The sequence below is a fragment of the Siphateles boraxobius genome, unplaced genomic scaffold, assembly GCF_051911475.1.
Source record: "Siphateles boraxobius isolate OS27281-9 unplaced genomic scaffold, OSU_SipBor_1 22, whole genome shotgun sequence".
Lineage (NCBI taxonomy): Eukaryota > Metazoa > Chordata > Actinopteri > Cypriniformes > Leuciscidae > Siphateles > Siphateles boraxobius.
This window is the reverse complement of record NW_027508833.1, coordinates 18373564-18616229: the sequence shown is the minus strand read 5'-3', so window position 1 is coordinate 18616229 and position 242666 is coordinate 18373564. Positions and strand designations below refer to the sequence as shown.

Sequence of the window (242666 nt, the reverse complement as noted above, 5' to 3'; positions counted from 1 at the left end):
ACATCCCCCTTCAAAATCCCATCTCGTTGCAATTTATTGCCCCAGAATATCTTCTGATTTCATTGGAGGATGTGGGTCAAAGCGGAAATTAATGTCAAATTTGCAATAATGAAAGTATTGAGATGAGACTGATGATTTTGTCTTGCTCTCTTTTGAAAGGTGTTTGCTAATTTTGCTTTCAGAGTGTTTTTCACACATGGTTCAATCAATGCATATTTATGTATGCCCCAAATAGACATGGTAAGACTCTTAAAAATAAAGGTTCCGAGAGCCTTTCACCAATCAGTTCTTAAAATATATCCTTTTTTATAGTGAATCAAATGCAGATGCATTTTAAACAACATCATTCTAGCTTTTTTGGGAAGAATGAAAGCACTGAATAGTTTAACTCTTCAAGGAAACCTTGAAAACACATTTTCATACTGCTCAATAAGAAAACAACACATTTTGACTGAAGAATGTTTCACTTGAGGTTCAGACATTCACCTTTGATTTAATAATCTTGCGCTTCTGAAGCATTGCTGCAATTTGCTGCATTTTAAAAGCACAACAATGTTTGTTGTAACAACATTACCACAAACCTGATGGACATAATTAATGTGCCGTCCTGTAAATGTCACTTCATTTCTCTAATGCTATGTAAAATTTCAGTATTATATACAATTTTCTTAATCTTTGTGTTTAACTTTTCAGTCATCATTGAAGGTTGGGAAGGATTCTAGAAAGAAAGTTATTCAGACTCAGATTCAAAGATGGGGTAAATGACAGGTTAAAAGTGACTCTTATTATAAGGCCTTATTATAGGGCCTTTTATTATAAAGTTTGCTTCGATTTGTATGTTTTTTGTGGACCCTTCAGCATGAAACATTTGCATTTGTGTTCAGTCAGCAAATGACACATCAAAGAACAGAAGAGGAAAGTGGAAAGGTATGAGAATTGTATCTTCAAAGATGAAACATTTTCATGATTAAAGAGCACAAAAAATGTCAAATTGTCAGATATTACTGTATACAAATGGCAGCTCTTGTAAATATTGTTGCACATTTTTTAGCTTTCATGAGTTCATGTTCCTAGTCCATCAAAAGCAAAAAAATATGCATGTATGAATATCATGCAACTGCATAGCTGTTATCCTTAAAAATGAATTCTTAGAGGTGCAGTTTTAAAGTCAGCGAGTTTGTTTCTTGTGTTCCTCTGTGAAAGCTCCTCATTACGTTGTCTGAAAACTGTGCAACTGCTAGAAATGAAAAGTTCACTGAAATCACAATTCCTTTGTGTTGTGCAGATGTTTAATTAACCTCGGGCTTTTAAAGAACTGCATTCCCTTAATCGTTTTATATTATATTTAAAGCTTGTCCTGCATAATTAAGAATGGTTGCATTTGTAAAGGAACTGCTGATGTGAGACTCCAAGTTGATAACAATACAGAATAATCCAGTATCCCTGCAGCCTCAAGTGCTTCCCATCTGCATACATTTTACTTCCCACACACACACACACACACACACACACACACACACACACACACACACACACACACACACACACACACACACACACACACACACACACACACACACACACACACACACACACACACACAATTATTAATTTACAAAGGAATGCAGTAAATTAATGCTTAAAGCAATTGCAATTTCAAATGAATTAACCGTGACCACTGTTAATTCTGCAAGTGACAATATTGTTGTGACAGTCATATTGGATTTATTTAGTGAATTTGTGTGTGAGAGGAATGGCTGGGGAAAGGGGATGTTGTTACCAGTCTAAAGATTATGAGAAAATGGACATCTTGGTGTAACATGTCATATATAATTTGTAGCATCTCTGCTCAATTAAACACTGCAGATCATTGTATTAATCCTTATTTAATCATAAATGTAAATAAATATTGTGAAGTTTATGCTTAAAAAAAAACTTAAGATGCATTTATATTACTTATGCTCTCTTATGTTTTATTTGATAAAAATACAATGAAAACAGCAATATTGTGAAATATTATTACAATTTAAAATAACCTTTTTTTTATTTGAATATATTTAAAAATATAATTTTTTCCTTTAATGGCAAAGCTGAATTTTCAGCATCATTACTTCAGTCTTCTGTGTCACATGATCCTTCAGAAATCATTCTATGTTGTTTTGGTAAAATGGAAAACATTGTCACAATATTACTGTTTTTACAGAACTTTAGATTTAACTTTTTTCATAGTAAATCCTATTGTGAAATGCAAGCAACATAATGCAGCAAATAACTGCACACATATTGTGCAGCTGTACTGTTTTCCTCTAAGTGGAATCTACACTAAAAGCCTCCGAACATATATAAGAGGGTACTACATATTGTACAACCTCTGACATTGTTCCCTCTCCCTCTCAGTATTGATCAGTCCTTTTCTCCAAGTGTTGCTAATGGATTTTCTTGCCTGTTAAGTCTGCTTAATGGCAACTCCATTGACCGAGATCCATCTCAAAGTAAATCAGGCCCGTTATTCATGCTGAAGCTTCTGTTGTTCTGGAAGTTTGGGTGAGTAGAAATGGACTACACTTTTAATAAAGCGTTGCTTTTGGATTAATCACATATGGATTTTCCTCAAGGTATTCGGTGTTGTTATATAGGCCTACCAAAAATTCAGGTCCTTTTCAGCAGTGAATAAAGCAAGAACATGACTGGAGCAAAATAATAAAAAATAGTTTTTCAGATCCCAGAGAGAGAGATCCACTGATCAAGAGAGTTTCAGATGTTACTCCAAAATTTTTGGGGGGAAATGAAAAATAATAATGCACACATTCAAACACAAATAATAAGTTAAAGATAAAGAGTCAAAACAATTATCTAAGTACTGAACAATAAAATTGTTGTTCAGCATATTCTCAGACATGTAGTTGACATACATAAAAGTATAGAGATGTAAAATGAATATTCATGCTCTCTGATTATTTGGGATTTGTAAACAAAATGCTCATATTAAGATCTATGACTTCTGATTGGTGACTTTGCAAATGTGAGCATGTTTTGAAACCATTTATTTTGAAACTCTAGAGGAGACACATTACTAGAGACTTTTTCTTTGAAAATAATTTATATAAGATACTAAAAGTCTCCATTTGCTCCAAGTGAAACTGTTTCTGAAATTTAAACTGTTTCCTCAGTAGTGAATCTGCAACATCCTTTTCCATTTGGCTCTTGTGCTCCTTGAGTGCTCCAGCTTTAATGTCAGATGTCATGGTTAATACTGTAAGACTTATCTCCAAAGTGCTTCTGTTGCTCCAGTCACATTCTGGATGCTATTTTCTTTACTATTATTAAATTAAAGCAGATATGACTGGTGTTGTGGTGTGGTTGAACAGTACACAGCACAACTTTGGCTGGAGGCACTAAATTTTTTTTAAACCCACAGGGTTAACTATTGATAATTAGGGTACACAGTTGCTTATCGTCAAAATACAAACATAAAAGTGACTTTCAAAAGCGAAGACGAAAAGATGAATCAAAGAAATGAATGAGTAAATTACCAAAAATAGGAAGCTTCTTTAATCAACAACTTCACACAGAGGAAAGCCCGGAAAATGCAGCTATAATGTAAGTAATCATCTTTTTTTATGTATTTGGACCCATGCCTTTGTGTGTGTAGTCATAGCAATGAGTAACAATGTGTTATGGTGCGCGGTTACTAGCAGTGTTTTTTCATGTTTAATGGTGCGCATTCACCAGTGTTTTTTTTTTTTTTTTTTTTTTTTTTTGGTGCTCGTAGGCTACTCCTGATTATGTATGTCATCTCATCTCTTATATGCTGTGTCTCTATGATCCTATCCTTTCCTATTTATAGTAGCCTACTCGTGGACATTGTGTCATCACGTGCTGTAGTAGTGGGACCCGCCTTGATAATCCTGCATAAGGGCCCGGTTTTGACTAAACCACTTCACAAGAAGAAATTTGCTAGGGCAGAAGAACCTTGACTTGAGCCTCGCTTGAAAATACATGCTATAATGGATAACTTTATATGGGCAAATTAATTGTAAAGTATTGCTGTAACTACGTAGATGGGTCAGTGACAAATAAGGGTTGTCAAGATGAGAAATTGGAAAATCTTGTAAAACTTTTTTAAAAGCATGCATCAGGTATGTTAAAATGTACATAGTGTATATATGTTGATTTTATGTAATTAAAAATGACATTTGCACCAATTTTTTTATAAAAGTTAAGACTGAATTTACTTGAATGTGTCAAATGGTGTAACTACCAAATAATGAGAAACATTAAATATTTTATCCACCTAGATGGTAAGTGTATTCATAGAAATAAATACTTTTTTTTAATATCACATAAAATTTGATTTTATTAGAGTTATCTCTAAATGTAATTTGTAATGCGTTTTTGCTAAATTTGGCTGGACATATGCTGAAAACACCTCTGTTTTCTAAATAATCTTTGACAAATTATGTAAGATTTGTTAGAAATCACTTTATTACACTAAACTAGATTAGTACATTTTATTCCACTTTAATTTTCTTGTATATAATTATATTTTTATGAAAAATACTGGTTATGCCAATTGACACAAACCAGTTATACCACATGACCATGTTGCTTAAAGAGTCAAAGGCCAATGTTTGTCGAAGAAATTGTGACTGACAATCAAGCATGACAGTAAACAAGTTCAGCAGAAGAGGTTTTATTTTTGTCAATGCTTTAAAAAAAACTGGCAAGAACTAATGAGGTTAACTGTCATGTAACGCAGCACGTTTGAGCTACTGCAAAAACCAATGAGGTTAATAATTGTGTTACGCAGCACGTTTGAGCTTCATCAAGAACCAATGAGGTCCATCCTTGTGTTACGCAAAATGTTTGAGCTTCATCAAGAACCAATGAGGTTCATTCTCGTGTTACCCAGTCCGTTTGAGCTTCAGCAAGAACCAATGAGGTTCATTCTCGTGTTACGCAGCACGTTTGAGCTTCAGCTAGAACTAATGAGGTTCATCCTCGTGTTGCGCAGCACGTTTGAGCTTTAGCAAGAATCAATGAGGTTACATTGAACACTTGAAAAGACTTCAAAATAGTAGGTTAGTTTATATGAAAATAATCAGCATCATAAACTAGGGATATTTGACTAAATTGGCCCCTAACAGAAATGCTTGTAATAGGAGTCAATAGGTGTAACCAGTTACACCATTTGACATTTCAGTTTAAAGTCAATTTTGACAGGCATTATCATGGACACCTATGTAAGCATGTGGCCTTGGTGGTAATATTTAAAATGCAATTTTAAAGGTTAATACTCCTTTTTATAATAATGATGGATTATCAATGTATTCCAGGGGTCATACCATTTGCCATATACTTAAATAAACAATGTCAAATTATCTCACATTTTAAAGAGAGTTACTAACATTTGGATGCAGCAGTTAGTGTCACCAGGGGTCCTTCTCTGTGATATAATTTCCTGTCACATGGTCTTCTTACACAATATCAACAAAATGGCTCATTGAATGTTGGTTACACCACCTTGACACTTCAGGAATTTGACTTGACTCACATGATTTATATTATTTATAATATTCAGAACAATGGTGTTCCATTTACTTTTATTTACTGTTAAATAGTTCTAATGTAAGATTAAGCCAAACTAGCTGATATTGTGTTTTATTGAGAATTTCACCTTTTTTAAACAAGTTCAATTATTTTATTTTTAGTTTTTACGGTTACACCACATTGACATTTTTGCAATCATCCCCCAAATAATCTCTCAAAATAAATTAAAACCTTTTAGACTTGGTCCTCAAAACAGAGAATGTATGTGTCACATTCACCAACTAGTTGTCTTCTTCTTTGTCATTATCACTGTCATCATCACTGTCTAGCGTTAATCCCTGTCTGCACTACAGCTCCCAACAACCTCGGTCCACACCTTAACCCCATTCCCCATTACCGGCACCTGCAACCTCTTATCATCTGTGTCACCTGGGCTCTGTTAATCTGTGTTCATTAGGGTGTGAATTTAGTTCCTCTCAGTTCTGTGTTCGGTGTCGGTTATTGTTTGTGTTTAGCGCACGTGTTGGTGCCACACCATAAAGGCTTATGTTCGTTTTCGTAAATAAACTTCATTACCCTCATCTTCGTCTTCTGTGGATCTATAGGTTACAGAATAACTGACCACAAAAGTGACTGAAAAGGCATTGGCATTCTACTCACCCCTTTGAACCCCATCTCTCTACTGGTGAACTACTTCCAGGAAGGCCACATGTCGCCGGATTCCTGGAAGTATCTAATGGGGTAAGCTGGACAGATGAAGTCCTAAAGACAGTATTTTGGGGCGGACTGGATAACATCTTTACCAGCAAGCTCCAGCGGCGGCAATCCCAGGCACGTTTGCTCAGTACCTGGATCATGTGCTGTGGTTGAGTGGCTCCCCTTTCACCATGGGGGAGGCTGATGACATCACCAACTTAACCACCATCTCCAGCCATCTCCTTCGCCACGCCTCCTGTCTTCATCCCAGGCCTGGTACTTCATCCCGCTGAGATCAACCGTCCCGAGTCTCGTCCTGCCGAGACTACCCGTCCTGAATCTTGTCCCGCTGAGATTGCCCCTCCTGAATCCTCTGTTCTGGTCCTCGTCCAAGACCTGACGGAAGTTAACTTAATAGACTTTAACACAGAGCCTGAAATTCTTCACGTCAGTCTTGCCGAGTCTGATCTTGTCGTCAGACCTGATCTTAGCATCATGCCTGATCTTCATGTCATGCCTGGTCAGCCTGATCTTCACGTCATGCCTGATCTTCACATCATATCAGGCCAGTCTGATCTTCACGTAATGCCTGATCTTCACGTCATGCCTGTTCGGCCTGATCTTCAAGTCATGCCTGATCGGACTGATATTCACATCATGCCTGAGCTCCGCGTCAGCCCTGCTGAGCCTGAGTGATCCGCGTCAGCCCTGTCGAGCCTGAGCTTTGCGTCAGTTCTGCCGAGCCTACGCATCACGTCATGCCCGCCGACCCAAAGACTATTCACTTCATGCACGCCAAGCCAGAGACTGTTAACGTCATGCACGGTGAACCAGAGACTGTTCATGTCAAGTCCACCTCACCCGAACCTTCATCTTTGGCCAAAGCAACCGGCGTCACGCCCCAAGAGCCAGTCCCTGAACCTGAGCCGGCCCATAAGCCCATGGTTTCGCCCAAGAACATTTTTTTGGGGGAGGCTATACATCCTTGCCGTGGCCGCCTAAAGGGTCGTTTCCGCCACGGCCACCTGAAAGGTCCTCTCCGCCATGGCCCCCCCGAAGGGTCATTTCCGCCACGGCCGCCTGAAAGGTCCTCTCCTCCATGGCCGCCCGAAGGGTCCTCTCCACTAGTGTTGCTTTCGTCAACAAAAATTATGACTAAATATGGTCATCAACGAACCTTTATCACGTGACGAAAACGAGACGAGACGTAACGTAAATGCTGGTCATGTGACGATGACTATAATTAAATGTATAATGCAATATTGTTGATGAATAAAAACGAGACTAAATGTGGTTTACAAAATAAAAGCTATGCTAAAATGTCTCTTCACTTTCGTTGACTAAAACGAGATGAGACGAAACGTTATTTCGTCTCATTTAGTCGCGTTATTATTATTTTGCAGTATTTCTGTTTCCTGTGTCTCCCTTCAGGGGCTGCATCCATAGACACTAAGGGCGTTTTCACACCTGAAAGTCCGCACCAAGGTCCGAACCAAAGTTCATATTTTGATACATTTTATACTTTCAGAAAGTTTTGGTTTGGTTTCACACTGCAATTATGCGAGCGCACTAAAGAACTTTACGTGACATACTTGCGTCCTGTCGTCATCATCTATGTGGGCTGCATCTCGACATTGATTGGTTTGTAAATGGACGTGCGTCTGACGTCAGCGTGTTGTCAATGCGGCGGGTAACTTTGACATTATGAATGAACAGACGCATATCGTTGCAACTGTATTGTTATTTTTATGGCATAATTACCTGCATCACCAACTATACACAAGGCTAGTTCAAATTCGCCAAATGAACGTCCTCGTCGTGCGAACATTTTATCGTCGCCGGCAGGAAAGGAGGAGAAGACTGCAAGCAATCATGCAAGCTCTTTTTTTTGTGAATTTTTTCCAGTTGACTTCTAATTATGTCATCAGACCATACTTCAATTAAAAACCTCGTCTCCTCCTCTCCCCATGTGCGTACGGCTCATTTTCCCTGCCATCTTCTGTTTTTTCTGCTATGCGGGAACCACCGGAACTTCCTGTAAAAGGTCTGAAAGTCCGAACCATACAGAAATGCTTTCACACTAGAAACGAACCAAACCTTTGTTCAGTTTGATCCGGACCGAGACTACCTCTTTTCGTCGGATCAAATTTAATCTGTTTGGTCCGGACCGTGGTCCGGGGGAGGTTTCACACCTGCAATTTTGATTCGGACCAAACTGAAAAGTCCAAAAGTCCGGACCAAACAAGGTAGGTGTGAAAGGGCCCTAAAAGAAATGGACACAGCGACCACCTCGATTTCAACAGAGAAAACTGAAGCCCATTAGAAGCACTCACTTCCTGATGGCTGAGCGTACTGCGCAGGCTCAAACTGAGCTTGACTGCAGTCTGACAGTTGTAAATCTTCTAGTAGCTGTGCCAAGACAAATCTGAATTACCTAATTCCTCAAAAACGTTGGTGAAATATTTTGTCCCTTTGCTTTTATGGACTCTCTATCTATGGGCTTCTCCCTTGACTTTATGCCTCCATGTCCCCTCGATTGCCTCATAGACAGTAAGAAATTGCCTGCGAGTTTCTCCTCCTGTCTATACGGTAATTTATCTACAGTGCCACAGAGAGTCGCGTGGTTATGACGCAATAGTTAGCTTATTTTTACAAAAACGGCTTCTACGGGGCCATGACGTAAGATACAAAGTAATGGAGCCTTTTATACATTGTTGTGTTTCTTTAGAAAAAAATAATGGACAAATGAAGTCTTTGGACGCCTCAGATGTAAAGTTATTTGCTGTCAAAGTGATGCCAAAATGAATGGGAGTCAATGGAACGCTAACAGCAGGTGATGGTCTGCTACAATGGCGGCCCCCAAGGGAGGCTTCAGTTTCCGGTTGATGGATTACCACTTTGACTGTATCAGATCGCACTGCGCAGACAAAGGCGACGTCACTTCCTCAACCCCCACTCGCGGCATTATTTAGAAGATGCAGCTGCAGTGAGTTATGCCTGTTTCACACATACTCCGTGTGTAGTGCGTAAGCTGTACTTGTTGTGCTTTCACATATGCTGCGTTTGCAGTGCGCAACTGATCTACAGCTGTACCACAATCACAACATTTATTCTCTATTTTTTATTTCAAATAAATTTTTTATTATCAGCGACTTTTATAAAATAATACAAAAAAAGTCAGCATTGCGATTCTATTTCTACACAGTAGTTATAGGTCTACACGCTTTCGCAGACGTATTCACGTTTAAACTCAAAACAAATAAAAAATGTATTATTCAATGCATTACTTCTATATAGATTTATATATTAAGTTGATCAAGCAAGTGGCAAAACATTTAAACATTTAGGCCTACTTATGTTAAAATTGCAAACATTTTAAATTAAAACATAAAATTGACAAAAAAAGCTCTCTCATATCTTTTCTTTTGCATGTAAATCCTTTTTACAAGAAATATTGTGCAGTTAAAAATAACTTGTTTTTCCACCTCCACGAAGAGACGTGTGTACTACATTCATTACGTCGCGTTGTTGAGGTACTGTGTAGTTTTCCTTGCTTTAATTACCCCTGGCTTAATGTTAAAAAGAAAACGACTGTGAAAAATAGTAGCATAATTTAATTAAATGCATTTATGGTGAGATACAACATTTTCACTACTACATTTTCATGTCAATCCGTGTTCATTCTGACCACGAACCATGCGCTGTCACTTTAATTCAGAGAGTGCAGCACAGCAGCAATAGACTCGGTGTGGAAACAATCTCTGCACTGCTGTATACGCACCTGCACCTGGAATGTATTGCAGGACCGCATCCGCGTGCATTGTGAAAGCTCTAACCTGTTAACATGGGTACAGGAAAAAATACGCACCACAGGCAAACGGAGTATGTGTGAAACAGAAGTTAGCGTAAACGACAACAAAGTTAAGTCTGACACAGAGAAAGGGATGGATGGCCGGCCAGCCGGGGTTCGTATTTAGGAGAAAAAAAGAAATGACATTTTGAAAAACTTTCACTCCCTTTCGTTGTCACTCCGAGTTACGTCGGATGACGACGAAATGGGGGTTTCGCTTAGAAGCCTATCACCTTCGAGTGTTAAAAAACGAGCAAATGGCAAAGAAATGCCATGGGTCTGCGAAATTTGCATAGTGTAGCTCCGCCCCACCTCGTGGGTATGGAAGGAAGGATGCTGGTAACATGCAGATATGTTTCTGCTTCGGAGCCAAGAGGTCCTCTTCCTGTCATTCAGTGTCTTTGAGACGAGCAGCTCTCCAGTCTGTGTTGGTGCAAAGGCGATTTTCCAGCGAGATTCACATTCCTGCCTGCTGATCTGTGCAGTGGTCTGCATCCAGCGTGTGTGTTTCTCCCTTGTCGCTTCAGACTGCAGCTGCTGAGTGTCCTCTCACAAAAGAGCTTGCACGGTCACGTCTTTTTCAAGATGTCTCACCCGCGTGTTTCTGGGTGCGGTCGTTCCATGTCTTCTTCTGATGGGCATGATAGATGTCTTGCGTGTTTGGGCTTAGATCACGCAAAGGTAGCTTTCATGGATGAGTCATGTTCTCACTGCGGGAACGTTGAGATCAAGACTCCATGACCTTACAAAAGGTAGAGTCCCCTCTGCCACACCCCGATTTACCCCCACCTCGAGAGCTGGTACTTCGGCTGGTGGCCAGGGTGATCTGAGGGTGACCGTGTGGAATTCTGCCCCGACGATGCTTCCTCGGGCCACACTCCCCTCACCAGCGCAGCAACCTGCGAGTTCCTCGGGTGCAGCCGGATGCGCCTCGTTTCTCATTCGGGGCTCCAGAGGATGATGTGATGTCAATCGCCGCATCACAAGGTGAGCTGGAATCTTCTGGGGATGAAGACTCGGCTGTGCTGCCACCCTCCGGGGTCCCAGCATTGTCCCAGTCTGACCCGGAACTGACAGCTATACTCTCCCGAGCCGCCACTCTCCGAGCGACGAAGGTGACCGCACGCTCCCTTGGCCAGGTGATGTCCACAGCTGTGGTAAAGGAACAACATCTGTGGCTTAATCTGGCCGATATCCGGGATGCTGAGCGGAGCCGTCTGCTCAACTCCCCCATATCCTAGACAGGCCTATTCGGCGGTGCGGTCGAGAACTTTGCCCAAAAGTTTTTGGCTGCCCAGAAACAGACTGAGGCTATAAAGCATATACTACCCCGGCGACCAGCTGCTGCCTCCACCCAGCCGCCGGCTCAGTCCGCTCAGTCTGTTCGCCGACGAGGACGCCCCCCTGCAACTCCGTCCCCACCCGCTCGGCCCCAGCAGCAGCCTTCACCCGGGCCACGCCATGGAGGTGGACGCAGGAAGGCGTCCCAGTCCGCTCAAGCCCTGCAGCCTGCTAAACGCCAGGCCAAGCGGCGCTCCTGATGCGGACAGCTCAGAGATGGTTCTGTCGAGGAGGTGGTAGCAGGGCCACTCCTTCCCCCGTTGGAGGGCCGGGGGAGAATCCTTTATTCTCCCGCTGCTGGCCGGCCGGCCAGCAGCACCCTAATGTGGTTAAAGACAGAAGTAACCTACTCATCTCTGAGCCCCCAGAGTGCGCAGACGACAGTGCGTGCCGATTACGAGCCTCACCAATCTCGTTCCCCTCTGACACAGAGTTCTCGGATGACAGTGTGTGCTGCTCATGAGCCTTGCCACTCGCGAGCTTCGCCACTCGCGTTCCCCTCTATCGTCAGACCCCTTTCAGACAAGACCTCAGCGGAACGCACGTCCTTCCCTGGTCTCCTATGTCAGGACGCGGTTTATGACTGTGCCCCCACACTGGGACGCTATGCCTCCCCAGTCCGAGCCAGTCATATTGCCTGGCTGCCTCACCGAAGTTACGTCTGTGGTCCCTATGACCCCACTGGTACAGTTCTTGGGAGCCTTGCTTCAGCTTCCCAACCTGTCCCGCTGGGTTGCCAGGACCATCAGGCTCGGCTATGCGATTCAGTTAGCACGATCTCCTCCCCGCTTCCGGGGAGTTCGCTACACTATGGTTGGTGGCAATGCCCCGTCATGCATGCAGAAGTCACAACCTTGCTGGCGAAAGGTGCGGTCGAGATTGTCCCTCCAGCCGAAATGAAGTCCGGGTTCTACAGCCCCTACTTTATTGTACCGAAGAAATCCGGTGGGTTACGGTCAATCCCAATTTGGGCTAGCCCTGTCTCCTCGCGTCTTTACGAAGGTCGCGAGGCAGCCCTTGTACCGCTTCGGCTACACGGGGTTCGAGTCCTGAACTATCTCGACGACTGGCTAATCCTACCTCACTCTCAAGACCAGGTTTGCGAACACAGGGACCTAGTGCTCTGGCACCTAGCTCGTCTGGGCCTTCAGGCCAACTGGGAGAAGAGCAAACTTTCCCCTGTGCAGAGGATCTCTTTTCTCGGTATGGAAATCGACTCGGTCGCCATATCCGCGCAGCTTATGAGCGAGCGCGTGCAGTCGTGCAGTCACTGCTGACTTGCCTGCGTCAAATCCAGAGCAAGAGTTCGGTTCCACTGAAACTATTTCAGAGGCTCCTCCTCCTCAGCAGGAGAACATATCTGCATGTTGCCAGCGTCCTTCCTTATATACCCACAAGGTGGGGATGAGCTACGCTATGCAAATTCTGCAGACCCATGGCATTTCTTTGCCATTGGCTCGTTTTTTTAACACTCGAAGGTGATAGGCTTCTAAGCGAAACCCCCATTTCGTCGTCATCCGACGTAACGTTTCCGTTCCCCACTCAGGGAACGAGGGTTACATACGTAACCGTTTCATCATGCTTGTACTTCTAACATGTTTGGTTGGTCAAATAAATATGTGTAAATTCAAGCTTCTTCCATGTCTGGAATGGATGTATTCTTGAGTTTATAAGGTAACAATAATAGAATAAGATAACCTTGTTTGAAATGGGTTTGGCTAAAAGAAAATTTTGGTTTCGTCTATACTACTAGGTACTTATGCTATATTGACTGGGTTAAATAGAATTCCATGACTAAAAAGAGACTAAAATACAATTTTCATTCACTAAAACTAGACTAAATGTCATCAGTTTTTGTCGACTAAAACTACAATAAAATGTCATCAGTTTTTGCCAACTAAAATGGTCAGACTTTTAGTCAACTAAAACTTGACTAGACTAAAAAGAGTATGAACGTGACTAAAACTAATTAAAACTAAAATGACAGCTTGACACAAAGACTAGACTAAAACTAAAATTAAAACAGGCCGCCAAATACAACACTACTACCCGCCATGGCCGCCCAAAAGGTCCTCTCCGCCATGGCCGCCCTAAGGGTCATCTTCACCATGGCCGCCCGAAGGGTCATCTCCACCGTGGCCGACCGAAGGGTCATCTCCGCCATGATCGCCTGAAGGATCATCTCCACCGTGACCGCCTGAAGAGTCATCTCTGCCACGACCGCCTGAAGGGTCTTCTCAGCCATGGCCACCTGCACAGCCAGCTCCACCCTGGTCGCCTACTCCGCCCTGGTCACCTGCACAGCCTACTCCGTCCTGAAGTCTGCACACCCTCCGTCTAAGAACTCCAGGACGCCCGCCCTCCCTCCCTGCCTCCCTGGTTGCACCATCTACTGCGCGAGGTCGCGCCTACCGGGAGGAGGGAGTTATGTCACATTCACAACCTAGTTGTCTTTGTCATTATCACTGTTACATCACTGTCTAGCGTTAATCCCTGTCTGCACTACAGCTCCCAACATCCTCCTTCGGTCCACACCCGCACCCCATTACCGGCACCTGCAACCTATTATCATCTGTGTCACCTGGGCTCTGTTAATCTGCGTTCATTAGGGTGTGTATTTAGTTTCTCTCAGTTCTGTGTTCGGTGTCGGTTATTGTTTGTGTTTAGCGCACGTGTTGGTGCTACACACACGCCAACAATGCGAAACGGTTTAGTTCGTTATCGTATATAAACTTTGTTACCCACATCTTCGTCTTCTGTGGATCTATATGTTACAGTATGAAAGTAATCTGCTATTTTATTTTGAAATTTTAACCCTATTAAATTTGATTAAACCAATCAGTTAATGGCTGATTTTTTTTCCTTTTTTTATTGGTTATTGGATAGGCCTATTTAATTGTGAATTCTCATTTCCCCTATTTACATCCATACTTTTAACATAAAAGTAAAGTTAAAAACATGATTTTATAATACTATTTTTAATACTCTACATTATAACATTGTTATTATTTAATTTACTTGTAGCATTTTTAAAAGTTTTTTATTATTTTAATCTATTTATACAAAATAATATGAATTTTACTGTCAGCCATTTATCAGTTAATGGCCATAAAATGAAAGTAATTATTGGCTTATGGATTTTAAAATTAGAGCAGCCCTATAAATCATCTTTTCTCACCACTTCTAGCCACTTCTCACATTTTGCATGACCTATTGGTCAGTTTAGGAAATCCTTTGGCAAATTTGTTTGACGTCTTCATGTGCAAAAAGGTGCATTATTGGCATTGGATCATCAGAAAATGCTCATACACATCTATTACTAAGGTGACTATGGGTAGGGGCTTGTATCTGTATCCACTAAGCATTAATGAAAGCCATAACTCCAAATTACCCCTCAAAGGTAATCCGTCAGGCAGAAGTGCTTTCACACAGCTTAAAGCTCAATGTGTCTACTGATAAATACTGAGTCAATTCTGTCACAATGTCTGAATCATTCAGTGTGTTAAGAACGTAAAATGAACAATATCTCACCCTTTCCTGCTGCACTTAGCCAGGCCAGTAACCCAGTTCTGGGTTTCACAATATGTTTTAGTAAATGTGACACTTCATGAATATCAATATGCTGAGGATATGACTTTGGCAGAACCTGAGTATGAGAAAAATGGGAGAGGAGGAAAAGGCAGATAAAATGAAAGATGATGTATTACACCGTGCCAGCGTCCATTCACTGCCAGGCACAGTGAGAGGCTGACCGTCCCACCCTCCCATTTATCCCGATTAAAATCCCTCCACCTTCCTTGTCCTTTTATCTGTCACCTCTGTTGATTGTACTGGGCTCAGAATGCTAATGTGATCTGTATTTGGAATGCTGATGTAATCCATATGTTAGCTGCTGAAACACTGCAGTATACGCCGTAGTTGTTAAGTAATGCAGTGTAAGCAGTGTGTATTTGCATGAATCTCTGGGGGCCTCAATAAATCTGGCCCAGTTTGAATCAGTTCAATTACATTTGGTATTTATGAAGTCAATCTTTTATCTGGAAAAACTCTCATTCATTTTCTCCACATGGGCATCTTCTTCAGTAAAGAGTTTTAACCAGCTCTGAGAGGAAGCACATTACAAACTTTTGAAGCAAAAAAGTTTAAGAAAAATAGGGGTGAAATATTCAAGGTAAAAGACTGTGTGCTACTCATCCTTTGAATCAAATTATGTATCTGAATCTTAAATTATGATTGTAAAGTCTAGTATTTTCTATTGGATTAAGAAAATAGGCGATGTTGAACAAAGTAAAAGAATTGCTTATTAAAGCTGCAGTGCGTAAGTTTTGCCTCTTTGTCACCATCCCTGGTTTGAAACCAGAAATTGCAGTAATTTGCAGAGCAAAAACCATAGACTGTAAAAAAGATGGACAACGCCCCTTCGCTCTCTTCTATTGGCGCGAAGTGAAGCCGCCATTGTCGCGATATGGCGCTGACAGCTTGGGACTTGAGTCTGCGCAGTTGCGATTTCGGGACCAGACATGCGCAGTAGTGAGCAGGAAGTAAAGCCACGAAATCAACGCGCCGCCCTCTCTCTCGCTGAATCAATCACAAGCACACGCCCTGCACTTTTTTTAAGTGCCCTGTCTGCTCCGTTCTGCTCCAATTTTGATGTCTGCTGATTGCAGTACATCGTTATTATAAGGTAAATACAACTACTAACCACATAGTCATATTTAAAAAGTAACACATTAATATATCCTTAAAGGGTTAGTTTGCCCATTTAAGACATGAAGTTGTATGGAATCCTTACCAGCACTATAGTGCATACACACTGACCCACTCTGTAGTCAACTCCCTGGTCAGAGTTTTGGCCGCTGGAAGTTTTTCAAGAAAGTTCTCCCGGTTAGTTACCGGGGCCTCAAAACTGTGCGTTTTTACGTGAAAAAATTATTTGCGTTTCAAAGCTTGATTCATTTAACACACAAAAAACACGCTGGTCAAAATTCATACCTCAGTTTTAATCGGCACTATTTTCTTTCCATTTCTATCAATCCGCGCTGCTGTCAACGTCAACAGTGCGCACGTTCCGATCAGCTGTTCCATAGTGTTTACACAATCGATTACGAAACGACGTAAAAAGTAGAAAATGAACGATGGTGCGAACTTGTAAATTTCCAGGCTGTGACCACAAGAATGTGCCGGGATCACCGTTCAGATTCCATCGTTTTCCTGTTTCGGATATAGCTACTAGACAGCTTTGGCTGGTTGCCATCGGCTACTCTGCGGGAGCTAAAATATCCAGAATCAAGGATTATCGTGTGTGCAGTGCTCACCATTTGTCGTTCATCCTGGCTCTTGCTACAGCTGTGGGCCCAGCATCAACTTGGACAACTTCATCTCTGTCCTCTCGCTCTCTCTCTTCCCGTTCTATCTCCATCTGTTCAAGCTCGGCATCGGTATACTCCGGTTCATAAAGGTATCTCTTTGGCGTTGTGCTAAAATTACTTTCATCCTCATCTGTTCCGTCTGACATTGTGCTAAAATTGGTTTCATCATCAGAAGTTTCACAGTCAGACATGTTGTCAGCGAGTCGCGCTATCAACAGCTGATTGGAACGTGCGCACTGTTGACGTTGACAGCAGCGCGGATTGATAGAAATGGAAAGAAAATAGTGCCGATTAAAACTGAGGTATGAATTTTGACCGGCGTGTTTTTTGTGTGTTAAATTAATCAAGCTTTGGAACGCAAATAATTTTTTCACGTAAAAACGCACAGTTTTGAGGCCCTGAAAACAAACCGGTAGTACTTTCTTGAAAAACTTCCAGCGATCCAGAAAAAAAAGTCTGTCGTTGTTCAGTGACTACTTTGCTCAGAGAACCTGTCAATAACAGCTGTCAATCATGACGCCACAGCTCCGTTTTTATAGCATCAAATAACTAACTAAAAACAAACTTATTTTAAAAACAAACACTTGAAATTACATCAGATTGATAAAAACTACAGTAAATGACAAACTATCTTTGGGAAAAAGATATGTGAAGTGTAATTTAATTGTTTAGTTGGTCTCACGTCCCGTTGAATAACATGGAGAGGCGGGGTTTATGAGCTATACTAGGACCGGTCACCGGGGGGCGATCGAGACGATTTGGCTTCACTTTTCAGGGCTTGTGCGGCACGCTTGGTTTCAACAAATACCTTTAACGTGGAGGTTGCTTTACCCTTTTCACGGTTTGGGTTTTGTTTCTTGTCCCTGGTTCTTGTCTGTCATGTGATCCCCTGTTCTAGTCATGTGATCTTGCCTTGTGTTCCCCTGTCTGTTGTGTCATTGGTTGATTGTTTAAGTCTTCCCAGGTGTTTCCCGTTAACCACGCCCCCTTGTTATCCTGTTTAGATCGTTTGCCCCTGTGTTTCAGTCCAGTCTTTGTGAGTTCTTGTATTGTTGTAATGCTGTATGCACGCTGTCCTGTTCCTGAGTCTGGTTACCAAGTCTGTTTAGTTTTGAGTTTATTTAAATAAAACACTGCTGCACGTGGATCCTGCTTTTAGCAACAGCAGGTTCACAATCAGTTAAAAGAGAGTTGAACCCAGAGGCTAAACTCAAAGCTGCAGATGGGCTGGATTTAGATGCCAAACAGCGCCATCCATCATTTACAAAGTAGAAGCTGCCACGGTCTACCCACCAATAGTCTCAGATGCATGGGAAACCAAGCCCTGGCTGGCCAGTAGGGTGCTACAAGTACACTCTGTGGTTGGTTTTAAAGATATATCCCCTGTAATGTTGACCTTCTCAAAATAGTGAAAAAGGAGAGAATGCAAGTACACAGTTAGGCCACTCAAGAGGGGCCAGAGACAGACAGAATTGGTGGGCCTGTTTCTTGAAACTGAATTGAAGAAACTTCCTCATGACAGACCAAAGAACATCGACTGCACGTAACATCTGGAAGGGAAGAGTTTTCAGGAACATATTTAAAATCTAGAATCTAGCCTTAAATCTAGAATTGGATGAAAACTAACTTCTTTGGAACGAGGAAGTAAGTTGATGAGGGGATGAACGTCATGAGGAAGTTTCTTCACTGACGTGGACCCCATGGCAACTTCTGCTGATGAGCTTTAAACCCTTGAGTGTCCTCAGCAGCACGATGTCTCTGTGAACCTCGGCTGAGGCTGTCGAGTAGATTGCTTGTGGAATTGTTGCACTGAAATTGCAAAGCGATGATGAGCCTGAGTGGCCGGCACCAAAAAAAAAAGGATTGCACTGAACCTGAGTCAGTTGACGGGTGGTACTCAAACAACTTCACCCTTTTTTCTAGAAGTTCTGGATCATTAGACCCAAAGTGGTATCCAGGAACAATTGGGAGGTCTTGAAGAGCCTTCTTACAATCCTCAAGCAGTTTCGCCTGTGCGAAACAGTAGGTTTCCAGTAGTCTGAAGAGCTGTTTGGAGAAATTGCAAAACTGAGGGGTTAACATTTGCTGGTTTCCTTGTTCTGGCAGTGGCAAGGAGTAATTGGCTATTGTGTTCTCTGCACAGGTTATATAAGCAGTAGACTTGCAGAAAATTTATTTTAAAAAGCTGATTAATTCAGGACTGAAACAAGGTTTTAAACCAGGAAATTATTTGAACTTTACACACCACCTTACGAGGCTCAACCAGCAAGCAGTGTAGCACCGTATGTTAACACCAAATCTTATGCTTCACTTCACTTCAGAGCTCTATGTAGATGAGAGTTATTATAGATCATGCTTTATTGACAAAATTCAGCAGTACGTCCCTGCCACCATTAACACCATGCTATATGATAAAACCAAATTTCATGTTTATAGTGTAGTGACCGTGGCAGCAGTAATTTATCAAATGATGATTAAGGAAGGAAGGGAAGGAAGTGTCACGGTACAGAGAGAGGCAGACAGGTAAATAGTGAGGCACGGAGTGGAACAGCAGATGAGACAGGTAAGTTTGCAGTGGAGAATAAGAACTGGGTGTAGAACTTAACTGGATGGTAATATGGATGTTTGTTTGAAGATGTTGGAACAGGATAGGGCAGGTTGATGACGGGAGACAGAGGACGGATGACTGGTGATCGTTGATACGAGGGTGAGTAGAAGAGTCTGTACGTCAGGTAAGGACGAGACCAGACAAGGAAGTCTTCTTCTTCTTCTTCTTCTTCTTCTTCTTCTTTAGGGTTTAATGGCAGTTGGCAAACCAGTTTAACGGTGCATTTACATAAATCTGAAGTTAATGCAATAGGTCTGTAACTAGAAGGGTCTGGCGGATCTTTTCCTGGTTTTGGAATTGGCACAATTATTGATTGTTTCCAAGCTAAAGTAAGTTGGCCAATATCCCAAACTTTATTAAACAATCATATCATGTGTGCCAACATTCAATAACATACATCCTCTTTCACTGGAGTGGTCTGACGAGCACTCGTAATTGCTCTTCTTAGCTCAAACATTTTAAATGATAGATCTAACAGATCTCATAATCCCCCCCCCCCCCCCCAGAAAACCCCCACTCTTCTAATCATGCCCCCACACATCTGACAGCTGTACTTCACTTCCAATAGTGCTACAATACTGCCTCCAAAAGATTAGTTTTTGTATTCTTATTGTCCTCCTTACTATTGCTTGGGCCCTTTTATAGTGGATCAATGCATCCTGAGAATTAAGATTCTTGAGTTCCCTAAAATGCTTTATTTCTGGCCTTTATGGCTTTACTACAGTTATCATTCCACCAGGGTACACTCTTGGTCCGTTTAGTTCCAGTACTCCTAGGGATTGTTTCTTCAGCAGACTGAATAATCTCATAAACTATTTTACTATCGATTATGTTTACTTCTGTCTGGTTCTCCTCTTTAAGTTTCCTGAATCTGTTGGTACTGATCTTTTGGAAAACATCCCAGTTAGTATTTCTTAATTTCCATCTGGGAATTTTCTTTCCCTTATCATAATAACCTTCAATGCCAACTTTAGTTACCACAGGGTAACGATCACTTCCTATTGTGGTATGTTTGATTCCATTCCATGTGCTTAAACCTGCTATTTCACTAGACACAAGTGTTAGATAAAGCACTGCCTCTGTGTTTTGCATACTATTGTATCGTGTTCCTTCCCCATTATTAATACATACCAGACAGTGATTTCTATAAATTCTTCAACCGCTAAACCATTTAAATCTGTTCTATTGCTGCACCATAGTGAATTATGTGAATTAAAAACCATATCACGTTATTTTGCAATAGTCCTCCAACATCCTCTAGTATATCTAGACTTATTTTCCCACACAGATTATAGTAATTCATTATGGCAATATTACCTCTATTAGTCCATACATACCTTAACCGTAATTGATTTGTGATCTGTGCTTATACGTATAACCTTATAACTCATTCCATTTTGTACAAATGTCACAACGCCTCCACCTTTGCCAGATTCTCTATCTCTCCTAACAGCAGTATATCCCTTTATAATAAAGTCCAACTGTGGCTTTAACCATGTCTCCTGTAAACAAATTACATCAGGTTTCTCTTCCAACTTATCAATGTTCTTTTTAAACTCTTGGCCATTTAGACATGGCTCCACACGATAAAGTTGGCCCGCTCCGATAATAACAAATGCACATGCAGTGTTGCCAGATTGGGACGGTGATTTCCAGCCCAAAAGCTCACCAAAAACCGCCCACTCCAAGAAAAAAACGCCCAGAATTTTACTGCCAAAATAATGTGATATAATTGTATTGCCATGTCATTCAAGGTTGATAAGCACCATTTAGATCTCCTTAAAACAGAATAAAATATAAAATAAATAAATTTCCCAGGTAAACCAATCAAAACGGGGCAATAATTAAGGAGAATTAGCAAATATGACTACAATGCGACCACACACACAATGCAATTTCACAGTGTAGATTTAAAATGTTTTGCGATAATTTAAATACCCAATGTTTATTTTGTAATATTTAATAAATTATATAGGCTATGAATTTAAATTATATTATATATTTAAATTATTATTATTAGTAGTACTACTACATTTTTCTCCTGATAAACGGTTGTATGTGTGTGTGAAAGAGAGAGCGAGATATCTTACCTTTAAATGCAGAACAGTAACAGGCTGTCGGTTGTAACTTGACAGGAGGCTGAAGAACACAGCTGATCTGAATGTAACGTTTTAGAACTATTTACAGTCTGGCTGAGCTGTCTAGTACATGGATGCGTCAAACTTCCCCAACAACTGTTGGGGAGGACGGAATGTAGCCGATGTCTTCTTAGTCAACGATTCTGTCAATGCAATCTGCTGTCACTAACCAGCGGGTGGAACTTGGAGAAAGCATTTTCAAAGGACATCCTTCACTGTTAACCGTCTCATAAAGAGTTCGGTAGACATTCTGACGCTTAGATGAATGTGCAAACCAGTTGTAAGTCTCCCTGATCGTGTAGTCAATATTGCTAGGGAGCTGCTGCATTGCCTTGTGAGCTACAATGTCCAGGGAATGGCATACACATTTGATTAGTTGTAAGTTAGGCTGTTTCTGTTTGAGCAGCGTATACACGGAATGATGTCTCCCCACCATTATGCTTGCTCCATCTGTTGCTATGCCAACCATGTTTGCTACATCCAGCGCGTTAACTAGCAGAAAGCAGATGAGAGCATCCACAATCCCATTAGCATCAGCGTCCAAAAGTTCAACAAGTCCCAGGTAAGTCCTCACAAACGGATTGAGTGTCTTAGAACGATATTTTACACATATGCAAAGTAACTTGTTTACGGTAATTTCGGTTGTTTCGTCCAAGTAAAGAGAGTATGGCGAGTCACCAATGTCCTGTCGAAGTTGAATATGGCACCAGAACTGACTTAATGACAGCCGTACATTTGGTTCTGTGCATCTTAAATCCTCCGATCTCATCCTTCATTATGTCCGATAAGTCGTCCACGGCATTAACTGACGTGTGGCAAGCAATGTATGTTGCTATCCGCAGTTCACAGCGCTTCTGGTCATCACAGATGGCCGCGGAGTTACTTAAACTAGCTTTACTCACTTTGAAAGCCTTAATTGTGGGAAGGCACCGCATCTTGTGCTTCCTGGTTTCGGCATGGTCCTTCAAATCCTTAAAGTGAGCCCTTATGTCGGTGTTGCAGAATTTGCAGTGAGCTTTGCTATAATCCGATTTAGACTGCGTTATCCATGGCTTTAGGTCCGAATCACTCTCCCACTCCTTTCGGTACGTTTTTTTATATTTTGCCCACTTCGAGGTCTTTTTAATTTGTATTTCCCACTGAGTGCTGCTGACTGAGTCCTGACGCAGCTTCTGCTATCATTCAATTGGCTCTTGAGTTGTGACTCGTGACGTTGGCTGGCGTCAAGCCGCCAACTGTCAACATCACCAACACAGCCGAGTATGCAGTGTGTGTGTTTAGTTACATTACAATGACTGATTGGATGGAGTACATGCACACTAGTAGTGGGAAGTTCGGATCATTTTACTGACTCGGATCTTTGAGTCTCGTTCAGCAAAATGAACAAATCTTTTTTCGAGTCATTTCGTTCATTTAAGCATAATATAATTAAAATGGCATGTTAAATATCCCAACACATCTAGTACTTATGAAAATGTTGATTACATTTGTAAAAAGAATAAAAAGAAACTATAGGGTAATGCAGCCAAAGCTAAATGATAAGAAACCGAAATGTTTTATTGATTGATTAGTTGTTGGGTCTTAAGTTCAGGCTATTGCAGTCTGATTCTGTTAGTTCACCTCACCTCCTGATCCGAGACGTCCTTTCCTTTGCAACTTCATATTTATCAGGTTAGTTCTCCTCTCGTGTCTCGAGACGTTAGTTGTCGACTCGCCAGTCTCTGACTCGGATCTGTCTGCTGGGCCGACCGTGCCGTGTGTGATACAGCAGGGCCGGAAAGAGAAATGATTAGTTCAATCTTTCGAGTCTCGAGTTCGGGTTCGGATGGGTCCGAGTCTTTCGTTCTTCCTGTCAGTCACATAGAGGCTATGCTGTCAGTACCGGAAAGAGAAATGATTAGTTCGCTTTCTTCGAGTCTGGAGTTCGGGTTTTAAATCCTTCGTTCTTTTGTCACGTGACTGCTGGTATCTCACATCAAATGCAACATTAGATTCGTATCATTGACTACGTCTGAATGTATATTGTTTTAGATTTAGGAATTAAAATACAAAATATGTGCAGTAAACATTATCTGAAAAATAAAAGTTCCATATTATTAGCCTATTGTCCCTGTCCGTCTCTTTTCTAAATGTTTCTTGTGCATCTGTGGTGTGTTTTATTATACATTATACATTAATTAACTACTATTATATTATACATTATCTACGTGCTTGTTTGTAAAAAGGTTGTGAATTAGTAGGCTATTTAATACGTTTACAAGTCACGGGACAAAAGAACATAGGACTCAAACCCGAAGACTCGAAAAAATGAACTAATCATTTCTCTTTCCGTTACTGACAGCATAGCCTGTATGGGACTGACAGGAAGAACGAAAGACTCGGACCCGGCCGAACCCGAACCAGATGAACTAATCATTTCTCTTTCCGGTACTGACAGCATAGTCTCTATAAGAATGACAGGAAGAACGAAAGACTCTGACCCGGCTGAACCCTAGCTTGAGACTCGAAAGATGAACTAATCATTTCTCTTTCCGGTACTGACAGCATAGTCTGAATGGGACTGACAGGAAGAACGAAAGACTCAGACCCGTCCCGAACCCAAAGACTCGAGAGAGATGAACTAATCATTCCTGTTTCCAGTACAGATTCAGAACCCATATGTTGCGCAATGCGCATGCGCGGTCAACACAAAATGAACGAATCACTCTCTGAGACAACTCGGTAGTCCCGAGTCATATTAAAGATTCATTCAAAATGAACGAATCGTTCATGAACGACACATCACTAATGCACACTTGGGTTGTGTTAGTTGTGTTAAATAATTACCTATAATTTTTTTGAAAACCGCCAAAATGATCCCAAACCCGCCCAAATTCTGTCCACCCGCCCAAACCAAATTTTACCCGCACAATCAAATGCAAAACCGCCCAATTGAGGGGAAACTGCCCAATCTGGCAACACTGTGCACATGAGCAGCGGTAGAAAAGGGGAGAAGAGTGCCGCAAGTGAGATTTTTTTACGACATTGTTGTGAAATATACGCCTCACAGCTGTAAGGGGAGCTAGTTGAGAAAACATGCAACAACAAAAGTGAAAATCAGCGAAGAAATAGCTAGGGTTGCCGAATGCCCCTTTAATTGTTCTGCACATTTGCACGCATTTTTTTTTATTATTACCAAAAGCAGGTTTGCTTATTTAGTACACCACATTGAGTATACCACTTAGTACTGTATGACTGAATATTAAAGTGCAAAATAAGACCTGGCCACTCGTGGGTTTGCTACTGTTACAATTTGAAACCGTATAAGGGTTAAAACTTGCCAGGCAGACATTGATGTTAGCAACACAGATACAACCAATAAAATTGATAATGGGTGTGTTTTGTAGTCTGCGAATAATCAATCATTGACAATAGTCAATCATATTGGTGGCACCATGGGCCCCCAAATAAAATTCTGCTTAGGGCCCCATATAGGCTTGGGCCGGCCTGGTAACGGGCTTTGAAATGATGCTGCCGATTATCTTGAGATGCATGTTAAATGTACTGGCAGTCCTGGATAGCAGTGTTATTATGCTGCCAATGTCTTAGTCACCATAAAAATAAAGGGCGCCGCCGCTATCTGCCTGTCTGAGACTTGGTTGGTTGAAAGTTTCCCGGACTCCATGTTACAACTAGCCGTTTTTTCTCTTCACCGTGCAGACCGCACTGCGTGTTCACAAAAACTACGTGGAGGTGGAGTTGGCTGCTACATCAATAGCAACTGGTGTTCGGACTGCAAAAACTTGTCACAAACCTGCTCTCCAGAGTTGGAGTCTCTTACTGTGATGTGTAAGCCCTTCTACTTGCCTCGTGAGTTTTCTTCTGTTGTCCTGATGGTTATTTATATTCCCCCGGACGCCTCTGCTCCGGCGGCTCTGCAGCAACTTGTGTATAATATCACAGAGGTAGAAAACAATAATCCTGACGCTGCTATGTTTGTGCTGGGAGATTTCAACCATGTCTCCTTGAGGAAAGCACTACCCAGATACAAACCCCAAATCCAGATTTAGGTACTAGGAAGGATAAAACACTGGATCAATGCTACTCTCCTATTCCTGAGGCATATCATGCTGTGGCCAGGGCCCCTTTGGGTGAGTCCGACCACAACACTATCTTCCTTATTCCAAAATATCGCCAGAGACTTAAAGTGGCAAAACCAACTGTCAAACTTTTTAGGTAATGGTCCCCACAAGCCATAGACACATTACAGGACTGCTTAGACTCCACGGTATGGAATAACTTTTGGTCTGATGGTCAGGATATTAGCATCTTTACTGATACCGTCACATCCTATATTCAATTCTGTGAGGATGTTTGTATTCCTGTAAGAGCTGTTTATGTCTTTAATAATAGTAAGCCCTGGTTTAATAATGAAGTGAGAGTGCTATGTAAGAAAAAACAGGCTGCTTTTAAGAGTGGTGATGTGGTTCAATACAAATTACTGAAGTATGAAATTCGGCGAGCTGTGTTGAAATCCAAGGCTTCCTATAAAGCTAAGCTTGAAAATAAATTACATGCAAATTACATTAAAGGTGTTTGGCGTGGGCTGCAGGGCATTACTGATTATAAAATCAAACACCATGCTCCAGTTAGTGACCCCTCTCTTTCTGGGAGGCTTAATGACTTCTACTGTCGCTTTGACAGTGGAAGTCACCTGCCTCCCCCGTGCTATAGAGAGCAGGGGGACCCTCCACCCACTATCTCTGAGCACGAGGTTAGAATCTTGCTCCGCCAGCAGAATATCAGGAAGGCGGCGGGGCCTGATGGCGTTATGACTGCTACTTTAAGACACTGTGCTGATCAATTAACATCTGTCCTCACTTTTATCTTTAACTGGTCTCTTCAAATTGGTATTGTGCCTGCTTGTTTTAAATCTGCTGTGATCATCCCAGTTCCAAAGAAAAATAGAATCTCATGTCTTAATGATTATAGGCCTGTGGCCTTAACTTCTGTCATTATGAAAGTGTTTGAGCGTCTGATATGTAAACACCTATCCAGTATTTCACTTGACCCCCACCAATTTGCTTATAGAGCAAATAGGAGTGTTGATGACGCAGTTTCACTTTGTTTGCACTCTATTCTTCAACATCTGGAGTCTAAATCTACATATGCACGTGTCCTCTTTGTGGACTTTAGCTCTGCGTTCAACACCATTGTTCCTGTGAAGTTGATTAACACTTTACAGGAGCTAGGTGTTAGAACATCACTTTGCAAATGGATTTTCAACTTTTTATGCGATAGGAAGCAGGTGGTTAAAATGGGTGATTACGTCTCACAGTCAAGGTTTTTGAACCTTTTAGCAGTTTAGCAGCTCAAAAAGTTTGGAGTCAGCCGAGTTGCCATGACTCACTTTTATAGGTCAACTATTGAAAGTGTCCTTAATTTTTCCATGCTTGTCTGGTTTGGTCATACAACCGCTCAGGACAAAACTAGGATGGAAAGAGTAGTACGCAGAGCATCAAAAATCATAGGCTGTAGCCTCCCTTCACTTTCTTCACTCTTCTCCACTAGAATAATCAGAAAAGCTAAAAACATCATAGCGGACCACTCTCACCCTGCTCACTATCTCTTTAATCTCCTCCCATCAGGTAGAAGATATAGGAGCATTAAGACTTCCACATCACGTTTCAGAGACTGCACTTTCCCTCTGGCTATCAGATATCTGAATTTGCACTGACTGCTAGCATCATCTTATTAACTGTATGCACTGTGCACTTTCTTTGCCGTGGGGTATTGTCTTTTTGAATGTCTGTAGGGTTCTGGTCTAATGTCTTATTGTTGCTGGGGATTGTTGGTGTACATTGTTGGTGTACTTATGATGTCTGCCCTTTTGGTTATTTATGTCTGAGAGTTGTACCAAGACAAATTCCCATCAACTTGTTGACATGTCAATAAATTATTGAATTGAATTGAATTGAAAAGTTGATAATTATTATTTTGGTGACACTTTCTATGAAGACCATGCTTATAAATAAGTATAAATGGAGCTATAATTAATTATAAGTATTACTATTCTATAAATATATTTTTAAGTCTCATTTTAAATCCGATACTGCATTATAATAACAGTTATTCTTACATTCATATTTTTTTTATGCAATTGCCTTTTTAATGTGCATGCTCATAATCTATTATACACTAATTTATAAGTATTAAGTCAGTCGTATGGTTCCATGAATGTATCTATAAAGATGCAGCCTGCCTTGCTATAATGTTACAATTATTATAGTTACAATTACATTTTAGTAATTCAGATTTATTTCTGCCAAATAAGTGAATATATTGTTATTAATAGCAGTGTTCTGTTCTTATAAATACTTATTTGTGATTAATAATACAGTTATTTACCTATATAAATGCATCATTGATGGCTTTAAAGTGAAAACATAGGATCCATTTTTCCTAAAGCAAATGTTAAGAAATCACGAAGATGTGCTCATCATACATTTTAAGTTGTTTATCTGTAAATGTAATTAAAGAAAAATAATTCCTGTACTAAAATAATGAAAGGAGAACAGAAATCATTAACACAAACAGCTGAAAAAAAAGTATATTTTTTAAAGTTAAATAATACTAGCAAAACACTGCATCAATTTTTATAAGTATAATTCCAAACTGCTATGAGCAATGCTATGCATATTGGTGAGAGATTTTTTATTCAAAATTACCATTCATGACTAGGGGTGTCACGATTCTCCAAATCCTCGATTCGATTAAATTTTCGATTCTAAGGTCACGGTTCGATTCGATTCTCGATTTTTAAATTTACTTTTTTTAAAGCCGAAACCGGCCAATCAGGATGCTCTCTGTCTTACATGCGCTTCATGAGGCACACACGCAAGGTCTCTCGCTCTCTCCCTCTCTGCCGTGCGCGCGCTATACGGTTTGGAGCACAGTTTTTTCTATCTCGCATGCGCGCTCTTGCTCGCTCACTCTAGATTCCGGGAGATTTTAACTAATTTGCGTGCATCAGGGAGCCGCTATCAATATGCAGCAGACTCCCGGACGATTCCATTTTTTAATTCGAAGTTCGAGATTGTGAATTAATTTCGACCGATTTCGATTTAAAATCGAAATCGTGACACCCTTATTCATGACCAATAATGCAAACATTAGCCATTAAAGACATAATTGATAACTAATTGGTACAGCAAGGGTCTCTGGAATTATTTTATATCTGATCATTTATAAATGGGGGTATTTCCCATGGGGGGGAAACAGCACAGTTATCAATATAATTAACATTATATGTTAAGATGATGTGAAGATGCTCCTTCACAAAGTTAACATGTCAACACTGGCTTTAGAAGAATATGATAGACAGAGTTATAGACTTACATGTGGCACTTGATGCTGTAAAATGATGGTTCTGCCATCATGCCATTCCTATTAATCCTGTGGATAATTAACTAAAGTTCATGTTTGTTGCTCAGCCTGTCATTAGTTCATTAACCTCACACTATATTTGGAATATAGTTCAGCAGTGACTGACAGTTAGAGCTGAGCTCTAATGCCCTAATTGCATTTCCAGCAGCGGCAAATAACTCAACTGTCCTCAGAGAGCCTTTTACAAAGAACATAAGGCACAAGATTATTTAGTCTCTCATTGTAATTTACTTGTTTGGGCTGAGGAACTTTTTTTTCCAGCATAAAAACCAATTCTCTTGCACATCAATGACAAATAAAACACAACCCTTCTTAAGTCTCCAGCTCTTAACTCTGCATGAAGTAAACATGTTTGTGGGGATATAATAAAGCAATAAGCCACAAGAGACCATGTGTTACTGTGATTTCACCATGGTTAAGAGCTGTTGTTAGGCACCATGTGAAGCATGTGACCTCCTTAACTAGTAAAATCACAGTAGTGCACGGACCCACACGACCTACTGCTTTTATAAAGCAGTAGCAATAGCAATAAAAATTTCAATTTATTAAGTGTTTTCACCAAGCGATATAGTTCATTAGCTAATTAATTCTGTTTACGATTTCAAAGAAATTTTAATTTAGATCTGTAACGATCCGTTTGTGATCTTTATTTATCACCACACAAATGTTGTTTCTGTGACCTTCATACAACATTGCCACAGCATGTTTATTTGAAGGCTCGGTCCTCTTTGGGTAGACTGGGTTAAACTCAAGATGAACTGAAAAGGATTAATATTATATAGGATATAATATCATTATAAGACGATAACATCTATCTGTGTATGACACCAAAGGCTTCAAAGCAATAGATTATCATGCACGTCGAAAAATGAGGGGTACCCTGTGTGCTAAAAAGTGACGCCGAGGGGTCCTGACCAAGCATCAATATGTGACGAGCTGGGAGTTGGAGCGTGTTGACTTTTATTATATAGACAAAAAAAAAGAGAAAAAATTGTATGTCACTGTAGGTCCGCGTTAGTTTTGATATATTTATGAATATTTTGTATTAACTTTTTTTAAATGGCTATTTAGCTTTCATTTAAATTTATTTTACTGTTAGTTTGTAACAATTTTATTATTTCAACTTATTTTATTTCATTTAGTTGCCAAGGCTACATTTCTGATTTTCATTAAAGTTCTTTATCTTTTTCATCGAATATTTATATTTTATATTATTTCAGTTAACAACATTTTAGTTAAGTTAACAATAACAACACTGAAACAGACTGAGAACATCATGAGTAAATGCTGACAATCTTAAGGTTATCACCTCAAATCTTTAAACGCTATATACACTCATTTGATAAATATCCATGTCTTTTTGTAATCTTTCTGTCATGTCCTGAAGTTTTCAATACACAGGTTAACACTCCCTTCCCCCCGTCTGGCTGTGGTTTACTAACCTAGCGATAAACTCTACACTTTCATCCTTCACACCCACACATTTACACTCTCAGGAAAAGGCGGTTCAACTGCGTTTACACACACAGATACTGAGAGGGGTAGTGTGGATTAATGCTCACTCAGTAATGTTAGCAGCACACATCTGATCGTAATCACATTTGGCATGTGTGAAATTTCAGTTGCCTGGTTAACCGCTCACATAGTCTCTCCCAAAATGATTTGTGCACATATGAAAAACACTGCCTGTGGGAAAACACCAAATATAAGGAAGAAGATTCAACTGCTTTTGTATAAAAAGTCTTTAGTGTGGGAAGTGAACAAAAATAAATAAATGTATTCATTTAAATAAATTAGTTGCTAAAGCAAGCATCACTGTGACTATTGTTTGATTCTTTTGCTGTTTTTTTTTCTTGCTGTCCAGTACAGTACAGTGACTAAAGCCTGAAAGGGCATCATCTGATGACATTTTAGCAACAGGATCCCAATTCTAAATTACTACTTATTGCTATGATGAACTTTCATTGTGGACGAAAGTTTAAACACTGTTTTTTCATAACTGTCTTTTATGGTTAACTTGTTTAGGGCCTCTCTGCTGTGCATGAAATAAACTATTAGCAGATAAAACAGCATTTCAACAAAGATGAATTGTATCTTTTACTCATCAAGAATGCATTAAATTTATCAATGCAATAGTAAATACTTTTATAATGTTACAAAAGATTTGTATTTCAAATATTCATCAAGGGATCATAATAAGAAATGTTTCTTGAGCAGCAAATCAGCATATTGTCATATCAGCATACCATGACCGGTATCTGTTTAAAATGACGCTGAGTAAATAATGATCGGATTTTAATGTTTAAGCAAACCATTTCTTTACCAAGCAAAATCATCAGATGCATTGCCTTTCTAGAAAATACTGAAAACTGGGAATATAAACCATCCCTCAGATCCAGACTATGTGATCATTTATCTGCCAGGTTATTTATAGACACTGACTCAGGGTTTCCAAAATAAGACATAAACCCCCATCATTCCACTAAAAAGTACTATGGCAGACAGTTTCTGATTGGGTTCAATGATTATTTTAGTCATGTATTTGAATATTTACAATATATATGGTAATTCCATGGTACTTTTTTGGCTTTTTGTTAGCGAGCTTGTGCAATGCATGTTGTCTGATATGAAAGGGCCAATATGAAACTGTAGAAGTGGAAACAAAGTGGTGTCATTTTGATCTTCTCAAATAACATTCACACAGAATAAGCTGGTATTATGTGACAGTATTGATGTCTATTTCCAGTGAAGAAAGAAATGATTTGCTGCTGCAGCAGTAATTAAATATTTGTCCCAATGGCTGCATACAGGAATGTATGAGACCAGAATGATCCCTGAACTAAGGCCACCTTTTTAATGACGTTTTTCACCACAGGACAAAGAGAGAAACTGCCGGTAGCAAGCAGAAAAAAATGCTGGACCCTTAGAATGAATCTTTTAGTTGTTAACGGTCAGCCAGACTAGAGTTTCTGTAAATTAGATGTCTTGCTTTATAACTGTAGCTGGTTGCAGAAGATTTTTCTTTGTATATAAGAGCACTGAATCAAAAGACAAAATAGTCTCCAAAATGAAATGTCTTCTGGAGTTGGAAGTTTCTTGTGTATTCATAAGCATTTCCTTAACCGACTAACAAGGTGACGTCCTTGCACAAGGTCTTGACACTCCAAAACACTCTTTCAAAACGTTGAATTCATCACCATGCTCAATGCCTCCATGCTCAATCAAGTTCTTTCCTTTAGCCGATGCATTCAAACTTTCTTCGCATGATTTTTTGTGCTCCAGGTTTGGAGTCTTCCAATTGCCTCCAATTAAACTGTGTGCAACTTGGCTTAACATGTTTCTGAAAGGTGTCATAACGTTTCTGGAGTTATCTTTGATTTTTGATTTGTGTTAGATCAACTGAGTTGTAAAACGTGTGATTGTTCTATCTGAGCAAGATGAGAAAAAATGAGAGGCTCTTTATGGATTTTAGCTTATTATTACGTGTTAGATTCAAATTTTTTCACTGTAAACCTTAATAAGTTAACTTAACTCATAACATTTGAGGAAACACATTCCTCTAAATTTATCTATGGTGTTGTGTGCCATCAGGTTCACCTAATGAGATCATCTTTAGATATCTATTTAGGTATTTTAGTTATATTTTGTAATTAAAAATTAAAACATTACATCATCCTATTTTATGCACATTTTGGGATATCACATAAAATCACGTTTCTGCCTGTTTGCTGCCTGTCTCGACTTGGATTGCTCTTGGATTATTGTCTCTTGCTGCCTGCCCTGAACTTCTGCCTGTGACCTGACTACTCTCTGTGCTTGTTCTCTGATCACCCTGTTTTGCGGTTGCCTGAAGCTTGCCTGTTTTGACGTTCCTTCATTAAAAGCTGCAAATGGATCCTACTGAGTCTTCCAATTCATAACAATAAGTAACTTTTCAACTACATGTCATCTAACTGTAATTAATGTTTTAGTAGGCTGTAGTAGACTTTCAGTAGACTGTTAGGTTATGGTTAGGTGTTAGTATTCGGGTTAGGAGAATAAGTTGACTTAGTTGCCAAGTTACTTATAGTCTGTAGAATATCTGTTGGGGGACCAACACAATAAAGAGTTAGCAGATATTAAGCAGACAGTCTACTAATACTCTAATGATAGTTAGTTGACATTTAACTCCAAAGTAGAATGTCTAAAGTGGACTATCGAAATAAAGTGTCACGTCACATCCGCCACACCAGAGTTTCGTCACGTCATGTCCACCACACCAGAGTTTCGTCACGTCATGGCCGCCACGCCAGAATCTCGTCATCTCATGGCCGTGACACCAGAGTCCCTTCACATCATGGTCACTCAAGTCTCCCCTGGAGATTTTTTTTTTTTGTGGCAATTTATTTTATGCCAATTCCCCAGGAAGAGACCTTTTTGTTCTCTTGAACAGATGAGATGGAAACGCTGCTTGAGTTGCAAATGTTTAAGCGATAGTCCAATTTTACGCATAAATTCAATTCACAACTTTGGATGGAAACGTAGCTATTGTTGTCACTTAATCATTTCAACTGATTAAGCTCAAAATTGTAGCGTATGGTAATTGATTTTGCTCAGTAATTTTTAATGCACATTAAATTGTAACAGTGACGCAAAACTAACACAAAACTTCATTTATGGCAGGGGTCGGCAACCTAAAGCACCTAAGGAGGGTTAATCGCTGGCACGCAAGCAAGCACGAAAGGGGTGTATGTATTTCATTCACTTGTTTGCGCAGATGCGACCACTCTGACCACTGCGCATCAGCGCAAACAAGTTATCCAACTGACACCTTAAAGCTCGTTCCGCTGTAAATAGTCAATGCTATAAATTTCAACCAAGTGTATAGAGTCCTTATTAAACATTCCATACTAAAATGACTGCGATGTGGAATGTGCATGTGGAAACTCCGTTCATGCGTAGGCTACCTGATCACTTCATGTTTTTTCTCTGATTGGAAAGCTATCCAATCGTGAGACAAATGCCCTCTGATTGAGAGCACACTTTTACATATTCCAGATGAAAATGAACAAAATGCATATATGCATTATATATGCTTGTTGAAGTCACAAATGTACATTTTACTCCTCCCAAATTGGTAAAAAAATTTTTTAGGGGGTCTGGGGGGGGGGGGGGGGGGGGTTATGGCACAGCGATGAACTCGAAAAACTTAAAAATGGCACTTTATGACAAATAGGTTGCCGACCCTGCATTATGGAATTTGAATAAGTTTAAGCAGCATAGATATTACGGTAATTTGATTCCAAAATGTGTAAAATAATGTTAAATTATGACCTGTTGATTGCTTTTAATGACAGCATTAGGGTTTACAGTGTTCTTTGCTTTGCTGAGAGTGAATTTTGGTAAAACCTAAAGTTTAACAAATAAGAAACTATACAGCTTTCCCCTCTAAGCTTTTTCTGAAAGGCAGATGAGATGTTGCAATATTTTCCGTCTCACCTCTGTCTGTATCAGTATGTTAAATCAGGAGTTTACGCTGCAGTGTTTGCAGAGGCTTTGTGTTAGTGTGAGATATGGGAGCTGTCTTTGTGACTCTGCATTTCTGCTGATTAGAATGTTAAACACAGCCATTGTTTCATGTAGTTGCTGCACATAACTCAAAGTATCAAAGGTGCCTTCTAACAGGCATTGCCATAGAGACGGCTGAAGCTCGCGCTAAAAGTGGAATGGGTCTCTGTTTTGCATATGTTTTGGTTGTTGGAAGAATGGGTTTACTATGGCAACAGACACAGAAAAGGTGGAGGTGATGTATTAGCCCATGATAACAGCACTCACTCGAATAACGTTGTGTTCTGCCTGCGGTTTGCTCTTAAACTACACTGCATGCATTTATCTTTCAATTTGGAATAAAAAATACGTTTTGTCAGCTAAGCTGAAAATGTGCTTCATGTGGTAACATCTACATTAAAACCCTTAAGTCAAAAATATTATTTAATAATAATGCTTTCAAATCATGTCAACAGCCACCTTGGGGCAAGTTCCCACATGTTTTATATGATGTCATTTTATCCAATTCATTAATTACAATTTTCGTTTTCCATTTTTGCTATTTAATTAATTGTTTTACAAATTATTTTTTTCAAAAAGCCATTAGGTAGCCTTTATTGCATACTGTGAAGATTTAATTAATTTATTTCATCACCTTATTTTTTCATATTTAACAAAAAACAAAAAAATCTTTAGAGGTTGATTTCAAATCAAATATTTGCATTTAGAGACTTCACCTCAGGTGTAATGTCAGTGTTTTTGGTCACAAGATGCGCAAGAACCAATGCCATTAAATGTCACTGATGTCCAACCTGATAAAGCGCCACTTGATTTGAGACTGTGTATCAGACGACTTGAAATACAAGTCATATGGACTACTTTTATAGTGCGTTTTAGTCTTTTTTAGAGATTGGCAGATGCCACTATATGTTACTACAGAAAAAATGTTCCAGAGAAAAACAACAGTATACAGGTTTACAGCAATAAATAATGACAACATTTACATTTTGGGATGAAATGTCCCATTAAAAGTTGTCTGAAAGGAGTAATATCTATAGCAGTTTATTCTGATACTTCATCCATAATCATACATAGTTTGTGTTAAACTGTGTTCTGTGTTATTTTTTTATTTTTTTTCATTATCAGTGATATAAGTTATATAAGTTGGCAGTTATATAAGTTATATATAACCCAGTTATATAAGTTGGCAGTTGTCAAATTCCTGTTGCTCATTTCCAACCTGGATGTGCTTAGATATTGTTCCATATCTATATTGCTCCCTTGAGTCCAATAGGAAGAAATCAGAGTCAGGTTGGGGGTGAGAAGTAAATACTCATGCCTAGAATGCATTTCCCTTTGGGTTTCCATGGATCAACCTTTAATTTCAACTAGCTGGATCAACAACAGCAACGGAGAAGCCACCTGGGACGCCACAAAACAAATTAACTTCAACCTTTATTCCAAATTTTGTCATGCTCTATGCATTTCTCCCACTTTAAGGCCAATGTCATGAATAATGTATTAGCTCTCAGCCTTTTCCACTGCCTGTTGGAAAGGATTATGGACAGATAAAACGCTGAGAATTCCAGCATTATGTGTCATTGAGTCCCAAGTGATTGATGTTCCTGCTGCAAAACCTTCAGAAATTAAAGGAAGTGACAACATTCTCCTGTTCATTTCTTACAGGAGAGACAGGATAAAAAAGCTACAGAAGAAAGTCTGTCATAGTGTCCAAAGGAAATATTAATATTCTCCCATATAAAGTTCATCTTGCAGCTATTACGATGAGCTGCTGCTGCCAGTTTGAGGAAGGACACGTTTCTCTGTCTAGCTTCCTTCCGAGAGGAAAGAGTTAAACCCCATCACAAGTAGTAACTGTAACACATAGCTCTGGGGGCACAGATTATTGCAGCATTGATTGATTTCTGGTTTGCGGAAAGACTTCAGAGCTGCATGAGTTTCATAATTTCCCTCATGCTCTGCCATTACAAAAACAAACCTTTCAACATCAATATAAAGACTTCTGCTTTGCTTTAAAAGAGTTGAGACTGGAGCTATTTGTCACACTTTTTACTCAAATGAAATTTTTTCAGGGTGGGGTAAATTTTAAGAGCCAGTGTTGTACCTTGTAAAGGTTTTTTTTCTTCATTATAAAAAGCTAATATTTTTACTTTTATTGTCCAAGAAAAATTACAATAGTTCATTGACTATATTTGGGCCTTATCTGACACTGTATTGCAGAAGTTGTCAAAAACATTGAATTATGAATACTTTTTTAATACTATCTAAAAAAATATACCCCTTACTGTATGAAAAATGCAATTGTATTCCAATATTCTTTTAGCATTATTTATATACTATTATAGCATTTATGCATATTTTTAGTTAGTTTTTATATTTATATTTTCAGTTTTTATTTTAGTTTAGTTTTAGCTTTAATTTATTTTTGTTTCATTTTTAGTTTTAGTCATTTTAGTAATTCAACAAACTTATTTCAATCATGACAACTTTTGTAATAGGTTTAGAATGTTCTTGAACATAGCAATGTGTATTTGGTCTTGGAAGAATAAATCTGTAACACTGCTGCTGTTGCTTCAGAGGACGTGTGGACTTGCTACTGCTAAAAGATACTGCTAATAAATACACAGACACACTGCTGTGAGCATGTAAGATATGCTCCTGCTACATAAATAGACATACAGTACATAAATCCCTAAGCAGATCTAGGCAGGTGGAGGGTTTCAGAGGAACTCTGATAGTGCGCTGCAGGACTAGCTTACAGCAAACACTAAACCAGACTATTTTAATGTTGAGCAAGCAATCTCATTGGCTGCAGGATCAGCAGAGACCAATCAGCTTGAGATATGCAGAATAATGGGCCAGTTGTTCAAAACATTTAATCTGGATCAAAATGATCTGGATTTGGAAATCCCATTTTTTCCTATCCAGGACCAGGTAATCTTACTTTTATGCCGGTTTTTCAAAGCAACATTGGACTGGATCACCCTGATCCAGATACACAGTTTTCAAGATTACTAAATCCGGATTACCAGTTCTCTAAATGGGACAACATATCACAATGTGGGCTACCAGCTATGTAAAGAACAGGTAGAAGAGCCAACATGGGGTCACTGTAAGTGTTTCTTATTTTGAGACAAAACACAAAAATAACATAAACATCCACTTCTAATCATAATTTATTTTATGACCCACATCTGAACCACAACAAAATAAACAACAAACATACATTAACAAATACATTGTGGACATTTTTAAAACGTCTTAAAAAAATGAAATGGCTAAATATCCAATAGTTAATGAAATAAAGAATGTTCAGGGTTCTTCATCTGAGGACCAGCATTTCCAAGCCCCGCTTTTAGGAGGTGGATCTGAAGTTTCGCTTTGGTTTGCTGTAGTTTGGTCAGCTTGATTTGTTCCTCTGCCAGGAGTATCTGTGCTTCTGCTCTTTCAGTTTCTCGTTTAAGAAGTGATTCATAGAAATCATCATTTTTATTCGGCAAAGGACGCTTCAAGCCTCTTTTCTGAGCTCCTGTGACTGCTGGCTCTACCAGTGAGGATCCAGGTTGTTCTTCAATAATAGGGCTGAGATCCAGAATGAATGTTTCCTCTGCATTAGGAGGAACTGGCTCAATTTCCTCTACAATTGAAATCTCACCATCCCCTACAACACCTTGAATCCCATGCAGAGCTTTAGAGTTCTCTCCTCCAATAATGTCCAAAATCACATCTGTGTATTCACCTTCCTTAAAGGATTTGTTGCCTGTTTGGGTGTTTTTTGCTTCAACAAGGTCCTTCGTTGCTCTGGCCCTCAGATTCTTCCATCTAAATTTCACTTGCTCCAAGGTCCTCTTCTGGCCAGACCCCATTGCATTTACATTCTGGATGATTTCAACCCAAATGTCTTTCTTCCTTTTGTTAGTCACATTCCACCTGCAACAGAGCTTCCTACTATTGAGGCATAATGGCAGTTAACACCCTCCAGCAGTGTATGGGTTTCTGCAACTGTGAAATTAGGTCCTTTTGAGTCCATGGTTTCGCCGCTTCTGTTGTAGTGAACATAGTATTTATAGGCCTTGGGCATGATTGATTTAATTGAACACAAGCCACAGCACGTCAGCCAATTGGTGTGTGGGTATTTGACAGCCATCTTATATTCAGCCTTTCTCAGAGGACTTAGAGAGAGGCACTGACATGGCAGGTATTGTCCATCGCTACCACCGTGTTGGTGGAAGTGGATACCGTCAAAGGGTGTATGTTGAGCGTGCACAACCACTGGAGCAATACACCACTGTAGAACTGTATGCTCGCTTTCGCTTTGGGAATGCTGATATTAAGTACATTGCAGACCTTGTCAGGCCAAAACTTCAACGGAGAACCCGAAGGAGTCACAGTCTGTCTGTGGAAGAACAGGTCCTCATTGATCTGCGCTTCTATGCATCTGGGACTTTCTACCAAGTTGTTGGTGATAATATGGGAGAGGACAAATCAACTGTGAGTGATGTAGTGAAAGCTGTGTCAATTTCATTGGCCAGCCTGCTCAATCAGTTTGTTTCACTTCCAAAGGATGTCCAGATTGCCCAGACCAAGCACAAGTTTTTTTCTTTTGGGGAACATGCCCAATACTATTGGGGTTATTGACTGCACTCATGTGCATATCCAAGCACCTCATGAGAGGGATTGGGAGTACTTCAACCGAAAGGGGAGGCGCAGCATCAACATCCAACTTGTGGGCGATGCTGACCTCATCATCACAAACTGTGTCGTGAAGTGGCCTGGGTCTGTTCATGATGCACGCATCCTGAGAGAGAGTGCTTTATACAGAGAGCTCCAAACCAACCGACCGGATGGCATAATATTAGGAGACAGTGCCTATCCACTCCTACCATGGCTGATGACTCCTTTTCTTGCAGCAACCACACCTGCGCAGGCACGCTTCAACACTGCTCATTGAAAAACAAGATGTACAATTGAGCGTTTAAATGGAGTTCTGAAGAGACGCTTTGCATGCCTTAACTACTTGCGAGTGGAACCACAGGGAGCATGCAACATAATACTTGCATGTATCGTCCTGCACAACATCGCTACCAGGTGCAATGTCCCTCTCTGTGATGATGTTTATGATGCACCTGAGCCTGTTGAAGAACCAGACCAACCTCTGGTGGTCTGTCAGAATTAGGGACTGACTGGACGTATAGTAAGGGATGCAATTGTTAGACATTATTTTTGACAGGCTCATCTCTGATGATTGTTTTTTTTAAATTAATATACGGTGATGAATGACCGAAAAATTAATATATTATTTTTTGTTTATTATTGAAATCTGTTTGGGGGATTATTTCATGGGGACAAGATAATTTTTATTTTATTTTTACTTTACTATACTGAATACTGAATAAAAGTATATACACTAAATGATACAAATGTATTATTTGAGCAATTTTAAAGTTTTACAACATTTTCTTCCTGAAATCCACCTTGAAATCCTGCCCCCTGTTGGGATCAGGATAATCCTGTTTTTTGGATCAAAGTTATCCAAATCCCACTGACAAGTTTTGAACAACACAAACTGAAGGTTTGATCCAGGTTAAAACTAGGATTGGATTCCCTGATCTAATCTGATTTCAGATTCCTTCTTTCCCTTTTGAACAACCCATTTTCAAGATTTGATCCAATCCCATAACCAAAATCCGATCAGCTTACCTTTGAACAACTGGCCCAATGTGATTACAGATTTGCATATTTCGTGTAAAGGACCTATCAGCCTGGGGCCTCTAGAGTTTTATGACTGAACTAGATATTTATTTCAGTTCCCTTTCGAACGGGAACTCACACTGCGTCTGAACAAGACACAATGGGGAACACCTCAGCATGACCGGTGCCTGAAGCACGCGTCTAAATGGGACAGTTGCATTGGCCGGCGTCATGACGTCACTACCAGTGCGACCGTAAGAATAAAGGGGCATCTGAGGAACATGTCATCCACTTCGTCGTCTGAAGGAGCTGTTTGTTTGTATGCACGTGTAAGACGGAAACGCTACGGATAGAGCACGTTTGACTCCTCGAGCAAGCTGGATATGCTCATAATATGATGTATTCGAAAAACTACTGAAAGAGACTGATAAGTAGTTTTGTGCTCCTTTTATTCTGTCCTGAGGGAGAGTAGTCAGTGTTAGCATGAGCACGTTTGGCTCACGAGGGAGTTAAAGGCACTCGTAGCAATGCAATCATGGCGGCAGTCTCTGTTCTCGATTGTTTCTCAATAGAGTGATAAGAATCTAGTGTTGAATGGTGCACATTTGGCTCTCGAGGGAGTTGAATGCTTGTGTAGCTTTGTGTAGCATTGTGAATGCTTGATGTAGCCTTCTTCTGCTAGGATATCTGAAGTCCGCCTCACTGGTGATTCTAGGGGTTGATGTTCTTATGTCCCCCTGAAGTGACAGGCCAGGGTCTCTTTAGTGCTTAGCCATATTCCCTTAAAGGTATATTTTAATTAGGTAAATGATTCCAAGACTTTGAGCTCTGCCCTTGGGCCAAGCCCTATCGCTTGGCCTTGTGAGGACTTTCCTTGTGAGGACTTTTTCGCGCGCATCGCGTCAGACGCTCAATTCGCACGAATGAGGCGAATTCGCAGGACCTCTAGACGCGCATAAACGCGTCTTTACATTGACTTAACATTGAAATCATTCACGCCAGACGGTCTATTCGCGTTTGGTGCGAACACACCATTAGGGAACCTATTCATATATTACTCAAGACATTGGCTGCCAAGGCTACATTTCCCCATTTAATGGGGAATCAGGTTTTACTTCTAAAATGTATATTTTATTTCAGCTTTATTTCAATTGAAAAAGATTGTAATAGTCTAAGTTTTAGTTAAAGGGTAACTAAACACTAAAACAACTTTTTTTTAGTTAATGGTCTGTAAGGATGGAGCTTCATAAATGCTGTTCATTGATTCAAGTACATTTTTTGACATTTGGGTTTAAAGTGTTTTAATTCTACAATGTATGGTGTAAAAACGTCTGAGTGCAGCCCTCTTCAGGTTGAACAGTGGCTACTGCAATTTTGCTATTGGAAGTTGTGGTACCCTCTGACGTCAGTTGTGGTACCCTCAGTTGTGGGTACCACAACCCCCCCACATCCCCCCGAACCCCCCCACCCCCACCCCACATGGATTCAGGCTCTGACCAGGAGTTTAGTTACCCTTTAACATTAATAGCACTGTTGGTTTACCATATTTAAAAACTCTACAGCCATTTGGGTATCTAGAGAAAATATATGTGTTTTTATACTGTGCAGAACTTTAAACCGTGTTATTTACTATTGGGTCTGTAAGAAGGAATTGTGTCTAATATGTATAATAAAAAAAACTGAGTTCATTTATGGTTACAGTGTCGTTTTGTCGCAGTTGGATAGAGCTGAAAATGGAAGTGAGCTAAAATGACTGGCAATCATCAGCACTGAAGAGGAGACAGTCATCAGAGTCATTAAGCTACAGCAGATCCAAACACACAACACTAGCCCATTATTACCCAACAGAAACCATTAAGATATTACTCCGAAAAAAGAGCACTAATTCGGTGCAATTCCCCCAGCCGGGTGTAAACGCATTATACACATTATAGAAAAGTGAAGTCAAAGCCTAATTTTAGAGTATGGTGTGTGTTTAAGATAAAAACACGATGTGTAGAATATTGGAGCGCACTGGCAGACTGTGAATCTGTATAAAGCTGTCAAAGCTTATTCCTGTATGGGGTGAGAAATGTGAGGCTGTTAGTCTAGCACCACATTTTGTGATTAAAATGACCTACTACTGTTAAAGGATGGTGAGAGAGCAGCGCTGTTAGACACAATCACTGACAGTTCACACATCATTAACTCGGTCTAATGTCAGAATAACCTGCCGAGAGGTCTTCACATGTGCTGGCTTTCAGAATGGCCAGTGTAGACACTTAGAGCCAAAGCTGCTTTATGTTGTTTAAATGATTTTTTTTTTTATCTTTCTCTAATTTTTTTTTTTTAATTTTTTTTGAAAGTGCAGCGTTTCAAAACTATTTAACCTTGTGGCATGTTAAATACAACAACAACACAAAAAGAAAGTGATTTGGACTTTTGTAAAAATCATGTTTACAGTAATGCACTTACAATGGAATCACCATTGACTAATCACCTGCTTTAGTGACAGCTCATGTTAGAGACTGACAGGAACAGGAACAATTCGTTGCATGTACACAGAATCTTTTAAAAAGCTCTTACTCTATTCCTGCTGTATGCTGTGCACAGAATGTAAATGTATGCATTGGTGCTTACAACCCCTTAAACTATGCAACATGGATGATACCATCTTTTCTTTATGGGCTCCACAGTTCAATACCATTTGATCAATCGCTCTATATAAGAATGTCTTTGAGTAGGCCTAGACTATTGGAAAAACAATGATTTAAAGAGCTCTCCAAAAACAACTGCAGTCATCTTCTATAATACTATAAATACAAGGATGTGCACGCATGACAGTGTAAATAAGCCAAAAGTAATATCAAAAGTAGTGCACAAAATTGTATCAAAAATGTTAGTTTTATTTGTGATGAATTAATAATGTAACACAATGAGGTCATGTGTCAACAATTTTATACTATTAAAAATTCTACACTCTTAAAAATATTTTTTTTTGTTGAAATCTATGATTTTAACATCCAGGGAACATACTCATTCCACAAAAGATTCTTTATCAGGGAAAATGGTTCTTCAGAGCTTAAGGATTATTCTATGGATTTACTCTTTGATACCAATCTTTCATTTGAATGTCACGTGTCTAGTATCTGTAAAGCCGCATATTTCCATCTTAAAAATATATCTAAATTACGTCATATGCTCTCAATGACAATGCGGAACAGTTAGTTCATGTGTTCATGACATCAAGGCTAGATTATCGTAATGCTATTATGGGTGGTTGCCCTGCATGCTTAATAAACAAACTACAGCTGGTCCAAAACGAAGCAGCTAGAGTTCGTACCAGAACCAGGAAGTATGACCATATTAGCCCGGTTCTGTCAACACTGCATTGGCTCCCTAATAAAAATCGTATACATTTTAAAATATTTCTGATTACTTACAAAGCACTAAATGGTTTAGCTCCCCAGTACTTGAGCGAGCTCTTAATGCATTATAGTCCATCACGTCTATTGCTATCTCAAAATTCCGGCCAATTGATAATACCTAGAATATCAAAATCGACTGCTGGCGATAGATCCTTTTCCTATTTAGCACCAAAACTTTGGAACAGTCTTCCTAACATTGTCCGGGAAGCATACACACTCTTTCAGTTCAAATCTAGACTAAAAACACATCTCTTTGACCTAGCATACACATAACACATTATATACTTCTATAATTCAATGTTAGGCTGCATAGATTAGGTCAGCCGGGACCGGGAACACTTCCCATAAACCCTTATGCACTCGTTACATCATAAGAAGGATGGCGTCTACGCTAATATTAGTCTTTCTTTTTATTCCGAGGTTTATTGCAATCTGCTGGATCCAGGCTGTATCCGGATCTGATGAAGGACCTGCGCCTGGACACGACAACAACGCAGTCCTGAACTGTCAACAAGTCTCTCCCCAGTGAAGGCCTCCTTCCCTTCCCTTTATCTCTGTCCAGATAAAACGTTGTCGGGATAATTCCGGTTCACGTGGCTACGCAGAAGCGATAAAAAATTCTGTATGATACATTTTTCAAGGCTTGTACCTATGCCGGATCACATTAAGGGTTTTCTGTTAGAACGGTGTCGTGTTAGCAGCCCCTAAGTTAATAACTGATGATCGTTGCGACGGAAGTGAATCAATCAAAACTAACTTTAACTGGACAATACCTTTATTCTAGAGCTGCTGTAAAGCCAAAACAATCTCTGTTATACTTTAATTTCCTATTATCACTGTAAAGCTGCTTTGAAACAATCTATATTGTTAAAAGCGCTATATGAATAAAGGTGACTATGGCATCGCTGTGAAAACACCCTATTGGAACCTTTACTTTTAAGAGTGTAGGCAATATATAATGAGAAGCAAACAAAATCCTATTGAACAGTCCAGGGTTTGTGTTTGCGAGGGTCATGATGAAGTAACAACTTCACATACTTCAAAATCATGCTTGGTAGCATCTTTATCGACTCAGCAGTTCTTTATTGTTGCAGCCCTTAAATCAATTCCCTCCAGGCGTCATCTTTATATCAGGAGATTATATGCTGTTCAGTCAAAGTAATCAGCGCAGCAGGTACAGATATAGATAAAAGGGATGAAAACCACTTTTAGCTCACAGCGCTCCATATGGTAACATAAATAATTAACAGCACACACACATATACTCTAGACAAAAGCATCAGATCAGTGTTATTATTGCAGGGTGTGTGAGTGTTGATGCAGATATGACAAATTAGTGCCTGGTGGCTAATATAAAAATAACAAACTATATTCAGCCACATTTCAAGCTGCCATGAAAAGAAAAACAGCATAACCAAATGAAAAATGGTTGCTTGGAGGCCTTCCAATTTAACAGTTAATTTAGAAGCCGTTTACACGACACCGTTTTCAACTAAAAACGCAAACTATTGAAAACGGGTTTCAAAGTGCAAGTTTGTGAAAACGATACCGTTATCTTCTCTGTTTAAACTACAAAAACGTGAATTTGTAAAAACTGTGAAATCATGCGCATGCGTATTCAGCCTATAGGCATGTAGTTCGTCTTTACAAAGTGACATCGCCAACTACTGGCCTGGAAGCAGAATACAGTGTTTTTTTAATCGTTTTTCACGGATCCGTGTAAATAGGAAACTTTTTGACAACGTTGACTTATTTTCGCGAAAAACGCGAAGTAATTTGTTTTCCGGTTTTAGTACATCATTGTCGTATAAACGTATATGACTTAATTATTTAAATGTGATTAATTTTTATCTTCTTAATTTGCATTTTATCTATAAAATTGTATATTACATTTTTTCTGGGTAAGACTTTACAATAAGGTCCCATTGGATGTTAATTGACACAATAATTTATTCATCTTTGTTAATGTTAGTAAATAAAAACACAAGTGTTCATGTTTCTTTTTTTCATGTTTCTCAGGTACCTTATTGTAAGGTGTAAACAATGTTTGTTTTATTTGATTGCAAGCTGTAAAAGCAGCCAAATGAGATTTCCATTACACGAGAGTAGATGTTAAAACTTCATGCTGATTTGTACTCGGCTTTCGCCAAGATAAGCAACAACTAAGAGGTAGCTTTACAGTAACCTATGCTTCTCCATCCATTTACGCTTCTTTCCATCTGGTGACGTGAATCTCCTTCTGTCTGGTGTTAATAGTGTATTTGCGCGTCAGCACACACAACGGCTGCAACCACAGTGCGGTCCCCCCATAACAACCCTCTGGATTGAGCGGAGTAGGGAACATCTCTAGGGTCTTCAAGTGGGCACCTTCCGTCCTCAGTGTTTCGTCGACTAGCCCACGACACCTCAAGAGGGCTCGACAGTGACTCTGGCGTCCCAGAGTCACCCCCCTCCGTCCCCAACTCAACTCAGCCCAGCTTACTGACCTCTACTTCCCTCTTGCTGCTGAGACCTAACCACAATCTCACAATCTCTACGCAACCCAACCATACGCGCCAACCCGTTTGACTAAGACTGTTGAGCCCCACTGGTGCGTTAATATGCAGTTTCAGTGGCAACGGTTCCGTATGGCATACCACCTCCCGCAAAACAATATAAAATATACACGCACTATACACAGGAACGTAATGACTGTAAATACTATACAACCTCTACAAATAAACCAACAGTGCTGCTGAGACCTAACCACAATCTCACAATCTCTCCGCAACCCAACCATACGCGCCAACCCGTTTGACTAAGGCTGTCGAGCCCTACTGGTGCGTTAATATGCAGTTTCAGTGGCAACGGTTCCGTATGGCATACCACCTACCGCAAAACACAATATCTGCCCAACATCCCGTCATTCACGCAATATACACAGGAACGTAATGACTGTAAATACTATACAACCTATACAAATAAACCAACGCCCTTCAAGTTTTCAAGAATTCTACGAAACCGTAGCATGGCGGCCTGTACTCAGCCAGCTAGAATCTTTCCGTCTCAACCACAGCCAGTTGCTGCTCCTTTCTGCTGCTTCAGATAAGTTCTTTACTGTGCAACGCAACTCTTGACCACTGAATCCGACGTCTCTGAGGAACCGGGTTGTAGAGTGTGCCACAAAACCTCGACAACCCACTTCCACTGGATAAACCTGGACTCTCCATCCTCGCTGTTCTGCTTCAGTGGCCAGATGAGCATACCGCAATTTCTTCCTCTCATATGCCTCATCTACCGCATCCTCCCATGGCACTGTTAACTCTATCAGTTGAACAATGCGTGCTGATCCAGACCACAAAACAATATCTGGTCGTAGGTTAGTGGTGGCAATCTCAGGTGGAAAAATAAGCCGTTGATCAAGATCAGCCAGCATCTTCCAGTCCCTAGCAGCTTCCAGTTATCCTGGGCGAGAATTGGTGTTAGCACCTTTTCTTGGTGGTTGCTCGCCTGGGCGGAGGAATATTGTCTTCTGCGTGTAATGTTTTGCTAGAACAGGCGGCAACGTATTGGTCATACTACGCTTGCCTTCCAATGCTAAAGCCAAACATCGCAATACTTGGTCATGGCGCCAAGTAAACCGACCTTGGCTAAGAGCCACCTTACATCCTGTCAAAATGTGCCTTAATGTGGCAGGTGATGAACACAAAGGACAAGAGGGATCCTCTCCTACCCAGAGGTTTAGGTTCTGCGGTGATGGGAGAACATCATATGTTGACCTAATAAGGAAACTGATCCTACTCTCTTCCATTGACCAAAGGTCTTGCCAGCCCATTTTTCGTTGTTCCACACTCTCCCATCTCATCCACTCTCCCTGCTTGGCCTGGGAAATGGCCTTTATACATCTCATCCTCTCCTCCTGCTTTCGCACCTCGTTGACTACCAGCTTCCTCCTTTGAGCTGGGCTTGCCTTGTGCCATTTAGGAGGAGCTAAACTGAGCCCAAAACCCCCTCTTCCATGCTGTACCTGTCCCACGATATCCCCAATTTGAAGGTCAGCCTTTGCCTCTACTACAGATTTCTTTGCTGACCACTTTCTACCAGTTTTTACCACAGGGGCTGCCTCCCTTACACATTTGTCACGTGACTCTGCTAAAGTCATTTCCAGTCTGACCTTGGCACACTTAAACTCCTCGGTTAAAGCAGAGACTGGCAGCTGCAATACTCCTTTACTATAAAGTCCCACTCTGCTGAGGCAGCGTGGAACTCCCAACCATTTCCTGATGTATGAACTTATTAACGCTTCCAGCTTATCCACTGTTGTCAAAGTAACCTCGTACACAGTCAGTGGCCACAGCAACCTTGGCAGTAGACCAAACTGAAAGCACCAGAGTTTTAGTTTGCCTGGTAGAGCACAGCTGTTTATGCTCTTCAACCCTTCCACTGCTTGTCGTCTAACTTCTCCCACTCGAACTGTGTCCTTTAGATCCCCATCGTACCATCTCCCTAGACTCTTCACTGGCTTCTGAGAAACTGTTGGTATTGCCTCACCATTAATGAAGATTTTATCTACTACCTTGCCTTTAACTATTGAGATGCTCCTTGATTTAGAGGGCTTAAATTGCATTCGTGCCCATTCAATATTATCTGTTGACTTCCCCAATAACCGATTAGTGCAGGCTACCGTTGTAGTCATGGTTGTCATGTCATCCATGTATGCTCTGATTGGTGGTAGTCGCACCCCAGAAGCCAAGCGCTCTCCTCCTACTACCCATTTTGATGCCCTAATGATTACTTCCATTGCCATGGTGCCATTATTGCAACCTCTAAGCATTGCCATGTAGTGCTGAATTCTGGAGTTGAGAAACTAAATTGCAAATCTCCAAAATAGGCTTTCACTAAATTTGTTATCGACATCGGTACCCTGAAAAAATCAAATGATGCCCAAAGAAGCTCATGTGGCACTAAACCATATGCATTAGCCAAATCCAGGAATGTCACGTGGAGCTCCTTCCTCTCCTTTTTTGCTGATTGTATTCGTTGCCAGATAACACTGATATGTTCTAAGCATCCGGAGAATCCTGGAATGCCCGCTTTTTGAACTGAAGTGTCAATGAAGCCATTCTTTAATAGGTAGGTTGACAATCTCTGAGCAATAATGCTGAAGAAAATTTTGCCTTCGACGTTTGATAGTGAAATAGGGCGAAACTGACTGATGCTTGTAGCATCTTTTTCTTTGGGTATAAAGACTCCCCCTGCTCGGCGCCATGATCTAGGTACAACCTGCTTTTCCCAAGCCACTTTTATCATTTTCCACAGAATCCTTAGAACTCCTGAAGCACTCTTGTACACTCTGTACGGAACTCCATTAGGCCCTGGAGATGATGAAGCCCTTGTCTTTCTCACAACCTGCTCTATCTCTTTCCACTTAGGTGCACAGACCTCCATTTGGTATTCTGGTGGATTGACAGGTGGGATGTCTGACGGAATTGACATAGGCTCATGCCTTTTTGCATCTGTATGCGTTTCCTCCAAATATCTCTCTAGCTCAACCCTAGATGCTTTTAAAGTGCCATTCTTCTCACTGGTGAATAACTTCTTTATGAATTTGAATGGATCTTTATAGAAATTAGCCCTCGCACGTTCCTTCTTTTTGTAGCGTTTCCGTAGGCGCTCAGCTCTGCGTAATGTTGCAAGCTTATCTTTTATGGCCCTTTGTAAGAGATTGAGTCCCTCCTTCTGACTTTATTCCGCTCTTTTCCATTGCTTCCTCAGCTGTCTCCTTTCTCTAACTAACCCTTCAATTTTCTGCTGCCGTCTAGACAATCCAGGAGTAGTTTGTACTTTTTCCTTCCTTTTTTTCACACCAAACCTCTCACTTCCATATTCGTAAATGATGTCCCCAAATTTATCCAGCTTCTTTTCAACTGTACCAGTTAATCTTTTCAATGCAAAGCATAGATCTGTGTTTACCGTGTCCCATGCAGTTTTCTCACTAGCTCTTGGCCATCTAACTCCAGGCCTATGCCCGTTGAGGTTCTTTTCTCTCTTATGCTGGTTAGTCTGACCGGGTTCACAAGAATCAATGTGTTCATCACTAACTGTGCAAACCCTCATCTCCTCTATGACAGGGGTGCTGATATCCTGCGAACTGTGGTTTGCTTCCTGTCGCTGGATTTCATTCGACTGACTTGACTGACTCCGTAAGAAGTACTGATCAATGCGAGGCCCTTGTCCCTTCTCCCTCAAGCATTTCATTTTCCCTTGATGAATCTTCAAACCCCTGGCCGTTGTCGCCTTGCTCCAGCCACAGACACAAGCTTGGAGTTCAATGGCTTTGCTAACTGCTGAACCTGAACTAGTCTTTTGTGAAGTACTCTCCATACTCATATCCGTTTCCATTCCAAAGTCGTTAACCATGTTGTCCACCATTGAGTCATCTTCCGCCCCTGCTTTCGCAGACTCTAGGGGTATTTTCCTTTTTAATTTTTCAGAAGCCTTGGGCGGGTGTCTCCAGCATCCTGTAAACACAGAGCTGGATACTGCCGACAAGGGTAGCTAACCCTTACCAGCCCCATTGGGGTCTCTTTCCTCCTGTCAGCTGTCTCTCCAGGCTGTCACAAGGTCTTTCCCTTGTTGCCAGCAGCATTATTCACCGCAGTCACTGGACGTATCCAGATCTTCATGATTTCCATTACACGAGAGTAGATGTTAAAACTTCATGCTGATTTGTACTCGGCTTTCGCCAAGATAAGCACCAACTAAGACGTAGCTTTACAGTAACCTATGCTTCTCCATCCATTTACGCTTCTTTCCATCTGGTGACGTGAATCTCCTTCTGTCTGGTGTTAATAGTGTATTTGCGCGTCAGCACACACAACCGCTGCAACCACAGTGCGGTCCCCCCATAACAACCCTCTGGATTGAGCGGAGTAGGGAACATCTCTAGGGTCTTCAAGTGGGCACCTTCCGTCCTCAGTGTTTCGTCGACTAGCCCACGACACCTCAAGAGGGCTCGACAGTGACTCTGGCGTCCCAGAGTCACCCCCCTCCGTCCCCCACTCAACTCAGCCCAGCTTACTGACCTCTACTTCCCTCTTGCTGCTGAGACCTAACCACAATCTCACAATCTCTCCGCAACCCAACCATACGCGCCAACCCGTTTGACTAAGGCTGTCGAGCCCCACTGGTGCGTTAATATGCAGTTTCAGTGGCAACGGTTCCGTATGGCATACCACCTACCGCAAAACAATATACAATATACACGCACTATTCACAGGAACGTAATGACTGTAAATACTATACAACCTCTACAAATAAACCAACAGTGCTGCTGAGACCTAACCACAATCTCACAATCTCTCCGCAACCCAACCATACGCGCCAACCCATTTGACTAAGGCTGTCGAGCCCCACTGGTGCGTTAATATGCAGTTTCAGTGGCAACGGTTCCGTATGGCATACCACCTACCGCAAATCACAATATCTGCCCAACCACCCGTCATACAATTTGTTGACATTCAGCTGGAGTACAGAGCTATAAAATATACATGGATAGTATTTGGTCATGGAAGAAATTCATAAATATTTGAGGTAATATTGAGATCTATGATTTTTGACTGGTAATGTGGCAAAGCTGAGCACAGTTTAAGACAGTTTTTTAGAAAGAAAAATGAGAAATCACAGGGTCTTTGTTTCAAGAGGTGAATCTGAGAAGCAGGAAATTTAAGCAAAAGTTTCTTACCATTTAATCTCATTGGTAGAAACAACTAAGATATTAAGGCAATCTCATTCATGATTTGCATTTTCACACAGGTTTACCAAGAAAAGGGCTGCTTCCAAAACCACATACTTCCCAACACTCGGTATGTTCAAGTTCACAGTGTACATAAAACAGAAGACAAAAAGTACCCAGATGACTTACTACTTCCATTGGGATTCTGAAGTGTGCATCTGGTGGACACTTTACTACCAAATTACGCTGGTAAGCCACATGACAATGACAACATGGATTTCATTCATACACACATACACAATATATAGACCTTACTTTTTAATGGTTGCCAAGTAATTACTTATTTTCAAGAAGTATGTACTCAAGAGTATGCAATTTCGGAAGGAGCCAAGATCAATTTTATTCTCTAGCTCTATTTCAGAGATCTGACTGTCTGACCGAAATAGAACTGTCAATAGCACAGGAGAGCCATCTATCAGTGATGTCCCAAAATGAGGGTTCAGTGAGCCTGCAGCGCTGTTTATCTGAGAAATCATGCTCATTCATTGGAACACTTGTCCCTGGACATCTGGGACTTGCCCTGATGAGCAGACCATTCTCAGAGATTGTGTGCGGAGATATATGAGAATTACTGATGTGCGGTAGACTAAGGCAAAAGCAGAGTACTCGAATGAATGGGCATTAGTTACCTGGCAACACAGGACTAAGAAACATATTGCAAATATGAAATTACATATGGGTCAGCTATTAAAGGGAAACTTAAACTGTAAAGCAATGACATCTCTACTTAATAATACAATTATATTTCACCTTTCATAATTCATCTTAATACACACACTTGCCAACAACATAAAACAGAACTAAACTTGACTTGGGTAAGATTCTCCGCATGATTTTGTTTCCCAGTTCAGAGGATAACTTTGTTAACTTAGTTTAAAAATGACCATGTAACCAGTTTGCACTAAACATCAAAGCTGGTAACTTTGTTTTAGGCACCATTGTGGTTCAAAAAAGAAATTCAAATAACAAAAAATGGTGGCAGATGCTGTAGATAGACATGGCAAAAATTTGTATACCACAACTGTCAGGTTACATTCTCATATTTCATACACTGGGGAAATCATTTTATAAAACATTTCCATATTTTTTTTCTTTTAAATATGGTTTTATTATAATACTCTTATCATAAAGCTGTGACTGTCATGTAATTATGTGAAGTCATGGTCACGTAAAGCCGAAACAGGATTCGTTTACACAATTATGTACCTAAAAACGGATATGTTTTTCCTTTGCTTTTTTCACGTCCGGATGACAACGTTGTTAAAATGATCCTCGTTCACCCGGATCCACGAAAATGATTAAAAACGCTGTATTTTGCTGCCAGGTCAGTAGTTGGCAAAGTCACTTTGTAAAGATTACACAGACGATAGAGGTCTCATTTTCAAAAACTTTCATTTTGAAAACCAGTTTTCAAAAGTTCGCGTTTTCAGGTCCCCAAAATGCTGTCGATCTTGTAAATAAGTGGCCAAATTGCAGAGAAAGTTTTCCATTTTAAAATGGTGTTATGTAAACAGACCCTTAGTGTCAGCCAGTTTTCACAGACGAATATTTGAACCCAAGTGACAGCGTAAAAGTAAAGTCTTGGCAGACAATCTGGATTAAAGCCCCTCAAATAATTATATGGCAAAAAAGTAACCGGAGATGCATTGGATGGATGGATGGATGGATGGATGGATGGATGAGAGGATGGATGAGTGTGTCTATGGATGGATGAGTGGATTGATGAGTGGGTCTATGGATGGATGAGTGGATTGGTGGTTCTATGGATGGATGAGTGGGTCTATGGATGGATGAGTGGATGGATGAGTGGGTCTATGGATGGATGAGTGGACTGGTGGTTCTATGGATGGATGAGTGGATGGATGAGTGGGTCTATGGATGGATGAGTGGATTGATGAGAGTGGGTCTATGGATGGATGAGTGGATTAATGAGTGTCTATGGATGGATGAGTGGATTGGTGGTTCTATGGATGGATGAGTGGGTCTATGGATGGATGAGAGGATGGATGGATAGATGAGTGGGTATATGGATGGATGAGTGGATGGATGAGTGGATGGATGAGTGGATATATGGATGAGTGAGTGGATGGATGGTGGATGGATGGATGAGTGGATGGATGGATGAGTGGGTCTATGGATGGACGAGTGAGTGGATGGATGGATGAATGATTGGATGGATGGATGAGTGGGTCTATGGATGGATGAGTGGATGGATGGATGAGTGAGTGGGTGAATGGATGGATAAGTGGATGTACGGGTGGAGATGAACTTTGACTAAATATGTAGCTTTCTCTTTAACACTTTTTAAGGTCGTTTTCAATATTAACACTACTTTAGTTAAGGAAATACAGGTTGTTGTTTTTGTTTGACTGTAACAAGTTGAATCTACCATATTTTTGGAGGAATGCTCTGGCAATCACAGCTGCCAAAATGTTTCCCTTTTTTCCCATTAAAAAAGCAACATTTGTAAATTTTTCCAATAACCCCATAGAAAACCCTTTATCCGTTTCAGCATGTCCTCTGGATTCACTTCTGATGCACAGCCAGATTCTCTCGGTCACTCTATTTTGTGACATTACCATACTAATAAAATCACAGATAAAACTATGTGCTCATCCTCATGTAGGCTACAGCCTATTCAATCTAGACTCTAAAGCAACCAGCTTAAAATACACAGTTGTCCTAAATACAAGGCCAAAATATCAGCTTCTTCAAAGGTCATTTGAAAGACCTGATTATTAGGGCTGGGTAAAAAAAATATCGATTTCTCAATATTAATCGACTCTCATTTTTACGAACCAATATCGATTCTTAAATCACAAGAATCGATTAGTCATCCTGTTTTTATTTGATGAATGAATGGAACATTGTAGCGCGCATCCCATCCAATAAATCGCAATAATGTTTGTGCTTTGTAATTACTGATATGAAATAAAGTATCAAATTACGTCCATTGTATTACGAAATTCAAAAACATAAATACCGTTTTGGCTCTGTGGCGTGAGATCGCTCTGGCGCAGCTCAAGAGAAGCAGCAGCACAAAGAGCGCGCATGGACTTCTCTTCTACCATTAACAGCGCGAAATAAACATGAATGAGCATCTAAAAGTGAGTTAAAAGATAGAGAACAACTTATCGAAAGCCGTATCATGTCACATGAAATCGCTCAATCAGTGTTTCAACTGTGGAAGGACGTCATGTAACGTCACATTTACCTCAGAAAAAAAATTTGACCATAAACTCGTTAGTCAGCAAGAAAAATTAACTCTAGAGAGGAGAATTTTGCTAAATATGTGCACCATATTATATATTCATTATAATTGTATATGTTCTTCAATAATGCATGTTTGAATAAATGATGACAGCACCATTAAAATGTTTAGCCTATAATTCATATTACTTATTATAAAAATAAATAAAACTGTAATTTAAGTGTTTGTATAGCTACAAATCAGTTAATTTTTAACTTCAATATTATAGTAGGCTAATGAACTGACTCCATAGTTTACAGCATTAGTTAAGAGATTTGTTTTGAGAAAATTTGCCATACCTGGTATCCAAAACAATCATACTGAATCGAATCGGAATCGAAGCGAATTGCAAGCCTGTGAATCAAAATCGAATCGAATTGTGAAATTTGTGTCAATACCCAGCCCTACTGATTATATTATCTAGACAGAACTGTATTTTATTTTAATAATAATAATAATAATAATAATAATAATAATAATAATAAATATGTAGGCAGCTGGCATTTCAAACCTGTTTGTGTTTAATGTGACATTATGTGTGCATTCAAATATGCCTGAATGAGACTGCCTTGAGTTTGTTAATTTATCAAACATTCTCAATCTAGAGATATTTAGAGAATTTCAATCAGTAAGACATGCATTCATTTTGTGCAATGAGTAAATTTCCACCCATCTGTGAGAGGCCAGTATGTGTGGGTTAATTAGCTGGATCTATCAGGCCTAATGAATTGGAAAAGTGAAACACATTGACCCAAAATCTGTAGCACTGAATTTCTTCCAGTGAGCAATACAGATTTTATCATCAAATTTAATGAATAATTAAAGTGCATATTTTGTACCAAAATGCAGCAGATCTCATAATTCTAAACCTCTCTGGAGGATGTTACAAGACAGCGGGTTTAACAACACTCCAGATGTGGTTTTGGTAGAGAGACATGTCTTAATTTGTCTTAACAAGCATGATATTTCATATTTTTCTGCCCCTTGGCGATGATCGAAGTAAAAGATTGTTATCTAAGATCAAGTCGGTCAAATCAATGAGACTGTCATGGAATCACAGCAATACAGTTTGGGAATATTGTCTGTGTCAATATGCTTTGTTTCTACTCTCAGTGTCTGCAACCTGCTTGCATTCGGCACCGAAATGCTTGTAAAATGCATCAGTACACCAACCATGATTTGGGTTTTTATTGCTACAAAATGACTATTTCATGGAGAGACAGGGAGCTCAAATACAAATTGATTTGTACAATTGCAATAAGAGACCACAAAGTCACGGTATCCAACTACTCATGTCTCCAAATCATCATGTAAAGCTTGTTTACAAATGTTCTTAGGACACATTTCTTTAGCATTTGTTATGCAACTTTGGAATTAATTGGCAGAGGTAAATATTATTAAATTTAAGAAAGTAAAATAGGAGGCTACAGGAGGAATTTACAATTGTAGTTACAGACTTTCACAGCCGTTGAGCTGAAATCAGTGTGAAAAGAGTTTAGAATATAGATGGCATTATATTTTGCTCAGGGGGTGAAACTAATATCCTTTTCATACCAGCCTAATGCAGTTGAATTTATTAATTTAATAAGCATGAAAATCTAAGCATGCCCATTATTGACAAGACGATCCATAAAAGTATGCATAAGGAGACTAATGAGAAACCTTAACTGGGAATAACATGAGTTCTGAAATAATGAACACAGAAGGAATAAATCGGTAATTGTCTTTCCATAAAAACCTGGATCGACTGCTGTGAGAGCTTAATCATTTACATACGGCATTTAAAATAACTTGACTTCAATAATTGCAGTTGAACCAGTGCTCTCTTAGTTAATTGCTGCTCCCATGTGGCCATCAGTGAAAACAACCAAACAAATTCTGTCAATGGGCCAGTCATTTTTCTTTAAAAGCAAATCTCTTTGTGTTGGATATAGACCGTGCTATCATATTTCATGATGGTGTAATGCAATTAATTATTTTGCAACCAACCCAAACTCTTGTGGAACATGCAATAGTTGCGCTCTGTTAAAGGAATATTTCACCCTCATGTAGATCAAAGGCTGTATGGAAAAGACCAACTCAGAGATGATACAAAACCTCTGTGTTCCACAGATGCAAGAAAGGCATGCAGCTTGGAATGACTTGAGGGTGAGAAAATGATGACAGTGTTTTCAACTATTCTTTCATTGAAAATAGAGACACACATAGGTTTCCGTGTCCTCTGAGACTCACAGGATGCTGATTTAAAGGCAAGAGTGACAAAGAAAGAATAGTTTTCAGTTTCCAAAATTCAAAATTGAAACAATGCAGAGCAGCTGGGATCATGAAGCTGGTTTTTATTAGAAACAAAACATACAATACTGCTACAACCGGCTCATAAATAGAGCGACAGACAGAAAGGCAGCTTACAAATTCCGCAAGTCTGTGTTTGGAACGGTCCACTCAACCTTGTGGTGAAACACAAACCATCAACAGCAACGAGACGAGAGACGCGCACAGGTTCTAAAAACAAGCCATTGTTCTGCGCTGTTGGCTAGAGGCGGCGTTCGAGCGCTCATGCTTAATTGACTACATTGGCACAGCTTTCACCTTCCATGGCTGGGAAAACAAAAGTATCTGCAGCAGGTATGCTAAAAAGAGCTAGTTACCTCCCTCCGTTCAACATGAGGTCTCATCACAGAGCTTCATACATGGAAACATCAGATCTGAAGCAACAGTTCAGTCAAAAAATGTATGTTTCATCATTGTTTAGTCACCCTCATGTTGTTCCAAACCCGTGTGTTGTTATTTTTTTCCTTTAAAAAAAAAAGGAATACTTACAATACTTTTATAGAATTGTTGTCGTTTTTGCCACAATGAAAAAAAGCACAAGAAAAATAATCGATTTGACTCATTCCAGGTTTTCTGAAGCCGTACGATAGCTTTGCAGAAGGAACAGACCGAAGTCATTATTCAGATATTTCATGTCTAGCGCATGTGCACATTCAAAAATGGTGCAAAAAAGCCATCAACCAAAAACGTCATTGTTTTTTTGTTTGTGTAGTAAGCAACATGCCATTTTTGAATTTTAGAGGAAAATACTAGGTGGTGAATTTAAGGGAAATGCTAACTAGACAACTAGAAAGTTATCATATGGCTTCACTAGACTAACGATTCTTTAAAAATGTAAGTTTGTGTCCAAGGGCAAAAAAAAGGCAGCATATGGATTTGGAATGGCATGAGAATGAGTAAATTGTCTTTTTTGTGTAAACTATTTCTTAAACTATGTAGCCACTTCACTCGCTTAAGTAGCTAAATTCATTCCGATTGAAAGAGAAACAAATATCTTGTCCTGATGTATACTCAACATGTAGTGTTATGAGGATGCGGTGTTTGCCATATTTGGTCATAATTAAATATTAAAGAATGAAACTTCCAATCACAATTTACTTTTTAAAGGTTTGGGCTCCATATTTGCATAATATAAATGGAAAAAACTGAGGGCAGTGCCAATGTGATCCTGCTGGCTGTGTGTTACTGACAAAAAGATTGACGATTGAGGGCTCTTAGGCAGCGCTGGAAACTGCCAGCTTTTTCAGATGATCCATAAACACCTGAAGACTCACATCGTCTGTCAGAATGGGTGCGCCAGACTCCTACACAAACACAGGAAGTGTGATTCAATCAGCGGCGGTGAATAATAGAAAAAAAAGACATATTTACATAGTTGTATAACAACAGCTCATTACGGTAGACTAATCAATATTCCTCACAAAGGAAATGATCTTGTGTTGGTAAGATATACAGCACTCACCTGACCCCATGCATACATGTTGTTATGAGTCTGAGAAGGATTCACTTTGGAGAGGAGGAAACGAGCCTGGAGGGAAAGAAAAATAAATAAATCGAGGTAAAATTTCAGACCCTAAAAACAGTGTATTAATATGCAGAACAGTTGCCAAGTCTCAATGACCCATTAAAGTCATTTATTCACAAGCAACATTTAAAAATCCTCGAGGGCGAGTTTCTCAAGCGTAGAAATTGACTGAAGAGCTGTCAGAAAAACTGTTTTCAAAGTAGCACCTTCCATTTGAGCAGCAATTTATCAAGGCTTGAGAAAATGGAGGTGGTTTTGTAAAAGCAATTTATAAATATTTGCACAGACTAATCCAAAAATTACTGATTCAAACAACTGTCTTGCCATTTAACAACATGGCTCTTTCAAACCACATCCATTATTTAAAAGAATTGATAGATCTTGCTGTACAAATCGGTTGTAGAATAGCCGGTAGGCGCACACACACTTGTGCATCTATCTTTGTGGGGACATTAATTGACACAAAGCAATCTATAACCGCTTACCCTAACCTTACCCATCACAACTAAGTGCCTAATCCAAACCCTTACCCTAACTTACCCTTATCCCTAAAACCAAGTCTTGACCCTCAAACGGGCCTTTAAAAGGGGTCTCAAAATCTCCTCACTTTACTCTCTTTGTGCTCACTCTAATGGTCTAAAACTCAAACTGGTCCTCACAAAAATAGTTGTATAAGTACATGCACACACAGATTGGGTTTTCATGTGTGACCAAACATGCTGAATTCCATATTCAAGAGCCAAGCGACTTAAATGTTGGCTGCAACACACAGAATGATCTTCACTTTTTTTATGCTGCTTAGCAACCATAAACCTCCATCAGGCTAATGAACTAGATTACTTGGCAGAAGAACTGCTTGTTTGTTTGGGTTTTCTTATCATAATTAATCCATTTACTGTTTATTGAAAATGGGCATCTTTTATATTATAACTGTTCTTACCATTCCATTTAAAAAAAGCAATAATCCACCATGGTACTGTGATTTCACAATTAAGAGGCTTCTGTTCCAAAACTTAGTGACATGTCCACCTAGACAGCAATTTAAGGCATCATTTGTGCACTCATCATATGACGGCTATGTCAAAAAAAAAAAATTAGGCAGAAAATTACGCTGTCTACAATCTAACGCATTGAGAGTGAAAACCGAAAATGCATTGGGGCAAGATGAGCAATAATGTTGGTTACACTTTATTATTGTCCGCTTTAAACATTCTATTAACTATAAGTAACTTTGCAAATTCATGTCAACAAATTCTCACTAGACTATTAGTAGACTGTTAGGTTAGGGTTTGGTTTTGGGTTATTTAATCTATTAACAGCTCTATTATAAATACATTTGATTAAATGCCTAAAAGTATTGACAATCCAATTCAATCTAATGAAACTATCTTTTATTTGACCAAAAACTGTGCTTATAAGATTATAGCTTGGCAACATGATATAATCAGATTTTATTGAAATCAAGTAGAGTCTCTCATGCGTTTCATACGAGTAGTGCAGAGTTGCTGCCAAGTACAAGTAGTATTTGTAATCAGTCACTTTCTAAGCTTCATTTCAATTAGAAGGCACCTTACAAGGCATCAGTGCATGTAGGTTTTATTAACAAATCTCATATTACACAACAGCTTGTGGCTTATTGCTTTATTTAATTAAGATTATACAGGTCTGTGAATATTGAAAGGTTAGTTCCCCCAAAATTAAAATTCTGTAATTTATCTGGAAGATATTTTTAATGAATTCTGAGAGATTTCTGTCCCTTCATTGAAAGTCTGTTCACACAAACCTCTGACGCTTCAAAACGTTCATAAAGACAACATAAAAAAAATCCATATGAATGAAACAATTTAATAAAAACTCTTCGGAAGAGACATGATTGCATTTTACGATTAAAAGATTGAATTCAGGCTTTTATTCACATATAAACATTGATCAGTGAACATAAACAGAAGCTCAACTGTACTTGCTTAATGCACGAGAAAAAACCTCATTGATTCTTGTGAAAGCTCAAAAGATGTGGCGTGACGCACGAGAATTAACCTCATTGGTTCTCGCAAGTAAGCATGGTTGAGTTTGTTTAACAAAATTGAATGCTGTAAAAAATGTTGCTGATCAATGTTTATATGTGAATAAAAGCCTAAATGAAATATGTCGATCATATAATGAGATTGTGTCTCTATTGAAGATTTGGGTTAAACCCCTCAATTCATATGGATTTATTTCACGATCGTTTTGAAGTGTAAAAGTTTTGGGTCAATAGACTTTCAAAGGAGGAACAGAATCTATGAAAAAATGTGTTCATTTGTGTTCTGAAGTTGAATAAAAGTCTTATGGGTTTGGAACGACAGGAGGGTGTGTAAATGATGACAGAATTTTCAACTGTGAGTGAATAACTATTTTAACGGAGCATGTGAGCAGAGAGGAGAGCGCCTTTCTGAAGATTCTGTTACGCTCGCTCAGGGCCGCACACGCAACCTAGAATGCTCTTTGTGATATGCTAGTTCGAGAATATGTGAAATAAGCAATACGTCAAAGGTTATGGAGTTCAAATATTGTTTTAATGAAGTTGTGAACCTTATGCATAAATGCACAGTAAACTTCAAAGTTAAGAACGAAAACGGAGTAGAAATCGAAAGGGAGTGTGGAGAAACTGATTTAGCAAAAGATTCATTTAGATTTGCTTTTTTGCTTATGGGTAAAAAAGAAGTTTGAAACAATAATAACAGCAGTTAAGAAATCACCTGTGGATATGTTTGCACAAGCTCTGCAATTTGGCACAATCCAGTCAAGTCACATCACGTTTATTTATGGTCTACTTAATGAAATTAAATTCATTAAGTCTAAAAGTCTATTTTTAGACTGAAGTCTAAAAGTCTATTTTTAGACTGAAGTCTAAAAATAAAATATTGCTTTAAAGCCACAAATATAAATTATCTATAGGCCTACATAGTTGAGACATTTATTCAAGAAATTCATTACAAAAACAAATATGTATAGTACGGAGAAATTTAAAGTCGGAGCAGGATTTGAGCGAACATGAGTGGAGCGTTCACTTGGGCCGTGAGCGATTGAACGGAGCGCACTGTCATGAGCAAAATATTGAGAGGAGCGTCACACCGCTCCACTTCGCTCACACGCTCTGCCCTTTAATGACCTTTCATTTTGAATTATGAATATTAATAACATTTAAAATTACCTTTCAACTAAACTCTCCTATAATCTTAATTATCTAAGATCTATAATCTTAGACTAAATCAGTGTAACCCGTTCAGTGCAGTATGAGTGCCTCACAAAAATACAGGAAAGAATTCAGAAAGAAACTGTCATCACATCGCCTGTACCTGACTGCCACCGTGCTCTGTGTCGATGTAGCGTGGCATGGGGAAACGAGTGTGTAGAAGCTCTTGGGCATCATCCACGGGAGCCTGCAGCAGGTGGCGGAAGTTCTCATACTCGGGCATGTCCTGGTACCCGGCTTTACGCCACTGAGACACCGTCTACATGAGGGAAAACATATCTGTCAGAAGTCATACTATAATATGATAAATCTGAAAACGTATTTACTACTGCTTAAAATGGATTTTTTTGAGCTGTGACTCTATGGGAACATCTCACTTCATTTGTTTTTTTAATTTTTTTATTTCACTTCATTAGCACGTACTTCAGCGAGAAACCTACAAGCTTTCATCAGAAAACGTCTGTCTGTTGAAACACAGCCAAGTTTAAAATTGTTGCAGTGCAAAACTGGCTCTGATTTCATGTGCTCAGATTATTAAACAGCTCAGACCGAGACCAAGAAAACAAACTGCATTCTTAATTATTGAACACTTGAAAAAGACTTGGCGTTAAAACAACATCTACCCAGTCACAGGGGAAAATGTACAACAGTGCAATTGGAAGCAAGAATATGTGCTGTGATTTAGAGTAACATCTTATTTTGACATTCTACAAACTATATGTAACTTTGCAACTACGTGTCAAATAACAGTCATTAGAGTATTAGTAGACAGTCTGCTTAATACACTTTATTTTGATGCTCCCCTAGTGACTGTAAGTAACCCCGCCAGTACATGACATTCTACCAATTCTACTAACCCTAACAGTCTATAAATTCTCTAATGAAGGTTAGTTGACATGTAGTTGCAAAGTTACTTATAGTTAGTACAATGTCCAAAGTGGACCCTTTTTACACCGTACCTCTCCGTGGTAAATCAGAATCTGGAAGAAGGTGTCCATGAGGAGGATGCGGTCAGGCAAGATACTGCTGCTGTCCAGCAACACAGGCTACAACAACAGGAAACAAAGCCTGTTATTGGACTGTCATTGTCAATTAGATGCTTCGATAAACATCTTTCCTGAAACTTCCCCCCTTCTGTTCGCTGTGTCAGGGGAAAAACAGTAAGTGACATAAAGCTCTCCATTAAAAGCAGATTAGAAAACACGAATCAGTTTGAGTTGCCCGTTGTATCATCACCCTTATGTTGTTTAACTCACTCAGTACTACAAAAGAACAAGCACTACAGATCATTATGTAAAGTTTAAACAACCCATTTATACAACACTTGCCTGCTTGCTTTCTACCTCACAATAATTGTGTTAAATTGCATGGCATGCAACCTTCAGGCTCCTGGGTCAGACGGGTGAACCGCTAATATTTGATGCAACAGGTGGAATAATATTTACATTTCCATTTGCGTTGCGGGTCGGGAATTAATAGGCAAGGGCGGATTGCGGGTACAATAGACAAGACTTTTTTGACTCAGTTCGGTAGCCATTGAGGGGCAGCTGCTTTCAAACAGTCCCGTGCTTATTTATTTTCAAGCTCTGTAGTCTAAAGACTACCAAAGGTTTCTAATTACATCATGGTTTGCAGCCTTGAGCATTGCAGCCAATCGCTCTGCAACTGAAGTGATTGACAGCTTCAGGCATTATAAAGGGAGCGCTCTTTGCTCGCTTTCTGTACATAATCTATTCACAATTAAAAAAAAAAAAGTGTCATGGTGCTAGAAGGACCAATGTCCACATATATACAGCAGAGTTTCAGGGGACAACCGCATTTAAATGCAGGGTGAATCCACTAAAATATCCTTGATATTTTATGACAATAAAAGGCTTATATTTGGCTTTATGTTCTTTTAATTTATGGAGACCTCTAAGCGTCTGTAAATCCTATGGTGCGATTTAGCACATTTGTTCAGAATAGCCTGTATGGGCAGGCTGCTCACATGATGTAGGGAAAAGTTTTGTATGGTTTACACGACTGACTTTTTTTCTGTTAATTATTACCATGTTGTGCTGCGTGCCTAGGCATTCTGAGTTGATGCATTTAAGAAAAATAATGTTGGTTTGATTGCCTGCATTACATGGGAAAAATCATTCTTTTTTTCTACTACCTGATGCATTAAATTTAATGCGGGTTTGGTCTGGGTCGCGGTCTTTGTGTCAAATGGTTCAGCAAATTAGTGCTGCTGTCTGATAACAGGTCGGGTGTTCTGTTAAGTACTGCGGGTGCGGATTTACCAAACGACCCGTGCATGGTACCATTTGTCATGGTTACAAATGGTACCATGCCTTTGTAAAAAGATTTAAAGACAACAATAATATGTGCCTGAACAAAAATAAGAACAAAAGATCTCAGTCCACTAATTAAACAGAACACATTTTAATCTTTTGTGTCAGGGGACATCTAGTGCAGCATAATCATCATGACACTGCACTTCAGAATCAACGTGAGTCATGACTCATGACACGTGATTTACTAATTAAGCTCATTGAATTAATACTGATATTTAAAGAATGCTTTAACTAAATTGTTTAAGCGAGTTTCACTTTCTTCCAGACTTACTAAGCTTGGAGCCAGTAAGAATTTTTATCTGAAAAGAAATTAATACTTGAAAAGACATTTATTAATAAATTTAACATTTATATAATGTTACAAAAGATTTCCATTTCAAATAAATTCTGTTCTCTTGAACCATCTATTCATCAAAGAGTCCTGAAAAAATTGATCAGTTTCCACAAAACAATTAAACAGCACAACAGTTTTCAACATTGATAATAATAGTAATAATAATAATAATAAGAAATGTTTCTTGAGCAGCAAATTAACATATGTGACCCTGGATCACAAAACCAGTCTTAAGTATTATGGGTATATTTGTGGGAATAGCCAACAATACATTGTATGGGTCAAAATGATCAATTTTTCTTTTATGCCAAAAATCTTTAAGATATTAAGTATCATGTTCCATGAAGATATTTTGTAAATTTCCTACTGTAAATGTATAAAACATTTATTTTTGTGAGTGAATGCAGCACAATCGCGAACTTAAATGGCCAACTTTAAAGGCGATTTTCTTAATGTTTCGATTTTTTGCACCCTCAGATTCCAGATTTTCAAATAGTTGTATCTCGACCAAATATTGTCCTATCCTAAGAAACCATACATCAATGGAAAGCTTATTTATTCAGATTTCATGTGATGTATAAATGACAATTTCAAAAAGAAATTACCCATATGACTGCTTTTGTCATCCAGGGTCACATATCAGAATAATTTCTGAAGGATCATGTGACACTGAAGACTGGAGTAATGATGCTGAAAATTCAACTTTGCTATTTTGAGTGTTATGTTGTGTAAACCCCGCGCAGCAGTATTACCCTCTTACTGAAATAGTTATCGACAATCGTGTCGATTAATGCAGATTGTCTGTCGTTCTTATTACTTGGGAGTAATGATAAAGCATGGATCAAGATTTTGGTTTACAAACTGTAATGTTTTATCAGTCATTCACGTTTGTGCTCGGCCAACGTTTGTACCATTATTATTTGGGTAAGTGTTTACTATTTAGCTGTAGCCCGGTTCGCTAACAAAAGTGTAAAACAAAACTTTCTCTGAGTCTTTATTATTAGAACAGAGTGGAGCACTATCAGTATTATAGTAAGATGTAAAGAGGCGAGCACTGTTCACGGAAGTTCTTGCTCAAGTATTCTCTTTGTAAACACCCCTAGCAATTTCAAACTGTGATTTATGCCAATGTTCTTCGTTCATAGTTATGACGAAAAATATCTGTGTACACCTATGGCCTAAAAAGTTAGATGTAGTACTTGTTTTTTTTATAAACTTTATACAATGTTTTATGAAATGTTTTTATTTACGTTAATTTTGGTTTTGAATTGTTCTATATTGCCTTTGGTCAATATATAGAGTATTATAGATTGTAATCACAACAGACTGGGTCATCTGACCAATCACAGCACAGTAGGCTACTGACCAATCAGAGCACAGTAGGCTAACGGAAAGGTGGGGTTTTGAGAGACTGAATCTTCATACTGCTTCGAACTAATCATTTGAAAAATGTTACTGTTTTTTGACCTTGGATGCATTAGGAACTTTAAAATAGCATAATAGGGGCACTTTAAATTTAGACATGGCTAAATAAAAAAATATTGTTTATATACATTGATTTCTATGAATTTGAGGAAAATTAAAAGTGTGCAAGTGCATGAATTTCCCCCCAGGGAACATAGTATCTACCATTTATGAAGTCCCTCATTGGTCACCTGAATCAGGTAAATTTTACTTGTTTCAATGGGAGAAATTATGCATTTTTACCTCTGGTGGCCCGTTGAACGAGTATGCATACAGGATGGGCTGTATCATTATCAGAGATTGGGTCAGATCCTGCCTCATAAACTGGTGTCTATAATAGGTGCTTTCATCAGGACTGTTGTTGAACACTTGCAGAAATGGAGACCTCCTCAGATGGAACATAAACTGCCAAAGAAAAAGTCAAGATCTCATTTTCGCTTTGCTATTAAGTTCAGTGCTGTCATAGAGTGCTATTAAGTTCAGTGCTGTCATAGAGTGCTAGACAGGCGGTAAGTACCTGAGGATACAACGAAAAAGTCTCGGAGAAACGGAATGAGTTGGGATCGTCTTTATGATAATCTCCAAATTTCTGGCACTGCAAATTAAAGAAAATTATTCAAATTATTGTGCATCCCTAATACTAAAAGACTGAGTATACCAAGAAATATGTCACAAGTTCCATCTGAAAGAAGAGCTGAAAGACTCACCAAGCGGATGAGTTGTCGGTCCAGCCAGCGCAGAACATCTGGACCCTCCTCCGTCTCGGCTCTGTAGACGGCCAGACGGGCCATGAGGATGGCGGCCGCCTCCTGGTCAAAAGATGCAGCTATGCTCTGGATCTGAGTCTGAGCATCAGCCCAGCTGAAGAGGAGGATGAGGAGAACACGTTATAGCACAATGACCTTCTAACACAAGCTTGTACATCAGTCTGACTCACACTGATTCATCCTCAATGTCTGACATTAAAAAAACAAAACACAAGCGGTATATTCAAAAAGCCACAGAATAGTCAAAGAGCTCCGAAAGGTTCTTTCAGGCACTTAAAAAGCCTTTTTAGTACGTTTGAAAGCTACATGCAACGCAGTAGTCTTTGTCGAAGACTGAGTGTACTCTTTCGCAGTGCATCGATTCTGACAAACATATGCAACGTTCTAAAAGTGGAATATTTTGAATCATTGTCATGGAAACTGGACATGGTCATTGAGATAACACATGGATGATGTGCAGAGTTGATGTCCAAACTGAGAGGCATTTATGAAAGGAGGAGGGTCAATCTATGTACAATCTACAACTATGAAGTTGTGTCCAAGGATTTCCCACCCTAGTTCCTTGTGTTGTATAAACTATTACTCAAATGGGTTAAGAACAAAGTAGTCACTTTGGGGACTGTATCAGTTCTTGTGTCCCACAAAGGAAAATCAGTGAGATTTATGGTTGAAAGCCTGACATTATCTTTTAATAGGTTGGGATCTGTAAGATATTACTTTTTTTTGTCATTAATTCCAATTTTGATTTTTAATTTTTTTTTAATATATTTCAAAATTGAATTTATTCCTTCTATGGTAAAACAATTATTAGTATCAATGTTGAAATCAGTTGTGCTGCTTACAATTTTTATGGAATTTTAGTCCCATCTTTGATGAATAGAAATTTCAAAAGAACAGCATTTATTAGAAATATAAATAATCTGTAATTGTTTTTACTGTCACTTTCACAATTTAATGCATCTTTGCTGAAAAATAATTTCTTTAAAAAAACCCCCATCTTACTAACCCCTAACTTTGAAATGGTAATTTATGTAGCAATCATTGATGGTTAATATAAGGACAAACGACTTACTTCCTTGCAATTGTGGTCACTCTGATGCGCCTCTGTCCGCTAGAATGCTGATACTGTGTTACGAACTGTATGGCTCCGCGTCCACCCTGTGGGATAGGAGCGTTGTGCTGAAGGGGGGAAAAGAAAAAGAATGAAAACAGCTTAATATTTTGCTTAACAAAGAACCCACCAAATAGCAAGGCAAAAATAAAGGATTGCTTTTAAAAAGGTTTCCCAAACCTTCTCACCATCCTGGCACCAATATGCTATTGTTATGACAAACTTGTTATAGATCGTCTCACCCAAAGTCACAATTAGTTGAGCAAGAATTTAGCATGTTGGAAATTTGATGGAAATTACAGTAAAATGAGTAATATAGTGAAATATTGCAATTTAAAACACATGTTTTTTTATTTGAATATATTTTAAAATGTAATTTATTTCTGAGGCTGAATTTTCTTCAGTCACATGATCCTTCAGAGATCAATCTAATATGCTAATTTGCCGCTCAATTATTATTGGAGCTCAATTGTTAATAATGATTTTTATGATTATCAATGTTAAAAATGGTTTCTGATGCTTAATAATTTTGTGAAAATCGTGATACTTTTGTTTTCAAGGATTCTTTGATTTATAGACAGTAAAAAAAAAGCATTTGAACATTGAATAGAAATCTTTTGTAACATTATAAATATGTTTACTGTAGTTTTTTTTATCAATTAAAAGCAACAATTCTAAATATAAGTATTAGCTTATCTTTTTTTTTTTTTAAATCTTACTCACCCATAAACTTGTTTTGTAATACAATTTCCACAAAAATATTAAGCAATATTGATAATAATAAGAAATGATTCTTGAGCAGCAAATTGGAAGGATTTCTGAAGGATCATGTGACACTGAAGACCGGAGTAATGATGTTGAAAATTCAGCTTTACCATCAGAGGAATAAACTATATTTTAAAATATATTCAAATAGAAGATGATTTCAAAGTGTAATAATATTTCACAATATTACTATTTTTGCTGTATTTCTGTGAGAATGAGGCTTCAAAAAAACATAAAAAAAACATTTAAAAATACTTTTTTTTGACTATTTTTTTTGACTAAACAATTACATCCAGGTAAGGTACTGCAAAGATAGCTTATGCTATACCAACAAAAAACCTGTAATCTAAAAACTCTATGAAATGAGACACGTAGCAGGATATAACAGATATAACTAGAATAGAAGGCTTAAGCTCTGGGTAAAGGCACTGAAGCCTTAATTAATGATAACGGCTTAAAATCGAATTAGGGTCATGCTTCTAGCCAATTACACACCAAAAAAAAAAAAAAACACGAGTATGAAATGGCTAATAAAGTCGGCAACAGAGGATATTGAATCTCAAGTGCCATGTTTGCCGAGCAGTGCAGCTCCAGCCTCCCCATGTGCCCTGTGTCCACAGAAACATGCTCTTTAAATGTTAGATGCTTTATTTACCTCGCTACATGTGATTGTAGCTGTTCACATAGTTTTGCTTCTCAAGGCAACGTGTTTGCCATTTTCAAAGAGACTGAGGCAGGACCTGATAGTAAAGACGGAGGAGGGCTTGACTAAACTCCCCAAAGAGATGAGTGCTTGGTGAAGTGATCGTCTACTCCTAAAGATCAGCATGAGGTACACTCCTCCCATACAGCAACACCTTCCCTGGTGGTTTGGCACTGATAACGTGACCTCCTCTTTCCACAGCTTCCATTGTGGTCTCCGTCGTCGAATGAGTGTTTATGTTTTGACTGTACATGTCTGCATTTGAACACCCATGTAAACATGCATTGGACTTCAGTGGTTTATGGAGTATTGATGATTGGTTCCAGCTTCTGCTCCATTTTGGGGAACTTGCTACTACTTTTGGTGGTGTCACTCAACCAGAACTTGCAAACGGAGACCTGGGTTCTCACATTGAGCTTCAGCCTATGCGATCTGGCGTTGGGCATCTCCACCATCCCTTTTGGTATCCATAACAGTCTTTTCCAAGTGAAGAGCTACCCCAGCAAGAGTGCCACCTGCAAGGGCAGCGCCTTTCTATTTTTGTTGCTCCAGCTCGCCTCCATCCATTCCCTCACCTGGGCCACTGTCGACAAGTTCACAGAGATCTGCTTCGCTCTCAGCTACCCGCTGATCTTTACATCGCACAGGGCCAAAATCATCCTCGCGATAGTGTGGGTCTACAGCATCCTCAACGCAGCTCTGCCACTTTTCGGTTTCGGCAGTTACGTCTACAGCGAGACAAAGTTCCTCTGCGTTCCCAGCTTCAAACCGTCCAGCATCGCCTTTAACATGCTCTTCATGGTGTTGGGAATAATCATTCCCATTGTACTGATGTGCTCCATGTATGGATATATAGTTCATATAGCTAGGAACCAGGTGCGAAGAGGGACGTTTGTTTGCAACGAAGACCACTGTTTCTATGTGCCAGCCAATAACTACTTCAAAAGCTCCATAGTAATGGTGGCAACCATCGGTAAGCATAATTAAAAAAGGGGACATAAAGAAGTTTTATTGTATTTGATTTTGTCACCGTGCTTTGGAAGTTCATTAAGTGGTTATCATTAAGTACATTTATTTTCCCTTGGCATATAGAGATTTGTTTACTGCTTAATTCAAACACAGAAATGCTTCTGTTTAAATGTTTTAAATTAGTTTTGCATACGAACATAAATTGTCTACGTATGAACTTCTATTCAAAACTAAAAATATAATTTATTTAATAGAAAAGTTGGACTGGAGAGGAAGGAAAAGCAACAAGTGCTTGAATGCAAAATAAATTGCTGTGGATTAATTGTGATTTAACTCAATGTAATTAATTTAATTTAAATTTTTAATCAATTGACAACCTAATTACTTAAAATGTATAATGTTTGTTGTTCCTATGTCTTTGGTGACAGAGAAAACCCCCCAGCAAGGGTCCAGTTAGATTGTGGAGAAATTAATTAGCAAAATAAATCACACATGCAGCACAACCTAGAGAGAGAGAGAGAGAGAGAGAGAGAGAGAGAGAGAGAGAGAGAAAGAGAAAGAGAAAGAGAAAGAGAGTGAGAGAGAGAGAGGTAGATAGAGAGAGAGAGAGAGAGAGAGAGAGAGAGAGAGAGAGAGAGAGAGAGAGAGAGAGAGAGAGAGAGAGAGAGAGAGAGAATTCGATATTCTTCTCGAGCTAATGAAATGAGCTCGTCCAAAAAATCTTTAACCACATCATGTGATTTGTGTGTGTTGTTGACAGTGTGCCTTCTTGTTTGCTGGCTGCCATACATCATTATCTGCTTCTATGAGACACTGACGGGAAAAGAGAGCCCACAGCCTGCCTCGGCTGTTGCCACATGGCTTGTCCTCTTCACTTCAGCTCTCAACCCATGGATCTACTCCATGACTCAAACGTAAGCAACTAAGTCCATCATTTTGATGACTGTATACTATGTGGAATTAGGGTCCAATGGCAGGTATGTTTCTTACAATGCATATGGGGCTGGGCAGCATGACGATATATTCAGTGCGACGACAGAAACACTTGTCAACCTGTACAGATTTTGCAATACCGTTTATACAGTAATTCACTGCTATATTCAGAGGTGCACATAACTGATGCGCAGCAGAAAACGTGGAGGGAAGCGCTTTTGAGTCCCCACATTTTCATGGACAGCGACATGTTTACTTACTGGAGTAGGATTTTTCTCCATCTCTGGTAACAAAGCAATCATGATCATCATGAAATCATAAAATCAAGTGTGTTCATTTATTATTAGGGGTACAACGGATCGCAGTTGATCCGTGATCTGTACGAATCAGGCCCCGCGGTTCGTCACACCTGTGATTCACGGATTAACTGCTAAATTTAACCATCATAGAGTGAAAGTTTATCATTTGGACGCGTTTTGCCTTGCCAATTTACACATTCAAATTATTTTAAATGAGAAAAAAGAGGCAAAAGAGAGAGATGAGCGTTTCAGACAGTGCTTGAACACCAAACTGATTCCTCTTTCGTATTTACTTGCGCTTGAGCGGACACATACACAAAATCATGTCAAAATACCCGTCTCAGCAAGTATTCTCTTGGTTATGTCTTAAGTGAACAGTTGAGAAAGAAACCGGATGTGTATGAGTGTATTCGGTCCAAGTATTCGGTCTTAAAATGACATCAGCCTAATATTCCTGCTGTTGTGCTGTTTCATTCATGTTAATAAAATAAAAAAACTTCATCATCATCTACCATGTTCGAGAGAAAAGGAGATAGTGAGGAGAGCAGTCAGGAGGAAATTAAATAAAGTACAATATTGTTCAAAAGTTTAGGGTCAGTACATAGTTGTTGTTTTTTAAGTAATTAATACTTTAAGTCAGCAAGGATGCACACATTTTCACATTGTTACCAAAATTCAGTTTCAAATAAATGCTGTTCTTTTGAACTTTCTATTTGCCAAATAAAAAATGTATCACGATTTCCACAAAAATATTAAGCAGCACAACAGTTAGCATTGATTATAATAATAAATGTTTCTTGAGCAGCAAATCAGCATATTAGAATGATTTCTGAGGATCATGTGACACTGAAGACTTGAGTCATGATGCTGAAAATTCAGCTTTGCATTTTAGAATTTAATTTTAAAATATTTAAAATCGTAATACTTTACAATATTACTGTTTTATTGTATTTTTTGACCAAACACATAAATAATTAAAATTTAAAAAATCTTACAGACCCCAAAATTCAGTTGACTATTCAATATTTATATAAATGTTAATATATTAACAATTTTATGGTTAAATTTCAAATGGGAAACAACTATATTGTGATATTGACTACATCATTACTAATACTGCAAGTATAAGTCTTTGGTCATGCAGCCCACCGCTAAATGTCACGATAGATAGAAGACAATTCATAAAACAAATTCTCACAGAAAATAAGCTCTCTATTTTGGGAAATGTAATCATGGATAGACATTACCTTTTTATTGTTGATTAAGACTTTTCATTGCCTTTTTATTATCAAATGTGGCAGCTCATATTAATACCTTTCACATTCAATAATGTTTCGTAAATAAATTGTGGCAGGAATTGAATGTGGAGCAGAATTGGAAAAGGAAGGTGGAGGTAAAAACCTGCTGATGAAAAACTCGATGGCCAATTCGGGCAACATTAAGAAAGAGAACTTGTATAGAGCTATGATTCATGGTACTGTTTTGTGGTTGTTATTTAGATTCTAAGCGCATGAGAGTATGTGGGAGGTTTACCATGACCTTGTTTGTATCTTTCAGGAGATACAGAGCTGCGTTGCGCAAAAGCCTGAATAAAATCAGACAGATGTTTGACTATACTCGTAAAAACTCTCTCTCCCAGAGCACAACCATACAGCCCCGCCGCGAGAGCAACAGCTTCTCTTTGCCAGCTCCCAGTGTACCAACCGCACTACAAACAAACAACCAACCCCAACAGGACCTCACGCTGGTTTGAGCATGACCCTTCCTGACCTTTGCTGGATGGAATAGTGTAGAAATAATTATGACTTAAGGAAGCATCTACAGCATCGTTTCACCTCAGCAGAAGAGGACACTAGGTTGGCGGAGCTCACCAGAAACAATTTATGATGCAAGCAGACTTCATGCAGACAGAAGGACCCTTGTGTGATAGTCTACAAGACTTTTGCATCAAAAAGATGTATTGTGTTCTTTTGTGACTTGAGCAGAAACAGTGATTCACTTTTTTTCTAAAGGAATGCTCAAAGGACAATGCAATGTGATGTGATTGTGAAAAAAACTCTCTCTAAAATGTTCAGCAGACACCTGAAACTGCCAATCAAAGTTCAATAGCTTTCAGAAACTCGAAAACTGCATTAATGACTGACTTCAAAAGCAACTTGTATAATTTTGATGGCACAATCTGATCTTATGTATATCATTGGCTATGTAAATATAGTTTTCTTAATATTTAAAGTCCCTGTAAAGGCAATTAAAAAAAAAAAATTCTAAACACATTATAAATGTTAGAAATGTATTGCTAAAACATATTACAAAGACTGTGAACTGTGAAGTACTGAATTGTGGAGTTAGACCGTTAAACAGTTTTTCATCATTGCAATTTTCCGGATTTTTTGGGCGGGTCTAAAACAGGGCTCGATGACGCACTGGAGCCCTTGAGCTCCTGGACACGCCCCTACTTGATGACGCACTGGAGCCACTGAGGCTGGCCGCTTTCCTAACAATATAAATAGAGCACATTCACATCGGTTTGGCACTCAATCGCGAGTTACTGTCAGTACTATTATTAGTTACTACAGCCTACAGTTTGCTAGCTAGCTATGTCTTCGTCACGGAAATGCGTACTACATGGATGCGTTCATGTACAAAACAGATCGGTGTCCTTATTTAAATTTCCTAAATACGATCACATCAAGAAGAGGTGGATTAATTTTGTGAAGAGCCACCTTGATGGAGAGCTGAGGATAACCACCAAAACCCGCCTTTGTAGTGATCATTTTACACGGGATAGTTTTATAAACTTTCGTCGGAGACAACTGGGATTCACTGATAATCCACTATTGTGTTATTGGTGAATGGGGCCGAACGACTATCTCCCGCCTCTGCCTTCATCCTGCCGCGCCGACATCTGGTGACATCATCGGCAGTGCGTGCCCACCAATGAGTGTAAGTTGGCTTGTGTGCTTATGTTATAATTAACCTAATAAGCTGCTAGGAGCATCCATTCCGGCTGTAGCGGGTGACAGTTGATTGTGGCGACGGCAGCTTTACCACGAGTGGGCGTGGTTACAGCGCAGCCAGCGGACACGCCCCCAGCGTTTGAGAGCAGAGACTACTGCTCATTTTTTCAAGATTTTGATAGCTTATTTTATGTACTTGCCGGCTTTTTTTATCATTCAAATTTGGCTGGGTGTCTAATAACACATTTTTCTGTGATATGACAAACTCAGAACACATACTTCATTTTGACTTTACAGGGACTTTAAGCTCACACCAACCTCAAAACTGAATACTCACATTACAGTTAGTGTGAAATGTATGACGGCAAGCATTAAGACCATGCATTATCCGTATATTTACAATATTTACAATAACTGAAGATGAGACTGACTTGTGAAAAATTATTCTCTGTAAAAATGTCATGTCATATTCCTTAATATATTTTGCTACATTTGGAAAAATTTATGTGAACCACTAAAAGCTATAAAAGGTTAAAAACTACTGCAGTGAAGTAATGCTTTAAATTAAAATGCAGTAAAAAAACACAAAAAAAACATCTCATGTATGATGAAAGTTTGCCCTCTAGTGGACCACCTACATATAAGGTGGAAATCTACAGGTCCATGACCTGAAATGTGTCAGACTGCAGCGACAACAGTATCTGTGACTGGTGATTTCACTAAGTACAACATGTTCCTGGATCAACATCTTTGTTGATCCTGGATCAACATTCCAAATCAACCAATCAGATATGAGGGACAAGTTAAACCTTAATGTCAAGTTTAGGCTTAAATCCAGGGAAAGCTACTTCTACATCAGTGGTATTCACCTACCATTTCCCTCTTATTTTAGGGATAAGTTATGGGTAGGGTTAGGTTTAGGGGTAGGGACAGGGTTAGGACTAAATTTTCAGTCAGGAATGTTGTTTCAGCGTCAACAAAATATGTTGATCCAGGAACATATCTTACCCGAGACTCATAGCAGTAAGTGATTTTTGCTTGTATTTTTGCAAACTGAGAGACGATTATTATTCTGTGATGGTTTTCCAAAACCGTCTGTGGCAATGTTAACTTGTAAACATGCATATCAAGGGTTATTGTAAACAGATCAAACAAAGTTTACTGGCATGTACCTGATTCACAACCTCAAAGTAGAATGCAAGAGTGGTATTTGGGTCCAGTCCACAAATTTTCCACTGACTTGTGCCACCAGTTCCTATTTCCTACAAGCAGAGGTCAAAATAAATGTCAATATGTTCTCTGCATTGCCAGAGATAAAGCTGAACCTAAGAGAAAACAGTGTATAGCGAGTCTATTTGATTTAAAATAGATGAGCTACTTACGTTTTCTGACACACAGGGACCTTTGGCGTTCAGGGAGACACACGGGCCGATTGCCCCAGAAATCTTTATCTCTCTTGAAGTCTGAAATAAGAGTGTAATAATATTAAAAGCCAGATGTAGCATAATTAAATAATAAAGTAATTAAAATAGCCAAGACAAGCAAATTAGAACAAAAGACTTAGAGGAAGCCACCTTAATCTCCAGAGTCCCTGCAAGTGCCATCTTAAAGGCACCCTGGACATCTTTAGTGAAAACTCTCTGGAAAGTTTGCTTGAACAGAGATGTATTGAAAGAGTCCGCCATGACCATATAACCCCTGCATTTACAGAAAAGCAGAAAGGTGCATTGTATGTATTTGGATTGTCTTAGAGAATACAAGTATACAGTCAGTACAACGACATAATGGCGATGGAAGAGTTTCACAAATTTGCTCATACTTAAAATCTTGGGGATGGGAATATATCTAGATTTCTTTTCTTGACTCTCAACATGTTTTAATATGCACCACCGTCAACTTGAAATCTCCAAGCATACTTATACATAGATTTAAAAAGAAAACTGAAAACCTTTTTTGAGTTACTTACCCCGTATAGTTGGTGCAGCACTTCATTTCCAGTAATCCTGTCTGATCCAGAGCGCATGCATAAATATCAACTATGTGTCCATTGGCGGCGGCACGGTTGGCCAATGCTTCATAGTGCTACAAGGGAAAAATACCATTTTAAATGTGTGCAAAAACTTCAAACTGTTTAGGCTACAAGAAGGCTTTCCCAAATTAGTGGAGCATGGCATTATCTACTAGCCTGGCTCCGCCCTCCTACGTACTTCCGCTCAATTTTCATTTTCCTTCAGTACTAGGTCTGGGATTGTGCTGTAGTCTTTGGTTTTCTCCGATAAATTTTTTACCGGGCCAATCAGCGAACAGAGGGAGTGGCTTAGAACGATGACGTTGATGTCGTGCGTTATTTTGAGTTGTAGTTCAATAATGGCAGTGGAGAAAGATGCGAGCGAAGCCATTTGGTCTGTTGTGGGAACGCTGCCGAATATCAAGAAGTTAAAGCCGGAGCAAGAGCAACCATTTGCTTAGTTTTGTTGGTGGCCATGATGTTGTGGCCCTCCTCCCCATGGAGTTCGGGAAAAGTTTGATTTTCCAGCTCGCTCCGTTAGTGGTGAATGAGGTGGCTAAGGCGAACGCTAGGCATACGTCACGACCAGACGTTAGCGATTGGTTATGGCAGATCTAGAGTGACTCTGGGCAGATCCAATAGTTTTAGACTTCAATAGGGTACCCACCTACAAGGAAGTTAACGCTTGTCAATGGAGTGGTGCCAGACTCTATGTACAACTGAAATGTACAAGAGTCTGGTGGGACCAGGCTAATTATCTACGTCAAGCAAGCAAGAACTTGGGTCAAAATCATACCTTACAATGTACACCAAATGCATAAGAAAAATATGCAGGTTTTTCCAGATAATAGCTCTGATATTACTGTTCTGCTCTGAAATGTCAAATAGTTAAGAATGCAGGCATCAGTTTGATTGTAAACCTTCCAATGCACCTCTGTGATATAACTTTTTTTTTTTTTTAAACCTATCAGTCAACAGCCCAGCCACTTGAAGAACCTTCACCTTCATGAAAGCATTGGTACTACCAGTGTGTGGGTACTTCTACCAAGCCAAAAAAACAGACAACAAATACGGGAAAACTCACTTTAGTGCCTTTCTTCATGAACTTGGCATTGTCTTTCTCGATGTCATGCCAGGATCTAATAGGTGTTTTCAGTTCATCTCCTACGACCATGCCTGGACCCTGAGTGGAGGGTCCACCGATGAAAGCCATGATGCGAGCACCAGTGTTAGGGTAAGTGCACTACAAGAGGGAAGTAAATGGAGGTAAACAATAAACAAGCACAAAGCTAGTGTTTCAGTGTTTGGACACTAATGAATTTATGCCTTTCAGGATCTTAAAAACCTTTTAAGATAAAGGCCTAATGCAAATATAAATAGGATACAAATATAAGTTGTGCGTACATGTGAAGTTTTTAGAAAACTATATTTTCATTACAAAACATTAATTTCTCAGACAGAACAGTGAATAAAAAAGCAGTCAGCAACTACTCAGCATACATAGTAATTTCTTAAATACTGTTTAACAAGCATCCCAGGATGCCCTTCATGATTCCTTTATTATTGGTCCAAAGTAGAGCTGCGTAATTAAGGAAAAATTTAGAATCACAATTTTTGTTGTTGTTTAAAAACAGAGATCACGATTCTGATTAGACAACTAAACAAAATAACACTTCATTTACTAGAGGTTCCTGCAAAATGTGAATTGCTGCAGTCTATTTAAAAAACATTCGTTTTGAATGAATGATTCATTGACTCACTCATAAAGACTCAAATTTTCATTACTGGATGAATTAGTGTTTTTGAACAAATCTCTTCAATGAATGATTTAATAACAAATACTTTTTTTTAGCAGTCACTTGTCGCCACCATATTTATTTGAAGTGTCAAGTTATTTTCAAAAGGTGATTTACTCCATTTTGATCACTACCATAGACATTAGTGTTTATATCTGAACTATAAAATGTATACCTTTATTTTTGTGATAATTTGAATTATTGTAACAGATATAATGATACTGTGTGGTTGAAAAGACTGGTTGTGAAGTGGTTTTATACTTATACATGACAACTGCTTTCTCTGGCTCAGCTGAAACGCCAACGCAGATTTGAATGCTCCACTGTGATCATATTGTTCAAAGGTTTAACAGACATAGTTGAATCATTTTTATTTAGGAATAAAAATAGTGTGGGCATTTGAATCGATACTGCTATCTTTTACCAATTTATCATGCAGCTCTAGTCAAAAGTGTGGAAAATAGTAATAATAAAGAATGAGAAGGTGTGTCCAAACCGGTTGTGTAAACTTCTAATTTTGTAACTGCAGCTGGTAGCAAAGCTGCCAGCACAGCAAACCATTAAAGATAATAACATAATTCCTGACAGTCACCTCTAACAGACCGACAGCAATGGAAAGGGCCACTCCGAGTGATCTCAGTGGTCGTTTGCCTTGAGTGACGGGCCAGGGGTCTCTCTGCAGCTCTCCCAGCAAATCTGTCAGATTCATATCTATCTTCTGTACTGGCTGAAGAAACCTGAGCACATATAAAATCAGTGACCACCATATTCCAACACAACCCCAAAGATACATTAAAGGGACCATGACATGGATTATTTTTTGAATTATTTTAATATGTTCCTTAAGGTTCACTTATAATGGTTTGCACACAAAAAAACATATGCGGAAAAACTATTATTTTTAACCTTCAATGTGCCCCTTTGTCTGAAATGTTATCAATGAACGGCTCCTTTACGGCTTGTCAGTAAACGATTGGCTACGTTATGTTTGGCTTACGTCATTGCATTGGAAACAGCATCAACAGTACCCACTCTCCATTGCACGTAAGTGTTTTGAAAACATTACCCATATTAAACAGTCATATACAGACAAAATATTATGAAATCATTTACTTGCGTTTTGTGATTCAGCTGCTGTCAGATCCAATACAGTTGGGCTGCTTAATTTTTCAACAAAAATGTCTTTACATTACATTTTACCATTACACTGTGCCTCGTTTATAAAACAAAATGCTCTGAACAAACATATAACCAGGGGTGCAAATACCTTTTTTGGTCTGGTTCTAAAGGGACAACTGGAGATGCTGCTTGGTACTCACTCTTTATGCAGCACACTTATTCTACAAGGTGTCGTCATCACAGATTAAATAAGTAGTGCTTTATGTTTTCAGGTAAATCTAACTGTATTCAGGTACAGACATTGAATAATCAAATGTAAAATAAGACTATAGTCTTCACTGTATAAATTAAATAAAGCTAATGATTTTCTCTTTCTCTTTTGTTATTTGATTAACATTGGTATTACCAAACAGCTGTTGGTATATTAGGCTGCTATCATTTTAAGACAAATGCACAGATCCAATGATATGCATCCGGTTTTCTTTCTCAATTGTTTACAGCAGATAACCGACCGTGTTTATGAGGATACTAGCCAAGACAGGCATTATGACTTAGTTTTTGCGTGCACATGTATGTTCAAGCCGTGGTTCAAGCTCAAAAGAAGAGAAAGGGTCTGAATTCGTTCACGTGCTGTCTGCGTGGGTCTGTGTGCGCACACAAAACAGCGCGCGAGTTACAGTCTTGTTCTTGCGCTTGATGTTTAAAATGACAGGACTTAAAAACACATGCAAATGATAAACTTTCACACTATGATGGGTAAACTTTGCAATTAATCCGCTAATCACATGCTTTCCGAAACGGAACCGATCAACTAATGTTATAAGAAAACATGGAATTAATTTCCACTGTTATGCTGATGACACTCAATTATATATCTCATCACGATCAGATGAAAACGCTGACTTATCTAACTTGAAAGAGTGTCTAAATGATATAAAATGCTGGATGACGTGTAATTTCCTGCTATTAAATTCAGATAAAACGGAGGTATTACTTATTGGTCAAAAAACTACCCACAAAATCCCTTAAAATACAACTTTAATTTAAAAGGATGTCCTGTTACTTTATTCACTACAGTAAAAGACCTGGGTGTTATACTAGACCGCAACTTGACTTTCGAAAATCATATTTCATATGTTACAAGAACAGCCTTTTTCCACCTTAGAAACATTGCTAAGCTAGGTAACATGCTATCTGTTAAGTTAAGTATCAATTACAAAGTATTCCTACTGACCTATAAAGCCCTAAATGGTTTAGCTCCTGTGTATTTAACAGACCTTCTATCGCCATACAATCCATCACGCTCTTTAAGATCACCAAATTCGAGGCTTCTGGTCATTCCTAGGATATCTAAGTCCACTAAAGGAGGGAGGGCGTTCTCGCATTTAGCTCCTAAACTCTGGAATAGCCTTCCTGATATTGTTCGAGACTCAGACTCGCTGTCCCAGTTTAAAACTAGATTAAAGACGCATCTCTTTAGCCAAGCATTCAAATAATGCTTACCTTTTATACTACTGCTGTATCAGTTCAAATACATTAACATTATGAACATCAGCTATGCTAATTACTGTATTTCCCATCTGCCTTTCTGCTGTTATCTCGGGACGCTAGTCCCGAGGTAAATAGCGTTCGTCAGCTCCAGTTTGTATCCAGCCTCTCACGGAGACTTCAGATCCCCCAACGCCTGTGAAGAGACGACTCGACGCCTGTGAAGAGACGACTCAAGGCCGGCGATATGTTATGCCATAAATTAATACATGATTAACTAACTGTATTTTTCTATGTACATTTCCGAAATGCACTTTCTGTAAAGCTGCTCTGAGACTATGTGTATTGTGATAAGCGCTATACAAATGAATTTGAATTGAATTGAACTAAGATCCCTATACATGCATGACATCGCACATCCTGCGATGTGACTATTTTGCGGATACGCACATCGCAATATCGACGCTAAAACGCTATACCGTGCTACCCTAATCATGATTGCTATCTTAACCATCCATTTGTTTCTGATTCTGGGATCCTTCTAAAGTCTGTACAGAGACGCAAACGAGCCGTTTAAACTGGACGCGTCAAAGAAAACGACATTGTCTGATTATAATGGGTTCTATTTGCTTTTGACGCGCGATGTGACGCTCACATGAATGCCCGTGGGCAGGACCTATGGTGTGATGATGTAAAACTATTCGTCGATGTTTTGCTCTGGAGGAGGTCATATGCAAAAGTGTTTGCCCGTGTGACGTCACAGATCCCGCAATATCAAAACAAGACGTTTTTGGAGCTTGATTAAATAAATGCTTTGTTTATAATGATGAGGACGTTTTAAGCTATGAAACTTGCAGGATGTTTTAATGGCACAAAGACCTCTCATATTTTAATAGATCAAGGCAAAATTTGATTTCTCATGTCATGACCCCTTTAAATATATAGAAGAAAACAGAAGCTGTCCTGTGAACAGTTATGAAGGTTCTTGCGAGATTCAATTTGATTATGCAAAGTAATTATTCATCTATATAGCTTGAAGAAGCTGTTGAATTTAGCACACCTGTTTGAAGAAGGAACCTGAGGCTGTTGTGGACCTCGGCCTGCCTGCGCTGCAGCTGGTTTAGTCAAGCCAAGCATCTCCTGTACATGAAATTAAAATATTGCATATTAAGAGACACTTGTGCCGACTAGTTCAGTCAAACACTTGTATCTTAAATTAGTTTCTCATGCATGTAATCTTCACCTGGAGCTGTTTAGCACTGAGGTCTTTGGTTCCCCTGAAGACGTAGCTCTTAGAGATGCCTTCACAGCCCAGCTCGTGAACTTGGACCATGCGTCCAAACGTGATGAGGCCCACCAGAGCAGTCGGAGGCAGCAGACTGAGGGACATCTGAAGAGATTCCTTCAGCGCCTGCAGATCATCGTCTTCCATACATGTGTCCACCACATACAGGAAGTTCAGAGGCATCTGCACACCACGCTACAGAAAAGAAACAGAATCAGTAGCTATTCATGAATCCACTTTTAGTGTCCAGTATTTCAATGGCAATGAAAAATAATTCATTAAAGGTGATACCTGGACAACATATTCAATAGTGGAGAACTGTGGGAGAAGCTCAGCAGGTTGGTTGACCTCAGATATTCCAGCATAAGTTGGAGGGAACTATGAAAGAATATTGTTTAAGCCAATAACTAAATTACAATGCAGTTCTCCAGGGCTTCAACAACTAATCGATAAAATCAATAATGAAAATAACCAACAACAAATTTGATTATTGATTAGTCATGTAATTGCACAGGGCCTTTGGTATATACATTTACATATATACATTCACTATATTTGTTTACATTACATGTTTTGAGGACAACATTGGGCAGGATGTGGAATAACAATTATGTAAATAATGGATGCATTTATTATTATTAGAAATAATTAATCATTTTAGATTTTTTTCATCGATTAATTGACTATCAAAATTTGTGAGCTTCAGCCCTACTCTTTTTAAAACTGCAATGACTTTACCTGATTTCTCTGATAACAGAAGTTGCACGCCCAGAGTTTTGCTCTGTAATCCACTTGACTGATTGTGTAAACAATGGGAGAAAAAAACAAAACAGAAGCATAATAATATTAGAGCATCACATTTAATGTATCCAGCTCTCATACTAAATGTGTTTATTTGGAAATTACTGCAATGGTTAAGTAGAAGATCCTCCATCTGTGAACTCTTTATGCTGTCTGCTCTGACTTAACAAGACTTACCACAGAGGATTGAGCACAGCTCGGCACGTGGCCCGGCTGCACAGCACCGGCTCGTACTGAATCGGGGGAAGATCCGGACGCTCTTTCAGCGGGGTGAACAGGGAGGCCACTGGAACCACCATACGCGTGGCTTCCAGACGACTGGACGGCCAAACGTTCCAACTGAAACGGACGCCATCACGGTCCTCGTTCTGCTGGATGAACTCCTGGAAGGTCGCCATAGCACCCTCTGGAACCTACAAGTTATACACACTTTACAGATGGGGCGCTACTCATTTCCATGTAATGTCATCTTAATTGAGGAACAACTAAAAGATCAAGCAGTGAAACAGTCAGACATAGAAATTTACCCAGTCATGTATTCAAATAAGACATGCAATCTGATCTGTGTGTATATTACAGAGACAGGCCAGCCCCGTCTGATTCATCATTACTCTTTGGACATAGGGCAAACTATAATGTCTCATCACACATCATTAAAAGCTGGAACGAGATAAGAGATAGAAGTTTTGTTCAGAAAGCACCTATGATGACAAATGCCATCTACGTAGGCATCTCACTAGGGTTTGAGTAACAGCCTATATCTTTGAGCCTGCATTTATTTGATAAAACCAAACAAACAGTAATATTGTGAAATATTATTACAATTTAAAATAATGATTTTCTTTTATAACTTTACTATAAATTTTTTTTTTCTGTGATGCAAAGTTGAATTTTCAGCATCATTACTCCAGTCTTCAGTGTCACATGATCCTTCAGAAATCATTCTGATATGCTGATTTGATACTCAGTTATTATCAAACAGTAGTGTTGCTTAATATTTGTTGGAGCCTGTGATAAAAAGTTAAAAAGAACAGCATTTATAAAAAAAAATAGAATTCTTATCAATTTAAATCTTTACTATAACTTTTTATCAATTTAAAAAAAATCACTGACCCCAACCGTTTGAATGGTAGAGTATTATTACAAAAAGATTTCTCTTTGAAATAAAGGCTGTTCTCTTTAAACTTTTTATTAATTAAAGAATCCTGAAAAAAAAGTTTCCAACATTGATAATAAATCAGTATATTAGAATGATTTCTGAAGGATCGTGTGACACTGAAGACTGGAGTAATGATGCTGAAAATTTAGCTTTGCATCACATGAATAAATTACATTTTAAAACATATTCAAATAGAAAAGTTTTACATTTTTAAAAACATTGCACAGTATTACTGTTTTCCTGTGTTTCTAATAAAATATGCAGCCTTGGTGAGCATAAGAGACTTCTTTCAAAAACATTAAAAATAGTAATGTTTCCAAACTTTTAACGATATGTGTGTTAATGTAAAGTTTTCTTAACACTGACTGGCCCCAGACCCTAGTTTGATGCCCATTCACAGACCAACCCCTGACTACTGAGCACCCAAAAAAAGAAAAAGAAAAAAAGCCACATGTGCAGCTGAGAAGAACAGACCAATGAAAGAGAACATTCGAAACAACCAAGTGTCCAAATTAAAACATGTTTGGGGAAATAATAGGATACAGGATAAATAAACAATGCAACAGTCTGCACAGGTTTCAAATCAGTGAATAGGTTATGCTAACATTATAAGGCTAACAACAAATGTAGGATTATTTATTTTTCGCAAGGAAAGACATAAAACTATGGCTATATAGTCCGCTATACAGACACATCCTACTTTGTTGAATAAGTTTAGTTTGTTTTAGTTTACTTGAACGTTACATGGATCCACTGGGGGCATCAGCCCACCCTCCAAAATTAGCCACAGAAAGCTAGTTCGATATCTTAGGAAATATTACTCATCTTACACCAACAAGAAAACAACTTGAGAGCTACAACTACTTCATAAAGACCTGATCAAACATTTCAGTTAACATCCCCTGTGAATGCCTGTCTGCTTGTTGATGTAGATACGATGCTTCCATTCAACACTGACTTTAAGCTAAATGCCCTTTAAACCCTTGATTTCTTGAGCTACAGTCCATCTAGCGCTCTACAATCGTAAACATTAATCGAACCATTACCGTTATTTAAATGACCATCTCGTTGTAAAGGGAAAGTTGTGTTATAACGTACCTGAAGCCTTGATTTTGTTTCTTTTCGGAGACTCTGAGTTAGGCAGTGACAGACAGCGGCGCGCTCACGGGCGCAAGCGAGCTCTCGAGCTGATGACGTCGCAACTCAACATGGAGTCGGTGCCACGTCAAGAGCCCGAGACTCATTTCATGATGCATTTCAAGAGCTGTATTAAACATTTTATCTTTGAGAAACTGCATTATTTTCAAGATAATTATACAATAAATATTTTTTAATTAAATTAAAATATTACATTTGTATCTATGTATTAGTAAAGTAGTGTCGATTTTATCAGATTTTTATGTTTTAACACTTATTTTATCCATGTTTTATGAGAACCATTATTTTCATGCAATAACATTGTATTCTTGATTTCGTAATTCTTCGATATGAAAATATTTTATAGACATTATATTTGAAGCAAATTGGTTTCCCACATGGAATTAAATGGATCAATAAATGTATTAAATTGTAATTAATACAATTTAAGTATTAAAGCAATAAACTATCTTTTTACAAACAAAAATGTTATGTATGTTTCATGATGCATCATTATCTTTAATTGCAGTTTCCTTGATTTTTGCATTAAAAGCAATACAAAACTTAAAATGTGAACAATTTACATTCACTGCAAAAAAGTACAATTTAAAAGCATTTTTGTAATTTACTTATTGTATTTTACTTTTTTACTTATTTAATAATTTACTTATTACAATCATTTAACCAGGGATACACAACAAACATTACCAACTAATCTCTGTGCTAATTTATCAAGCTGTTGCTTTGTCTGGATTTGAAATGTACATAAACAGTGCAAGTACTATGGTCAGTCTGTTAAAAAACCAACAAGTTAAATATTTGATGACATTTCAGCATAATCAAAGAGGATAATAAGACAACTGCTGTTAAAATGTTGCCATATAAATTTTATTATAACGTTATGACAAAAATATTGCCACACTCTTTTGCAACTACAGTATTCATCTCTGATACAAAGCCAAAGCTTTTCTATGGCAAACCAAGAAATCAGAAATAGTCAATTATACAATAAACCATGATTTCTACTCATGAATATATATTCTGCTATGAGGATGGTCATAGCAATTACTGTAAAATCATATAACCTTTACGGCTTTACCTGTAATCCAGTTTAGAGATAGTGAAAGTCAGTTGTCAATTTTGTTGACAATTTTGTGAAGCACTCAGATGCCTGTGTGTATATTTGCCAAGATGAACACCCTCTGACATCACAAGACATTTTAAACAATCCCTGGACTTGATCTCAGGAAGAAAATTTTCTTCTAACAGTCCCCATTTTTCTGCTCCAGAAACACTGGGCTTTACATTTAAATCAGTCTTTGTTAAATGTTTTACACCTTTTAAAGAATTAAATTATATGTGGCAAGACACAGAAATCAAACCATCTTCATCAGCCCAGGTTTTGTTTTCTAAAACCATCATTTGTATCCTCTTGGATCAGAGGTTCACATGTTGTTAAATCCCATCATGCCTTTCATGTTGCCTGCAGCTCCCTGCTGAAATTGCCTCATCATGGATTGCAGTCCAGCCATGCCACCTTGAAAATACACAAAGACAGCAGTCTTTAAGCAAAGCTTTTACAACCATAATTGAGATTCAAAAAACCTTACATATCTCATGATGACGTGACATTGAAAAGTGCAATAGCAATGCATTGCTTAGCTCATTTTAAGAAGGTTCTTGCATGCAACAATTTCCCCATCCATAGTAAAGGTAAATCAATGGTCAAGCAAAAACTAAAGCATGTTATGGTTTTAAGGGAGCTCATACCCATGTGATGAAGCACTCTTGGATCCATCATTTTAGCCATCTGCTGGTTCAATTTCGCCATCTGTGACGGGTTGACGTTCTTGGACATGTCCCCTCCTTCAAAACAACGATACAATGAGTCACTGATTTTAAATGCCTCATTTTTTTTTTTTTTTGAAAGTATCATGTTTGGTTGGTTCACAAGCATTGGATGCAAATCACTCAACCTTTAAACAAGCCTTTGATGCCTCCCATCTTCTTGACCATCTGCGCAAACTTTGTGTACTGGGTGAGCAACTCTTGTACATCCCTGGTAGCCACTCCAGATCCCCGGGCCACTCGCTGGATGCGGTTAGGCTGTTTACTGAAGAGCTTGGCACCATCCTTGTTGTCGAGTTCTGAGTTGGAAAACCACAATATGCTAACTGAACTGGTCAAGTTCAGAACTATTCCTAAAACTTTCCAATAGGGTGCTGCAGAGGTAACGTCAAAAACCAAAAGACTAATTAGCCAGCGCTTTCCCCAAGATTTTCTTATGGGTTTTTATAATGTTTTTTTCAAAATATGGAGTAAATTAAGGTCTGTTGTAAACAACTTAATAATTTGACGTTTTGTAATACAATGTAGATTACACACATATTGAAAACATGAATTTTGAAGCTGTAATGTTTATTTAAAAAACATGTTTCTGATTAGTAACTAGATAATAACATTTGGGGCGTGAGTGTCGTGTGTTCAGTTTACGTTGTAGAACAAAAAATCTAAAACCCAAAGTATGCTTCGTTTTTTTACATCAAACGCATAGCCTTTCAAAGTATACTCCATTTAAAGGTCCCGTTCTTCGCGATTCCACTTTTCAAACTTTAGTTAGTGTAATGTTGCTGTTAGAGCATAAATAATGCCTGTAAAATTATAAAGCTCAAAGTTCAATGCCTAGCGAGATATTTTATTTAACAGAGGTCCCCTTTCAAAGCCTACAGCGAACGTTCGGTTTGGACTACATCCCTCTACTTCCTTTTTTAATGACGTCATTAGAACAGTTTTTTTTACTAATCTCCGCCCACTGGAATACACAAAAAAGGGGGCGTGGTCTTGTTGAGCTCCCACGGAGAGGAGGAAGAGTATCGTTTGTAGAGTGTGTTTGTCGCCATGTCGTCGAGACGCTGTTATCTTCATGCCGGAGTCAATTCACCTTTGTTTGGCCTTCCCAGGGACGCTGTGCTTAGAGATCAATGGTTAAAATTTATGTTTAACTCTGTTCCCGAAAAATATAATCCTCATTTTAAACTATGTGCAGCACATTTTGCCGAGGACAGCTTCCTCAATCTCAATCTCAATCAGTTTAATGCTGGATTCGCACAAAGATTGTTCTTGAAAGATGGAGCAGTTCCCTCTTTGTCTGGAGAAGGCGTTGTTTATGGACCACAACCGGTAAGTGTATTTTATTTAGAGGTGGGCATAGATTAATTTTTTTAATCTAGATTAATCTCACTGTAATCTTGGAATTAATCTAGATTAAAATGGCTCATTTGAATTCTGCCGAAGGCATTCAGAATATGTGTGCTACCCAAATAATGATTAAAAGTAAGTCTTTGAGAATAGTTTGCCTCGCGTAGGGATGTGAATTTCTGCCAAAAAATGCCATTCGACAATAGAGCAGTCGAATATCGTAAAAAAATTTAAAACGCACACTCACTCACAATGACAGAAAGGGAGGCCAATTTCATCTTTAGCGATTTGTCATCAAACAAACTATTTATTAATTGAACAAGTAACATGTTTTCGTCGTTTTTTTTAACATAGTAGGCTAATTGGAAGAAAAATACAATAAGCACGACGTAGCTACAGTCTGTTTTTGCATCGCCAAACCAGATGCTCGTTAGATCAAAAAATAATGTCATGTCATAATGATTTTATGTCTCCTGCCTTTACCGGCAATAGCCTCCTCCTTTTTAAACAAATTAGTTTCAATCAATGTAAACTATTCGTGTGACTATGCCCCTGCACAATACACACACATTACCGCGGGATGCCGGGTGTTCATTTCACAAACTGTACACAATGGTAGCTTATTTAACCTGTTAACCTTTGCAGGTGCGCCGACGCTCTGAAGCGTTTTTTTGTAGCCTACAAATTAATGTATATGTCCAAAAAATTGATAATGTCATACTTTTTAGTAGTGCTATCGTGGCGTAATAATCTGTTTGGTTGTAAAATGTATTACCTGAATGAAATGAAATCGAATGTATCGTCCTGTGGAATCATTCATTCACAGACAGCATACAAAGATGTTCAACTAATAAACATCTTCATCGCTGGCAAAAATATGATGCATTTGCAGATTTGCTTTCACTAGACTAAACTGTAGATCCACGGCCACTTCATCCAACGCTCTTGATGTTCTTAAATCTTCCTGTTACGAATCCGAGTCGAGTGTGATTGAACGCGCTTCAGATGATTCAGTGCATGAGGAACTGAACAGATCATTCAGACTGATTCGCGAACCAATTTAGACAGATCTACCAACTTGTTTGATGAAGTCTTTGAACAGAATGGACTCAAAAGAGTGATTCATTTGTAAATTGAGAATCGCTCATGCCCATAAAAAGATACAGCGCACTTGGAATAAACTCATTTAACAACATGTAATTGCATTAAAATAAAGTAACGAGAGGAACGTCGCCCAACGTAACGTGTAAAAGTATACACCTTGTGTCCCTGAGAGGAAAATACCCTGCTGCGCGATCTGTGACAGTAGGCGCGGCGTCAATTATGTCAAATATACTAGGCTAACGTTACACATTGGAATTGCTCGAAAATATAACGATGCTCGAAAATATAACGATATTCGAAAAAGCTATTTTATGATGCAACCCAACTTTGAGAATAGATTAACGGCGAAAAAATTTTTTTAATCGCTCGTTAAGAGTCTCACGTTAACGCAGTACATTAACGCCGATCTGTAACTAATTACACAAAGTGCAACGCTGTTTAGCTTTGTTAACTAGATGGGAATTGAAACTAATCCAACAAATCTTTTAAATAAGTGTAGTAATTCAATCAGACACCATCGATTGTTGGTGTTTTTAATGATCAGTTTAAATTATGTGTTGATTATATCTAATGTTTACTGTTTAAACACATGCTCGTTTAGCTGCAGTAACGCGAATCATTGTTCTATGTTTATGTAACGTTACTTACTGTAGTAAAGCCATGTTTGTTTACTATTCAGTGCGAAGCTATTATGCTACACTAGTCATATGTACGATATTGTAACTGTAAGAGGCGTGACCTTTCCGGGCTCGTTACGTATTTCTGAAGGAGGGAGTTCATAGAACAAGGAAGTCATCGGCCCGTTTTTTGGACCGTGAAAACAGCGGTATACAGATAAGTAAACTGTGTGAAAAATACTGTTTTTTTTTACACGCGAAACACAATTAAAGCTTAAAAAAACCATGAAGAACTGGACCTTTAAAGCGCGTACGTGAAGGATGGCAGTCGACAAATGCGCCCTAGAAATTTCATCTTGGTCCAGTGACTGCGCTATTTTTCTCCAGAAGTTATGACCCATAAAAATATCTTCGTATTCTTTTAAACTAAAGTTGCGGCTCTCTCATAACCCCCCTTGTTAATGCAGGCGTTTGTTGTTGTTCCATCTCCGTATTTTGTTGTTGTTCAGTCTCTTTAGTTTAGTTTTCAACTGTGAAACAACATCCCAGGCCAGTGTTGCCACCTTGTGGAACAACTGATTAGTGCAAATTTAATGTGCATGTGCAACCTGCTAGTACAAAAACAAAAAAACAAACAAAGAGTATACTTTGGGCTTAAGAATCATCAAGTTGTTTAACACAGACCTTCTTTTACTCAAACTGAAAAAACCCATGGAAAATCTCGAGGTAACCACTAGCGAATTAATCTTCCGGGGTTTGACGTCACTCCTGAAGCACTCTATTTAGGCTAGTCAATGCTTTATTTATATATACCGTATTTTACGGACTATAAGTCGCACTTTTTTCATACCTTGGCTGGTCCTGCGACTTATAGTCAGGTGCGACTAATATATCAAAATTACCAAGATTTACTCGTCACAGGATCGCTGACGGCCCCAGATTATTATTTGCGAGTTTCTGATGTATTTGTGGTATGACGTGAATGCATCATTTGCCGAAATTGGGGGTGACATTACCGTCTACAGCCACGAGAGAGTGCTCTATGCGCTCTAGACTACAGCTACAGACTACACTTCAGTGATGTGGAATAAGATCGCGGGAGCTTGGTGAAATTGCTTTACCGATAACTGTTGGACTCGCTGTCTTATGTTATTTTATTTTATTTTATCCTATTCAGCCTCTCAGGTATGTTCTTTATGCTATTGTGTAGCTAACTGTTGATGTGTTACGTTAACAACATACCGGACACATATTCAGCCTGTTGTTCTTTGTGCTATTGTGTGTAGCTGAATAACTTAAATGCCTTCTGTTTTAATGAATTAAAGTCTGTTTAAATAACTTTTTCTTGGTCTTGGATTTTGTTAAATAAATTTCTAAATAAATGCGACTTATAGTCCAGTGCGACTTATATATGTTTTTTTCCTCGTCATGACGCATTTTTGGGCTGATGCGACTTATACTCCGGAGCGACTTATAGTTCGGAAAATACGGTAAGTTATAAGACAGTGTAGAATTTAAAAAGCACATACCCTGGTCATTCATGCTATCCATTATCGTCATGAGTTTCTTTAGTCTGGCCATAGACTCCTGCTCATTTCCTTTGCTCATGAAATCTGTTCCAAAGCCTGGGATCATGCCCTAAAGACAAACAAAGAAAAACAAAAATTGTGAGAAAAGAACTACTCTTTGGACAATCATAATTAGACATCCTTTCAAGTTAAGGTTGGCGTTACCATGATCTGACCAAAAGGTCCCATTTTCATGATGTTCTGAAACTGTTCATACATGTCCCTGAGTGTAAACTGACCTAAAAGAGAGAAATGTCACATATGTTAGTGAAAAAAAAAAAAAACACCGGAAAATATCCAGTGTCCAAATTATTGGGCATTGAAAACACAAAATTACACATTCTTATAGAAATAACGTTATAGTTACCATGTTTGAGTTTGTCAATTAGCTCCTCGTTGTCATCAAGCTTTAGTTCATTCACTTTGTCAATCAGTCCCTCAATATCTCCCATACCTAGAGGAAAAAAATAAGAATTGAAACATAAATAGCAGTTCCAACGACAATCGGATATTTGTGCATTTAAAGCTTTTATCTAAAAGTTTTAACAGAAGCTCAGCAGTATTTTCAAACCTCACCGAGCAGTTTGCTTATGAAGGGCTGAGTCTTGAAAGGCTCGAAGTCGTCAATGTGCTCGCCTGTGCCGATAAAAATGATGGGACTCTTTGTAGCCGCCACACTGTAAACATAAATTGTCTATCAGCTCTTTCATTTATTTCCTTTATAAGTACAAAGCAGAAAGTGTGTACTTACGCACTGAGCGCACCACCACCCTTGGCATGGCCGTCCAGTTTGGTGACTATAACAGAAGCCACATCTACCTTGTCTTTGAAGGCCTTAGCCTGAGCCTCACAAGCCTGACCAATGGAGGCATCCATCACATACACTATGTTGTCAGGTTGCTGTGGAAACAAACAATAACAGCCACAAAGCATCAAGCTTTATTATTATATAATTTATATTTAGCTTTTTTCTTTTTCTTTTTTATTTGATATCTGATCAAAACAGAGGATGTCTTTCTCTTACCACAGCATTTGACACTTGAAGCATTTCCTCAAAAAGTGAGTCTTCCTGTTTATGTCTACCACTAGTGTCCACAATGATTATTTCAAAGTTTTCTGTCTTGAATTTTTCCACACCCTCTGCAGCTATGATCACTGGATCCATTTCTGTGTAACTGTTAAGTCACACCAACATGAATCAATGATTAGGTTTGGTGAACAAATGCAACTGTAACAGGAAATAATATGGGAAAGAACACTTTTATTACCTCCCATAAAAGGGTATTCTGGCTTTTGTTGCATTTTGCTTGAGTTGGTCGAAGGCACCTTTAAAAACAAACAAAACAATTTGACTTTTTTCCCCTTAAGTACAGAAATTATTAGCGTGCAAACATGTAAAAAGAGTCGACTTTACCTGCTCTGAATGTGTCGGCGCAAATCAAACATGTTTTCCATCCTTTTCTTTGGAAGTAGTATGCCAACTAGTAAAAAGGAAAAAGAGATTCTTGCTTGCGTCATTAACTGTATAAAAAGAGGTGTATAATCTAAATTGTCTGTAAAAGTTCTAAAAATCTGGTCAAATACCCAAGAACTGCTCACCTTTGAACATGTTGTGGTTTTCCCACTGCCCTGCAGACCCACAAACATGATAACGTTGTTCTTTCCCTTTGTGGGAGTCCAGGCTTTGACTCCAGGATCCACCAGCTGTAATAAAAGCACACAGTATTCGTCTTCTAGAATACATTCCTATCATCTATCAGTCAATTCAATTTAGTTTAATATTATTTCTCTCCTCGATGACAAAATAGAGATCTCCTGAGCAGGAAATCAGAGTCTCCTCGAACAGAGACAAAAAAGGAAACCATTACTTACCTTGACAAGTTCCTTGAAAACAGCATGCTGGATCATTCTTCTCTTGTTCAGCCCAGAGGCCATCTCCTCCAGATCAATGGCTGCCCTGAAATCATAGAGTGGTTATAGAGAGAACATACATTCTATAATAGGGAATTTACCATAAGAAGACAAAAACTTTTGTTACATACTTGACATTTTCTCTAAGCTGCTTTACCAACTTGATATTCACATCAGCCTCCAGCAGGGCAGCACATACTTCCTTGAGCATAGCATTTAATACCTAAGAAAAATTGTAAAGAAGTTAGCATTTTATGATGGACCACAATGCTTAACAAGCCCAAACTGCATTATATTGCACACTGTACCTCCTCGTTGATAATGGTGGCATTGCTCAGAGACCTCAAAGCTGAGGTTATTTTCCTCCCAAGATCAGCTAAAACCATTTTTGCGGTTAAAGAGCTGCCAACCTGCAACAGATTAAAAAAAGAAAGATTTTACAGATGACTAGCTTCCAGTCACACAGCCATTGAGTAGGATTTGAGTGAGGACATTCAAATTGTGATTGATGTATATTTCCTTACTTGTTATAAGACTTTCCAATGTGGTGGGGGTTTCCCCCAAAACAACCCCCCTGCTCACTCTGAACCTCAAGACTTCAGCAGAACCAGCGCAATGATGTTTTCAACCTCTCTAGGCAAACACAAATCAGAAAATGTCAAACAAAAATGGATGAGCTGTTATGTTATTACCAGCTATGCACTGTACGATTTGGATAAATATGGAACGGTTTAAGCCATGTATCGGGACTACATCAAAACACAAATGTTGGCACACACATGAGTATTTAAACTATTATGAAATCATTATTATATATTTGAGTGTTTGTTATTACCAGATATGGACTGTACGATTTGGATGAATCTGGCATATTTAAGCCATGTATCGAAACTACATCAAAACACAAATGTTAGCGCGCACACACATGAGTATTTAAACTATTATAAAACCATCATAGCTTTATATTATATTTATATATTTGAATATCTGTTAAGACTGACTAAAGCTCTATGCTGAAAAGAGGCCAGACATCCGATGTAACCCGCACAGCCGTTGTCGATTTACTTAAATACAGGATTTAATTCATATTTGAGTCAACCCCATGTAAGTTTAAAACGTTCGACGTCCGAAATATTAAAATATAGAGATATGTTTCGATTAAACATTACTTACCTAAACTCGCAGCAGCTGTTTTTCGGCGAGTGGAAAAGCGACTACAAACGTCATCTAACCCCGAACTTCCCGTGACGTAACTTTACATCCGTGTAAAACAAAGGTTCGCCTTTTTTATTTAAAAATAAAAAAATATATTATTTATAGTTTAGATTCGTTTTCCTTCACTTAACTTGCGTGTAATATTATTGTATATAATTTCATATAAATTAGAATATAAGTTTATACCATTATTGTTTCTTTTTAAATATCCTTTATTTTAGAGCTGTTGGACATGACGCAAAATTATGGAAGCTTGTATTAAGGTGGCACGGCAGTAGATAAAATGTATTCCAACGTAAAACAAAATGGTAAAAATGTTTACCTTTAAGGGTCATTCAAATCTAATTAAGGCAATTCAAATAACATTTGGAATCATCACCTGGAATATTTTATAATATCAGGTTTATGTTCACAAAAATGTTAAGTTCTACCTTAAACAAGACTCTTCCCACTGATTCTACCGCAGGCTCATACGTGTTGTTCAGTAGCATAGACTGTTCAGTAGTAATAGCCTATGCTGGCAACCTAGATTGTAATTGGCGTAAAATAAGTATCAAGAGCTTGAATCGATGCATTTTAACGATGCAAAAAATGAAATTCTGCAGGTGTTTTCCAAGACGGAGAGGCAACATCTTCCAAAACTTATAGAATGGTTGAAAACATCTGGTAAAATCAGGAACTTTTGTTATTGTCATGTTAACTAAAGATTATATTATGTGCAAGATATTAGCATGTGTTCTTATTAGAAAAAACATTTCCGGCAAATCATTTTTTTTTTTCATAGACTGGTCAATTTTGAGATTTTGGGCTATTTTGCTTCCATAACTTCTCTTCGTTCAGGCGGAAAGAAAACATCCAACATACACATTTAAGTGTTTATTTTACTACACTTTATTTATTTGCCTTTGCAATTACAATGTATATGCCTGTCTTTAAATAACAATTTCTTTAATGGCCTTTTGTTATATAACATTTATTCCTAAATGTCAGCAAAATTAAGTTTTGATCCTTGATTATTCACATATCTATTCTGGAAATTAGTGCAAATTAGTGCATATTTAATGCCTCATTTGCATATTTAAACATACTATTGCTTACTTACATTAACAATTTTGCAATGGTTAATGTAACTTAAGTATACTAAGTATACAGTATATTAAGAATATAGTGTTATCTATTAGTTTAAATGTTTACCCTAATATTATTCTGTCTATAACAGTTTTTCATCTGCATTTTTAGGTGATCTGGATGATTTCCTGGTGGATAACCAAAGTGTTATTCTTCAAAGTATTGCAGAGGACCTAAGGACTTGCCTTCCACTGGAGGCTATGGCTCCCTCAGAGACCATGGCAATTCAGAAGGTTTGTTTATTAGATTTTTAGTATTGTGCTCTGGGATTCACAACTACTTTCATTGTTAGATCCTAAAGCACACTTTAACTTTTAGACTCAACAGAAACCTCATCCCACTGTGCATGTAGATGCATTCTTATTTGATGAGGAAACTGTAGATTCATTGTGTGAAGAGGGAAAAATGAGTCGCAACTACTGTCTCAACTGTGGATCGCACAGAACAGCACCGTTGGGTAAGTGTTTGCATGGATACTTAGCTATGTACATAAACTCATGCAATAAAAATCAACATCATAATATGCAATTAATAATTTTTCAAAGAGTTCATCTCACATTCATTCTCGATCCCGGAGCTCCAGTTCCTATTCCGCAACGTTCTTCCAGACCTCACAGGAAAACTGGTGGTGGATGTGGGATCTAGATTAGGAGCTGTGCTATTTGGGGTAAATTGCTGATGATGTTTGTTTAAGCACACTTAAACTCATTATCAATTGTGAATTAACTGATGTTTATAGTATACTTGAAACAGTAACAGTCGCCCTTGAGCAGCCTTTCCCTACTAGGTTTAAACCCGCAACATTTTACGTACCAGCTCAGATCTGTATCCACTAGGCTACACCAGCTTTTATCTTTCTTTTTAAAACATGGTCTGTCTCTCGTGATACATCTATATTATTGCCTCTGTTTTTTTCTCTTCTCAGGGCTACCTTTACAGTGCAGCATCTCAGCTTATGGGGGTTGAAATGAGTTCAGAGTTTGTCAAGCTTCAAACTATGGCTGTACAGAAATATGGCTTCAGTGACAGAATTCAGGTAATTGATCGTACTTTTTATTTTTTTAATATGATCATTGTTTTGTCCGGAAATTATGTTTATAGAGATGTTCAATGTGCACTACATAGGTGATTCATGCAGATATCCGCTCTCAGGCTGCCTTAGTGCAAAATACAGACGTTTTGATCATGAACAACGTTTTTGAATTCTTCATGGAACCAAGTGATCAAATGCAGTAAGTGCCAAACCGTGATTGTACTTAAGAACATGCAGATATCTTATTGAAATAATGCATAAATAAATGTTTTTTTTTTATAATAAACAAAATATATATTATATAAGTCGATAGAAATACTATATATTATGCAATACTATAGAAATTGCATGTGCGAATATCGACTTATTATGTATAATATTGAATAATTGTGTATAGTATAGTAAGTGTGTAGCTATTAAATAAGGTTTACACTAAAATTACCCATTTTTTCTTTTTCAGAGCTTGGCTGTTTATTAATAAAAATTTCCGAAAGAAAGGTGCACTGTTAGTAACTGTACCCGGCATTCAAGAAGCACTTACTTTACTTCAGGATGCTGTTGTAAGAAGCTTTGCTCTGTCTCTAAGATTACTGTATTTATCTCCTAATTGTGATTGGCAGTATAATTCAATACATCAGCCTTTTATCAAGATTTGATGAATCAATTCTAAGTTGTTTTTTTTCTTTCCCAGTTTCTAGAGACATTAGCACTCAGCCAATGGATAGAGGAAGTACAACTTGATTACAATGTTTATCTAAAAAATGACACAGATCCAGATTCTCTCAAGCAAATCCATCTTTATATAGTACTTTGACCCTTAGAAGAGAAAGCTCTGGAGTCTGGACTCTTCTGATGCAGTGGAACAATGAATATGATTAGCCTCGGTGAGGTCAATCAGGATAGATTTAATTTAACATACAACATCCTGTTTTAGGTTAACTTAAATTTTCAACTTTTTAAAGTTGTACTTCAAACTGTCTGTTTATGTAACTAGCCATACATGTCAGATAATCTATTTATGTTGTGTTATGTTGGCACTGCTGCATTTTAAAGGAGTCCTTATTGAGCGATAATAAATACATTATGTATTCATGTATGTGCCCTCTTCCTCGGTTTGGTTTTGAATTTTGTTCTAATGCATTTCTGTGTTACGCTCTTTCTGTTGAAAAAGGAAGTAGGGGATGTTTTTTTTCTTTCGCTAGCAGCATTGTGTGTGTGTGTATGTGTATATATACACACACACACACAATGGACAATGAAACTGAAACACTGGCCAATATGGTGTTGGAGGTTTCACTGATTTTACATTCCATCAGTAAGAGCAGAGGGTGAAGGTTGAATTAGCAGACCAGTAGCACAGCTGTACAAAGAATAGTGCAGTCCATACAACATAATGGGAGACAAATCAGAGTTCAAAAGAGGACACATTGTTGGTAGACGTCTCACTGGCTCATCTGTGCCCAGGACAGCACGTCTTTGTGGTGTATCGAGAGCTATGGTATCCAGGGTAATGTCGGCATACTACACATCAAACGAACGAACCACATCCAACAGGAGTGATTGTTGACGCAACAGGAAGCTGTCTGAAAGAGATGTCCAGATGTATTTTTTTGAATCCAAAAAATAAATAATACCACAGCTGCTCAACTCACTGCAGAATTAAATGTGCACCTCGGCTCTCCTGTTTCCACTAAAGTTGTTTGTCTGGAGCTCCACAGAGTCAATATTCATGGACGGGCTGCTATAGACAAAACTTTGGTCACTCGTGCTAATGCCATATGTTGGTTTCAATGGTGCCAACAGTGCAAATCTTGGGCGTTTTGTTCTCTGATGAGTCCACTGTTACTGTTTTTCCCACATTAGTGGGAGTTTACCGTTTGGAGAAGCACAAAGAGGTTTAACACCCGGGCTGTTGCTGCTCAGATTGAAGCACAGGAGTGGATCAGTGATGGTTTGGGCTACAATATCATGACATTCCCTTCTGTGCTTACAGAACCATTCTGGAGGACCATGTGCACCTAATGGTTCAAACATTGTACCCTGAAGGGGGGGCTGTGTATCAGTGTGTTAATGCACCAATACACACAGCAAGACTTGTGACAGAATGGTTTGATGAACATGAAAGTGAAGTTGTACATCTCTCATGACCTGTACAGTCACCAGGTCTAAATATTTTTGATCCACTTTGGTATGTTTTGGAGGAGCGAGACATAAAACGTTTTCCTCTACCAGCATCACAGTGACCTGACCTTTGTTCTGGAAGAGGAATAGCTCAAAAGCCCTCTGGCCACTGTGAATGACTTCTATCTGTCATAAAGATAGTGCTACAATTATCTGTGTTTATAATATATATTAACCTAAAATGTCTTTCAAGATTGATGAAGCTTCAATGGTAGAACCCCCCCCCCCCCCCCCCCCCCCCACACACTATTTCTACTTTCACCTCCTACTATTGGCTACGGAGGCGTGATTGTCACTCAAAACGCCCAATGCAATGGCAGAATTACCGTGGAAGTCCCGCCCCCAGCGCTACCCGGTGGGTAAGTGAACTAGAGCGGATCAAAACTTGTCGACAACACGCTTAATATCCCCGCTCGGAGAAGTGGGACATACTCTGATACTCTTGTGTTTTTCTTTCTTTTCGGAGCCGATTATCCTTTTTACATCATAGATTTGGTAAATATTATCTTTAGTTGTCTATGTATCAGACTCGTTTGATATATAGTAACCAAGCGTGTGCTTTATTCGGGTTGAATAAAACGGTTAAACATGTGGGCTGGATTTTGAACGTCACCCGGGAAGCGCGTGTCATTAACAAAGACTGAAGATATCGTTTTTTGTTTCTGTTTTTTACATTTGAAATCGTAACGGTTTAATTTTAACCGGTTTTAGACAAATTTCACAGTCTGACTTTTAATGGATTCTCATTAATTGTATATCATCTTACTTTCTGATTGTCTTTTTGTGTTTGTTGTTTTTGAAAGTCTCTGAGAAAGATAAAGAGAAAGAAAAATGCCGCTTCTCCACAAAAAGCCGTTCGTGAGGCAGAAACCGCCCGCTGATCTCAGACCCGATGAAGAAGTCTTCCTCTGTAAAGTCACACACGAAATCTTCAGGACCTATGAGTAAGAGATTTTTCTTGTTTGTACATTTCAACTTCCCCTTTGATGGCAGCCAACAACTGAAGCTCCAGAAAGTAACAGAAGTGACAGCCCGCTTTAAAGTTTTAATTTTCATAATTAAAATAACTACTAACCTACATTCCATCTTAGTTTGCTATTTTAAACTAGCTTTAGCCATAACCCACTACTCCTGGTTTGAAATAACCTTGTATTTAAAAAGAGCTCAGTTTTTCCCCCTTCATACACCCGGCAGGTGTCAGTTGGAGGCCTTCGCTAACAGAGTTGGTTGCTAGTTAGTTAGCTTAGTTTAGCCAACTAACGTTAAACCACGATATATAGACCCGACTGAGGGTAATAATTCTTATACCTATTTCTCGATTTGTTTTAAAGGCTTACATGGTGTCATATCGCGGTCGGGATGTCCACAGGAAGCCCCTGGTCGGGTGTTTTTGGGGTTGTTAGCGGGGATGGGACAGCTCTCATCCACCCACAGGATGTTGTTGCTTGAAACGTGGTCGCTGCTATTGTTGGTGTATCTGTGCATTAGAGGCAGGAGTTTTACTGCTTGTCCCATTATAATGTTGATGTCACTTGTTATCAGGCCTTGGGGAATTAGCTTGCTTGTTCATATGAGGCTGGAATCGGAAATATTATGATGACTAAGTTAACTATTTGGACTGGTTTAGATGGTTGTCTTTAGTTTTGGTCTTGAAGCAGGCAAATATGTCATCTGTCAACAGCTCTTGGAAAGTTGTCATTCGTCTTGATCAGTTTACATGTGAGGTTGATTTAGGAGGTAGGATGCAGATTATAATTTAGGATGAACTGTCATTAGGTCTGTTTACTGAGTTATGGCTGTTAGTTAACTACTTGGAGATAAATCCTAAGGCAAGATATGGGCAGATATTGCTTTTTAAGACCAACTGTCCAATAACTGATTTAAACAAATGTTTTGTTTTATCACTTTATTTATTTATTTGTTTATTTGTTAATTATTAGTTATATTGTTATTTGTGGAGCAGTTATTTTGAAATACAAAATATCTATATAAATGTCGAATTCATGTATTTTTTTTTTTCGGTTTTCTGTCTAATTGTTAAAGGGCCCCTATTATGAATTTTTGAAAATGACCTTTCATGTAGTGTGTAACAGCTCTAAGTGAATGAAAACATCCTGCACATTTTTAAATCTGAAAGTGCACCTTATATAAAGTTATTGTCTTTCAAAAGTAAGAGTCGACTGACTGAGTCAGTGAAAAGCCGTTTCGTTGTGACGTCAAGACGAAACGTTAGCATATTGCCCGCCCACTTATTGCCAAGCAGACATAAGGGAAAACTTGAAACCCCTCAAACTGGCAGCTGATTCCTGTGGATACTGGATAGCATCATGTCGAGAAGATGCTGTGCTCTACAATGTGACGGTAAAGCCAGCTTTTTTCACTGCCCAAGGACTAGGGCTGGGCGGTATATCGAGTTTGTACAATATATCGATATTTTTTTTCCCCACGATATGGAATGAGGCAATACCGTTTGTATCGATACAGTAGTTTGATACGAGCACATCTGAAAAATAGTGGAGTACGCAGTGTGAGCTCCTGCAGTGAAAGAACAGTACAATTTGTCCTAAACATGACACAAGCTTATTAAGCGCTTCAAAATAACTGGTAAGATAGTTAACAAGTTTAAAGCAGCTTGCCCTGTCAGATGCTCGGACAGATAGCCTACTGTTAGTGACTGAAAGATAAATACTGGCGCTGTTTAATGCGTTTGAGACGTGGTGCTTTCCTCAGTGCTTAACTTACATTTCACAGGTATATTCTCCATCTGTAATTGTTCAAACAAATCAAACAAATATGTCCATTTCACTGTCAGGAGAGGACGAGCTTCTGCAAATGAATCTCTGCTAAAATTCAAGCTTCCGTTAATGAGCGACGCCGCGCGCAAAACAGACGAGCACAATACAACAGTAGTGCAATAATTCTGACTAAAATACATATTACTTAAATATTTGTTGTGGGAGACAATAAATGTGCCATATTTGGAATTTTAAATCTACAAGTATATGTTTATGGAAGGGACCATTATAATGGGGTAATCAAATGCAGGCTAATATAATTAGTTTGTGCTTTTGTTTTTATTTTCATTTTTAGTTTAGCCTTTAGTCATTTTTAAAAACAAAAGCATTATTTTTGTTTTTAGTTTGTAATGTTACAAAGTTAGAATGTAATGTGATTTTAACCACCTTTTTGCACATAATATATTGCATAGCCTACAATACATTCCCTATTTGTTTCCATATCCTTCAATATCATTTTTTGGATATCATTGAGCTGAAATAAAAAATTTAAAAATAAATAAATACATTTTCTTTATCCAAATAGAAAAACGTAGAAAGTACCGAGATATATATCGTATATCGCCATTTAACCAAAAAATACCGAGATATGATTTTTTGGCCATATCGCCCAGCCCTACCAAGGACGAGCATGTGAAGAATCACGATACCACAGTAGTATGATCCTAAACTTTTGCTGTGCTCCCTTTATTTTACTGACGGCTGCTTCTCAAATCTCGTAGTTCAATGCAGGATTCGTAAACCGCTTACTCTTGAAAGATGGTGTTCAAATTACTTAGTTTTGAGTTTTATATTGTGTAGGTCTCCTGCTAACTGGTTAACTCACATTATTACTGTCTTACTGAAATACTTCTGCTAATCCGCCGCACTATTACCTAAAACTGAAAGATTAAGCATGAAGTAAGTTTTGTTTTACCAACATTTATGTTACATCAGTCATTCACGCTAGAGCTCGGCTAATGTATACATTGTATACATGCAATGTTATTGATACAGTTTCCACGTGTTCACCGCAATATATTATAAAAATACTCGGTAAATAAATTATTACAAGTAAAATAATCGTTTTTTTGATGGACATGCACTTGTTAATGCTGATGGTGAGGAATTACAGTTGCAACATCTCATAATTTACCTCAAACTAAGTAGTGTATCACTGAGAAACGTCCTGATCGAGTCGTCCTTGCGATGGAGGTTCAGGTTGAATAACTAGTTCTTCAAATGTTTTATCATCGCGCTTGCATTGATATGGTTAAATCGACGTCATTGTTCATTAGTGTGTTTAGTTTACGGTGTAGGAAGCCTCAGGACATGCAGAGCTGATGTTGTTATGGCAATGGGCGTTTTTGTTTGACGCAAACGCTGTACGTGGTTAACCAAATCACAACAGACTGAGCTGTCTGGCCAATCAAAGCAGAGTAGCTCGCAGAAAGGAGGGATTTAGAGAGATTGGTTAATCTGACGAGTCGTTTGAGAATCATTGAAAATGTGGTGATGTACAAATGTATATTATGAGAAAATTAAACATTTTTTTTACCTTTGATGCATGTAAACCTGTTGTTGGAGACTCCAAAACAAGATTAGGAAACTTTAAAATAGCATAATAGGGACACTTTAAGATGCACATTTTTCACCTGAGTTTGAATGGGATAAAAATAGTTTGTTAGAGAGCATTTACTACTATAAATAACCATCAATAAGTTTTGACTTCTAACTGTTTAGAAATAAATCAAAAGATTTGCGTTGTGTCCATTTCAAGTAATAAAACTTTGAAGTGAATACAATTTATTATATACATTTTAGATTGAATCAGGAGAGAGAAAATAGTTTTGCACAGTTACAGTGTCTAGTGTTGATATGGGAAGTTGTTTTATTTGTTTAGTGTGTTTACCACTCTAAAATTATTGCCTCATTTTGATGCCAACAGAACACTCTATTTGCTGTCATTACTAAATCATAAATAACTTTTTATATAAACATTTTTTTAAGATGATATAATGGTCAACAAGTAGATGTATTTTGGGTAAATTTCTCCCCTCTGTTTTTTTGTTTTCCCCAAAACATGAACTTTTTGTCAAGTTGATTAGTATGTTGTCAGCAATATGTTCATCTCTGTAAAGGTGTTAGGCTAGTTAATAACAACATTAAACATTGTGATTTTGGTTTAACAGTGAATTCTTTGAGAGGACCATTCTGTGTAACAGCCTGGTGTGGAGCTGTGCGGTGACAGGGAAGCCTGGCTTGACCTACCAGGAGGCTCTGGACAGCGAGAGGAAAGCCAGACTCAATCTTCAGAACTTTTCCAATGCCCTGGTCATCCCCATCCTGCACTTGGCAGCACTTACGCACCGCTCACGCCTGCATGAGATATGTGATGATGTGTACGCTTATGTTAAAGACCGCTTCTTTCCCGGAGAGATAGTGGATGTTGTCAGTCGCTCTGGTACCAGGTGAGATATTGTTGTTACTCATAACTCATCAACATGAATCACAGCCAAACACGTCCGCCGGCCAAACATAAAAACAATAGGAAAAACACTGCAATGGAATGCAAAAACCTGTAAAGAACTACTGTATGTTTGATATTTCATGTTTGCATGATGGTGACAGACTGAAAGGTGCTGTTATTTTCTGATTTTAAAAAGCATTTGCTGTTAAAAATAGCCTATTATTGGTGTTATTTATTACTTTTTGGCTAAGAAATATTTAGCTTTTTTATTATTGATATTTATATATATATATATATATAAGGGCTGGGCGATATGGCCAAAAAAAATTATCACGATAATTGTTTTATATCAGTCAATATCGATAATTATCACGGTAAATGTCAAATTTTTATTCTTTCAAGTTTAAAGGCAGATTTTTGTGAAATTTGTACCAGAGCGTTAATTGTGGTTTTAAACAACTCTTTATTGTCAGAACATTTCACATATCTCAGGTAGAACATTCAAACATTTATATTTTTTCCTTAACAAAATAAATATCTTAATAGAAAAATTAATTTCTTAGTTTCTGTATGTGCTAATTGTTTCAAGTCTTGAAACAGGTTTGTGTTGCCTGACTTTAATATTACATGTTTTGTCTCGAAACGCATATTTGACAGCATGTTGACAGTAGTATTAGCTTGAGTTAGGAGGATGCAGATTTACTATGTTAAATTTATGTTCATTAACAAAAACAGTACCATCTGTTAATTTTTTTTTAACGACCTCAATTTTATTTGATAAAATGTGATATTCTGACTTAGAGTTTTATTAAAATTAACCATTGGTCATCCACTATCATGCATTTAGATCATGATAACCACAGATAAAACCAGGCATAGCCTATAGCACCTCACTATCATGGCAAAATGTAACTTAATGGTTTCTATGGTATTTGTATGAAAAACAGTAGCCTAAATACATTATTAAATACTGTTATTATATTCCATTAGTCCTTTAATACATTGTCTACATTAGAGCCCGACCGATATATCGGCGGGCCGATAGTATCGGCCGATTTTAGGCATTTTCCTAACTATCGGTATCGGCATTTATAATGGCCGATAAATGAATATTTTAAAAAATGCGGTGTGGTGATTCATGTAAGGGTGCGCTGCCAATAAAGCACCTAAAAGCTGTCACAAGAACTGGCAAAAGTAATGATTATGAATACAACAAATATAGCAAGGAGACATTTTAATTGTTTATTAATAAACTAGTGTTTTCAGTCAGTGTCAGCCAAAGATGAAGTTGACGATGCTGACTCGCGATCTTCAGTGAACGCGTGAAAGAGAGAAATGCACATTTCATACGATTACATGAGTCTGTCTGTCTTTCGTTTTGAATTGTTCTGTTTAAAAGTAGACATTTCAATATAGATATATTTCAATTCTCAGGTCTATACGCTGAGTTTCGGTTCATGAGACGAGCTCCGGTTCACCTGCAGGCGCCTCCGTGTCGAGATTATCTATCGTCTGCTATATTTACTTCTTATAAATTAAATGCAGGCAAATGGTTGATGAAACATTGATTAAAATTAAGATACAATTAAGACAAAACGAAATTCACTTTGAAACTAAAGGTTTTGTGCTTTCTGTTTGATGTCTATGTGAAAGTTTCAAAGCATTAGTGCCGCTTTCAGAGCGCTCACGTCCGTAGTGCTGAACTGTCGCGTCTGTAACATTGTTTTTTCCTCATAAATGCGAACACGAAAAATAAAATAAAATAAAATGAATATTTTATGTAGCCTGTGGAGACTGAGAGCCAACCCTTCTTCATCCGGTGGGTAGTAGCCTACTTGTGATTTGCGCAGTGTAATTCACAGAATTGATTTCTCTGCTACAAGCCTCTGTCACGTATTGTGTGAGCTTGTGACTATTGCAAGCGCGCAGCTGAGAAGTCCTGATTATATTGTCTGCTATATTTAGGCCTACTTCTTATTTATTAAGGCAATTGGTTGATGAAACATTGATTAAAATGCGTGGCGTGAGCGATCTCCGACAGTAAACTGATTCTGCTTTGTCTCGGGTAAACAGCTGTTGCGACGCGAGCAATAACGGCCGTGTAGACACCGTGTTAAAGCTCATTCTGCCTGATAACGCTACGTTACAACATCAAGCAATATTCCAAAAATGTATATAATTATAACACTTTATATAGGGCCATTTTGCATTAAGAGTAGCCTAGTTTCACGTTTAGTACATTTTGCTTACTAATTATTTAAAATAGTATAAAAGTACTGTACATGTAATTAAAAACGTTTTCATTATGATTTATTAATTTTACTTTAGTAAAAAGATCTGAGTTCTTCCTCCACTGGTAGAGATTAGAGGAATTAAGAGTAAAAATAGAAGATAATAAGGTTTTGTCAGTGACACTTTTTATATATTTATTGATAAAAGTTATGACTAAATTAAAAGACAAAGTCGTTAGTGAAGATTATGCAACAGTATTTAGAATATAATAGAATAGAATATAATATAACATGCAATGCAAACTAGTTTGGTTACAGCTCAGCTGTATAATTCTCATTCTATCATTCCCCCTGCCTCCATTACATATCTGTCACACAAGTGTATGATTACCACATTTGAGTGATCATTGCAAAACTTGTTTATAAAATATATTTATTCTGTTTATAGCTCATGTGTAAAGTACCCATCAAAAGTTTGTACACACCAATAGGAAAGTGTCCAAACTTTTGACTGGTATACTGTACTATAATACACAAATAATATTGCTACTGTATTATAATGTACACATAAATAATATCGGCCGATATATCGGTATCGGGCTTTTTTTACTCCCTAATGTCGGTATCGGCATCGGCCCCCAAAAATCCATATCGGTCGGGCTCTAGTCTACATTCATAATATAATACAATTCAATATGTATATCCCACATTTCATGGCGCAGTTAATATTACTAGGCTAACGTTACAGTAAATCCATGGTAAATGATGGGAATTTGTAGACGGAAAAGCCTTCTGAAAAGTATCGTTGCGCTGCGCACAGTGTTTCTCCTGTTTGTCAGTGCTGTTTCATCTGCCTTTTAAGCTGGTTTAAATCACTGAGACATTTGTAGGGCTGCAACTAACGATTATTTTGATAATCGATTAATCGGACGATTATTTTTTCGATTAATCGAATAGAAATTAAATTCGATTTTTTTTTTATTATAACTAAATAAAACCGTAAATCAGGGTATTTATGTGTAAAAGTGTACTTTAAAAAGTGCAAAAGCCACACATTGAGTTTTACTAATATCAATATTTGCATTGTTTTTAATGATAATTGCTGATGGCAAGTTGACAAACATGATTATTGTTAAAAAAATGATATCCAACATATTATGTTTTAACACAATTTTTGTTAAAACAAATTTACACAGACATGTTGTTCAGATGTGAATATCTGAACTAAAAACAAACTAAAAACATCTAAAATATATAATTCATTTAATTTTTATTTAAAATTAATTATATATAAGGAATATAAGGATAAAGAATATAATATATATTATATATATATATAATATATAAAAGAATATAATATAAGGATAAATTGATTAAATAAATATAGAAAGACTGAAAACAATTGTGTGAATGTAGAGCCGCAGTAGATCGCGTTTGAAAAACAATTAAAACTTAGTAGACAAATGCTATAAAAAGAGAACGGAATGGAGGTAACGTTACCCAGCAAGCTAACAGGCTTGAGTAAAGGACAGGAGAAATTATGCATTAGTGCACAAGCATTCGCTGAAAACCACTGAGTACAGTGACTAAAAAACAATATTTTACTGCTGCTGTTATTAACTGCCTTTGTATTTAATGCTTCACTTTGTAAACACCGTTTTAATTTAACCTATTTCTGCGGTAGCGCTATTTTAATCCATCACTTACGTTGCGAGCGAACTGATTGCACAACCTGATGCTCGAGACAAAATACAGACATCCCGGAAGTCCCGGGAGTCTCCCGCATATTGATTGCGGCTCCCTGATGCCCGCGAATTAGTTCAAACTCCCGAAATCTAGAGCGCGCAAGCAAGAGCGCGCATGCGAGACAGAAGAGACTGCTCCAAACCGTGTAGCGCGCGCGCTCGGCAGAGCGCCTGAGGGAGAGAGACCTTGCGTGTGTGTGCGTACCAGTAAACGCTCCCCGTGACGTAAGCAGACCAACTAATCGATAATGACATTCGTTGACAACGATTTTCATAATCGATTATAATCGATTTTATCGATTAGTTGTTGCAGCCCTAGACATTTGTGTTCTTCGCTGAATTCAAGCGCTTCTCTCTGGATCTCGTGATCGAGACCGATCAGAGTAAACGCATCTGCTCTAGTGAGCTTGCGCTGCACTGCCGTTTGGACTTTGAGCCGAGTGGATAAATGGTCAGTGTGGCGCACGGTTCAAATGAGTTTCGTTCCGCTTTTGCCGCATAAACATTATCGAACATTTATCGAACTCTTGATATCGTTTTATCGAGAGAAAATTATATTGTGATAATTATCGTTATCGTTTTATTGACCAGCCCTAATATATATATATATATATATATATATATATATATAAATAATATTATTATTTTTATTATTATTATTTCTGAGTATATAGGATAGGTTTAAGATAAGTTTGTACAGTATGTACCTTCATATTTCATGCATTTTTTTCTGCAAAGATGTGTGCTCACAGCAAGCAGATACTGGGCAGTAATTAGCAAACGTTTTGAAGAGAAATGAAAACCATTACAACAGATGTTGACCCCAAAAGGGTCACATTGGAGCCTTCTGAATCGTAATCGAATAGAATTCTGAGGTGCATGGAGATCCCTAGTCCATTTACTAATTTTGATAATGGTTAAATCTGTCTTTTGAATTGCAAAATAATTTAATGACAACAGTTGACTTCAGTGTTTTGTTTTTACTGGAAAAAAACAACCATTATGCAGATGAGCCACAATTGTGTTGAAAAGAAAGTATGTGAATGGTGATGAACAATAGCCCTGTATAAAGTACTGTTTAGAACAGACCATGGCCTAATAGAAGAGAAACACCCAGATGTCAGTATGTCTCCACCCTCACCTGCCTCCTCTGGACAAAGCGTATTTGGAGCTCTATATGACTTTGCCAGCTCTGTATGCAGTACATTATCAAGTCTTAGAAAATAAATATGCCAACCTTGCACAATTATCAGTCCAGAGATAATAACATGGACTGCGCTGTATGCCTGATCCTGAATGGAAACTTGCTTGTAAAAGGAAAGTGTATCGGAGCTCTGTCCTTTAGGAAAGGATCAGAGTCAGCCATCACGAGCTGACCTTGCTATTTGGAGATAACATAAAGTGAATGGGTGGAGCTAAGAGAATCCTTCCGATTGGATGAACTGGTGCAAGGCCCAGACATCATCAGAGCTTGCAGATACAACCAGACGTGAGGCAGCTTTGAGCCCCACTGGTAGACAGCGGGTGGAGGGGGATTTTTTTTTTTTGGAAGATAAGTAGGAAGACTGCTTTCTGTGTCTGGCTGAGTCTTGCTTTCTCATCCAGTCAGTCAAATAGATAACACCCAATCCTGTATTGGTGGTTGTTGGTGAAGTTTATATATTCTAGATTGAAAGTGGCTGGTCTTGAAAAAAATGCTATATTGCTTTGCAATTAGTGATGTGTTCTCTAGATTTAGGATAATTATAATTTACAGCTGTTTTCACATAGTAAGAAAGAAGGAAATATATAAATGGCTATTTTGGGAGTGATGGAGCCTCAAATTTTTAAACATTTCTTTATGAACCACTCTTTGAAGGTTATTAACTTTTTATCTGTACCTACTTTTTGTAGTAGAATTTTGAGGTAGAATTCTGGTTCTCAGGCTAAGGCTAACATTTTGTCCCTTTCCAATCTAGTTCTTTTTCAGGTCACTTGGTTTACACTTAATTTCACAGTTCATTAGGACTTAAAATTTGCATGCAGATTTGTTTATTTATTGTAATGTTTCCGTATTCAGCAGGCAACCCTGCAAAATATTAGAAGTTACTCCTCCCCATTCCAATGGCACAGTCAACGGCCATGTCAAACATCGCATAGAGGGTGATTCAATTGTGATCAGCGACAGTGATGAAGAGCCAACAGTCACTTCTCCCAAAACACCATCTAGTGGGTAGGTGTTTAGAAATACCTTTCTATTAAATGCTTCATACGTGTATCCTTGAATTCATTTTTAAATAAATTGTGTGTTTTATGCTTTCTCTAAAGCAAGAAGAAGAAACCCACCAGTCCATCTTCATTTAAATACAGAGTTCAACCTGTCAGCCCAGAGGGTTGTGAACCATTAGTTACAAAAGCTGCTCAGATTAAGTGAGTTACACTAGAGATAGAAACTAGAGATAGATTCATTAATAAACTCTGGTTGTTACTCTTGCTTGTAACTCAGATTGTAAAGTCGTTCAAAAAAATGACTTGCAATTTTTTTCTCCTTGCTGTTCCATCCTATAGTCGTAAGAAGAACATTTTTAGTCGAGACAGATTGAAGCTGCTTCTTAAACAGCACTGTGAACTAATGAACGGGACCGTCAGACTGAAGGTAAAATCAAAATGTAGTACATTTTTTGGACTACAGTTGTCCAGTTTGCCTGATTTAATTATTTCAATTTTAATCTTTCTCTCTCTGGTTGCTGTTATTCTTTCCAGCCATCTACAGTTGTAAAATATAAGTTAGCTGAACACGATTTCTCCCACTTCTTCCCGGACGAGCCCCCAGTGTTTGCCTTCAGTCCACCAGGGAAAGGGAGAGGTCACCGTCCAAATGATGCCTCTCCAACAGAGGTTTGTCGTCTTGTCTGCTTACATGTGTGTTTACAATTAGATATTTTTCTAGGCCATCTTGATTCAGGCTATTACAAGCATGACATGTTATTAAAAAAACTGTGTAGTGTAAAGTTCTGGACATATGCAGTTTTAAATAGTGTTTCTCTAAAGAGTATTTGTTTTCTAATTTTAGATGAATTATGTTGAGGAGAAGTTAAAATTGATGCAGCAGAAAGAACAAATGATGGCCATGGGTAAGTTTAAAATGCAAAATACATGTTACACATGAAAATGTATCTAGTAGTAATGAGGGAAACGACTTGAATTCCAAGAAAAAATTTTTCGCATATGTTCCTGAAATTGAATGTGTGCAACCTCAAAATATTTTTGGGAGCATTTGTGCGAATGAAAATAATTGTTTTAATCGTTTTTATTTCTCTACAAAACGTTTGCTAATTACTACTGCACAGTATGTGCCTGCTCTAAAGCCACTGTAAAGCTGTTTAAAGCGCTTTATAAATGAACATGACTTGACTTGACTTGCTGTGAGCTGATAACAGTGGCCGGTCTACCGTTCTATCACATAACCAATTACAATTCATCTTTATGTTCTTAAATTTAATGGCAATTTTAGGTTGGTTAATATTAGCCGTAAATCACTTTCACGTCGCTCCGTTGTCACGTGACACAGCTAACTAGTGTGCAAAATGTAAAGAGCTGAAGAGAGACGATAAAAAGAACACAGAGATTTATTTTGTACGCCGCCTAAAGTTACAGATAATGTAACTCCTGAGGTTGGTGATGTCGATCATGTGGTGAATGTGGATCCACCAGTGGAAAAGAAGGCTTACAGTTTTTGGAGAGAGTAGCTGAAATAATTTGAGTGGCACTGCTATGAAAATGGCCCATGCACTGAATTCACTGTAAAGCCTGTGGGACTGAGGTTGCAGGTAACACTGCGTTTGCTACTAAATCCACACTAGAGATGCATGGATCAGTTCTAACGTCACCTCCAAATCATCCACCCAAACCATATGATTTTCTCCGATTTAGAAATCTGCACCCGACCGTCGCGTTACAGTTGTTCTAATGTACAGATTGTCTCAATGTTTGCAGGGTTCCCTATTAGCACTGAGTTTAAATCCAAAATATTGGCATATAGGTTCTTTTACATTTGGCTTTGAAGCCAAATCTTCCGCCATCGTCTTTGTCAGTCAGCTACAGTCAGCTCGCCCTACTCTTGTCATGTGATCGGTTACATCTGAAATCTTCTCCTACTAATCTAGGCTGCGACTCTTATTTGGCTCACTCTAAATTGAGCAGACACAATCTGTTTTTAATTTTAGTATCTGTTCTCTAACTGAACTAAATTATTTTTATTACTATAAAAAAATCTAAATGGTGTAACACCGGGTATTTTATATATATATATATATATATATATATATATATATATATATATTAGGGCTGGGTATCGAGTTTATCTAAGTACCGACCAAATTGCCTCAAGTATTGAAACTTCTTTTTTTTCGGTACCAAATTTCGATACCTAAGTGGTTCATCTCGTCAACGTCAGTGAAACAATAAGTATGCAACATGATTGGCTGTGGCGGAAAAACGCTAGTTTATGCGGTTGCCTAGAGACCTGGCTCATCTCACGTGAGGCTTTAGTGTGTGAGTGTAAGGCCGCGTGTCCACCAAAGCGTTTTTAAGCTGTGGGCGCTTGAGAGCGCTTTGGCAGCGCGTTTTTTCAGTTGAGATTATTTATTGCTATGATACAGAATATCCGCAGCACAGTTTACTTGTAACTAATTTCGCAGATAATTTGTTTCATACTGAAAATTTATTTTTCATCCATTTTGTTCGGTTTGCTCTGCTGGTTGACGTCGTGGTACAGAAAAAATGTTGTGGCAGTTTGTCTGTGTTGTATTTATCCCGCCCCTCCTCCACTGTGATTGGACGGCTGTGTAAAAAGTGACTGTGATGAGTGCTGTCTTTTACCCAAAGTTGAACATTCTTCAACTCTTGGCGACCTGTAAAAAACGCAGAGCGCTCAGCTCTTCAGCGTGAAAAAAATGCTTAGTGCCTCGTTACACTCATGGCGCTTAAAAAACGTGGCACCCCCATTGAAAACATTTGGAAAAATACGCCAGCTGCGTGAAAAAAAACCCTTTGGTGGACACACGGCCTTAGCGTCCCAACCCAGATAGATAGAAAATATGTGGAAAAGATCAGTGTACCTACCTATGTACCAGACTTGATGCCAGAAGCACACGATGCAATATTTTTGACAAGATAATTGCAGCCAAGACCGGCAACACTAATGTTCTACTTGAGAGTAGAACATTTATCCGTCTTCGACTACAAGAATTGGAGCGCGTTACAAATGAACTGAAACTCTGTGAACTGAAGCGTATAAGATACTTGCCTCACAGACATGAGAAATAGGCCTATAGACCAGTGGTTTTCAAACCCAGGGTCGCGAGAACTAAAAAATGGGTCGCCAGTGATTTATAAAAAAAAAAAAAATTCCGTTTTCTAATAATAGCTTTGATTAGAAGTACAGTAAAAAAAAAAACACGATGGCACTCGTTCGCTCCATCCGCAACAAACACGTTCGCTCCATCGACAGCAACACACAAACACTCGTCGTTCCTCCGCAACACACTCTCGTTCGCTCCATTGGCAGCAATAAACACATTTCAGATCAATACTTGTTTTCCTTAAAATTGTAATTAACACTAACTTTATTCTCATTTGAAATACAAATACACTCACAAATACACCATTCCAGGCTGCCGAAATAAAATATGATAATAAAATAGTTAACCTAATATAAAATCACACTGCTCTGTTTAAATAGCAGTAGTACAATTCGTACCATTCAGCGTAAGCACCGCTCAACTGTGATGTTTCCAAGCACATTTTGCGTATGTGAAAAGGATGATTTTTTTTCCCTGTCGATATTGCAACGTGAGTGAAGGTGCTACAAAGCCTATAATAAAGAATAGTTTACCATCAAATACATCGCGAATGTTGAAACATTTTGATTCTAATGAGAGCGTGACGTGAGCATAATGCCCCTTACTTTTACTTTCGCTTTAAATTATTTAGTTTTGGCTAGTTTATAGTTATTTTTTTTAATTCTCGTTCTGTTCTGAATATTACATTTAAAGAGTTTGCTGTGGAATATGTTTTGTGTATTTTTTAAGCATGCAGCAAACGATAGGCTATTAATTGGTTAAAATTCCTGTATGTAGGCCTATAGCTTGATCAAATTATTTCAGAATCGACTTTGCGTTGCAATCGCGTCAAGGTTTAGCAAGTGCACGTGCATCATCGAAAGTGGTTAAAGTGCTGATCTGATTTTTTTTCTGCGCACAAGCCTATTGGTCGCGTCAAAAAAAGAAGAAAAAAAGGGAACCTCTTGAAAAAGTTTAAAAACCACAGCTATAGACGGTCAAAATGTGTTTACTTTTAAACAAAACAATTAGAAATAAATAGTTTATGTAATCCATATAGGCGCGTGCGTGTTCACTACTGCAGGAATGACGAGTCAGCATCGCCATATTCATCTTTGCAGCCATCACACTCAGAAAACACTTGTTTATTAATAAACAATTAAAATATCTCCTTGCTATTTTTTTCCCCAACACATACATAATCATTAGGCTACTTTTGCCAGTGCTTTGCGGCAAGCTTTGTGTGCTGAGCGCGAGGCATATATCCCGCATATATTTTTTTAGGTAATGTAATATTGTTAAAACGGATTTCATAAAATTGGTATTGAAAAAAGTATCGTTCAGGAACCGGTATCGAAGTCAAGTTATTGATATCGGTATCTGAAAATTGTTACGATACCCAGCTCCAGGGCTCGACATTAAGCCTTTTCATGTGCTTGTTCTTGGGACAAGTAAATTTGTCATTCACTTGTCTGGATTTTTTTTTTTCTTCGTGTGTTAATTTATTCTGAAGCAATATTCTCATCAGTGTTCAATCAGCTTTGATATTTAAATCGGCATATTGTAATATCTGCACCTTTAAAGGGCATCTCCTCCCCCAATCTTATTAAATGTATGCTTCATCTTTCATTTTAAATTCCTAAATTTGATCAATAAATTCAATTATTTAGAATAATAAGACACTATAGCGCTGTTACCCTAGGTAGGGCTCATCAAATTAAACCATAATAATAATGTTATGAAATTGATTTAAATATACAAATACATAACACTAAACCGCCAGTAGGTGGTGGCAGGCGACCGTCTTAATGAGTGAGTCATTGATTCATTCAATCAAACGATTCGTTCAAACGGCTGATTCATTCTAGTATGAGACAGACGTTTATGAATGGGTCATTGAATCTTTGACTCAACCGATTCGTTCAAAATGCTGAATCATTCAGTGATGAAAACAGGTTAAGTGTTACTGTGAGATGTGCCGTGGTTCTGCTGTGATTTTTGTTAGGAACTATTTTCGCTGCTGAAACAGAACAAAAACAGGTAATATTGCATCTAAAATGTAAGTGACTTAATTTTAACTGTTTATTGAACTGTTGTAGGAAATCAATGTCACATTTTCAGTCGTGATGGTATTCAGGAAAAATAATTGAGGTTGCTTATTATGTTAAAAATATAAAAACTCCACATTTAGATTTTTTATAGGCAGTATGTTGTTAACTGAGTGTGTGTGTGTGCTACGCTCATTTGCTGTGTGTGTGCTACGCCGATTTCTCCTCGAGAGGCTGCGCGAGCGTCAACACCGCAACCTTACCGTCAGTAATAGCCTACATTATCCACAATCGATCACAACTTACAATAAATGTAATAAAATCAGAATCATTCTCTCGGTTTAGTGATGCCCTAGTTATTTGTTTATTTTTGTTATTGATGTTCTATTCAGACTACTTGTCCGGTCGGGCAAGTAAAATTCTCTTTTACTTGTCCCTTCAAAAAATACACTTGTCCCGGACAAGCGGACAAGCGTTAATGTCGAGCCCTGCCCAGCCCTAATATATATATACACACACACACACACACGTGTGTGTGTGTGTGTGTATATATATATATATTAGGGATGCACCGATACCGATACCAGTATCGGTATCGGGCCCGATACCAAGCTCATGTACTTGTACTCGTACTCGTAAAAATACCCCGATACCAAAGACCGATACCTCACGTATATCCTTAGCTTATATTTCTTAATTCTTATGAACACTCTTCCTGCAGTTATAGTGTTGCTAGATTTAATAATACACTCTAATATTTCACTTTACACTTTCGGCTGTGATTACATTGTTACTCAGTGTTATGTTAAACATTTGTTCTGTGATTTCTTTGGCACCTTATGACAAATTTGATTGTCTTGTTGTCTGTGATTTCTTTAGCACTTTGACAACTTTGTGACAGGCAGGTAAAAATTACATTCATTATGTCCTTGGTTTTGCCCTTTGGAGGTTATTGGACACTGTGAAATTTGGGCTTTGAAAATTTGTGATAAGCACAATAAGAATTATTTATTTTTTTAAGTTTATTTAAGTTGTTGAAAATAAAGATGCTGATTTGTTCATTAGTCTCATTGTGTTGTTCTTAGAAAATTGCCACATAAAACGAGAACCCCCCCAGTACAACAGGCATCGGTATCGGCGAGTACCAGGAAAAAAATATCGGTACTCGTACTCGACCCTTAAAAAGTGGTATCGGTGCATCCCTAATATATATATATATATATTAGTGCTGTCAAACGATTAAAATATTTAATCGCGATTAATCGCATTAATGTCATAGTTAACTCGTGATTAATCGCACATTTTTATCTATTCTAAATGTCTCTTGATTTCTTTTTGTTCATAATTTTTTCTCATTTTAATGCTCTTATCAACATGAAAAAAGTGGATTGCTTGCTTTATGCACATTTTTTTTTATTGATAACAACATAGGCAATACTGTGTTCAATTTCACACTAACATTCTCACTTGGAGCAAATAATTTCTTTGTAACACAATGTAACACTGTCCATCAATAAAAGGGTGAAAGAAATACTGACGAGGTACTGATATTGACGAGGGGGCGGAGAATTCGCATCAGCTGTGTGTGTGTGCTTGGCCATCATGAAGTGGTACTTCAGACTGGACGTGCTGCGATGATGATAGCTCAGTTCATAACGACAAAACACACAGATCACTTTGGTCTAGTCAATGGAACCATTTGCCAACTTTTTAAAAGTAAACTTTCCATTCAGAATCTTATTGGCATCCATTTCGGCGTCTCGCGCTCGTCATCCACTCAAAACGTAACGTTAACCTATTTGGCCGGCTCGCAAGCCCAAACAAGTGTGTGTGCGCGCGTGCCTGTTGTTTTGTTTCCGGTCTAGCTAGATCCACTTGCGCTTTGGTCGACGAAGCAAGAAAACATCCAAGCATGGCGCAAGCCCTTGAAATGAATGGGTTTCATAGCGCAGCGCCGCGCATGCCGCGTCCTGTTGCAAAAGCATGTGAAAAAAACGACAGAGTTTGCTAGACCAAAAAGACCGTTAATCTCGCGATAAAAAAATTAATCGCGTTAAAATGGTTTTGCGTTAACGCCGTTAATAACGTGTTTAACTGACAGCCCTAATATATATATATATATAGTACTACAAAGTAAAAAAAAAAGTTAATTTCGAGCCCTGAAATTTGCTGTTTCTTTACATGGCTTGCATAATCAAGAAAAATTCAAGAAAGAAAGAGAAGATCTAATAGGGTCCAAAAAGAAAGAAAAAGAGGACAAGGAAAAAAAGAAAGAGGAGATGAAGAGGATACTAGAAGAGGAGAAACAGAGGCGGAAAGAGGTGAAGGAACAAATGAAGATCGAGAAAGAGAGGGTGAGTTGGAAGAACTTTTTTTTTTTTTTTCTCAGTGCATATCGCAATCTCCAGTCCTGCTTTTTGGTCCTACATAAATTGTCTGTATATTATTCTTTTAAATGCTTATCTTTTGTTATATGCTATTAATTATTGTATCTGTTATACTTTTATAAGTTGTTTACTAAATCTGATTCCATAATCATCTCTTTGTGATGTGCTTCAGGAACGAGAGAAGCTAAAGGAGGAAAAGAAAAAATATGCAGAACGACTGAAGTTATGGAACAAACCTCGAGAGGACTTGGAGTGTGATGACCTAAAGGTAAGCATTCTTTCTGAGAACTCTGTGTTGGCACATACATAAACAGCAGACTAAACACTGTTTTTAAATTTGTCTTCAGGAGCTGCCAAAACCACTTCCAGTAAAGACACGTCTTCCTCCAGAGCTTTTTGGAGACGCTCTGATGGTTCTAGAGTTTCTGCATGCATTTGGAGATCTGTTTGACCTAAATGATGAGTTCCCTGATGGTGTAACACTTGGTAAGATATACTTACTGGCTGCTCATTAACACAATACACCATGGGATTGTTTGAATATTATATGTCTTTCTTGCTCACTGATAAATCTAGCCCGAGTGCCCTAATAATATTACAAATTTGCTTTTAATTAACTATGATTTTTTTTTTTTGTCAGAGCATAATAATTTTTGAATGTTCCTCATGAGGGTTGTTGCTGTTTACAGAGGTTCTGGAGGAGGCCGTAGTGGGCTGTGATCCTGAGGGTCCGCTCTGTGAATTGCTCTTCTTCTTTCTTTCGGCCATATTCCAGGCTCTGGCAGAGGAACAGGAGGAAGTGGCTAAGGACCAAGTGGCGGAAACGGACACCAAAGGTCAGACTGGCAGAGGTAACGACTTGCGGTCTTGTTCAGAATTGTGAAAATTTTATTTTGTCATATGAAGTCTAACAGACAGATATACTTAATGGATTTCAAGGTTGAAATTAAATCCCACTGTATACTCAATATTTGGGGAAAAATGTGCACTCAAATTACACTATTTATAGCATTCGCTTAGTCCAGTGTCAGTACTTTAAGTGCTAAATTGTAGCTAATTAGTTCACGGATATTGGTTTACGACTACTGGAAAGGTCAGGTGTTATGTTAGTTACCTTTAATACCATAGTGAGCCAGGTGTTTTTGATTGTTTTCATTCTCAGATCTGAGTGAAGCTTTGGAGGATGATGCTGACCCCACACAGTCTGCCATCAGCGCTGTGGCATCTCTTGCTGCTGCCTGGCCACAACTGCACCAAGGTCAGACAATTTGCCCTGAAATATGTTTGTACTGACAGTTATAATTTATAATTGCTGTAAATTCAAACATCTAGTGCACCTTCATGTTTCTTCCATTTGTCTGCACAGGCTGTAGTCTGAAGCAGTTGGATCTGGACAGCTGTACGCTCTCTGAGATTCTGAGGCTGCACATCTTGTCCTCGGGGGCAGACTGCAGCTCAACCAGTGCGAAGTTCCGCTACCAGAAACAGGGTGGGTTTGGCTCCACAGATGACCCCTGTGTGGAGCTGCGTCTGTCAAACCAGTTCCTACTCAAAAAGCTATCTTGCACTGCTGTCTATGACCTGCTGCCTGGTGAGTGTTTATTTATTTTAATTTTCATCCTTTGTGTTTGAATTTGTCTTTTTTTTTTTTTTTTTTTAATCAATATTATTCACTAAACAATAATATTTCCAAACAGTAGATGTTTGGGGAAAAAATTACAATGAGATGTTTCTTTTTTCTTTTCTTTTTTCATAACAAACGATCTAGAATTTCAAATCAAAATTTACCTGAATTAAAAAATGAATACATAAAACAAAGAAGCCAGTATGATGTAAAATGAGTAATAAAAAAAGTCAGCACGTGTATAACTTTGTAACAAATGTGTGTTCAGGAGAGAAACTGAAGATCCTCCATTCTCTGTGTGGGAAGCTGTTGACTTTGGTTTCCACAAGAGACTTTATAGAAGACAATGCCGACGAGCAGAGATCTGCCAAACAGGAACTGCGAGAACTTAAAGCTGAACAGCATCGCAGAGAGCGAGAGGAAGCTGCTGAGAGGTACAGCGTTACATAGAATTGCACCTACCTATCAGCACTAAAGATTTTTATGCTTAGAAATTAATAGTTCTTAGTAGTTGTTAATAGTCTCCATATTCCAGGGTTCGAAAAAGAAAAGAGGAGAAGCTGAGGGAACAGGAGCAGAAATTGAAAGAAAAACATGAAAAACTCAAAGAGGAGGCAAAAAATGGAGGCCATGTGGCAGGGTAAGCTGAACCAATAATCCATTCTCAATTCTCAATCCCTGGGTTTCGGGACACATCTTATATTCCAGTCCACATGCTTCATTAAGATTTCTGTTTGTTGGTTGTAGAGAAGAGATGGACACCAGCACAGAGAGTCAGGAAGGTCACGCTGAACAACACACAGATGATGAGGATCAACCAGCAAAATCTAAAAAAGGTACCTGCTCTTAAAATTATCACATCAGTTTACTTTCATAAGACACATTCTTGGTCTTGTTGTGATCAAATCTTTTCTCTTTCAATTAACTGATTATTGGTTTTTAGATCAAATGAGCAAAAACAAATTAATAAAACATTCAATTGGTGTGTGAAATGTAAAACCTAAAGAATAATGGTTGTTCACATGCTAATTCTGTAACGTATATTAATAGTATTCCTTTATTCTTTAAAATTTTCTAGGAAATAAAATAAATGGCAGCCCAAATCAGAAACAAGTTGGTGAGGTTGAAACGAAAGACAGTCTGAGCCCAGAGGAGTTACAGCAACAGCAGCTCAAAGAGAAAGAACTCCTGGAGCGCATTCAGAAGGCTATGGCCTGCACCTACATCCTACCTCTTGGCCGAGACCGCCTCTATCGCCGCTACTGGATTTTCCCTTCTGCCGGGGCACTGTTTGTTGAGGATGACTTCTTTGGCCTAACAGAGGACATGCTAGAGCCCCGCCCTACTCCTGAAGCCAAAATGGAAGAGCTTTTCTCAGCTGAGAGCGCTGTAAAGACAGATGCCACCACTGAGGAGCTGGTGCTGGTGCAGAACACCTCCCCCCCAGTTAACCGGGCCAATCAGTGGTACTTCTACAGCATGCCTGAGGAGCTGGAGCAGCTCATAGAGGCTCTGAACCCTCGTGGACACAGAGAGAGCGGCCTCAAAGAGACTCTGCTGCAGGAGAAGAAGCGAATCACTCAACTGATGGATAGCAATGCTGCTCAGCGTTACCGTCACTCAGGTACTGTGGGATTTTGGAGCCAGGTTGCTAGATGATGTTTTATTTAATTGTTTTAGGGCTGCACGATATATCAAAATTAGTGATGTCAATTTACACAAATATCCATGATCGATTGTCTTTTAAATTAACGATCAATAAGTCATTTAATCGTTGGCCTTAAAGGGTTAGTTCACCCAAAAATAAAAAATTCTGTCAGTAATTAGTAATTACTCGCCCTCATGTTGTTCCAACCCCGTAAGACTTTCGTTCATCTTCGGAAAACAAATTAAGATATTTTTGATGAAATCTGAGAGCTGGCTCACTCCTTCATAGGCTTCTAGGTAATTGCATCTGCCGGCTTAGAAAATTAGTAAAGACATCGTTAAAATAGTCTAAAGCCCTATTCGCACGGGATAAGTATTATCTGGTGACCTCTAGTCATTTGTAATAATTGCGGAGTTTGTCTGAGATCTTTATCCCGTTCGGCCATGTCTGTAATTTGTAAAGTAAAAATTCCCCCGCAAATTACCTACTATATTTCGCCGAACACCGAGGTCCTGTGATAATATTAGTCCCGTGCGAATCGACATCTCTGTGATTTGGCCGGATCGTATTTAATTTTTTTCCAGGTTTTTGTTTCATGTGCGCCTTTTTATCCATCTTTCGCGAAGAATGGAGGCTGGTTTGGAGTGTTTTGATAGTATTTTTGGTTCTGGGTCATATTGCTATACACAACTACACAATTTGCAGAAAGTCAAAGCTGAAAATCATCAGAAGAGCAAAAACAAAAAGAATGATTAGATGGAGTTGAATGACATGTATAGCAGCATGCGGTAAGGAACTTTACTCTGTTTATGTCATAATATATCATACAGCTAGACCTATAACGAAAATAAATGTCCAAGCAATAGCCTATGAAGTCATATTCGGGAGATAAGTCAGTAAATTTGAGTAAAATCACAGGCTTCGGTTATCCCGTGCGAATGCGCCACATGAAATTCAGATGTGGCGGGGTAATTTTTAAATCACACGAGGTCCCCAGATAGTACTAATCCCGTGCGAATAGGGCTTAAGCTACTACAGTGGCTCAACCTTAAGTTTATCAAGGGACGAGAATACTTTTTGTGCGCAAAAAACCCCAAAATAACTTTATTCAACTATTAATTTTCTTCTGTGTGGGCCTCTGACGTAAGTTCACGGGAGCACCTCGACACATGCGTGAGAACTGAGATGACCACGCAGATGGGTCTTGATTTAGTGTTTAAAATGGTTCTAATGTGTGCAATTCCTGGATGTCCGAATCACGAGAACTGAATTTGGTACCAAGTCTCTTTCAAGCGCTGATAGACATCTGCTTTCAAAAGCTCCCGTGTGTTTCTGTAAGCGCTCGCTGAAGATCGTCATTGATGTATATTTACAACATGTTTTTGAAGCGCTGATCATTGTAGCCAATCAAAGACATATTTGATGAGTGCGTGAGTACAATGGCCAATCACAGGTGTTTACGATTCCGCTCAAAGAGTCACATTTTTAAAATTTCAGTACCGACTTGGTACCGAAGTCGGTACTTTTGACAAAACCAATGCTACAGATGCCGCAAAATGAATGGCTTACCTTTCACACTTTCCCATCAAATGATCGTGAGCGTCATCTTCTCAGTTCTCGCACATGCGTTGTGGCGCTCTTGTGAACTCACGTCAGAGGCTTTACTAACTTTTCTGGGCCAGCAGATGCAATTACCTAGCGCTGCAGCCTATGAAGGAGTGAGCCAGCTCTCAGATTTAATCAAAAATATCTTCATTTGTGTTCCGAAGATGAAAAAAAGTCTTACAGGGTTGGAACAACATGAGGCTGAGTAATTACTGACAGAATTTTAATTTTTGGGTGAACTAACCCTTTAATGCAATATGCGTCTACTGCAGTGGCAAATAGCCAACAGAATGACAGGGTGTGCAAATGCTGCTCAAAAAGCTATGTTCCTCACCAAATGATTGAGAAGGGTTTTTAGTCTTAGGCTAGAAGGATTGTAAAATGAGTCTATGTGATTGATCATTTAATTAAATTACGTATTTAATAATCAAATATAACAACTAATAGTCTACAATGTGTCACCAACGCCGCTTCAGATGCATGCTAGTCAGAATGTGTTACTCCTGTTGTGGTGGATGTGCTCTCCCCGTAACAACGTGCTGAAACACGGCAACTAAACCCAAAGAATTCACAACCATTTATTAAAATGCTGTTCTCATAATGTTATTTTATATGACAGTCCCAATCATAGTTGTTATTAGTCGTGCATTGCTGTTTGAGCTGCATCTGCTGAAGATGATCACCAGCGGCGTTTTGTAGCGTGATAATTCTTAACCAAATGCATCCTATGAGATAGATCATACATAGGCCTACACAAAAAACTAAATTAGGTCTACAACTTTTTGTTTGCACAAAACTAAAGGCTGCGAATGCACATGCAAACTTTTGGTCATGAATGTGTAACTCTAGCCTTTTAATGTAAAATGGTCCCAAACATAACTTGTGCGCTCACTTTTTACGCGTTTCGTGGTAAAGCAGCATGCACATTAGCTTTTCTTACAATCGATAGGTTTTATCGATTCAATTATCTGCAAATAATCCATCATCTCTTAATCGTTAGCATCCCTAATCAGAATTATTGAAATATCGCAAATGATTAAATGATACGAATGATTTCCGAATGTATATGTTTCACATGCATATTGGTTAGGCTTATATCATTTTCAGTTTTAAAATGTAATTTGAATAGATTTTACAAATACAAAGCATTATTGTGGAGCCCCAATTTTTTTTTTTTTTTTTTGGTGCCCTGTGACTTTTTCAATAATGATGGTTGTTGCAGATAGCATTAACATACTGTCCTATGTGATTTATATATGTAGTTTATGTAATTTATTGTACAGAGGAATCCCTGTCAGAGACCAAAGTCACTGCTGTAAAGCCAAAAGTTGGCCCGTCTTACCCGCAAAGCACTGTACCTGCTGAGCGCTTCATGGAGAACCGTCTCAGAGATCTACTACTGGACATTGAGGACCGCATCTATCAGGGAACTCTGGGAGCAATTAAAGTATGTTGATTCCACAGTATACTTTCATTCTTACAGCCTGCTGTGGTTTAATCTGGATCTTTGTTAATGGCAAACTGTCCTTTTCCTCCTTTTTTCACCTCTCACTCCTGGAAAGGTGATGGTCAGAAACTCATGGAGAGCCGCACTGGAAAACGGGAACTATGAACTGCTAAACCCGGAGTCCAAAGATAATGGGCTGATCAATGGAGAAGAGGAGCCGATGGAGTTGGATGAGAATCACGTCAGAGTCAAAGACAGGTTATTTTACTGTAATATCTGTTATCTGTGCATTTTTACTCAGTTCAGATGCTGCTGCAGAGTCTGTTTGTGAATGGGACAACTGATGGTGTGTTATGTTTAGGCTGCATGAATTGAAGGCAGAGGGTCAGAGTGTCACGTCCACCAGTGTGAGCACACCACAGCCTGTCAGTAACATTGTCCACTACTTAGCACAGGCCCTGGCACAGATAGAGCAGGGCATAGAGCGCAAGTTCCTGAAAGCTCCACTAGGTAAGATCTATTTAGCTTTGGCATTCATTGAAACTTTGAGGGTTTGGCATATATATTTGTGTAAGGGTGTGTTCCTGAAGAGGACTTCTTTCTGAAGGGTGTGTTCCTGTATCGATGATTGCTTTGTTTTTAGGATCATGTTTCTGTTATGTATTTGAATTCATTAATCCACAGGCTCTTATTTCTGAATGTTTTATTTTTAATCAGGTGATGAGGACGCCAAGAAAGACCAAAAGGTCAAGAAAAAGGACAAAAAGAAAGATGACGACCAGTCCAGCGAGAAAGATGGTAAGATTTATTGTAGAGGTCGACCGATAGTGAATTTGACTGTTAACAATAACTAGGTTAGCCCACGCTGGCTGATAACAGATTAATCAACCGATAGTTTTTAAAATGGATAGTGAATGAAAACAAACAGCATAAAATAGTGCTTAACTTTAATTTAAAAAAAAACTGATCCATGAAAATGTACAATACTTATTTAATTTAAATATTCACATATTAATTATATGTTGGTCATTCATGTTAGTTCATAGTGCATTAGCTAATGTTATAAGATATAAATTATTACATTTTAAAGTTGTTAGTAAATGTTGAAATTAACAAATGAACAATACTTTTATTGACCTTAGTTAGTTACAAATGGACTCTTATTGTAAAGCGTTACCATTTCATATTAATACAAACAGTGTGCTTAAAGATGGCCATCTTTAAACATGCATGAACATATCGATTTGCTTTCTCACGTCACTAGCTTTAAATATGCAACTTCGCATGATAACGAATGCATAAAAGTGACCAGCTAGATATAACTAATGCAAATAGATGGTAACAATCGTGACATTAAACATTTGGGTCGGACTTTCATGTGTTTTTGACACACTAGCTGTGTTTCATCCAAAGTTGCGAATTTAGCGTATTGTGCAAAATTGGAATATCTCATAAAACATTTGCGAACGTTTCCATCCAGTGAGCCGAAGAGAACAAAATAGTCACTTCCTGATAACCTGATGCTAAATATCACTTAGAAAAATGGAAGTTGCTGCAGTAGGAAAAGCCACTGTATATAATAAATTTGTTTTTTAATAAATTACTTGCAAACAGTCAGTTTGTCAGAGCATGCAGACAAAACGCACTGAAGTTATCTTGCTTCTGGATGTGGATGCCTTGTTTTTGGGAATGCAGTCTTGTAAGACAGTTCTGGGAATGCAGTCCTGTAAGAAATTTTTGGAAGATTATTATATTAAACCACCAAAACAGCATTTCGGATGCTGTGCAACGAGATTGGTCTGCTGGTTAGTCCAGTTATGCCGTCCAATCGCGAAGTCATGTATTTTGTCATAAGATGTCTTTTTTGATGCGCATTGAGGAATTTATGCGGTAAATGTTTCCATCGTAGTTTATGCGCATGTTTTCTTATCAGATAAAAAAGTTTATTCGACTCAATTGAGGGCATAATTATTTTTTTTATACGCATTGATAGAATTCATTCGCATCAAAATTAGGGGTATAACGATACACGTTATTCGTAGTGAACCGTTCCGTACGAGGCTTTCGGTTCCGGTACACATTACAAACCGAATAGTTGGGTGTGACCAAAATTTTGTTAGCAGTTACGCTGACGTGACCACCACAACGTTGCCCAACATCAAATGGCAAACGGAATTAAAGCGGAACGAAACTGCACTACTCATTATTTTGTGCTTCACGGAGCTTTTATCAGTTTAGACCAAAGCCAGTGCAGAGCGAACCGATCTTGATCAAGCGACACTGTTACTACACAGCTCTAAGAGATCCAGTAAAGGAAACATGTGAATTCACCACAGAAGTAATAACATCGCTGCGAGATCTTGAGAAGCATTCAAATTTCCCGTTATTAACTGTAGATCTATATTAGATCAAACAGCGCTGATGTGGAAACCAGGAGAAACATTGTGCCGTCAATGAACTAGTAATAGTCTTTAAGTCCACAAATTTTGTGAACCATTACACCCCTAATCAAAATAGGTGGATGGAAACATGTCTATTGTTTTAATCACTTTAGGAACTATTAATGTTAGCATCCTCTCAGCCTTGACAGCAAACATACTTCTGTTCTCCACTAATGCTGCATCTAGTCATCAAATGAATTACTTTATAATTATATAAAGTATAATTATATAACAATTGACGCAACACTTAAAAACGAATGTTTTTTTTGTTTTTGTTTTTTTACTGGAACAATTTGTCATCTGTGTTGATTAATCAGCAAAACCGATCAATTGGTCAACATCGAATTTCTTGTTTACCAATTTAGAGAGACTCACCAGCTGTTTTGCTTAAAAATGTGTTTGTGGCAAGCAGGATGAGGCTGAGGGACGCGAGAGAACGGCGCGAGGCCGGTGGCGTGAGTGATAATGAGTGACACCTGTGAGACGCACCGGTCTCGCATTTCTCACGGAGGAGCGACGACAGAGGAGATCGAGAGAGGAACAGGCCTGAACTTGAGTTTTGTTTCTGTTTGGTGTGGCCAGCAGTCATCCGTGAGAGATCCGAGACTGGTGCGTCTCACATGTGTCACTCATTATCACTCACGCCACCGGCCTCGCACCGTTCTCTCACGTCCCTCGGCCTCGTCCTGCTCGCCACAGTGTTTATCAAACTAAGAGTGTTTTTTATTTTAGCACATGTTGGTTTAAATGATCAGTACTAAACCCATTTTCATCTGTGTGCTCTCAACAGATAGCAGTGAAAGTGGGCGGCAGGTGAAGACTGTGCAAGAACGCTGGCGTGAGTCTCTGTTGGCCTGCTCCAGCCTGTCACAGGTTTTCCTGCATCTCTCTACACTTGAGCGCAGCGTTGTCTGGGCCAAATCCATCCTCAATGCCCGCTGTAAGGTGTGCCGTAGGAAAGGAGACGCTGAGAATATGCTTCTATGTGATGGCTGTGAGAGAGGTTATCACATCTTCTGTGTTCGACCAAAGCTGAAGGTGAGAAATATCGGTTTTGGAAGGTTTGATTTAGGCGACACCTCATAAAACCTAAAATAAGGTGTGTGTGTGTGTGTACATAAACGCATGCAGCCAGGGACAAAATACAGATACATATCAGAAATCTGTTTATAAATCTTTTTATAAATTCATCTTTTTTGTGTTGGTAGAACATCTTTTAAACTTATGAGTTCTGAATAAAGTTTTGATATTCCTTTGCTCTACAGGCTATTCCTTCTGAAGACTGGTTCTGCCCTGAGTGCCACCCCAAACAGCGCTCGCATAGAATAAATTCTCGTCAGCGCTCCTCTGTTGACTCAGACGAAGAAATGGAGGACGAGGAGTCGTCTGAACAAGAGGAGGAAGAATCAGAAGAGGAAGAAGAAGAGTCAGAGGAAGAGTCAGAGGAGGAAGAGTTAGTGGACTTTTTTTCTTCTTGATTTTGATTGTTTTTCTTTTTGATTTAGTAAATTTATGCAGAAAGAGACCAGAAGTGTCATGAAAGTTGTTTTCTTTTTTTCATTTATTTAACAGTGTGTCCAAAAAGGAGGCCATCAAACTTCCAATCCAGAGCAATAAAGGAGGTCGTATAAACACCAAATCAAAACAAGCTGAATCGAGTAATTTCACGCCTCGCTCGCAGCAGAGCACACCCAAACAGAGCCAGTCTGCTAATAAAGGAGGCTCCAAAAACTCAGGGAAGAAATCCATCTCGGTGTCCAATGGCAAACCCCCACCCCGGGCAGGAAGCCGCTCCAGTGCTCGTCTTAGTCTAGAGGTGCTCGCCACTAATGGCACAACAGCCAAATCCAGCAACCAGTCCAGTCCTGCTGCAGAGAATACAGACTCCAGGAAGAGACCCATTACTGGTAAGGAGTGAGTGATTTCACTCAAAAAGATTTTTTTTAATGCATCAAATTAGGATACAGAATGAAAGAAAGGGATGAAAAAGAACAAAATGGCATCTATATTTTATTTTTTAAATTTTTATATTAAGCTGGGTTTAGAGAGAATAGCATTGAAACAATTACATACTTGACCTTTGAATTAATGTAGACACCTACACGTTTACATTGTTGCGGCTTTTCCCATAATGTCAGTATCGCTCTGTTTAGTTCCTGTGTCCTGCGTGTCTCCGCGTGAATGAGTGGCGCAGACGGGCTGTTTCATTTACCACACACACTGAAACACGCTGTGTTTTTCAGTCTCTGCAGTCTCACTATTTGAGAACATGAATGCATTTCCAGAGCCGCTCTGAGAGTCACTGAAGTTCATCAGCATTTTACAGTTTCATTTAAGAAAAACTATCTTTACATTATTAACACACGGAAATTTAGATATCTCAATTTAATAATAATACTAACACAAAAAATAAATTTTTGATAATAATGTATTGTTATTTTTAAAGGAATAATCACACTTCTATGTTGTAATTTTAACAGTATAATAAAGCTCAGTTGTGCTGCGTTGTTTGAAAGTTTAATTTCATAAAACATTCATTTAATTGATCTTTTATATGTCTTCATTTGATTCATGAACACAGAATTTGTGGAAAACAAAACATTTCATAGAATTTTTTGTTTTATTACTAAAATGGTTGTTATTAATATTCAATCATCACAGACAGTGACCAAGGCAGCTCTGGTATAATGTCAATAACACTTCTACAAATGACTTTGAAAGAAAATGGTTTCTTTACAGTTATTGAGGTAAATATGCCTAAATTACCTAAAAAAGGTACCGTTGGGTAACGGCACCGAATTTCAGGCACTGGTATCTGCCACAGAGCCAGAGAAAGCAGTTATCATGCAAGGAATAATTGACGACAGGCCGTTAAATTATTCGAACACACCGAGATGGTAATGCGGTCACGACGTGAAGCGGAGTTATTAACTTTATGCAGTTATTAATGCAGTTATTAGAGAAATGTTGCAATAATGAGACAGAAAAGCATGTGCGTCAATATTATTATTTATTAATTCAATTCGTTTTAATTAATTCGTTTATTCTTTTTTTCTATTATTGACAGTAGACTAGCCTAATAAATGAAACACAAAGCCCTTTTAGCAAGTAGGCCTATCAATAATTATTTATTTGTTATATTATCTGCAATAATTACGAAAACCCATGCAGCAGGACTATCAATTTATTTATATATTCAGTTTAATTTTCTATTGATTATAGATGGGACTATATACTTTTTAATTTTATATATATATATATATTAGGGGTGGAACGGTACACAGAAGTCACGGTTCGGTTCATACCTCGGTTCAGACATCACGGTTCGGTGCGATTTCGGTACAATGGAGTGAAAAGCGAAACAAAAATGCAGAAGGTATTTTTATAAATGTCTTAAGCCTTGAATTTTTTTAATAAGTTTTATTAATAAAGGCATAGAACCAGTTTATTTGTAGTGCACTGACAACAGTTTTTTATAATTTAATTAGTTTATTAATTAAATTAATAAAAAGACCTTGCGATATGTTTGGTAATTGTACCTGAATGAATTTAAAATTAATTTGCTATATTTCAGATCAATATATTTGTTTTCCTTTATTTTAATTAACCCTAACTTTATTCTCATCTGAATTATAAATAATTGATTTATGTAAAAAATAATACTACCATTAAAAACCACGTTTGATTTTCTTTTTTAATCAATGTAGAATGTGTAACTTAAAAATAAAACTGTGTGTGTGCGATTTTGGTTGGGTAACAGTTGTAGATTACAGTTTGACAAGAGTTTAGACTGTGACAAAAGCACAATGTTGTGTTTTATTGCAAGTGTACACAAATATATGTAAACACTTTGCAGTTTGAATGATGTCCTGTATGAACAAAATGACGGAGTATGTTTTTATGTTTCCACTGTTCGATCGCGCCTCTCTCTCTCTCTCTCACACTCACACACACACACACACACAGTTCGATCGCGTCTGCGCCTCTCCCTCTCTCGCACACACACACACACACTTCAGACCAAACGCGAATTGAGCGAAATTTATCGCTATTTAGAGCATTATTTGTTTTTATACTGTGTATTCTTCGTGTAAATTCGTGCACCGAACCGTGACGCCCGTACCGATTCGGTTCAATGCGATATATATATATATATATATAATTATTAAAATTAAACCATGCGCATGGGGCTGCATGTTTTTTCTTTTAATGAATTGTATCCTATTTTCCGTTATTACAATCAACTACGCGAAGTGATATGGAACTATAATGTGGTCAAGACCTGCCAGGAACCTGCATTTCCTTGAAAATAATTGCACACCTTAGAACTAGGGATGCTCCGATCAGAATTTTTGCAGCCGATACCGATAGCTGATTTCTTGTCATGGTGATCGGCCGATACCGATCTCGATACCGATGCTTAATATACTTAATATAAGACAAAGATAAATACAAACAAAATGGAGCAGTCTGATGCAGCCCACAAGGTTTAATTAAACATTGTCCAATAGTAAACTTTGGAGGACAACATAAACATTTAATCACCTAAAATAGAGAAGTCTGATGTAGCTTAAACCTTGTCCAATACAAGTCTGAGCAGGACAAAAATTAAATAAATAAATAATTTAAACTCCTACAAGAACAAATTGGAGTAGTTTGATGCTACTCATTAGAAGGGATGGGCATTTCGAGCTAAAATAATATTCAACGATAGCTGGGTATTATTCGAAAATCGCACCCCTCCCCATGCACGCACACATGCATGTATTAAGTGAGAAAAGCGGAGTGGTCTGACGTTTAAATATAATTTAAAAACGTAAATATACATTTCATATTTGTTTTATATAATATAATGTTATTTTTTTTAAATTTCATCTATGTTGATTATATGAAAAAGGAACCGCATGAGATGGGTAAGATCGGATCATAAGATGCGCAATATATCAGGAGACATTTGGAGTGGTTCAGACATGATTTTGACCACTTAATTAAGTTTTGTTTTGTAGAAAGCCATTCTTTAAAGTGAATTTCGTTTTGTAAAAATGTCATCTTAATTTCAATCAATGTTTCATCAACCAATTGTCTGGATTTAATAAATAAGAAGCGAAATATAGCAGACAATATAATAGGACACGGAGCCGCCCGCACGTGAACTGGAGCGCGTCTGATAAATGAACTGAAACGAAGCGTATAAACGACATGCCTCACAGACCTGAGCTTGAAATGTCTACTTTAAAAGAACAAACAATTCAAATCGATAAGAAATGGGGTACTCTCTGCTTATAATCCGTATGAAGTGTGCATTTCTCTCTATAGGCGCATTCACTACATGCGAAGATGGCGTCAACATCGCCAACTGTATCTTTGCAGCCAGAAAACACTAGTTTATTAATAAAATTAAAATGTATCATGCTGCATAAACATTACTTTTGCCGGTTCTTTTTGGAAGCTTTATGCATGCGCTTGATATGCGGAATATGCAATATTACGATAGCGCTCATTATGGTTTAGTATTTTTTCCCATATATATTTCAGTAATTAAATTAATATTAATATGCGATTAGACTAATGGCTTAAATGAACTACTCTTAGTCAACTAGAAAAAAAAACTTTAGTCGTGCACGGGCAGCCCAATTTATTTCACATATTTCCTAACCAGCACATCAGTGCGGGCGTTCTGAACGAGCGGCGCTGTGTGGACTGACCTAGCGAAGTGACTCTTCAGAAAGGCGATCTCTCTGGAGGACAACGCTCCTCCATATGAGATTCCTTTGTAACATACATGGCAAATAGGTCATTTTTTCATTGTTTCTCGACACATCAAAGTAATTCCACACCGGTGATGACATGACTGCCAAATCATTTAAGTCCCCACACATCATGTACCTTCTCACGTTTTGACGTAATCAAATTGTGATCGGTTTGTGAGATCGGCTAAGTTTAGTGAGTACCGATCGCGTCATAAAATGTGATTATCGGCCGATACCGATCTCCGACCGATCGATCAGAGCATCCCTACTTAGAACGTTCCTCAACCAATCAGATTCAGGCATTCAACGACCCTGTAGTATAGGTATGAAACCACTTCACAAACAGTCTTTTCAACATCAGAGTATGGTTATTTCTGTTACAAATATTCAAATGATCACAGTAGAACTGAGATAAAAATGTTCAGTTCAGATATAAATACTGATGTCTACAGTAGTGATCAGAGTAGAGCAAGTCATCTTTTGTAGTAACTTGGCACTTCAAATAACTGTATCATTACATCGTTACACCAGTAGATGGCGACAAGTGACTGTTAAATTTTTTAAATAGACTGCAGCAATTAAAATTTTATCAGAACCTCTAGTAAATGACATGGTGTTTTGTTTAGTTGTCTGTTCAGAATCGTGATCTCTTTTTGAAACAAAATTTTTTAATTCTCAATATATCCAGAATCGTGCAGCTCTACTAAGGGGATGTCTTAAATTTAAACACACTGAGGTCTCTCCTCATCCACCGTTTTACTGGTGAATCCAAAGGCAAGATTCCTCGTCATATTTTCTTGTCTTTAAGCTGTCTTCACTGTACGCGACAAAGCGAACGTTGGAAATTCGTTCGTCCTTTGTGTCAGAAGTTGCGCGAGCGCTTGGAGGACGTCAGAGATAGAATGGCGTCAGTTTACTGTCGAGAATTTGTTGTGTAGCGTCACAACGCTACATTTAGTGTCGACAGCATCACTGATAATGGGTTCTATTTGCTTTTGTCGTATCGCGTCACACCATTCACGTCTGGACGTGTTGTTTTGGCGTTGTGACGTTTAAATTAGATTCATTGTCTGTCTGCTTTACATTTACCTGGCATTGACAGCCCTTTCACAAACTTGTCCATGCTTAATGCAGAACCATGTATCAATTCTGATTCTTTGATCGCGTCATTAAGTCGCCTGTTATTGCATGACAACAACTGCTACAACTGATTACAGACTGCTCAAGCTGGTACAATGAGTTACAGTTCCCACGGCGGTAAATTGTGGGTGTGTATTTGCTGCCTTTTACCGCTTAGAGGCGCTACAATCACAGACTTTGAAAAGTGTCAGTTTATTCTCTCTATTGCGTAATCTGCCGCCGCGCCGTGCTCATTCAGAGTGATTGAAAGCTGGTAGCAGATGAATTCAAGTGAAACATTGTAGTTAAACAAATTCATAATCACAATACTGATATAGTATATCACATACCCGCCATAGCAACGGAAGAAATTTTTCAAAACAGATCCATACATTGAACAAATCAGAAAAAGACTGATTTTGTTGACTTGGCTGCACAAAATAACAGACTAACTAAATAGTATTGCTTTCAATATAAAAACCAATGAAAATGTAAAAGAACACCTAAAATTAAGTTTGAAACCACATCGCACATTTCAAGGTTTAAATGAAGTGTCGGGACAGTTTACGAAAACTGAAAAGAGTCCAAAGCAACATAAATTAAGAACATGCGTTTTTCTTTGCTCTCTCTCGCACTGGATCTCTTTTTAGCAAGTTTATTTAGTCTCCCTCACTGCGCGCGCTGGGTCTCTCGAAATTAAACATTTCAGGGTAAAAACACATCATACAGCTGATAATACTGTACATGTCACTGCGTGTCATCCATACAAATCACCAAAAAAAACGTTAACATATTATTTAGCCTTTGTTGCTTCAAAGACACAGCATGCCTTGTTGAATTCATATTACAATAAAACGAGGTTGATCACGAATTAAAGAGCTCTGTATATACTGCTCGCTCCCATTCGTTTCTTGGCATGAACGGGTTACTTCAACAGTTCATGTTTAGATAATGCCAGATTGTTGACAATCATACACACTGCTCAAACATTCTAAAACTCTACAAAACTCTTCAATTGAAATTTTGTGTGAAAAAACTTTAAATACAATAAATAAACTACAATATTTATAATTTAATAAGATATATGGCCTACATTTGGACACATCGAGAGATTTAACCTTATTTTGCCTTTGCCTTCTCATCAGGCTGGCTATCCAACACTCCATATGAAAGACGGAACATTAACACCTATTGTCCAGCACCCCATCGATAAAGCAACTGAACTGTCCTTCCAAACCCCCCCCCCCCTCCGCAGGCTATCTGAGTTTGAGACTGACTTAGAGCAAAGAGAAGTCGCAATTCCCACTTAAATCGCTATTCTAGACATTAGCATTAGGCAATTAAAGTGTTGGTAATGAAGGAATTAAATAATTTAAGCTACATTTAGTGATTTTTCTGCCATACAAGTTTATTACTAAATATTTCATTATTTCAATAATTGAAGAAATAAAACGCTACTTCGGTTTGGGCCAGCTTTTTCCAAGAAAAACTAAATACAATCTTCAAACGCATGTTCATTTGTTGTCATGAACAAAATGTTCAACTAAATATTAAATTCCACAGGGCTCTTTGGATCCTTACAACCAGTGCATGCGATTTGTGAATTAAGTTTACGTTGGCTTAATATAAAGTTTACAGTTTTGAACGATGTAGGCTACTCTACTCTTATCTGTATGACCAAAACATTACGGAGTAGCCTAGGTTATTTTAGCTGTTATGAGAAAAATAAATCCATATGAACGCGCTGCCGCGTTTGTCTAATACTTATTCAACATGCCAGAATAAAAACCGACTTTAGAACAATGCGTAGCGCCACTTGGCGTGGTGTGCCAAAACACTTAATTATAAACTTCAATATTTCATTCAAAATAATCTCAGAACGCTTTGTGGCATTTTGAAAAGCCGTGCATGCATTAAGGCCTCTGCAAAGCGTTTTTTTCACGCAGCTGGCGTATAATTGCAATTGTTTTCAATGGGAGCGTCGCGTCTTTTAAACGCCATGAGCGTAACGAGGCGCTGAGCGTGTATTTAACGTTCAAGCGCTGAGCGTTCGGCGTTTTTTACTGGTCGCCGAGAGTTGAAATTTTTTTCAACTTTGGATAAAACGTAGCGCTCATCAGTCACTTTTTACCCCACCGTCTAATCACAGTGGAGGAAGGGCTGACTAATAACACACCGACCAACTGTCACAACATTTTTTCTGTACAATGACGTCAACCAGCAGAGCTAACCGAACAAAATGGATGAAAAATAAATTTTTAGTATGAAACAAATTATCTGCGAAATGTTACAAATAAACTGTGCTGCGGATATTCTGTATCATAGCAACGAATCGTCTCAACTGAAAAAACGCAACGCTGCCAAAACGCTCTCAAGCGCCCACAGCTAGGCGTTTTCAGCAGAGCGTCCAGCGTTTTCAGCTGGCTAAAAACGCTTTGTACACACGGCCTGAGAAACGCCCAAACGTTCGTTTCTCCTGTGTGTGTTTGCTCACATGAGCAAGAAGCGCTCTTCATTCGTCTCAGTCATTCCTCAATATAATAGTAAAAATTACTACATTTTTGTTTATTTCTGTTATTAATTTGTTTTTGTTTTTTTGTTATCGCGCTTCTCTCCCGGGGCTTATGTCACCCACCGACGTCTAGGCCTACAATATGAAATACAGGCTATATTGTTCATGTCTCTATTCTTAACTTTTCATTCTATTTTTCTGTCTCAAAAAAAATCTATTATTTTTACCATAGTTGTAGTATTTCATCCTTACTGTTAATTGACATTAACCCCACTTCCATTTCAAAATGCGGCAATTGCTGCTGTTTAGCACAATATCCCTTTGCGCCACCTGACGGTCATTTCGTGAAATGCGACTGGTTTATTTTTGCTGCGGTGGTCTTGCCAGGGCGGCTGGCGCGGTGGTAATAGGCATTCTGGTTGACTACCTACTGTATCTTGAGGTAATAAAATGTCAAATAAATGTTTGGTGTTCAATTATTTACTTATGTGGCAAGTAGCTCCATAATAAGTGGGATAATTTCAGACTGGGGTCAGAGAGGGGTATCACCCTGAAGACGTTTCCTTTGCATAATCTGCTTACTATACACTATGCCTTTTATCCTTGCTGTGCCCCCAAGTTTCGGAGCTATTGCACTAAAGAAAGTTAAACATGTAAAAAAGCATAATAGGACCCCTTTAAGAGTTGTTTCATCTAAGACTTGTTCACAACTCATGTATTCTGGTTTGACGGTGTTTGTCCAGCAGAGGTCTCCCCAAAAGCCAAGATCGTCTTGGCTCCGACCACCACTTCTTCCAACCGTCGAAGCTCAGGGAGAAACCTAGGCGTCCATGAGCTGTCAGCCTGTGAGCTGCTCACTGTGGACCTGGTCAGACATGAGGACAGCTGGCCATTCAAGAAACTGGTGTCCAGAACTCAGGTAGTGAGCCGATCACACTTATATCTCTCTGTAACAGGGTCATAAAACCCCCATTCTTGGTTGATTTACGACCAGCGGGACAATTAAATAATCTATGCAATTGTTATGCATGATATCTCGCCTATCCCAGCTTTACACTGAGACATTATTTTCATGCATTTAATGACTACTTTTATTGCACATATTTTTTTAGGTGCCCGATTACTATGACATAATCAAAAAACCCATCGCCTTGAGCACAATCAGGGAAAAGGTCAACAACTGTGAATACCAAACTGTTGGTAAGTTAACTTATTTTTTGTGGAAGGAAGGTTTATATCTAAATATTTTGCTTGAGTCAGGCTAGTTGTCTAAAGGGCAATTTTTAACTATTGAGTCAAATTCTCCTAGTTCAAAACCCACTTAAATTAGTTTTTTTTTCTGTGAATTGCATAAATCCTGTTTAAAATACTCTAAACCCAAATAAAAGCGTAATTGCCTGGTTCATGCTAGGTTCCACGTTCTTGTGTTGGGTCATGTACACACATTGACAACAGAAATATCTACTTGAGTAAATAGCGTGTCAACATAAGCCCCAGACTCCACTATATTAAAATTTAATAATCATATCCAAGCACAACATAAAAAGTTACAGCTGATTGTAATTTCTAATTGTGTTTTTAATCTTACAGCGGAATATATAGAGGATGTGGAGCTCATGTTTTCCAACTGTCTGGAGTACAACCCACGTACCACCAATGAAGCAAAAGCCGGTCAACGGCTCCAGGCCTTCTTCCATTCTGAGCTTCGGAGACTCGGCCTGGCCGACCGCATGACCCCTCCACAGAAACGGCCACGGATGTAAACAAAACCCCGTCTTCCACACAAACACACCAACTGGCCGAGACTGAAAGTCCGTTGATAATCCGCTGTCTTATTATGTAGTTCTGTGGCATTTGTGGAATGTTCATAAACATTCCAGGATGGTTTGACTCAATAAAAAATCTACCTAGGCCTTGTACACAAGAAAATTTATTTGTAAAAGTGCAGTGTGCAAACAAAAAGGCATACTGGAGGATATAAAGCGGCATTTATCTTCACAGCTAGTGACAGGAGTATAAATCGGCCTCTATGGAGCAAAGTGGAGAAACTGCTGTGAAGAAAAAAAATATTTGCACTGTTTTCTGAGAAGTTTTTTGCGTTCACATTAACTCAGGACAAAATGCATTGTGTATTTTCGTCTGTAATTTCAAAATTGTGCATTTTGTTTTTTGTACATCAACTGCATTTGTAGACTACTATTTTGTATAGCTTTTTACAGACCAGAGTCTCTGTTGTGACTAAATTAAGTCAAAGGAAAAATAGAATTTCTGTTTTGTAGTTAAATAGTTGTAAAGATAAACTCAATAAATTTCAGTGTGGTCCCTATAGCTTGCATAAACACTACGTAGGAACCAGACCATCCCTTTTTCTTGTTTTCCTTTTCAGTTTTTGGTTATTTATTTAGATTTGGGTATAATTTGCTTGCTTTATTTATAAGATTGTCATAGTTTGGTTTTTTTGTTTTGTTATTTTTTCTCCCTCAGAAAGCTTGATGAATCAGTTTTCCCCTCATGGTTCTTAAGATTCATTTTACCTGCTGTGTAATTCTTTTTTTCTGTATGTAAAATAAATTTTGTTAATATTTGGCTCGACCACTTGTTTTCATCACTGATTTTCATTTTTGCACAAACTTTTGTTTCTGTTCATCAGAAGCCCCAGTTAGGTGCACTTTAAATGAAGATTGTCCAGTATAATTTTTAATTTGCTTTAAGTTATTTTAAAGTTTTACAACAGACCATCAGTTAATGTGCCTCCCACTAGTTTGCAGTCACGGAAAACCTGACAGTAATAGAAGTAATTTAGTCATGAAAAGATCTCTAGTGAATACTAATTTTTATAATTTATCTGGTCTATAATGTCATCTGATATATTTTGCTCTAGTGTTGAGTAAAACTTTGACTATTATGTAACGTTCATGATTTAAAAGTTGAAACAATGCATTATATTTTGATCAGGCTATATTTAAGTGACCGCTGTAATTTACATTTATTATATCTCTTGCCAACTGTCCCAAAGACAGTGAATGACAGTGCATATGCTCGAGTAGTCCTTCACTGCGGCTGTGCAGTGATGTCTCTGTCTGTCTCTCTCTCACACACACACATGCAACCACTCACACTGTCTCGGCTGTTCACATCCACAGATAGAAGTACCGAGAAAATAATCGTTCATTGATTCACCGCATTGGACAGCATGGTAAGGACAGTCTTTTTCCCTAACACGTAGTCAATTCTTAATTCAAAATAGATGTTATAATGTTATTTTGAAACTCTTTCTGTCAAACCTTTGACCAGCAACTGTCACGTTTTCATCTCTGGCAGGATCTGTATTGTGGCGCTCTAGCGGATCCGTGATTGCATGCGCTCCGGCTGAAAAATATAATGCTTTATTCGGCTCCAAGTTCATTTTGTGGTTTTGAAATCAGTTTTAATTAGCTATAAATCTATATATCAGGCCTATAGCCAGAGGCAGCCATTTTAAGCTAATTTTAGCCGGTGCTTTAATCACTCTCAGCGCATGCCTCTCCAACTTTTACTCACGGACGCTGGAGAAATAAATGACCGGGACTATACTGATGGACACAAACGCGTTTAATAAGATCTGAATGAGCTGTTTCATGCCATGAGACGACTAGTATGTGTCCTTACAATTGAATCAGGCTACTTACTTATGATTCAATAGGATTTAGTGGCCATAGTGTGTGTGTGTGTGTCAGACAGAGAGAGACAGTCGGACGTCTACGCCAGCTGCTCAGAGCGCGTCTCTGCGCATGCGCCACTAGTACTTTAGATACTTGTATATTACAATAGTTGATAGTACTTATTTATTAAATATTAAATGGATACAAAAAAATAAATAGTCACTAGTAAATGTGGAATAGGAACTAGTAAGGAGTTACTTGATATCGTTTTGACACAACTTCCATAGCACTTAACTGCTTAAAAATGGCATAACTAGCAAGTTATGCTATGTAATATATATCTAAACATTCTCAAATCAAGATACATTTGCTTGAGAAACAGGACTTAATATTTGAAGTATCATAATGAAGTTTTTTTTTTAAATATCTTAGTGAGGTATTCAGATCTTGTTTCCCCTTCGAATTGTTTATTTTTCTGACCCTACTGCCAGATTTTTTAACCTCATTTTTATTTTACTTATTTAAAAAAAAAATCCTCACTTAATTTTGGTAATTGTTTCAGGAAACAAGACTTAACATCTTATGTCATTTTGCATATGTTGATTTAAGAATGTTTTAGGTGTTTGTACTAAAAAACAAGACAAATACTGAGAAAACCATTTTTTTCATTGCAGTGCGATTAAAATAGTTAACAATTCTAACTTTTTCTAACTAGAATAGTTAGAATAAGTAGTACAAGTTCTGATAATTATCTGAATCTATAGTAATCAGCATTGCTTACGAATATCTTGTTTTAAAATATGTTATAGTCCTCTAATAATATCTAATAAGTACTATATTCAATAATTACCAGTAAAACTAGATACTAGTCAGTATAAGAATAGTTGCTAGCAGATAAAAATACATGGTAATAAGTTAGTTACCAGTACGTTTTAAGGAATAAATCTTAAAATGGCATGTGGATAGTGTAGAGAGAGAAGTTAATTAATGTCAAGCACTGGTTTGTTCGAATGGATAAATGCACTGAGTTTCCAGTTGTATCGTGGCCCAGGCACCCCACTATGACTTGGCCTTCTAGTCCATTTTGGAAGAGTGAGAAATTTCAACTGTGGTGACAGACCAGCTGGCTATGCATACGTGAGTCAGGGTTTGTGAGCGCACTGGATCAGTCAATGCCAAATCTGACACCTTGTTACTTCTAATATTGCCCGGTAGTCATTTTTTACTATGGATATGTATTATGATGCTGGTGATTCTGCTACTGACATCCAAGTATGGATCTACAGACTTGTATAATTGCTGTTTTCATCTCAATCAACTGTATTCACCCCAGTCTCATCCTCATCACAGGCCTCTGGTGTCACAGTCAATGATGAAGTGCTCAAAGTCTTCAATGACATGAAAGTGCGGAAGTCCTCGGGCTCAGATGAGGTGAAAAAGCGCAAAAAGGCAGTACTGTTCTGCCTCAGTGACGACAAGAAGAAGATCATCGTAGAGGAGGGCAAGCAGATCTTAGTGGGAGACATTGGAGAATCTGTCGACGACCCCTACGCCTGCTTCGTCAAGCTCCTACCTCTTAATGACTGCAGATACGGCTTATATGATGCCACTTATGAAACTAAAGAGTCTAAGAAAGAAGACTTGGTATTTATATTTTGGTACGTAGTCTGTCTGGAAAGGTTGTTGTAGTTTAGAAAAAATTATTCAGATTTCAGATTTATTTTGTATATATTTATGCATTTATCTATTTATGCACACATTTATTTATGCATTTTTTTTAATATAGTTCATTTTGAATTTTTAGAAAGTTTTAGAATTTTTTATTTAAAATTTTATAATTTAGATTTTATTAAATTGATGTCTGGAAAAGCACTGTTGTTTTTGTTTTTTTAAGTATTAGTTAATTTTTTTAATCTCTTACACCTTTCTTGAACAACAAGCGAACTGCGATAGGTTATTTATGTAATTTTTATATGTGAATTTTATTTAAATTATTTGATAGAATACACTGAAGTAAAAAAGACCATCCAACATTGATTGACAGTCATTTTATATTTTTAATTTATTAATTTTATTTTAGTTAGTTAGTAATTTACTTATGTCAAAAATATCAAACTTGATGTTTGTTTCTAATGAACTCTGCAATACTTTGTTAAAAGTTCTTACACCAAGTAAATTCATTTCTGTTTTTTGTTTGCATGCATATTGGACTTTAGGGCCCCTGAAGGTGCGCCGTTAAAAAGCAAGATGATATATGCTAGCTCAAAAGATGCCATTAAGAAGAAGTTTACTGGTGAGTACTGTCATATTCACTTATAATACATCTTTACAAAACAGATCCTGGGTTCTGCATGCTGATGGCAATACAGTCTTCTAGGAAATGCGCAATATAGTAACAGCCATATATACACACACATAGATGCCTCATCAATGTCTGTTTCTATGGGCTGCCATACGGTCAAATCCAGTCTGTGACCACTCGAGAACAAGTTGACTGTATCAGCAACTTAGTTATTCAGATGTTTGAATATCTATATCTGCAATAGACATTAATAGAGTAATAATAATTAACTACTTGTAATTACTATAGGGTTAGGGTTAAGATTACAGTTAGGGTGTGGTTTAGAGTTAGTTGCATGTAATTATGCACAATTTATAGTAATTACTATAGCAACAAAGACACTGTAAAATGACTGCATCTGAAATCGCATACTTGGCTTCTGCAAGCAACCATTGGCTGCATCCGCATACTTACCTACTATATAGTAGACGAAAAACAGTATGTGACAAGAGAAGCATGTCTGAATTAACTGTACTCATAAAAAAGTAGTTTAAAATGTACCTGGATGACCTACTACTACCGGAGTGATTCTGAAGTGTGCATAAGATGGGCACTTTACTATCCCATGAGGCCGCTGGAGACGATTTGTGAATGGCTGGTAGGTCACATGATAATGACAAACTACACACACTCATACTATATAGAACATACTTTTTTAGCGGTTGTGAAGTAATTACTTATTCAAAATTAGCCATTGTCTAGTTGGTGTATATCACTGAAATATTGTCACTACTATTAAAAAAATTCTGCTGTATATTTTATATATTTATATATAAACATAAACTTTAACTAAAACTTTAACTTTTCCCCTTTAGACATGACTTTCTTTCCCAGTTTACTACACATAGACTAAGAAGTAAGTCATTTGTAGCTTGATTTCAAAAAACTGAGCAACAGTGCTGGAGAATCCCGACCCGCTGGCTCAAAAATGTTATGCAAGTAATTGCATTTTGATGAAAGATTATGAAGAATCATTCACAGAAGTTAATATTCCTAAAAAAAACACCACAGTGGGAAAATGAGAAACTGAGAGTCATTTCTAAAATGAAAATGTTTTTATTAACACATACTTATTTTGAAATCTTATGCCATCGTGCCTCTTTTTTCAGGTATCAAACACGAATGGCAGGTTAATGGTTTAGACGATATTCAGGACCGCTCAACCCTGGCAGAGAAGTTGGGAGGAAGTGTGGTTGTATCGCTGGAGGGGAGACCGTTGTAAACCCAATAGCCATGTGCCATCTGGATTCCACACGCTTTCATCTTAGCAGCTGTCTCTATCATTTGATCCTGAAGGAATAGTCCTAGTTTGTCTTTATTCTCTTTTCTTTTTTATTTTATTTTATTTTTTTCACATTAAGGAGATCTCATTAACATATTCAACGAAAAAAACTCTACCGGCCGAATGCCAGCTTAATTTTGCAGTTCATATTAGTTTTTGTATGTCCTCAAAGAACGTTTTGTCTTCCTCTGCGTGTTTTGCCAAATGACAGTAGAAAGCTTGGATGTTCACATATATTAACCAGCACAAACTCAGTTGATATCTTTATCATGTATCTTCAGAGATTTTCTAATATGCTGTGAGAGAACTATATGAGAATGCTGTACGTTAATGCCACACAGCAATGCATTAACCAGTGACCAGCACTTTACAAGCCTGAAGCTATTTATTTCAACTCTCCTACCTAATCTGGCTTATTTGACATGGCAAACACGTCAAGTTTATGCAGATAAACAAAGCACTTTTCGTTTTTACACTACCAGTTGAAGGAGGACTTTCTGTGAATTTCTGTGTCTGTCAACCCGGAATTGAAGTTACCACAGTTTTCATTCCTGTTACGCATATGGACATAAACAGATTTGAACTGTTCCATCATTGCAGCCTTTGATTCAAATGCACCACAGAACGCGAAGGCCGAGATGCTTGGAATGTTTTTTTTAACACTACATGAAAATACAATATTATCTGTAATGATGGCATTATTTGCAGCCTGAAGTGAAACATTGTTTTTGAGATCTGGGAAGATGCCACTTTGAAATAAAATATTGTGGCGGAATTCTTGGATGGATTTCTTGGCTCAATTAAACGGTCTGATTTCATTAGAGTGTCACCTCAGTGACCTGTGCTATATGTTTGACCTGTGTGTGTTTAGTCATCAGAATTGCCCAATTGAACGAGTTGTTTACTGAACAAATATTTTTCTTCTGCATTATTTTATTAGTTCATATTTATCAACTATTTTTTTAATTATCAAAGTCAAGGATAACCTGTAAAGATTTTTAAGCAAAGACAATCGTTCTGTCTATTCATCCATCCATCTATCCTTCATTTGTTCAATCTCCATCTAACTTAATCTATCACTGTATCTGAGTATTGTTATATCCATTGATCTGTTCATCGTTTCATCCATCATCCTCTATCAGTCATTCATCCAACCATTCTCTGTCAGTCATTCTATCTATCTATCTATCCATCCTCTATTGGTCGATCTGTCCATTCGTCCGTCCGTCCATCCATCCATCCATTTGTTTAATATCCATCCATCTATCTATCTATCTATCTATCTATCTATCTATCTTTAGAACTATTGTTCTATCTATTGTTTTGTCTATCATTACATCCATTCATCCGTTCTATCTCCATCTGTCTATTCTAACATTTTATCCATCTATTGTTCTATCCATTTATCTATCCATATATCTATCTCCTTCCATCTATATAACTATTGTTCTATCTATTGTTCTGTCTATCGTTCCATCCATCCATCCGTTCTATCTTCATTTATCTATTCTAACATTCTATCCATCTATTGTTATATCCATCCATTGTTCTATCTATTGATCGTTCATTCTTTCTATCTCCATTTATTTGCTCATTCTAACTTCTATCGTTCCATCCATCCATCCCTTAATGCTGTATAGATACAGAATAATTGCAAAGTACATAAGGCCAATATACAAACTTAAAGGCTTTTTAAATATACTTTAAGCAATCTTTACTTTTCTAGTTATTGATTTTTTTGTAAGTATTTGGTTAAGTTTGTATTATTTTGGGGCATTCCGATTCTTGTATACTAAACTAGTAAAGCATTGAATGCATTAGGAGAAAATCAGATACTTATATCTGGGGCCGCCCCATGACTGCATGTCTTAAAGCATTTAATAAAGTTTAAATGAACAGTTCAACCACCTTTAACTACTTCTCACAGGCCAATCGGTTTCTATGAGTGTGGTCTTGCAGTAGATCTGGGCTTGAGGCCAGTGGCTGCTTTTTCCTTTGGAGAATTTGATCCGCAGGCAGGGAGCAATCCTCTACTGCTCAGCGCTATTTATGGCCAGCGTGCTTTTGTGTCTTGTCATCGTTGTCCACAAATGGCAAAACTGAACACGCTTCCAAAGAGCTACAAAAGGGACACTGGTGGACAGGCTGGCCAGCGGTTATAAAGAGTGTTGTTTCTCACTCTTGAATGAAGTAGCACAAATGAAAGGAAGCTCTCAGTTTCAGTGAAAAACTGCTTTCAAATATCAAACGATTAAAAACAACAACATTAGAATGTCACAAATCTAATCCATGAAAACCCCATTGTATAAAAGCTTTCAGGAAAGTACTGGCCTTCATCTGTGCTGTTGATTATAGTTCAGTTATGCACACATGTCCACATTGATATCTTCTCTGGGAACTTTCTAGTAATGATTATGAAACTAGTTCTCAGTGCATGTAGGCTCATATTGCGGGGGTGCAGACCTGGACATGACTGATCTGTTTGGACAGAGTTAAACTCATACTGGTTTTTCAATGGCCAGTGACAAGAAGAAAGACTGACGGCTGATATGCCAATATATTACATTTCAATGATAGCAAATGTGCAAAATAAACTTATTTTACAAAATATTTATTAGATTATATTATATCCTTTTTGTACGTTTATTATTTGGAACTGACACACAGGTTATCAATGCAACAGTCTCAAAATGTCCAAATATCAGCCAGTTAATTGGCCTTGCTGAAATATTGATTGGTTTCAGAAAATAGTTTTCGATTAATAAACCCTTGCACACACATCTCTTAAGCTAAAAGATAGTGTTTGGTAAGATTAAAAATATATATATATTTGAAAGAAGTCTCATGCTCACTAAGGCTGCATTTTTATTTGATAAAAAATACAGTAATATTGTGAAATATTCAAATTTTAAATTACTGTTTTATATTCAGTTTATTCCTGTGATGTCAAAACTGAATTTTCAGCATCATTACTCCGGTCTTCAGTGTCACATGATCCTTCAGAAATCATTCTAATATACTGCTCAAGAAACATTCCAGTTCAGTTTAATGAATAGAATGTTTATTTGCAATAAAAATCTTTTGTAACATTATCAAATGCATTTCCTGTACCTTTTGATCAATTTAATGCATCCTTGTGGCACAAAAGTATTAATTAAACGAATATCTTACTGATCCCAAACTTTTGAATTGTGGTGTTGTCCCATTTGGCTGCATCAAGAAAGAATAGTTGAGGCAGGGTATATACGCAGCAGTCACTTTATTTAACAATAACCTGAAAAAAAAAAAAACTTGCAGGAGCACAGCCAGAGTTAAAGAGTACCTGAAAACCATACCTGTAAAAGTACAGATATCTTACACATCACAAGTCATTAATTCCAATGCGACTTGTGTAAAAATCTTAAGAGTATCTGATTTTAACAGTACTAAAGTATTTAACTCGTACTGAATGTAGGCTCAAAGATGCACTAGTGCTCAACACATGCCAGTGAAAAACGAGAAAAAGTTGATTTGTGCGGAGAACAATCACATGTTTATTTTCTAAAATCTAAATAAAATGTTAAGCAATATTAAAAATTCTAAGTCTGCTTGCACTGGTTTCCACTGCAGTCATGTCCTCACCTCATAACCTGCGATTCAGCAACTACCAGCTAATGCACTCAAGTTCATGTAAAGAAGCCTTGTTGATAAGTTTGGGTAAAGGCAAAACGCACAAGATATAGTACCTCCAATGCCCTGTAGATGACAATATCATTTTTGCAACAGAAATAAACTGCTGCAGTAAAAGTTAGGTGCCATGCAAAATGTAACGAGTTATTGCATTACTTGTCACAAATGTATTGAGTAAAGAGTAGCCTACATACTTATTCAAAATTATAGTCAAGCAGAGAGTAAAATTTGCTAATATCTTTGATATTCAATAAAACTACAAAGGAGCCGAAAGGATACTTGCATACAGTAACTAATTAAATTTACTCAAATACTTTACACCACTGAGCACAAGAGAATACAGGAACAAAGGAGAATCACTGCCAACTAAAAGTAAAAATGAACAGACAAACAATGTCTTTAACTGAGGACTATAAATACAAAGAGTAAATAAAGAGTTAAACAAGGAGCAGGCGGATCAAATCAATGAAACTAAAAGTAACCATAGCAACAAACGAAAACAAGCCTAGAAGCAATAGAAGTAAAAAATTATCTACAAACTAAGGGGGCGTTTACTCGACACCGTTTTCAACAAAAAACGGGAAGGTTTTTATGGGTTTACACGACAACTGTGTTTTGGGGACCTTAAAACGATACAGTTATCGTTTCCATGTAAAAAAAAACCTGAATTTGTGAAAACGGTGATGTCATGCGCATGCGTGCAACATGTTCAGTCTAGGCGCCCAGTGTTTCTTTACAAAGTGATATCGCCAACTACTGGCCTGGCAACAGAATACAGCGTTTTTAGTTGTTTTCGCAGATCCGTGTCAATTGGGATTGCTTTGATAACGCTGTTGCCCGTATGCAAAAAACGCAAATGAAAAACGTTTCCGTTTTTAATACATTTCTGTCGTGTAAACATACACTAAAAGTCCGAAACAGAAAACGAAACAGAAACTAAAACTGAATGTTACAGCCAGGTGTATTTAGATATATCACAAGGTGATCAATACAATTTTGTCCCATCCCTAAACCTAACCCTACCCATAACTAATCAATGAAATTAGAGGGAATTGATAGGTGAATACTGATAAGCTAAAGCACTTAACCCTGGTTTTAAGCCTAAACTTCACATAAACTGTAGGCTTGAAACATTAGGCGATCTCTACACTCAATTAAGACACCATGCAGACAGCAAGAAAGTCACAAGTTTATTTAACTGCCATCTTAAAAGATGCATCTATTCTGGGCCCACGTAGCCAACTTATACGCCAGAGCTTTTATGTCCACCGCTGTACGAAACAAAGTGCCTTTCATGTAAGCCCTGAATCTCTGTGTCTGGACAAGTGAGCTGAAAATAAACAAATGACCTCTCCTCGCTCTCCAGTAGATTCTGTGTTCTGAAAGGGTGTGCGCACTGAGTATTGATAGCTTGCTGCTGCAAAGCATGTGAGAATGTGCATCATGCTGTTAAAAACATTTCACTAATACTGTCAACTGGATTGGATGTTCCTTCTGGTTTAAACAGAATGTCAGTGAGTTTAAGGGATGGAGGAATTTGAGCAGAGAGGAGATGCAATCTTGTGTTTCTTAGAATGTTGTTTCTCAGAATAAAGAGGAAAAAGACATTGACCTTGAGGTTTGTGTTTCCGAGGCTTTTGGATGTTATGCAAATGTCATTACTCTAACATAGCTGAAATTCATTGATAAACATTTTATGGGCATTTTAGTTAAATGAACAGTTAGATCAGTTGTTTTGCAATATATTTGTTGTGTTTATTGCAGTGCAACATGACCTGTCGAGGGGATATCAATGTTATTGCCTGTTGCATGGGTCACAAGATTTCACTTCAGGACAGAGTTACTCCATATGTTATTGTGAATGCTCACGTCTCTGATGTTGATGCATGCATATCGTTTCTCAATGTTTTGATTTCATCCTGAGCTTCTGTTTGGTTGTTTCATCACCCGATTCACAAAAAAAGAGAATTTTATAGCCTACACTTCCTTTACATTTAATCATTTAGCAGAAGCTTTTATCCAAAGCGACTTACAAATGAGGAGAACAGTAGAGCAATCAGACTAACAAAAGGGCAACAAATACAAGTGCTGTAACAAGTCTCAGTTAGTTAATAGAAAAGGTAAGTGCTAGTATTAATTGGTCAGATGCTGACGACAAAGGTGTCGTTTTATTATATAGACACATACTGTATGGAGCTATATATTATTAACACTTGTACATGTTTTTTTACATTAATAGCAGCAAAACACTAAAAACACTGAAACAATTTTGTACGTTGTCAGATAGCCTACAATTAAATAAATAAGTCTTGAATGCACCAAAGATGAGCAATTCATATGAGGTTATCTAATGTTATAAATGTAAATATGCTCTTTAACCTAATAATAACCTAATAAACGTATTTGGTGTACAGATATCATTATTTACCGTTTTTGGTTAGTTGGTTGTTTGGTTAGTTTTCTGGAGGTCTAAGATTGACACTTGACCGGTTGATCATTAGGCAGAAACCACAAACTATAACACGGGCCAAAGCGGTGAGCAAAAGTCAGATATTTATTGTATTATCTGTAATTTTGTGATAAATAATAATTCTGTGAAGATTCAGTTCGGCTGGATTCTATGAAACTCATCTGACTCGCAATGATCTATTAGTGAGGTGTTTCAGTAATAACGGAGTCAATGACAGCATCACACTCCGCCAGCAGGTGAAGATAAGCAGTTGTCCTTTCCATCAGTTTGTCGCCCTCTATTGGTGAGTAATCACATAAACTCACATGTAAATAAATCAGTGAGAATTGTAGCAGTGACCCATGTTCTGTGCAGATTTTTTGAGTGAATATTTTACTCGACTGTAATGAAGTTTGTTATATAATCTCTTTATAACATAATAATTGTAATATATCTGAATAATAAGATAAAAAAACAAGAGCAAAGCCAAAATATAATATAATAATTGCAATCGATAAGAATCTTATTATTATTATTATTATTAATGTTATTTATTCATATTATAAAAATTATGTTTACAAAGTGATGCACAAGAAATATATTTAGCATACAGCCATACATCTATATAAATAAACATAACATATTTAAGATTACACGAAGATTAAGAGTAAAGCCAAATATAATATAATATAATATTACACATTTCGATAATATTAATAACAATAAACGCTATTCATTGTATTCATATAGTAAAAACAGTGTTTGCAAAGTGTTTTACAAGAAATAAATTTAGCCTACATGTATATATAGATTCAAATTAACATTACATATTAATAAGAGATAACCATACAATTAGGAGTAAAGCCAAACATAATATAATATAATGTAATATAGTAATGTATTATATTATATTATGTTATATTATAATATAAAAAATTAATGTATTATCATATAATATATATTTCAATACTACTACTACTACTACTACTAATAATAATAATAAACGCTATTAATTTATTAATAGGCTATATTAAAAAGGTTAAAAAAGTTTTTTACGAGAAATATATTTAGCCTATGTAAACATATAATAAGACAATTAAAAGAGTAAATGTTAGACATACATTTACATAGGCCTAATATAATTTATATATTGTATTATTATCATTATTATTATTATTATTAACATGAAGAAAAAGAAAGAAAAAAAGAAAGAAAGAAAGAAAAAGAAAGAAAGAAAGAAAGAAAAAAATGTAGTGTAACACGAGAACCAAAAATAGAGTACGTACATAAAAAACCAAGGAAGAAAGAAAAAGTGAAATGTCAAAGCCTTGATCAGTGTGTCGGTTTGTACTTGAACACTTGAAGCTCCACCTCTCAGATCTCCTGCCTCACTGACGTCACACAGACTCCGCCACATTCATACTCCACCCGCAGCAGCCATGATGGTGTGTGCTTTTCTCTTTCACTCCCTACACCTTCATCATTTACACTTACAATCCTCCGATGCATCGAGTAATAACGAGCATCTGTCGTCTTTATATTCCGATCGTTCGTTCTGATATTTCTGTGTCTCTCCACAGCAAGAAGGGCTGGACGATGGTCCCGATTTCCTCTCGGAAGAAGACAGAGGAGTAAGTTTTTTTCTTTTCTCATTTCTATTCTCTCTCTGTTCTCCTGCTGTTTGCTGTGCGTGTTTGTAGTCGTGTAAATGACGTGTGTGTTACTGCTGGTGTCATTGTGGCCCAGAATATGTGTGTGTCCTATATGAGTCCGTCCGTTCACTTCCTCTTGACAAACCTCACACACACAAACCCATGTATGCACAATAACTCTCTAGTCGTATGGTAATAGCAGAAACTAGGGCAAGAAGCCACCAAACCACATCATGCCATTAACCATAGACTGATATAGCTGGTTAAATAACCCTGCTAAAGTTAAAGTATAATGTGTTTGTTGAACAGCAGCTAGCCTAGTCTCTGTCATCGTTCAGGTTTGCTCTTGTGCAAATTCTCTGGTGAAAATTACTTTGTAAAAACTGTTACTTTAGTCAAATAATGTGATATTCCTATTTTTATAAAACTGAAACATTGTTACTTCATCATTAGGGATGCACCCGACCGATGAACATTTTGGCCGATACCGATAATTCTTTATATTTAAGCCGATAACTGATATATTGGCCTATAGATCTAAATCCACATTTTTATATAATTTTTTAAATCCTGATTACAAAAACAAAAGTCTCACCATTAAAATCATTCCATGTCCCAAGCACACAATTATAATGTTCTCATTGTAATTAATTTTATGTAGTCTAGATGACAGCACATATTGCACTTAACTGTATTTTCCTTTTTTCAAGTGATTTCAATCACATTTCAAGCAATTCAAAACCATCATGGCGAACAGCTGAAGTAAATAATCCATTATTTATCATCTTTAATATATTGGCTGATACCGACATGGTGGCCGATATATAGTGCATCCCATTTTATAAAATTAAATGAAACAATGTTGCTCTATAATGTAACATAAAGTGTTACAATGTTATTCTGCAAAATGACTCTTAATTTTAATGGTTTGGATGAATTTCTTTTATAAAGATATGCCTTATACGCAGTACCATGGTACTTTGAGACCATGCTACTGGGCATAGTACTAAAGGTGTTTCTATGAATACCCTGGTACTATCATAGTACATGTCATGAGAAATCATGGTATATTGTCAGTTTTGTAGCGAATATGGCTTTATAATCAGAATTAAAATAATGTGTGAATTCACAAACATCTACCAGAGTAACTAACCATAATTTCTGCCAAAATACAATATTTATTACAAATCTTGTTTCTGCAATAGAGATCTAATTAAATATAATATTATAGTTGTACTGTCAAACCTAACATTTCAGTGCAATGCTGTTTTGTTTGAGGTTAAATATTTGTAGAATGTAAATAGTAGTTGATGATTATGGACATTAAATGTATTTATTTTTATAAGTGAAAGTATATATTTTAGGTGTTTTAACTGGTAACTACTTTGAAGTTTTTTTATCATTGTTAACTCTGACAAATACAGTTTTGAAAGTGCAAATATTCTAGGTTTCTCAAGGAAAATGTTGTTTTAGATTGAGCATTGCACAGCTGTCACTGCTAGACATGTCATTCTTCTATCTAAATGCAAGGATATTTATTGTAACTGTTTTGTAATGAGATTAAACTTAGTTCTTGTGTACTATTCAAAAACAGATAAAGAATGATTGTAATCTATTCCATCTCTTGTGGTCCTCAATGATTATTATGAAATATTGATACTATTAGAATTGCACTGTGTTTATTGGTGACTTGTTTTAATAGCCCAGGGCAGTGAATGTGGATCTTCAAACCGACGCCACACTACAGGTGGACATCTCAGACGCTCTGAGTGAGAGAGACAAGGTCAAGTTCACCGTCCACACAAAGGTACACACCATCAACGCATAAAAACAACAAGGATTGTGTTTGTGTTTTCAGCCCTGCCTCCAAAATCTACTTGCCATTTACTGCATTCATTCATTAAATGTTGATTTATGTTTTTTTCCAGAGCACTCTACCTAATTTCAAGCAGAATGAATTTTCTGTGGTCAGACAGCATGAAGAATTCATCTGGCTCCACGACTCGTTTGTGGAAAACGAAGAATACGCAGGTTATATTGTAAGTACCTTTAAGTGTTTTGCATATTATAAAATATGTTTGATTAGTGATGTAACAGAGCTATCTTAGTCTATGTTAGTCGCAGTCACAGGCCTGTAATTCTTTCATTTGCTTTCCACCAGACGCTTGTTTGATCTGTGTGCGTCATACTCTTTTAAACTCTACTACTTCATTATGTGTGTTTGAGAGCAAACGCTCCAGCTGCTCTTTGCCAAGCCTGAAATCAGTGCTCGTCCTTTTATAGCCTTGGTTTACATAAAAAGATCTGTTGTCGCATGACCAATGTCATTTTGTTGTTGTTCAGGTGCAAGAATAAAGGGAAACCAACTTTGCCACAGTTTCCTATTTGGATATATTGGTTGAAACTATTGTTAATGTAAAAGAGTAAGATATTTACTGGGGTTTTTGATGTGCTTTGCTATTTTTCCAGGTCGTATTATGTGTCCCGTTCAAAAGTTTGTGGTCATTAAGGTTTAAAAAAAAACAACAACTTTTATTCAGCAAGGACTCTTTAAATCGATCAATTATAATGTTACATTATTTCAATTAAAACCTGTTCTTTTGAACTTTTCATCAGAGTCTTATAAAAAGAAATGGTTTCCACACGGTAGCACTAATCATAAATGTTTCAACATCATAATACATTTATCTTGAGCAGCAAATCAGCATATTAGAATGATTTTTGCTAGGAACAGAAACTGGTGTAATGCACAAAACTCATAATCTGTCCGCCATCCATCCGCACCAACGTTTGACAAATTTTCAAAACCGCCATCCGCTGATTGTTTTAGGTCTGTGGGCGCTGCAAGGCGCTGCTGCCGTGAGGCTAGAAAGCTCTTGGCTGTTCTGGAAAGGAGACTGATCCAATGCAGCAAAGATATTTAAAGGCTAAAGTCTCTAGTATACCCCAGAATATCAGCAGTGAACTCCGTCTCCAATCGGTGCGCAGGGACAAAAATAAATAAATAGCCTAAATAAAACTCAAATCGGCAAACCTGACCTTACCTGACTAGGCTACTGTACAATTTTATCATTTCGTTCTGAATGTTGTTTAAAAGTAAACATTTCAAGCTTCCTATTTATTTCTCATGTCTGTGAGGCAAGTAGCCTATACGCTGAGTTTCGTTTCATTTATGAGATGTGCTCCAGTTCCAGTATTTAATACGGTTTACCACTATACCGCGGGTATTTCTTGCTTTTCAACCGTGGTTAGAAAAAATCCATACCATCCAAGCTCTAGTCTAGGCTACGCATAAGTGGATTTATGGAACTTGTCGTCATGCTGATGGATCTAATAATGTTTATGGATGAGTGAATACATTGATGTTTTTAACATGACTGGTATGAAGCAGGTCGTGATTGCTAATGAGACACAGATATCAGCGCCACACGCGAGTCCCGCGGATATAAAGGAATAAGGACATTTCATTCTACCGAACTAACTGTTACCCACAAGTGCTGAATTAACACTCACACAGGTCAGTTTATTAGACGAATGAAACTTCTGAGGTAACGCAGTGTTGTTTCACTTGGTCTACACTATCACACTAAACTGCAATTTGAGTGTGTTGAAAGTTATAATGTTATTCTAGAATTGTATAAGTGTTAGTTTGTCTGTATGAGACTAGCAGTAAGCTAGATCAACATTAGAATAACATACTGATCATATTCTAACATTTCATCACGTTGAGTTATATAACATTGATTAGTTTTATGTACATTTGCTCACATGTCTAATAAAGTACATGCAAGAGTGGCGTCTCTGCCAAGTCGAAGTTTGTCACGGACGTGGAGCTTTCGGCATCTCGAAAACGGCACGCTGATATTGATCTTCGTTTTAGTTCTCCTTTTGTCCCAAAGTCTTCTTGCCATGCCCATGGTCCATAATGTTTGAACAAAACAACAACACCCCTAGTGTGCCGCTAGACGTAACGCAGTTGTCCACGTCTGTCGCCATGGTTACTATGGCAGTACGAGTGGAAACCAGGGATAACGCGGATATTACGTCATTGACAGGCGACAAGTGAACATGGATGAGCCATTATTTCAAATTGGAATTTCTCTGAAATTAAAAATCTTTGGGAACTTTTGTGTTCTATTGTAAGTACACAACTGCAGGAAATATATTTTTGGATATTTTATTACAAAAGTCTTACATATTGTAGCTTTAAAAACAGATTAAAATGTTTATATTAATAACAAATATTACTGTGAAAAAATGTAAATGCTGCCTTGGTAAGCATAAAAGATTATGCTATAAAAAAAATCTTACCGACCTCTGACTTTTGAATGTATGTTATTCAATGAAAAATCCAGTCATTAGAAATGGACAGGGCCTGCTGTTCCCTATTCTGTATTATTATTATTGCCTTATTTTCTGCATTATTTTGAGTACAAATAGGTCTGTCATTTTCTTGTCTGATTTAATGTAGTTTAATCTGGAATACTCCGATTAATACTCAACAAAGGAAGAGTCATATCACTGGCTGCCATTAACAATATCATCAAAGCTGGCCTGAATTATTTATAGCACGTATCATTAGGAACGGCAGTGTGAGTGATTGCGTTTTTCATTCAGTGACTGATGATGTTACGAATCCCAGAGTTTCATTACCAATGCTGAAACAGTTTTGGGAATCAAAATGCCTTTTGATAGCTAACAGAAAGGCTTTCCCTGTAGATTCCGCCTGCTCCTCCGAGACCGGATTTCGATGCATCACGGGAGAAACTTCAGAAGCTGGGTGAAGGTGAAGGATCGATGACCAAGGAGGAGTTCACTAAGATGAAACAGGAACTAGAGGCGTGAGTTGATTTGTCTTCATATCAATTGTTACCATGTTGTTAGTTACACTTAAGGGTTAGATCACCCAAAAAATGAAAATTATCCCATAATTGACTCGCCCTCAAGCCATCCTATGTGTATATGACTTTCTTCTTTCAGCCGAACACGATCAGAGTTATATCAAAAAACATCCTGGCTCTTCCAAGCTTTATAATGGGAGTGAGTGGAGTTGGGAAGTGGGGGGTGGGGGCCGGGGTTTAAATATGGATATTTTTCTTGCAGAAACGCATAGCTTTGCTTCAGAAGGTTTTTATTAACCCCTGAGCTCGTATTGATTAATTTTTATGATGGATGGATGTGCTTTTTTGAGCTCTCACCCCCCATTCCCTCCCATTATAAAGCTTGGAAGAGCCAGGATATTTTTAATATAACTCCGATTGTGTTCGGCTGAAATAAGAAAGTCATATTAACCTAGGATGGCCTTGGGTGTGTAAATTATGGGATAATTTTCATTTTTGGTTGAACAAACCCTTCAATAATAATAAAAACAATATGATAATGTCTTGCAGTGAGTATCTGGCCATCTTCAAGAAGACCGTGGCAATGCACGAGGTCTTTCTGTGCCGTGTTGCTGCCCATCCCGTCCTGCGCAAAGACATGAACTTTCATGTTTTCTTAGAGTACAACCAAGATGTAAGTGTGACATTTCTTTAAGGTGCTATAAGCGATGTCACGCGTTTTTTTGGCCAAAATATTTTTTGTCGCATACAACAAACTTCTCCTCACTATCCGCTAGCTGCCTGTCCCCTGAACACACTGTAAAAAAACACGGTCTCTGCAGACACCCCAGGCTCCACATACGGCAACAAAAACAAACTGGGCTTACCCGCACCACGAAACATAACAAACTGTTCCAGCCAATAAGCGACAAGAAGGATTTGGGGGTGGGGTTTGGGGGGTTAGTGTGCGGATGAGGAGGAGGGAGTGTCTAGCTAGCCTTCGTTTTGTTTGACAATACTTTAAACGTCAACAAGAAGTAACGTCACCCGACATCGCTTAGAGCACCTTTAACTCTGAAATTATTGTTCTAAAATGTTTGGAAACTTGTTTTAAAAGTTTTATTGCAATTAATATTGTTTTTAACTATTATTATTGACTACTGTTGTGCAACTCTTAGGGGTTTTTTTTAGGTTCAACAAAAAACCATTTGATTAGGATTTGTTTTTTAATCCAATGAATTAAAATGATTAAATGTTACTTAATCTCATTTATTTTTCTCGTTTCATTTGAAACTTGATGCACAAAAGATCAGATTATTCATAGCAAATGTGCAAAGTGCAAAACAGCTTCAGTTGAGGTTGTGCAAAGCAGTTTTGCAGGCAAAACAAACCCCATATAGAAATGCAAGTGTCCTTCTCAGTAGGCAAAACAAATATTTCTGAGCATTTGAATTGTTCATTTGTCCTTCAATTTGCCTCTTGAAATCACAGCTGAGTGTACGAGGGAAAAACAAGAAGGAAAGGCTGGAGGATTTCTTCAAGAACGTGGTGAAATCTGCAGATGGGGTTCTTGTGGCAGGAGTGAAGGTCAGTTCAGTCAGTGGACGACCTCACATGTCATGTGACTGTTTTATGTGACTGTGCTTTAGAAATAAGGGGGAGGAGAGGGAGGCCACGACGACAACCACCTTTCTGAGAAATTATTTACTTAGGCTTGAGCTTCTCTGCGTTTATCTGTGTGTTGAATGATGGTTTATGCCTCTCTGGTGAATGCTTCACTAGTAGTGGAATGCACATTTACCAAAGTCTTCTAGGAAAAATATAGTAAAAAATAGGATTGTCACGGTTCCAAAATTCCAGTAGTCAGTACCAATACCAGTAAAGTTTCACGGTTCTCAATACTATTTTTGGTACCATAGCAAAAACTGCTGGAACTATTTTATTTAACTGTTTGAAAATAAAAAGTATTAAAAACATTTAATGAGTTTATTATTTATGATGATAATAATTATAAGTAAATAATACATGTAAACAGCATGTAGCCTTCAAATGTTTTTAAGTAAACATTGTTTTAAAAGGGTCCTATTTTAGGATATTTTAAAATGTAATTTATTCCTGTGACGGCAAAGCTGAGTATTCAGCATCATTACTCCAGTCTTCAGCGTCACATGATCCTTCAGAAATCATTCTAATATACTGATTTGATGCTCAAGAGACATTTCATGTTATGAACTTTAAAAACTACTTTGTAGAAAATTACACCTTTTTCAGGATTCTGTGATTAACAGAAAGTTCAAAAGAACAGCATATATTTGAAATGGAAATCTTTTCTAACATTAAAAATGCCTTACTGTCACTTTTCATCAATTTAATGCATTCTTGCATCTCTTTTAAAAATAATCTTGAAAACTTGTCAAGTCCGTGTTCATGTTTCATCCCAAAATAATTTAATTTTATCAAATAATGTAATTTCTTTGTTAGATTCACCTCTTAGAATTGTCTAATTTATTTATTTGTGTTTTGCATTTTATGGAATTGTATATTTATTTCTGTTTCATCACAGGACGTTGATGATTTCTTTGAACACGAGAAGACATTCCTATTAGAGTACCACAACCGTGTCAAAGACGCGTCTGCCAAATCTGATCGAATGATCAGGTCTCACAAAAGTGAGTTTCTCTTTTCATCACACATTTATTTATGTATTGCGGCTCACATGACCGTGTAGAGTCAAGGATAAGGCAAGGTCAAAGTTCTCCAGTCACAGGAAGTGTGTGTTATAGAGATAAATGATAACAGTGACTTTGCCAATAGCATGCTCAAAAAATCTGAGTGCTTTGCATCTCCCAAGGTTCATTTGATAAAACATTTTTTAAACTAATATAACCAGTAACTGACATTCAATGTCAAATCTATGATCTATGAATATGGATAAGGTTTCCTTGTTTTACAGTGTCTTGTTCTGTTTGTGTACAACATTAATTTGCCTGCAGCTATGGACACAGAAAAGGTTGTTTTTTTTTGTTATGGAGCGTGAACAGGAAATTGAAGGAGGTATTTAGTGCTGTTTAGTGTGAAAACGTGTAATTTGTCAGGAAGCCAGCAAATGTCAGGTGACTCAGTTGGCCTTTTAACACCAACAAGTAATTTTCCCTCAGGAAAAGTGTCTGATGACATGCCGTGTTTTGTTAAATGATCTGAATAATTTTAAACAACGTTTTTGTTTGAGAGATTTGAACGCAACACTTCCTATTAATGCAGATTTATTCCGAAATGTGTTTTTGTCATTCACACCATTTTCTTGCATCATGCGTCTTTCCAATTCCGAGCCAAATGTTTTGCTTTTCCTTGTGTGAGTCTTATTGGCACAACACTGAAACATGATCTGGAAAAGCAGAATGCTGTGAAACACTGTTAAGTGCTGCAGCACTGAGTCAATGAATGTGTGAAAGACTGACAGCATTTCCTCATCTAGAGATCTGACAGGACGTGTGTTTCAGGTGCGGCTGATGATATCAACAGAATCGCCTCAACGCTGTACACTTTAGGAACACAAGACTCCACAGATCTGTGCAAGTACGACGTCCATTTCACCATGTAGCTTCACAATTAACCGTTATAGCCTCTTTTTTAACTTGCTTTTTATTTTGGTCCTTTCTTAACAGGTTTTTCCTGAAAGTATCAGAGCTTTTTGAGAAAACACGGGTAAGCATTTCCAGTATTCTAACATAATTTGAATATGGATGCACGGTTGATCGTTAAAAGATTGTGATTTCGATTCAAACATCCACGTGATCTCGGTCCTAAATGACAGTGATTCACCTATTAAACGCGTCTATTTTTTAACCTTTGACAAAATCACAGAGGAACATTCAAATCTTCTCTGACCCAGAACGACTATTTTCAACCACACTATCATTATTTCTGTGTTACAAATAGTCATATAATCACTGGGATAAGAGTTCATAGTTCGGATATAAACACTGATGTCTACGGTAGCAATCAAAATAGAGTAAATCACTTCTTAAACGTATGGTTGCCTAACCTAACCCTAACCCATCTGACCTAACCTAACCCATCGCTACAAATAAGGATTGTATCATTACACCACCAGGTGGCGATAAGTGACTGTTAAAAAATGTATTTGTCATTGAATCATTCATTCAAGTGATTTGTTCAAAAAAACACTGATTCATCAAGTTATGAAACAAATGAAGTATATATGAGTGAGTCATTGAATCATTCATTCAAACTGATTCTTTTAAATATTAAATAATTCATAAAGATTAATTAAATATTATTAAATAATAGACGGCAGCAATTCACATTTTGTCAGCACCTATAATCTAGAACCTAAATCTGTCAATGAGAAATATTATTTTATATTGCTCATGTCTTTGTTAAAATTAAAAAGTTAATTCAAATGCAATTATTTATTCAAGTCAATTCTAAGTGCATTGTTTGCAACTAACACACTTCCATAGTTTACATTTAAATGAAAAGAACATGAATGGGGCCAGTTCTCCTCGCCAGACATTAGTCAGAGACTGTAAATGGGTGTTTACAGGGCAATAGAATATTTGATAAGAATCTTATTAGCCTTCTCTAAAAGTCTCCCCTGACATGGTCACAGAATAGGCTTCATAAAATGCATAATTTTAGAGATATCATCCTCAGATTTGAAATGAAGCATGACCACAATTGTGGCTACACTTAAGTTGTAGTTATAAGTTGCTATCCTAAATTCACATAATGTTTATACATTTAATAAATATATTCTTAATATTTGTTGTTTTTGTTTTTATGTTTGAGCTTATATATCTCAATATTAATAACAGTCTGGTCAATTTTGAGTCTTGAAATGTAAACTCTCAAGGGTTGGGTTTCTAAATATATGTTGGTTATGTGTCTATAAAGAATGACTTATGAGCAGCAACCTTTTTATTTTGGGTATAGTAAGGGAATGCATTAATGCATTAAGTTAAAATTGATAATGATTTAAAAAAAAACTTTTTAAATATATTTTGTGTGTGTCTTATTCTCTGAGATAAAGAAAAGTTAATTTGGGCATTTGGTGTGTTTCTAACCTCAGCAGTTTTTATAAAAAAAAAGAAGGCAGTGCTTGATGAATCAAAGAGTTAGGGACTGTAAAGTCACACACTTCTTTCTCTCACCTGTTTTCAAAAAATGTTTCCTGTGCAGAAAATTGAAGCACGCGTAGCGGCCGATGAGGATTTGAAACTCGCCGACTTGTTGAAGTACTACCTCCGAGAGTCGCAAGCCGCTAAGGTAGAGACGTGTGGTCAGCATGTTGAACTGACAGCTGCTCATTAGAGGTCGTTCCTACATTAGCGAGTGATTTGTTAATCTAGCCAAACCCTGGGATACAATGTAATTGAGCTACAACATTGATTCTGACTATTCATTTTACACCAAGCCAAAACAGTGGAACCTCTTGGACCATAAGATTCAGTTGTTTACAGTATTGATTGTTTGTTGCGCATAATTAATCTTCTACTATTCCTAGTTATTGCTTGCTGAAACCATTTGAAAATAATTTTAGATTATACGAGTTTCTCTAGTTGTAAACTGCATTATCTCCTCAACAGGACCTCCTGTACAGACGAGGAAGGGCATTAGTTGATTATGAGAATGCTAATAAAGCTCTGGACAAAGCCCGAGCTAAAAATAAGGACGTCCTCCAAGCAGAAACCACACAGCAAGTGTGCTGTAAGAAGTTTGAGAAAATCTCTGAATCTGCAAAACAAGGTACTTTATATACATATCTTTCAAATAGTGGCTTCATTACAAAACCACTGGATGGTTTTACATAGTTTCCTAACCAGCTGCGGCATAATAAAAGCATCTCTTCCCTGTTAATCTTGCTTGTAAACCTGCATAGGAAATTAATTGGACTGTTAATTAAATCTCATTGGTCCAAAACCTGGCTCCACAGATCTGCACATTTTAAAGATCACCTCTGATTGTGATCACACTAATTGAGGTTTGGATTTGTTCATTTATCAAACTGCAACGGTTACAATCTAATTTAATATACTGGGGTTGGACAATGAAACTGAAACACCTGGTTTTAGACCACAATCATTTATTAGTACGGTGTAGGGCCTCCTTTTGCGGCCAAACACCATCAGGTCTTCTTGGGAATGACAGATAGAAGTCCTTCACTGTGGCCAGAGGGATTTTGAGCCATTCCTCTTCCAGAACAGCGGTCAGGTCACTGTGATGCTGGTAGAGGAAAACGTTTTACGTCTCGCTCCTCCAAAACACCTCAAAGTGGCTCAAAAATATTTAGACCTGGTGACTGTACAGGTCATGGGAGATGTTCAACTTCACTTTCATGTTCATCAAACCATTCTGTCACAAGTCTTGCTGTGTGTATTGGTGCATTATTACACTGATACACAGCCCCCCCTTCAGGGTACAATGTTTGAACCATTAGGTGAACATGGTCCTCCAGAATGCTTCTGTAAGCACAGAAGGGAATGTCATGATATTGCAGCCCAAACCATCACTGATCCACTCCTGTGCTTCAATCTGAGCAGCAACAGCCCGGGTGTTAAACCTCTTTGTGCTTCTCCAAACCGTGAACTCTCACTGATGTGGGAAAAACAGTAACAGTGGACTCATCAGAGAACAATACATTTCACATTGTCCACAGCCCAAGATTTGCACTGTTGGCACCATTGAAACCAACATTTTGCATTAGCACGAGTGACCAAAGGTTTGGCTATAGCAGCCCGTCCATGAATATTGACTCTATGTAGTATGCAGAACCTGGATATCCCTTTCCTTTTGCATCAAAGCCTCAAACACTATATTGGCCAGTGTTTCAGTTTTATTGTCCAGCCCCTGTATTTGCAATGCGTATTTCAGTGTGAATTGTGGAGCTGTTCATTTACACGCGTGCAGCTCATGATTGGTGTTTTCAGAGTCTCAGAGCACTTATAAAAGGGGCTGTTGTCAACAAAAGAGAGGCTTTAAAGTTGCGATAAACTGAAAGTAACAATAGATCTTTTCTTTTGTATTGTGGCATTCATCTGAGTGAAACCGATTACCACAAAGAATAAATGTAGGGCGGGGTGGGGACTTGGTTGCATGAATCAGTTGTTGATCGGATTTTGAAATGTGGATATTGCACTCAGAATTGAAGGCTGATGAACGTGAGCTTGCAGGATTGCGGCTTAAACTGTTTTGATTAAGCATTATAAAAGCATGGATGAATTGTTCACAATAAGACCTATAATATGCATTTAGATAGGTTAAATTTTATCTCATGCTGACTTTATGAGCTCCCTGTGGTTTTCCACCAAAATACAAAAGACAAAATTTGGGGCAAATTTTTTGCAGATATTTTTACCAAATCGTGCAGCCCTACTTCACACAGAAGTTCTGCATTTATTTTGGACAGAAAAATATCCTTGGAGCAATCTTAGGTTAATAGCAGTTAGCCACATTTCCACAACACAATGTCAACATTTTCTCTATTAAGACTGCTGGAAGTAACTTAGGATAAAAGCATCTGCTAATTGGCTATTTGCTTAATAAATATGAATGCTCGCTGCCCTATGCTTGTTTTCCATTTAGAACTGATAGATTTCAAGACACGGCGAGTAGCAGCATTCAGAAAGAACTTGGTGGAACTGGCCGAACTGGAACTCAAACATGCCAAGGTTTCCTTTTGCTTTATACTGACACGCAATGATTTCAGATCCATGGATAATTTATTCATGATATGCCCTGATCTCTCTCCAGGGGAATCTACAGTTGCTGCAGAGCTGTTTGGGGGTCCTGAAAGGGGACACTTAGGTCCTTGAACCAGGTTCTCCTTATAGGGCTTTCCCTGCTTTGGTCTCGTCTTTATTCGGAAGATGGAGGAGAGAGCATACCTGGGGTCAGTTTGTCTAAAGAGACGTCTGTACTTACCACTACCAGAGACACCATACTCCCTCCACAACCCCCCCCCCCCCAAAAGTGAGGCAGTCCACTGTGGAAGATCAACTGGTCCACACAGCACAAGATATATGACTTCATTTAATCACGCTTTTTTAACCTTTGATTGTTAATTGTTTTTCACTACTTCACTCTCGTTTCTGTAATTTTTGTCCAGTTTGTTTTTCTGTTTCGTTTCGCTTGTTTTTGTTTTTCCTGTTGTAATCTTTAAATTTTGTTTTGGTGATCTGTGTGTGGATGCTGCTCAGATATCTTGTTCAAGTTGAGCTGATTGTTATTACAATTAAAGTGTATGGTCACTCAAAGCCTTGTACATGTGTAAGTTTTCATCGTATAGCTATGTATCATCGTAATCAGACTAATTTTCTGCATTTTCTCATTTTTCATTCCTAACAAATAATACTTCAGTATGTTTGCCTTAAAATGTAGATTAATATGATATTGTTAAAAAAAATCATACATGGATGCATTTTTTTTCTCCAGATTTTTTTTTAAGTGCACTGTATATGAATGTTGTTTTATTACACATATATATGTGACCAAAGCTTCCGTTTATTCAGATGGAGGAATGCTGACATAAACGCTGGTGATAAAATGACCATGAAAAAAAAACAAAAAATAAATGATGCTGTTTACTTAAAGTGAGATTTTTTTTATTTATTTTTTTCAATCTGAACAGAATGGTCTAAATTAACTGGAGGGAAATAAAGGCAGTGTTTGCTTTTTGATAATATACAATGGGATTTCTTTAATACAGTCCGGCTGCCACTTACAAATCCTTAGCGTGTGACTTTAAATAACCTATTATTACTAAAATTACTCGATTAAAATACATGTACAGCAATTTAGGGTCATCATAATGGTAATTGATATATTTAAATAAAATAAATATTTTTTTATATGTTAATGGCTTTTATTTTGACAGCTTTATTTTGAAAGTTGAAAGCGTGACCCGGAAATAGTCTATAACTGGCTTTCCTGTGTGTGGAGTGTTTGTAAAGTCATATGAGTAAAGCAAAAACACGTTTTATTTGCGCTGTTTTTTTTACTCGAAAAAGGAAAAAATGAATCGAAAAGATGATTATGATTCATATGAGATTGAAGAGCCAAGTGACGAGGAAGGAGCCCTAAGCAGGTACGTAACAGAAAACATTCAATTAAATATCTCGAATGTGTACACATGTAAACAAACAAATGTGAACATCTTCAACTAGATTATGTATACATGCTTAACGCTCTGTGAAGTGCTCTTGATGGATAGAGATCAGACTGAGAGACAGATCAGTGTTTCCTGCTTGTTTTGCTCAGTTCTGAGGATGAGCTGGATATTCTTCTTAACGGGACTCCGGATCAGAAGAAGAAGCTGATCAGAGAGTATCTGACTGGGGAGAGCGAGTCCTCCAGTGGAGATGAGTTTGAGAAGGAGATGGAGGCAGAGCTCAGCAGCACCATGAAGAGCCTGGAGGGCAGCTGGACAGCATCTGCACCTCAAGGTGTCACAAACATGCATGCATTTTGCTCTTTAACATTTACAACAGTAAATAACCTCAAATAAAAATTGATTTAATATTTAAGTTGCAGGTCAAACATCTGGGACCAGTGACAACACTCCCACAGCAAACAAACAACCGATCCAGGAGTATGACAGCATTTACTTTGACTCAGACTCGGATGATGACACAGCTGGTAATTATTCAAAAAGCAAAAAGAATAGCACTTTCACATCACTAATAATTAAAAATATTTTCCTCTTAAAATAAATGTTTTATTCCAGATGTTTTCATAAACGGTCACTATCAAAGTTACTAGTGTTTTTCCCCTTTCATCACTTTTGTTGCTTAAAACAAAGGACGTTCACTTCAAAACAATTATTATTAATGTATGTGTTTTATAAAAGCTATTTAAATCCTTAAAGCAGTTGAAAAAGAGGAATGCCTTAAAACTCTCTAAATTTACATTACATTACATTTATTCATTTAGCAGACGCTTTTATCCAAAGCGACTTACAAATGAGAACAATAGAAGCAGTTAAACTAACAGTAGGACAACAATACGTAAGTGCTATGACCCCTCTCAGTTTAAATTAGCGCAGCTTTTTTTTTTTAAATAGTAGAATAGAAGAGAAGAGAAAGTGTTAGTATTACTGAATCAAGTGCTGCCGAAAAAGATGCGTCGAAATTACTTATGCATATTGCTTAATCCCCTTAGATTTAATTTGTTATAATATGCTTTTATTTTTGGGGTTATTTTTTAATTAAGTAATTTTTGGTGTGTGTGTGTGTATATATATATATATATATATATATATATATATATATATATATATATATATATATATATATATATATACATGTATATATAGTTGCAATCAAAATTATTCAGCCCCCCTGACCAGCAAGCCATTTTGCTGCTGAGAACGTTTTATGAAAACAATTCAACAAAAGCATCAGTGAGCTATTATAGAAAGTTTATTAATACACATTTGAGTGTTTCTGAGAACATAAAATTGATGACAAATAGAGAGGAAAAATGTATTGTTTTTGAACATTCATGTACAAAACTATTCAACCCCCGATACCCCTCAAGTTTTGTGCATAATCTTTTATTCTTTAAAACCCATGCTTGCCAGTAAGTGCTTAGATGCTTATGTCACCTCTCTACTAATCTTGGCCCATTCCTCGCTTGAAAAAGCTTTCAGATGACTAATAATCTTTGGTTACCTCTGCTCTCTTCAAATTCCACCAAATATTGTCAGTGAGATTTAAATCTGAAGACAGGCCACTCAAGAACATATGACTGATCCCTGATCCAAGCTTCAGTAGATTTGGATGTATACTTTGGGATGCTGTCCTGTGGAAAAGTCCATTGATCCTCAAGCTTTAGTATCTGCATTACCATCTTTGCCAAAATGGCTTGATACTTCAAAGATTTCATGATGGCCTTCGGACAGTCAAGATTTCCACTTCCTGCAACAGCAAAAGCTCCCCCATAACAACCTCATGTTTGGCAGTGGAGATGGCGCTCTTCTGCTCTGCCATTTTGTTTGCACCAGACCGCTGATTCATTGGTCCAGAGAGTTCCAGTTTGGTCACATCACTCCATAAAATATTCTTCCAGAACTCCACAGGCCTACCCAAATTAATTTTAGCATATTCAAGTCGGCCTTTTATGTTCTTCTTGGTCAATAATTGCACAAGGCAAGATGTCCCAACATGAGGTCCATGCTTGTCTAGTGTTGCTTATTCTCTGCATTGAAATGCGTTTTCCTCCTTTTATCAGGTCATCTTGCAAATCTTTTTGAGGGTTTTTATTAGTTGCTCTGATCAAACTCAATGATCTATCCCTCAATGATAATCTTATGAATAAGGCTGCCAGCTGTGTCTTTAGGAACTTTCAGGGTTTTGGAAATCTTCTTGTAGCCATAGACTTTCTAATGTAATAAAACAATTTGTTCTCTATAGATTTTGTGAGAGCTCTTTTGACTTGGCCATATTTGCTACTCCACTTTAGTACATGGATGGGATAAATGTATGTATGTGTAACAACACAACATAATTCAGTTTTGTTGTAAAGCTTCCAAAGGCCTTATTGTGTTTTAAAACAATACTGAACCATACCATACAAATAAGTGACTTAAAAACAACAGTGTTGAATAGAGGTTGAATAATTATGACAGCTGTATTACAATACAATCCTATAACTCAAAAGCATTACATTTTATATTGGGGCTGGGGATTCTAATTCTGCTGCTTGGATTTATTGTGGATTTATGGTTTATGCTGCTCGGATTTCTTAAATAAAGGTAAAAAAATGAAATAACCAGTTGTTAATATGGAATATGGTCTCCTGTATCAGGTAGCTCTCAGGGTCTGAGGAGGAAGCAGCGCTCAGTACTCACAAATGATGAGCTGTTATACGACCCAGATGAGGATGATCGGGACCAGGCTTGGGTGGATGCAAAAAGAAAATCGTGAGTTTTACTCGCTAAAAAATTCTGACAAATGGTTGTGATGTTCAGAGCTTATTTGCATTTTTGATACAGATACAGATATCAGAGACGGTTACCCCCGTCAGCAAATAGAAAAAACAAAGCCCAGGCTCTTCCAAGCAGTGACGCCGTCCTCAACTGTCCCGCCTGTATGACCACCCTGTGCCTGGACTGTCAGAGGTTTGGCCTCTTTGATTTCATATTGCACTGTGAAGATTATTTCATATTATTTCACAACTATCACAGAAGAATCAATAAAAGACTTTTCAACCCGCAGGCATGAGAAATATCGGACACAGTACAGAGCAATGTTTGTGATGAACTGCACTGTGGACAAAGAGGAAGTGCTGCGCTATAAAACCACCAATAATAGAAAGCAGAAGCGGCACAGAAAGAAAGCTCGTCAGGAGTCCATTTCCGCACCAGCAGAGGCTGAAATGGAGTCTGAGTCTGGTCTGACTGATGCACGTTTGGCAGGAATGGATGAGGAAGAGATATATCACCCGGTCAAGTGCACAGAATGCTCCACTGAAGTGGCTGTGTATGATAAAGATGAGGTGTACCATTTCTTTAACATCCTAGCAAGTTACTGCTAAGGACATTTACTGGACTCGATATCCCAAACCACAGGTTTTGCTTGGTTTGATGTAGTGCATCACCTGGCAACTTCACTGTAAAGTGATTGTAGAGAAAGATATAAAGGTTTTTGTGCGGGTAAAGAATGTGGTTTTATTTATAGGGTTTTTATTTGATTTATATTCTGTAAAATGTTAACACTTCATGTAAATTGCAATTCCTATTTCCATAAAAGGTGTTCTATTCCTCCCTTTTATTAAATTGTATTTTTATACTCCGTAGAGGGCATGGGATTCAAATTAAATCGACGTTAAACATATGACTTGAACATGTTTTTAATCTTTTTACACTGTTGAAGAATCATTTAGGTAAGCATTTAATTTTTTTTCCTCTTGATTATATGAAAAATTAAATGCAGTTAATTTTATTTTAAGGTGACAGTAACATTGTACATACTCAAATAAGTACTGAGTAATATTACATGCACTTACTATAGGTTTTGGGTTAGTTACTTTTAATTATGCATAATTTACTGTTATTACTATAGTGAGTACATTTAATTAATTACATGCACTTACTACAGGGTTTTGTTTAGGGTTAGTTGCTTTTAATTATGTATAATTTACTGTTATTACTATAGTAAGTACACAAGATACTATAGTAAATGTAGTAACGTGTAACTGTTACCTTGAAATAAATTGTTACCTTAAATTCCTAAAAAAAAATGACTGCATCTTTGAAGTATTCATATATTTTTTTTAAAAAAATCACGGGAGCGCCATCGCTTAATTTTATGTACTTGTGGGGACTTTTATTTTGTTACTCTGTCGGGAATTTTTTTAAGCACACGACTTTTATTTTGCTACGATCTGTACCGGAAGGGAGCGGTGGGACCATTGGAAGAAACATGGCGTTAGGAGATGCCTGGAAACAATTATCGTGGTTTTATTACCAATATTTGCTTGTAACGGCTCTGTATATGTTGGAGCCTTGGGAGAGAACGGTCTTCAGTATCCTTTTTTTCCATACAAGGCAGAGTTTTATATGTGTAAGGGACAATATTTATGGAGAGTTCTTTCCTCCACGCAAGGTATCAGGTTGATTCTTTACTATTCAATTGTGTCGTACGATTTACTAATACGTTCAGGTAAAGACATTTTTTATATATATTAAAAAAATATTTTATGTTTTTTCATTACCGACCAACATTGACTACAACTAAATTCATCTGACCTCTCAAACCTTCTAGAAGAAGTTGTGAACTGAATAAGTCATGTAACGTAACGTTAGTTCTTGTGGGTGTGACGTCGTTAAAAGGAAATAACCGTCATGACCTGAGTTTCAGGTTTCTCATAGGAAGACGACTCTGGGAACATGAACTTAAATTTGACTGTAACCAGTTTCACTCGCTACACCTTTTCGGTAATGAGAAATGTTTTCATGTGGTGATGATACACAGGGCAACTTTTTGAGCAATGTTGCTGGGCAATCTTGCCTAGTGATTGTTGCTTGGGCACTTTCCCATTGAAAATGTGCAATACATTTCTATCTGGATAAATTAGGTAACTTTGGTCTTAGGTAACCTGTGTCTCATCTGGTTGCCCAAAAAGTTGCCCTGTGTATCATCATCTTTAGTGTTATATTTGCACATCGCTAATATTTCTTACTATATATATACACACACACTATATATTGCAAGAAATTTCAGCATCATTAGCACAATTGTTTGCAACATTTATATTTAAATGCTTCAGGTTTTTTAGACTTGTATAAATTGTGTATTTATAAAGCCCAATGGGTCATATAAAAAAGTAGGTAGCATGTTACTATAAGCGTGTGTGTGTGTGTGTGTGTGTGTGTGTGTGTGTGTGTGTGTGTGTGTGTGTGTGTGTGTGTGTGTGTGAAAAATAGTGCTAAATCCCAAACATCTATTAACAAATGTAACGTCAGTCATGTTTTCCTTCTGCAAAAATAGTTTCCTTAATAAGAATACCAGATTCTCTCCTGATCACAGTGGCAGCGATGGCCGTCTACACTGGTTATGTGTTCATGCCCCAGCACATAATGGCGATATTACACTATTTTGAAGTGGTCCAATGATGATATCTCCCATACTCATCAGGTGGCCCGTGACCTTCCCCGGTGGCCGGAAAAACAACCTGCTGTTGAACTGTTCACCACTATGTGATGATGTCTGTGATTACTTCAAACAAGGACACTTGTGTATGTTGAAGGAGACCAACGTTGAGGAGTGTGATAAAGGCATGTGTAATTATGCTTGTGTGTGTCTGTGTATCCTCATATAAGAGCACAGTCTGCTACTGCAACATCACACTGCCCTGTCTATAAATGTACCCTTTTATACATATTGATTTTTTTGTTTGTTTTGTTTTTAAATAATGCTTTAGTTTTGTTTCCTGACAGTGGTTTATTCAGATGATTACTATTTTTTTCATATAAATGTGCATATTTAATTGTATACATATAAAGTTTTAGAGAGATTTATTTTGGCTGACCTGAAATGTTTTAGTTTGCCATAGTTGACTGATTAATTATTGATGCTGTCGCCACTGGATAATCTATTTTTATTAGACTTTTGCGAGTTATGTGAAAGATCATTACCTGCACTGATGTATGATGTCATTGTTGACTCATCAATTAGGTTATAAACCGGAGGGAGGGGGGGTGCTTAAATAAACCCTTTCTATAATTGACTTTTTAACATTCATTCAGCATGTTTCAGATTGAGAAGTTGTTTAACTTTGTGAGGAATTTTAAGAAAAACTATTTTTTCTTTTCAATTTGGATATTTTTTTTTTCTGCTATACAAAGTTTTGATGTCTTTGACTGTAAATTTGTATGTATTTGATCAGAAGGTAAACATTAACATGAATAACAAATGTTAATGCTGTCACTGGCAGTGAGGTCAGTAGTTCTGAAATAGAAATTGTATTAAAAGATTGAATCTTTAATATATTTATAAAAAAACATTATTTGAACCGTTCCTTACTTGTCAGCTGATCAGCTTAAAGATTTAACCCATATCAAATTGGTTATTCCAGTTGTGCTTTAAATACTGTTCCAAACTAAAATATTTAGTGAATATTTTTTGCTTTTACCAAGTGTTTACTGAATTAAAACTATTAAAAAAAAAGTGTCAATGTAATTTTTTAAAGGGCTGTTGGCAAATATAAAAAAAGTTTATATTTGAAAAATATGCTAGAAATATTTAAAATATATTTTATTGATATTTGAGCTGGAACAGCACGATCCAATGTGTGGAGATATGTGTCTCAGCTTGTGAAACCATATTTCGATACTGGGATAAAATGCATCAGTTCTTTACAGTAGATCTGGGTCAATACACATTACAGATATTTCTCAAATACTTTTTTGTTTTCCTCTCTAAGTTGATCTATAAATATTGATATTTGCCACACAACACAGGTGGAACTGAAGATATGGATGGATACCTTTAGTTTACTGTCATCTTTCACAGAGCAACCAATGATATCATGTCCAGCTCTCAGATTCATATCACTCGCATGAGCTCAAGATGAAAATAGCAGCTGGTTACACTTTAAACTACAGGATGAGGGTGTTCTCACGTACGCCGCTATGAGTCGTCTGGAGTTTGCACTTTAGAGGTACAGCAATGTCCTGTCAGAGTTGCAATTCTAAGAAGCTTGATTGGGCAAGGCGGCGCTTCAGCTGTTTAGCAAAGTGTTGGTACATACTTATCCAGCTCAACACATTCCCTGAACAAAAATAAATTAAAAAATGAATCGCTGTTTGTATCTAAACAGGCAAATGCTTAAGAGTCTATGATTGGATCATTATTGTGGTGATTATTATGTTTCTAGCATTGCTAATACAAGATCTTGACCTAAAATTGAGGCAACTCTTGATGGAAATAACATTTATTATTGAATGCAAGAGTCCAGAACTCTGTAAAATCTCCTCCAGCACATCCCAAAGACTTTCAACGAATTTAAGGTCTGGACTCATAGGTGCCAATTCATTTGTGAAAATGATTCTTCATTCTTTCACAGTTTGAGCCTGATGAATCTTGACATTGTCATCCTGGAATATGGCCATGATGTGTCTTCCTACATGGTTGTTTAAGAAATGAAAAGCTACACACTCCAACAATTAGGTTTAGAAGAACTGATGCCAAAAATTATAAACAAATCAGGAAACACATTGTTAGTCAGACTATCAGGTGCAGGCTTGATTGCATGCTTGTGCATCATATGCACCATATCACTTTACTTTGCTATATTACTATTAAATCCTAATCTAATTATTACAAACTATATATCGTTGGAAAGTTCTAAGACTCCTAAATAGATATTTTAGCGCTGTTTTTTTCTTACAAATTATGTATGAACAGTAATATATGAATTTATGACGAGAGTGCACCTCAAAAAATCAACGTCATTACAGGAGTTTCTGACCTTTGTCACAAAAAGTCGACGCACACACTTTTAATAATTGAAACTTTGTTTTTTAATGCTAAAAGTTCATAATAAAACATAATCTAGTATTTGTCAATAAAAAAATTACAATTTTATTTTAAAAAGTAAAGTAAGAAGTCCTCTAAAAAGTATAATACTGTACATATATTTGTATTATTATTATTATTATTATTATATCACATATTTTAGTATTTATCATAAATTAGGTATCATTTGAAAGCTTACGAACTCAGAATTCATCCTGTGAAAACCGTTTTGAAATTGGACGATGCGTTACCATAGAAACGGTATTTTTTTATTAGGCCCCTCCCCTTTTGGGCATCATCTTTCATAATTTATTATCAAAACCTTTTCTAATCTTGACAAAACACATATTGTCAGAAAGGTCTGAGTCTCAAGGTTCCATATTTAGTGACAGAAGTGATATTTGGATAGAAATTTATTAATTTGTTATGGCAGAATGCATACAATTAAATTCAATGGAATTCAATGGCACCCGGTGGCTATTTTTGGTATAACGCCTAAACACAATCTCATGGGAACTTCAATTTTTGTGATATGAACTTTAAATTTGGAACACAACTTGGTTAGATATATAGCTTTCATTTTATAGTAATTTTATATTAAAAATTATTTTGTAAAATATCTATTTTATATTAAAAATTATATATATTAATAAAGTATATTTGATTTACTGTAAATTATAACTTCCATAACTTTTTGATATTTAAATTTTTTGAAGTGCTTCCACTTCAGTAATAATCTGCTGATTGTTTTCTTTAAAACAAGACCAACGTCTTTATTCCAAAGTATTCTTGAATTACAACCATTTATGTTTGTACTGTATAGTGCATTTTAATGTCAATTATCAAAAGAGGGGGGGGGGGGGGGGGGCAGTTAAGGGGTTAACTGAATATGTCATACACTTATTTTATTGATTTAATGTAACCCAAATTACCCATGAAAATCTGAGGTGAACTGAACATATTGAAATAGTAGTTTACACCACAACATCATATCATAGTCCATTCTGCAACATGTCAGTTCCCTCTGACCTTTCTTGCAGCAGAAACCAAAGCCAGCAGATAGATATCATTTGGGTCAGTACGGACGTCACATCTGTTAAATGGCTTTAATTATTTCCGTGCTATTTTGAGCAAATCAACGTGCATTATATGGTGTTTCAAGCCATTTAGGAGCCACAGCAAAAGATTTAACCCATTGTGCATTGCACAATAAGGTCTATGACAAAAAAAGGAACATTACTGTAAATGGAAGCGAAAATAGTCTTTCAGTTAACATACAGCTGACATTTGATGATAAACTAACTAACTGACCAACTGGGTTATGTGCATTTGAAGATGAATGACTGCCAGAGCTTTTTGGGGAAAAATCCTATTTAAATCTGGAATATATATATATATATATATATATATATATATATATATATATATATATATATATTAGAAATAGGGTTATTGTAGTTAACTAAATTGAAACTAAAACCATAAAAAACTACTTTAAAATAAAATGACTTTTTAACTCAAAATAAAAATATATAAAGGCAACATTTCTCATTTTAATTTACTTTTACTTTAATCTTATGTACTAAAATACCTAAAACTAAAATGAAAATGACTATAAAAACTATATAGACATATTTATACCCCCCCCCCCCCCCCCCCCCCCCCCCCCCCAGATCCGAAATGGTCGTCAACGTCAAGTGCAGCAGCAAAGTTGTCCAGATGAAACTCGTGGACGCATGGAGCTGCCTAGAGAGCTCAGGAACCCCCGCAGTAACCGAGCAAAATCTAAAGAGCGCAAACGCATAAAGACACACAAACTGGTGTTGCAATACATAGTCCCGTGCATGAACTCATACGGTTTGTGTATAGTGGATAATTTTATAGGGGTGAGAATCGGAGAGCGCGTTCTGCAGGAGGTGATGCGCATTCATCAGAGTGGACACATGCAGGACGGACAGTTAGTGAGCCAAAAACTGGGCAAAAGCAAAGATATTCGAGGGGACGAGATTGCATGGGTCGATGGCACCGAAAGCAGCTGCCTAAACATTGGCTATCTGCTGACCCGAATGGACAAACTCATCACGTGCGCGGACGACAGACTGGACAAGTTCAAAATCAGAGGGAGACACAAGGTGAGTGAGTGAGGTAGCCTACTCGTAAACTTTACCTCACTGAATGACACCTCTCAAGTTCCAAACCTGGCAAGCCTAAAACTCTGTGTAGCCTGTATTTGGAAGTAGCAGGCTAGGCTATTACGCATAAAGTCGCATGTTTTAATTTGCATATAGAAACATATAGAAGACAATCATAAAAGTGTTGCAATGCAAAATTTGGAAGTTGACCGGATGTAGGTGTATTTATCTTGTAGACTAAAGTTTATAAAACGTGCATAAAGAGCTCACTGAAGAGATGTGTTCTCATTCAGTTGTTGAGAAACGCCCCCTTCACATTGGAGAGTAGCATAAAGCAGATTTGTGCGCGTACATGCGACTGTTCGGCTCCTCAATGGCGGTCAGGTCAGAGATGGTGACCATTGAATGATCTCATAACATCATACGATGTGTAGCTTAGTGGCACCAACTCTAATCATAGGACGGGCAATGGTAACCTTATTTACATTATTTCAGTCTTGAGTCCCTTCTGTGGCCTAAACCCTGCTGGGCATTAGGGTCAGGTACAGACACTGGTAAATCCATGTCTATGGGTAAATCTGCACTCAGCACAGTGGGGTTGAATTGATTGAATTACAACACTGCGGTAGAATGGCACGCAGTGTGAAGCAGGTTCTTAACTGGGCGGGGATTAATGTGCCTGGACCTTGTCACGTACGATATGGAAGGTGAAAGCGAGGTTCTAAGGGATAGATTACCGTGATTTCAATCACATCGGAAAGATATTTGTGCAGTGTTTTGTCAGCCGAACAATTCAAAAACATAATAAAATGTTAGTTCACCGAAGAATGAAAATCATCCCATAATTTACTCATCTTCGAGACATAGGTGCAGACAGGCTATATTACTTCTTTCAGCCGAATTATATCCTGGTTCTTCCAAGCTTTATAATAGGTGTGAATGGTAGCCTACCTTATATTTTCAAGCCCCCCAAAAGTCCAGCCATCATAAAAGTAGGCAAATCCATACATCTCCATACGCCAGGGGGTTAGCCAGGGGGTTAGGCCTTCTGAAGCAAAGTGATGCGTTTTTGTCAGAAAAATATCCATAGTTATACATTTATAAACTCACATGGCTTATCAAATAGCCTACATTATGTAGGGTATTTAAAAAAAAAATCCGTTTAAATTTTCTTTTTATTACAATTTTTTTCATTTATTTTCTAAAATGTATTTATTCTGATATTTGTTTATTGTTTATTTCTTTTTCAATTAGGATTTATTTACATTTACATTTTTTTAAATCGACGAATATTCGTCACAGAGCCTAACAATATTAGCCTACAGTTAAGTAAGCTACAATGCCAGATTGATCAGAAAGCATATATTATGAAACAAACTACAGCAGAGGTGAAGTGCAAAGAAGAGAAAGAAATTTTCCGAGCCTGTGGCGCATGTGGAACGTGCAGAATGTGTGAACAATTGTATGTGTGTGGTTTAATTTGTTTAATTTAGGCTACTAATTAAGTAATTTCTTCAATTACGTTACCTTTAAAGGCTATAATCTATTCAATTTATCTTCAGTAATCTAATAACGTGGGTTGTTACATTTTAATTGGTTGATCATCAAAGAATCACGTATTTTCAAATCAATGTATTTCTCTGTGTTCATCTGAGAATTATTTTTCAGCAGGCTACTTCTAAAGTAGCACGTAGACGTTGTTATCACGTGGTGTTCGTTCCTTTTCTCAGCGTTGTTCATGATGGCTCAATCAAACTAATTTTAAAGCGATTTCAGTGAAAGATTTCTATTTGTATGTCAGGTTCCAATATATGAAATTGATTAAAAATATATATTATAATTTAAATAATAATACACTCTCCAATAAGACAAAAACATCCTGAGATTTGTACGCGTTTGAATGGCGAATTCGGGGTTATGAGCCGCCTTGCGCCCCCTGAAGGATGATAACTCTAGAGTCGTAGTCATTTGTTGAACAGAAGCTCACTGAATAGGGTTTCATGTGAACATCCGCCCACTTTAGCTGGCAGGACACACATTCTGCACGTTCCACATGCGCCACAGGCTCGGATAGTCTCGCGCTCATGATGGTCTCTCACACAGAGATATCATAAGAGCAGAGCCCACCAACAGACCCGGTATACTGCATTCGCCATTATTTATCCGTCTTTTGAAGGACGAGGCTGTGCCATTAGATATCACTTAAAAAAACTTCCATTTATTTGAATGCTCCAAGCTCAGGATAAAATGCCGTTTCTTCAGCTTGCACTGGACACACAGTTGGAGACTTTGGCAGCCGAGCAAGTGGTGCCAGCTCTGTTGGACCGAGGATTCTTTTACGTGGATAATTTTTTGGGTGACATCGCGGGACACTTGGTTCTGGGTCAGGTCAAACGCATGCATTGCTGTGGGCTTCTCAACGATGGGCAGCTGGCCGGGCGAAGCAGTGGAGTTTCCCGGAGAAACATCAGAGGGGATAAAATAACATGGGTTAACGGGACCGAGAGGGGCACGGAGGCTGTCAACTTCTTATTAACACTCATAGACAAACTCATTTCTTTGTGTGTGGGTCAACTCGGTAAAAGTATCCGTGCAAGATCAAAGGTAAGCCTTATTGAACTTTAAAGTGCTTTTAAACTAAGAATGTGTCAGCTGAAAAAAACTGTCATATGTAGCTATTTGATTGATATCATTAATAGATTACACTTATAGTAGGCTAACTTTCATAAATAACACTAACCATTATTACTTTGTATAATTCTTATCAGATTATAAATGTATCTTCAAAATGTTATGAAACTTTGATTCATATTTTTAATGTAGACTACAACTTTACATGAACTATTAACATACGATTAATTCCTTTAAAAAAACAAAACTGACTCCAAACTTTTGAACTATAGTGTCTACACAAGCATGGATTATGATTATTACAACTTGTTGATTAATTAAGTGTTTTTAATTATTTCAACAATTAGTTTGTTCATCTGGGTGAATACAGGTTCTGACTCATTAGTTTCAGTCTTTGTTTCGCTCTTTGTTAAGAACAGTTACAGTAGAGTGCTTTTGGCTCACACAGTCTTTACTGTGTCGGGTGATGAATGGCAAAGATAGGCTTTCAGTTTGTGCTGTTGTCAACCGTACGTGACTCCTCTCACTAGTGTTCACTGAGCTACAGGAGTCCCCGAGTGAAGCAACAGAATGTTTGAGGGACACTTTTCAGCTGTGGACACAAGAGTTTTACTTGCTCAAAAGTGTAGCATTTTCTGTTTTTATTTTGTTGCTTTTCCTCTTTTGTAAGTCAGCTGAATGAAAACATTAAGCAGAAATATTTAGTGCTGCCCTAAACACTTTTTTTGTGTCAGCTGATTTTACAATCCAAAACCTTACAGACATCACAATATAATAGGGGTGTAACAATATCCTCATGTCACGATTTGATACATATCGCGATACCGAACTCACGATAAGATATTAATGCGATACTCCCAGACATATGGTAAAAGGTTTACAAAATATGTACTGTTGATTAAAATGGTAAATTTGGTATTTCATTCTGTGGAAATGAATAGGGTTGAACTTGGTGCTGAAAACCCAATGCACAGGACAATAGAGACACCAGAATAAAAATATTCATGATTCTGAAGCTGAAAATACAGAATTATTTTAGATGAACATGGTTGCACTCTGTCACTGACTAGATATATTTAAAATAATGTAGGCCACCTTTTACTGGTAACAAGACATTTGGCATTATCAGGACCCACAAATATTTCCCCATTTCATTATTAAACATTATATTCAACATTAGCCTACATAAAATAACAGCCTTGACAGTAATAATGAAAAGGAGCAGTTTAAAATATAATGTGACAACCCTTTACAGTAAGGTCTTATTAGTTAATGTTGATTAATGCTTTAATAACATTAAGGGAAGAGTAGGTAATTTTTGGAGAAGTTAGCAATAGCAAGCTAGCTTTGAAAGCATGAGATCCCACCCTCACTTCAGAGCGTCTCCAAAGCCACACCTCCTCCAAAACACATGAACTCTCACAGCAGGGAGCAAACAAAAGCATCACCAGAGACAGCGTTAAACTACCTCATGTCTCAAAGCGAATAACATTACAATAATAATAAACATAAACAACTTAAAGAGCACTGACTTGTACCACATAACTGCTGCAGTTTAATTTCGCCGTTGATAGTGTTCACATTGAAACGCATAGATTCGAGTCACAAACCACTCTGAGTAAAACGTTACAGGTTTCCATCTCTTCCAAATGTCCCAGTAGCTATGGCGTGAACGCGGCATAAGCTCGTTGTTTTGGTTCAGGGGGAACTGTAAAAGGCAGCTGCTGTATCAGTTGCAGAGCTCAGTGACTGACGTCTGTCCAACTCTATATAGCATGAAACGTGCTGATGACGTGTGATGTCTGGGCGAGCAGGATGTGTGCATGTATGGAAGTACATATGCTGACAGGCAGGTAGCACATCGTATCATTTCATTCGGACCGACTGGAATGATTGGACGAACATTTTATGGTTCTACTCCTTCCACAGACTATATATATATATATATATATATATATATATATATATATATGTACACACACACACACACATAAACATATAAATATAGACCACTTCTATTATTTATTACTATCAGGATGTGAAGAGGCTTTCAGCCAGCATAACATAACAAAAAACAAAAAAAAACAAAATCTGAAACAAATTGCCTGCCCTGCCTTTAACTATCCATGAGTAATACATTTGTTATAGTATTTATTAATTTTCAATGTTCGTTCATGTTAGCTCAGGTCCAATAAATAATAATAACAGATACAACTTTTGATTTTTATAATGTATTAGTAAATGTTGAAATTACCATTAACTAAGATTAATAAATGCTTTAACACTATTTTTCATTGGTAGTTCATGTTAACCAATGACAATGTAAACTGTTAACTAAAATTATTAAACATGGTTAGTGCAATCATTCTCTTTTAGTAAGAGGAAATAAAGTATTAATATTTCTCAAGTGGGTGTTTTGATATTGTTTCATATTGACTGCGCCTGTGGGCTGAATCAGAGCTCTGGATTGTGTACGCAGCTGAAGGCTGTGTAGTGTTGTAGACTCACGCTCAACACGTAGCACTGTCATTTAACCCTCAGCGCACTGGCTGCTGGCCAAGCTTGCTCTCTTTATCCTCTCTGTACACGCACACACACACACACACACACCGATGAACACGTAAACACTTCCTCCTGCTCTCTGTGCTGCTACATGTTTATATTATGCTATGACGGCAAACTTGCGTGTGCACTCTTATTGTGGGAACTTGATCATGATAAAGACTTGTCTGCAGTAATGTAAACATGGGCACCGGTGTGACTGTTGCCGCTATTGTGTGTGTTTTGTGAGGGATAACCAGGATCTGCTGAGAGGATAAATGAAGTCCTCTGTTTTTGAAATTTTGTATATTTAAATATCAGATTTTGCATTCATAATTATTCCAAGATGGAGCTGATGCTTTACTTTGGATACATTTTATAGATTTATTAAAGCATCAGGTTTTACATTAAAAGATTTTGGTAACACTATTTTAAAGTGTCATTGTTACGAACTGCTCCGAGACACGAAGGTTGAGGATCCAAATGCAGTTTTTCAGTCCAAACAATAACAAACACAACAAGGCAGGGAACACGGGCAAAAGAGTAATCCACGGAACAGGCAATACATCCAAAAACCAAGAGACATGAAAGCAGGGAGAATGCTCAGAGATGCAGTGTAACAACAAACAGGACTAAAGGCTGATTTATACTTATGCGTCGGACCTATAGCGGAGCCTATACGCTATAGACTACGCGTTGGTTTTCATTTATACTTCTGCGTCGTTGTCCGCGTTGACGCGCAATTGCACATGCAGAGGGAGCATGTGAAACGCGAAGGAGGGGTTCTAGCAGACCAATCACAGCGCTTGCGTCCGCGTAAAATAGACGCGTTGTTACATTTTTGGAGAGGTCCACGTCAGGGTATGCGCGCTACGCACAGCCTACAACGTAGCTACGGCGTGAGTTCGACGCAGAAGTATAAATTGGGCTTTAGTAAGGAATGAGTGTGAAAAACCAGGCTTATATGGGGTGAGCTAAACAAGGTAATGACATACAGGTGAATGTGATCAGTGATGATGAGACCAGGCAGTGAGTTATGGGAAATGTAGTTTGTGAGGGAATGACAATAGTCTGATGTAGACTGCCCTCTGGTGGCTCTCAAAGTGATCGTTACAGTCATTGTCACATTTGTTACATCATGTAGTCTACTTACCATAGTAATAACAGTAAACCTCAATCAAATCCTAATCCTACCCAAACCCTATAAGTACATGTTTTGAATTAATATAACTCAGTACTTAAATATATAATTACACTGTAACAATTACACCTTAAAATAAAGTGTAACCAAGATTTTTAAAATCTTATCAGATATTCAGAAATAGTTTTGTTCCTTTTTTTTCCTGTTCCGACAGTGAACACAGTAAATCTCGCAAAATCTCTTGCGGTCATACGTGACTTTAGTGTGAACAAACATGACGGAGGACGGGCAAGAAGAAATGGCGATATAATGTTTGGACTTTTTTATTTATTTAGTTATTTAGTTCAATCACAGACAAGTACAATATTGTAAAAAGTACAATAAACAAATATATATATACATATATATATATATATATATATATATATATATATATATATATACAAGATATTGTGGTACAGTTCAGAGTATGTGAAACAGACAACTAAAACAAAATGAACATATATGTAAAAAAAAACAAAAAAAACGTAGGATAAAAAAACTGGGATAAAAAGTGCTTTATAATATTTGGCCAGTTCCATGATTTTGAAAAGCTTTACTATTTGAATTGTTTTTGTTTTGTGATCTCATGTTTGAAAGGGTTTCAGATTATATTGTGAGATCAGTATTACAAAAGGTAACATACGAGTTTGTATATCATAAAACTGCCAAAATAATTAAAAGATTAATAATATAATTTAGTTTTTCAGAAAATATGATAAAGTAAAATGTCATAAGGTTCTAAATTAAGAGTTTTGTTTAATTAACTTTTTTAAAGTCAATCCAAAAAGTAATAGAAAAAGGGCAATAAAAAATAGATGTTCAATATCTTCAAATGATGTGCTACAAAAAGTACATTTATCAAAAACAGTATGAAATATGAATATGTCTACTAATGGCTGAATTTACAGGATAACATTTATGAATAATTTTGTCCAAATGCTGTGGCAATACACTGAGGTTTAAGCCATTATGATTTACATGAAGGATTGGATCTGATATTAAAGAAATTTAAAAAAAATTGTTATTAAAATGTTTATCAAAAAAGAGAGGCCATTTGCAAAAAATGTGTGCTTTTGTAAGGTTGTATTATTAATATCTACATGGTTATGGTACTTGGTTCTTCTGAGCACATTCAGTCACTCTTAACACTCCTCACACCCCAGGAAAATCTGATAAGATAATCTGTAGAACCATCAAGATAATTGGGATATTACCTAGGATTGTCGGAAGGGGACAATTTGCTAGAACATTCTTTGTAACATTTGTTAACTTTACAATACAAACTTAATTCTGGTCTCTGGTTGATTAAGGGGAGAAATGCTCTAGGAAATTTAGAGTATAAATATGATAACCTAATTAATTGTTAGCATGTTTACCTAGAAATAGGCTTGGCTGGGATAAGTTGTAATGTACGGCTATCTATCAAGCTTAGTTTGATCTGTCATCTTTTTCAGGCAATGGTGGCTTGTTATCCAGGAAACGGAGCCGGATACGTGAAACATGTAGATAACCCGAATGCAGATGGCCGCTGCGTCACCTGTATTTACTATCTGAATAAAAACTGGAATGCCAAGGTACACAGTCATGCTTTTTTAAAATACAATGTCATCTTCAAAATATCTATTGTACGATGATGACAATTAATCATATGTCACTGTATGTTCTCAGGAGCATGGGGGATTGCTACGGATCTTTCCTGAAGGGAAATCTTACGTAGCTGACATCGAGCCTTTGTTTGATCGACTTCTACTTTTCTGGTCAGATCGTAGGAACCCTCATGAAGTTCAACCGTCGTATGCTACGAGGTTAGTGCACGTGTTCGCTTTCATGCTGTAGAACGATGTCAAGATGTTTTCGGCATCATGCTGAAGTGTCTGTTTTGTGTCACAGGTATGCAATCACTGTGTGGTACTTTGATTCAGAGGAAAGAGCCGAAGCAAAAAGAAAATTTAGAGATCTGACAGGTTGGTTCAGCTAAAATCATCAGTATCTGTGTATGTTTTTAAAGTCTGATTCTAAATATCTAATTGCTTAAACTTTTATATTTCAGCCACCTTACAGGAAGGTTCATCATCTTAACGTCATCTTAACATCACCTTATCTAGGCTGTCTCCTCTGAGAGGATTCTTTTGTCTATTGTCTTATTTCTTTACTATTTTTTTCTATTTTTAAACTGCTTGTTGCACTAATGGTACCTATCCCTCCACTTTGTATATATGATTTACCCTGTCCTTACAATCAGTGAAGAGTCGTTTGAATTACACGCTGCTAATGTAAAGACAATTTTGTGATAAAATGTATAATCTTAATACTGATTAATGAACTATTAGATGTTTACTGTAATTAAATTGTTCTTTATTAAAACCTTTTCAGAGCTATATGGTCTATTTAAAGAAAATAAACAATTGATAGATGAGATAAGAAATATAACTCTAGTGAATTGTTTGTTTTAGAAATGTCAACAAGCATTATACTCTTTTTTTCATATTGTCCCTTTTTGTTATTTGCTGTTATTTGCTGTTTTTGGCACAAAATTTCATTCTTTGCTTTATTAATGAACACTTCAATAGAAAGGAAATTTGAAACTTGTCAGTTGTCTTGAAATTGTGTATATATATTAGTATTGCTTTTGAATGACAGTTTTATGTTGAATGAGACCTTCAAATAGAGATGTTTATAAAAGTCATTCTGTGTTCACAAAAAGGTTTTTTTAAAAAGCACTTAGTGAAATGATATTACTTTATTTGTTCAGCCTTGCAGCTTAATGTTTAATGAGATTATTTGAATCAGCTTGCATGCAGGTCAGCAATGCTGCTCAACCACATCCTTGGATCAATATTTGACAGTTGTTTCATAAAACTTACAGCTTTATAAAATGTTGGAAAATAAACTTGAAATGTGTGAACAGTTTGTAGTTTTATTTCTGTTTCGTGTGGCCAGCAGTCGTCCGTGAGGGGCTGCTGGCTTATACTTTTGTTTTGTATTTGTTTTATTTTATTATTAAATTGTTTGAATGTTAAAAAAAAGAAAAGAAAAAAAACAACAACAAATAAAACACAACATAAAATCAAGCCTGTTCCTCTCTATATCTTCAGCCTCGTCGCTCCTCCTTTTATGCTTCCGCTCCACTGTTAGAGATGCGAGACCGGTCCCAGACAGAAACATAGTGTAGGCCTAGAACCGGACCACATCTGGTACGTGTGGATTCCATGTGTACCAGATGTGGGCCGGATCTGGGCCGACACTATGTTGCTGTCTGGGGTGTGTCTCACAGGTGACGTTCATTACTACTTAAGCCACTGGCCTCGCACCGCTCTCTCACGTCCCTCGGCCTCGTCCTGCTCGCCACAGAGAGAAAGAGAAAAAAATACAGACAAATAACAATGACACCTTAACCAGTAAGAAAAATGTATCATAATTCAGAAATTTGTTCTTATTTTTATTGAGTTTAAGAGATTTTATGATAAGGGAAATCTCAGTGATAAAGACATTAAATCTAGGCAAAGTCTTAAGAAATTTGTTTTTGTGAATAAAAAATTTAAATGCAACACAAAGGAATTAACAACAACATCAATAGAATATCACTCCTAGAAAAATAAAACAATGAATACATTGTACAAAGTTTAAAGGGGTGGTTTACTGCTTTTTTTCTTTGCATGATTGTGTTTATGGGGTGCAATATAACACGTAATATTTCGTGTGTCTATGAAAAACGCGTACAAACATTTTGGACCTGAATTTGTAATTATGTACTAATTTTGTAAATGTCGATTTGATCAAGAATGTAAACCATTGCCAACGCTGTTTGTTTATAGTAGCCAGTTAGTTCGATGATATTTTGTGTGTATAAGACAAACGTGTACCTAAAGAAAACAATACACTGAGTAAACTAAGTTTTGTGAATAGATCGGTTGTTCATTATATCGATAAAACAATAACTTTAAAAAACGGTATTACTCTGTCATTTATTCAGTTATTTTAAATGTTTAATCAGGAGAAAACCATATCTCAAAAGCTAACGAGCAGCAGTAGCATTTTCAAGTAACAGCGTATAGAAATTCTTATATAATAATAGTAGCCTAGAATAGAAAATAATAGAATAGAATAATGACTCTTGACTCTCTTCATTGCTGCTTTCTGGGTCTGATTCTGGCTCAAACTGATACGGCAGTAGGCTATTGACATTATTTACATTTGACCGGAGCACATGCAACTTTCGCCGTAAAGGTATGGGCGGGAAGTTTCCGGACTACGTGCACTAAGCAGTTTAGCCAATTACAACACACCGGCCCAACTAACCAATCTGAGCCCATTGTCTGTTTCTGAGTGAGTGGTTTCATAGAATCAGGAAGTCAACCGGTGGTTCAAATGACAGAGGAGAAAGCGTCTTACAATAAAGGTGAAATTTATGAGAAATAAGGCTTTTAAAAAAAAACACACACACTAAGACATGTTATATTGCACCCCATAAACACAATCATCTAAAGAAAAAAAGCAGTAAACCACCCCTTTAACTTTACTGACAGAAAGCTTTATTGGCCGCTGCCCCTTTAAGACTAGCCGCTCCTGACAGAGAAGCGGGTCTCACACGCGACTCATTCTCTCAAAACTTTTCACGTTCATCATAAGCAGTCTTGGGAATAACGAGTTACAAAAGTAATGCATTACAGTAACATATTACTTTTTGCTGTAACGCAGTACGTATTATTCCACAAATCTATGGTGACAAGTTATATTGAGCCATTCAGACAGAGCCAAGAAGAACAGTAGATCATTTGTTGTATTATAATAAATAAATTGACAAAAGCTGTGGAAATACAAACTAATGGCAATACACAAAATCTTGTTCTTTCATCCAGGCACAAGAGCTCCACATGTGAGTGCCTGTCTTAGAAGGTACCACAGCAAGCCTGCAACAGTGTATTCTTTAGGCGTACTGTTGTTCAGGATGGTGTGTGGGCAGTTCCCTGTCAAGCAGCTCCCTGAGATCTTTGCTAGGAACTGGTACACAGAAGAACTTTCCAAAGGTGAGAGCATGTGGACGGATCATACATGAACTTTTATTACTGCTTAAAATAATGTGATCTTGCGTATTGATCTTACATTAATGAAATTTAGTGATTGATTTATATGCATTTTTTCTTTACAGAATGCATAGATTTGATCTGTTCATGCCTGGAAAGTGATCCAGGCAAGCGGATTGTTGATTATGTGTATATATACACAAATGCAATTACAGGCGCAAGCACAGCTTATATGCACTTTTCAAAAGAAGTTTTTTTTTAATTAAAAAATATATTTATATGCAACTAATATATTTATTATTTGTAATTTACCGTTGTAGTTCCAAGCAGCAATTACAGATCCAAGCACAGCTTACATGCACTTTGCAGAAGAGAAAGAAAAAACATATTTATTTTTCTTCTGTAAGATGTGCTTACAAATTAAATATATTATATTATATTATATTATATATAAAAAAAGAATGATGTGGATGGATAAATCATTTAAAATACTGCAATATTCCATACATTTTTAATTTTAATTTCATGGTGACATTAAATGTGAAATTTCCTGTGAGTTCATCTAGCAGCTTTGGCAGTTAAAATTCACTGAAAAAATACGGTGTAATTGTTACAGGTATTATAGGACGGCATATTGATGCTTGTATATTTTACAACTTATAACCATATATTTTATCGATGGATTTAATGTTAAAACATTACTGATAGCAAATTTATGTAAATAAAATATAATTTTCTGATGTTTTTCATCAGTTTTTCATTATAAATAATAAAGCAATGCATTGTTTTTACTTTCATATAATGCAATGCCATTTACAGTTTTACTCTGTTTATCAGGGTTATTCAATTTATGTTCCAAGAGGTCCAGTCGCCATGTTTCTCTTCCAGCAGAGGTCCAGACAATACTTTTTTAGAATGCTTATAAATTATTATTTGTGAACCGATGTAGTACTTTGTAAAAAGAAACAGTCAAAATATCAAGAAGAAGGATATTTGGGCTAAAGCAGAGGTGTCTTGAGAATTTTCTACAAAAACATATATTAAAATAATATAGTTGCATGCAGCAATTAAGGGGCCAAGCACAAGAAATGGATAAGAGTTATCAGACTGCAATAAAATACATTTTTAGATTATTTTTGGCCCAATGGCTGAAAAATCATCATCACTCACAATCACTAGTAATATGACTTAATTGCTAATCACTTTTGAACAATAGGTGGCACTGTTACCAAATTGATGTTGTGTAGCCAGCATGAGGTGACAAAAACATACAAAGTTTGGTGTCAATATGATAAAACATTGCAGAGTTACAGCTTCAGAATCATCATGGCATGCCATCAATTTCGTTGATGTGTCATTTAAGAATAGTTTTGTTTATCAAAAAGCTTTTGATACATTTTTGCTAGCATTGTCTGATGATCTGAAAATTGGACCAACAGTTTATAAGGAGTTTAAAAGGTAGGTTTTTAAAGAAATTCAAAATGGCGGTCAGCAATTTCGGCCAAATAAGGCATAATTGTTATAATTGTTCTCGGTATGACTCAAGGAATGTATCAAGGCCAGTTTAATTAATCAAAATTAATTAAAAGCTGTTAGCATTTTTTGAAAATTCATTATAAGTTGACCTCAAGGCGGCACTGTTCCTACACCTTTTAGTACCTTCAGGGAATGATGGCGATGATACCTAGTTTTGTAACGTTACGCTAATGCATTCATAAAATGCAGCATTTTACAACAAAATTAAAAATGGCCGACATCCAAAATGCCCTATATGGGAAAATTGAGTATCATTGGGTGCTACACTGAATCAAAAAGGGATTTCTGGCCAAACCATTCAGAAGTTATAAGCAAAAATATATTTTTTCATATCTCCTGACCAGTAGGTGGCACTGATGAAATGAAGCAAGTAGCCTCAATTAATTCGTGTGATGACACATGTAGACCAGGGGTGCTTCTCAATATCCCTCCTCGTCTCCTCGCTCCTCTGTCCTCCATCCATTGACCCGGAAACCAATCAAGCACAGCCATCTTGAAGGACATCTCAATTCTCTAATTGCACCGCGAGGAGTCGAGGATCGAGGAGTGAGGAGGCTTTCAGAGGAGTCATGAGCGAGGATACACAAGTGTATCCTATGCGGAAGTGTTTTATTGACTAAACGTGACGCATGTATGAATTCTACTCCCCCTTCACATCAGTCACAATAATTTGAATTTATACTTTACCCTTGCTGTTTATATAAACTACACATCTCACATATTTCAACAGGATATCTTGCTTTATTATTATTCATTATGAATTTCTTAAATAAACAAACTTCAACAACATGGGCAGATCCTTTGAGCTCTGCTGATGACGCTGTGAAGTGACGCTCGAGTGATCAAGTATTCCAATGTATAAAAAAAGCTATCATTCGATTCCTCCGTCCTCACTTTCTTTGCTTGCGTCCTTCCCTCACAACTTACATGGGGTGGAGCTGAGACGCTAGGAAAGCAAGCGAGGAAAGGAAACGAGGATGCACAAATAAGAAATGAGAAGCACCCCAGGTTGGGTCTAGGGTTGTCACTATAGCATAAACATGTTAGAATCCTATAAAGGTGAAGTATCATGGTACCAAGTAGTTTCACAAAATTGCTAGAATTGGATTGTTAGAATTCATACAAATATTACCGGCCACCATGGCTATTGACTGTTTTATATAGCCTACTCGCCAAGTTGTTTCTTGTGTTGCTTGAAAGACATATTGCTTCAGGATAAATAGCAGATCTATAGCACATCTATACAGGTGGAACAGGGTAAGGTGGAGGGTTTCATAAGGAACTCTAAAAGCTGCTGCAAACTGCTATAGTGAACCCTAAGCAGTTATTTAAATGTTGAGCATCAAGTTCATTGGCTGCAGATGTGACATGAACCAATCAGCTTGTGCCATGTAGTTAACACTGTAAATATCATCAGGTTGTGTCAAGGACCCTTTAGCCTGCGCCATCTAGAGTTCCATTACAGAACTTAAAATTTATTTATTTTCTTTAATTATATTATGTAAGTAAAGTATGTGTAGCAGTCAGATAATTTATAGTTCAGTTTTAAATTTTGATTTACTGTAAAGGACTTTGCTAAAATTGCCTATGCGAACATTTTGTAGGTATCAAAATTGGCTACTGTTTGGGTGATGAGAATGACAAACTCCACATTTTTATGCACCGGAGAGCATAACAAATTAAAAGGACCTCTCTTCCATTCTATGCCACATGGTACAAATGTTTATACATTGTTAAGAAAAAAATGTCAAAAGAGCTATTCTGTACTGTATTGTCAATGTGTCATGCGATGTGAAGAAAGGATTGATTCAAATCTCAAATAAACTCATCATAAATGAGCAATTAAAAATTAGGCCTACCTCATCGATCGTCATGATGCCTGTGAATTGCAGAGCTTTTGCAAACATTCACATCGCTATGATCAGATGCTTTCTTGCTGCCTTCTCACCACTGTTATTTGTGTTGTGTCTGTATTGTTATTGAGAGGAAAGTGCAGAACATTCTGTAAACGTCACTGTCGGCAGCGTGGCGGTCTTGGAATGTTTCTTAACAGCCTTTTATTTCCAACTCTTTTTTCTTTCTTTTTTTTACTTATAAGTAAAGAACGAAAGAACTTTGCCAGGCGTATATTGGGGCATTAAATCAAGTTTGTGGTTACCTGACCTGAAAAAACTGACCTAATAAAATGAATAGGTTCGGAAAAGGGTTTAACACACACATACACACGCACACACAATATGTTCAGGTTATTTACCAAGGGCTAAAGTTTATATTGACCCTAACAATACGTTAATGAATTCTGTAATGTTACTAAAGACAAGAAGGGAGTTTAACAAGAGAGTTAACTTTACTCCGTTCATAGTGCAATGCAATAATGCAATACGGTCTTGTTCCTTGCGTTTTGAAAAAGCCAAACACATGTCTGCATCTGTCATTAAAGGGATAGTTAAGGGGATAGTTCACCCAAAAATGAAAATTATGTCTCTCCCACAAGTTGTTTCAAACCCTTATGAATTTCCTCCTTCTACTGAACACAAAGGAAGATATTTTGAAGAATGTTGGTAACCAGACAGTTAATGGACCCCATTGACTTCCATAGTAAGACAAAAAAATACTATGGAAGTTAATGGGGCCCATCAACTGTCTAGTTACCAACATTATTCAAAATAACTTATTTTGTGGTCAGTAGAAGAAAGAAACTGGTTTGAAACAACTTAATGATGACAGAATTTTCATTTTTTTCAAACTATCCCGTTAACAAAAAATAACTTTTGGCATATTTGTTTCAAATCATTACTGTCAAGTTTATCCAACTTGCGCCATTGTTCTGAGCCATGCTTTCAGTGTCCTAAGAGCAATGAAACTTATTTCAGCCTCAGCTGATTAGACTGGGATGGCAAGGGTTTCAACTTGATCAAACAGACCTCTCATTTCAACAGACTAAGCAATTTTCTGTTTTCATGTTTAATGTGGACTTTCCATAGTCATTATGATTTTTATACTGTAGCCTACAAACCGTGTATTCTATCCCTCTACTCTAACCCTATCACAGATAACTTTCTGCATTTTCAAAAATCGTCACTTAGTATGATTTATAAGCTGTTTTCCAAAAAAAAGGTGGGTTCTCTTTCACACATTTCGGTTATGATCAATGTAGCTGACTGCACAGTGAATCTACACTTTGTTTGTTATAATTAGAGGATTTGCCAGAATGCCAGCATACAGAATTCAGCACTGAACAAAAAGTCCGTTCTGAGCAGTGAGTCTATCTTAAATGCTTCTGATTGGTCATTGAGTTCAAGAAATAAACACATGTCTGTGATTGGCTACATCGCTCAACGCTGCAAACATGTTATAAATATAAACTCTGGCCTGTAAATCGTTTTTGTTGTTATTGTTGCTTTTCTGCAACAGATGAATAAAATGTATTAGTTGTTTGTGTTTTATTCATAAATATTTCTAGTATGCGGGAGCCCCGCGATTCGTTTTATTCTCACACACACACAGAGTGAGTGCATTACCGCCCGCGCTCGCACTCGGCCATCTAATCTAGTCCCGCCGCACTCTATTTCGGGTTAAGCTTTCTGCGACTGCGCAACTGGGTAGGTTGCCAGGTTGAGATGACAAACGGGTTGAAATTGTATATGGTGTGTGGATTGTGTGAATATAATGCATTTAATACAAGATCTGGCAACTGGTCAACATTAGACAAACATATTGTTCCGATTATTCATAAAGGAGTTTGGGCCATGCAAATGATGGGAGTTTCCCGGGAGAAATAACAAACCGGGAGGGGTCCGGGAGATAGGGCTAAAAAACTGGAGAAACCCGGGAAAAACGGGGGTGTTGACAGGTATGGCTCCCGCTCTCTTTCGTTCACAACACGGCAGCACTGCAGAGAGAGGAACTTGAGTGAAGCTGTTGGACTTTTAACCAGAGGAGGGCGGTGCTGAAACTATCAACTGTTGATACCGTTCTCTTCCTTCAAAACTTGTACTGAGAAGGAGATATTTGGATAAATACTTGTGCAATACTTCCCAGTAACAGGAATTTGTTACACCTGTTCAACGAGCAAATTGGTTTCATAATTGGTAAGTAGCCACGTGCTTTCTGTTTTGCTCCTGTGTGCTGACTGATGGGGCCGCTGTGCCTCGATGAAACCGTTTTTTTACATAGACTATATTTATTTACGGAATGTTGCTTACAATTCTGAAATGGCTTATTGCAAAAAGTTATTTGTTGCGAGAAACCGATTTCGTGTCGGGTTCGATCTTAAAATGTAATAGTAGCATAAGCCTACTGGTCGGGTCGGGTCAAACGATACAAACGACGTTTTTGTATGTTTCTTGTGCACGAGTGAGAGCACGAGCAAGTTTATGGCTGCTTTTCACTGAACGGGCACCAGTGTCGGTATTAACAAGGGTTTCTGAATTCCCCAACTTACTTAATAGGCCTACTTTGAGTGCTGTACATGCTCATACTTTTCATGTTCATACTTTTCAGTTGGCCAACATTTCTAAAAATCCTTTTTTTGTATTGGTCTTAAGTAATATTCAAATTTTCGGAGTTACTGAATTTGGGGTTTTCATTAGTTGTCAGTTTTAATCATCACAATTAAATGAAATAAACATTTGAAATATATCAGTCTGTGTGTAGTGAATGAATATCCAAATTTCACTTTTTGAATGGAATTACGGAAATAAACTTTTTGATGATATTCTAATATATGACCAGCACCTGTAATCATTTGGGAGAGGGGAGTAATCTGTCAAGTGCTGGGGAAAACCCCATTAAAGACACGGGTTGTCACAATAAAACGTAAAATTGTGCAGACATAATATTTGGCCAAGCTGTCATACATAGAAATTAAAACATGCAAGAACAAGAGATAACCAATGAAATATTAACTGATTATGTTTTTTCCTATAGCTGTGACCTTTTTGTTTCTCTGTTTATTTTTTGCATGGTAAAATGAAACCTAGCTGTAGTTTACCATTTTGTCAAAATATACTTTTGTCAGATAAACTCCCCTTTAGATTATTTATATATAAAATATTTCCTCATAGTTTGATGGCATGCACGATTTATTGGCCACCATATTGTTATCGGCCGACATATGTTCATTTTTAATGTTATCGTTATCGGCCCAATAAAATGTTTTTGCCCGATATATTAAATCCGATAAATAATGGATTATTTCCTTCAGCTGAGGCACTTCAGATGCGCACTGTTCGCCATGATGGTTTTGAATTGCTTGAAATATGATTGAAATCAATTCAAAAAAGGAAAATATAGGCTAGTCTGCCATAAAGGCTGATGTCCACACAGCCTGTCAACAATCATTTTCTGTCCAGATTACAAACATAGGAAGATAAAAATGGAACTACTTGTTCATGCAATGTGGAAAATGAACCCTAAAATAATAAACCCTTCTAAACCTCGGTGAAGCAATGTTTAGGGTGGTAGAATGTGAACTTACAGAAAATAATAATATTAAATAATATATTGTATATGGTTATGTCTTAGGTGGCTAATTTACTCATCATTGTCGTACTCCTGTATTATTTCAATGAAACTGGTGACTCTCTTGTGTTTTTGGAAGGCACAAATGACATTTATTTACAACAGCTATTGTGATGGAAGGGAGGTAGGGCACATAAATATAGGATCCAATACTGAACCCTGGGGGATTCACTACTAGCCTGGTTTCTCCAGACTCTCCTCTCCCTTTCACTGTGTCCAAGTAATTCAGGTTGTAGGCATGACACCAGTGACTAACTAAATATTCATATAAAGGACACTGCCATACAACAAAAACACACCAAAAAATATCTTTCCCAAATATCTTCTCCTCTATTGAAGCCTAAAACTTCAAAATTGGCATGCAAAAAATAATTCCTCTATGCCAATGATACCAAATGCCATTTGGTACACCAGGGCTATTATAAAATACAATTGACTTAACTAATTTTCCTTAAACTGACATATAAATTGGGACTTGCAAGCATTTCTTATCATGAAGATTACTGACTTGCAATGACATCAGTCTCATAACTGATACTGGCATTCAAGACAGACTCCAGACTCAACCCACTGCACACTTGAGCTTTCTCACGCACGCACGCACGCACGCACGCCAGAGTCTTTAGGAAAAATGTGTCAAATTAAGAGGGTGTGAATTATTTACCACTAGCACTGTTATCTAACTGTCAACTATTGTAAATAGGGTTTTGTGGTATATTTGTAATTAATAAATTAAAAATGGTGTCTATTTATGTTTTCACAATGTACTGTCCGATACTGATCCTAAAGGGAAAGCACTCGAGCAGTTTACTGTTGCTATGATTACATATGTCTAAGCTGCCTTGTATTTCAAAAATTTTGGAGAAAGTAGCTCCTTTTTTTCATTTGGATTGTAAGGGGTGGTTTATTCCTTTTGTAATCTGATCGAGAGGACATGTAAACACTCGGTCGCATTGAGAACCGAAACAGCCTGTCAACAATCATTTTCTGTCCAGATTACAAACATAGGAAGATAAAAATGGAACTACTTGTTCATGCAATGTGGAAAATGAACCCTAAAATAATAAACCCTTCTAAACCTCGGTGAAGCAATGTATAGGGTGGTAGAATGTGAACTTACAGAAAATAATAATATTAAATAATATATTGTATATGGTTATGTCTTAGGTGGCTAATTTACTCATCATTGTCGTACTCCTGTATTATTTCAATGAAACTGGTGACTCTCTTGTGTTTTTGGAAGGCACAAATGACATTTATTTACAACAGCTATTGTGATGGAAGGGAGGTAGGGCACATAAATATAGGATCCAATACTGAACCCTGGGGGATTCACTACTAGCCTGGTTTCTCCAGACTCTCCTCTCCCTTTCACTGTGTCCAAGTAATTCAGGTTGTAGGCATGACACCAGTGACTAACTAAATATTCATATAAAGGACACTGCCATACAACAAAAACACACCAAAAAATATCTTTCCCAAATATCTTCTCCTCTATTGAAGCCTAAAACTTCAAAATTGGCATGCAAAAAATAATTCCTCCATGCCAATGATACCAAATGCCATTTGGTACACCAGGGCTATTATAAAATACAATTGACTTAACTAATTTTCCTTAAACTGACATATAAATTGGGACTTGCAAGCATTTCTTATCATGAAGATTACTGACTTGCAATGACATCAGTCTCATAACTGATACTGGCCCTTAAGACAGATCTTTACAATCTGTGGTGTTTAAGAAACTGCCAGTGTCAGCACAAACTCTGTAGAACAAAAATTTTAACATTTGCCTGAAGTACAGGCTACTTAATGAACAGTAGGTCAGAATTTGCAAGCATATGGAAGTTGTCAATAAAAATGAGTGTGCCACAGTTAAGCTTATCTGGTGGGCTTATTCTGAGTCTGAGTAAACAAAGAAGCATTTGATATCTAAACAAGTAACCCCATCTAACCCAAGCAAAATTAAGCTTTATCACCTGCAAAAACAGTAGATGCCAGGTTAAAATCCAAATCAGCTAATATATCTAAACATGTTTTCTTGCCGGCATATTTTCTGTATCTTTAGTGTACACACAAGCAAAAACTGCAGCAAAAAAAACAAAGTCACCCGGGTGCAATTCAGCAGGAGGAACTACATACATCGCGTTCTTTTACAGTACTTTGAGGCGAGTCGGAGATGTGAGATATTCAACTCAAACGGGATGACAGTGGCAGATAGGACATGTGTAAAACAGTGTGTACTTTAAATCTAAACCAAACCAAACCGTGAGACTTGTGCACCAAAGCTAAAATTGCTAGCAATGTGATAAGGTGTGTTTTTCTTTCCAACAAAAAAAAAATGCACAAACTAAGCCAAGGAAAAACAAGACTCTTAAATACTTTCTTTTTAAATAAAGAGTACATGTTGAAATAGTGTCTGTGCCCCAGTGCTTGAGCACAGGAGAGACTGTGGTTTTTTGCATGCCACAGGAGTGTGCAGTGGGTTGAGACACTATTTCCCAGTAACAGATGAGCGCCCATGGTGAGCCATATCCATACATGTGGTGAAACCACCACAATGGCTGCGCTCTAGTTGGGAAAGGCCTTTGATAGAGATCAATATCTTGTTTTCCACACTAGAGGAACTGCAAGTGGCTGTGTGATAAACAATAGCAGTAGCAGTGTACCAGTGACCGCAGGCTCTGTCAATATATTAGTCAATCTATAGTGTAGCACTGGCAGATTGTGGCTCAGATGAACACATGCCAGGCAGGCACGTGGCTCCAGCCTCCCCGACCCCTGACCCCAGACTCAACCCACTGCACACTTGAGCTTTCTCACGCACGCACACACACACGCACGCACGAACGCACGCACGCCAGAGTCTTTAGGAAAAATGTGTCAAATTAAGAGGGTGTGAATTATTTACCACTAGCACTGTTATCTAACTGTCAGCTATTGTAAATAGGGTTTTGTGGTATATTTGTAATTAATAAATTAAAAATGGTGTCTATTTATGTTTTCACAATGTACTGATCCTAAAGGGAAAGCACTCGAGCAGTGTACTGTTGCTATGATTACATATTTCTAAGCTGCCTTGTATTTCAAAAATTTTGGAGAAAGTAGCTCCTTTTTTTCATTTGGATTGTAAGGGGTGGTTTATTCCTTTTGTAATCTGATCGAGAGGACATGTAAACGGTCGCATTGAGAACCGAAACTGGAGAGTACTGCGCATGTGCAATGACGTTGAATCAGCGTAATGACGTATGACGCCTGGAACGAGCTGTTATTCCTGTTGAATAAAGTGTCATAAATGGGTGTCCTGTCATTCTGAAATTCTCTTAGCACTCATGTCTGTGAAGTGGATTAGTACAATCCTCGTTTTAGACTCTCATTGATAAATACAAGCAGCACGGCTCAACGGTTCATGTGCTTGTCGTCTCATAATCAGGACCCGAAACAGATAAATATTAAGTCTGCTTTTTAAAACAAAGAAAAGGAGGATGGTTAGTATGCAACAGCGGGAAACTCTGTATAGAAATAGAAATATTTCTGCAGTGTGCACGTCAAAATATTAAATTCGATCAGAAGCTTGTGACATATAAACACGCACATCAACCCGATCACTTTGTTAGCGTTCATGTAAACACTACGTTCGGATTCATTAATCTGAATAAATTCATTCAAATGAAAGCAAAAAGGGTCCATGTAAACGTAGCTGGCGACTTAAACGTGGATTGGTCAGTGAATGTGCAGTCCCAGATAAGAAATCTGGGTGTAATTTTGATTCAGCACTTAGATTTGATGCTCAGATCAAGTATGTGGTGAAAAGTTGCTTTTTACAATTAAGGATTATTGCAAAAATTAAATCTTTTTAGTCAGATGCTCATCTTGAGACAGTATTCATGGATCTATGTCCTCCCACCTGGATTACTGTAATGCAATTAATTTGGGAGAAAACCATACTCTTATTTTAAGACTGCAATTGGTCCAGGATGCGGCCAAGAAGCTCCTTACTGGTGAAAAGAAAAGGGAGCATATTGCACCAGTTTTGGAAAATTTGCATTGGCTCTTGGTTAAATATCAGATTCAGTATAAGGTGTTTCTATATGTTTATAAAGCTGTCCATGGAATGGCCCCAGGTTATATTATGAAACTGATTCACATTAATTCACGTAGACCTCAAATAGCAGCAAAGTGTCTTTTAATGTCGATCCCCAAAACTCGCCAGAAAACAAAAGGGGACCAGGCTTTTTCTGTTGTTGGCCGAGATTGTGGAATGCCCTTCCAACTGACATTAGATGAAATCTGTGATCTTTCTGACTGACCCAAGATCTGTTCATGTGATCACAACGCCACATGCGTGTGATGCCGATGCAGAAGTCGGACAATAATGAGCCGGCGTTCTGGCGTTAGTACCTGGAAGCAGTGCACCGTGTTTACAACGTGAACAACGTCAGAGACTGACAGAAGAGAAGAAAGTCGTTATTTTTGTTTTTGTTTTTTGCGCTCAAAAGTATTCTCGTCGCTTTATAACATTAATGTTGAACCACTATAGTCACATGACTATTTTAACAATGTCTTTACTACTTTATGGGCCTTGAAAGTGGTAGTTGTGTAGCTGTTAATGGAGGGACAGAAAGCTCTCGGATTTCATCAAATATATCTTTATTTGTGTTCTTAAGATGAAGGTCTTACGGATTTGGAAGGACATGAGGGCGAGTAATTAAAGACAGAATTTCATTTTTGGATAAACTAACGCTTTAAATCATGTTTTCTATGGCTTTTAATTGTTGATTGTTATAAGCAGTATTTTATTTTAGCTTATTGTCATGTTTTATGTTGTTTGTATCTTCTGTATTTCCACTGACTGTATAGTCCTTTGGTCTGCTGAGTAGTTGTAAAGGGCTCTATAAATAATGTAGATTTGACAGACAGATTATTGAAAGTGATTTAAGTCTAAAATTTTGGTTACTAAAACGTTGCCTGAAACATTGTGTGAACGCAATAGGACAGACATAATATAATCAATCAGCAGAATATACCTTTTTTTTTACTTTATTTCCATAATGAGAACATCATTTTAATTGTGTGCTTGGGACATGGATTTTAAGGGTGAGACTTGTTTTTGTAATCAAGTCCTCAAAAATTATATAAAAACTTATCCAAGAAATATATTGGTTATCTGCTTTCAAATATAAAGAATTATCGGTTAGCGATATTGGCCAAATTATTCATTATCGGTTGCCCCGGTGCATCCCTAATAAAAACAAATATCTCCTCTGGACATGACTTTTGGCCACTACTGAATATTTATATTTTTATCTAAATAATTTTATTTTTCCGTATTCTCATTTTCTACAGTGTTTTAACAAAAGTATCAATCTATTTTGCTGCTTACAATGTCTCCAATACTGTTGTTAAAATAGCCTGTAACTCTTTTATGTAACTGAATATATTTATCTAGAAAATTCAATTTATTCCTCCATAATTTTGTGATTTCTGTGGAAAGTTCCACTATTCGCTCCTTTCTTCCTTTGATTTCTGCTCCAAGAAACTACTAGTACATCCACTAATTTGCATTCCGGGTAGCATTCTGCACTTTTCTTCTAGTGTAGATTCTTCTAAAGGCACACTTCCACTTCTTCTATGTGATTGCTGAAACATCTATAGATTATTGGTCCAGATAGGTCCTTGTTCTTCTGCAAGGTAGTATCAGTTATATTGTGCGACATTATATATTGCTACTTCAAAAATCAAGTATCAAGGGGCAAGCTTTGTTTCCAGATGTCCTAAGTAAAGATTTGCTGTCAATTTTATAACTTTTTGTAAACTTTTGTAAACCTTGCCAGGATAATCACTATGAAAGCATCCAAACTGCAATATAACATTAACTGCAAAGGGTCCAATGTGTACATAATATGAATTACGCACTAAACTCTGGCACAATCTGCATATTTTTAAACGCTCAAGACAGACGTCACTACCTGAACGTCACAGCGATTGGCTATTTCCCGCGCTTTCCTCTTGATATTCGCCCAACCTTTTTGACGCTCTCAGCCTCTCTCAACCAGAGATGCCCTGCATCCCAATGTCCATACTATCCTCTATCCATACTACTTAAATAATATGTGAGATTAGAACAACTGTATGCCAAAGCATAGTATGTTGAAAAAAGTAAGTCAAAAGTCCCTGTATGATCTACTATTTCCGGTAGACTTTCGAAGTGTGGATTCGTGCACACTCTAAAGGCTAATATTGCACAGCCCATTGCGCTTTGAAGGAGGATTTGTTCAGAACTACAAACATGAGTAAAAAGTGTTTAAAAACTACAAAACATGGCGGATGTGCACGACTAACGGTGAGAGGATTAGCTAAAGATTTAAGTGACTAATAATCAAAGTTTAACCTGATAAAAAATATTTATTTAATGTCATCCGTGTTATATGCAATAACAATGTGAATTTTTATAAAGATACGTTTGGCCATTAACTTTTAAAAATGTCATTATTATTCATTAAAGCTACTACAATATGTAATTTTTTCGCCATTGATGTTTTTAACATGACTGGTATGAAGCAGGTCGTGATTGCAAATGAGAAACAGATATCAGCGCCAAGTGCTTTTTAAGTATAATAAAAATATAATTATTTAAAAAAATAAGTTGAAATAATGCAAATTGATGACTTGATTGATAACAAACATAAAAGATTAGCAGCATCGGATATTTACAGATCTGCTTACAGTAGGTCTGTCTATAGCAGTTTAAATGTTTTAGTTAAAAATAAATGTCCCTATGGAGAAAATAAAATACTATAAAAATAGTTTCCGTTATGAGCTTTTTTTCACTTGATTTAGTATAATTTGTCTTGTATCAAACACAATATGATTTTCGTTGATCGAGATCTGGGAGCAGCACATTTTTCCTCCTGGGCAAGCGATCCTCGGACAGTTTACCCTGCGCACTAAATTCCCCATATGCCAGCAAACCAATGAGAACGCGGGACAGTGATGACGATACAACAACAGAGCGTACGCAGCAAAGCTGCTGTGGATCCGCTTACCCGGAACTATCAGTTAGTGGCAGATTTGAAGAAAATTATCGTTGTTTGGCAAATAAATAAATGACTTAGAGTTGTATTACTAACATTATATCATGTAAAACCTGGACACCTTTGCTCCTTTGAAGTCACGTGCTGTATCTTTTAAACGATCTGCTCCGTGGTATAATGACGATCTACGTGCAATGAAAACTCAATGTCGCAAAATGAAGCGCAGATGGCGCTCTACTGGTTTAACTGTGTATCATCAGGCTTGGAAAGAAAGCTTGGGTGAATAAAGAACTGAAATGGTATCTATAAGGTCTGCTCATTTTTGTCAGATTATTGCAGGTGATCAAGATAACCCTAAAAGGTTGTTTAATTCAAATAACAATCTTTTAAATAGAGATAATAATTTCAATGTCTCTTCTTCTGTTCAATTGTGCAATAAGTTTCTTATGTTTTTTGGTAATAAGATCGAGGGAATAAGAGATCGGATTACTACTACAAAAACAACTGCTACTTCAAAATTAAATAGCATAGAATTTTCTGGTGTTTATTTTTCAGAATTCCTGCTGTTAGATTCGCAATCCTTGTGTAATGTGGTTCTAAAGATGAATGCTACCACCTCACATGTTGACCCAATACCAGCTAGGTTGTTTCAGTCATGTTTTTCCTCATTGTGCTTGCCTCTCCTGAGTATCATAAATGACTCTTTGTTTTCTGGTGTTGTGCCATCTGCACTTAAAATTGCCGCTGTAACCCCGGTTCCAAAAACAAATAGCCCTGGCTTTGAGAATTTGGGAAATATTCGTCCGATCTCTAATCTCCCTTTTATTGCTTAAGTCTTAGAACGGATTGTTGCAACACAATTTTTATCTCATCTATCTGTTAATGAACTCTTTGAGTCACTTCAATCTGGTTTCCCTAAAATGCATAGTACTGAGACAGCATTAGTTAAAGTCACAAATGATTTACTGATGGCTTCTGATTCTGGATGTTTATCAATACTGATCCTGCTTGATCTCAGCTCTGCTTTCGACACTATTAATCACTGTATTTTACTTTCCCGCCTGGAGTCTGTCTTTGGTGTATCTGACTCTGCTCTGAGCTGGTTTAGGTCTTATCTCTCAGATCGCAAACAATTTGTTGTGCTGGGTGGTTGTAGATCGGAGGATAGTATGGTAAAATATGGTGTACCTCAGGGTTCAATTTTAGGTCCTTTACTTTTTAGTCTATATATTTTTCCACTTGGCCAACTTTTGAGGTCTCTGCATCTCGATTTTCATCTATATGCTGATGACACCCAGATATACATTCACTCAAAGCCTGATGTAAATGTCGCTGTTACTCACCTTTCTAACTGTATTGCAGAAATCAAAAATTGGATGTCTGTTAATTATCAATGTCTAAATAGCGATAAAACTGAAGTGATGCTTATTGGTTCGTCTCACCAGTTGCGTAGTGTGAAATTTATAGCTTTAAATGTGGACAGCTCTGATATACAGTTCAAATCTAAATTAAAAAACTTGGGAGTCATTTTTGATTCTAATCTAACATTTGACCTGTATGTACGTAATACTGTTAAAGTCTCATTTATTCATCTTAGAAATATATCAAATTGCGACCCATGCTGCCCTTCTCTGTAGCAGAAAAAATTATTAATACTCTGGTTTTTTCAAGGATTGATTATTGCAATGCCTTTTTGACGGGAGCATCGAAATCTATTCTGCACAGACTTCAGTGGGTACAAAATTCTGCTGCACGTATTTTGACCAGGACCAGAAAAAGAGACCATATAAAACCTGTTTTAGAGACATTGCATTGGCTGCCTGTTAAATTTCGTTTTGATTTTAAAATTCTTATGTTGACCTACAAGGGATTAAATAGACTTGCTCCACAATATCTTTCTGATCTTTTAGTACCCTACGTTCCGACACGTAATCTTCGCTCAGCCGATCTTTTAGTTGTTCCGGTAACGCGCATGAAAACTATGGGTGACAGAGCGTTTTCTTCGGTTGCCCCAAAGGTATGGAATTCACTGCCCTCACAAATTAGAAGTGCTCCATCTCTGAAATTTTTTAAGTCATCCCTTAAAACTTATTATTTTAAAGAAGCTTTTGGTTGAAACGTGATTGTTGTGGTTCTCCATGTAATATATTTTACGGTTTTGCTTAACTTATGTTTTTTTATTATTGATTTTACATTTTTTTTTTTGATTTATAACATTGTTTGTATGCATGCACTGTAATAGTTTGTATGTCATGCTTATTTTATCTATTGTCTATGTTAAGCGCTCTGAGAATTGACTTTTCAAAGCGCAATACAAAATAAAGTTATTATTATTATTATGTAAGGGCTGGGTATCGGCAAGGGGCTCACGATTCGATACATATCGTGATACATCACGATATATTGCGATTCATACGATACATATTGCAATATTTAAAAAAAAAATCTAAAATGTAAAAAATAATAGAGCTGAAAATACAGCTTGCTGAGTACCAACTGAGGTATTGTGGTATGTGTATCCCATTATATTGATAAATTAGCAGAAAAAAAAACTTCCATTACAATTTTTTAGCAAAGCTATTTGCATTGCACAGTGTAATTGAACAGTGAACACACTGAAATGTATGAAGTGCATACTGAGTCACTGAACACTTTTAACTAAAAATTAAGATGCCACAAATGCCACAAAATAAAATTGAAATTTGCTCTGTTGAAAATAAGAGTAATTTTGATGAATGTGGGTATCCAAAAAGTTGCTGGTCCCCTGTGACTTCCATAGTATATATTTTCCTACTATGGAAGTCAATGGGGAACAGCAACTGTCTGGTTAGCCACTGTAGTGTTACAAATGTATTAATGTTTAATTGAGGTTCCAATACAATAGCATATAAACTGAGACAGTTTTGTACACTGAATTTAGCATTTAAGGTTATGATGGTGATGATATTTGCTGTGAAACAGTTTTCCAGCAAGAGATTCCGGCAAATCCTGTTTTCTGTTTCTGTCAGATTACGGCTCGCTATCAAACATGCTATTCCTGTTTCTCTCTATTGTAAGCAGATTACTGAAACTTTGGTAGTCTCACTGTTTGAATAGTTATGCTGATTGGATTGGAATTGGTAACACTCCATGTATAGGGCCGGTTCCTAAACCGGTATACATCATTTACATGCTTTGTTCATCACAATGTTAAGCCCTGCCCCTTAAATGTTTATAAATTGCAAGGGAACTTTTCCCTTAGACTTGACTTGGGTAAGATTTTGGACGAAGCAGACTACAGCAAATAAAGAATCCTGCTTAAAAGATACCCCTAAGTCTCCTGGTTTTCGCTTCTGAGTTTGTAACAAAGGATGAACTTTTCCAGACTGATTTTAAACTTCAAAGCTCAAAGATCTCAACAAAGCTGACTTAGTCTCCAGACTGAATTTTGAAACATCCAGCTAAACAAAGATTGCCAGACTGAATCTTTCCAGCTTCCTCCAGATTGAAAACTTCAAGCTGAACCAAGATTTTCCAGGTGGAATCTTTCTATACAACAAAAATTTGGCGAGTTTCACTCCATTCAAAGAAACGTTGAAAAACCAGTAAAAAAATTTATCCTCTGCGCCATCAGAGAAGTTAACAAGTCAAGTCAAGTCATCCTCATTTATATAGCGCTTTTAACAATGTAGATTGTTTCAAAGCAGCTTTACAGAGATAAACATATCATTTAAGGTAACAGAGATTGGTTTGGTTTTATAGTGGTTCTTGAAAAAATTTTTTTCCAGCTAAAGTTAGTTTTGATTGATTCACTTCCGTCTAAATGATCATTTGTTATTAAATTAGGGGCCGCTAAGACGACACCGTTCTCTCTAAACAGACTAACGTGAACCTGTGATAGACGCTGATGGCGTTCACATGCGCATTTAGAATTGGTTCTATAGTTATGTGTGTTTGAATATATGTGCGCAGGTTTGTAATTCCTTACAAACCATGCCTAAACAAACTACTTGTCTTGTCTATAAATTTTGATGCCGATTTTTTTTTTTATCTTATCACTTTGGGTAGGTACGCGAACCGAAAACTTCCACAACGCTTTATCTGTAGAGTGGTATAGGGATCCTCCATAGGGAGAGGCTAGTTGGCACTTCAGCACTGCATTGTCATCAGGTCCAGGCGAAAGTCCTTCGTCAGATCTGGAAACGGCCTGGATCCGGCAGGCTGCGGGAAAACCTCGGGATAAACAAAGACACTAAAATTAGTGAAGATGCCATTCTTCTTATGATGTAACGAGTACATCATTATTTAAGGGAAGTGTTCCCAGTTCCGGCTGACCTAATCTAAGCAGCCTAATATTGAATTATAGAAGAGTGTTATGTGAATGCTAGATCAAAGAGATTTGTTTTTAGTCTAGCTTTGAACTGACAGACTGTGTCTGCTTCCCGGACAATGTTAGGAAGATTGTTCCAAAGTTTTGGTGCTAAATAAGAAAAGGATCTACCGCCAGCAGTCGATTTAGATATTTTAGGTATTATCAACTGGCCAGAACTTTGAGATTGCAATAGGGCTGGGTATCGTAACAAAATTTTCGATACCAATACCAATACCGATACCTTGACTTCGATACCGGTTCCTGAACGATACTTTTTTCGATACCAATTTTATGAAAGTTTTAACAATATAACATTACCTAATTTTTTTTTTTTTTTTTCAGTTTGTTGACTTTTTACATTCATATTGAGTCTGTAAAAAAGAACCAATACTAAAGCTTTCTATGTTTCCTAATAATTTAACAACATGTATTCTTTACTTCAATGAGCTCATTGTTTCTGCGTTAACTTAATGCATTGTTTAACATTGAAACTGAATGAAAATTAATTGAAATGCATTACACACAGTCACCTCTGATAACAGATCACTCTAAATTGTAATTTTCTGTAAAGCTGCTTTGAAACGATATGTATTGTGAAAAATGCTATTCAAATAAATGTGAATTGAATTAAATATAGGCTACTGGAGTGTGGGATATATGCCTCGCGCTCAGCACACATGAAGCTTGCCGCAAAGCACTGGCAGAAGTAGCCTAATGATTATGGATGTGTCAGGAAACAATAGCAAGGAGATATTTTAATTATTTATTAATGAACAAGTGTTTACTGAGTGTGTTGGCTGCAAAGATGATTATGGCGATGCTGACTCGTCATTCCTGCTGTAACGTTAGTGAACGCGCGCGCGCCTATGGATTAGGTAATCAAACTATTTATTTGTAATTGTTTCGTTTAATAGTAGACATATTTTGACCGTATATAGGACTATTTCTCATGCCTGTGAGGCAAGTATCCTATACGCTGAGTTTCGGTTCATTTGTGACAAACTCCAGTTCTTGCAGTCGAAGACGGATAAACTTTCTACTCTCAAGTAGCCTATATTCTGTGCGCTTTTAAGTGCCTTATCAGATTTACCGTGTTACCAGTCTTGGCAGCAATTATCTTGTCGAAAATATTGCATCGCGTGCCTCTAGCATAGGTAGGTACACTTTTGATCATTTCCACATATTTTCTATCTATCTGGGTTGGGACGCTTACACACACACACACACACACTACAGCCTCACGTGCGACGAGCCAAGTCCCTGGGCAGCCGCGTAAACTAGTGTTTTTCCGCCACAGCCAATCATGCTGCATGCTTATTGTTTCACTGACGTAAAAAGTACCGAACTCGGTACCCAGCCCTAGATTGCAATAGACGTTGCTAACAGACAGCTGTAGTGTTTGTTAACTAAAGTTATCCTCTAAAGTTGCTTTTAGAGATGAAATGTATCCTCTGTTTTTCAGGCAGGGAAGATTAACGTACATGTTAATATTGTTTATCCTCTGCTTTGCCAGGGAAGTGTTTTATCCTCTATAAAGTTAGGGAAGATTAGCATCAAGTGCTAATATATTGTACACTCTGTTTTCAGGCAGGGAAGATTAACGTACATGTTAATATTGTTTATCCTCTGCTTTGCCAGGGAAGTGGCAAAAGTGAAGAAGTGGAAGTTGTTTTTTTCAGGCAGGGAAGATTTCTGCGTAAATTTCTAGTAATTTGTGTATCCTTTGCTTTAGGCAGAGAAGGTTAGCATTAACAACAGTAATCTGTGTTAACAAGTGTACCCTCTGTGGATCAGAGAAGTTTTAGTGTCTGTTTGTGTTGGCAACAAAGAAAAGGAATGCTAGACTAATCCCCACAAATGAAAAAAGTGGTCTTACATTTACATTTACATTTATTCATTTAGCTGACGCTTTTATCCAAAGCGACTTACAATTGCTATATATGTCAGAGGTCGCACGCCTCTGGAGCAACTAGGGATTAAGTGTCTTGCTCAGGGACACATTGGTGTCTCACAGTGGATTCGAACCCGGGTCTCTCACACCAAAGGCATGTGTCTTATCCACTGTGCCATCACCACCCCTATGGTCTTGCTACTCCATTTATGGACAGACAGTGAGTTCAAGTCATTGTTAGGGGAGCAGATGGACTCCATAGTGACTGAGCCTGTCAAATTGAATTTGACCAAGAAATTTGGCATTCATCCAGACAAAGTATGGTCTATTGAAGAATGCAAGAAGGTGTTGGGTGCATGTATCAGGAAGAGAAACATTAAAGGCATTATCTGCTGCCACAAAGAATTTAGCTCATCCATTGCACAAGAACAAGCTAGGTGTATTGCTAAGTTAAAAGAACAGAACAAACAATTGTTCACTCGAGTTTCCTGTCTCACGAAAAAGGTGGGCCATAACAAGGCCTTAACCAAATTTGACTCAGAAGACCAACAGTCAGATGAGATTTATCCTGATTTAAAAGCTTTCTTTGAAACAGATGTAGCCATCCAATCAGTAACTGATAAGCCTGTAGATTCAGTAAAGGTATGTGTCGCAAGAAGATCTCAGGGAATTGAGGGAACTGAAAGTGTTCCTCCCAACTCTTCTGTTGTCCAAAACCAAACGGTTGCAAAAGCACTCGGACCTAGAGACATAGAAAGACTATCCCAAAGCTTACCTTCAGTACGCACAATATTTTTCTGAATTTAGAAGGGCATTGATCAGTAAAATGCGTCTTTACGACATGTCGTTGGCAGAAGTCACACAGCTGATCACAAATTCTAACTGAATCTGAATTCAACAGTTTTGAGTCTGCTGTTACTTCTGAACTACAACATGCCAGAAAAGATGAATTGAGAGAGGGAGTTCTGAAAGCGTTGAAGAACATTGTTGGACCAAACATGGACTGGTCAAAGATCACTAGTTGTGTACAGAAAAAGGATGAGACTGTTTGTGAATACACAGAAAGGTTTTGTCAGTCAGCGGCCGCAAACAGCGGGATAGCTGACACTTCAGAGAAGGTGCTAGATGACAGTGGTTCACTAGTTCGCACATGGTTTGATGGCCTCTTGTCAGAGCATAGAAAAGCATTGCTTTTCTTAGAAGTCACATGGTCCACTAGAACCCTGCAAAGCAACCTAGACAGATTAGCTACTTGGGAAAGAGATTCTCATGTCAAGGCAAGAGTAAAAATTGCAGCAGCATCCTTTAAGGTCAACACAGAGAATCAACAGAAACGCAAATGTCCTAAGAGAGAGGGCAGCAGTTGTTATTACTGTGGTAAACGTGGACATTGGGGAAAAGAGTGTAGGAAAAACAAAAAGAACTTTAAACAAGTTAACAATGTTACTCAGCTCCTACTCAGTCTGCTTGCTACTCTGAAACAGCCCCTCCCCACATAATTAAACTGGGGCAGCTGGTTGATGTGTTAACCATTTGGGCTGTGAGTGCTTAAATTCCCCAGTAACATACAACAAAGATGAAAGACTTATTTTTGTTTAATAGAACAAAAAGAAAGTGACGGTCTCACCCTTCCTTTGGGGAACACTGGTTAAGTAAACTCACAGCCTTAAATGTTATGCTACAGCACAGGTCCTTCATCAGTAATGGTGTTAGGTCAGACTGTAAATGTACAATGCCTTCATGCAGTGTCCACACTGATGAATGAAGCAAAAGAAACTTCTGTCACCTCCTCCCATTGGGGAAATTGGTTAACTACCCCCACAGCTCCGAACATTGTTTTACAACTTGCACCTGTCACAAACCCCCTTGTTTGTGACAGGTGGTTTGTGACAGGTCTGTGACCCCTGGTTTGTGACAGGTCTGTGACCTCGATTATCCGTTATCTCTGCGCAAACCTCAAAAACGCAGACGGCACGCACATGTGCATCACGTGTTCAGTCGATAGTTAAGCACATTTGAATATATATATGTGTGGAGGCGTGTTGTCCTCCTTCACAAATCAACCCTCAACAAACTACTTGTCTGGCCTTAAAAATGTATAATACAGAAACGCGAACCGGAATTATCCCGACAACGTTTTATCTGTATAGATGTAAAAGGAAGGAGGCCTTCACAGGGGAGAGACTAGTTGACACCTCAGGACTGCATTGTCGTCGTGTCCAGGCGCTGGTCCTTCATCAGATCTGGATTCAGCCTGGATCCGTCGGACTGCGGAAAACCTCTGGATAAACAGAGAGACTAATATTAGCGTAGACGCCATCCTTCGATGTACCACGTACATCAGGATTTATGGGAAGTGTTCCCGGTTCTGGCTGATCTAAACTATTCAGCCTAACATTGAATTATAGAAGTCTATAATGTGTTATGTGTATGCTAGGCCAAAGAGATATGTTTTCAGCAGTGTTGTGCTAGTTACTAAGATATAGTAACTAGTTACAGTTACTAGTTACTTCATTCAAAAAGTTACTCAATTACTTTGTTGATTACTTACACCAAAAAGTAATGCATTACTGTTAAAAGTAACTTTTTAGTTACAAAAATCTTTAATGTTCCCATTAATGTTCTTTTTATGCGTTATGGTCTACACAAACACAAAACTGATTTAAACAAAGTAATTTTTAAACACTATTTTATTTAAGTCAGACCAGCACAAACTGAATATATCACAAGGATTTCTGAGGTGACTCGCTATGCTGACTCGCAATCTTCGCAGTAGACGCGCCAGAGAGAAATGCACATTTCATATGGATTACATAAAATCAGAGAGCAGTCTGTAGTCTGTTTTCTTTCTTTTTGAATTGTTTTGTTTAAAAGTAGACATGTCTGTGAGGAAAGTAGGTTACCTTATACGGCGAGTTTCGGTTCATTATGAGACGAGCTCCAGCTGGCGCCTCCGTTTCGTGATTATCTATCGTCTGTTATATTTACTTCTTATTTATTAAATCCAGGCAATTGGTTGATGAAACATTGATTAAAATTAAGATACAATTAATACAAAACGAAATTCACTTTAAAGAAAGGTTTTGTACTTTCTGTTTGATGTCTCTGTGAAAGTTTTAAAGCATATTTTAGTGCCGCTTTCAGAGCGCTCGCGTACGGAGAACTGTCACGTCCGTAACATTGTTTCTTCCTCATAAATGCGAACACTAAAAATAAAATAAAATAAAATAAATATTTTGTTCTGTGGAGACTGAGAGCCAACCCTTCTTCATCCGGTGGGTAGTATTACTTTGGTTTGCGCAGTGTAATTCACAGAATTACTAAACAATATTTTAGGCCTATAAAATTCAGCCGTATAAATGTGCATTTTCTAAGCTTAGAAAATTGACAAAATTAATTTGATTCTAAGCATAATGTAACATTATTGTGAAATTGATTTCTTTATAAGCTATTTGCTATTAGTATAGTAAATCCTTATGTTTTTATCCAACTAGGCTATGTGTGGGCCTTATGTAAAATACGGGACAAATTGATTATTGTCTTCCCTTATTGATTTGATACCGGACGCATCATTTTACTTGTAAATACGGGACAATTCCGTATTTTAAGGGACGGGTGGCAAGCAAAGCAATCCTACAATGCGTCGCTGCTGCAAACAGGTTCGGCTGTAGGAGTTAATTTATTTAAAAAATAATGTGTTACAGTATGAGTTACTGTCAAAAGTAACTGCGTTACAGTAATGCGTTACTAGTAACGCGTCACTGCACAACACTGGTTTTCAGTCTATTTTGAACTGACAGAGTGTGTCTGCTTGACAATGTTAGGAAGATTGTTCCAAAGTTTTGGTGCTAATTAGGAAAAGGATCTACCACCAGCAGTCGATTTTGATATTCTAGGTATTGTCAACTGGCCGGAATTTTGAGATCACAATAGACGTGACGGACTATAATGCGTTAAGAGCTTGCTCAAGTACTGGGGAGCTAAACCATTTAGTGCTTTGTAAGTAATCAGCAATATTTTAAAATTTATACAATGTTTAATAGGGAGCCAATGCAGTGTTGACAGAACCAATCTTATCTAAAGCAGCAGAGAGGAGCAGCAACTGGCTGTGGTTGAGACGGAAAGATTCTGGCTTGCTGTGTACAGGCCGCCACGCTATGGTTTCGAAGAATTCTTGAAAACTCGAAGAGTCTGTTGGTTTATTTGTATAGTTTGCATAGTAATATTATGTTCCTGTGTATTTTGCGTGAATGAGGATTGGTGTCTGGACAGGTAGTATGCCATATCGGAACCGTTGCCACTGAACCTGCTTTAATGACGGCAGTGGGGCTCGACAGCCTTAGTCAGACGGGTTGGCGCGTATGGTCGGGTTGCGGAGAGATTGTGGTTAGGTCACATGTGAACTATGAGGAAGGAGCAACCTCGGCAGCAGGAGGGAGGTAAAGGTCAGTAAGCTGGGCTGAGTTGAGTGGGGGACGGAGGGGGTGACTCTGGGATGCCAGAGTCACTGTCGAGCCCTCTTGAGGTGTCGTGGGCTAGTCGACGAAACACTGAGGACGGAAGGTGCCCACTTGAAGACCCTATAGATGTTCCCTACTCAGCTCAATCCAGAGGGTTGTTATGGGGGGACCGCACTGTGGTTGCAGCCATTGTGTGTGCTGACGCGCAAAATACACTGCAGCTATTAACACCAGACAGAAGGAGATTCACATCACCATATGGAAAGAAGCGTAAATGGACGGAGAACCATAGGTTACTGTAAAGCTACGTCTTAGTTGGTGCTTATCTTGGCGAAAGCCGAGTACAAATCAGCATGAAGTTTTAACATCTACTCTCGTGTAATTGAAATCATATGGTCATACTTCCTGCTTCTGGTAAGAACTCTAGCTGCTGCGTTTTGGACCAGCTGTAGTTTGTTTATTAAGCATGCAGGGCAACCACCCATAATATCATTACAATAATCTAGCCTTGATGTCATGAAGTTTCGTCAGGGCGTGAAGAAATATAGAGCTGAGTATTATCAGCATAAAAGTGAAAACTAATGTTATGCTTCCTAATGATATCTCCTAAGAGTAGCGTACAGAGCAACGGTCCTAGTACTGAGCCTTGTGGTACACCATACTGAACTTTTGATCGATAAGACATCTCTTCATTTACTGCTACAAACTGATAATGGCCAGATTAGTATGATTTAAACCATGCTAGTGCAATTCCACTAATGCCAACATCAATCATTAATCATTAGAACATTAATCATAGCCAGCTTAAAATTTGTTGGTACATATCCTAATGACAAAGATGAATTAATGATATTAAGAAGAGGATCTATGACCTCTAGAAGCATCTCTACAATAGCTTAGTCGGTATAGGGTCTAACATACATGTTGTCGATTTAGATGATTTAACCAGTTTAGAAAATTCTTCCTCTCCTATAGCAATGAATGAATCGTCAGGGAGACTACAATGCACTGCCTGATGCAATACTGTAGACGGTTGCATAGTTATAATTTTCTCCCTGATATTATCAATCTTGTAAGTAAAGAAGTTCATAAAGTCATTACTGGTGTGCTGCTTCTGGGCTAGAAGCTTTATTTTTCATTAGTTTAGCCACTGTTTCAAATAAATACCTAGGGTTTTGTTTATTTTCTTCTAATGTGGTTGAAAATAAGCAGATCTTGCAGCTTTTAATGCCTCTCTGTATGCAATCGTGCTCTCTTTCCATGAAAAGCGAAATACCTCTAGTTTTGTTTTCTTCCATTTTTCTGGCCGCTCTCTTAAGGGCCTGAGTGTGCTTGTTGTACCATGGCGTTGGACTATATCTAAGTTATGTATTTCAGAAATGTACATACAAAATCAGTTAGCTAAAAATTAAGTAATTTGAACAATGTAGTAATTTAATGCAGATACAATGAGCTCATTGAAGTAATGAATACTTGTTTGTTAACAAATTAGTATGACGTTTAGAAAATATAGCATTGGTGCATGTTGATTCAGAGGTGGTTTTCGGACCGGAGTAAGCAGGTGCTTCTCAAATGGTAGGCTGCATCCTAGTGAGGCTGTGTCCTTCCTAGTCCAGTCCTTCAGAGGCTTGTTGATTACAGTCCTCAGTATTAAAGTCCCCCTGAAGTCAATCATTTCATCCCTTAAAACGTACTGGGTTCTCTCTAGAAGAGGGAACGAGTATTGTGTAAGTTGCTTACGCTACGGGTAAAGTCATATTTTCTCGAGATATTGAAGCCAAAAATTATCCTTAATTTTGCATTTATTGTCAACGCAGTGCAGCAGCCAGCAGACCTACTAAAGCAAGCCATCTTGCGTGCTCATTGGCTGCCCTGCGGCAACTGCTGCAGCCTACCACTGAGCCATGCGCGTGACGTCGCGCCCTCTACGCGTCACAGCCCACCAGAATGGGGTTGGCTTAGCATATAAAAGTCAGGCTCGGAAGCTGCATCACTGGTTTCATCAGCTGAAGCGAAAATCGCTTGTGACGCCTGCACGGTCGGGTTACGCAATACTCGTTCCCTCTTCTAGAGAGAACCGAGGTTACGTATGTAACCGACTACGTTCTCTTACGAGAGGTTCTCTCGTATTGCGTAAGTTGCTTACGCTGCGAGAACCCATTGTCAACGCCGTGTGCGCCCAGCATCCACTTCATGAGTCCCAGGGATTCCCGGGGAACATAGATAAGTGGGAAACAGGTGGCCAGCAATGCGGGCCAGCACATGTTTTAAGCACATACAGGGTACACAGAGCGGCGTTGCCGGTCCATATAACTATTCACCATATAGTGTAGCTCAACCAGGAAAGCTTGCGCCGCGTGAGAGTAGTCTGCGCATGATAAATCTGGGCAGGATATACACACCGCTCACACTGACAGAAGTCTAGCCTGCAAGGCGGGAACTTCCAGGTTATAAAACCTAACAAATGTGGACGGAGAGGCCCAGCCTGCCACCTCACAAATGTCTTGAATGGAAATTCCGCTGGACAAAGCCCACGACGAGGCCACGCCTCTGGTGGAATGCGCCCTGATGCCGAAAGGGCATTGCAGACCTTTGGACCTATAAGCGGATGCGATAGCTTCCACTATCCATCGGGACAAGCTCTGTTTCAAGGCGGCGAGACCCTTGGTGCGCCCACCAAACGAGACAAAGAGCTGTTCCGAGCACCTGAAAGAGGCGGAGCGCGTAATGTAAGCCCTCAGTGCCCTGACGGGGCAGAGGAGATTAACATCAACCTCACTATCGGATGCTGGCAGAGCCGAAAGAGAAATGACCTGCGCTCTGAAGGGGGTGCCCAACACTTTAGGGACATAACCATGTCTTGGCTTGAGGAGGACTTTAGAGTCATTTGGCCTGAACTCAAGACACGCAGCGCTAACAGATAGCGCGTATAAATCCCCCACATGTTTGACTGACGACAGAGCTGTCAGAAAAACGTTTTTGAGCGAGAGGTACTTTAGGTCCACGGAGTCTACCGGTTCAAAGGGGAAAGCTTTCAAGGCCTCCAGGACCAATGAAAGTTCCCATATGGGAACCGACCGGGGTCGCGGGGGATTCATCCATCTGGCTCCTCTGAGGAAGCGGATGACGAGCTCGTTTCTTCCTACTGACTGACCGCGCGTCGACTCGGCGAACGCTGCAATGGCCTCCACATATACTTTAAGCGTGGATGAGGACCTGCCCTTATCTAACAGCTCTTGAAGGAAGCCAAGCAACCACGGGAACCCACACGGTCTAGATCTCTGTCAGCACACCATTTGGAGAACACCGACCATTTAGACGCATAGTGGCGCCATACTCCGCCACATGTCTCAGTGTGGCAGAGACCCGCCAGTATCCGCCACACTGGCGGGTGAATGTTCCAGACATCCAAAGTCTTGCGGAAGTTCCGGGAGTCTCCCGCATATTGATAGCGGCTCCCTGATGCCCGCAAATTAGTTCAAATCTCAAGGAATCTAGAGCGAGCGAGAAAGAGCGCGCTCATACTGTGCTCCAAACCGTGTAGCGTGCACACTGCAGAGAGGGTGAGACCTTGTGTGTGTGTGTGTGTGTGCCTCAAGAAGCGTGTGTGAACCTTCTTCACACCAAAAATAGACCAACACTAAATATATTTTTTCAACTTAAATAATTAACAAATTAAGATGACAAAAAGAAAACGCTGAATCAGTTTGAAGCTTTGAAAAAAACTGCTTTTCGTTTTTTCATCAAATAAAAATAGCAGGCCTACCTCCATCCACAGCTTGTCTAGTTTTTACTTAAAAAAGTAACATGTCTACATTAGGGCTGCAGCTCGGATATTTTTTTTGTGTGTGTTTTATTAACAGAATAGTTATATTAAACTTGTGTCTATTTCAGTTAAAGCTGTTATATAGTTATAAGTTATATACCATAAGTTATATAGTATGCAAGTTATAAAGCTATCTCATATGTGAATTTTCCTTTAACTTAAGATGTTATAATATAACCACTCTAAGCATCTAAGCATATTTTTGTATTCTGGTAGTTTAACGCTGAAGAAGAGCTGTAACGTGACTTGTTGTTGAACACGCAGTAAAAGCTGACGCACTTTTTGTTCCGTGCGTTTTAACTGAAAAATGAGTACTCCGAATCTTTATTAAAAACCAACAGGCTGGGGACTTTAATTTTTTGTTGTTGTCTGTATTTGGCAGACGTGAAATACAAACAAGGTCTCGCAAAGACTGCAATACAATATTTGTTCCTCCATCACATCCTGGGTGTGTACAGTGAATCCATGCTGAAATTATTGTTGCGTGGCTAAATAAAAGTTTAAGCATATGTGATGCATTGCTGCAATTGGTCTGACTGGCGTGTGTGTGTGTGTGTGTGTGTGTGTGTGTGTGTGTGTGTGTGTGTGAAGGGGTTCTTTTTTTAGGCTATACTCTTGCAATTGAACGTGATAGTTACGTTTACTACTTAAAAATGTCATCAAAGCTAAAAATCATATCTAGTCAAACCGCATCACGACATCGCTACAAATACAGTATGGGATTAAAATCAGCGAACATCAATAGGCTTAGACTACGTTACCTTGTTTCAGCGAGTTAAGTGTATTAAGTGAATTAACTGTGTAATGATCCCACACTTGAGACAATTTCTGCCGTTTATTTACATATTTATTCTCCTCCATCGCGCCAACTATTTCTTCCTGAACAGGTCTGTGTGAATAAACGGTCCGTGCGAAACAATCAAATCCCTGCGCCGCACGTATAGTGCGCATAGGAATTTTTGTGCATAGGAATTTAACGAGGCTTCGAGGCAGAGTTTTTGCCTCAAGGAATTGTTGTAATCGAGTAACTCGAGTAACTCGAGGAATCGTTTCAGCCCTAGTCTATTTACATATTTATTCTCCTCCAGCGCGCCAACTATTTCTTCCTGAACAGGTCTGTGTGAATAAACGGTCCGTGTGAAACAATCAAATCCCTGCGCCGCACGTATAGTGCGCATAGGAATCATTGTGCATAGGAATTTAACGAGGCTTCGAGGCAGAGTTTTTGCCTCGAGGAATTTTTGTAATCGAGTAACTCGAGTAACTCGAGGAATCGTTTTAGCCCTAGTCTACTGTACATGATGTGGGGTGAGTCTGGGTCTCCGATGGCACAGATGTCCCGGGAATACAGAGATAACGTCTCGCTAGAGTGGCCAACTTCGGAAAGCGCCTTTCATTTGCTTGTGGATGTTTGCTTCGCAAGTGATATTGCATTGTACTTGCACTAGGCCTACTGCTGTTTTAATACCGCGTAGCATATTTTGCAAGTAACTTCGTCGCCCTTTCTGTCGAAATTGTCCCACACAGTAGCTACTTCTTTTCGCCTGCTTCATTGTGCTTGCTCAGCGAAATATGTCTTTAGGCGCGTGTGGTTGCGCGTGTCGACGCACCCCATGATTTAACAAATATAGGACTGTACTGTTTTTTTTTAACCATGTAGCAAACAAACAAAAAAGCTAAATGTGTGTGTGTATATATATATATATATATATATATATATCTTTTTTTTTTACTTTTAATCTGTTTAACTGATAGTATTAATCTGTAAAAATTTTTACTTTCGGTAAAGTATCTGATAGTTTTACAAAACCTTCAAATGTACTGTTATGAGCACTAGTTCCATGCTCACATCTTCCATGTCTTACTATTTGTTGCTCTGATTTGACTTCTATGTACATTATGACTTCAACATAATACTTATCTCAATTAAATGTACTGAAATTAATGTATATGTGACACAAAAAGGCTGTTTATTATTTTGGCCGGTAAAAAATATGCTTGGCTGGTGGATTTTTTCATCTACCAGTCCCCGTGGCAGGTGAGCCAAAAAGTTAATTTCGGACCCTGCTGACTGGGCAGTAGTGAGCTCTTGGTCCAGTTGACCGTGAGTCCCAGGTTTTCCAGATGACTGAGAAGCACTGTTCTGTGAGATAACAGTTCTATCTCTGACTGTGCTAAAATTAGCCAATCATCCAAATAGTTCAGAATTCGCAGCTCTTTCACTCTCAAGGGGGCGAGAGCCGCATCCATGCACTTCGTAAATGTACGGGGTGCCAAAGCCAGGCCGAGCGGGAGGACGGTGTATTGATATGCCTTACCGTCGAAGGCGAATCTCAAGAATGGCCTGTGATGGGGGACAATCGGAATCTAAAAGTATGCATCTTTCAGATCGAGAGAGATAAACCAGTCCCTCGGGCGAACTTGCGCGAGGATTTGTCTGGTCGTGAGCATTTTGAACGGCCGTCTCATGAGAGCTTTGTTCAAATATCTCAGATCTAAGTTAGGTCTTAGAGCTCCGTCCTTCTTGGGTATGAGAAAATAACGGCTGTAAAAGCCTAACTCGCTCAGAGAAGGAGGTACTGGTTCTATGGCCCCTTTGCACAGCAGTTTGGCTATTTCTGCGCGGAGTAGATGCACCACATCCGCTTTCACTTTCGTCTCGGCCCGTGCTCGAAAGCGAGGTGGACGGCGAGCGAACTGAAGCTAATAGCCCTGTCTTATTGTGCTCAGCACCCATTCTGACACTCCTGGAATAGCCTTCCATGCTTCTACATGTATAGCTAGGGGCAGAAGCGAGCACGTGACTTACATTCATAACTTGGCCGCGGTGAGGCTGTTGCCGTGTAACAGAGCGGCAGCATGTACGTGTGAGCACAGGTTTGTGGGCACATTCTCTACATCTGGCACTCGAGCGGCATTTGCCAGCTTTATTTTTAAGAGTGGGCTCTGTGAGTGTGTGAGACACGTGGGGCATTGTGTTTATGTGTAGGGGTGATCACTGACTTGTGAGCACTTTTTCTACACTTAAAACACCATAGGCGTGAGCCGGATAACCAGAATTTATACTCTTTCTGAGATTTCTCTGGCTCACCAGACAAGGGGCGGATGTGTGGAGGCGAGCGGGCTGTGTTGTCCACTCGTTGGCTGCTAAATGTACGTCTGCAGTAGCCTTCTCTGAGGGGACTGACAGGACGAGATATTTTGACGGTGGTCCGGCCGCGGCAAGACCCAGCCATCTTTTCCTCTCTCTTGCTGCTAGGAGGACTTCAGCGCAATCCTGGGCCCTGTCGTTGCTGCGGAGGCTGGGGCTGAGCTGGGCGCTGACTGGCATTTCTGCAGACGGCTCACGTGGGCAGCTTGCAGAGGAGATAGAGCGTCGAGGCAGGAAAAGTTTCATGGCCTGCGAGGTCTTCTGCACTTCGGAGAAGCGGTCGACGATCCTGTTCACCGCTGGGCCGAAGAGACCAGTAGGGGAGAGCGGCGCGTCGAGAAACGTGGAGCGCTCTGACTCCCTCATATCAGCAAGCGTCAACCAGAGGTGCCTCTCTGTGACGGTAAGCGAGGCCATGCATCTACCAATCACCTGAGCCGCGGATTTCCTAGCACGAAGGGAGAGATCCGTCCGACTCCTTAAATCCGTGATGGCGGCTAGGTCCTTGCTTTTCTCGTCCCATTCGCGGAGGAGATCAACTTGAAGGACCTGCAGCACAGCCATCGAGTGCAGGGCGGAAGCAGCTTGTCCGGCGGCAGAGAACTTGCGGCCGACAAGGGCTGAGGTGGTCCTGCAGGCTTTAGACGGGAGGGCAGACTTTGAGCGCCATCTTGCAGAGGGCGGGCAAAGGTGCGCTGCGCCGCTTCCACTGGGTGGATAGCTCTGAACCCCTTCTCGGCGGCGCCGTCCACTTGGGAGAGCGCCGAGGAGACGTGAGTGGAGCCTCGCGGAGAATGGTGCGTTCCACGACTTAGAATTAGTATGAAGCTCAGTATGAAGCTCTGGCAGAAATGGCGCAGATCTGGAAACCGGCGGTAACAGCCGTCGAGCCTATTGGGCGCGGGCTCCTTAGGCGGTGACCAATCCAGGCCGAGTTGGTCAACGGCCTTCGACAGGAGGCGCATGACCTCAGCGTCCACACCAGCCCGAGTCTAGCTGGATTCCTGGATCGAGGAGGAGGCGGAGTGATGAGAACTCGACTACTCCTCCCTGTCCGATGCCAGGATGGAGCAGCTGTCACCTGAGTCCATTCCTTCAGCTTTGTCCCCTGAGGCGGCGGCAGTGAGGGCCGAAGCCGGCAGCTGCGCGTCCGGGAGGGGCGGAGAAGGAGAGAGTGAGGCTGGCGGGATGAAATCCGGGATGCAAACCCAGGGCTGCGTGGTCTGGGCCCAGGCAGAGAGTGCAAATCAATTGGCGGAATCCGGCACTAAGCGGGGCTCTGCACGAGCCGCAGGAAAGGCGAGGCATTTTTACAAAATGCTTGCGCTCTTTCAGAGCGAGAGTGAGTGTTGCGACGGCGAACACTCACAGAAGGCAAAAGCCCAAAAGGATACTCAACGCCGGATGGCGTAGCAGGCACGGAAGGCTGAAGGTGGTGAAGACGGCCGGCTTCTTCAGGTGCTTTCCTCTGCGTGCTGGTCGCTAGTTTCGACGGCAGATGGCTTCTCTCAAAGTCCAGCGATGCGGAGAGCTTCGTTGAAGATGATGAAATCAGTGATGCAGCTTCCGAGCATGACTTTTATACCCTAAGCCACCCCCATTCTGGCGGGCTGTGACGTGTAGAGGGTGCAACGTCATGCGCGAGGCTCAGTGGTAGGCTACAGCAGTTGCCGCAGGTCAGCCAATGAGCATGCAAGATGGCCTGCTCTAGGTCTGCTGGCTGCTGCACTGCGTTGACAATAAATGCAAAATTAAGGATTATTTTTGGCTTCAATATCTCGAGAAAAGATGACTTTACCCGTAGCGTAAGCAACTTACGCAATATGAGAGAACCTCTCGTAAGAGAACTCATCTATGATCACCAAAATGACACATTTAAACATATTTCTTCATCCCTTAAATAGCTTGAAGGTAACTACACCCTTTCCTCATTTAGTCTATGGTCCTATGAATATGCAAATTAGCTCCACCTCCACTCACTCCACGATGCCACGTGATTGGTTACAAGGTAGTTTGTGAGGTCAGAAACTCCAACGATTTCAAACTGTTTTTTTGAGACTGCATTTGGTTCACTGCAGTTTTAAGGAGAAAATTCTCAGCAATGGTGTAGACATGAATTTGCACATGGTTTGTCTGAAAGCATATTAAAAACCCCAGATAGACATATAAACAACATTAAAAGCTTGATTTTCACCACAGGGGGACTTTAAATGCAAGCGACAGTCTAGTAAGTGTGCATGGCATGGCTACATCATAAATGTTTTTATTTTGCGATCACATCCAAAATTAAGTTTTAATAGTTTTTTTCGCATCAAGTACTTTGTGTTGACATATTTGATTTCAGTGTTTTGTTTTTTCGTTCATACTTTATATGACCGATTATATGCACAAAATCGGATTTGGACTGACCGTCTGAACGAGGATATATATGGAGGTAGTTTTGTTTCTTTATTATTCAATCAAAAAAAATATTTTCAATTAAAAAAACCTTCACTTCAATAAAAGAAAAACTTTTCAATCAAACAAAAAAAGTATTTGAATCCAAAAATATATTTGAGACTCAAAAAAATACATTTGAACACTGCTTTTCTTTGATTAAAAATGTTTTCTTTGATAGAAGTCCGTTTTGTTTTGTTTAAAGCAACCTTTTTAATTGAAGTAACATTGTTTTTTGATTGGACCATATAATAGGTAGGACATTTGTGTCTTTATCATTCAATCAAAAAAGAAGTTGCTTCAAACAAAAAACAACAGAATCAATAAAAAAGTCACTTCAATGAAAAGATAAACATTTTCAAATATAGAAAATCGTTTTTGAATGCAAATAAAATATTTGAGACTCCAAATATTGCATTTGAACACTTTTTTTTTTAATTGAAAATGTTCTCTTTGATTGAAGTAATCTTTTTTGTGTTTGGGCCATACATGGGTAGGACATTTGTGTCTTAATCATTCAATTCCAAAAAAGTTGTTTCAATCCAAAAAATATTTTCAATCAAAGAAAAAACTGTTCAAATGCAAAAAAAAAATTACCCCGTGAATAAAAAAAGTATTGAAGAGAATGTGTTTTTTCGTTGTTTTTGTTTTTTTTATTTGAAGTGAAAAAAATTAGAAGTTCAAATTGTTTTGATTGAATAATTTTTTTTAAGTGAAAAAAGTTTTGAAGTTCAGATTTTTTTGTTTGAATCACTTCTTTTTTTAAGTGCAAAAAGTTTTGAAGTTTTTCATTTTGATTGAATCATTTTGACACAAACGTTACGAGGTGGGCGGGTGCTTCTCTATTGGTCAGACATGTTTGATTGACAAGTGTCTACACCAACGACATCTTTCTGACAAAGAAGTCATGTTCGCCACTCACCATCAAGCTTTTTGCCAGCAAGTGGAGGGAGTGGAACTAACTTAGTTCACGTTGAGGAGTTTTGTGATGGTGTTAGGTTAGATATCTAAATATATTCAGACAGGATAGCAAAGTGCGCGAACGGCTAGTTGATAACGTTCGCCGATGCCCCCCCTAGAAACAAAACTACCTCCATAGATATAGAGCCACAGATGCTTTTAACCTGAGGTGTGAAATCCACAGTGTGGCAAGAGAGACATCTAGCGGTTACAATCAGTAATGACAGACGAAGATGTTTTTTTTTTCAACACGGATCTTCTGTATACTTCTGTTGAGTAGTGGCAGAAAAATGCTTTGTATTTTTCACACTTTTTATTATTTGTCCAATGTGAAAACAATATGATTTAGGCATCAAATCCAGCATAAACTCTGGCACAATCTGCATATTTTTAAATGCTCAAGACATAGGTCACTGGCATTTTCCTACCAAACCTGCATTTAATTTTTTAGATAAACAGTATGATTGTCTCAGAAAAGACTGATGATAGATCCTGCCATTTACAAGAGGTCTCCGTTCCTTTACTCCGAAGTACAGAATATCTGTTTTCTGCTTGAAAACAAAGCAGCTCCTCATATGTTATTACTGACTCTAACCACTAGATGATACTCGTGCCACACTGGATTTCACAGCTCAGATGAAAAGCATCTGTGGCTCTAAGATCTAGCTGAATTAAAAATCAAACACCTCCTCAAATACATAAATCTACTATACAAGTACTCCTATATCTAATCTGTAAAGTAATCATATATGACAATCTATTCATCCATCCATGCCTGTCTTTATTTATATCTGCAATGTATATAAAAGCATGTCTTTCTCTGCTTAAACAAATTTAAAACCTGCTTTTGATCATAGACCTATGTAGATGAGTTCATATTTCATATTCATATAAGTGATGAAGGACCTGTAGCTGCCCTAATAAAAGGCTCTTTGCTATATAAATTCCAGTAAGGACTGCATAGGAGAAATGGACAGCTCCTAATCATTAGGGAGGATTCGGGTTTGGGCTCTCTCTCTCTCTCTCTCTCTCTCTCTCTCTCTCTCTCTCTCTCTCTCTCTCTCTCTCTCTCTCTCTCTCTCTCTCTCTTGTGATCTATCATTCATGGGCTTCATTTAAAATTGCGTAAAATATTTAAAGTTGGTTGGATTTCTTCAGTGGGCTTCAGCGGTGACCTCCCCCTCAGTGCCTGAAGTCAGTGGAGAAAGATATGCAGCAGGGAGAAGGAAAAGAACAAGAGAAAAACAGGGCAAAGAGGAAAGGTGTATGAGAGACCGAAACCGTGAAGTTTCCGCGAGTTTCACTGTTACTTAGCATTGAACAAAAGCTGTGTTTGGAGTAGAACACTATATGTACGGAATAATGCACAGTATTTACTATACTGTCTACACAAAAAAAAAAGTAGTGAAGTGGTATTATTCCACTGTAAGTGTTTCAAACATTAGTGTTGTTGCCAAATGAGCTCATTATGTTGCATGTGAGTGGCATCCAGTTATTATCTTGGAAATTAAAAATTTGCTAACATATGCACAATGTTTTGCCATTTTTTTGTATAAATAGTGCAAGTAGTGTTTTAACACTGAAAATTCCAAAAAGAAAAAGTGCACTTTATACCTGGATGATGCGGAAGTTGCGATATTCTTTTCTTCCCTATTGTGAGTTGTATATCCGAGTGAATCGGCTTCACAAACAAGAAAATATTTAGGGCGGGACTTGATTTTGTCCATGCGTAATTGATTGGATGGTTGAGGTTTGCTATTGGTGGATCTCATGTGAGTGACAGGTTGCCCTCATCATCAGAGAAGAGAAGAGATGATGCTGCAAGAGAGGGGAGGGAGGGGGGGGGGGGGGGTGGGGGGGGGTCATTTTGATTAAAGATTAAAGGACACATTCATTTTTAAACTGTAATGATGTGCACAGATTAATCATTTATAACAAATAATATCAGACTTCGATGCTGAATGACAATGGGAGGCCAATTCTAGCACATTGCATTGTGAACATGAATATTACTGTGCACAATATACATGTGTTGGAGAATTAGTATGAATAATTGTAATAGTAATCTTACTTGTTACATAAAGTCAAGATGAAATCAAAATTGACTCTATTGACCTTTTTGCGTGTTTCTGGTCTCGTTGTGAACAATATATTGCTGCATGTTATTCCAAAGAAAAAAAATATTCATAATCTTTCTTTCATAAAAAAGAAATAGCTCATTCTGCCAGTGAAAAAACTCTGTTTTTACCCTTCTTCAAAGCCAACCTTGTCCACTCTGCACAATCCAATCAATTCCCAATGGATTAAATAAACCCCCTTCACTCAAAACACTTTTTTTTATGAATATTCTGTTTCACTTGGAAATTCATCACATTACGGAAAGGAATTGGGTTGAAAATGGTGTTTTTTTAACAACATCTGATCAATAAAGTTGTCACCGACAAGGACCTAACATTGTGGAAAAAACATCTAAAGTAAAACACTTTTTTAAAGGAGGCATTTTCCCCTTTTATTTAGCTTTGCCGTAGGAAGTTACAGTGAGATCAGTATAATAGAAGACACAGATTGAAATATTCCTGCTAATTGGAAACCTGGTGAAGAATACCGTAAAGTGGAAAAACATATCAGAAATACCCGTGAGAATCTGTCCAACGTAAAGGAGATTTACTCAGCCACTGCTAAAACATGTCGGCCCTGGTACAAATTCACTGGATTGCCATTTATTGTGTGTGGAAGCAAAAGTCAGCAGGGCTACATGGGAATATTTTGATATTCCCTTACTTGAAACCTGTAGGTAACTAAAAAGGCTTTGACTACATTAACCAAAACTAAAGACCAGGAGAAAAACATAGGAGGGAAAAGAACAAACATAAAGAGGCAGGAAAGTAGGAACGCAAAGAATAATCATTGATGTTCGGCATTCACTTATGATGAACAGAATGTAAAAGAAATGATGCCAGATAGTAACAAATCCAAGAAAATTTTATTATGAATATGGCACCTGTAAGATGGTAAAAAAACTGTGTTACAGAAAGACAACCATGTATGACATGTCGCTTTAACTGATGAAAACCTACAAAAGTATAAAATAACCCTGTTGTAAAATGAAGTATGTACATTTTTGAATTGCAGCATTATTCATGGTAAATGAACAAAAAATGTTTCCAAAAAAATAAGCCAGGCACTCAAAGTTAGCTTCAGTTAGTTGTTTTTTGTCTTTTTTTCCTCTGAAAACAAAAAACAAAATCAAAATGTACCATAGTTTTCTCTTTTTAATATTTTAATTTGTTTGTACTTAGAATTTATAACACTGTTAACACTGATACTAAGAGAATCCCCTTTCTCCCATATTCTTCTACTTGGCACCAAGTTCCTCATAAAAGAATCTGTATAATTGTACAAGAAATAGTTAAAAACACAGACACAGTCTTCACAGGTAAATGAAGTGATTTCTCATATTGTAATTTTTAACACTATTTATCTGACAGCAGCTGAGATTAGTTTAAGATTAAATCACCAGCAATCATTTTGACACAACACAGATACATTGAGACAGCTCGCCCGGCTGTTCTGTTAGTAACATATGGGTGTATTTCCTGGTCCACAGTGTCTGTTTTTGGAGCTGTCCCCAAACCCCCGTCCTGACCAGTTCTGCTCTACGTACAAAATGCTAAAATCTAGGATCCTGTTAACCTGCAGCGACGCCAAGCTCTCCTGCAACCGTTCAGACAGCGAGTCCCGTTATTGTCATTTTTAAAAACATTAATATCATGACCTGGGTTTGAGTAACAACACGTCTTCACAGAAACCACAGACACAAGTTTCCTGATGTCGGGGGGAAGCCTGATTCAGGTAAAAAGACGAAGGCCCCCCTTCCCTTTGCCGGACAGACTAAAAAACACTAAACATCGACAAAGCCGCTGGACTGAACAAAATCAAGTAAACCAAACAATCAACTTAGTAAACATGCATTTTCAAAACACCTATAAAAATAGATTTTATAGTGCGAAATACTTTTTTCATCTCTTTAGAAATCTTTAAAATTGTTTATTGTCCTGAAATACTACTGTCATCTTTTTTTTGTTTTTATTTCCTGTGAGTTGCAGGGTCATTGAAGTCAACAGGTTTGGTGGAAACCAATGAAATACACCCAATGCACAAGAGAAGCACAAGGGACTCTGGGAATGTTTCACATCTGAGGCTTTTAAGGTTCCAGTCTGCTAAATGCTACTTCAGTTTTTTTATTCCTCATCACGTTTGGGCTGGAAACTGCAATCCCAGAATACCTCAGTGGCAAAAAATGGCTCCTTAAACCTTTGAGCTAGTTTAGAGTCTTTTATCTCTGAGAAGAGAGAGAGGTCTGTAGACTACACAACAGCAAAGCAATAGCAGAAACAGAAAAAAGTAATACATACAAAAAGGAAGCAGCAAAAAAGGTGACACTACATTGGAAGGCCACCACACAAAATCCACTAACCTCCACTGGTTCACTAAGACTGCAAGGGGGCAGGAAGGAGAACAAATGTTTCCCCGCCCAAGCCCGGACTAGCACAGAGAGGACAAAGGACAAAACAGCTACATTAGCTCAGTATATACTGCATATAGTAACACACACTTAAGTTGCTATGGAGACTGACAGCCAATGACACTTACACATTGTACAAGTTTACGGTTATCACGCTGCATAATAGATGACTTGATGGACGGCTGTCAAACGATGAAGTGACAGTTTTCTTCCGTTTTATTACTTTCGTTTTTTTTTAAACATCAAATCACAGTGTTTTAACACCAAACTGTGAGAGTAGTTTTTTTTGGCAACAGTGGATAAAGATTTAGGAATGTGGATTTTCAAAACACATTTTTTGATTGAAAATGCATGTCCTTATTACAATCTCTGTTTGATATGTGATTTTTAGAGAGAGTTTAAGGGGTAAGGGATGAAGGGAAACTGATTTCGGAAAGGAAACCAGGCTTGTAAGCTAAAGAGGGAGTGTAAACAATTAAGCCAAACATTTATAATAAAACAAATCCTCAAAACAATTAAGAATAGCTCTGACATAAGCCTGTTGGAGTTTAACATTCATCTTCAAGTTTGTGATGCAAACTAGTCTCCGTTGCACTGAGAGATAGAAAGGAATTCAATGAAAAAAAAAAAAAATTTAGCGTATCCCTCTCTCCAGATTCATTCAGATTGAGTTAAAATACTCAATGTACCACATGCTCACAGGTAAGTGATGAATATAATAATAATAATAATAATAATAATAATAATAATAATAATAATAATAATAAAAAATCAATCATAACAAAAGAAGTCTGTTAGATGTTTGACTTTTCTGTAGAAAAGCTCTGAAGCCGCCATTTGTCTGGAGTTCCGGAACAGTACCTACATCAGCCAGCTGAGTGAGGGTAACTCAATGATAGCACCATGGATCTGCAAAAAGATGATGGAACTGGAGAAATCTCACACTGACCTGTTCCATGTCCTGGGATTTTATAGTAACATTCTATTCACAGGTCAATACCCGGCTAAAATTGCTTTTTTAAATGCATGATTTGCAAGTTGAGCTATAAAAAAACGAAGAAAAAGCATTATTTCTAAAATACTATTCCCCCTTTAGAAAGAACTTTAAAACTCTTTGAACTACATCAAATAGGGTAACATCTTTTTATCAGCATCAATCTTGATTACATCAAGATACCGTTAGAAACATGAACCGTTTCTTTTCTTGTCAATTTTCTTTTTCTGATACCTTTAAGACATCCTAATGAGGATGTTAGATAATCTGGACAAATATTTCACCCCAGAGAAGACATACGCTACAGTGCTATGAATTCCCTGTGGCTCAGAGGGAACTCTTTACAATAGAGGTGAGTCTGTTTAGTCCGTTTAGAGAAACCGTCACCAAGAACTTGTGTAAGGAGGCGAGAAAGAAGAAAGGGAAAGTCGAAGAGATAGAAAGATAGAAAGACACAGAAAGAGAAACCATTCATTTCAGTTACACAAGCTCAATTGCTCAAAATTCAAAGTGCTAGAACATCTCACTTTTCCCCAACTTTGATACACAGTCTTTTTGCCTCTGAAGAGTCTTTTTAACACAGTTGAACACAGTAATATGGTCTCAATGTTTTGCTTCAATCCTCCTTGCGCTCCAGAGTCTGTGTGTTGTGGATGCCGTTGCTGTAGACGGGAAACGGAAGTGTGGAGAAGAGTCCCTCTGCTGTGGTGAAGACGTTAGCAGCAGGCATCTGCGTGAGCCCGGCTCCGCTGACTGTGGCCCCAAAGGGGGTGGACATGTTGAGCCGGTGCACATGATGGTAAAGCATCTCCATGGGTGTCTTGGGGTCTATGCCAAAACCGGGCCCATCAACAAAGTTCACAGCAGTGTGGGCGTTAGGCAGGAGGTTGCCCTGCATGGCCAGGCTGACATCTGCCGGGGCGTATCGGATCGTTCCAGTGGTGTAGACTCGTGGGGATGCCGTGCTGGTTGCGGCAAGCGTTCCTGTGACTCTGTGCACCAATGGAAGCACCACATTCCCCGCTTGTAACCTCTGCAGGGCTTCCAGATCACTGGTGTAGAGCAGGGAACCGGAGGAGGTGGGCGTACCCTGCTGCTTGTCCCGCGGTGAGGCAGAGAGAGGTGGGGAGAGTGGGTCAGTGGTGGTTGAACTGGAAGGAGGAACCAAGCTGCCTGGAGTTGCGCTGGACACTGAGGTGGGGGCGGTGTTATTGTTGACACTGCTACTGTTGCCATTGAAATTGAGCTTTCTGCTGCCTCCTCCACCCTCGGCACCAGGTGGAGTGAGGACGGAGTCGGGAATGGACACCTGCAGGCCGGCAGGCGGGGGGGAAGGGAAGGTGTCGTGGGGTTTTGTCATGCTGTAGGGGGACTCGTTACGGGAGATCTCTCGGTTGGGTGGGAAGTTCCAGATGCTGCTGTCGTTGTCGAAGTTTATAGGTTCCGACATCTCAGTCTTGATCTTCAGCACAGAGGAACTGGTTGGGGAGGGTGGAAGCAGAAGGGGAGGCTGGTCTCCGAGGGTGGGGTCCAGGCTGCCAGGGCTGGGGGTGGCAGCAGCCGAGGGAGACAGACGGAGACGTTGGCGACTATCATCCCATTTCTGCTTTTTCCTCCTCTTCTTTCTCTTCTGGTGTTTACTCATTGCCGGCCCGCTCAGCTCTCGTCCACTGTTGCAGTCCTTCACAATCTCTTCTGCATCATCCTCTTCTTCTGAGGAGGAGGAGCAAGAGGAGGGCGAGTCCTGCAATTCCTCCACCTCGCCGTCACCATAGCGCTCTACCTTTATGTGCAAACCACCCAAGCGGCCCTGCTTGTGGTCGGTTTCACAGTCAGAAGGTTCCAGGCTATCATCACTGTCCTGACTTTCTGGATTGCTGGAACTGTCTCCTTCCTCCTGTCGTCTCATCTCTTGCTCTGGCGGCCGGCCCGTCTGTTTCTTACTGTCCGTCTCTGGATCTTCACTGTTCTCAGAAGACTGATTCCCCTTCCCACCTGACTTGGAGTTTTCGTTGTCTTCTGGGAGAAAGAAAAAGGTTTAGAGGACAAGTTTCCATTCACATCATCATATCATAGTTTATCAGTACCTTGCACACGAACCATAGTTCACTAAACATGATTAGGAGTTTTACAATAAGGGTATTTATTTAAAGCTTAGATAGTTGGGAGAGCTCCAGTTGGACATATATTACTTGTATGAACAGGACACAATTACACCTGGGACATAAACGGTTATTTGTTTTGGTGACTTGTGAATGATGTGATGTATCATTAGTTTTGTCATGAAAGTCTCGAATTCTCTTCAGAACAAGTGACCTTGATGGGGGGGGGGGGGGGGGATTGGAAATTCTGGCCTTAGGAAAAGCATGTCTGCATTGGAAGAGAAACACAGGGAGAGAGATAAAGAGACGGAGAAAGACAGAAGGAGAAGGCGGGGTGTAGAGATGGGTAGGGAGTCTGAGAGGAGAAGAGGGCATGGTTTGGTCCAGCTGCAGCTGGCACAGTCTGTAACCTTTGTGATGAAGGCTGGCAAAAGGCTCGGCAGGCAGAGATGCTCAGGGGCCAATATGTTGGCACCTTCCCCAGACTGTCAACTGGCCTTGTTCATTCACAGCCTCCACCATCTTTGGAATCTCACTTCATCTTCTTTTGGAATGTATAATTAATATCTCCAACTGGCTGTGGAGTTTTAATTGACTATTTACACCAGTTTTAGGGACATGTCGAAAGCACCACATTTCCTTGTCCTACATAATTTCCAGTAATTTTTGAAATGAAGATATTTTACACAGTAAGAGCCCTCAGACGAGACATTTGCATTTGGTTAAAAGACAAGTGTGTTGTGTATATAGTGTGTTTTTTTTAGAAGACTACTTGATTGTAAAGAATTAAAACAGTTCCATGAACTGGGACAATAACCATGGAGCAAGAAGAACTGGCTTTAAGTCTCCTTCTCAAGGGCAAAATAATGGGTTTAGGGCTTGCTCCATGTGGGGATCAAACCAGCAACATTACACTAATTCTGAAATGAATATTATCATATACACTAATATCATATTTGCAATGGAATGCGACGAGAGTGGTACGCTACCAGAATTCTCCTTGGAGTCGGATTCAGAATCCGATGTTTCCGAGGACTCTGATGCTTTCTCTGGCAGGTTAGGCAGCTGTGCGATGTCCATAGGTGTGTCTTTGTACTCGGGATTACTGCCCATTAAAAAAGAAACCACATAAAAAGACACATTTAGAAGATAGAAGTCATTCACTTTGCCAGCTGAGAATCATTCACAGCCGTGTGAAACATCCTTCACTCTCTTCTCTAGAATGTTCCAGACATCCTGATTGATTCACTGCGGCCCAAACCACAGAGCATTCTAATGATCTCTCAGCCCGTACACAGACCCAAAAGCAGTTTGAGAAGAGTGGTGCGTTTAGCCTTCGTCATCTTACAGAAGAGCAGACTATTACTAACTCTCTCAAGTGGGAAATACTTTCATCTTGTTACAGTGCCGGATGGAACAAATCAAAATCTAAAGATATGGCATTTTCATCAAAGTAAAAGACTCATATACCTTAGTACATAGTTGACCCAGATGACGTTTTTTTCATTGGCGTTCTTGGCGTTGATTGCAATAGTGGCACTGGACTGGATCCAGATATAACCTCCATTCTTCTGAATCCAGCGGTAATACTTTGTCACACTTTGACCTTTATTCATCACTATAGAAAGAGGAGATGATAAGAGAAAGGAAAGGTGGAGGAAGAGGAAAATAGAAGAGGAAAAAAGGGAATAAACCTGTGAACATTGTAATATATGAAATGACACTGCTTAAGTTTTCAAAAGTTTACAGCAATACATATACTCGGGTTTAATTACAACAACAACTAATAATAATCATAATATTTGCATTTAGTGAGCCCAGGTAAAGCTCAAACCTATCCATTATTTCATGCTGTGTTAACATCATGAACATTACTAATCTCCAAAGCCCAGCAGAGGGTGCTGTGACTGTTTGCTAAGGGCTCTGTAATTGTGTCCTTGTCTGAAGCTACTCATGTGAAGACACTGTGGCAGTTGCCATAATTTTGGCTAAATTAAGCACTAAATGGCGATCTCAAATAATATGAATTTGCATTAATCATTGTTCTGTACAACAGAAACAGTCGGAATCCAAGCACGGCAGTAAATTCAGATTCTGGGTTTAATTACAGCTACAAATAGCCCTTTCCATAAAAAGAGTCCATTGAGAAGAATGATTTATAAAAGAATAAGTCTAGTAATTAAAATCATTACAGACTAATAGCATTGTTTAAGAAGCTGTCCCAAAGGCTCTGATAATTGACTTTAGTTCACCGACTGCTTTCTGTACCAATAAATGTAAAACTAAGCTGTAACTCCAGAAAATTTAGACAAAAAGCCACGAGGTGTTTATCTGACTTGTTCGCTGTGGCCAGTAGGCATGCCCTTGACTCACCTTCATTCTCTTTAACAAAGTTTACAAGCAACTGAGGGTCTATGGATGGGTTCAGTCCAATGGAATGCATCTAAGCATTCTAAGTGCTTGGTGAAAAAACATCATATTTTGCATGTGAAATGACAGAACTGATGATAAAATAAAGAACTTCTGTGGTAAATATTCCCTAAAACCAACTTCAACTGTACTAAATTAAGAGGTGGAAATATTATCTTTTTCTATTTCTAGCTCTTTTCTCTTGAAATAGTTTTAAATCTCACAGTGGTAGATAGATGGATGTGCCAGTAATGTACATTAAATTGGATAAGTATTATACAGTTTCAATATATTAAATCTGGTCATACATATACAGTGATTCTCCCCCCCCTCCCTATCTGTGAACACGTGAGTCTGAGTGGTCCCTTTAAACCCTCATTACTGTCTACAAGTTTTCAGGACATTTTTCCCCCTGCCTTTAAACCTGATCTCATTTGCATTGCATTTGATGTGCTGGCCCCCTCGGCTCCACCCGGCACCACGTCTGTACAGGTGAGGCTTATTTTTTAACCCCCTTTCATTTACGCTGCCATTAAATCAATCAGGGGCTGCTTGAGTTATTGATTTAGTGGTAATGAAGCCCCCCCCTTTCTCTCTCCCCCTCCTCGCTCTTCTCTTTCTGTATCCCTCTTTTCTTTTTTTTCCGATGCAGGAGTCATTGGCTGCTTTTGGAGGCTTTAAAAGGAATACGGCCTCTTTAATCTGCCTGCCTTCTCCTGGAGCCTCGGGCGAGCCTTCAGGATGGTCTCTCTCTCTCTCTACTTCCGTTCTTTCTCATTCTATCTCTCTCTGCACCAGGGCCTCTGTCCTTCAGTTCTGTTAAATCACTTGGATCCCTTCCATAATAGCAGCTACCTTTCAGATACCCTTTACCCAGCGTGGCCTCACTTCCAGCAGGAGGGGTGGAGGGTGTCACTGTCATATAAAAGTAAGTAATTTACACCCGTGAAATTGCTTTATGGAAAAGTCCTTGCAGTCCACTGGGGTATTATTGTAAAGACAAGCCTTTTATGAATGAGAGAGCAGACATGCAGATCTGCGGCACCTAGGCAGGGTTTAGCTGGACAAGTGAATTGGAGGTTTTTAACTTGTATTCTTTGGATTTAATGGCGAAATTTCACCAGCAGAGGAAGTAAACACGTTGGCCATTTATAGAAACGGGGAGAAGTGAAATTACGACTATGACCACTTTCAAGGCATTAGAATAACTACAAGTAAAGATGCAATCATATGCTGGTTTTAAAGATTCCCTAGTGTTATAAAATCCAAAATGAAATCCAGTTTCTAGCTGGTCAAAGCTTGCTTTTTATGGCGATGTGCTGGTTGAGAATGCTGGTCTAACCAGAAGTCAAACTAGTTGACAACCTTGGCTAAACTGCTGCAAACAACTAAAACTAATTAAAATTACATTAAAACAACAACAAAACATTCAAATGAATCACTGCTGACGTAAATACAGTATTTCCATGGATACAGAAACATCTATTTCATATTTACTCTGAATCCATTATGGAAGAAAACTGAAGAAACATTGTCAACGGTACATGCGATGGGTGTTAGAGCAGGTGTATTTTTCCGCAGCTGTGGAGTCTATCTTCAAGCACAATAAGGAGTGAAGGGAGTTTTTCATTAAAGTCAGTTTGAACTACTCTTCAGAGACCGGCTCTTGTAGTCTGCCTTCAGGCACAGAGCTTCAGTCTCCTGGGGTTTCTCCACACTTCTGTGAGCCATCGTTTCCCACCTCTGTCTCTCTCTCGCTCTTTCTCAGCTGGTAAAAACACACACACACACACCCTCGGAGCATTTATGCGGTGAGTATTATACGTAGTCGTGTAACACAGTGTCTTTTATTAATTTAAGCTGTGTTGGTCCTGTTCTGAAGCTGACACAGGTGAGGTCAGAGCTGTCACAATGCATTTCTGCCCATATAAAACACCTGCTCTCAAATGCTTTGAGCACCACAGTTGGCTTTCTAATTTTCCTTCAGTAAACTAGAGATGATTTTTTCCAGTTATAAAGCTTAAATTAAGCCGTTTAACAAATAGATGATAGGTCATGTTTTAGCATGTCCTAAAAGTAGTAAGAAGCCCACGAGAGACAGTGAGTTTACCTTAACTGTAGTTCTGTCATGACAACACTCTGAGTATTTTGCATGGGTATAACAATATTGAAATGTTTGGTCTTGGCGGAATAAACCTGCTGCAGAGCAAGTACGGGACTTTTGCCAGTACATACACGACACGCTGCTGTTGTTCACATGAATTAACCATGGCAGATCTATACAGGTGGAGCTGGGGAAGGTGGATGGTTTTTGAAAGCTTGCAGCAAACACTACAGCAAATACTAATAAAGTATTTGAAGGCTGAACATGTGCGCTCATTGGCTAGAGATACAGCAGGAACCAATCAGCTGTGCCCTTCAGAGAATCATGTGATTACAAGAATTTTGAGTTAAGAACCTATTAGCCTGCGCCATCTAGAATTTCATGATAGAACTTTTATTTAAAACCACTGTTATGCACAACCTTGAATTATTGCTTTGATAAAATGGCTGTAACAGCAATATGAATTAAATAAATATTAATAAACAATTATCCTGCTCATTAATATAGTTCATAAGCCCAACTGTAGGTTGTTAATGGTTGTCAAGCAACTTTGCATTAAACAGGAGTTTTCAATTACTTTGAAGATTAGAATCTTGTCTGAACTTCGCATTTTAAAAGGAGCATAAACAACTCTTTAAGCAACTGTAGGTCAAGGTGTTTAATTTGAACAGATCTGCTCTAAATGCTTTATCAGGCCCTTAAACACTCGAGCAGTGGCACATGACCTCTCCAATATGCATCTGTAATATATCATACATCCCAACGCATTAAGAACACCACCAAATGCATGCACTCAATCCAAAGGACCGTACACGTCACTGCATCAGCAGCACAGATCTGTCGAGAGGTTTGACCAGACTGACATCATCCCTCTTATCCCTGGGTCTAACCAATCTGATGGCCCTGTGTGATCTGATATCAGTGTCTGATTAGCAATCAGCGGGAAATCACTGTATCTGCTCCTTAGTCACGTGCGTCATGTTCATGCAGACACCTGAAGATCTGGCTCTGACACATACGTCATTATAATGCATTTAACCTGTGTTGGGGGATAGAACCAAAAGTAGCAAGTAGTAGTGTGACAGCAGGAACTTACAGAATCAGTTCAACCCATTTATCTTCCATTTTCTAGTTGTATTAGTTATTGGTACAGTATTTGGTTTAAATGTATCTGCTCAAATTGAGATTGATTCAGTTTTTTATTGTTTTTGTACTAGATAAATATGGCTCTTATTGCACAAAAATATAAATAATAGCTAACGGTCATTTATTTGAACAAAGATGCTGATAACTATCAAAATATGATTTTTCTTTGACCACAAATATGTAAAAATAAATAAATAAAAAGATATTTAAATTATGAGTAGATTACAGCTTGGGAAGCAAAAGTTTCAACCAGCATTTTATCATATCGAGCATAAACGTACATAGTAAGATGCAGAAACGGCATCCCTATCCACTCTCTACTGCAGCGTCGTGAACGGTCATTCGCAGTGCGGCTAGATTTATGTTGATTGCCGTCACGCTAATGCGTAATAGATGGTTAGAAAGCCAGGGGTAGCTAGGGATGTGCAGTTCTCTCTTAGTGCGTATTCCTCTCTCTCCTTTCACACCATCTCTTTCTCTCTCCGCTATCAATGGAATCCAGGGCTTCAGTCCTCTCTCCTCTGCCTCCGCTGGGTTTCAAATCAAGGTCTAATGGACCCAATCTGGTGGCTTTTTAAGGCAAAGGGACAGTGCAATACAGTGGTAATTGCGCTCTAATTCAGTTGAACTCCCAATATATAATCAGACAGCTCCAAATTCCCTTGCCAGCCCCAAGGACACCCACCCTCCTCTGCAAACACCTAATAAAACGAGGGATTTATCCCCCTCCTCCTCCTCTTCCTGTGCCTCAACCCTCACTACTTAAATAATGGCAACCTGCCTGCTGTAGAGCAGCACACACATTTACTGTATGAAACGCTACGCCGCTCTCAATGACGCTTTGAATTTCTGCCATGGTGGTGGAGGGGAGCGGAAAAGGTGTGCTGCCAAAACACACTTAACAGATGATTTAAGATATTCAAGAAGCATGAACGTTCCTCCAGACGGTCAGCGGCCCTCCTGCCGAGCGCGATGAAAGCAGCGCGTGCAAAAGGTTGAGGAACCTTCAAAGAGCTCTGCAGTGGTGGATCGGCCCAGATGAATACTACATGACATAAAAATGCACTCAAAATGTGGCGCCTGTGCATTGAGAGGAGCAACTAAAGCTGAAAGGAGGAGTGAAATGTGTAAGATGTGTAATGTCAAATGAACAGAGATTCTCAGCCGCGTTCTGTGCCTTGCTAGTGATATGGGGCTTGTTTGGAAGACGTGCACTCGCCTACCCGTCTGGCAGAGGGAAGTGGTTCTTCATGGACAGTTATGAGAAGAACCGCTAGCATGGATAATCTTGCCTGTCACACTGCTGTCCCATTACGCTGAAGTGCTGCAGTGAACACATTACACCAGCTTTGGCACGTAACACGGTGTGCTCTCAGGATGTCATTGACCAATGATCAATGAGTCCCGCTAAAGCATGTAAGGACACTGAATCTTGCTCTTTAACAACCATTCTGTAGTTTTTGGCACTGTTGGGTGGCTGCACAGATTGATTGGATGGATACTCACGGTCTAAATGGCTTTGCCGAATGCCTTCCACGTCCTCTGCGTGAATGAAGTGATAGCATCTTTTCCCTACGATGTCGACAGGTGTCAGGTCCATGTAGTCGCTGATTCTGGAAAGGATTATTTCAACATTAAATCAAAATTGAAACCATTTTGTTTTTTCCCCTATTTTTAAGCAGTTCGATTCATTAGTCGCTTAAAACAAAACACCTTTTTTGTGCATTGAAAAGCTTGTTTCTACAATGCAATAAATTACTGGAAAAGTGTTGTGATTGGCAATTCATGTTGACTTCAATATTCACCCACAGATCACCATTAAACATTAGGAGCAGCAAATTATAATAATATATTAGATATTTGTCAGAACTAATGAGATTCCTGCACTTTTCTGATCCAATAATGCCAATGGCTACATCAATATGCAGTGTAGAGCAGTCCACCAAAAATAAGTCAAACAGATATTACTGTGGGTTATCATATCCTTGTGACAGATTAAAATAAGGCAATGACATGGGCTGTGTTTCCCAAAAGTATTGTGGGCCAAGTTGATTGATTAGACCATTGGTGGCAATGGTTTTATGATCTACTTAATTGCTTACGATGCTTTTGGGAAATGCAGCCCTGATTGGTTTCGAGTCAACCTCACTAGCCTGGTTTCCATTACAGATTTGTGCAACTTTCGCAATATTTTTTAAATGTCGGAGAAAAAACTATTGCGAAATGACGGCTTTTCCATTAACCGATGTTATGCGGCTAAACAAATTTTTTTCCTCTCTATAAGTCATTCCAGTAATCATGGCAATGAATGTTGTTAAGTTAACGTATATCGCAGCCACCGCACTAGCCATTATTTTTAATGGAAGGAGACGTAGATGTGTTATCCAAGAATTAATGGCAAGGAAAGCCTCTTATACTTGGGAGTAGCACATATGAGGTGTTTCTGTGTGTTTCTCCCTCATATCTGCTTCAGGGTCTGGATAAATTGTGGCATTTCTTTGTTGTTTAGAATCCAGTATTCTCGTAATTGTTTTGTCTTTAATGAGTTCAATAAGTCTCGTCTTCGGTCCAAACATACCGCACCTTCTCTAAAGAAAGATCGACTTTCACGTACGCCAGGTGACCTGTAAATGTGAAATTGCAGTTTAGCGAAATATTCCTTTTTCGAAGTAAAAACATTTTGCGATATATGACGTGTTTCCATTGGCCGTATTTTTAATTTGCGAAATTTGAAGGGTAATGAAAATGCAGCTTCTGATAAGGAGATTCTGATTTTCCAGCCCTTCTGTAAGCTAAATGTATATTGCACCAGATTTTATTCATTAAAAAGGTTTCCATCTGTGATGGCAAGCTGTCAGCCTGTTTTCATTATAGACGTAATATTTTCTGACCTACTGTAGCTTTACCAACTGCTTGCTGAATCTAAAAGCAATTATCACAGAAGTATTGAAAATTTGATAAAAACAGGTGGTTAAAACCATACAAAATGCCTTTCAGTAGGGCAAATACTATTAGCAGCGTATTTCAAGACATTATTTGACTCTAACCTGCAGTCCTTCTCTACACGGATCAGAGAACATGGCCAGTATAAAAAAAACCCGGCTAACCGATCTCTATCCACCTCCACTTTAAAGCAGGCTTTTGCTGTGACGATAACTCTGCTATAGACTTGGCCCGATTCCATTCTCTCATAAATATGTTAAGTGCAGGGGAGTGGTACAAATTTTAGCAGACGCTGGGAGGACTTCAATCCCAGAGATATAAATAAAACTAATAAAACTAATATGATATTTCCTTTCAAGCCAGGCCAAATTAAGATGTTCTCATTTTATTGGGCAGCAGTGGAACCACAGATGTTTTGTAAGTACAAAAGAGGGGCTTTTCTTGGCCAGCTTTTTAAAATGAGCGATAGATGTTGAAACAAGGTCATTCTGGGATTGCGTTTAAGCAGAACTCATCACTATCAGCTCTATAATGAACTGCACATGAACATTACTGTTTGGCTGATTATCCACTCTTGCAAAACACATCTTCACCCGCTGATCCTTCAGTTCTACAACAATGTCAAATTTTGAACTATAAGCAACTGAAATTGAAACTCTTATTGCACCATTTATCATTATTTAAGGCAGATAAAAAATCTCTTAAATCAAACTGCACATGATACTAGGCAATACATACAGTATAAGCTTTGCAAAATGAAATGAAATTGTTGCCCTCTTTAGTCAAAATGAAATGACATTACCAAGGCCGGTTAAAACTGGACTGAATATATTTTATAAAGAGTGTTACCTGTTTTCACAGTAGACAATGTTGAGATCCATGTTGACCCGTGTAACAAACATCTGGCAGTCGATCCGAACCTCATTGATGGTTGGCGGAGCAAGTGCGTGTGCCACCACGACCATGCCCATGATTTGATTGGGTACCGAACGACTGTGTGTTAATGCCATTCTTATCCGCAGCCTGCCAGTAACGTGGATGACCTTGAAGAGGGCACAAAGCGGAAAATTACGAACAGATTAGATGCAATCGTCCCCTCAATTACATACAAACCCTTTAGTAAGTATCAAACCACAGTATAAAGATTAAAGAAAATAAACCAGATGAAGTCAAATAACCTCAGCAGTCCTTCTCTACATGGATCAGAGAACATGGCCAGTATAAAAAATGGCCAACCGATCTTTATCCACCTCCATTTTAAAGCAGGCTGAACTCAGAAAACAGACAAAGCTCTTTGATAATCCAATATGTACTCTGCACTAGTATACACTTGACCAAGATCAAACTAAGATTCTCAGGTTTTTGTATCAGTTATACATGTTCACGAAATATTAAAAAACACAAAGCACAATTTCTTTCTGAAATAATCAAGAGATAACAAAGGCAGAGCAACTAATTACTTTTTCTCTGGCTTTAAAGTTTGTAATGCTTTAAAGTCTTTTGTAGCACGTTTTGCCCAGAGGATGCATTGACTAGATTGGTAACAATGTTCTTTTTTAGATCCATCCATTTTAATCACCAAGGGAAACCTGGAGGGGATTGTTTTTGTAGTGTTTTAAACTTCTGACACTATCCTTTGAGTGGTTCACCTTAGAGATTGGTGAGATGCTATTAGCATCATTCATATAGACAGTCTCGGCCCCGAAGTCACCGACTGCTCAGGCCGGTGGGGCTCTTTGATGCTTTGTATGTTTTCCGCTGAGGGACAAGCAAACCCAAACCCCAGGAACGAGGGACTGCCACAGTCACTAAAAAAGAGTGATTCTCCTGGTTTAGAGTTGTGAGAGTTTGTTCGAACTTCACAGAATTCAAAAGCCATCTCAAATCAGGGGCCAATTAAAGACGACTGCAAAGTTCAATGTCACATCTGTCCCAGTTTACTTTGGGTATATATTTTATGTTTTTTATTTTAATACAAATATTTTGTCTGAATAACAAAAAGGCTATTTTTCTGGAATTTTTATCTCTAAATTCTCCAGAATTAGTAGTTGAATAACAGACAAATAACAGTCATGACCTTTTGTTTTCTAAATATTAGGTGGTTTAAAGGGTTAGTTTTGTTATTAATTACTCACCTTCATGTCGTTTCAAACCCATAAGGCATTCATTCCTCTTCAGAACACAAATTTGATGAAATCTGAGAACTTTTTGTCCCTCTATCTTTCAAGCCCCCGGAAGTGATAGCCGCTTAGGATGTCAATGTAAGGATAGAAAGCTCTCAGACTTCATCAAAAAGATCTCATTTATGTTCAGAAGATGAACTAAAGTCTTTCAGGTTTGGAACGACATGAGGGTGAGAAATTAATGACATTTTTTTTTGGGTGAACTAACCCTTTAATGGGGGTGGTTGAGGAGAATTCCCTGTCCAAATGTGTACAGCGCTCGGAGTGCTGAGAGAAGTGCTATAAATTGAGCTTCGATATTTGTATACGTTTCCAACCATCTTTCATAGCAAAATTATTTAATGTAATATTTCAACTAATAATTGGTCATAAAAACAGCATGCAACAGCTTTGAAACTTGTTGAATAGGTATTCTTAGAGAAATTAGTGTTTTTTTCTGGTCTTCGAGACTGTATTATCACAACGCAAGCAAGCATCAAACAGACGAACTGGAAGTGGCAGACGAAGTTAATGCAACAGTTGCCGTGCTTCAATAAGACATCACAGCAAGCTGCGATCAGAAGCTGATGTCCAATTACGGCCGATATCAAACCCATGCACGCATTGGCACACCAGAGAGCGCCAGTCCACACAAAACACACGCCGCCTCCAGAATACACATCCATCTCCACTTACGTAGCACACTGGATCTTTCAATAAATAAACACTGAGTCATATTAAAAGCATACAAAATGGAAATGATTCTACTGAAGCCCAAAGCTAGGGGCATCAAAAAGTTAGTTGGAAAATAAAACTTTTGAAGTAATTGCCACAAAGAGAGACTCGTCGGTGAATTGCTGCAGGAGTGCTCTTGGCAAGAAGATCATAAGCTCTGGCAAAACATTAAATATGCTCAGGCTGCTAAATGCAAACTGACATGGCAAGGGTTCACCGCGGCCGCAGCGAGAGGCAGCCGCATTGCATATCTCAATTTAATACAAGCCAACATAACAAAGGGATCAATTTTTATAATTCATGGTTCAGCACACAATGCTCTCTCTCTTTCTCTCCCCCGCCCGTCACCGGGTCGGTGAATATAGAATAGGTATACATAAGAAATAAGATTCATCTGTTCCTAGGGATTCTCTGGAGTGCTTTTGAAATGCGATACGGCACAAGTAATGATAGAGAGCTTTTACATGAGTGCATTAACTGAGCCGGGGGCCGAGACGTCTTGGCAAAAAAAAGAAAAGACTGGTTTAAGCTGGAGAAGATTTTACTTTGATTTGACCTCCAGAGTGAAGAGGAGATATAAACAGTCATGATGTGCGCCGCGCTTCGCTTACCTCTGCCTCGCACCTATCACCTAATGTTGGCGAGCCGTATGCAAAATTCATACTTTTGTATTATGTAACAACACAAATATTGACTTAATTTGGAGTAAATGCAATAAGAAGTGTCTGGCTGGTAATATATGCGAATGTGCATGCGTGAATATTTATGCTATGGGTTAGTGCGCTCCCCGTCTTCACGCTTATTTGCATCCAATCTATGTCCAGATGGATGCAGCGGGGGGTTGGATTTCAGTCGTTCACTCAAAGACACATCCAAACAATCACCTACTTCTCTATTTACAATCTGATTGACACTGAAGTAGTGTTGTCACGATACTGGAATTTCTAACTTTGATACGATACCTTGAATTTTCGATACAAGTAAAACAGCTAAACCGACATTTTTATTATTATCTCATAACTCTTTGATAATTTGGGTAATTTTGTTGCAATAGCTTATACACAGCACAGGGAGGCTATATCTGAAATTTTGAACTGAAGTAAACCGTCAGTAGTAAAATAAAAACAAATAGCAAATGATAGCACAAATAAATACAATAGAATAACAAATGAAATAAACATGGCTTTAAGTTTTTCAGGTGGGTCTAACAGTATATTCAGGTAAGAAATACTACAGTAATGAAAGTAATCAAATGTAAAATAACACTGGATAGTTTTCAAATACAGATTAATGCTTACAATTAAAGTTACTAAAAGTTATTCAATCAAGAGTAGTTAGTGATTTTCTCTTTGTCTTTTGTTCTTTGATTAACATGGCAGGTTTATTAGGCTGCTAACACTTTAAGAGCATATGCATGGATCCAATATACTCTTACACAACATGCGATTTCTTTTTCAACTATTTACATTCTAAAACTGACCGTGTTCACCTGAATACTCTCCAAAAAGGGCATATTGACAATTTTGTGTAGCAATAAGTCACGAAAAAGAGGTACATTTGGTACCTGTGAGCTGTTTGAAGGGGCGGCTTTATGAGAGCGCCCCTTATATAGTAGTGCAAATGCTTTTGTTGTGAACATGAGTACAAATTATGTGCAATACCCCCCCAAAACACCGCAACACTATTCAACTGGAGCGAATAAGAGACAGGAGACGGGTCAATTCGCCCG

General features: G+C 38.2%; 11 protein-coding genes across 26 annotated transcripts in view; 8 read left to right on the top strand and 3 right to left on the bottom strand.

Annotated features, from left to right (window-relative positions):
- Window positions 1–56962: 56962 nt before the first annotated feature.
- On the bottom strand, window positions 56963–85249 carry sec23a (Sec23 homolog A, coat complex II component). Its single transcript, XM_077238905.1, has 20 exons — window positions 85130–85249; window positions 83050–83285; window positions 82810–82867; window positions 82363–82449; window positions 82030–82266; window positions 81847–81926; window positions 78772–78916; window positions 77468–77626; window positions 76342–76457; window positions 75950–76073; window positions 75758–75838; window positions 75548–75637; window positions 67711–67817; window positions 66579–66732; window positions 66389–66466; window positions 66115–66276; window positions 62697–62783; window positions 61841–61996; window positions 58440–58505; window positions 56963–58281 (listed from the first exon to the last, which is right to left on the bottom strand). Exons 2-20 carry the CDS (start codon window positions 83268–83270, stop codon window positions 58192–58194), a joined length of 2298 nt encoding a protein of 765 aa, XP_077095020.1. The 5' UTR covers window positions 83271–83285; window positions 85130–85249; the 3' UTR covers window positions 56963–58191.
- Window positions 69497–73172, top strand: LOC143746370 (adenosine receptor A3). The gene is made up of 3 exons (XM_077238187.1): window positions 69497–70190; window positions 70947–71100; window positions 72976–73172. Exons 1-3 carry the CDS (start codon window positions 69497–69499, stop codon window positions 73169–73171), a joined length of 1044 nt encoding a protein of 347 aa, XP_077094302.1. The 3' UTR covers window position 73172.
- Window positions 85250–86034: 785 nt separating the features above from the next.
- On the bottom strand, window positions 86035–94831 carry srp54 (signal recognition particle 54). Its single transcript, XM_077238904.1, has 17 exons — window positions 94740–94831; window positions 94091–94199; window positions 93875–93976; window positions 93698–93789; window positions 93528–93612; window positions 93255–93359; window positions 93070–93136; window positions 92924–92981; window positions 92680–92830; window positions 92407–92555; window positions 92232–92332; window positions 92023–92109; window positions 91821–91894; window positions 91617–91725; window positions 87145–87315; window positions 86939–87034; window positions 86035–86705 (listed from the first exon to the last, which is right to left on the bottom strand). Exons 3-17 carry the CDS (start codon window positions 93950–93952, stop codon window positions 86614–86616), a joined length of 1515 nt encoding a protein of 504 aa, XP_077095019.1. The 5' UTR covers window positions 93953–93976; window positions 94091–94199; window positions 94740–94831; the 3' UTR covers window positions 86035–86613.
- Window positions 94832–95253: 422 nt separating this feature from the next.
- LOC143746790 (uncharacterized) lies at window positions 95254–98034 on the top strand. The gene is made up of 8 exons (XM_077238903.1): window positions 95254–95447; window positions 96021–96142; window positions 96228–96366; window positions 96455–96576; window positions 96835–96945; window positions 97035–97141; window positions 97403–97502; window positions 97634–98034. Exons 1-8 carry the CDS (start codon window positions 95351–95353, stop codon window positions 97754–97756), a joined length of 921 nt encoding a protein of 306 aa, XP_077095018.1. The 5' UTR covers window positions 95254–95350; the 3' UTR covers window positions 97757–98034.
- A 1436-nt stretch (window positions 98035–99470) lies between these two features.
- baz1a (bromodomain adjacent to zinc finger domain, 1A) lies at window positions 99471–138837 on the top strand. Of its 7 annotated transcripts, none has more exons than XM_077238912.1 (28): window positions 99471–99618; window positions 99927–100067; window positions 104090–104368; window positions 110403–110555; window positions 110651–110752; window positions 110891–110978; window positions 111086–111220; window positions 111396–111456; window positions 117912–118066; window positions 118272–118367; window positions 118447–118585; window positions 118789–118950; window positions 119262–119357; window positions 119466–119690; window positions 119992–120157; window positions 120259–120363; window positions 120471–120559; window positions 120802–121347; window positions 124260–124423; window positions 124539–124681; window positions 124785–124933; window positions 125141–125221; window positions 127655–127902; window positions 128130–128317; window positions 128437–128771; window positions 136992–137164; window positions 137358–137445; window positions 137836–138837. In XM_077238912.1, exons 2-28 carry the CDS (start codon window positions 99955–99957, stop codon window positions 138006–138008), a joined length of 4452 nt encoding a protein of 1483 aa, XP_077095027.1. In that variant the 5' UTR covers window positions 99471–99618; window positions 99927–99954; the 3' UTR covers window positions 138009–138837. The 7 variants fall into 7 exon arrangements, with proteins under 7 accessions (XP_077095027.1, XP_077095026.1, XP_077095030.1 ...); XM_077238911.1 differs by having other exon boundaries at window positions 136989–137164; XM_077238915.1 differs by having other exon boundaries at window positions 99494–99618; window positions 118789–118935.
- A 453-nt stretch (window positions 138838–139290) lies between these two features.
- On the top strand, window positions 139291–144284 carry cfl2 (cofilin 2 (muscle)). Its single transcript, XM_077238932.1, has 4 exons — window positions 139291–139441; window positions 141237–141544; window positions 142103–142179; window positions 143337–144284. Exons 1-4 carry the CDS (start codon window positions 139439–139441, stop codon window positions 143447–143449), a joined length of 501 nt encoding a protein of 166 aa, XP_077095047.1. The 5' UTR covers window positions 139291–139438; the 3' UTR covers window positions 143450–144284.
- A 6706-nt stretch (window positions 144285–150990) lies between these two features.
- snx6 (sorting nexin 6) lies at window positions 150991–164711 on the top strand. The gene is made up of 14 exons (XM_077238928.1): window positions 150991–151072; window positions 151208–151258; window positions 152982–153086; window positions 153208–153318; window positions 155999–156120; window positions 156670–156793; window positions 157591–157686; window positions 158663–158768; window positions 159600–159675; window positions 159765–159804; window positions 161302–161388; window positions 161709–161868; window positions 163705–163790; window positions 163873–164711. Exons 1-14 carry the CDS (start codon window positions 151067–151069, stop codon window positions 163924–163926), a joined length of 1224 nt encoding a protein of 407 aa, XP_077095043.1. The 5' UTR covers window positions 150991–151066; the 3' UTR covers window positions 163927–164711.
- Window positions 164712–164999: 288 nt separating this feature from the next.
- eapp (e2f-associated phosphoprotein) lies at window positions 165000–168953 on the top strand. Of its 4 annotated transcripts, none has more exons than XM_077238898.1 (6): window positions 165000–165205; window positions 165379–165563; window positions 165646–165756; window positions 167926–168040; window positions 168113–168238; window positions 168336–168953. In XM_077238898.1, exons 1-6 carry the CDS (start codon window positions 165135–165137, stop codon window positions 168652–168654), a joined length of 927 nt encoding a protein of 308 aa, XP_077095013.1. In that variant the 5' UTR covers window positions 165000–165134; the 3' UTR covers window positions 168655–168953. The 4 variants fall into 4 exon arrangements, with proteins under 4 accessions (XP_077095013.1, XP_077095015.1, XP_077095016.1 ...); XM_077238900.1 differs by having other exon boundaries at window positions 165027–165205; window positions 165652–165756; XM_077238901.1 differs by having other exon boundaries at window positions 165028–165205; window positions 165652–165756; window positions 168119–168238; window positions 168336–168802.
- Window positions 168954–169485: 532 nt separating this feature from the next.
- Window positions 169486–171346, top strand: sptssa (serine palmitoyltransferase, small subunit A). Its single transcript, XM_077238902.1, has 2 exons — window positions 169486–169644; window positions 170631–171346. The coding sequence occupies exons 1-2, from the start codon at window positions 169542–169544 to the stop codon at window positions 170732–170734; spliced, it is 207 nt and encodes a 68-aa protein (XP_077095017.1). The 5' UTR covers window positions 169486–169541; the 3' UTR covers window positions 170735–171346.
- A 3468-nt stretch (window positions 171347–174814) lies between these two features.
- Window positions 174815–184696, top strand: egln3 (egl-9 family hypoxia-inducible factor 3). Of its 2 annotated transcripts, none has more exons than XM_077238896.1 (5): window positions 174815–175270; window positions 183080–183199; window positions 183294–183430; window positions 183516–183589; window positions 183676–184696. In XM_077238896.1, the coding sequence occupies exons 1-5, from the start codon at window positions 174875–174877 to the stop codon at window positions 183702–183704; spliced, it is 756 nt and encodes a 251-aa protein (XP_077095011.1). In that variant the 5' UTR covers window positions 174815–174874; the 3' UTR covers window positions 183705–184696. The 2 variants fall into 2 exon arrangements, with proteins under 2 accessions (XP_077095011.1, XP_077095012.1); XM_077238897.1 differs by lacking the exon at window positions 174815–175270 and adding an exon at window positions 177286–177874.
- Window positions 184697–224778: 40082 nt separating this feature from the next.
- npas3 (neuronal PAS domain protein 3) overlaps window positions 224779–242666 on the bottom strand; it is a 339316-nt gene continuing 321428 nt past the window's right edge. For 3 of the 6 annotated variants that reach the window (XM_077238920.1, XM_077238922.1, XM_077238924.1), the window contains 5 exons: window positions 238890–239083; window positions 236604–236710; window positions 230909–231056; window positions 230428–230543; window positions 224779–229352 (listed from right to left, as the gene is read on the bottom strand). In XM_077238920.1, the coding sequence (XP_077095035.1) occupies window positions 227953–229352; window positions 230428–230543; window positions 230909–231056; window positions 236604–236710; window positions 238890–239083 (1965 nt within the window). In that variant the 3' untranslated portion in view covers window positions 224779–227952. Of the gene's footprint in view, window positions 229356–230427; window positions 230544–230908; window positions 231057–236603; window positions 236711–238889; window positions 239084–242666 lie in introns of all 6 variants that reach the window. The other 3 variants (XM_077238919.1, XM_077238921.1, XM_077238923.1) reach the window with 1 other exon arrangement.

Excerpts from the sequence above, each read along its gene's own strand:
- LOC143746370 (XM_077238187.1), top strand. The coding sequence starts at position 69,497 with ATGCATTGGACTTCAGTGGTTTATGGAGTATTGATGATTGGTTCCAGC. Across the intron at positions 70,191-70,946 it reads AGTAATGGTGGCAACCATCG|TGTGCCTTCTTGTTTGCTGG; the intron begins GTAAGCATAATT and ends TGTTGTTGACAG. Across the intron at positions 71,101-72,975 it reads ATCTACTCCATGACTCAAAC|GAGATACAGAGCTGCGTTGC; the intron begins GTAAGCAACTAA and ends TGTATCTTTCAG.
- sec23a (XM_077238905.1), bottom strand. The coding sequence starts at position 83,270 with ATGGCGACCTTCCAGGAGTTCATCCAGCAGAACGAGGACCGTGATGGC. Across the intron at positions 82,450-82,809 it reads TCTGTTATCAGAGAAATCAG|TTCCCTCCAACTTATGCTGG; the intron begins GTAAAGTCATTG and ends ATTCTTTCATAG. Across the intron at positions 75,839-75,949 it reads CAGGGACTCTGGAGATTAAG|ACTTCAAGAGAGATAAAGAT; the intron begins GTGGCTTCCTCT and ends CTCTTATTTCAG.
- srp54 (XM_077238904.1), bottom strand. The coding sequence starts at position 93,952 with ATGGTTTTAGCTGATCTTGGGAGGAAAATAACCTCAGCTTTGAGGTCT. Across the intron at positions 93,360-93,527 it reads TTTTCAAGGAACTTGTCAAG|CTGGTGGATCCTGGAGTCAA; the intron begins GTAAGTAATGGT and ends CTTTTATTACAG. Across the intron at positions 92,333-92,406 it reads GGTGGTGGTGCGCTCAGTGC|TGTGGCGGCTACAAAGAGTC; the intron begins GTAAGTACACAC and ends TTATGTTTACAG.
- LOC143746790 (XM_077238903.1), top strand. The coding sequence starts at position 95,351 with ATGCATTTTAACGATGCAAAAAATGAAATTCTGCAGGTGTTTTCCAAG. Across the intron at positions 96,143-96,227 it reads AGACCATGGCAATTCAGAAG|ACTCAACAGAAACCTCATCC; the intron begins GTTTGTTTATTA and ends TTTAACTTTTAG. Across the intron at positions 96,946-97,034 it reads GCTTCAGTGACAGAATTCAG|GTGATTCATGCAGATATCCG; the intron begins GTAATTGATCGT and ends TGCACTACATAG.
- baz1a (XM_077238911.1), top strand. The coding sequence starts at position 99,955 with ATGCCGCTTCTCCACAAAAAGCCGTTCGTGAGGCAGAAACCGCCCGCT. Across the intron at positions 100,068-104,089 it reads GAAATCTTCAGGACCTATGA|TGAATTCTTTGAGAGGACCA; the intron begins GTAAGAGATTTT and ends TTGGTTTAACAG. Across the intron at positions 120,364-120,470 it reads AATGGAGGCCATGTGGCAGG|AGAAGAGATGGACACCAGCA; the intron begins GTAAGCTGAACC and ends TGTTGGTTGTAG.
- cfl2 (XM_077238932.1), top strand. Across the intron at positions 141,545-142,102 it reads GACTTGGTATTTATATTTTG|GGCCCCTGAAGGTGCGCCGT; the intron begins GTACGTAGTCTG and ends ATTGGACTTTAG. Across the intron at positions 142,180-143,336 it reads CATTAAGAAGAAGTTTACTG|GTATCAAACACGAATGGCAG; the intron begins GTGAGTACTGTC and ends CTCTTTTTTCAG.
- snx6 (XM_077238928.1), top strand. Across the intron at positions 157,687-158,662 it reads TTCTTGTGGCAGGAGTGAAG|GACGTTGATGATTTCTTTGA; the intron begins GTCAGTTCAGTC and ends GTTTCATCACAG. Across the intron at positions 163,791-163,872 it reads TGGAACTCAAACATGCCAAG|GGGAATCTACAGTTGCTGCA; the intron begins GTTTCCTTTTGC and ends ATCTCTCTCCAG.
- eapp (XM_077238898.1), top strand. The coding sequence starts at position 165,135 with ATGAATCGAAAAGATGATTATGATTCATATGAGATTGAAGAGCCAAGT. Across the intron at positions 165,564-165,645 it reads GACAGCATCTGCACCTCAAG|TTGCAGGTCAAACATCTGGG; the intron begins GTGTCACAAACA and ends TTAATATTTAAG. Across the intron at positions 168,041-168,112 it reads GTGGATGCAAAAAGAAAATC|ATACAGATATCAGAGACGGT; the intron begins GTGAGTTTTACT and ends TTTTTGATACAG.
- sptssa (XM_077238902.1), top strand. The coding sequence starts at position 169,542 with ATGGCGTTAGGAGATGCCTGGAAACAATTATCGTGGTTTTATTACCAA. Across the intron at positions 169,645-170,630 it reads TTGGGAGAGAACGGTCTTCA|ATTCTCTCCTGATCACAGTG; the intron begins GTATCCTTTTTT and ends TAAGAATACCAG.
- egln3 (XM_077238896.1), top strand. The coding sequence starts at position 174,875 with ATGGAGCTGCCTAGAGAGCTCAGGAACCCCCGCAGTAACCGAGCAAAA. Across the intron at positions 175,271-183,079 it reads AAATCAGAGGGAGACACAAG|GCAATGGTGGCTTGTTATCC; the intron begins GTGAGTGAGTGA and ends CATCTTTTTCAG. Across the intron at positions 183,590-183,675 it reads AAAATTTAGAGATCTGACAG|CCACCTTACAGGAAGGTTCA; the intron begins GTTGGTTCAGCT and ends TTTATATTTCAG.